The sequence below is a fragment of the Hemiscyllium ocellatum genome, chromosome 19 (genome assembly GCF_020745735.1).
Source record: "Hemiscyllium ocellatum isolate sHemOce1 chromosome 19, sHemOce1.pat.X.cur, whole genome shotgun sequence".
NCBI lineage: Eukaryota > Metazoa > Chordata > Chondrichthyes > Orectolobiformes > Hemiscylliidae > Hemiscyllium > Hemiscyllium ocellatum.
The window spans coordinates 18,073,380-18,361,737 of record NC_083419.1 but is presented as its reverse complement, the minus strand read 5'-3'; the positions used below and the strand labels follow the sequence as shown (position 1 = coordinate 18,361,737).

The following is a 288,358-nucleotide window of genomic DNA, read 5'->3' as shown; positions in this document are numbered from 1 at the left end:
GGCCAGAGGAGCTGAGAGATAAATGGGAGGGGGTTGGGGCTAGAGGGAAGATAGCTGGGAATGTGATAGATAGATGAAGGTGTGGGTGGAAGTGATAGCTCGGAGGGGAGGATGGAGCAGATGGGTGGGAAGGAATGAAGGTGGACAGGTAGGACCAGTCAAGAGGGCATTGTCGAGTTGGAGGCTTAGGATTGGGAGAAGGTTGGTGGAGGGGAAATGAGGAAACTGTTGAAATCCACATTGATCCCGTGTGATTGCAGGGTCCCAAGGCGGAAGATGAGGTGCTTTTCATCCAGGCGTCAGGTGAATAGGGCTTGGCGATAGAGGAGCTCCAGGACCTACATGGCCTTGGTGGAGTGGGAGGGGAGTTGAAGTGTTCAGCCACGGGCAGTGGGGTTTGTTGGTGCAGGTCTCCCAGAGATGTTCTCTGAAACAATCTGCAAGTTGGCATCCTGCCTCCCCGATGTAGAGGGGACCACATCGGCTGCAACGGGATACAGTAGATAACATGCGTGGAAGTATAGGTGAATTTCTGATGGATGTGGAAGGATCCTTTGGGGCCTTGGACGGTGGTGAGTGGGGAGATGTGAGAGCAGGTTTTGCACTTGTTGCTGTGGCAGGGGAAGGTGCCAGGAGTGGGATGTGAGCTGGTGGGGGGTGGTGGGGGGGAGGCGGTGAAAAGGGAGTTGCGGAGGGAATGATTTCTCCAAAACGCAGATGCGGTGGGGTGGGATATATATCCCTAGTAGTGGGGTCCATTTGTAGGTGGCAGAAATGGAGGAGGATGATGTGATATATATGGAGGTTGGTGGGGTGGAAGGTGAGGACCAGAGGGTTCTGTCCTTGTTGTAATTGGAGGGGTGGGGTTTAAGGGTGGAGGTGTGGGAAATGGAGGAGATGCGCTGCAGGGCATCGCCGACCATGTGGGCAGGGCAATTGCAGTCTTTGAATTTGGTATTGGGTAAGGGGTGTAATTCACCAACCCTCCTACAATTTCTCTAGGACCTACCAGATGATCAATGGTAGAGGATAAACCATGGGTGATCCTTAACAGAAGCATCACTTGTCTTGGCTCAGAAGACAGTTCGTTATATCATAGAAATAATTCTTGTCAAGCATCATGACTAAGACCTCATGGGAGCTGTACAGAATATGTCTGCTCCCTTACAGACTATGTGGCATCATGAGAGTGGGAGGATCTTTTCGAGCATCAATATTAACCCTTTCAGAACCTTTCCTTCTGCACCAATCTCTTATTCTTAATCAATGTCACTTTAGTTTAGTCTTCCCCACAAGAGGAAACACCCTCTTGATATCCACCCTATCAAATCCCCACAGAGTCCAATAACATTGCCTCTCACTAATCTCAACTCCAGTGGGTCTAACCCAACTTGTTTCTTCATGAGTTGAATTGTTCTCTCCAGGAATGAGTCAAGTGAACCTTCTCTGAACTGATTCCAAAGAAATTATTTTTTTTTAATTAAGGAGACCAACATCACAACAGTCATCCAGATGTAATCTGAACCAATACCCCGTACAAGGAAACAGTTCTATTTTCAGGGGTTGAGGGATACCAACCACGTGCATGCAGGTGGGATTACTTTAGAATGGCACCTCAGTTGGCACAGACATGGTGAGGTGAAGAGTCTGTTCCTGTGTTGTACAGTTCCACGTTCTGCATTCCCCTCACAATATGGACGGCATGGTGGCTCAGTGGTTACTACTGCTACCTCACAGCACCAGGGTCCCAGGTTTGATCCCAGCCTTGGGTGGAGTTTGCACGTTCGGCATGGGTTTCCCCCGGGTGCTCTGGTTTCCTCCTATACTCCAAAGATGTTCAGGTCAGGTGAATTGGCCATGCTAAATTTAACATAATGTTAGGTGCATTTGTAAGAGGGAAATGGGTCTGGGTGGGTTACTTTTCAGAGAGTCAGTGTGGACTTGTTGGGCCAAAGGGCTTGTTTCCATACTGTAGGGAATCTAATCTAACAGCCTCACCATTCCATTTGTCTACCTAATCATTTGTTGTACCAGAGCACCTAGATTTACCTGTAAATCTTTAAATAGTACACTGTTGTTTCTATTCCTCCTGCCAAGATGGACAACTGCATAATTATCCATATTATACGCCATTTGTCAAATCTTTGACCACTCACTTACCTGTCTACATTCCTTTGCAAACTCTCTCCCTGGCTTTGACAACTTATTTTCCCACCCTATCTTCGTTTCTTGCCATGAAGGTGAATGTTTGATAAAAGACAGCTCATTCAACAGAGCAGCTCACCTTCAGAATTGCCTGAGGAGTGTTGACCTGGGTTCTGGGTTCAAGTCACTGGAGCATGATTTGAGCTGCTACAGTCACATATGACACTGCATGAAAATGTGAAGGAATGAAAGTCAGGGAGTTAAAGTAGACTGCACAAATAAGAAAAAGCTCAAACCTAGGAACATGTGAAAAGCAGTTGTTGACAGAGAGAAATTAAACCAATCATGCCAACAGAATCTGTCATTAACATTAAAACTGATTTCCTAATGAAAGCTCCAAATGTAAAGAAAATGAAGAGATTCATTAAAAATTGATTAAGTTTGTTAAATTTGAGCTGTGTTGTTTTGGTTCCAACTGTGTCTGTACCATGAATTCACTCAATCAACACTTTCCTATTGGTAGGTAGCCATCTTTAGTGTATTTGTTCCTATAAAGAGCAGCAACTGTTTGGTTTTAATTGTCAAGTTTAAAACCAGCCAGCAGGGAGTCCTTCAGATACCATGCAATGTAACAATCAGTTCTGGTTCATTGCATGAAAATTACGTTGTTAGTCAGCATTGTTTTAATTTTGAATGAGATTCAATCACTTTGAGACTAAAATGATGCTAAACCTCAGAGCATTACTACCTAATCAGTAGGTTTCCCCTGGGATAGTTCAGAGCGTGGGACTGAAGTCCAAGACTTAAGCCTGAAAAGGGTGACAGGATTGTTTCTTAAAAGGCTATTGGTGAGCTAACTAGATTCTTTAAATCTATTTTTAAATAAATACCTTTCAGTGACTTTATTAATGGTTTATTAATTTCAGTGCAATTTTGGACTTTTCATAGTGAGATTTCATCCATTGATCACATGTTACTGTGATTCGGGGTGGGGCAGGCTCTGAAGTTTGCTGTGTGAGGATAAACATATCCTTGGCTACCATAACATCAAAGGATGAAGAATATTATATCACACTTTTCTCAAATTTTCTGCCTCCCTGCTGTCAATGATTCTGGGTGGGTGCTAATAGAGGCCTGAATGATGTGAACAATGATGGGAAAGGTGGTAGAATAACGCAGCGAGTTCAGTGAGGCCTATCTCAAGGAGGGAGTGACTCTCTGCATCTTTTAACCATCTCCAGCCATTAAGGTGAGATTCTCATCGGACAGCTTCAAGTTAGCTTTTGAAGAGGATTTTTGCTTGCTAATGACCTTATTAACTGCAGTGCTCACCTCATTAATATGCAACTTCCTATCCTACTCCTCCCCCGCCTACAAGCAAACTCAAGAATTCTCGAGATGGAGGTCCGTGTGGTTACCAGGCGACTGCAGCTCACCGCAGCTCACCCAGAACCCAGGTCAACACTCCTCAGCAAGCAACAACATCTGAGGGCACGGTCTATGGGCACCAGCCGAATACACCCCTCATCCACAGACATTGGCATCAACAACTTCCAATCCCTCAGGACCCTCTCGGTACCTCTTCCATCCACTTGCAGTGTGCTTAGGAAGGACAGACCTGCATTACAGGGCACTCTGGCAGCTAGCATTGAGTGCTGCTGGGAGGACACTTCCTGCACAGGCACATGCACCCAGCTCACCAATTGGACCAGGCTGCATTTCAGGGCTGCTCTCTTTTTGCACTCGCTCACTTAGTGACTGCCTGCAAACTTGCAGCATCCCTGTCATTCCCTGCCTTTCCTCACCTTGCCTGTTAGCACAGTGACACATCAACCAGAGCCTAAAGACTATGCCACCATATTAACGTGCTCGTTTTTGCAGCCATTGCACATTGGCTGCTCATTGTTAGGGATCGGTCCTGGGGACTAGGGACGATACTGTGCTGTACAGCAGACTGAGGCATTTTAAAGTAACACCTACAGCAAGTGGCAGCTGCCTGCAGGGCAAACCCACTGCACAATCATTCAACCAAATTGCCACGTCAGAATATGGGTAGCAGCCAGTCCTCAGTCAAATCACCAGGGAGAGGGAACACTGTCAGTCAGTGGGTCTGGAAATCATCAGTAAATGTCATAGTACACACAGAGTCCAGCTGCTTGGCCATTGTCAGTCGTCTGCTTGGGCAAGACATGGTCAGGCGATATGTCTGACTGCAGTCCAGAGAGTGGATAACACACAGACCTTACGGCCCATCACCAGCAAACAGGGGAATCACATCCCGACAGTCAAGGGGCTGCAAGACAGCAGTCATAGAGTAATAGAGATGTACAGCATGGAAACAGACCCTTCAGTCCAACTCATCCATGCCAACCAGATATCCTAACCTAACCTAACCTAACCTAGTCTCACCTGCCAGCACTTGGCCCATATCCATCTAAACACTTACTATTCATATACCCGTCCAGATGCCTTTTAAATGTTATGACTTGGAGATGCTGGTGTTGGACTGGGGTGTACAATGTTAAAAATCACACAACACCAGGTTATAGTCCAACAGGTTTAATTGGAAGCACTAGCCGTCGGAGCGCTGTTACTGATGAAGGACAACCACCTGATGAAGGAGCAGCACTCCAAAAGCTTGTACTTCCAAATAAACCTGTTGGACTATAATCTGGTATTGTGTGGTTTTTAACTTTGAAATGTTATAATTGTTCCAGCCTCCACCACTTCTCCTGGCAGCTCACTCCACATAAGCACCACCCTCTGTGTGAAAAAGTTGCCCTTAGGTCCCTTTTAATTTTTTCCTCTCTCATCCTGAACCTATGCCCTCTAGTTCTGGACTCCCCAACCCCAGGAAAAAGACCTTGTCTATTTACCCTATCCATGCCTCCCATGATTTTAATAACCTCTATATGGTCACTTCTCAGCCTCCAACACCCAGGGAAAACAGTCCCATCCTATTCAACATCTCCCTATAGCTCAACCCTGGCAAGATCCTTGTAAATCTTTTCTGAACTCTTTCAAGTTTCACAACATCTTTCCGATAGGAGGGAGACCAGATCGGCACACAATATTCCAATAGTGGCCTAGCCAATGTCCTGTACAACCGTAACATGACCTCCCAAGTCCTGTACTCAATGCTCTGAAAGCATACCAAATGCTGCCTTCACTATCCTATCTACCTGCGACTCTATTTTTAAGGAACGATGAACCTGCACTCCAAGGTCTCTTTGTTCAGCGACACTCCCAAGGACCTTACCATTAAGTGTATAAGCCCTGCTCTGATTTTCCTTTCCAAAATGCAGCACCTCACATTTATTAAATTCCATCTGCCACTCTCAGCCCATTGATCAAGATCCTGTTGTAATCTGGGGTAACGTTCTTTGCTATCCACTATACCTCCAATTTTGTTTTCATATGCAAACTTGCTAACTGTACCTCTTATGGTCACATCCAAATCATTTATATAAACAATGAAAAGCAGTGTACCCAGCAGCATCCTTGTGGCACTCCACTGGTCAGAGGCCTTCAGTCTGAAAGGCAACCATCCACCATTACTCTCTGTCTTCTGTCTTTGAGCCAGTTCTGTATCCAAATGACTAATTTTTCCCATATTCCATGAGTTCTAACCTTACTAACCAGTGTCCCAGGGGAAACCTTGTCGGACACCTTACTGAGGTCCATATAGATCACGTCCATTGTTCTGCCCTCATCAATCCTTTATAACTTCTTCAAAAAACTCAATCAAGTTTGTGAGATGTGATTTCCCATGTACAAAGCTATGCTTGGGGCGGCACGGTGACTCAGTGGTTAGCATGGCTGCCTCACAGCACCAGGGTCCCATGTTCTTCCAGCCTCGGGTGACTGTCTGTGTGGAGCGTGGGTTTCCTTTGGGTACTCCGGTTTCCTCCCACATTCCAAAGATGTGCAGGTCAGGTGAATTGGCCGTGCTAAATTGTCCATGGTTTAACAATTCCATAGTTGTTAGGAGCATTCGTCAGAGGGGGTGGGTTACTCTTTGGGAGGGTCAATGTGGACTTGTTAGGCCGAAAGGCGTTTCCACTCTGTAGAGAATCTAAAAAAAATCTAATTGACTATCCCTAATTAGTCCTTGCCTTTCCAAGTTCATGTTCATCCAAGTTCACGATGTTATCATCTATTTACCCACATTCTATATCTTCCATGTTCATCTTCACAGTAAACACTGGTGCAAGATACTCATTTAGTATCTTCCCAATCTCCTACAGTTCCATGTACAGGCTGCCTTGCTGATCTTTGAGGGGCTCTATTCTTTCCCTAGTTACCATTTTGTCTTCAACATCTTGAATTGAGTTGAATTTATTGTCAGGTGTACTGAGGCACAGTGAAAAGTTTTGTCTTGTGAGCAATGCAGGCAAATCACAGAGTTATGTGGCATAGATAGTAAATAAAAGATAAACCGTGGCAAAAACAAAAACACAGATACAGGTGAATGTAAAGAGTTTGTGAGTCCATTCAGTATTTTAACAACAGGAGGGTAGAAACTGTTACGAAACCAGCTGGTCTGTGTGTTCAGGCTTCTATACCTTCTCCCCGATGGTAAGGGTTGTAGAAAAACATTGCCAAGGTGGGATGGATCTTTGAGAATGCTGGCAGCCTTTCCTTGACAGTGGGCCTGGTAGATGGATTCTATAGATGGGAGGTTGGCCTTTGTAATTGTCCAGGCCGAGTTCACCATTGTCTGTAACCATCTCTGATCTTGAATGGTACAGTTGCCATACCAGGGAGTGATGCATCCAGACAGAATGCTCTCAATGGCACATCTATAAAAGTTGGCAAGGGTATTCGTCGTCATGCCAAATTTCCTCAGCTGCCTGAGGAAGAATAGATGTTGTTGGGCCTTTGTAACCAGTGTGTCCACATAAAGAGTCCAAGAAAGCTTGTTGTGGATGACCACTCGCAGGAACTTGACACTCTCCACTTGTTCCACTTCTATACTGTTAATGTGCGGTGGGGGGGGGGTGGGCATGAGTAACATCCCACCAAAAGTCAATGATGAGTTCCTTGGTTTTGCTGGCATCGGGAGCTAGGTTGTTCTCAATGCACCATTTTTCCAGGTCTTCCACCTTCTGGCTGTAGTCTGTTTTGTTGCCATCTGAGATTTGACCGACTATGGTGGTGTCATCAGCAAACTTGTAAATGGCATTTGCCTGGTATTTGGTGACTCACTCATGGGTAAACAGTGAATACAGTATGGGACTGGGGGGCTCCAGTGTTGAGTGTTAGTGAGGTAGAAATATTGTCCCCAATCTTCACTGATTGTGGCCTTTGGGATCAGGAAACTGAGGATCCAGTTGCAGAGAATGGGGTTTAGTCCAAGATCAATAAGTTTGGTAATCAGTCTCGAAGGGATAATAGTTTCGAAGGCTGAACTGTAGTCAATGAGTAGGATTCTTACGTAGCTGTTCTTGGTGTCAAGATGTTCTACGGAAGGGTGAAGGGCAAATGATATGGCATCTGATGTGGATCTGTTGGTCTCATAGGCAAATTGGAGTGGGTCAAGAGTAGTGGGGAGGCTGGAGTTGATTAATGCTGGTAGGCAGCAATAAGGATCATGGTGGGCAGCAGTAAGGACCATGGTAGGCAGCAATAAGGATCATGGTGGGCAGCAGTAAGGACCATGGTGGGCAGCAGTAAGGACCATGGTGGGCAGCAGTAAGGACCATGGTGGGCAGCAATAAGGATCATGGTAGGCAGCAATAAGGATCATGGTGGGCAGCAATAAGGATCATGGTGGGCAGCAGTAAGGATCATGGTAGGCAGCAATAAGGATCATGGTGGGCAGCAATAAGGATCATGGTGGGCAGCAGTAAGGATCATGGTAGGCAGCAATAAGGATCATGGTGGGCAGCAGTAAGGATCATGGTAGGCAGCAATAAGGATCATGGTGGGCAGCAATAAGGACCATGGTGGGCAGCAGTAAGGACCATGGTGGGCAGCAGTAAGGACCATGGTGGGCAGCAATAAGGACCATGGTGGGCAGCAGTAAGGACCATGGTGGGCAGCAGTAAGGATCATGGTAGGCAGCAGTAAGGACCATGTTGGGCAGCAATAAGGATCATGGTGGGCAGCAATAAGGACCATGGTGGGCAGCAATAAGGACCATGGTGGGCAGCAGTAAGGACCATGGTAGGCAGCAGTAAGGACCATGGTGGGCAGCAGTAAGGACCATGGTGGGCAGCAGTAAGGTGCAATGCCCCAGGGCCCACGGGCAAGGAGGAGACAAGTTTGACAACTCCCCACTTCATGGCCCCAACAACACCATTTGTTTCTCTCAGGAACATAGGGTTAAAAGTATTCCCACTGCCAAGATCTGAGCTGTGGAGTCCTCAAATTTGTCCATGTCCATTATAGTGACAAGTCTGTTTTTCATGTACGAATGATCTAAGATGGTTTGCAATCCAAAGCAGCAGCTTCCTGTCATGAGTGAACATAAAATTGTAGCTGACAAACCAGAAAAACATACAAGGACCAAGTTGTGTATTTCCAAAGTCATATTATTGAATCAGAATATTTTATCAAAGGAAAATCACTTCCCATGTCTTGTCAAACAATGTGGAATCAGAAACATTGTAGGAGAATGCTCTATAATGAAACTTAAAGTCACAGCTTGAGAACTCATTTGATAAGTTTACTGTACGGCAGCAGTTGTCAGAGAACATTTCTAATTTTTTTTCTCAGCAAAAGAGCTGTCCTTTTCAAGTTCTTTGATCCATAACTGGCTTTGAATAAAGACTCACCTTTCAACTTTGTCATGTTTATTGACTGAAAGGTTCTAAAGAAAGTAATTACTGCAGACCAAATTTCAGGTCTGTGATGTGAGAATTATATATCTGTCCGATGAAATGTTTGTGAAATCTAGGTCATAGCAAGGTTGGTCCTGATTATCAATCAACTGCCTCAAAACCTGAAATACTTCACGTGGGAAACTGCAGAGACCAATGCTGAAACCAGGACACTGAAAGTCATTTGGAACAGAATGGTTATTCCTCGCGAGTGTACCACATGGTCAACTTTACCAGATGCACTGGTCTTATGGCAGGTGTACAGATCCTTGACATTAAATATGCACAGACCCTTTCTGGGTCTGTAAACCATGTCTGCACATATTTACTTAGATTAGATTAGATTCCCTACAGTATGGAAACAGGCCCTTCAGCCCAACAAGTCCACACACCAACCCTTCAAAGAGTAACCCACCCAGACCCATTTCCCTACCGTATATTTACCCCTGACTAATGCACCTAAGACTATAGGCAACTTAGCATGATCAATCCACCCTAACCTGCACATCTTTGGACTGTGGGGGGAAACCGGAGCACCTGGAGGAGACCCACACAGACACGGGGAGAATGTGCTAACTCCACATTCACGGTGGCACAGTGGTTAGCACTGCTGCCTCATAGCGCCAGAGACCCGGGTTCAATTCCCGCCTCAGGCGACTGACTGTGTGGAGTTTGCATGTGCTCCCCGTGTCTGCGTGGGTTTCCTCCGGGTGCTCCGGTTTCCTCCCATAGTCACAAAGATGTGCGGGTCAGGTGAATTGGCCATGCTAAATTGCCCGTAGTGATAGGTAAGGGGTAAATGTAGGGATATGGGTGGGTTGCGCTTCGGTGGGTCAGTGTGGACTTGTTGGGCCGAAGGGCCTGTTTCCACACTGTAAATAATCTAATCTAATCCATACAGACAGTAGCCCAAGGATGGGATCAAACCCGGGTCCCTGATGCTGTGAGGCAGCAGTGCTAACCACTGAGCCACCGTGCCACCCCTTTAATCGTTTGGTAGTAGAAAACTTGAGTATTACTGAAAAAGAATATGCATGTTGTTGAAATGTTTTGTCTTGCACTCATCAGGAGAAATCAGAATCAACCTGCCTGATTTACATTGAAACAAAGTTTAGCCATCAGCTGTCAGACAAAATCTAGATGGCGCACTCTCCATGACCATCAGAATCCACTTGCTAACCAATTGGCAGTCTCTGCTCCTCCAGTTTTAAAAAAACTTTCCCTTTACATTAATATTTCCAGTGAATTGTTCTGACAAGCTCGAGACTAAAAAATTCGATAAACTGTGTCTTTTTCATCAATGCACACATTTATTCAGCGTGTTCTAGTGTAGCCAAACAAGAGTTCAGTTCGGGAGAAGCAGCCAGCATAACCACACCCTGTGCATGAGAAATAAAAACAGACATATACATTATACAGCCAAGAGATTTGTGTGTTGATAAATATCTTAAACATTCAAAAAGATTCTGAAACTCTAGATTAGGGTTCTCACACTTCCTGGAGAAAGTGAGGGCTGCAGATGCTGGAGATCAGAGCTGACAATGTGTTGCTGCGCTTTTCCAGCAACACATTTTCAGCTTCTCACACTTCCTGCAAAGACTCCATTTCAAGGTTAGAATTATGTCATTATTCCCTTCAGTGAGAGCAATTTGAATGGGGTTGGGGACAGGGGGTGAGAAAGTAGGGGGGTGAGGTGGTGACACTATCTAGGAGGAGGGATGTGGAATACATTAGGAATTCAAGAGATCTCATTGTCCTTTTACCAAGTGTCCAACCTACCATTTGTACTACAGCAGGAGCAAGACTCTAGGCTGTGCTCACAGTTTGATAAAAATGTGAGGTTTGAAAACTGCCTCACAGATGTTTGCATATTCAAGGCTCTGTGAAGTTCTGAAGAAGAGTTATACTGGACTTGTAACATTAACTGTGTTTCTGTCTTCCCAAGTGCTGTATCACCTGCTCATGTTTCCAATTCTTCCTGTCTTTATACCAGCACAAACTAATTGGATTAAATGACCTGTTTCTGTAGCTGTACATGCAAAGCAATGTATTGTATTTCTGCTCAAGTGCACTGGGGAACAAACTGAGAGTGTATTATTATGGAATTGACCTTACACTTGTCCTCCCCTGTCCAATTCTGACTGCGGACTGGTTGGTAACTCTCTATAGCACTTTAAAAACATATTAAAACGTGCTATTACCAGTAAAACAAATCTCACTTTTGGGGATGTTCTGAAAATGTCCATTGACTATGAGCAACAATTGGAAAATATTTCATTCCATTTTTGGAATTGTTACATAGAGACAACCAGCACATCTTTACCTGTTGCTGTCAAATTGTTGCAATGGAAAACAGAGTGAATAGATGCTCAGACCAATTGACATGGTAAGGGGAAGGATCCCCAAATTTGAAGGATGCAAAAGTCCTTCTGAATGTCAAACTGACTCCATTTTTTAAAAATATTAGATTACTTACAGCGTGGAAACAGGCCATTCAGCCCAACAAACCCACACCGACCTGCCACCCACCCAGACCCATTCCCCTACACCTAACACTATGGGCAACTTAGCATGGCCAATTCACCTAACCTTCACATTTTTGGACTGTGGGAGGAAACCGGAGCACCCGGAGGAAACCCACACAGACACGGGGAGGATATGCAAACTCCACACAGACAGTTGCCTCAGGTGGGAATTGAACCTGGGTCTCTGGCGTTGTGAGGTAGCAATGCTAACCACTGTGCCACCGTGCTGCCCACTCCATTCTGTCTCCATGAGTCAAGGGTATCTACAATGAGATTAGTATCGCTCAAATACTGACAGAGTAAGGAAGGGAATAACTGTCCTCCTATCACCTCTATTTATAACCCAATGCTCACAAAAACCTTGCAATACTTTTACTGTATCTTTCTGTATACAGTAAATATATATGAGTCAAAAGGTGTGGTGTTGGAAAAGCACAGCCGGTCAGGCAGCATCCAAGGAACAGGAGAGTCGATGTTTCGAGCATAAACACTTCATCATGACATATTTCTGATGCTCGAAACATCGACTCTCCTGCTCCTTAGAAATTGCCTGACTGGCTACCGCCACACTTTTTGACTCTGATCTCCGGCATCTGCAGTCCTCACTTTCTCCACAGTAAATAGACATGTAAACCACGTTCAACTTGATAAAGCCTGTTCAATGTTGGTGTGGATTCCTTAGATTATAAGTTGGTTCATAACTTCATGGAACACTCACAAACCTAATGCTCACTTAGAAATTACTGAAAATACACAGTAAGTCAGGAAGAGAAAGAGAGAAGCAAAGTTAATATGCGCCAATTTTTAATTGGTAATGAGTTTAAACCGCACTGCAGGGAGGCATTGAAAACTATGGTCCCTGAGGATGTGTCAGTTCCTGGTACCTACAGCACAGTGAGAGGGAAGGTATGGGGAAGCTGCTCATCATTAATTGATGGAACTGCTTAGGGAGCTAATGAATAGAATGGAATGGGACATCCCAACCAGACTTGTGCATGCTACCACAGGGTTGAAATCACTATATTTGCAATGGCATTTTAAATCAAGTCAGTGAATGCAATCAGCACTAGCACACACATCAGTATTACCTGAAATATTAATGGCATTAATTATGTTTGTGGGTTTGTTTAATTAAAACAGTAAAACACATTACAGGTTATGAAGCAGCCATTACAACAAACAACAGGTTTCTGCATCTTCTGCTTTCAAACCCACAGCAGACTAACTGGCAGGCAGAGTCACACCATGGTATCCTGAAGGGTGAACCTTTGTGAACGCTGTATCTTTTTGTTTTCTGTGTTTTTGATTTTTATTCGATTCGATTGTGGGATGTGAGTGGTGGCTGGCCAGCACTTATTGCCAGTCCATCACTAACCTTGAAAAGGTGGTGATGAGCTGTCATTGTGGACTCAGATAGGTAAAGGACTGTTTTAGAAAACAAAGATTGTTGAAGGATTGCTGTGGTAAAGACAGCCGAGTTACAGATGAGCTGAAGATGATTGTGACTGTATGAACAGAGATTTGTCTGGCAGCACATGGCTGATTGGTCTGTGGTGTGGTGACCAGTTGTCAATGACAGTGGTTTTCTGCCCACCAACATGATGTGATTGGCTCCCAGTTAGATATTTGTTGGTTGTGAATGTTCCTTCTTGAACAGAATGAACTGATTTTGCTCTGCTGGAGGAAGCATCTCAACCTTGAAGGGAACCAGTTTGTTTCCCTTCAGCAGCTGTTGTCAGGTGTGATGTTTAGTTAAATAAGTCAGAGACTATATAAGTGTGAACAACCTTGTGCCTCCTGCAAACCTGGAGAAGGAAGACGAAGAAGCAGAATTTTGATCATCTCGGCAAAGGGATTAAAAAGCCATTGCAGTAATGTGACTGGACAGGCAATCCAGAGCCCTCAGACTAACATTCTGGGGAAATGAGATCAAATCCCACCATGGCAAATGGTCAATTTTAAGAAACCCTAGAATTATAAATTAATTTATTATTTATGTGTACACGCTCTAAATTGTTGTAAAAGTAGATTGTCATTCACTAATGTCTTTTCGGGAAGGAAACCTTCCATCATTGGCTGGTCTGTCCATGTGACTCTAGATCCACTGGATGACTCATAAATGCCCTCCAAAGTAGCCAAGTAGCCACTCACTTCAAGGGCAATTAGGGATAGGTTATGGAGATTGACCATGCCTGTGATACTCACATCCTGTGGCCAAATAACATGGAAGGTGCTGCCTGACCCGCTGGGTTTCTTAACCCATTTTACTTTTATTGCTTTGCATTATTCAACTTTGATCTCGCAGATCTGATGCCTTTCTCACTTGAATTCCACTGACCTGAAGACAGGCAGATTTCAACACCTCACCATCACCTCTCACAGGACTTTGGGAAAGACAGACCATTCCAGGAGGAGTTACCATAACTCAGCGAAAGACCCAATTCCTTTGTTAATGGAAACCTGAAAAAGGCATAGAAAGAATACTCTGATCAATAAACAAACCTGGATACTCAAGCAGACTGGGGATTAGGGCATTGTTTCAAGACAGTTTCTGTTAGCAGATGGGTAATGTGATGTCGTGCCATCAATAACAAGTTTGAAGCATGTTGCGTGAAAGAAATGATTGGAGCTGAGCAGCTGGAGTTTCTTTTGAAGCCGAGTTAACACCTGCATGTGTGACGTGACACATATGGTCAAATTCAACGAGACAAGCAGTGAAGAAAGTGATTGCACATATAAACAGCCTCAGAATATCGCACAGCACCACACAGCTGAGGAAGTGTTTTTTTCTCAAGTGTAATCATTGTGGCAAATAAGATCCATAAGCAGTACAGTGATAATAAACAAATTGTCCAGTTTTGGTGATGTTATTTGCAGGATTAATAATCATCCTCAAACAAATGGAAAAACTAGTATCTAAAGTCAGCTATAGAGTCTACTAAGCCAACTTCACCTTTTATTAAGTTCACTATTCTCCTTCAAAATCATCTCTTCTTCACCAAATCACCAGACACTGGAGAGAACTCCCCTGAAATTCTACAAAATAATCCCAAGGAATGCTTTCCATCCATCACCATCAAGGAAACATCATCCATCAACCTCATTCCATAGTACTGACCATCCAACAATGTGGCTCTCCCTCAGTACTGACCATCCAACAGTGTACTGCTCCCCCTGTACTGACCATCTGACAGTGTGACACTCCCTCAGTATTGACCAGAAAACTTAAATATCATCATTGAGTTTGTAAGGAGTTAATACAAAGCTGGAGGATTTTTCTAGCGAGTCTTTCCCCGAAAAACTCTTAAGGAGAAAGTTCAGAAAAATGCAAAGTACTGAGGAGCTGCAAAACACTTTGGATTGTTTCTAGAATTAAATATTTACTTTATAGATAATATAAAATGAGGGCATTTGGTTGTTAGTAAAAGTAGTAAGAAGCAAATTCTGTTCTGGCATTGAAAGTCTAAGCTCCCTACACTAAGAAAATAACGTTTAGTTAAGAACGTTCTTTTGGCATTTGTTACAATAAACATTTCAAAACATGAAATATTGTTGTGTTTCCTTCTTTCAACTAATAATTGGAAGTTCAAATTTATCTTTAAAGGTTATCAGTCTCTACAGAGATCACACCACAATCATGAAGTTGGATGAAGTGATAAAAGTTGAATGTAATCATTGAGTTGATAAAAGGACAGATTTAATACAATAAACATCAAGTTCAGCTCCAATCACTGTCAGGAACACCGTGACCTAATTTCTTCCTTTGCCTGCAGTAAAGATTTAATTGAAAAGAGGAGAAAGGGTGAACCAGTTGTTATATAACTACAAAACATCTGCTGCTCTATCAGTATCATACACATTGATTGGCCACTAGCTAATGCTTCTGTAATGTGACTTTACTTGTCCCTGCTTTAACGCATAAAAGTTAATTCATTATATAAAAAAAACTTTCTATTTTGAAACCTACAAGAAATAAAGACAGATATTGACAACAAAGGGCTTAAAAGAGAAGCCAATAATGAAGGGGACTGAGAGTGCACTGTTGTACAAATTATAATGAGATTCATGTAACTGATTCCATGAAGACAGCAGTCTGGAATGAAAATGTGAAGAGAGAGCACTTAGACACTACATCAGAGCCATGTTCAATTACCTACCATGTAGGAGGGAAACAATCACATAGTGGTAATGTCACTGGATTAGTAATCCAGGAACAAAAACAGAAATTGCTGACAAAACTTAACAGATCATTCATCAGAATAAATCTGTCACCAGATTTGAAACAGTCATTCTGCTTTCTCTCCACAGATGCTGCCAGACCTGTTGAGTTTCTTTCACAATGTCTGTTTTTGTTTCAGATTTCCAGCATCCACCCATCTTTGTTTATTGTAGTAATCCAGAGATCCAGGCTAATGATTTGGGGAAATAGGTTCAAAATCGACCACATTATGATGGTTCATTGGTTAGCACTGCAGACTCTCAGCACCAGGGACCTTGGTTTGATTCCAGCCTTGGGTGATAGTCTGTGTGGAGTTTACTTGTTATGCCTGTTTCCGTTGGGTGCTCCAGTTTCCTCCCACAGTCCAAAGACTGGATTGGCCATACTAAATGTGGGGTTATGAGGATATGGTAAGAGGCTGGATCTGGGTGGGATGCACTTCAGAGGGTTGATGCGGATTCATTTCAGGAACTCTCTGATGTTAGAATTTAAATTCAATTAATAAGTAAGAAATTGAAAGCTAGCCTCAGTGATAGTGACTATAAGATGTTATCGATTGTTGTAAAAAACCTATCTTATTCACTAATACTCTTTAGGGAGGGAGATCTGCCATCTTGACCCAATTTGGCCTGAATGTGACTCCAGACCCACAGCAATACTGTGGACTCTTAACTGCTCTTTGAAACGAGTTACCTGGACACAGTTGAGATTGGTAATAATTGCTGGCGTTAAAGCCACATCCCATGAAATAATTTTAAAAACATATAAATGTAAATAAAGGAGTACTTTGATACATTCAGAGTTGAAACATCTTACACTAAAGCAGTCTCAGGGACAGTGTATGCACAGATAGCCGGATGAGTTTAAAGCACAAGATAAAGCAAAAAAGACTGCAGAACGAGGAAGTTAAGTACTTGAAAGAACTGAATGTAAATAATTTAATGTACTCAGTTGGTTTTAATGCTAATATTCTTCACAGTAGAATTGCCAACTTCTAATGTTGGATTGAATTGATAAAATCATCACAAGTGGTGTTTGGTCAGAGTGCGGTGATCAAGATCTTGTAAATGACGAAGCTGTGCCTAGGTACCTTTGTACCTAAGATGGCACTGCAAGTGGTGACTTGGAAACGTTTCATTGTATTCAGTTGAGTACATGTGACAATAAAACTAATTCAGTTCAATTCAAGTGATCATCGCAGAGATGAGATAATGTCAGACTAAGGTCCCCATTGAATCTTATGGGTCAGTCGGCAGCACGCTTGTTTCTGAATTGTGAGAGTCTGGTTCAAGTCCCACTCTATACCTTGAGTACAAAAATCTATGTGTGCTGTTGGAATGCTGCATTATGGGAAATGCCAGCTATGGAATGGGACATGAATCAGAGGCTCCACCTGCCTGTTCAAGTGGGTGTCCCATAGCACTATTTTGAAGAAAAGAGTTTTCTTTTGGTGTCCTGGCAATCTTTCACCTTTAATCAAATCACACAAAATGGATTAACTAACCATGATCACTTTGCTGCTGTGGAGTTTTCTGTGTACAAATTAGCTTCTGAGTTTCTCAGGTACAGTGATGTGAGGAATGCATTGGGAAGCAAGTCCCACTGTTCCACAGGTAGTACCACTGGATTCATGGTTTTGATTCAATCACCAAAGGGGCTATTGTTGCACTTTTATACTACTTTCCAGAATAAAACGGACTTTCAGAGGTTTTCTTTACTGAATTCAAAATAATCCATTTATTATTTTAAAAAACACTCTGAAGAGCAAGTGTCAAAAATCATTACCATCTAAGCTTTGATCCAGAATTAGGACCATATCCCCATTAAATCACAAAACAAACACATGCAGAGAACAGCAAAGATGCAAAGACTCTGCAGAAATGGTAATTAAAAGAAGTCAAAAGAATAAAATTGGCCAAAGATCTATGAACAACAATAGAGAATTTGATGTATTCTCATGGTCTACTATTCTCTTGTTGATGAAATTGAATTGCCAATAACTGTAGACCATTGGAAAATAGAGTAGTCCCCTTGTACCTGCGGGGGATATGGTACAATAACTACTGCGAAAGTCTGATACCGTGGATAGGTGCAAACCAATTTAAATGGGAAATTCACCTTCCCTGCAGTTCCCTGCTCCCTGGTTCTGGAATGTTCCCTGCCGTATGTTCAAGTCGTGGTAAACCATGTGTAATTGAAACTGCAGAAACCAACTCTGCGGATAAGGTGGTCACCCTGTATTTCAAAAAAAGTATTCAATTCAGATGGAAAGTATGATGGAATTATTCAGGTAGTGGTCACTGTTCATCTTTTCAGGCTTTAGAGGATAATCAAAATATAAAGGTGAGGTAACTTTAGCAGGTTCCCAAATACTTCAACCAAGAGGGAGACAGATGGCTTGGCACCTGTACTTTGACTTTTCCTTGGTCTTCATCCTCTGGATTTGTGAAATTAGAAAATAAAATCCAGATAATGTTGCTAGACAACCATCAGCAAACAGTCCCCAGTTGTCTCTTCAAAGTCAGATTTTCCAGCAATTAAGGCGAGTGAACTGCAACTCTTAGCTCCCTAAAAGCTTTGGTTGATTATTTTCCCAAGGTCATTTGACCTTCAGTAAACATCAAGTAGATTGAAGTCCACATTAAACTGTTGACCTCATTTCCAAGAAATGGCATGGGTTCTCTTCAAACCATTGGTAAAAATAATTTTTAAACCAGAAAGTGCCACAACAGTTCAAAGTCTTCCAGTTCTCCATATAGACCATAGATATTGAGATGTATTACCAATACGATTGCAATTATGATGATGTTTCAAAAGTATTTCATCAGTTGTCAAGTGCTTTGACAGCTCCAGTGGTCATCAAAAGTACTATACAAATACAGGCTTTCCTTTGTTTATCTCTCAGGAAAGATTCGGTCTTTTGCTGCTCTGGTTATTTGGGATTACAGGCTGATTTTACGAATAATCCTGCAACCTTTGGTTTGGCTGTCTGTGATTCTGTCTCTGAGTCAGAAAGCCCTGACGTTTTAGCCATAGAGTCATACAGCATGGAGGTAGACCCTTCAGTCCAACACGTCCATGCCAACCATAATCCCAAAATAAACTAGTCCCACCTGCCTGCGCTGTCTCCACATCCCTTCCAAGTCTTCTTATTCGTGGGTGTATCTAAATGTCTTTAAACATTGTAACATTGAAAATAGAGTAGTCCTCTTGTACCTGCGGGGGATATGGTACAATAACTACTGAGAAAGCCTGATACCGTGGATAGGTGCAAACCAATTTAAATGGGAAATTCACCGTCCCTGCAGTTCTCTGCTCCCTGGTTCTGGAATGTTCCCTGTCGTATGTTCAAGTCGTGGTAAACCATGTGTAATTGAAACTGCAGAAACCAACTCTGCGGATAAGGTGGTCACCCTGTATTTCAAAAAAAAGTATTCAATTCAGATAGAAAGTATGATGGAATTATTCAGGTAGTGGTCACTGTTCATCTTTTCAGGCTTTAGAGGATAATCAAAATATAAAGGTGTTCATTCCACACACAAACCACTCTCTGTATAAAAAAGTTGCCCCGTATATCTTTTATAAATCTTTCTCCACTCACCTTCAAAATATAGTCTTAAAATTCCCCACCTTATCTATACCCCTCATGATTTTATAAACCTCCATCAGGTCACCTCTCAACGTCCTACACTCCGGTGAAAAGAGTCCCAGCCTATCCAGCCTCTCCTTATAACTCAAACCCTCCGTTCCTGGCAATATCCTGGTAAATCTCTTCTGAACCCTCTCCAGCTTAATAATATCCTTTACTCTTATTGCTGGCTGTCCTATTGTGCTGATCTCTGATTCAGAATATTCCGGGCTGGAACTTGGTTGAACATTCTGCCCACTGGGTGTGGTCTGTAGTGTAAGATAATGGTTATGAAAGTGTCCATTTGAGTTGTATTGTTGCTCCTCGTACTCTGAAATCTAATACAGACACCGGACAGCTGCCTCCTTGGAGTTATTTCAGTTTCAAAGTTTCTTACTCTCGAACTGAATGCTAAGTTCTACCATGGTTAGGCCACTTTTGGAATACTGTGTACAATTCTGGTTTCCCTCTTATTGGAAGGATGTTGTGAAGCTCGAAAGGCTTCAGAAAAGATTTACAAGGATGTTGCCAGGATTGGAGGATTTGAGCTATAGGGAGAAGCTGAATAGGCTGGGGCTGTTTTCCCTGGAGTGTCAAAGGCTGAGGGGTAACCTTATAGAGGGTTATAAAATCATGAGGGACGTAGATAGGTAAATAGGCAAAGCATTTTTCCCTGGGATGGGAGAGTCCAGAACTAGAGGGCATTGGTTTAGGGTGAGAGGGGAAAGATTTAAAAGGGGCCTAAGGGACAACAATTTCTTACAGAGGATGATGCGTGTATGGAATGAGCTCCCAGAGGAAGTGGTGGAGGTGGTACAATTACAACATTTAAAGGGCATCTGGATGGGCATAGGAATAGGAAGGGTTTGGAGGGATATGCATCAAGTGCTGGCAAATGGGACTAGATTAGGTTAGGACATCTGGTCGGCATGGACAAGTTGAGCCAAAGGGTCTGTTTCCATGCTGTACATTTCTATGACTCTATGACTCTATACTATGATCACCATTCCCTGGAGAAAGACAAACAAAAAGAAAAATAACAAGGAATAAGAAAAAAGAAACTAAACTTTATAAAATACAGCTATTGGGGGCAGGAGGGGGACTCTTGTGACACAGTGGTAATGTCCCTACTCCTGGACCAGGAAGCCTGGGTTCAAGTCCCACCTGTTCCAGAGTTGTGTAATAACATCCCTGAACAGGTTGATTAGAAAAATAGGTGAAATAAGAAAAGATCTAGTCACTGGGTGGGGCATCATATGGAGCTCCTGCCATCCCATGTGATTATACACCTTACCCCTAAGGTGTCCTGGCCTACTCCCAGGATTGGAGAAGGGTGAGACATTCCAGCCTCTCAATCATTGGGATTTTTCTGGAATTTCTCTTTTTCATTGCCACAGAGATGCAATGAGATGGCTACCAATTTGGCTGTGGAAGCTGAAGAGTCAATTCAAGGCCTCCTAGCTTGAGAGGATTAGCAATGGAAAGCAGGTCAGAGAAAAGTCATTCAACTCTCTGTGACACAGTGGCTCAGTGGTCAGCACTGCTGCCTCACAACACCAGGGTCCTGGACTTGATTCAGCCTCAGGCGACTGGTTGTGTGGAGTTTGCATATTCTTCCCGTGTCTGTGCAGCTTTCCTCCCACAGTCCAAAGATGTGCAGATTAGGTGAATTGATCTTGCTAAATTGTCCATAGTGTTCAGGATCTGTAGGTTAGGTGCATCAGTCAGGGTTAAATGTAGAGTAAGAGAGTAGGAGAATAGGTCTGGGTGGATTACTCTTTGGAGGGTCAAATGGCTTTTTCCACACCGTAGAGATTCTATGAGTCTATGAACTTGGATACACCTCCTCAAGTTTATCAAAAGACAAAGTGGCCAGATGTCACTGTCAGCACGAGGTGGACAGGGGCTAAGGGATGGATCACACTTGGCTATGCTCTAGGCAGAGCTGCCTGAAACTGTGGCAACAGAGTCCACTTCCAGTCAGGTAAACTAGTAACCATGGTGTATGAAAACAGGGATCATTGTCCTGCAAATGCGATCAAGAGGCTCTTCATGAGCTGAATTGCCTTCCCCTCTCACTGCTGTTTTGGAACCCAACTTCACCAAAATGGCAACCAGCAGGAGCAGTGGCAGGAAACCAGCGCACCCTCGGTTATGTTCAGGAATGCACACCCACCCCCTCTGCTTGAGTTCCTCCTCTCCCTGTGATGCTGAATTTCAGCAGCTGCTTTATCACCCTTCCCCTTACCCCTGTCCACCTCTCCAGCAAATACACAAACCTCCTGGGAGTGTCGGGGTGGGGGTGAAGTATTAGGAGTCCAGCGATGACCGTCCCTAAGTAAGACAGGCCGCTGCATGCTGTCTGAACACCCCGGCCCTGTGTCTGATATGGGACATTCCATACTCCAAACAATGGCAATGCCACTGTCCAACACAAACGGGCAGAGAATTCAGATTATAAATATTTATTTATGATAAACGGGCCTTTGTTCCAATTTGTTAAAATTCCTGAATCAACAGCACAACACTAATAATTCAGCAACTGTTGCTGACAGCAGTTTTTCAGTGGCAGGAATCCAAATTGGCAAGTCCCCCAGAGTCTTGAGTGCCAATATCACACTGTGATAAGGGTCATTACTCAAACAGAGATTAAATCCTGCTGAGCCCATCCATGGACTGTTCTTTTAAAAAGAAACAACGTATACTTACAGGATGCCCTTCACTCAATTTAAAGTACTCATAACCAATAATGTGCATTCACTGCTATCATGTAGGAAACAACAGCAGTCAATTGCACACAGCAAGATCCCATGATTGGCAAAGCCAGGTGTCCTTAGAGAGGGAGCACATTGCATTTACCGATACTCTTGATACCTTTAGAGAGAGGCAGGTACAACAGGGCTTTATCGCCCCTTCCAACTCCATTTTGATTTAGACCCCCCCATCTCCCTCTACCTACCTCCCCATGCATTGCCCTAAATGAGTTTGTATGTAAATTAATTCAATGGAGAATTTGGGTCATTTACTGCTGATAGTTACTCTGTCAAAATTATGGTGGGGAAAGCTGTTCGGTTGTGTGTGATAGAATTCCCAGATGTTGATTAAAAATGATGTAGCGATGTTTGGAGGGATTCTCATAGTGTAGTTGAAGTGACCCTGTCTCTGAGAGAGTCCCACCTGCTCTATATTAACATCTCTGAACAGGCCAATTGGAAATTATCTACAGTAATGTTAGCTGAGAGATATATATTGGCCAAGAAAACATATTAGACTCTGCAGCTGTTCCTCTAATAATAATCTGGGAACTATTTACATCCACCCAAGAAGGGAGATAAGTTTTGGTTTAATGATTCATGTAAAAAAAACCCTCAATACTGACCCTCTAACAGTGTAGTTCTCCCTCAGTACTAACCCTCGAACAGTGTCATGTTCCTTCAGTACTAACCCTCTGACAGTGAAAGGTTCTCTCCGTACTGACCCTCTACAGTGCAGTGCTCCCTCGGTGCTAACCCTCCGACAGTACAACGCCCCCTCAGTACTGACCCTTCAACAGTGTGATGCTCCCTCAGTACTGACCCTCTGACAGTGCAGTGCTCCCTCAGTACTAATCCTCCAACAGTGCGGCACTCCCTCAGTACTGACCCTCCGACAAAATGGTGCTCCCTCAGTATTGACCCTCAGACAGTGCTGTGCTCCCTCAGTACTAATCCTCCAACAGTGCAGCACTCCCTCAGTACTGACCCTCCAACAGTGCCCACTCCCTCAGCACTGGCCCTCTGACATTGTGGTGCTCCCTCAGTATTGATTCTCCGACAGTGCAGCACTTTCTCAGCACTGACCTGTGGACAATGCAGTGCTGACCCTCTGACAGTGCCCACTCCCTCAGCACTGGCCCTCTGACATTGTGGTGCTCCCTCAGTATTGATTCTCCGACAGTGCAGCACTTTCTCAGCACTGACCTGTGGACAATGCAGTGCTGACCCTCTGACAGTGTCGTGGGGTGTATTATTGCTCCTTCAGCTTCTGGAATTGGGGCGTTCTTGTGCAGATTGGAGACTGGAGAATGCTGAGTTTGGATAACAAGAACAGGGGAAATAGAGAGCTGCGGCATGTGGAGAATTTCATCAGATTTTGGCAGCATCTTTTACTTCAATTAAAACTAGAATGGAGAGATTTTAGGATTTATTTTTTATCATGCTGCCATTGTCTGATGGAACTGTTGAAACTGTCATTCCTTCCCTAGGTGCACCTTAGTCTACCAAGCAAATTCTGTCCCCTAGTGGCTAGAACATCACTTCACACAACTTCAATAATAGCTTTGCGTTGTATTCTGCAGTTAATATTAAATGTTCAGAAACATGGAGCATAGAACAGTACAGCACAGGAACAGGCTCTTCACCCGTCCATGTCTGTGCTGACCACGATGCTATTCAAAATTAATCCCTAAATAATCTGCCTGCATTTTCTCAAATGTCTCTTGAATATTACCATCACATCTGCTTCTAACAGGCCTGGCTGCGTGTTCCAGGTACCTACTGTTCCTTCTAGATTTGAGTTTCGAAGGAATTTTCCCCAATAGTTATTGGGAAAGAGCAGTAAAGTTCCCGTTTTCCTGGGATACAAACTGAAGAACTTATGCCATTGGGAGGGAAAGATAAAGTTAAAAAAAAAGAGGTTCAGAGATATCCAGAGTCCTTTCGGGAGGTGAATAAAATTCCCTGCATCCAGTGAGGCTGTGTGCGGATGCAGACCTTTCAAAGGATCTTTCAGTTTTTAGTTATTCAAAGAGAGTGGTTTTCTGTCCCTTAGGAGATTTTCTTTCTTGTTAGATTGTATCAATTTGGTTTATTCTGAAATATTCCTTTAAATGTCCACCAATCTATTAGAATCCCCACAGCATGGAAATAGGTCATTTGGCCCAACAGTCCACACCAACCCTTCAAACAGCATGCCACCCAGACCCACCCTATCGTGTATTCCCGCATTTTCCCATGGCTAATCCATATATCCTGCACGTCCTTGGACACAATTTGGCATGTCCAATCCATCTAACCTGCACATCTTTGAACAATGAGAGGAAACCACAGCTCCCAGTGGAAACCGCTACAGACACGGGAAGAACATGCAAACCCCATACAGACAGTTGCCCGAGGCTGCAATCGAACATAGATCCCTGACGCTGTGAGGCAGCAGTGCTAATCACTGAGCATCACGCCAGGCTATTGATCTGTCCATTGTTCTAATTTGCCTACACACTGCAGATTCTTTATTCATTATTCACTGATGGGATGAGGACATCACCAGTATTTATTGCTCATCCCTAATTGCCCAAAGGGCAGTTGAGAGTCAACCATATTGCTGTGGGTCTGGAGTCACACGTAGGCCAGACCAGATAGGGATGGCAGTTTCCTTCCTTGAAAGACATAAATGATCCTTATGGGTTTTTCCAACAACCAACAATGGATTCATGATCATCACTAGACTCTTAATTCCAGATTTTTGTTGAATTCAAATTCCACCATCTGCCGTGGCAGGATTCGAACCTGGATCCCCAGAACATGACCTGGGTCTCTGGATTATCAGTCCAGCGATAACAACACTAGGGCATTGTCTCCCCCAATAACAGATAACAGTAACAGAAATAGTGTTATGTATTATGATAAGAATTTTTTTAAACACTGTGTTCTGAAGAAGAGCAACTGGACCTAAAATGTTACCTCTGCTTTATCTCCATAGATGCTGCCAGACCCACTGAGTTTTTCCAGCAATTTCTGTTTTATTTCTGATTTCCAGCATCCACAGTTTTTTTTGCTTACAATTTGGATTGCTCTGCTTTTAGGCGTTTATGTATGTTTAAGATATTAACTTTGGACGCACTCTTCTCTCCCTCAAACTGAATGTAAAACACAATCATATAATGGACAGAGAGTTCCCTATTTCAGTCTGTACAAAGGGTTTTCCCATTTAATGACAGCCAGTTTGCAAGCTCTGAGGTTGGCCTTTAGATTGTTCCTATATCAAAGTTGGGGAAATCCTGTGGTTTGGGTTTAGCAAGTTATAACACACTGCCTTGGTATCGAGGAATTCTCCATGTGACCCCCATACAACCCACCCAGTGAAGCTTTGCTTATCACAGGGTAACTGTGGATGGATAGCAGATGTGCCAGGAATAAGCATAGTAAAAATCTTAGTTTGGGATATAACTACAAACTAAAAATGTTGGCAATGCTCCACAGTTCTGGCATCAATTCTGATAATGACCCCCCTCACAAACTTCAGGAGCAGTCTGATAGGGGGCTGGGAGTGTAAAATCTGTTGGGATGCTTGAAGTGATGGTACGTGGCATGGTGTCTGTTGCCTACCCACCTCTGCTATCATGTTATCATGCTGATAGGGGTGATGGAGGGGCGCCATACTATACAACAGTATTGTGTCCAGTTATAACCTGGAGATCTCTGCACGGGTTCAGGGTTAGAGTCTTCCCAGTGGCCGCCCTATGACCCCTGGAAGCATCACATGATTAAAACCTGGACACTACAATGGCTTTCTGCCACTCTCACCAGGGGATCCCTGGTTGTTGCTGACAATCCTGACCCCGCTCACTCACCCTCTGGTCCTCCTTTATCACTGCTCCCCATCTGGGAACCCATTACAGTATCTTCAAAAACACTAGTCAAAGCATATTATCTGGCTAATTATTAAGTATGTGAGCCCAATGGTTGCCTCAGTTCCTGCATAAAAAGTGACTACACTTTAAAAGTACCCAGAACAACCTTGATTATCCGAACAAGATGGACGGGGAGTATTTTGTTTGGATAATTGAGTGTTTGGATAACTGATTAATTGGATAACAGATAACGTTTTTATAGGACCTTGAGATCTTCTTTGGATAATCTGAAATTTGGACAACTAATGTTCGGATAACTGAGGTTGTCCTGTTGCTCATTTGCTCTAAAGAATTCTGGGTCATCCAGTGGTTTTGCAAGGGGCTCGCAATTTGTGACACCTTTCTTTTACTCTCTTTTTTTCATTTCTTTTCTCTGTTTAATGCCATTTCTGGGATTCTATCATTGGTGACATTAGCTATAAATTGTCCTATTCACTCTGTTATTTTTGAAAGCCACTTTGCACTAGCAGCAACATGTCATGAAAAAGCTTGGTTATTTTTGAAATAGGACTGTAGCACCTTCACGTGGGGAGGAATTTGTGAGTCATCAGCTTTCCTTTTACAAACAACGATTCTGTTAACAACAGTGTTGGTCATTGAAATAACTCCACAGAGACCAGTATCTCGTCATCAAATCACCCTTTACTTACACATGGAAAGTCCTTGACACTGATCGAGCTTCTTCAGAGCAAATTCCTCCCCCACCTGGCTGACCTCATTACAATCACTACACCCCTCCCCCTCTGAGTCCGAGGACATAGGCCGGATTTCTTTTTGTAGCTCCTCCTACAGCGTGTCAGCACCGGGTCAGGTTCCTCTAAATCTGCCCCTAGGTACGGGCAGTGTGTAACGCACAACAACTCTCTTCTTGCGCCCGGAGCGTCTTGGAAGAAATTCATTCTCTTCTTCAGGCGGCAAGGCGTCGAGGCGGCGACAGCTGCCATGTCCATCTCAGATTCTGAGGTAACTTCAAAGCTTGATGGAGAGGGAGAATCCATGGGTTCCAGAACAGTTGGAAAGGTTGTCGAGGAGTAAGGCACATGGTGCTTCCTCACCGTTTGTGAGTTTGCAGCTTTCATATGGTCCACATGCTTGTTCAGGACCGTCACGCCTCCCTGAACTTTATACATCATGGGATCTGACCTTGCATCGACCATGCCTCTTAGCCACACAGAGCCATTCCCATGGTTCCTACATCAAACATTGTCCCCTGAAGTAAACTGTCTCTCTCACTTAGAGGAGTCTTGCGTCTGGCATCATCATTCTTGCAGCTGTTTTACCCTCCACCCCCAGATCAGATTTAACCTGGTGCAGAGACCTCTCCCCGTTAGTAACTCTGCTGGAGCTATCCCTGCAGTCAAATCAGGGGTTGGTCCTATAATCAAATAGGACAGTTTGGTATCTTTAAGTCTGCCTTCAAAGTTTGGACTGCCCAAGGGCAGCATGGTGTCTCAGTGGTTAGCATTGCTGCCTTACAGCACCAGGGACCTGGGTCTGATTCCAGCCTTGGGCAATTGTCTGTGTGGAGTTTGCACACTCTCCCTGTGTCTGTGTAGGTTCCTTCTGGTTTCCTCTCACAATCCAAGGATGTGCAGGTTAAGTGAATTGGCTGGACCAAATTGCACCATAGAGTTCAGGGATGTGTAGGGTAGATATATTAGTCAGGGATGAATCTAGAGCAGTAGGGGAGGGGAATGAGTCTGGGTGAGTTATTCCTTTGGAGGGTCCGTGTGGACCTTTTGGGCCAAATGGCCTGTTTCCTCACTGTAGGGATTCTATGATTTCTTCCTGCCAGGCCATTGGATGATGGATGTTATGGAGCCTTCCTTACATGTCGAATGCCATTCGACTTTAGAATATACAAGTACTTCTCCTATAACATGCATTTATTAAAGGCGATTTGTCTGTAACGTGATTTGTGAATTGCTGACTTTTTTTTAATAAAGGGAACTCCCGTGCGTTGTTGTGTGATTCCCATCCCTGGCAATAGGTGTCACAGAGGACTGGACTCCATGTCAGCATCACCTGGTCAGTCAGCTTATGTGCTTTCTGGTGAAGAGCTACATGAAAGGGATTGTGAAATGTTTGTGCGAGCGGACGTGAAAAAGCATCGTGGAAATGTCTCTGCAGCCTGAGCACAAGAAGCTGGGAGCAATCTGTTAATTTAAAGACTTAAAGAGTTGAGATGAGTGGAGTTTCACTGGAATTGACTAACAGTAAAAGGACAGTGTTGAGGAGCAGTTTGAAACTTGGCGTGGTTGTTCGTATTAAGAGCCTTTTTCTCTATTTTTGTTTAAAAAATATGTTTCGATGATAAAGAGCATCTGCAGACTCATATGATTCTGTTTCAGTGATTAATCATAATGATAATCAACTGCAAAAAAAATACCAGTACATGGTCAGTCAGCTGCTCAGTGTGGTCAGAGTCAGGAAACTCTGCACATGGTGGGTGAGAGAGAGAAAGGTACTTTTGATGCATGTGTAGAGATGTCCTGAGGGAGTGAGTAGGCTGTGCAGAAGACATTCAGGATTAGTCAGGGTCAGATGTTAGCGAGGATGAGAGTGAGTTGGGAAGATGTTGCAGGAACTGGTGAGTACAGTAGCAGAGATAGAGTGAGTGTGAAGTATCAATGAGAAGATGGTGGCGGAGTGGAGAACGGTCATTGATCTCCTTCCTATATTCGGTGCATTCTTTCAGATGACTGAGCCCATCCCATATTCCCAATTCCTTCGTCTCCGCCGCATCTACTCCCAGGAGGACCAATTCCAACACCGCACAGCCCAGATGGCCTCCTTCTTCAAGGACCGCAGATTCCCCCCAGACGTGATCGACGATGCCCTCCACCGCATCTCCTCCACTTCCCGCTCCTCCGCCCTTGAGCCCCGCTCCTCCAACCGCCACCAAGACAGAACCCCACTGGTTCTCACCTACCACCCCACCAACCTCCGCATACAACGTATCATCCGCCGCCATTTCCGCCACCTCCAAACGGACCCCACCACCAAGGATATATTTCCCTCCCCTCCCCTATCAGCATTCCGCAAGGACCACTCCCTTCGTGACTCCCTCGTCAGATCCACACCCCCCACCAACCCAACCTCCACCCCCGGCACCTTCCCCTGCAACCGCAGGAAATGTAAAACTTGCGCCCACACCTCCACACTCACTTCCCTCCAAGGCCCCAAGGGATCCTTCCATATCCGCCACAAGTTCACCTGTACCTCCACACACATCATCTATTGCATCCGCTGCACCCGATGTGGCCTCCTCTATATTGGTGAGACAGGCCGCTTACTTGCGGAACGCTTCAGAGAACACCTCCGGGCCGCCCGAACCAACCAACCCAATCACCCCGTGGCTCAACACTTTAACTCTCCCTCCCACTCCACCGAGGACATGCAGGTCCTTGGACTCCTCCACCGGCAGAACACAACAACACGACGGCTGGAGGAGGAGCGCCTCATCTTCCGCCTGGGAACCCTCCAACCACAAGGTATGAATTCAGATTTCTCCAGTTTCCTCATTTCCCCTCCCCCCACCTTGTCTCAGTCGGTTCCCTCAACTCAGCACCGCCCTCCTAACCTGCAATCCTCTTCCTGACCTCTCCGCCCCCACCCCACTCCGACCTATCACCCTCACCTTGACCTCCTTCCACCTATCCCACCTCCATCGCCCCTCCCCCTAGTCCCTCCTCCCTACCTTTTATCTTAGCCTGCTTGGCTCTCTCTCTCTTATTCCTGATGAAGGGCTTATGCTCGAAACGTCGAATTCTCTATTCCTGAGATGCTGCCTGGCCTGCTGTGCTTTGACCAGCAACACATTTGCAGCTTGCGTGCGTGATAACCCTAGTCCAGGTTGGCGTGATTCCAGTAGAATGGTATCCTCAGTTGGCCTGAGAGAAAAGGACATCCTGTCTCTGCATCATCCCATCCCATCAGCAGCATCTCCATGTCCCTGCCCACAAAGAGACACACTAATTTTCCATTGTCTGCCACATCCAGGACCAATGTCAGGAACCATGTAGGCAGCCCCAGACTGACAGCTCTTGTCTGGGTGTACAATATCTTTTTAAAGATGGTGCTGCACCACAGATATTGGTTAATTCTGGGATATCTGGAAAGCGGTGAGTTGTTTTGGAAAAGTACGAGGGAAAATCTTCGAGTAAAAAATGAGGTCTGCAGATGCTGGAGATCACAGCTGCAAATGTGTTGCTGGTCAAAGCACAGCAGGTTAGGCAGCATCTCAGGAATAGAGAATTCGACGTTTCGAGCATAAGCCCTTCATCAGGAATAAGAGAGAGAGAGCCAAGCAGGCTGAGATAAAAGGTAGGGAGGAGGGACTAGGGGGAGGGGCGATGGAGGTGGGATAGGTGGAAGGAGGTCAAGGTGAGGGTGATAGGCCGGAGTGGGGTGGGGGCGGAGAGGTCAGGAAGAGGATTGCAGGTTAGGAGGGCGGTGCTGAGTTGAGGGAACCGACTGAGACAAGGTGGGGGGAGGGGAAATGAGGAAGCTGGAGAAATCTGAATTCATACCTTGTGGTTGGAGGGTTCCCAGGCGGAAGATGAGGCGCTCCTCCTCCAGCCGTCGTGTAGTTGTGTTCTGCCGGTGGAGGAGTCCAAGGACCTGCATGTCCTCGGTGGAGTGGGAGGGGGAGTTAAAGTGTTGAGCCACGGGGTGATTGGGTTGGTTGGTTCGGGCGGCCCAGAGGTGTTCTCTGAAGCGTTCCGCAAGTAAGCGGCCTGTCTCACCAATATAGAGGAGGCCACATCGGGTGCAGCGGATGCAATAGATGATGTGTGTGGAGGTACAGGTGAACTTGTGGCGGATATGGAAGGATCCCTTGGGGCCTTGGAGGGAAGTGAGTGTGGAGGTGTGGGTGCAAGTTTTACATTTCCTGCGGTTGCAGGGGAAGGTGCCGGGGGTGGAGGTTGGGTTGGTGGGGGGTGTGGATCTGACAAGGGAGTCACGAAGGGAGTGGTCCTTGCGGAACGCTGATAGGGGAGGGGAGGGAAATATATCCTTGGTGGTGGGGTCCGTTTGGAGGTGGCGGAAATGGCGGCGGATGATACGTTGTATGCGCAGGTTGGTGGGGTGGTAGGTGAGAACCAGTGGGGTTCTGTCTTGGTGGCGGTTGGAGGAGCGGGGCTCAAGGGCGGAGGAGCGGGAAGTGGAGGAGATGCGGTGGAGGGCATCGTCGATCACGTCTGGGGGGAATCTGCGGTCCTTGAAGAAGGAGGCCATCTGGGCTGTGCGGTGTTGGAATTGGTTCTCCTGGGAGCAGATGCGGCGGAGACGAAGGAATTGGGAATATGGGATGGCGTTTTTACAGGGGGCAGGGTGGGAGGAGGTGTAGTCCAGGTAGCTGTGGGAGTCAGTCGGTTTATAATAGATGTCTGTGTTGAGTCGGTCGCCCGAGATAGAAATGGAAAGGTCTAGGAAGGGGAGGGAGGAGTCTGAGACAGTCCAGGTGAATTTCAGGTCGGGATGGAAGGTGTTAGTAAAGTTGATGAACTGTTCAACCTCCTCGTGGGAGCACGAGGCAGCGCCGATACAGTCATCGATGTAGCGGAGGAAAAGGTGGGGGGTGGTGCCAGTGTAGTTGCGGAAGATGGACTGTTCCACATATCCTACGAAGAGGCAGGCATAGCTGGGGCCCATGCGGGTGCCCATGGCAACTCCTTTAGTTTGGAGGAAGTGGGAGGATTGAAAAGAGAAGTTATTCAGGGTGAGGACCAGTTCAGTCAGTCGAAGGAGGGTGTCAGTGGAAGGGTACTGGTTGGTGCGGCGGGAAAGGAAGAAGCGGAGGGCTTTGAGTCCTTCGTGATGGGGGATGGAGGTGTACAGGGACTGGATGTCCATAGTGAAAATAAGGCGTTGGGGACCGGGGAAGCGAAAATCCTGGAGGAGGTGGAGGGCGTGGGTGGTGTCCCGAACGTAGGTGGGGAGTGCTAGAATGTGTGAGAGAAATCAAGCAGGTTTTGTAAAATAAGGTGGTAGACCTCCCCAAGCATCACGATGTGAAACTCTCCGAGAAGTTTGCCAAAACTGACAGCTAAAGAAATTCAGATTCAGCCCTTGATCTATCAAGGCAGATTTCATTCGGGGATCTGATTTGTACAATGTTACCATTGGATGGGATCAGAAGACTGGCTAGAATGTAGTGCAGGCAGTGTGTATAGATGCCAATCGAGAGTAATCAGTTAAAGATTCTGATGAATTGCACTATACAGTACCATACAACAGGTCAGTTACAAAATTTACTTAGACTGTGCTAACATTTGTGTTAGGCTAACTATTATCTTTGTTTTGATTTTTACTGGTATTTTTGGTGGTTTGCCCCAACCCTGTTTTACTCTTATACCCCATTATTCCTCTTGCATGATTTTCTATAACACGGTTTTGATGGGAACGCAACTACGATGTTATTGGAGAACCACCTGTATGGATCCTTTATTGCCTCCTCCTAGAAGACCACTCTGCCAGTAGATATATAGGAGATTCAAATAGACAAAATGCATGATGCAATTTTCAATAAACTACAGATGCCATTTTTCCCTTATGACCAGAAAGACCATGGGAAAGATGACTGATTTCATTCTTTCCAATAGACATCCCTTCCCATGGTGAGTCAAAATTAAAAAGAAACTTTTCACTTGATGTCATAGAATCATACGTCACGGAAACAGACCGTTGGGTCCAACTAGTCCATGCTGGCCAGAAGTCCCAAGCTGACCTGGTCCCATTTGCCAGTATTTGGCCCATATCCCTCTAAACCCTTCCTGTTCATGTATCCAACCAGATACCTTTTAACTGTTGAAATTATACCAGTCTCCATCACCTCCTCTGGCTGCTTGTTCCACTCACGCACCAACCTCTGCATGGAAAGGTTCCTCCTCAAGTCATTTTAAAATCATTGCCCTTTCACCATAAGCAATAATTATTATGTGTGAGTTCCTTCAAGCATGTGGATTAGGATGTGCATCTTTCTAACTTAAGTGGAAGAGCCTGGTTGTGTAAGTGATATGAAGTTAACAGCATTTCTGCAGTTCTTTATAGATTGCATGAATACAACCAACATTGTTACAGAGACAGTTCGAAGAATACCAGCCCAAGTCTAACCCCTGATGAAGGGCTGATGCCCGAAACATCAGCTCTCCTGCTCCTTGGATGCTGCCTGACCTGCGGTGCTTCTCCAGCACCTAACCCTTGCAAGCACCTTCTTTATTCTGACAAAATTCACATGACATTATCACAGTGGGTGGTGCTTGCTGCACTCATTCAAGAGTTAACCCTTTCAGAGCCTCTTATATCGTGAGTAAGAACCTCATAGAGTCATAGAGATGTACAGCATGGAAACAGACCCTTCTGTCCAACCCGCCCATGCCAACCAGATATCCCAACCCAATCTCGTCCCACCTGCCAGCACCTGGCACATATCCGTCCAAACCCTTCCTATTCATATACCCATCCAAATGCCTCTTAAATGTTACAATTATACCAGCCTCCACCACTTCCTCTCTGCTGCAAATGTGTTGCTGGTCAAAGCACAGCAGGTTAGGCAGCATCTCAGGAATAGAGAATTCGACGTTTCGAGCATAAGCCCATACTCCACCACTTCCTCTGGCACCTCATTCCACACACATACCACCCTCTGCGTGAAACAGTTGCCCCTTAGATCTCTTTTATATCTTTCCACTCTCACCCTAAACCTATGCCCTCTAGTTTTGGACTCCCCCACCCCAGGGAAAAGACTTTCTCTATTTACCCTATCCATGTCCCTCATAATTTTGTAAACCTCTATAAGGTCACCCCTCAGCCTCCGACGCTCCAGGGAAAACAGCCCCAGCCTGTTCAGCCTCTCCCTATAGCTCAAATCCTCCAACCCTGGCAACATCCTTGTAAATCTTTTCTGAACCCTTTCAAGTTTCACAACATCTTTCCGATACAAAGGAGACCAGAATTGCATGCAATATTCCAATAGTGGCCTAACCAATGTCCTGTACAGCTGCAACATGACTTCCCAACTTTCCTTCTGGAGACTATCAGATTCAGCATAAACCAGGGATCAAACCTGAAAGCTCTTTGTCCTCATCTATCATTCTATCATTGAGTCAACTGAATGAACCCACTGAGAGATCTCAATCTCATATTTTCTCAAGAAATGGGAGCCAGTCTATAGCGAGGTCATTGAATTATTAATTTTACTCATTACTTGTTAAATTTCACAGATAAAGACATGTGACGAACAATTCAATTCACCTCATCTCTGGAGCTTCAGAATCATAATGTTCACCAGGATCACATTGCTCTGAAGTGAGAGGTCAAGAGAAGTCATTGTGCAAAATACTGAAACACACGCATCATCAATTAAGAGCAAGCAGAACCTGGTTTCTCAGTTTTCGGAACATCCAGTTCAGAAGCAAGAAAAGGTTATTTTACAGCAAATCACAGGATCCCTTCAGTTCAGAAAGGGGCCATTCAAGTCCGCATCGACCCTCTGAAGAGCATCCCACCCAAACCCAACCCATATGGTATTTTATCATTGGCTGACTCACCAATGGATACTATGGAGCAACATTTAGCATGGTCAATCCATCTAACCTGCATATCTTTGTGCAGTGGGAGGAAACCCACGCAGACACAGGACGAATGTGCAAACTTCACACAGACAGTCGCCCACGGTTGGAATCAAACCTGTGTTACTGGCACTGTGAGGCAGCAGTGCTAGCCAATGAGCCACTGTGCAACCACCATTTTGTCCCTCTGGCCTGTTTTATAATTCAGTAAGATCATGGTCGATCTGTTTGCATTGTGAATTCCAGAATTCCATCTCCTCCTGATAACTACTGATTTCATTTCCCCAAAAATCTATCTACCTCTACCTTAAAAATGTTTCATTATCCCACCTCACCACCTTCTGAGGCAGAGAGTTCCAACTTCAGACATCTCTCTGAGAAAAAAGATTATTTTCACCTTTGTCCAAAAGCAGGATCCCTGGTTTTAAAATTGTGCTCCATAATTCCGGACTCACTCAGAAGAGGAAACATTTTTTCCGTGTCCATCTTGCCAAAAGCATTCAGGATCTTATTCACTTCAATCATGTCACCCCCCTCATTCTTGTAAGTCCCAGTGAAAACAAGCCCACTCTCTCCAACCTTTCCTCATAAGACAACCCACTCATTTCAGATGTAAAACTGAAGTGCAATATCTTTACTTTATGTTCAGTTCATCTTGTAATGAATGATAACATTCCATTAGCCATTTTGATTATGTGCTGTATCTGCATTCAAGTGCTTTGTGATTCATCCACTAAAACAACTTGAATGCTTCTGCTTCTCGGAATTCTGCAGTCAGTATCCATTTAGGTAATATCCTATTGTTTAGTCTTTGTGCAAAAGTGAACAATTTCACATGTTCTCACCTGACACTCCATCATATTTTTGCTCACTCACTCAACCTATCTGTATCCATCTACAACTTCCTAATGTCTTCTTCACAACAGACTTTCCTTATCTACCTCTGTGTCATCTGCAAATTTATATATGATGTCTTCAATTCCCTCATCTATGACAATGATATAAATTGTAAAACATTGAGGCCCCAACACGGATCCCTATAGGGCCCTACACATTACCTCCTCCCTAACTGAAAAGGACCTTTTTATGCATATTATCTGTTTTCTGCCAGGTAGCAATCTTCTATTTGTGCTACTACTTACCCCTTAAGCCATGTGATTCGACTTTGCACAATGATCTACAATGTGGCACCTTTCAAATACCTTCTGGAAGTATAGAACATCAATGGGCTCCCCTATATCCACAGTGCATGGTATACCTTCAAAGAATTCCAATGTATTGGTTAAATACAATTTTCTTTTCACAAAATCATGCCAATGTTTCCTAATTACCTTGACTTCTTTGTTTAAGTATACCTTCTTTAACAATCAATGCTAATCAATTGCCATGGTAAATTTCAAGATAAGTGGCCGACAGTGTGTTATTTTTTGCTTCCCTCTCTGCTGAAGTAGGGCGTTTGTAGTTAGTATTCACCATTCTGATGAAACCTTTCCAGAATCCAGCAAAATTAGGAAAATTAAAGCCAACACATCTACTACCTCATTATCCCTAATAAACCCTAGGATGAAGACCCATCAGGACCCAGGGATTTGTCTGACCCTATTTCTCTAGCTGATCGTTTACGACTTGCTGCGGCAGAAAAATAAGAGAAAACTGAAGCAGTAAGAACAGAATACAAAGTGATGACAGGGTAGGGGACCAGAAGAGATTATGTGACTAAAGAGATGATTGTATAAGGATAATGTCATTCTATCATAATTCCTACACCTGATTTTTCAGGCAGAAACTGCTAGTGATGAATATTTCCACTACCTCCTGGCCAACATCCCATCTCCTATTTTTTTTCCCTGTTGTGTATGATCTATTCATTTACGTGTGTAGAGCCTTTAAACTTATTTTTATGCAGACATGTACAAGCCTAATCTTAAAGGAGCTGACTGGTGGACAGCAGCCTCATTAGTTTGATGGCTGCAGCTTAGAAGGGACATTGCTTTTGACACAGCCTTTTGTTTCATTACCTGTCCCACTCCAGTTCTCTTGCACCAACATCCCATTTGTGATTTACATTCCCCGATCTTCCATCTTATCCCTCCCCTTTTGCTTTCTTTTAAAGGTTACATATCCTACCTCAATTACCACCTTTTGTTGTGCATTTAATGCTACTTTATGAATTTGGGTTTCAATCAGACTGACCATGGAGAAGACAAAGTCAAGGTCTGTCTTCAGGTTTACACTTCAAATTAACACTGTTTATTAATCTTTTATATTTATGATGTCATGCATGTTGGTAATCACCTACCAGGCTATGACACAGTTACATTCAGGAATAATTTCTTCAAGTGCTCATGACCATATGTTTTCTGACCTTCTCCCGGAGAGTTACATATTTCAGTGTGTCTCCTTCCAGAGTAATTTAACCACACACACTGTGGTATTTATACCCAGTGATGTTCAACACTGTGACATTGCCATCAGTTTGCTCCTAGATGCTAATCCTTACATAACATATTTCTCCCAACCTTTCCCTGCCTCCAAACTTGCTTAAAGCCCATTACATTTCTAACTTTGTCAGTTACGATGAAATGATCATCAATGTAAAGTGTTAAGTCTGTTTCTCTCTCTCCTGTAATTGATGCCTTGACCTGCTGAGGATTTTCCACAACTCTGGGTCGGTAGGGGGGGCGGCGGTGGGGGTTGCTTTATTTCCAACATCTACAAAAGTGAAGCTTTTATTTAAATATTTACGATATGATTAATCATGGTTGATCAGGACGCAGGAGGTCCCTGCAAGGCTGAAACATGGAGGGTTGGTTTATTTCCCTTCCTTCCTTTGATGTGGAAACCCACGCGGTTGGAAGCTCTGTACTAATTCCAATTTGTGAACTTCCCACATAAATCTTGCAAGCTCTCCCACAAATTTGCATGTGCCCTATTTTACATCAGAGCAAACCTGTTTAAATGCTGTTGGTTGGAAATCCTCACCTTTGATCTGCAATGGAGAATAACTGAAGTAAGCTTTTAATCAAAGCACAGAAGCAGATCAAAGCTGACCACGGAGACTTGAGATTCAGGTGTGCTAGCGGCATTAAGCTGTGTGTGAAATTAACCATTCGGAGCATGAGGGAAAGCTGTCAGAAGTGAATGTGCATTCAGTTGTGTCAAGTGAAAGGCTTGGAACCAATAAAACACATAAGTTGATTAGACTTGGGAGACAGTGGTGTAGTGGTGATGTCACAGAGCTTATAATCCAGCCGCTGATGCTTATGCTTTGGCAGGTTTGAGTTCAAATCCCACCGCAGTGGTAAATAAATATGGAATAGAAAGCTTGTCTCAATGACGATGACCATGATAATCATCATTGATGGGTGCAAGATCTCATCTGGCTTGCTAATGGGAAGGAAATCTGCCAACCCTACCTGGTCTGGCTGACGTTGACTCACAACAATGAGGTTAACTCTTAGCTGCCCTCTGTAAGGAGGAACATGTTGCAGAAACCGCATGGTGACCAAAGATATAGCGTCACCTTAAAATTAGATGGTGGTTGTTCAGAAGTGAAATGAGGAAGCAGTATTTTTTTTCAGCCTGATTATGAAATCCAGAACGTGGGACTGCAGTCTTCCTGAGGGCTGTGGATGCTCCATCATTGAATATATTTAAAGCCGAGAAAGCCAGGCTTTTAGTCTCTCTGAAAACCAAGAGATGTGTGAGGTGGGAAGTGAAGTCGCAAAGCTGAAGATGGAAGGCAAAGCAGGGTCAACAAGTCCAATGGTCTAGTCCTGCTCCTCTTTCTTGACTTCATGTCCACCCAAAGAATCTGGAAATCTCATCCCAAAAATGATGCAGGTTACCTGTAACTTTAGATTTTAGATTAGATTCCACAGTGTGGAAACAGGCCCTTCAGCCCAACCAGTCCACACCAACCCTCAAAAAAGTAACCCACCCAGACCCATTTGACTCTAACCAATGCACCTAACACTAGGGACAATTTAGCATGGCCAATTCACCTGACCTACACGACTGAGTTTTGTTGATTGCTTAGAAAGTTGGGAGATGGGGCCAAAGGTGGATGAATGAAGTTAAAATACAGATTACTTCAATTTGATTGGACGGGAGAACAGGTACAAGAGGACTATATACCCCCCTCCACCTCCCACCATCCCTGTGGATCCTATAACTTTATTAAACAATTCATCGCTCTAGAAACTGGCCAAATATTAAAATGCATCAGAACCTAAAGTCAGTGGCAAATGAAATCAATTAGATTAGATTCCCTACAGTGTGGAAACAGGCCCATCAGCCTTTCGGCCCAACCAGTCCACACCAACCCTCAGAAGAGTAACCCACCACCAGCCATTAAGGTCGAATATGCCTTCCCCCACCTCCTCCCCTCTTCATGATCTGGAGCTGGAAACTATACCAGCAAGAGGGTTTTGGGGGTGGAGGGTGTGTTGGGGCATGGGAAGGTATTGGTGCAGGTACATGCCCCATCCCCAGCCCTGACAAAGAAAAACCCAGGCTCTCGAAGCCATCTGGATACCAACCTTGCTGAACAAAGCTAAAAATTCTGAGAATGATATCTGGGAATAAAATTTGAGTGGGAGTAATACTTGGAACAAATTGTTCATTTGTGCATGTCACTGTTTAATTCACAGAATCATAGAGTGTCATCATGCAGAAGGAGGCTATTTGACCCACTGTGTCTGCACCACTCCTTAAACTCTTTAAACTGTCAATTCCCCCATACTGTTTCACATTATTTCCAGCCAAATAATTATCCAATACCCTCCTGAATGTTTGAACTGAACCTGCCTCCAACACATTTCCAGGCAATGCACTCCGTACCTAAAGTATTCACTGTGTGAAAATGTTTTTCTCACATTCCATTCACTCCATTTGCAAATCACTTTAAATCTGTGCCCTTTGCTTCTTGATCCTTTTAAGAGCAGGGGCTTTTTCTATCCACCTCATGATTTTGAAAACCTCTGTCAGATCTCCTCCTGGCCTTCTTTTCTCCAAGGGGAACAATCCTAACATCTTCAATTTATCCTCAATGTGTTTGCATCCTTCCTATTACGTGGCCCCCAGAACTGTACCCAATCAGTCTTAGTGTGCAATTAGTAGATTTGCATTAAAGAAACATTCAATCGCAACATAGTGGCAGCAATGTTTGTTTGAAGATCAAAGCAAGAGCCTCAGAAAAGATTTGTATGCTATAAAGGTTGTGTGCACATTGAAATCCCAAGAGGCAATCCCCCTCTCAGCACTGGCTGAAAAATCAGATTCGTAAGTTTGTGTTGAGCACAGGACAACAAAATGTAGTCATAGATTCAGATGCAGGAGGTTGTGAGCTTAAATCCAAACAAGCTGTAAATTTGAATTAAATCGATCTTGAGATTTGTGGACTGATAAATAAAATAATATCGACAGCTGTTTTCAGCTTGCCACAAAGATCTAACTCATTCACCAACATTCGTCATTACCCTTCCCTACTTGTTCAACATGTAACTGCAGGCACACACTCTGTGGTTCACTGCTGTTGACTATGTATAGTTAGTTATATAGCAGTGGTGTATACAGTTCATTCAGGGTGACCCAGTTGCCGTGGCAACATACAATTTTCAATGCATATTGTGGCCTGGAGCTATGAACTGTAATAGCAGAGTCTCCAATTTTCTTTCTATCATGCGGATGGCCAGATTCTCTCCCATCTTACTTGCTTCCATTGGCGTTTATTCTAAGAATTTGCTATTTCAACATGTTTGGCAGTCTAATAAGGGCATCAAATCCTTACAAGGTAAGAGGAGGCTATTCAGCCTATCAAATCCATGCTGGCTCACTGCAGAGCAATCCAGTCTATCCCATTCCCTTGCTCTCTATCTGCAATCTTGTCCGCTTATTTTTTCAAGTGCCTATGCAATTTCCTTTTTAAAGCCATTGATAGTCCATTCCCCATGTAGGCAGTGAGTCCCACTTGCTGTGGAGAAAGTTCTTCACATTCCCAAACCTGTATCATTTTCCCACATTTTATACCCTAGTCCTTGGATCATGATTCAGGATTACTGGTGCTGGAAGAGCACAGCAGTTCAGGCAGCATCCGAGAAGCAGTAAAATCGACGTTTCAGACAAAAGTCCTTCATCAGGAATAAAGGCAGAGACCCTGAAGCGTGGAGAGATAAGCTAGAGGAGGGTGGGGGTGGGGAGAAAGTAGCATAGAGTACAATAGGTGAGTGGGGGAGGGGATGAAGGTGATAGGTCAGGGAGGAGGGCGGAGTGGATAGGTGGAAAAGAAAATAGGCAAGTAGAACAAGTCATAGGGACAGTGCTGAGCTGGAAGTTTGGAACTAGGGTGGGGGGGGGGAAGGGGAAATGAGGAAACTGTTAAAGTCCACATTGATGCCCTGGGGTTGAAGTGTTCTGAGGCAGAAAATGAGGCGTTCTTCCTCCAGGCGTCTGGTGGTGAGGGAGCAGCATTGAAGGAGGCCCAGGACATGCATGTCCTCGGCAGAGTGGGAGGGGGAGTTGAAATGTTGGGCCATGGGGCGGTGTGGTTGACTGGTGCGGGTGTCCCGGAGATGTTCCCTCAAACACTCTGCTAGCAGGCGTCCAGTCTCCCCAATGTAGAGGAGACTGCATCGGGAGCAACGGATACAATAAATGATATTAGTGGATGTGCAGGTAAAACTTTGATGGATGATCCCACCTTCTTTGTCTATCACACATCCTGGAATGAGCCTCAAATCCAGAACTTCTGCCTCAGAGACAGGGACATAACCCAATGCATATCTAGAAAGGATAGACCAAATCTAAAAGTTGAAGTTCTAAATTGAAGGAAGGGTAATTTTTGAAGCTATAAGGCAAGAACTTTCAAAAGCTGATTGGGGGCAGATGTTCGCAGGTAAAGGGATGGCTGGAAAATGGGAAGCCTTCAGAAATGAGATAATAATAGTCCAGAGACAGTATATTCCTGTTAAGGTGAAAGGAAAGCCTGCTAGGTGTCAGGAATGCTGAATGAAATTGAGGTTTTGGTTAGGAAAAAGAGGGAAGCATATATCAGGTATAGACAGCAGAGATTGAATGAATCCTTAGAAGAGTATAAAGGCATTAAGATTATACTTAAGAAGGAAATCAGGAGGGCAAAAAGGGGACATGAGGTAGCTTTGGTAAATAGAGTTAAGGATAATCTAAAAGGTTTTTATAAATACATTAAGGACAAAAGGATAACCAGGGAGAGAATAGGACCCCTCAAAGGTCAGCAAGGCAGCCCATGTGTGGAGCTGCAAGAAATGGAGGAGATACTAAACAAATATTTTGCATCAGTGTTTACTGTAAAAAAGGATATGGAAGATATAGAATGTGGGGAAACAGCTGGTGACATCTTGAAAAATGTCCAGATTACAGAGGAGGAGGTGCTGGATGTCTTGAAATGCATAAAAGTGGATATATCCCCAGGGCCTGATCAGGTGTACCCTAGAACTCTGTGAGAATCTAGGAAAGTGATTGTTGTGTCCCTTGCTGAGATATTTGTATCATCGATAGTCAAGGTGAGGTGCCAAAAGACTTGAGGTTGGTTAACATGGTGCCAGTATTTAAGAAAGGTGGTAAGGAAAAAGCAGAGAACATTAGACCATTGAGCCTGACATCAGTGGTGGGCAAGTTGTTGGTGGGAATCCTGAGGGACAGGATGTACATGTATTTGGAACAGGAAGGACTGATTAGGGATAGTCAATATAGCTATGTATGTAGGAAATCATGTCTCAGGAACTTGATTGAGTTTTTTGAAGATGTTGAAAATGTGTTGCTGGTTAAAGCACAGCAGGTTAGGCAGCATCTCAGGAATAGGGAATTCCTGATGAAGGGCTTATGCTCGAAACGTCGAATTCCCTATTCTTGAGATGCTGCCTAACCTGCTGTGCTTTAACCAGCAACACATTTTCAGCTGTGATCTCCAGCATCTGCAGACCTCATTTTTTACTTTTTTGAAGATGTAACAAAGAGGATTGATGAGGGCAGAGCGGTAGATGTGATCTATATGGACTTCAGTAAGGCGTTCAACAAGGTTTCCCATGGGAGGCTGATTAGGAAGGTTAGATGTTATGGAATACAGGATGAACTAGCCATTTGGATACATAACTGGCTCAAATGTAGAAGACAGAGGGTGATCGTGGAGGGTTGCTTTTCAGACTGGAGGCTGTGTCCACTACAGGATTGGTGCTGGGTCCACTACATTTTGTCATTTATATAAATGATTTGGATGTGAACATAGAAGGAATAATTAGTAAGTTTACAAATGACACCAAAATTGGAGGTGTAGTGGACAGCGAACAAGGTTACCTCAGAGTACAATAAGATCTTGATCAGATGGGCCAATAGAATTATTTAGATAAATGTGAAGTGCTGCATTTTGGACAAGCAAATCATAGCAGGACTTATACACTTAATGGTAAGGTCCTAGGGAGTGTTGCTGAACAAAGAGACCTTGGAGTGCAGGTTCATGGTTCCTTGAAAGTGGAGTTGCAGGTAGATAGGATAGTGAAGGCGGCATTTGGTATGCTTTCTTTTCTTGGTCAGAGTATTGAGTACATGAGTTGAGAGGTCATGTTGCGGCTGTACAGGACATTGGTTAGGCCACGTCTGGAATATTGCGTGCAGTTCTGGTCTCCTTCCTACCAGAAAGATGTTGTGAAACTTGAAAGGGTTCAGAAAAGATTTACAAAGATGTTGCCAGGGTTGGATAATTTGCATTATAGGGAGAGGCTGAATAGGCTGGGGCTGTTTTCCTTGGAGTGCGGAGGCTGAGGGGTGACCTTATAGAGATTTATAAAATTATGAGGGGCGTGGATAGGATAAATAAGCAAGGTCTACTGCCTGGGGTGGGGGAGTCCAGAACCAAGGGGCATAGGTTTAGGATGAGAGGGGAAAAATATAAAAGGGACCTAAGGGGTAACTTTTTCATGCAGAGGGTGGTGTTTGCATGGAATGAGCTACCAGATGCAGTGATAGAGGCTGGTACAATTAAAGCATTTAAAAGGCATTTGGATGGGTATATGAATAGGAAGGGTTTGGAGGGATATGGGCCAAGAACTGGCAAATGGGACTAGATTAGGTACGATATCTGGTTGGCATGACATGTTAGGCCAAAGGGTCCGATTCTGTGCTGTACATCTTTATGACTCTATGACTCTATAACTCTTCATTTATTTTATAGAGTCCCCCTACCATAAGAATAAAGTTTTCAGGTAATTAGCCACAGTCCAAAAAGCACCATCAGCTTAGAGAGATCAAATTGGTTGCGTTTAGCTTGAAGGACCACTCCACACAAGATGACGGTGCTGTGTCTTCATGAAGACCTACTCCCCACTAATACATGGAAAAGAAAGATGGGGTGGCACGGTGGCTCAGTGGTTAGCACAAGTGCCTCAGGTTACCAGGTTTGATTCCAGCCTTGGGCGACATTGTGGAATTTGTACATTCTCCCCATGTCTGTGTGGGTTTCCTCCCACATTCCAAAGATGTGCAGGCCAGGTAAATTGGCCATGCTAAACTGTCCATAGTTGTTAGGTGCATTCGTCAGAGGTGGGGTGGGTTACTCTTCAGAGGGTCAGTGTGGAATTGTTGGGCCAAAGGGCCTGTAGGTAATCTAATCTAAAGGAGCAGGAGGAAACTCATCACGATCATGGCTGATTGTTCAACACAATAGCCTAATCCCCATAACCTTTGATCCCATTCACCCCAAGTGCTATATCTAGCTGCCCCTTGAATACACTCAATGTTTTGGCATCAACTATTTGCTGAAGTAATGAATTCCGGCAGGCCCACCACTCTTTGGGTGAAGAAATATCCACTCATCTCCGTCCACCCCAAATCCTCAGACTGTGACCCCTGGTTCTGGATCCTCCCACCACCGGGAACATCCTCCCTACATCTATCCTGTTTAGTCCTGTTAGAATTTTTAAAGTCGCTATAAGATTTCCCCCTCACTCATCTGAACTCCAGCAAAAACAAGCCTAACCTCCTCAATCTCACCTGGTAAACCTTCATTACGCTCCCTCAAGGGCAAAAGGATCCTTCCTCAGAAAAGGAGACTAAAACTGCACACAGTAGTTGATCATGCACTTATTGGCTTTTTCTACACCACACTCTCGACATCTAACCAACTGAGCTCAACAACAGAGTATTTATTTACAATCAATACACTTTTTAACATGCTCCACTAGAGGGAGCAGGAAGACCAGGCATTTTAGGACAAGTTTATGTAAATCATTAAACTGCTTTCCAGTTCACTTAAGATTGTGCATAAATTATGAGCCATTTGCACGAATTATTTGATAGTAGATATTTTGCAACATGTTTTCCCCGAAAAGACACAAAATTGTAGGTTGCTGTTTTTTTAGGATGTTCAGTTAATGCAGGACTAAAACATCACAGATAAATGTGAGATCACACGTCTAGAAATTCTGTCAAATCCAGATCATTTACATTTTCAGAAGTTTCTATAAACATTTATTCAGGACAAAATTAATAGTCACTTAGTAAAATCAGATTTAATTAAATAAATACAGAGTGTATTTATTTAAGGCAAATAGTTTAATCTAACTTGCTGGAGAGTGGTGAAAAGAAAACATTGTCATCTGGACAAACATAAAAATTCCAAATTTCAAACAGCTACAATAATTCGTACCGCAGGAGAAAAGGCTGCTATTTTAGTTTACAAGTTGATGCTGATTAGTCAAGGTTTTGCCATGAATAGAGCATAACCTTCCTCAGCCCCTGGGTAATTTAAAAAATATTCAATGCTTGAACATGTTCCTTTTGCTTGCAGAGAACAGAATCCCTATGTATAAGTATATCTTACTGCCAGCAAATGTAAATGAATCATATTAAGAATCGCACGATTATCTGAAATTGATTGTTATTATAACACCATAAAACATCAGAGCAGAAATTAGGCCATTCAACCCATCGTGTTTGCTCCTCCAATCAATCATGGCGGATAAGTTTCTCATTCCCATTTTCCAGCTTTTTTTCCTGTAACCCTTGATCCCCCTGATACTCAAGACCTTATCTATCTCAGTCTTAAATATATTCAATGACTTGGCCTCCACAGCCTTCTGCGGCAATGAATTCCATAGATTCACCACTCTCTTGCCGAAGTAGTTTCTCCTTATCTCAGTTCTAAAAGGTCTTCCCTTTACTCTAAGGTTGTGCCTTCAGGTCCTTGTCTCGCCTTACAATGGAACCATCCTACCAATACCTACTCTATCCATGCCATTCAGTATTCTGTATGTTTCAATTAGATCCCCCTCATCTTTCTAAACTCCATCAAGTATAAACCCAGAGTCCTCAAACATTCCTCGTATGTTAAGCTTTTCATTCCTGGGATCATCCTATTGAAACTCTTCTGAACATGCTCCAGGGTCAATACGTCCTTCCTGAGATATGGAGCCCAAAACTGTACACCAGACTCCAAATATGGTTTGACCAGAGCCTTATAGAGCTGCAGAAGTACATCCCTACTTTTATATTCAAGTACTCACAAAATAAATGCCATCATTGCATTTGCCTTCCTAATTACTAGCTCAATCTGTAAGTTTACCTGGAGAGAATCCTGGACTAAAACCCCCAAGTCTCTTTGTACTTCAGACTTCTGAATTTTCTCCCCACTTAGAAAATAATCCATTGTCTCTATTCTTCCTACCGCACATTTTCAGACATTATACTCCATCTGCCACTTCTTTGCCCTGTCTCCTAACCTGTTCAAATCCTTCTGCAGCCTCCCACCTCCTCAATGCTACCTGTCCCTCTACCTATCTTTGTATCATCTGCAAACTTTGCCAGAATGCCCTCAGTTCATTCATCTAGATCATTAATGTATAAAGTGAAATGTTGTGGTTCCCAACACTGACCTTTGTGGAACACCATTAGTCACTGGCTCATATCCTGAGAAGGACTCTTATATCCTCACTCCCTGCTTTCTGCCAGACAGCCAAGCTACCATCCACACTAGTACCTTGCCTCTAACACCAGGGGCCCTTATCTTACTCAGTAGCCTCCTGTGCACCACATGGGCTCCACCACAAGCTGCTGCATTGGTTCACTCAAGATAGTTCAACAAGTGCTGCCCAATTGAAGAATCACATTCGATTTTACTTTGGGATTCTGAGTATATCATGTATTCTGATTGCTACAGGCAACCAGAGCAAACATGTTGTTTGAGTTAATCAGCCAAATCTTTGGGATATATAGCCTCCATATCTGGCATCACACAGGCACAGAAACATAAACATAACTTTTCTCAATTGTGTGGGAGGCAAAATGGGTTTGTTTCTACTTGATAGCAGCATCCTGTTTATGGAAAATACCGCTGCAATGGCACTGCAGTATAGTGGAATGAAACACTTTTTTGAGATCCCTTGCCTTTCCAGGTTAATTTAAGGAATAGCAGGTACTTTCTAGGGTCACTGATGAGTTTGCACAACATAGCAAACAAGGATCTGATCAGGATTTGATTGAGGAGGCCTTAGAACAGTGATAGTGTCAATAGACGACAGACTCAGGCTAAAGTTCTGAGGGCATTGGTTCACATACCACCATTACAGGTGGTGAAATTTGAATTCAGTAATAATCCAGCATTCAGGAAAAAAAATGCACCCGATGTCTGGGCCAGGAGGAGGCAGATGGGACTATTTAATTTGGGATTATATTCAGCATGGTTACACCAAAGGGTCTATTTCCATGCTGGAGACTCTATGTCAACTGTCATAAAAATCCATCTGGTTCATAAATGTCTTTTGTCACAAATGGGAGAAAATCTGCCATCCTTAACTGGTCTGAACTGCATGTGACTCTAGCCTTACAGCAATATGGTTGTCTCTTAATTCTGGCTGGGTAATTAAGGATAGCAATAAAAGCTAGTCTAGTCAGTGACACCCACATCCCAAGGACAAATCAAATGGATCGCTACTGTCCAGCAGGATAATGTTGATGCCTCAGTTTCTCCGTCAAATTGCAAGGAACAATGCAACCAATTTGTAATCTTCCTGATTCATAGTGATCACATTTCATAGTAATACAAATTTCAATATTCTCAATTCACAGTAATCCAAATTTTCAATATTCTCAATTCACACCAATCTTCATTCACAATGGCCACAATTCGCAGTAATCCTCATTCATAGTGTTCACAATTCACAGCAATCTTCATTCACAGTGTTCTCAATTCACAGTAATCCTCATTCACAATGGCCACAATTCACAGCAATCCTCATTCACAGTGTTCACAATTCACAGCAATCCTCATTCACAATGTTCACAATTCACAGCAATCCTCATTCACAGTGTTCACAATTCACAGCAATCCTCATTCACAATGTTCACAATTCGCAGCAATCCTCATTCACAGTGTTCACAATTCACAGCAATCCTCATTCACAGTGTTCACAATTCGCAGTAATCCTCATTCACAGTGTTCACAATTCGCAGCAATCCTCATTCACAGTGTTCACAATTCGCAGCAATCCTCATTCACAGTGTTCACAATTCGCAGTAAACCTGATGTATTGCTCATGATTCACAGCAGTCACAGTTCATTGTAAACCTGATTTGCAATGTTCTTGATTTACAAAATTCTGAATTTACTTAGATTACTTACAGTGCAGAAACAGGCCCTTCAGCCCAACAAGTCCACACCGACCTGCCGAAGCGCGACCCACCCAGACCCATTCCCCTACATTTACCTTTGCCCCTAACACTATGGGCAATTTAGCATGGCCAATTCACCTAACCTGCACATTTTGGACCCGGAGGAAACCCACGCAGATACGGGGAGAATGTGCAAACTCCACACAGTAAGTCACCTGAGGCGGGAATTGAACCCGGGTCTTTGGCGCTGTGGGTGCCACGGTGCCGTCCATAATATTTGTGATATTCAAAATTTGTGGTGCATCTAATTAACAACATTCCTGAACCAAAGTACTTTTAGTTTGTAATATGCATGAATCACAGTATTCCTAATTCATTCTTAATTCTCAGTATTTCTGACTTACAAGTCAGGGACAATCCATCATTTAACCACACCTAGATCAACATCTTCTATGGCCTCTCTTTCTTAACAACATCTCTATAGTTTTTCAGCTCTAATCAAATGGCTGAAGTACTGGAATTCTATTTCCTAAATGTCATTTTCTAAGAGTTCTTCTTACTCTTGAAATTTCAAACATCTCTTCAGTTGCCATGTGGTCACTCCACATTTCAAAGACCTCTACTATCTTCCACAGAGTTTCACTTATTATATCACTTCCATGTAATATTATTTCAACCTAGAAAGAGAAAAGTTTGTCAAGCATTTTATCATGAATGAAATGCCATTTTTAACCACCTGCTAAAGGACTTTGATGTCATGTTCAGTGCAGATTTGTGTTATGTTGTGCTTGAGCAGGCAAACCCAGCAGCACACTGCAGGACAGTGGCTGTGAGTTCCATATCCCAAATTGTCCCTGCCCAACATTTCTCAAATACCAGGAAAGCAATTGGTCACATTTGAATAGCATCGTACTTCTACAGCTGCAAAGATGATGTCCAAGAAAGAAAATGTTGCTGACGGGCCCATTAAGTTTCCAAAATGTTGGGCAGGAAGCAAATGCTGCTCAACCACAACAACACTGATGTTGCTTTCCATCCATTGACTCTGTCCATACTTTCAGAAGCCTCACAAAAGTAGCCAACATAATGAAAGACTCCTTCCATTCCTGGTATACTCTCTGCCACTCTTTTCCATCAGGCAGTAGGTCCAAGTTTAAAAACACATGCTGACAGATTCAAGAACAGCTTCTGTTATCAGATTTATGAATGAACCTCTCATATATTGAAGTTGATCTTTCTCCACACCTGCTCTACAGTTGTAACTATATTCTGCAACTGTCCTATTGTCCTGATCTACTTATGTAAAGTATGATTTGTCTGGATAGCTCACAAAACAATACTTTTCACTGTATCTTAACACATATAGCAATAATATATCAAACCAATTCAAATAAAGTGAAGAAATCCACCGCAAGGTTTTTCACAGCATAAGAAAACAGGCTGATAATGGCAAATCAAGTATCCAGCACCTAAGGAATTCTGAAAATCAGAAAAAAGGCAAATTAATATGCAGCAAGTCGGGGAGACTGTGAATTATGAAATCGCTGAATCAGGAATACTATGAGACAAAAATACTGAGAATCAAGAATAAAATGAATTAGGAACACTGGGAATTCACAGTGATTCAAGAATCCTGTGAAACAGGGTCACTGTAAATGTGAATCAGGCATACGGTGAAATAGGAATACTGTGAATTGTGAATGCAGTGAATCAAGAATATTGTAAAACAGGAATACTGTAAATCATGAATGCAATGAATTAGGAAAACTGTGAATTAAAAATACAAATGATTCACAGTATCCCAATTCACAATGTTCCTCATTTGCAAGCCTTTGAATTATGGATGCTACAGACAGTAAGACAAATGAAGGGGTGCTTAAAATTGCAAAAGCAAAAAGCTCTCTTAAAAAGTGGCATCCACAACAGCAAATGTCAGCTTTTTATAAAAAAATATCACTGCTATAAAGCTACAGAGATTTATAAAGCTGCAGAGATCTCTTCCAGACAACAAAATGGAGGGCAGCAGAAACAGGGGTTGACGTAGGCATAGTTGGACCAAGGATATCACAGAGTGATCGCAGAGGAGCTACAGAGGAGGTATGTGAGGATGGGGGGGTGACAGAAGGAGAATGGCACCATGACAGGAGATATAATTGAGTTGCAGCAGTTCCAATCATTGCATTTTGGATTTGGTAATAAATGATTAAGGTTTCCCTGAATGGTCCATTTCTTCCCCTACCACCCCCCACAGCTCCCCACCCTCCTGCACTCTCTGCTGTGTAATTAACCTTCCTTGAACTCACAGTAACAACAACTCTTTGCTTGATAAGATTCAACATTCCTCAGGAAGCATTCAGTCTGACAATTATGGCTTGCCATTGATGTTAGGGTGAACTCTCCCTGCTGGCCTCTAATTGCAGATGGTAAGCCTTAGATAGTCTGTAACAAACTAAATAACCAGTGAGATAGAAACAGCAAGGCAAGTTCAACTGCTTCAATGATCTACTGAAGACTTAATGACATGGAGGCACTGATGATTCATTTCCTGTTACAGTGATATTCACTGAGTCATGTATCATTTAAACATTACCTGTCTGCCCACCCTTTCTTCATTATTATACAGCCCTTGGAAGCATGACAAATGAAACACCAGAGTCCCAAAACAAAGAAAGATGAAGTGAGGATCTGATAGCATTATGGCAAACCAGAACAATTTAAAAATAGAGTTTAAATGTACTATCGATTTCTAGTCCGCTGTGCTTATTGATTTGAACAAAATGATTATTTAGTAAGCTGTTAAACTCTTTAGTAAAGCAATTATTTGGGGTCCAGTGGGTAACATTCCAGGCTGTGGCACCTAAATTCTGCTTAGAGGTTATATCTTCTCATTCCAAAAATCAGAAATTAAATGAGAAATAGTCAAAGTGATGTTAGAAGCTGTGACCTGGGGCCCATCACATGGCCCTGTGGGAAGTACAGCAATAAAAAGAAAATCTTCCATTTTTAACGTGTCTTTCAAGATTTCACAACATCTCAAAGTGCTTTATGAAGCAAATGAAGGATTGTTGAAGTGAAACCACAGTTGTGATTTATGAAATTCAACAGCCTGATTGTGCACAGCTAGATCCCTTAAACAGCAATGTCATAATAGCTTACCCGTCAATTCTTGTGATCTTGTTTGAGGAATAAATTTTGTCCATGACTCTTTTTCAAATAATGCCCTCAAATCTTTTACATCCAAATGAAAGGGCATGAGGGATTTCAGTTCATCACCTGATCTGAAAAGCTCCATTAGTACAGATTGTTCTGCTATAATGTGCGTTTTGTTAATGTGAATTCACTCTAACCCGACTAACGAATTAGGGGACAATGTTTGTAAAGTGCAAACTTTTAAGGCATTTATTGGTTATAATATGACTCCAGTCCCATTAGTTTAAATGCTGCTGTTATTACACAATTCCTTATAACACGGGATTGCATGAGAATGGAACTACCATGTTATACCAGAACCTTAGGTTAGCCTGGATTAAACGTTAAAGACTGAGGATTTTGAAGTCACAACCTATCAGCTCACATCCGAGCATGGTACCTGCTGAGTCATGAAGAATAACTTTAGATACTTTATGCTTGTGTTATCAATGATTCACCTTTATAGCAAAGGCAAGAAATGTCTGTTGGTTAATATTAATGGGCAGACATTTCATGCAATTACATTACATTCCTCTGTTCAATATTATCACTGTGGGGTTTACCAATTTAAAATCCATGGCTTAAAAACCTGTTAAAAACAATACCCAGAGAAATATAATATTGAACACCATCACTTTCAGAAAGGAAAGGTGAGCTACAGTAGGGACAAGTGGGACCTTGTTTTCTCACTTTCGGGTCACACTGACAAACCTGCATCATCAATGATGGGCAGATCAAGCACTGTAGTGCAAAAGATAAAGTATTCACAACAGTCTTCAGCCAGAAGTGCCAAGTGATGATCCAACTTGACATCTCCTGAAGTCCCAGCATCACAGATCTTCAGCCAGTTCAAGTCACTCCACTTAATATGACAAAGTGGCTAAAAGCACTGGATACTGAAAAGTCTATGGGCCCTGATAACATTCCAACAATAGCACTGAAACTTTCTGCTTCAGAATTAGCCATGTCTCCCCCAAGCTGCACCAGTACAGCTACAAACATGACATTACCCAGATACATGGAAAATTGCCCAAGTGTGTCCTGTACACAAAATGCAAGATAAATCCAACCTCATCACACTCCCCTCTATCACCAATGGATGAATGCAAAGTGTCATCAACAATGCTATAAAGCAGCACTAGCACATCAATAACCTGATCACTTACACCCAGTCCGAGTTCTGGCAGGGCCAATCAGCTTCTGAACTAATTCCAGCAAATATCTGGCCAATGGAGTATAATGTGAGAAAGTGTAATGTGCCTGAAAAAGTGAAAAAAGAGTGATTACAGAGCTCTGACATGCAGAAAAATCTGAATGCCCTAGAATATGAATGGCATACAGTTAGCATACGGATACAGAGAGTAATCAAAAAAGTTAATAGAGTGTTATGTTTTTATTGAGAGAGGAATTACATGCAAAACTAGGGAGGTTATTAGAACATAGAACAGTACAGCACAGAACAGGCCCTTCAGCCCACGATGTTGTGCCAACCAATGATCCTCATGTGAGGTTAACCTAATGTATGAACTCTCAAATTTCTGTGACCATACGCATGTCCAGCAGTCTCTTAAATGTCCCCAATGACCTCACTTCCACAGCTGCTGCTGGCAATGCATTCCATGCTCTCACCACTCTCTGCGTAAAGAACCCCGCCTCTGACATCCCCTCTATACTTTCCGCCAAAACAGCTTAAAACTATGACTCCTTGTGTTAACAATTTCTGCCCTGGGAAAAAGTTTCTGGCTATCAACTCTATCTATGCCTCTCATTATCTTGTACACCTCAGTTAGGTCCCCTCTCTTCCTTCTTTTTTCCAATGAAAAAAGTCTGAGCTCAGTCGACCTCTCTTCGTAAGATAAGCCCTCCAGTCCAGACAGCATCCTGGTAAACCTCCTCTGAACCCTCTCCAAAGCATCCACATCTTTCCTATAATAGGGCGACCAGAACTGGACACAGTGTTCCAAGTGTGGTCTAACCAAAGTTTTATAGAGCTGCAACAAGATCTCATGGCTCTTAAACTCAATCCCCCTGTTAATGAAAGCCAAAACACCGTATGCTTTCTTAACAATCCTAACCACCTGAGTGGCAATGTTAAGGGATCTACGTACCTCCACACCAAGATCCCGCTGTTCCTCCACACTGCCAAGAATCCTGTCTTTAATCCTGGACTCAACTTTCAAGTTCGACCATCCAAAATGCATCATTTATCCAAATTGAACTCAATCTGCCACCTCTCAACCCATCTCTGCATCCTGTCAATGTCACACTGCAGCCTACAAACTTCCTCTATATTGTCAATGACACCTCCAACCTTTGTATCATCTGCAAACTTGCTAACCCATCCTTCAATCTCCTCATCCAAGTCATTAATAAAAATTACAAACAGTACAGGCACAAACACAGAGCCCTGTGGAACACCACTCACCACTGACATCCAGGCAGAATATTTTCCCTCCACTACCACTCGCTGTCTTCTGTTGGCCAGCCAATTCTGTATCCAGACAGCTAAATTCCCCCGTATCCCATTCCTCCTGACCTTCTGAATGAGCCTACCATGGGAATCTTATCAAATGCCTTGCTGAAGTCCATATACACCACATCCACCACTTGACCCTCATCAACTTGTCTAGTAACATCCTCAAAGAACTCAATAAGATTTGTGAGGCATGACTTGCACCTCACAAAGCCGTGCTGAATGCCTTTAATCAAGCCATGCTCTTCCAGATGGTCATAAATCCTATCCCTCACAATCCTTTCTAACACCTTGCAGACGACAGACATGAGACTGACTGGTCTGTAATTGCCGGGGACTTCCCTATTTACTTTCTTGAAGAGAGGAATTACATTTGCCTCCCTCCAGTCCTCCGGTACGACTCCGGTGGAGAGCGAGGATGCAAAGATCTTCGCAAGTGGTGAAGCAATCATATTTCTCGCTTCCCAAAGCAGCCGAGGACAAATCTGGTTCAGTTATACCGAGTATTGGTGAGACCGCTTCTGGAGTACTGGGTACAGTACTGATCGCTGTATTTACCAGGTTAATGCATTGGAGGCCGTTTCAAGAAAGTTTCCTTTATTGATGCTTGGAATAGAGTCAAGATTAGAGTAGTGCTGGAAAAGCACAGCAGGCCAGGAGGCATCTGAGGAGCAGGAAAATTGATGTTTCGGGCAAAAGCCCTTCATCAGGAATTTTTCCTGCTCCCTGGATGCTGCCTGACCTGCTGTGTTTTTCCAGCACTACTCTAATCTTGACTCTAATCTCCAGCATCTACAGTACTCACTTTCGCCTGATACTTGGAATAGGCAGTTTGTCTTACGAGGAAAGGATGGACAAGATATGATTGTGCCATCTGGGGTTTAGAAGACTCTGACGTGACTTATTTGAAATAGATAAGATCCTGAAGGGACTTGACTGGGTGGATGTAGAAGAGATGCTTCCTCTTGTGGGAGAACCTAGGATACAGGGTGATAGACTTAAGTAAGGGTCTCTCTTTCGGACCAAAATGAGAAAAAAAACTCTCAGAGAGTCTTTGGAATTCATTTCCTCAAAAAGTGGTGGATCCAAAAAGTTTAAATATTTTTAAGGCAAAGGCAGATAAATTCTTGATTACAGAGGGGAAGAAAGATTATTGAGGGTATGAATGAATGTAGAGTGGAGGCTAAAATGAGATCAAGTTCTGGTATTATTGACTAGCAGAGCAGGCCAGAGGGTCAAGTGGTCTATTCTTCTCCCTTGTTCATATGTTTGTGTGTTTTTGTGCTTATTGTCATAATTTAAAAGATCATAACAAAACACACACTTACAGAACTGAAGAAACTGTTCAGCCCCTCATATCAGTGATAGATCTTTGCTAGAATAATCCCAAACCTAATGACGCTTTCCTATGCTCCCCACATGGCTCAGTATCTTCCTCTGCCTCAAATACTAAACTACTCTCCCCTTCATAGATAAAATGGTCTCAACACTTCTTTGATATATCAATCTGGAAACGAATAAAATGAATTTAAATTGATTTATGACCCCTTATCACTCCCTCACAAACCAGAAAATAGGTTCAACTATTCACCCTATCAAATGTAGTCATATTTTAAATCTTCTTTTATTTCTTATTCTAATCTTCTCTGCGTCTGTGCAGACTACCCCAGCAGCTCAAGCCCCTCATAGCTATGGACCTCAACCCTGGTATCACTCAGTAAACATATACAGTCTACTTTTTATTGCTTTAATGTGCTTTCTATAACAATCTGTACTGTGGAATGTTGACTTTGATGTGTTCATGACCACACTTAGCCAATATGTGCAGTCAATAATTTTCCAACAGTTTATTGAGAAGCAGCAGCTTGGATAAGCTAATTAGGCAAAGAAAGGGAATGTACAATACTAGAGAGATGGAGGATCAATGTTAAAACTGTTCTATAAAATGAAGAAGCATCACGAGCACTCCCATGTCCCAGACGTCTTGCAGCCTTTCATGAAAATCCTTGGTGGCGGCACCTTTCTTCTTTTCTTGGGCTGATGGAAGAAATCTTCTGGTCTTCCCCAAGAAGGTGGTTCTCGTCCCCGTGAGTCCTCTCATAGCCATCCCTCCTATCTATCTCTGCTGATATATATTATTCTGGGAGTTGACCTTGAGCCCTGTATTAACCAACTGTCTAAAACCTCGCAACCAATGACTAGGGGCTGCCACTCATGATGCCAGGATGACCATTGTAGAATATCCTTTATTGTTACGTGTACTCACAGAAGTACAGGGAAAAGGTTTTTGCAACAGTAGCGTCTAACAGTGCCATGTTTGGTACAGGTACCTTTGTTCAACTCTTGGATGTAAAAGAGGAATAAAAGGAAAAGTAGTAGCATTATTTGCAATGTTGAAACAATAAGTTAGAAATAAGATAGTTGTAACATAGGATTAACATTACAGGCCAGTAAAGAATTTCAAATAGTAGTAGCTCTGCACATGGTCTTACAGCCTGCACCAGGCCTCAGTCCAACAACTGTCTTGTTCCATGCCAAGCTTCCAGTCTGCTCGGCACTGGCATTCAGCTGCACCAAGATAGGTTGTGCTGTTCTAGGGCTCATTCCCCTCGCACTGCAATGGGACTCACTTCCCCTCGCACTGGTCCAGGACTTGCCTCTCCTCACGTTGGTCCAGGACTTACATCCCCCACACGTTGATCCAGGACTTGCATCCCCCTCACGTTGATCCAGGACTCGATCTCCCCCCACGCTGCTCTGAGACTCGCTTCCCTTTGCACTGCACCGGGACTCGCTTCGCCTCACGCTGCTCTAGGACTGCTAAAGGGAGAGAGAGAAAAAAAATTAAAGTAACAGAGCAGGTGGAGTAGAGGAGCTCCAAGTGGAGCGGCCTACTCGGCTGCCATCTTGCCGATTATACCATGGTCCCCTTGAAGATTAGTTGGCACTCCTTCGAGGAATAAAACCATGTTTTTGAAAATGTTGGACTCAGTGTGGGTAGTGTGGTGCCCATTAAATGGGTCTTGACCTTATTTTCTTCCTTCTGTTTTCAAATATTAGAGATCTGTTTATATCTGTAGAAGGCTAGTTACTGCTGTAACACTGAGGCTACACAGGAAATGCTAAATGTGAAACATTGAAAGAAATTGAATTTTAAAGAGGGCCCCAATTTCCAACAGAACTGACCAATCTCCAATATCAGTTCATGTTAAACAGTCATTCAATAATTAAAATTTGATTCTTGCTGAAAAGACAGACATTACCAAAGCTTTTGGTCTTGTATTCATCAGGACTATTACAGGAATGCTGAGTTTTAAATGATCCTAACAATTTTTAGAGCAGGAATAAACAACACAAGATTACCTGGGAAGCAATCAGCAGTATAATTGTAATTGTTAGAAATTTGCCAAACTTGCATTTGTCCTGATGAGTACAAGATGAAAAGCAGCTTGCTTTCCAAACAATTAGCTTCCTTTTCTCCTATACTATAATTTATCGTAAGCTTTGAAATTTAGCACTCTTGTAATTGTCCTGGTGAATGCAAGATGCAAAACTTCAGCAAAATATCCACCTTTTCAGCAATTTGTATTGCTTTTTGTTTTGCTTTTATTCTCTAGGCCTTCACATGTATACAAAAATGTCCAAGCTGCTTAGTCACAATTTTACAAAGGACACTTGATACATGAGAGACCACAGACTGCCTTTGGCTGCTGACATTAAGGGTCATGCATTGTTTAATCGATTAATAAACCTTTCTACTCCCATCTGTTTTGAATATCTTTTTGTGAGCTAAGTTCTATTCCAATGTCTCAGTGGGTGCATTTCTGTATTGCTTTCCAATGCTTAAATTGAAGGACACTCTGTTCCTTGCCATTACCTACATAAGAGTGAAACAGAGCAGATAATGAAGCAATGAAGCAGCTAATTCTGAAGCAGACACGCATATAGCTTCAAGGTCATGTCCCTGAATGTACTGCTGCAAATAGATCTTTGGCAAATCATATTAAGTAAAGCACTCGCAGGATATAGGAGGAACATGACAAAGAGCATTGGATTTTGGGTCCATTTAAACAAAATATTAAACATGAGTTCAAGGCAGTTCTGGTTCAAAACAACTGTAAACTGAATCAAGGCTAATGATAAAGGTATGCTGTGTAAAAGGGATGTCAGGCCCCAAATGGATTCTGAAATAAAATAGATTTCCACAGGGGCGCTTGCTCTACATTGCTGTGATGTTACATCAGATCCTGATTCCAGATTCAATCTGCATTTACTGCATAATTGGAGTGCCTTAATGAAGTGAGTAAGGATCCTGTTGTGCCTTTTAGTAGATAGATCAAATTATTTTACCCTTCAGCTTCTTCAGGTAACACATTTTCACCCTTAGTTGTTCAAGATATTTATGAGAACATGCTATAACCACCAAAGTTCAATACAAATTCAAAATATATCCTTGTGCATTTTGTTACTGCTATTACTATTATTAACAATAAACTCTTGAAAGAATAGTGTTTGGTTGGAATTAGAGATATTAGGAATTGGAAGTGCCTCGCACCTGTTTATTATTTTTATTCCTTCATAGGATATGGTAATGTAAGCCATGCCAGTATTATTTATTCACCTCTAATTGCTGAGTTTCAGGATTTTATCCCAATGATACTGAAGGAACAGTGATATATTACCAAGTCAGGATGATGAGTGACATGGAGGAGAACTTGCACATAATGACATTCTCATACTGAAATGAAGATCAAATAGAATAAACCAAATTAGAAATATAGAAAATAGGTGCAGGAGTAGGCCATTCTGCCCTTTACGCCTGTTCTACTATTCAATATGATAATGGCTGATCACCCAACTCAATATCCTGCTCCCATATTCTCCCTAAAAGCTTTGATCATTTTAGTCCTAAGAATGATATTTAACTCCTTGAAAGCAGTCAATGTGTTGGCTTCAACTGCTTTCTGTTGCAGAGAATTCCATTAGGTCACCACTCTCTGGGTGCAGAAATTTCTTCTCATCCCGGATATAAAAGGCCTCCCTCCGGTTCTGGACTCTCCAGTCATTGATAGCATCCTTCCTGTTTTTCCTCTGTCTAGTCTTGTTAGAATTTTACATGTTTCCATGATATGACCCTAATTCTTCAAAACCCCAGTGAATGTAGCCTAACCAATCCAATCTCTCTTTGTACATAAGTCAGTCTGATAACCTTCACTGCATTCCCTCCCCAGCCAGAACACCTTTCCTCAGAGAAGGTGACCAAAACTGCACATAACATCCCAGATGTGGTCTCACCAAGGCCCTGTAGAATTACAACAAGCCATCCTTGTTCCTGTATTCCTGTTGAGAAAGCCAAAATATCAGTTTCATTCTTCACTACTTGCTGTACCTACATACTCACGTTCAGCAACTGGTGAACACGGACACCCAGGTTTAGTTGCATCTTTCCCTTTCCCAATCTATCACCATTCAGATAATAACCTTGCCTTCCTATTCTTGCTACCAAGTTGGATAGCCTCACATTTATCCACACTGTATGACATCATGTGTCATGCATTTGCACACTCACTCAACTTGTCTAAATCACACTGAAGGAACTCTGCATCCTCTGCTGTCCTTGTCCTTCAAGACGAAATAGAAATAGAGGTGTGGGTTTGAAAGGTGCTGTTGAAGGAATCTGACAAATCTCTGCAGTGCATCTTGTAGATGGCATACACTGCTGCTACTGAGCATTGATGGTGGAGGGAGTTAATGCTGAAAGGTTGAATGTAGCCACAATATTCATATGGCTAGTCCAGTTCAGTCTCTGATCTATGGTAACTCAAGGATGTGGACAGTGAGAGTAGTGTTGTAAGATGAATCCTCACCACAATACATTATTATGTAAGATTCGAAAGATTCGCCTTTTAAGGCTGGGATCCTTAAGGTGTAGTAGTTTACACCACCCTAGTGTCTGGTCTGATGTGATAGACAAAGACCATCTCATAGTCTAATGAAAAGGGGCTCTTGTCTTAAATGACATAACATTTACTGTATGACAGGAACTAGGTACAAGTTATATTGGTGGTATGCCACAGCTGGAGTACTGGTTACAGTCACCTCACTTTAGGAAGGAAGTGATTGCACTAGAGGGGGTGCAGAGGAGATTCACTAGGATGTTGCCTGGGATTAAGTAGTTTAGCTATGAAGAGAGGCTGGATAAGCTCAAGTTGTTTTACTTAGAATGGTGAAGGCTGAGAGAGATATCTGATAGAGGTGTATAAGATTATGCAGGGCATGGACAGGATGGATAGAAAGCAGCTGTTCCCCTTAGTTGAAGGGTCAATAACAAGGAAGCATAATTATTAGGTGAAGAGTAGAAGGTTTAGAGGTGATTTGAGGAAAACATTTTTAACCCCAAGGTGTGGTGGGAATCTGAAACACACAGCCTCGGAGCGTAGTTGATTTGCAAGACCTCACAACCTTTAAAATGTACTTAGAAATGTCATGATATTCAAAGCTATGGTCCAAGTGTAGATTTAGAGTAGTTTTTGTTCATGCAGAATTGATGGGCCAAAATGCCTCTTGTGTACTGTATAATTCTATGATCGACATTGTCACCGAACCAAGAAGGAGACCATTATGTTAGGTCATACTCCTTCATGGTCCAAAACTGTTCCCGTGCCCAGTTCCATGCATCACCATTATATTGGTCACTGGATTAATGCACTCTTCAGAATTAACCCTTTTAGACATCCCTACACAATAATAACTGAACCTGCATTTTAATAAAGATTTTAACATACATAATATACTCATTGAAAGTATAGTTCCTTCAATAGGCTAACTTCAAAGAGTAAGTTGTTTGGGTGTAATGAAAGTATATTCCCCAAAGTGGAAAGGTAGGACAAACAATCTAAATTTTCCTGGGTGACAAAGGGGATAGAAACTAACATTAGAAAGAAAACGTATGTTTGTAATTGGCTTGGGCAGAAAAACAATTGCAAACCTAAAGGAATACCAACTATGTTGGGGATAAATGATAAAGAAAACAAGAGAATTAAAGAGGAATTATGAAAGAAGACTAGCAGCTAACACAAAGAGGAATCCCAAGGTTTTCTGTGGGCTTATAAAATGTAAAAAGTTAGTTAAAGAGGAGTAGGGCTGATCAGAGACTGAAAAGAGGACTGACATAAGGAGGAGAGGGCTGAAGTGTTAAATGAATACTTTGTATTTTTCTTTATGAAGGACGAAGATGCTGCCCAGGCTATGGTGACAGAGGAGGAAACATGGTCACTAGAAAGATTCAAAGTTAATAAGGAAGAAGTTTTGGTAGACTACTGCTACTTTAAATTTGGCAAGCCACAAGGACCAGATGGGATATATCCAAGGACTTTGAAGCAAGCGTGTGTAGAAATTGTTGGGATACTGGCCACAAACTTTCAGTCCTCCCTGAACTTGGGGAGATACAAGAAGACTGGATAATTGCAAACGTTATGGCCTTGTTCAAGAAAGATTAATCCCAGCAATTATAGACCAGTCAGTTTAACTTTGGTGAAAGCTTCAAGAAAACAATCAGGATATAACTAGTAGTCCCAAGGAAAAGGGATGTTGACTGTGAAGAGTCAGTGTGGATTCTAAAGGGAAAATCATGTCTCACTTAGTTGTTGGAATTTTTTTGAGGAGGTAACATAATGGCTTAATGAGAGTTACACTGTTAATGTGATATTCATGGATTGCCAGAAAGTGGCAGTTTCTCACTAGAGACTTGTGAAGAATGAGATGGATCATGGTATAAAAGTGACAGGAGCATCCTGATTACAATATTGGCTGAGTGGTAAGAAACAGAAAGCAATGGTCAATGAATATTTTGGGCTGGAGGGAGATTTGTGTGCAGTTCCCCAGGAGTCAGTTTTAGGACCCTTGCTTTTACTGATATATGTTAATGATCTGGATCTTGATGTGCAGACGACAATTTCAAAGTTTACAGATGCCATGAAACTTGAAAGAACTGTAAACTGTGAGGAAGGCAGAGTACAACTCCAAAAAGATGTTCACAAGTTGATGGAGAGAACAGACATGTGCAGATGAAGCTCAATGTGGTGAAAAAATGTCAAAAGACATCACAAAATAGACGTTACAATCCTAAAGAAGCTGCAGGACCAGGTATATCTGTGCACCATTTATTGAAGGTGACAAGACAGGTGGAGAACAGTTAATAAAAGATACAGTGTCCTCGGGTACAGTGACAGTGGCATAGAGTACAAGAGCAATGGATGTGATATTGAACTCATATAATATGTTATTTAGACCTCAATTGGAGCACAGTGTACTGTCCTGGGTGCCACAGTAAAGGAACGATATGGATGTATTGGAGCAAGTACAGAAGGATTTACAAGAATGGTTCCAGGAATAAGAAGCTTCATTTATGACCATGGATTGAAGAAATTAGTACTGTTGTCCTTGGAGAGAAGAAGGCAAAAAAAAGGTTGTAAGAAAAGTCTTTTTCGAACAATGAGTAGCTATAGCATAGAATGCACTTTCTGGAAATATGCTGGAGGTAAATTTAATTGTCGCATTCATGAGGGTATTGGATCATTATTTGAATAGAAATAGTATGGAAGGGGATGGCGAGAAAGCAGGAAATTGGGCATTTCATAATGATGCTTGCTTGAAGAGCAATGAAGACGTGATGAGCCGAACGGCTGCCTTCTACACAAAACAATTCTGTAAGTCTTTGATTTTTAGTGCTCTGCTGAACTACATCAATGTTTGGTTAAAAATAAGACAGAACATATCACCCATATAAAGGTAGAAACACAGTATATGGATCACGCACTGAGAATGAAAGGGCACAAATTTAAAGTCATTGATTAAAAGAAAGATATGAAAAAATGTATTTTTCACAAATCCAATAATTTGGGTTTAGATTAACAGGAGTTTTATTTGAAAAGGAACAACATGCAAGGTTACAGGAAGAAGATTAGAGCATGGCATTATGAGAAATGCCAATTCAGAGTTAGAAATCACACAATATCAGGTTATAATCCAACAGGTTTATTTGGAAGTTCTAGCTTCCAAATAAACCTGTTGGACTATAACCTGGTGTTGTGTGATTTTTAACTTTGTCCACCTCAGTCCAACACCGGCACCTTCACACCATGGCTACCATTCAGAGTGACAGTGCAGATTTGATAGGCTAACTAGCCTTTTCTGCCCTGTAGTACATGCCATTATCTGATAACTTTCCCAGTCTCTCTTGGCTATGCACATGCAAAGCAGTCAGTTTTAGTCACAGTCAAGCATTGTAGGTTGTAATGTCAGTTCGACACGCTTGAATTTTGTAAAATGTTTAAGAGGGTCAAGCTGAAATTTCACACAGCTCTCATCTTCTTTGAAGCCTCATCCATGGTGAGTCAATTTTATTTGGACATTAAGTAAATCGGGTAACATTCATGGTAAGGTAAATGATCATGCTGTGTTGAAAAATAAGCCTCATGGAGCGTTCTGCTACATTTCCATTAGGGGAAGGAAACTTGAGCCATTAAAATTTCACAGTGAGGAGTCATTAGAATGAACTAGATAAAAACAATGACTGCAGATGCTGGAAACCAGATTCTAGATTAGTGGTGCTGGAAGAGCACAGCAGTTCAGGCAGCGTCCAAAGTGCAGCGAAATCGACGTTTCGGGCAAAAGCCCTTCATCAGGAAGGGCTTTTGCCCGAAACATTGATTTCGCTGCACTTTGGATGCTGCCTGAACTGCTGTGCTCTTCCAGCACCACTAATCCAGAGTCATTAGAATGAGACCAGAGTTGTAATGTTGTAAAGACAGTCTTCTTCACACAAAGAGCCATAAGGTTTTGGATTCTCTACTCAAGAGAGCTGTGGATACTAGGTCTTTGGTAATATTCAAGACTGAGATTAATAGATTTTTGTATACTCAGGAAATTAGGGCAGTTGGAGTTATTGCAGAAGGTAAATTGAGCGAAAAGATCAGCCATAATCTTATTGGATCGAACAATAGCTTGAAGAGTCAAATGGTCTCCTTCTGCTTCCATTTCTGTCTTGCTTCGGAAAATTGTGGCATTTACACTGAGGTATAGAAGAGAACATAATGAAATGTTTTGAAGGCCAGTCAAAGTCCTGGCTTATCCTCCCTATTGGCATTGTGGGTCCACCTACAGTAAATGGAGTCAAGAAGATAGTTCACCATCACTTCTCAAGGAGATCGAGGGATGGGCAATAAATGCTGCCACAGCCAGCAATGCTCAAATTCCACATATGAATAAAAAAAATTGCTGAAAACAGAAACATAATGCAGAAACTATTCCCATGCACTTATCAAGACAAACACAAGAATGCCAAATTTCAAACAATCTCAAATTTCACATTTTAACATTTGTCCTGATAAATGCAAGATGAAAGGATTCAAAAACATGAGAAAATGTTCATTCTAATAGTTAGTAAATTGTTGACAGAGAGATATTAGGCTCAATTTCAACCCACACAAAAACTCACTTGCACAGAGTTAACATTGAGAGACGAATCGAGAGTATGGTGCTGGAAAAGCACAGCATGTCAGGCAGCATCCGAGGAGCAGGACAGCTGACATTTCGGGCCTTTCATCAGGAATGTATGTCAAGGTATGTTAAATTTTAGTATTTCATGGAAGGTGCAATCTCCATTATCATGTAGGAGGATGACAACACTTCACCAGTATGTCATTGACTGCAAACATTAGCGATTTCCTGAGGTCTATACAGTAATCAGTAATTTAATTGCAGAAAGGTTTTCAAATGCTGTACCTTGGTTAATAAACCTAATATTGGTTTATAACAGGAGATGGTGATGCAATGGTAATTACACCGTGTCTGTAGTCCTAGAGCCTTAGGCTCATGTTCTGAGGTCATGGTGGGTTCAAATCTCACCATAGCAGCTGATGGAATGTTAATTGGTTGATAAAATCTGGAATTGGGATCTAATCTCAGTGATGGTGACCACATGGCTATCATCTATTGTTGTAGATAGACACTTTTTCAAAAATGTCATTTAGGTAAGGAAATCTGCCATCCTTACCTTGACTGGCTGAAAGATCACAGCAAGCCAGGCAGTATTAGGAGGTGCAGAAATCAATGTTTCTGTAACCCTTCTGCAGGACCCTTCTTCTTCTCCTGAAGAAGGGTTACACCTGAAACACCAAATTCTGCATCTCCTGATGCGGCCTGGCTTGCTGGCCTCTACCAGTTTCCTGTCTGTCTACTTTGAATTCCAGAATCTGCAGTTTTTTTGTCTCTAATCCTTACGTTGTCTGGCCTACACGTGACTCCAGACCCATTGCAACGTAACTGATCCTTAACTGCACTCTGAAATGGCTGAGCTGACCACTAATTTCAATGGGCAATTAGGGATGAGGAACAAATGCTGCCCTTACCAGCCCTGCCCACATCCCATGAAGGAGAGGATAGGGGAAAATCAGATGAAAAAAAAGGAACAAATGGTGAATAGTAACTACAATTAAAAAGTTTCATTTCAGGGTCAAATTAAGTCACTTGAATGTCTGCTAGAACAACTTCATGTGATTGATCCTTCACAGCAATTATTCACAATTTTATTCATTATTGTACCATCCGGTGAAACAGGGAACAATGTTATTGTGACAAAATATCATCAGTGTTGCATCTCACAGTCTTTACTTCTCTGTCTGGAATGTGTTAAACAATGTGCTGAATTTATTCTACTTAATTGCAACTGAGTGTTGTAAATGATAATAGATAAAGCTGAAATCACAAAATTAGTCAAGCTTTGAATTAAATTCATAAGACCATAAGACATAGGAGTGGACGTAAGGCCATTTGGCCCATTGAGCCCACTCCGCAATTCAATCACGGCTGATGGGCATTTCAACTCCACTTACCTGCATTCACCCCATAGCCCTTAATTCCTTGTGACATCAAGAATTTACCAATCTCTGCCTTGAAGATGTTTAGCGTCCCGGCCTCCACAGCACTCTGTGGCAATGAATTCCACAGGCCCACCACTCTCTGGCTGAAGAAATGTCTCCGCATTTCTGTTCTGAATTGACCCCCTCTAATTCTAAGGCTGTGTCCACGGGTCCTAGTCTCCTCGCCTAACAGAAACAATTTCCTAGCGTCCACCCTTTCCAAGCCATGTATTATCTTGTAAGTTTCTATTAGATCTCCCCATAATCTTCTAAACTCCAATCCCAGGATCCTCAGCCATTCCTCGTATGTTCGACCTACCATTCTAGGGATCATCTGTGTGAATCTCCGCTGGACACGCTCCAGTGCCAGTATGTCCTTCCTGAGGTGTGGGGACCAAAACTGGACATAGTACTCCAAATGAGGCCTAACCAGAGCTTTATAAAGTCTCAGTAGCACAACAGTGCTTTTATATTCCAACCCTCTTGAGATAAATGACAACATTGCATTCGCTTTCTTAATCACGGACTCAACCTGCATGTTTACCTTTAGAGAATCCTCGACTAGCACTCCCAGATCCCTTTGTACTTTGGTTTTACGAATTTTCTCACCGTTTAGAAAGTAGTTCATGCTTGTATTCTTTTTTCCAAAGTGCAAGACCTCGCATTTGCTCACATTGAATTCCATCAGCCATTTCCTGGACCACTCTCCCAAACTGTCTAGATCCTTCTACAGCCTCCCTACTTCCTCAGTACTAGCTGCCTGTCCACCTAACTTTGTATCATCGGCAAACTTCACTAGAATGCCCCCAGTCCCTTCATCCAGATCATTAATATATAACGTGAACAGCTGCGGCCCCAACACTGAACCCTGTGGGACACCGCTTGTCGCCAGCTGCTATTCCAAAAAAGAACCTTTTATCCCAACTCTCTGCCTTCTGTCAGACAGCCGATCCTCAATCCATACCAGAGACAGCCAATCCTCAATCCATAAATGACACTGAACCCTTCTACTATGGCTCAAACCCCCTAGGAAAATATATATCCTCACGGTTCTCTCAAACCATCCAAAATTCCATATCTAATCCTTTTAGAACTCATTATATTCCACACTTGAATTTAAAGTAAGGAGAACCATACACGAACACGTTCCCGGGAACGATGTAAGTTCTGACATAAAGGAGGCCTTATTATCCTAGCCAAAAGGACTGGTAAATACACTACTCATATTCTGCTGCCTGTGAGCAGTAATTCAAATGCAAATACCCTGAATCAAACAGTGTTTCATTTTTCAGAGTGCTGAATAGGTCTTGAAAGAAAGATAATGTGATCACTTACTTAAATCACAGTGGTGTGACAACAACTTGCATTTATGTAGCATTTTTATCAGTCACTTGGTACTTCAGAAGTTGAATATTGTTGAAAAAAGAGCGATGTTGTCCAGCTTTTTCATTCTGCATTCACCAGGACAGATACAAATTTTAAGTAATCGCAGCATCCTAGCCTGGAGAACCATTAGTTCCTCATTGCTTTCTTTACGGCAATGAATTAGCAAAGTAGAGTAAATTTGCCGATCTGAGTCCTTTTCTCCATGATATAAATCGTTGAGACAATTTGAAATTTAGTATTTTTGCATTTGTCTTGATGAGTGCAAAACGAACAGTTTCAACAACATGTTTTCTCCATTCAGCAACACTTTAATGCTTTAAGTACATTATCTTTGATAATATTCAAGGCTGAGATCATTAAGATTTTTGTATACTCAATGAATTAGGGGATTGGAGATAGAGCAGATGGTAAATTGATGGAAAAGATAGGTCATAATCTTATTGGATCAAAGAATAGGCTTGAAGAGTCGAATGGCCTCCCGCTTCCATTTATCACTTTCTTTGGGAAAATTGTGACTCCTGCAATGAGAGATATAGAAGAGAATGAATGAAATTGTTTGAAAGTCAGTCAAAATCCTGGTTTAACATCCCTATTGACATTGTCAGTTTACATATCGCAAATAGGCTGCAGTGGTTCAAGAAGATAGTTCACTACCACTTTCCCAAGGGCAACTAGGGATAGGCAATAAATGCTGGTGCAGGCAGCAATGCTCAGATTCCATAACTGAATAAAATAATGAGATTTGCTGCTAGGAGAAACATATCGGGGAAGGTATTCATTCCTCTTGTGTTTATCAAGTCAAATACAAAAATGCCAAGTTTCAAACAATCTCAAATTTCACATTTTTGGATAAAAAGATTCAACAACATGATAAATTGGTGAAATATTGTTTTAATTGTTGCTAAATGGTTGACAGGGAGATATTAGGCTCAATTTTAACCCGAGTTTCTTCATAGGAATCGAATACAGAGATATATAAAGAGTCATTAATGCTAATGGCCAAAGGTTTGGTCAGAGAAGCAGGTTATAAGGACTATCTTAAAGAAGGAAAGAAAGGTAGAGAAGCGGAAAGGTTTAGGAGGGAACTTTAGGGTTATAGCATGTCATAAATGGATAAAACCACATGAAGAGTTTCCAATATATTTTCAAGTCAGGATTGTATGTGGTTTGAAATTGAACTTCCAGGAAGTGGTATTCCCATGTATCTGATGCCCTTGTCCTTCTTGGTGATGGAGGTTGATGTGTTTGGAAAATGTTGCCTAAGAAGCCTGATGAGTTGCTGCAGTGCATCTTGTAGATAGGATATATTGCTGTCAGCATGAATTGGTGGTTCACTCTTAAGTGCCCGCTGAAATGGCCGAGTGAGACATTTGGTTCAAGTCAATTGCGGATGGACTCTTTAGGCAGTATAGCACTCCCTCAAGCAGGGCAGCACTCCCTCAGTAATGATTCACAGGTTTCATTAAAAATGTGCTGCCATTAATATATATATTTTCTATGAATCATAGAATTCCTACAGTGTGGAAACAGGCCATTTTGCCCAACAAGTCCACACTGACCCTCTGAAAAGTAACCCATCCAGATCCATTCCCCTACTCTACATTTACCCCTAAATAATGCACCTAACCTACACATCCCTGAACATTATGGACAATTTAACATAGCCAATTCACCTTGCCTACACATCTTTGGATTGTGGGAGGAAACCCACACAACACAGGGAGAATGTGCAAACTCCACACAGTTACCTGAAACTGGAACCGAACCCAGGATCCCTGGCACAGTGAGGCAGCAGCGCTAACCACTGTACCAGTGCCAAGCAGGCATTCCAGCTTGTGTATTGTGTCTAATTCTGCAATCAATCCTGCAATAAAGATGTCAAGGTGTAATTAAGGACAAAAATAGAAAACGTTGGACAAGCTCAGCAGATAGGTGGCATTTGTGGAGAAAAATCAGAGTTAATGCTTCGGGTCAAGTGACCATTCCTTGAATATTAAATGCTGACCATTTCAGTAATGTCCAAATGCCACAAATTAGTAAAAAGCATGATGGTGATGTGGTACTGATTTATCATAACATCAACATGGATGAGGGCCTTTAGTTACATGGAATGATGACAGTGTTCTGCTCCTGTATTTATTGGAGTTTATAAGAATGAATAGCAACTTCACTGAAACACACATAATTCTAATGGGAACTTCAAACAATGGCACAGGTGGCTCAGCAGTTAGCACTGCTGCCTCACAGTACCATGGACTCAGGTCCAACTCCAGCCCTGGGTGAATGTCTTTTGGAGTTTGTACATTCTCCCTGTGTCTACATGGGTTTCTGTCCAGTGCTCCAGTTTCCTCCCACAATCCAAAGATGTGCAGGTGTAGGTGGATTGACCATGTTAAACTGTCCATTGTTCCCTGGGATGAGTGGGTTAGCCACGGGAAATGTAGAGTTACAGGGTAGTGGGCCAAGTCTGGGTGAGATGCTCTTTGGAGGGTCAGTGCAGACATGATGGGCTGAATGGCCTCTTTCTGAACCGTAGGCTTTATTGGTAGAGTGTAAAGATGGCGTTTCCCCTTGAAGGAGATTCCAGGTGGGACTAGACAGAAGCAAAGAAATTAAGAGCTGGAAGAGGCTACTGAGCCCTTTAAGCCCTTCTCCCCATTCCCTTTGATCTCTGTATCAATGAAAAATCCTGATGATGATGATTTCAGAGAAATTTAAATATCAAGAAAGGTGAAAATCGCAGAACACAAAGTTATAGTCCAAAATGTTTTTTTTTGAAGTACAAGCTTTCAGAGAAGTTAGGCCGGGTGTGCCCTGCTTCTTGCTTTTGCCTTTAACTTTACCTCATGTTGCCTCCCCTGGCATTGCTTCTCATTGCCACAGTCCCTGCCTCAGCTAGGAACCCCCTAGCAGGACCCGCCCTCCCGCCTAGACGGACAGCCGGTTCGACCAATCGTAAGAATGATAGGCTGGCAGTAGGCAGGGCCTGGAGCGGGCCAATCGATGGCGGGGAACGGGGCGGGATATGCCGGACGTCACGTGACAAGTGGTGCTGGCGGCCGAGGGAGTGAGTGGGAAGCGGAGACAGAGTGAGGTGGGGTGGCTGGCCGAGCAACCGACCGACTGGCGTCTACTCCCCTCACTCCCGTTCTACGGGGCGGAGAGAAGGTGATTTCCATCGCGTGGGAGTGCCGCCGCCCCTCCTCCTCCTGAAAGCGGGTCTCTGGCTGTGGCAGGTGGGTGGGCGCGGAGGTCCTTGGAGCCCCTCTCCCTCCCTTCCTCTTGAGGGGTTTGAGGAGGAGGCCGGAGGGTGAGGGAGGACAGTGAGGCGGCCCGCGTGGCGGCGCGAACCGTTGAATCAGGCGCGCGCGCTGCCCACGGGACGTCGGGCACGGGCGGCAGTGAGCCCGTAACTCCGTCCCGCACGCGCCCAGCACCACCACCAGGTTGGAACGCTCCTCACCCCCAGCCCCCTCCCTAACCCAACCCCCTCCCCATGCAAATCCCCCTCCTCAACCCCAACCCCCTCTCCGTGTGACCCCCTCAACCCCCTCCCTGTGTGAACCCCCCCTCACCCCCAACCCCCTCCCTGTGTGAACCCCCCCTCACCCCCAACCCCCTCCCTGTGTGAACCCCCCTCACCCCCAACCCCCTCCCTGTGTGAACCCCCCCTCACCCCCAACCCCCTCCCTGTGTGAACCCCCTCTCTCCTCACCCCCCCAACCCCCTCCTCACCCCAATAACCCTCTCCCCCCTCACCCCCCAACCCCCTCCTCACCCCCCCAACCCTATCCCCCTCCTCCCCCCCAACCTTTTCCCACCCAACTCACTCCTCACCCACCCTACCCATTTCCCTTGCAAAACCCCCCTTCCCCAACCCCTTCCCCGTGCAAACCCCCTCTCCCCCAACTCCTTCCCCGTGCAAACCCCCCTCTTCCCCAACCCCTTCCCCGTGCAAACCCCTCCTCATCCCCCCCACCCCCATGCAAACTCCCTCCTCATCCACCCCCCACCCCCTCCACGTGCGAACACCCTCTCTGCCCCAACCCCCATCCTGTGCAAACCTTTCTCCTCATCCCCCCAACTCCTCCTCCCCCAATCCCCTCCCTGTGCGAACCCCCCTCCCCATCCCCCAACCCTCTCCCTGTGCGAACCCCCTTCCCCCACCCCCCAACACCCACCCTGTGTGAACCCCCCAACACCTCCCCGTGCAATCCCCCCTCCTCACCTCTAACATCCATCCCATGCGAACCGCCCCGAAAACACCCATCTGTATCCCCGCAACCCCCCTTCCCTGTCCTGTCCGATCCGCTCCCAAAGCACCCCCCCATCTGCATCACCCCCTACTGTCTGAACCCTCACCACTACCACCGCCTTGCAGAACACCCCCGCACACCCCCAGTCTGTCTGCTCCCCCCTCGACCCCACTCCATCCGAACCCCCCCACCAACACCCTCTGTTAAAACCACCCTCACCAACCCCCCCACCTCACCATATGTCTGCTACCCCTCAATTGCATCCTATCCGAATACCCCACCCCACCATATCTGAAACCCCCATCCAGACAGTACCACTAACCCCCACCTCATCCGACCCCCACAACCGTGTCCAACCCCATCCCATCCAACCAACCCCACCTTCACCCCAGTCTTGTCTGACCACCTCCAACTCTGCAGCAATCACTCCCTCTTTCTGGACCCCTGCTCTGCCCCCATCTTTTCATCACACACCAGACCCCACACACTTCACCTTGTGCCCTCTTTCTTCTATCCTCTCCTTCCCCATCCCTCCTTTTCTTCCATCCCTATAAACCCTGATATTGCTTACCCTTTTCCCACATCAATCCTGATTCCTTTTCCAATTCCCTTGACTATGTCGTCCTCCTCGTTCAGTCTCCTTTTGTTACTTGCTTCCCCAAATATCTCCCCCACATTCTATGATTAAAATCTGCCTAATCTGAATGTTTTAGAATGTTCACATCTGGCTACATAATTCTTTTCAAAAACAACATTCTCTCCAGATGTTCCTATAGGGTTGTAGAGCTTGTTCCTCATTTTCCCAGTGATAACTGCTGTTTGACAGTGAGGCACCACCCTCCTATGTGTTAAAATGCCTGCTTGACCCTTTACACTAGTGAAAGAGAAGGGTGTGGACAGATCTGAATGTAGGCTGTCCATTCTCCCCACCCACACTAAATGCTGCATCTTGCCAGCATTTTCTTTTAAACTTAAAATTATGGATGAAACAGATATTACTTTGAAACCTTCCAGTTTGGAGTTGACATCTACCATAGCTTAGTGAACATCTGAATGAAGATTGTTGAGGAAATTTGTGATTGACGTGTCATTTCTGATCAGTCTTTTTTTATGTCCTTATTACAAGTCTGACTTTGCAACTTTAAACTAGCTGTAATTTATACTGAGCCAGGATGTACTAACTAATAGAATAAAAACAGAAAATACTGAAAGCACGTAGCGTGCTTTCTGGACCAAATTAATACTTGTGCTTTTTGCTGTTATTCAATTTGCAGGTTTAAAATAAAGGTTAGCTCCTATTTTGTAGTATCGATACTCTTGATGGATCAGAGGAGACCAAGTTAAGAAAATAGTCTACTTTAGTTGGTACTCGATCTATTCAAGCAAATATTGATTATCTGACTGAACTGTTGACCATGATTTCAAACATGTTGTCCTGGAATGATGTCAAAATAGTCTGCAGATTTTGTTAATAGGTACAGAAAAAGCATAATTTTACAATTACAGTCAGGCTGTTGATAGATACCTGGAAATACTTCGTTTGGACAAAGGTTGACTAAGTTTGATAACCCCTCCTTAAAAGGCCATTGATGCTGATTGAATTGGAATCTTCAAAATTGCATGTGATAGAATTTGTTAGATGCAATAATGATATACAGGAATACACAGATAATGATAGGAATTGAACCATAGGTCAGTCGTCTAGTTAAGTTGTGAAACAGTTAGTGTTTCTCTTATGAGAATTGCATGAGGTGTTGCTACTGCAGATTCATTGGCAGCTATTCTATGAATAGGGGCTACTGTATTAAATGTCTTAAAGTGCATCAGGTTAATATTACAGAAAGATTGAAATAGGCTAGAATAAATCCCTGTTTGCCATTTGTGGTCAGTCAGAACTGTTCAGGCTGGGTGCAGAGCTGCTGGCAAGCTAGCCATTGCCAGGGAAGAGTATTTTCGGACACAAGTATTTTAAGAGCCAGTTGCTTCAAATTAATGCTGGTTGAATTACTTCTGTTTATATAACAAATCATAAACATTCAGTGGTGATTTACTTTGTACCTCATTTTCTACTGTGTTTTGGTCCTCTACAAACAATAAGGGGGATAAAACCAAACTTTGTAACTTTTCCAATTCTATGCACTACTTTTCATATGTTTTTTTGGAAACTAGTCATGTATAGTTACTTGCATCATGCACACTAGGTTACTTTTGGTGCACGAGCAAAGTGGTTATTGATTTTGGACAAGCAGCTTGGAGGTTGAGAGCTGAGATTCCACTGTAGTAAATTCTGAAATTCATTCCTGATTATATCATCTGCATGAGTCGTTTGCTTGACATTACAAATACAAATATTGTCTAAAGTTTCCATCACCAATTCGACTTGCTTCCTTGTGACTCTAATGCCCTCCATTCCATTTCTGAGCAAATAAATTGAACCAGCTCTTCCTGCAAACATTTTAAAGAATACTTTAATAGGTATAATGGCATTTTGGTGTTGCCATGCATGTCTAAGCTTTAAAGACATGAGGCAAGTTTCTGAATTCTATAGTTTGAGTTTAGGCTTAATCCTATTGAAGATGTATATCTGTTATGTATTCCTCAAAGTGCTGGCCTTGGGTCGGTTGGTGGTGCTCTTGCTTCTATATCAGAAAGATGGATTGAAATCCCATCTCAAGACTCGAGCATGAGAGTGTAAGGCAACCAGTACAGTACTGAGAAGTGCTTCATTGTCCAGGTGCTGCCTTTCAGTGTCCTGAACAATATTTCTTAGTGTATTACCAATTATTTTTCTGGCCATAATCTTATTTATCAGTTTTGAGAAGATTTGTAGCTCAGGTTGAGATTCCGAATGTAGTTTTGCTCTCTGACCTGGAAGGTTCATTTCCAGACGTTTCGTCACCCTACTACGTAATATCTTCAGTGGGCCTCAGGACGAAGCACTGCTGATAATTCTTGCTTTCTATTTATGTTTGGGTTTCTTTGGGTTAGTGATGTCATTTCCTGTTCATTTTCTCGGGGTGGTAGATGGAGTCTAACTCGATGTGTTTGTTGATAGAGTCCTGGTTGGAATGCCACAGTTCTATTTTGTAAATGACATTAGTTTTGCTTGTTGTCTGTATAGGGTCTTTCAAGTTCATTAACTGCTGTCTTAGTGGGTTTGTGCCCCCCCCCGCCACCACCACCACCACCTTCCAGGCTTCATGGTAGCCCACAAACCCACCAACACACTGGGACAACAGCTGATGAACTTGAAATACAGACAACAAGCAAAGCTTTTGTAATTTACAAAATAGCGTGCAAAAACTGTAACAAACACTACATTGGTCAAAGAGGCAGAAAACTAGCCACCAGGATACGTGAACATCAACTAGCCACAAAACGACATGACCTTCTCTCACGAGTATCCTTGCATACAGATAAGGAAGGGCACCACTTCGACTGGGACAACCCATCCATCCTAGGACAAGCTAAACTGAGAGAAACACGAGAATTCCTAGTGGCGTGGCATTCCAGCTGCAAATGTGTTGCTGGTCAAAGCACAGCAGGTTAGGCAGCATCTCAGGAATAGAGAATTCGACGTTTCGAGCATAAGCCCTTCATCAGGAATCGAAGGGCTTCTGCTCGAAACGTCGAATTCTCTATTCCTGAGATGCTGCCTAACCTGCTGTGCTTTGACCAGCAACACATTTGCAGCTGTGATCTCCAGCATCTGCAGACCTCATTTTTTACTCGGCGTGGCATTCCAACCAGAACTCGATCAACAAACACATCAAGTTAGACTCCATCTACCACCCCCTGAGAAAAAGAACAGGAAATGACATAACCAACCCAAACATATAAATAGAAAGCAGGAATTATCAACAGTGCTTCGCTCGGAGGCCCACTGAAAATGTTACCTAGTAGGGTGACGAAACGTCTGTAAATGAACCTTCCTGCTCAGCGAGCAAACCTACATCCATAATCACATTTGTGGGAACGTGTGCATACTGGTGATTTTACTTCCTGCATTACAGTAATGACTGTTCAAAAGTACTGTGTTGACTGTAAAGCACTGTGGGACATAGAAAATACCATTCAACACTTCTATATATAAGTTTCCTTCTAAATCACTGGTGAAAATCATGCTTCTCTGAAGACAATAGTATTTTAGGACATGGTTTGTATTTTGGTCTTGGATTTGGTTGATAATTTCAGCTTGTGTTTGGGGTAGTTTCAAGCGTGTTCCTATTCCAGACATGGTGTAATGTGGATTTTCCTTTTTGAAAGAAAAGTGAGTTTGCACATATTGTGGAATCCTACAACCATTTCTTAATATTTTTCACCAGTATGCAAGCATTCTTTCAGTTTGTCACAATGCTGAAATCAAGATATCCATCATGTCCAGCAGAAGAGAGAAATTTCTTGCTCTCATTCTTCCAATTAAAAATGTTGCAAGTTCAATGCAACAAATAATACAAATTATGCCTTGCGTTGTACTTGATTCAGGTTTGTGGTCAGTGGATCTTAGAGTTTGAATTTTGAGAGTCATTAAATTAGCTCATTGCAGAATTAAAATCAGTGGAATTAAAGGAGTAGAATTTTGGGATATGGAGGAGAACAAGTTAGCAAAATCAAGCTTCTCATGAATATTATATTTGGAATACTTAGTGATCTTGAACTGAGGTTTAATGTAACTCTTGTGAATTAAAGGGGAAGGTTCTCTCTCTTCCCATTGCTTGCCCCGCCCTCCAAAAAACCCTCACTAATGTACCAGATAGTGAGTTTTGAATAAGTTATACTGTAATAATATCTATTAATTTGGTGAGGAACAGTATTCTTTGCGAATCAGTATTCTCTGGCAGTTACTGAGCTGCTGATTAGTTAGAATGTTGCTGCTAATTTACTTAGCGTTGTTAGAATCATTCCGGTTGTCTGTGTACTTATTTGGAACAAAGAACAGTACAGCACAGGAACAGGTCTTCAAGCCTGTGCCGACACATGACTATTTTCTAAACTTAAAAAAAAACCTATTGCCTCCATGCAGTCTCTCTATTCCCTGCCTATTTATATATCTCTCAGATGTTGTTGTATCTGCTTCTACCACCATCTGACAGCGCATCGCAGGCACTTACCCACCTCTTCCTCCCCACCCACCATATGGGGGGAAAAGAAACTTCTCCCACATCTCCTTTAAACTTACTCCCATTCATCTTAAACTGATGTTCCTTCGAAATTGACATTTCTACCATGGGGAAAAGTCAAGAGTATGATGCTGGAAAGGCACAGCAGGTCATGCAGTATCCGAGGAGCAGGAAGATCGATGCTTCAGGCAAAAGCCCCTCATCAGGAAGGGCTAATGAATGGCTTTTGCCCAAAATGTTGATTTTCCTGCTCCTCAGATGCTGCCTGACCTGTGCTTTTCCAGTACCACAGTCTTGACTCTAATCTTCAGCATCTGCAGTCCTCACTTTTGCCTACCTTGGAGAAAAGTCTGCCGACTATCCATTCTATCCACAGTTCTCATAACTTTGAAAACTTCTATCAGGTCGCCCCTCAGCCTCTGACATTCACATGCAAACAAACCATGGGTTTCCAATCTCTCATAGCTTTGAAGATTTATATTTTTGCTGATAAATGGCATTTCTTATTATTGTAACTTTGTTATCCCTTTAATGTAGTGGAATGACTCAGTGCTTTGCAGGAACTTTATGGAGCAAAACTCATTGACACTGAGCAGCATACAGCATTAGTCCTGAATATCAGAAGGTTGGTCAGAGTATTAGGTTTTAAGCAATGTCACGAAGCTGAAAGAAAAGACAGATTTTTGGAGAACTTTGTGTCTAGGTAGCTGAAAGCAAGGCTGTCAACAGCAGAGGGATTAAATTGGAATTGTTTGCTAGGCTAGAATTTGAGGAATGTAATAATCTGAAGTGGCGTGCAGAAGGAGGTCATGGATGGGGGAAGGTGTAGCCATGAAGCAATTGGAAATAAAGATGACATTTTGAAAATTGTGATTTCTTCACAAAAGAGCCAATGTGGAGCAAGTTGTACAAAAATGATGGGTATCTGGAATCTGCAGGGAATTAGAGCACAAGTGGAAGAATGATCTTGAGATATGTGGATTATTGATTGTGAGAGACCACACAAGTGTGTTGGAATAGTTAAGTCTAGAGGTAACAAAGTGTGCATGGGAATTTCACCAGCAGATAGATTGAGACAAGACTGAAGTTGGGTAGCGAGCACCTTTCATGCTGCAGACATGTGGTTCTGGGTCAAATATGACACCACATTTATGGATTATCTCGTTTTGCATCCAACATTTTCCAGGGGAGAAATGGAAAGGCAACAGTTCCTATGAGTCAAAATATTGGCTTTTGATTTGTGATATTTAATTGGAAAAGTTTTAAGTGCATCCAACGTTGTGAAATATTTTGTAACTCCTGTTCTTAGCACATATTAATTCATGGTCATTTGATTTGTATGCTGGCAGTACAGGAGTCCCCTAAGGCATTTCCCCCTCAAACAAATATGTTTTTGGGAGGGGGTTCGTGGCCTCAACGGAAAACAGCCAGATCAGTGTTACCACAAGTGGCTCTGTTGTTCAGCAGAGAGAATTGAAATAGATGTGAGCATTTGTGATAGAAGACTATAGCCAGGGGCAGCCAGTGGCTCAGTGGTTAGCACTTCTCCCTGACAGCGCCAGAGAACTATCTGCCTGTGTGGAGTTTGCACATTCTCCGTGTCTGTCTGGGTTTCCTCTACGACCTCCCTTTGCCTCCCACAATCCAAAGATGTGCAGGTTGGGTGAATTGGCCCTGTAAAATTGCTCATATAGTTCAGGCATTTGTCGGTTAGGTGCATTAGTCAGGGGTAAAATATAGTATAGGGGAATGGTTCTGGGTAGGTTACTCTTGTGGAGGGTCAGCGTAGATGTGTCGGGCTGGAGGGCCTGTTTCCACACTGTGGGGATTCTATGATTTAGATTTTTCGCCTATACGTATGCCCGCAAGTGAGACTCCTGGATGATATGTTGCTTTCTGGTGCCAGGGTCAAGGATGTCTTGGAGTGGGCACAGCATATTCTGATAGGGGAGGTTGAGTGGCCAGATGTCATGCTCTGTATTATTACTAATTATGTAGGCAGAGAGAGAGATGAGGTGTTACAAAGGGAATTTAGGTAGTTAGGTAGGAAGTCTTTAACTGTAATCTTTGGGTTATTCGCTGTGCCGCATGCTAATGAAGCCAGAAATACGAAGATTTGTTGAATATGTGGCTAAAGAGCAGATGTGGAAGGGAGGGCTTCAGATATCTGGATCATTGGGATCTCTTCCAGGGTAGGAGAGACGTGTACAACAAAGACAGATTGTGCCAAAACTGGAGGAGCACCATCCTTGCAGCTGGTGTAATTTGAGGGGAAGATTGATGGTAAGTCAGGTGAGCAATAGAAAGTACAGATAGGATCAGAATAATGAACACGACAGGACCGATCGTCTGATGTGTATTTATTTTAATGGAAGGAGTATAACGGATAAGACCGATGAACCTCGAGCCTAGGTTAGTACGTGGAACTATGCTGTTAGAGCCATTATGGAAACTTAGCTGAGAGAAGGGCAGGACAGTGTTCCAGGATTTCAGTGTTTCATTCAGGCAAGAGAGAAAGTTGAATAACTGAGAATGTCGCAACTGTACCAAGCGAAGACATCTTGGAGAGGCCAGATGCATTCGCTTCAGCTGTTCTTGTATACCTCTTAGCATGTTGCAGGAGCAAAGGAAACTGAACTAAGCCAATCAGTCCCACAGCCTGCTCCGCCATTCATCGAGGTCATAGTTTATGTTTGACCTCAATGTTGTTTCCTTGTATTATCCCCACATCCCCGAGAAGTTGATGGATCTTTGTCTTGAATATACTCAGTGTCTGAACCTTCTCAAAAATCTGCAGTTGAGAATGGCAAAGGTTCACCACTCTGGATGACGAAATTCGTCCTGGTTTTGGTCTGGCCGAGAGGTAGGGATACTACAATTGCAAGATCCTATTCTATGTCAGGTATATCCTTTCATGCTCCAGTTGTAGCAGAAAAGAAATATGATGGGTAGAAAATGATTGATAAATGATTTTTTTTGAGAAGCTTTTTTCAAAAATGTAACATAACTGGACTAAATGAATCTTACTGTTAAAGTTGGTCTGAGCCCTGGAGACATCCACCAACAATGAAAGCAAATGTTGCTAGATTTTCATACAATAACAAAATGATAACTGAGGTTATACCTATATTAGGAAAGATTCATCAGGCCGGGGCCCCTTCCTGGAGAAAATATTTCCGCTAACTGGTAAGGCTAGCATGGGTCTGTTGAGCCAAAAGACATTTATCTGCATTATAAATGATTTTTAATTCTTTCCTTAAATCAGTTTGAATGCTTGTTCTGAGCCCTCAAAAGACTATTTCCCTTTATAAACATTGGAAGCAATTCATGTTTGAATTGCACAACATATACACACTCCCAATATGCTAAATACAGCAATGATGGGCTTTCACATCCTACTTTTGTGACACTGCATCACATGATGTTGCTATTTCGCTATTCTTTTATAATACGAGTAACTGCAAGGTTTTAAAAATTATTAATGTAATGTCCAATGCATAATTTTCTGAAAATGGTAAATAGTTTGTAGGAAAATTAGATTAGCGTAATTTCCAAACCTTTGAATTTTACTAAATTTATTACATTTAATGAATTTGATCAACTACGATATTCTCCATCCTTCTTTGGTAAAGAACTACTCAGCTAGAGTTAATACGGCAGAACTGCAATATGTAAAAGTTACTCCAAACACTTCAGCAGAGAAAAAATTACTGGTAACTTCATTAAAAGAACATCTCAAACCTTCATTAGTACGTATTATGTGTTTTGCTTCGTGTGATTCCGTATACCAGAAAAATATGTTCAGGATCAAATTTGCCATTTCCTGAAACAAAGTTCAGCAGTAAAGTTGTGTGTGTGACTTAAGTCTAGGTACCTCTGACAAAGGGGATATACCCCAAATGCTGGAAACCTGAAATAAGAACAGATGCTGAAAAACTTGAGAGTTCTGGATGCATTTGTGGAGAGTGAAACTGTTGGTCAGTCCAGGTGACCTCTCATCAGAATGGTTTTTCTCCATCAACCGATGTGCCATAGCTGCTAAGCATTTTTGAACATTTTGTTTTGTTATTGTTTCCTATGACATAGTAATAGGATAAAATAAGTTTGAAAGAAAAGCAGTGTGAAATATAAATGCAAATTTCAGTGAAGTTTGAATGCAGCGTTTCTGAGAGTTCTGTCCTCAGAAATATTGTTACTTGTACATTTCAAATCTTTTTGTTGTGTCTTTGTTTACTTCATGTGCTATATTTTTGGGATTTGGCATTGCTGGCCAACATTAGTGGCCATCTGTACTTGCTCTTGAAAATTGCTAATAAGCTGCCTTATTGTTTTGAAAGCATGAAATAGATGATTTTTTTTATAACTGAGAATATCAGTAACCTGTAATAAAGCATTTTAGCTGCTTCAATAGGTGTTTGATGGGGTAAAGTTTGACATCCTAGGTCTCTAACTGATTGCATCTTGAATGGCTGGCTGGAATTGAGAATTTCTGACATGGGGGCAGAATTCTTCATGACTGTTAGATGAGAAACATGTTTGATTTCAACTGAATAAAAATTAACTTTGAAATAATATCCTGCTACCTTTTTATTGAATTTGATAAATTGTGTTTTTAATTCATTGTCTACTTTTTTGCCAGTAGCAAATGTCTTATTAGTAACTTTGATTTGAATAAAGTGAAAGGTTAAAAAGCTAACCAGTCTTTCATTTAATTTGTAATATACATAGCAGCATATAAATGCATCAGTATACTTGACTGTCACAAAATACTTTTATGAGGCAAGATTATAGTAGAAATACTCTGATCTTAAATATTTCTTGCAGATTTAATTTTTAAGGAGAGCCAGTGCTCCTTTTTGCTTTAGCCTTTCTATGATTCTCACAAATGGAGTCTCCCTCATGAGTTATCAACAGATTTTTCTTTTGGAGACACTGGACTGTATTGTGTGGTCATGAAAAGCTGGATTTTTTTTCTGCCATAATGGCCTCCTCTAGGTCAAACATTTGACATATGCACTATATTTTTTTTTCCATTGTAACACAACACTTTGTCGTACAGCATTTTAAGCTTCTGTTTTCAATTAAACCATGAACTGAAGAATTCATCCTATGAATATTTGTTGATTTCTTATTTGACATGGATCTTTGCAACTGCTGAAAATGTGCTGCTGGAAAAGCGCAGCAGGTCAGGCAGCATCCAAGGAACAGGAGATTCGATGTTTCGGGCTAAGCCCTCATGGATCTTTGCAACCCCAATATATTTAAAAGCGTTACTCTTAAAGTGTCTTTGCTGTGATTTTGATAGCCAAGTACAAATGGTATGGATATTCTTTTTAATAGTGATTGATAATATGTAAAAACACATTTCAATATTTGAAGAGTTCAGACCTGAGTTATTGAAAGGTGGGAAAATAAGTGGGTGATGTTGCCAGTAGTGTTCTTTGGCAGCAAGGAATTGCCAGATACTGGGGTAGGAATTCAGCACCAAACTTTTACTACTAGGGAAAAAAATAGCGGCCTTGATTCTGTGACCTACTGATTTACCATCTACCAGTAGAGCTTAGATTGGGACTTCTGGAACTGTGGCTTAAACATATGTAACATTATACTGTTCAATTGGTTACAGCTTTAGTTTTTTTTTAAAAGCAGCTTTATGTTCTTGCCTCAAGAACCTTTCTGATCTAGCCCTGTCAGATGGTTTCCTTGCTGAGACTGCTTCTATTACAGTCAACTGTTCTGAAGTTTTGGGATTTTTGATAATGTTCGAATGCAGGAAGTTGTTGTCAGAATACTTTTTGTAAGGGTTCTAATCGAAGCCAGTGCAGCTGACATCTGCTTTTCAGGACTAACCTAAATTATTTAGGTTATTTCCTTCTTGACAAGTCAATTAAAAAAAATCTTTTCTGAAGTTATCTGTTGTAAAACTTCAAACCCAAATCTTAAAATAATTCAAGAGATGAATAATAAATTTTGCATTTTCCTTCATTATCTTGTGTGTATTTGGTGAGTTGGGAGCAGTTGAGTTATCTTTGCAATCAAAACAGAAAATGCTGGAAATAAATTGTCTCTACCTAAAGTCCTGAAAATTGGAGCATTAAGTGAATCAAAAGAATCTATCAATATTAAAACCAGAGTTAGGTTCCTTTTGGACCTTTAGTGCCTGGGTGGGGGGGGGGGGAAGAAATGTACAGATTACAATACTGTATCACGTAGTTACAGCACAGTGTTCCTAACTGGCAGAACAAAAAAAATCACTGAAGTTAACAGAAATATTGTATGAATGCTATTGACACAGCACTTGCCTCTGTCTCTCTCTCTCTCTGTCTCTCTCTCTCTCTCTCTCTCTCTCTCTCTCTCACTCCTTCTCCTCCTCCTCCTTCCTCCTCCCTCTCTTTCTTCCTTCCTTCCTCCTCTCTGGTCAGAGTGCTTTCACTTTGTTTGATGGATGGCGAGACTGCTAATATGTTTAGTGTGCACTCTGCCATATGTGGGCAGATGTTGTATTGTTGGCTGTTCCCCCCTCAGGTCAACACAAAACACAGAATGGCTTTACCTCCTCCATCTTTATTCTGGGCCATGGAGGGTCTTCTCTGGGACAGCAGTTTCTTAATGAATTATATAGTCATTTTACAGAGAGGAGCATCCAGATAAGGCAACATACATATTAATTGCGTGATTGTTACAATCAATGAGTAACAGTAGCAGAGACCAAGCCGTTTACTGTTATACAATGAATGTTCCTAACCTTGTTAACTGGATTCATACAATGGATACTTTTCCCCTTGTTAAACTGACCTCATATACTGAGTGCTCTCAATATTATTTCCTGGCTCTACATGACTGTTTTTCCATTTTGTTAGCTCATTGCCCTTGCCTCCAGCACCCCATTGTTAACTGTAAGTTCTTATCTGAGTTGAGCTCAGCTGAACCTCTTTTTTTTTCCCCACATAACTCTGAACTTAACTCTTGCCCTACCTGCTTATACCCCATACACATTCTCATTCCCTTCTTTTATCACTTCATGGTAACCACCAAGCTGGCACTACCAGCTTTCATAAGACTTTGACAGCCAATATTTAAGCAAGTTATTGACACACCACATACAATGATTATAATAACAAAAATTGCTAGTTAGTTACAGTAATTAGAGTTTGAAGAATCCTCCCATGTGGGGAAAAAAATCCATCAATAAAGTTCTTAAATTCATAGACCTGAGTGACCACTCCATCCATTCCAAGTCGAGTGGAAACAAGCCAGTTCTCCAAAATCTCCTTTAGTAAAGTCCAACTTGAAAACAAAATTTAGTCTGTTCCCACATCACTCCTTGGAGAATTCTGAATACTTGAGTAACAGCAGTTAAATGCTTCACAAAACTGATGAGACATCCATCCTTCCAGAGGTGCTTCAGATGGAGGATATCAGCACATTTGAGTGTGCATTGCAGCAGCTGCGACTGCAGGCTAGGTAAACAGTGTTCTTTGCAGCTCCTGCTCTGCTGTTAAATGTAACAAAGCCAACTGGCTGTTGTGATGTTAGCTTGATCAGTGAACCTTCATATTCCTTAAATGATCAAAAGACAAAGGAAAGATCACCTGGTTTAATGACCGTAGGAAGGCCACTGACAAAAAGCGTACTGACCTCGTCTTCGTTGTTGTTAACTGCTTCACTTTTCATGCACATGACTGGGGAGCTGATTGAATCCTTTGGATCAGGTTGTGGAGGGGTGGGCGGTGGTTCGAAAGCATGATTTACCTGTGAATGGAGAAACTGGAGAGAAGATGTTAACTGCTGAAAGTGTCTTTGCATTTCCTTTCTCATTCCTTCCTCACGATGGTGGATATCAATATGAAGATAGTCACATGTAACTACACTAAATTGTGCTGGCTGTTTCAACTTTTGAATTCTTGAAGTCTGTTATTTTGTTCACCATTTATGACATTATCAAGTTTTATACAATCCATAAACTTCTATATTGTACTGCCTAAACAATTCAGTCATTTGTAAACAATCAGTGGTCCTAAAATCAAAATCGAGGGTAACTCATTCAGGTTATTCAAAAATTATTTTCCTTTAACAAATTGATACTTGGCTAATGTCAAACCTATCGCGAAAAATATTTCCAAAATCTAGAATAGCAAGAAAACAACAAAATGTTTCCTGTGCTTTAGCAATTGAAGAGGCAGTTTCAGTTCAGTTTAAATCTCAAATATTTGTGGGAAACAAATGCTGAGTATTTTAAAATATGTTTTTTCCAAACTAAACTTCCCAAATAAAGTAATCAGAATTAAAGTAGCAACTTTGGTAGAGATCAACATTCTTTGAATTTGCAATATGAAGGGGGCCATTTGAAGTCTTGAGTCAACAAAATTTAAGCAGCTCACCCTCCAGTTCTAATATTTTGTTCAGGTTTGAGAGAACATCAAACTCAAAATGCACTCTTTTTGTGAACATTCTGCATTAAAAACATAGCAACAAAGATAATGTAATACAATACTCTCGTCTGGTTAAAGCATGACCACTGACCAACTATTCCTTTTTAAACAGGCATTGCAGAATTTCAAATACACCAGGGGCTCAAGGCACTCAATTTGTTTTAAGGTTACAAGTTTGACAATTTTAAGGAGGACATAATGTACAATTTCAATGTAAAAACAAAACCTTCCCTCTACACAGCCCACAAAGCACGTTGAATTGAGCTTCTGATTCAAACAAGGTAAAAAAGTTACTTAAAAGGATTTTCCAAACTAGTATTTTAACAAACCAAAATTTTTAAGCATCAAACACACTCAGCATGGCACAATCTACATTGAAACTTTCTTTTTTCAACCCAATTATTAGTACAACCTTTCTTTTTCAGCCTTTTTTTTGTTTTGCATCCTCTCATTGGAATTACACTTATAAAAAGAGAGTCCTCGCAATGGACCATGTGGCGCCATAATCCAAGCCCCGCACATTCCCCCAGAACAAAGACTCAAAACCTCAAATTTTGCCACTAGGGGATTTTAACCTCTTTTCTCATTTTACTCCTCATGGAGCCTTAAACCGCACTTAAACACAGAGAACTCAAACCCCACTTAAATGCGGAGGACTTGAACCTCAAATCAACCCAGTCAGTGGACTTGAACCCCAATACTGTGCAGAGGACTTGAACCTGGATCACATTCCACCCCCACCCCTCCCCAATGCACCGCAGAGGACTAGGAACTCTGCCTGCCAGTGCGTTTGCAAAATTGTGTCTATTGAGTGAACTAATTACTGTTCGAGGAATCCGTAGAATAGAGAGCAATTGAACGAGGGGACCGTCTCCGGTAAACAGGAATATTGAGAGACACCAAGGTTTAAAATCTTAGTTTGTGGGCCCGTCCATCTTGTGACAGCGATGTTCTGGGTGGCAGCTGACACCATCCGATCGTAACTATCCACTTGGATCCTGCCGACTAGATCAATATTGTCATCCGTTTGCCCCCTTCAGTCGAAGTAAAACGCTCGGAAACTCAGTATGGCTTTATCTCCTTCATCTTTATTCCGAGCCCTGGCGGGAGAGAGAACAATCACCGTCTTCTCTGGAGTAGCAGCTTCTTAATGAATTATATAGTCATTTTACAGGGAGGAGCAGCCGGATAAGACAACATACATACTAATTGTGTGACTGTTAACAATCAACGAGTATCAATAGCAGAGACCAAGCCCATTACTGTTATGCAATGAACGTTCATAACCTTGTTAACTGGATTCATACAATCGATACTTTTCCCCTTGTTAAACTGATCTCTCATACTGAATGCTTCCAATATTGTTAACTGGCTGTACGTAATGACTGCTTTTCCGCTTGTTAACCCATTACCCTTGTCTCCAGCACCCCACTATTAACTGTAGGTTATTATCTGATCTGAGTCATGCTCTGCTGAACCTCTTGTTGCACAAAACTCAAACTTAACTCTTTCCCTGCCTGCTTATACCCTGTTGGCTGAGTTGCTTGGAGGTTATTGGACTCTCCACTTTAACCACTCCATGTTCCTGACAAAATCTCTCATTAATATATTCCAAGTAGCAAGTCCAGTGCCACCATTTGTTGGGTAATTGTTGCTTATGTTTGAAGTGGAATGGAGTACCAAATCACTAGTGTGAAGTAAGGGACTTTAAAATGTCTATCTTTCTCATCTGTTCTATCATTGGCTTTAAAATGGCTCCTCTGCCTCATTGCTACATACAAGGGGTCTGCTTTTTTTAAAAAATTCATTCATAAGATGAGAGTTGTTGACTAGGCCTGCATTTATTGCCCATATTTGTCCATAGGCAGTTAAAAGTCAACCACATTTCCGTGGGTCTGGAGACACATGTAAACCATTTAAGCATGATAGTTGCCTTCCCTAAAAGGACATTTAGTGAACCAGATGGATTTTTCCAACAGCTGAAAAATGTGTTGCTGGAAAAGCGCAGCAGGTCAGGCAGCATCCAAAGAACAGGAGAATCAACGTTTCAGGCATGAGCCCTTCTTCAGGAATGCCCTTTAGATGCTGCCTGACCTCCTGCGTTCTCCTGCTCTTTGGTTGCTGCCTGACCTCCTGCGTTCTCCTGCTCTTTGGTTGCTGCCTGACCTGCTGTGCTTTTCCAGCAACGCATTTTTCAGCTCTGATCTCCAGCATCTGCAGTCCTCACTTTCTCCTAGAGGATTTTTCCAACAATTGACAATGGATTCATGGCCATCATTAGACTCTTAACTCCAGGTATTTTTATTGATTTCAGATTTCACGATCTGCACAGTTTAAACCCAGGTTTCCAGAACACTTTTTGGGCCTCTGGTTTAGCAGTCCAGCTATAATGCCATGACGTCATCACCTCACATAAAGTATGTTTCATCGAGCTGTGGGTCCTTGACTTTGACACCCTGCTGGCGAGGAGGAGTGGGAGGACAGCTGAAGCCCTTCAGCTAGCTATACTCCTGTCTATCTGATCCTGGAGGTGGTGGTCAGCAAGAAGCAATGCTGTGACCTCTGAGGTGCTGTCAATCAGTAGCTACAATATGGTCATAGAAAAGCACCAGATGGCTTGAAATGAGCACACTTGAGTCAGTCTGAGAGCCATGTCAAAATAATACTAGTTAGGTCATATGAATGATGTTAAAATTAATCTTTTAACAAGATTACCAACCTTGTCAATTTACTAATGTTCAAGTGAAATTGTTAAATGGGCAACTTTAAAGGAGGACTTGCTCTATTAGTTTTAGTACTGCTGATAAAAATATAACTTCAAGGCTTACTTTGTAGCAATTGATCTTTACTGAAGGCTGCTGAGTCACACCTGCACATTAAGTTTTCAAATAGCCTGCAGCCAAGTAAAGATTGCAAAGATAATTTCTGGTGTAATGAGTACTGTAATTGTACAGCATTTTAATTCTGCCTTTCAGAATATCAGATTTGAATTTTTTGGAACTCTCTTAATCATCTGAGGGTCGCTGATTATTTTGTGACTGATACATTTTTAGATTTGAGAGACGGAATTAGCAATTTGTGAAAATATTTGGCTTTAGTTTTGTCTTTGCCAAGACCTGCAACACTTGAAGAACTTGTTCAGATTGCTGAATGCTCTGAAAATCTATATAGCACAGATTGTCAACCGGTTAGTGTCTTCGTCCCGATGCACTCAAAATTTCCATCTATTTGTGATTGTTGGTTGCTTGTTGTTCATAGAGCTTTTCTTTGAAGTAGCTCATCTGTCCTGAGAGGCTAAGACATCTGAAGGTTGGGTGTGATGTTGTGGAGGGATGTGCATAAGAATCAGTTGACCGGCTATGAGGTGTGAAACAACAGGAATAGATCATTTAGCCTTTTGAGCATTTTCCACAATTGTTAATTAGAGGATCTGTTGCCTCATTCCATGATTTCAGGAGTTTACAAAGATACATCAATCTAATGAAAATTAAAAATCAATCTAGATACTACTGTTAAGAATTTCAACCTTTCGCTGTTCTTTGCATGTAGGTGTCTGGTGTAGTTTTACTCCTGAGAGATCTGCAACCAATATTGCACTATAAGCAGACTTGGACTTGAGCACAATCAGTAAAAACGAGTTCATCTAATATGTTCAAAGCGTTATTAAATAATTAAATTAAATAATCCTGTGTAGTGCCATTGCATACCAGGTTCCAGTCACATTAGCAGCCTCTATCATCACTAAATTTATTGTGCCATCTCCAAAGAAATACAGCCCTCATTTGTATAACCCATCCTTGTGTTAATTGTAGTGGTAAATTATACAGAAATCCCTCTAGTTCCTTTATTGTTCCTAGGTCAAAATCCTGAATTCTCTCCCTAGCAGCATTATGGGTCTATCTACATCACGAGGGCTGCAGCAGGTCAAGAAGATATTTTGCCACCATCTACTCAAGGGCAAGTAGGCTAGGCAATAAGTGTTGGCAAGCCAGTGACATTTATGTTCCATGAGTGAATTAAAAATAAATCCTAAGGTGTAGTGTGCAAAATTATGAAATATGAAATCCAGCTAGGGTTTTGTATAACTGCGTCATGGCTTCTAAGATAAAGGCATGGTAGTCTGACAAGATAATTGGGCTGCCTCCTCAATAGAGATGACTGCTGGTTTAACCTGAGGATGATCACACCCCAGGCGAGGGGAGAGCTTGAGAAGGAGAGTTCTTTGTAGTAACCTCGGCCAAAATGAGATTTGAATCTCGTGTGTTGGCATTACTCAATTGCAAACCAGCTGAAAAATGTGTTGCTGGAAAAGTGCAGCAGGTCAGACAGTATCCAAGGAGCGGGAGAATTGACATTTCAGGCATAAGCACTTCTCCAGCTCTGATCTCCAGCATCTGCAGTCCTCATTTTCTCCTAATTGCAAACCAGCTGTCCAGCTAACTGACCCCAAACTTCTACATCCTTTTATTCTAGAGTTTTAATACAGTGACCAGGATTCTGTTCACATTTTTGATTAAAGTGTCATGAGCAACTACAAAATATAATATGTGCACCTGGACTTCATAGAATCATACAGTACAGATCAGGCCTTTCAGCCCATCAAATCTGTACTGCCAAAAATATACTGGTACTTACACAGTTCCACTTTCCTGTACTTGGCCCTTGTTTGACATATCAAGTGATCATCCAAGTCATTTAAGGATTGTGAGGATTCCCCCTCAACTACCCTCCTAGACAGTGCATTGAAGGCCCCCTTACCACCTGGGTGAAATGGTTTTTCCCTTGAATCCCCTCTCAACTTGCTGTCTTCCATTTTAAAAATTGTCCTCTAGTTATTGATCCTTCAGCTGAGGGGAACGGCTGTTTTCTATTCACCCGATCTATGCCCTCTCACAGTCTGTTCTGCTGTAACATACGTTTCTTCAACGCAAATTGGCTTAATGCACTTTAAGAATTTACACCATTATTTGTAGAATGCAAACTTTGCTTACCTGTATTGGCTATAATGTGATTCCAGTCCTATTAGTTTAAATTGCATGGCTATTATGCAATTTTCTTATAACACGAGATTGCACAAAGAGCAGAACTGTCATGTTATATCAGAGCTGACTGTAATCTTGCGCATCTCTATCAGGTCCACCTAGACCTTCTCTGCTCCAAAGAAAACAGCCCATGCTTGTCCAGCCTCTCTTCACAGCTGAAATGCTCCATCCCAGGCAACATTCTGATGAATCTCCTTTGTAACATCTCCAATGTAATCATATCTTTCCTGTAGTGTGGTTAACAGAATTGCACATAGTGCTCCAGCTGTGGCCTAAATAAAGTTCCGTAGAGCTCCAACATGACTTCTCTATTCTTCTAATCTGTGCTATGACTGACAAAGGCAAGTGTCTCGTGCAGCATATTAACCTAATCTGCCACCTTTAGGGATCTGTGGACAAACAGCCAAGATTCCTCTGTTCCTCTGAGCTTGCTAGTCTTTGCATTCATTGAGTACTCTGTTGACTTGCTCCTATTTATAAAGTGCATCACCTTTTACCAGTGTTAAGCTCAATCTGCCCATCTGTCTCTTTTTTTGTTTTCCTGTAACCTAACACTTGCCTCATCAGTGTCAAACACCATGCCAATCTGTGTCATCTGCAAACTAACTTATCATCTCTCCTATATGCTCATTTATAAATTTCAGAAACCATGAGGGATCCAGCATTGATCCTGTGCGGTGGCTTTGCCACCAGGTTCCAGTCACATTAGCAGTCTCTACTGTCACTTTCTATCTCCTTTTACTAAGCCAATTTTGGATTCATCTTGCCCAGTTACAGTGAAACTTTAGGGTTTTATCAGTTTCCCATATGGGACTTTGATGAGGCCTTGCTGAACTCCTTATAAAGTTCATCAACTGCCTTACCCTCGTGTTAGATCTCCCAGTGGGAGAACACTTTGGTGACAGTGATCACAACTGCCTCACATTTAGCATAGCCTTGGAGAGAGAAAGGAGCAGTTACCGAGGGAAGATATTTAATTGGGGAATAGGAAATTATGACGCTATCAATCAGCAGTTGGAAAGTACAGACTGGGAGCAATTGTTCCACAGGGCACAGCAGACATGTGGAGACTATTTAAGGAGCAGTTGTTGCAAGTGATGTGCAAATTTGTTCCTCTGAGACAGGTAAGAAGGGGTAAGATTAAGGAACCTTGGATGACGAGAACAGAGGAGCTTCTCGTCCAAAGGAAGAAGGCAGCTTACATAAGGTGGAGGAAACAAGTATCTAGCACAGCTTTAGAGGATTACAGGCTTGCTAGAAAGGAGCTCAGAAATGGACTGAAGAGAGCCAGGAGGCGGCATGAAAAATGCTTAGCAAGAAGGATTCGGGAGAACCCAAAGGCATTTTACTCATACGTAAGGAATAAGAGAATGATCAGGGAGAAGGTACGGCAATCAGGGATAGCGGAGGGAACTAGTGAGTGAAGTCTAAGCAGATAGGGGAAGACCTAAGTGAGTGTTTTGCTTCGGTTTTCACCAAGGAAAGGGAACTTGAAGTAAATGAAAACTTTGAGGAGCTGGGATACAGTCTTGGTCAGATCGAGATTGATGAAGTTGAAATTTTGGAAAACGTTAAGATTGATGAGTCCCCAGGGAAGCGAGAAAGGAGGTTGCTCCGGGAAGTGAGAAAGAAGGTTGATAAGCCGCTGGCGAGGATGTTTGCCTCCTCACTCTCCACGAGAGTCGTACTGGAGGATTGGAAGGAGGTGAATGTTGTTCCACTTTTCAAGAAGGGTAATAGGGAAATCCCTGGCAATTACAGACCAGTCAGTCTTATGTCTGTGGTCAGCAGAGTTTTGGAAAGAATTCTGAAGGATAGGATTTATGACTATTTGACAAAGCATAGTGTGATTAAAGGCAGTCAGCATGGCTTTGTGACGGGCAGGTCATGCCTCACAAATCTTATTGAGTTCTTTGAGGAGGTGTCAAGGCAGGTCAAGAAAGTTCGAGCAGTGGATGTGGGGAGTATGTGGACTTCAGCAAGGCATTTGATAAAGTTCCTCATGGTAGGCTCATTCATAAAGTGAGGAAGTATGGGATACAGGGAGGTTTGGCTATATGGATTCAGAATTGGCTGACTGACAAAAGGCAGAGAGTGGTTGTAGATGGACAGTATTCTGCCTGGAAATCAGTGTTGAGTGGGGTCCTGCAGGGCTCGGTTCTTGGGCCTCTGCTCTTTGTAGTTTTTATAAATGACTTGGATGAGGAGGTTGAGGGGTGGGTTAGTAAATTTGTCGATGACACAAAGGTTGGAGGTGTTATCGATAGTATTGAGGGCTACTGCAGGCTGCAGCGCGACGTAGACAGGATGCGGAGCTGGGCTGAGAAATGGCAGATGGAGTTCAACCTGGATAAATGCAAAGTGATGCATTTTGGAAGGTCAAACTCGAATACTGAATATAGGCTTAAAGATAGGATTCTTGGCAGTGTGGAGGAACACGGGGATCTGGGTGTGCAAGTACATAGATCCCTCAAAGTTGCCATCCAAGTGGAAAGGGTTGTTAAGAAAGCATGTGGCGTTTTGGCTTTCTTTAACCGAGTTTAAGAGCCGCGAGGTTTTGCTACAGCTCTGGTGAGACCACGCTGGAATATTGTATCCAGTTCTGGTTGTCCTACTATAGGAAAGACACACAGGCTTTAGAGAGGGTGCAAAGAAGGTTTTACTGATTGCTGCCTGGACTGGAGGGCTTGCCTTATGAAGAAAGGTTGAATAAGGAGGAAGCGAGGAGACCTGATCGAGGTATACAAGATAATGAGTGGAATAGATAGAGTCAATAGCCAGAGACTTTTCCCCAGGGAAGGATTGACTGGTATAAGGAGTCATAGTTTGAAGATATTAGGAGGAAGGTGTAAAGGAGTCATCAGAGGTAGGTTCTTTATGCAGAGAGTTGTGAATGCATGGAATGTATTGCCTGCTGTGGTAGTGGAAGCAGAGTCATTGGGAATATTTAAGCGACTGGACATGCACATAGATAGCAGTGAGTCGCAGGGTGTGTCAATTAAGTTATTATATTTTACATTTAGGATTAAACGTCAGCACAACATCATGGGCCAAAGGCCTTTTCTGTGCTGTACTTTTCTATGTTCTATGTTCGTCCGAACACCTAGTCATCTCCTTTCAAAGTTCCACCACTTCACCAAAATACCTCCACTGTTTCTAACCTCTTTTACCACTTTATGAAATAACTTGTTTTGACAGTGATTTGCCTGGGATTTTCCGTTGTTGAAGCTCATTTGCCATTGTTTTGTCCATTCACCCATTTAATCTACTAAGTATGTTTAGTAATTTTATGCGTCTATCTACACTTTGTCTCAGCCACTGTAGTCAAGTTTCCCTATCTTGTTGACATTGTTAATGTGTATAATGAACAGTTGAAACTCCATCATAGATTCTTGCAGTACATGCTAGTCAGATTCTGTTATCTCTGCTATACCCTGTCACAAAACCAATTTCCTAACTGGGTCAGTATTTACTTTTAACTCCATCAGCTTCAGTGTTGCCCAACTGTTTCTTATGAGAAATTTATGCCTTCTAGGAATGTATGTACTCCAAAAACAAATTTTAAGTTAGTCAGGCTGGAAGAAATTTCTTTCAGTGGATCAATTGTCCTTAACAGTGGATTCTAATAGTCTAGCATCAGTTGCCAAGCAATCTGGTCATAATCCCCTAGCTTCCTCTATAGTGAGATGATGTGCAATCTGAAGATTTGAGTCAGGAGAACTTTGGAAAATTATCATTATATAAGCTGCAACCCTCCTTCCTTTAAACCAAGGAATGAAAACGTCTGATCTTGGGTTTCTCACTTTTGCTGTCTTTATTTTTGTTGCTGTTACATTTCTTCTGTTCATATTGGTGTGTCTCTGTCACCGATTCATTGTAAGTTTCCTTGGAATGTCTAGTATGAATTCTTCCTCAACTGTAATTACTGATGAGTTATTCAATGCCCCCATTTTGTTTTGCTTTGTTGAGCATATCAGTGTTATCATTCATGAAAGAATCCACAATGCTCTCCCGCACCCTGATAAATTTGTAAAATAAAATGTTAATTTTATATCTCTTGTGAGTTTCTTGCCATACCCCCATTTTGTAACTCTCACCTTTTGTCAATAATTACTCTCATTTTATTATATTTCTCCAAAGACCCGTTCTATTTTTATACATTTTGTTTTCTGTTTTACCTTGCCTATTATGGTTTTTGGCAAGATGAGCTCTTGCCCATAATGGGTACAAGCTGGTTCTGCATATTTTTAAACACTTTTTACTCTACACTATAGATTTGCATGTCTACAAATTCACTCAATTTGCTGTGGAAAATCTTCTCATCCCATTCTGGTTGTCTTTACCTAGATCAAGAATCTTAGCTGTTTTACACTTTTTCAAACAACGTTGAATTGGAGTATATTATGGGGGTCGACAAGTTTTTAAATATACAAAAGCAATGTAGGTGCTAGAAATCTGAAATAAAAGCAGAAATACTTGACCAATCTGCTATCAGGATAGAAAGACAAAGCTAATGCTCAGGACAGTACAAATTCATCAGAACTGGGAAAAGTAAAACAGTAGCATGTTTAAGAAAGTGAAGTGGGATTGAGAGTGGGGAGTGTACATTAAGTGCCAAGACTGACGAGATGAATAAACTCAAGATGAGCCTGAAGGATGTATGAATGGCAGAATTATGCTGCCTCAAATACAGAGCAACAGAAATTAGTGTTTTGTTTTTGCATGGAAAAGATAGCACTGTACAATTGCTAGGGAGAGGAAGCAAAGCTGTCTTAAAGAAAAGCAAAAACTATGGATGCTGGACATTTGAAATAAAAATAACCCTTGAGAAACTCCGGTTTGGCAGCACCTGTGGGGAGAAAAAGAAACATGACTTCTTCAGAATGATAATGTCATAATAAAGATATATTACTTGTCTGACTAATTTACATTCTTTTTAAAGTAAGGGAGAAGGCAATGCAATTGATGTATATATGGACTTTTCAAAGACAGTTGTTAGTGCTGCACATTAGACCTGTTGGCATAATTAAAGCCCATGAGATTATATAAACAGTGACCAGGGGACAGGAAACAGTAGTTCAGTTGTATTATTGGACTGGTTGAAAATATCCTCTGGTGTCCTGCGACAGTTAGAGTGCAGTTTTGTTTGTATAATATCCTGCACTTTATATAGTGCACATTTTCGAAACTTGCAGATGAGGCAAAATATGGAAATATGATAAACAGTAAGGAGGATGGATACAGGGAAGGGTTTGGAGAAATGGGCAAACACTTGGGAAATGAATTTGAAGAGTAGGATGAAATGAAGCATTTTAATTGAATCGATTGAGCAGACATTTCAAAGACTGCCTTACAGTGAACCACATTGTGTTTTGTCATTGTTATCAAGTATCAAATTCATCCATGTAAACAAATATGTAATCATTTATGAAAATACCTGGAAGATTATTCTTTCCTCCAATCACTCTTTGGATATGGATGCTTTAGGGAACATATTTTACTTTGAAGTTTAATTGAGAATGTATGATTGAGAAAAGTATCACTTTTGGAAGAAACTGTTGAATGAATAAGATCTTTGGAAAATGTGATTTGTTAACCAATAGATGTAAAATATCCCCAAACAGGAGGAGCATGGATTTCTCTGCACAATCTTTCAAATTAATACACTACCACCAAAAAATTGGTCATTTCTCCCATTTGCAGTTTGAGATATTATGTGCAAAATGTTGTTGCATTTACCAATGTAATTCATTCACATAGAATGAGTTGCTCTTGGGTGGTTTATAGTATTGAGTACAGGTGTTTTACATGTATTAACCCAAATTTTCTCTCTCATTACAAATTTTAAAAAAACAGACAAATACTTTTGAAGGCAATAATACTGCAGCTGGTGGTGGTAGTAATTATTTTGCTGCAGAGAATGCATTCACTGGATCTGCATGTTGTAAAGCACAGCTAGTCTGATGTACATATACCTATTGCTTTACTGCTGTTGCCATGTCAAAACCAGATTAGTGTGTCACCTACAAACAGTTTGAAATATCATTGCCAAGTAAGACCATGACAATGCCTAAATGGTCTTCTGAAATTGGCATTGAATTACGTAGTAGTCTAGGCATGTTTCATTTAGAGAACTGAGCTTCTATCTTTTTAATTTGTATGTTTTTGCCTGATCGAAGGGAAATATTGTAGTTACTAAATATACTCTCCACATTGCCCTCACGTTTTCTTTATCACTCACTGCAAGGATTTTATTTGTTAAACATTGGTGAATTGGAGTCATTGGCAGCCTTAGGCAGCACCTATTGGCATCAATCAAACTTTAGATTGGTGTTGACTGGGTAGAACACTGTTTGGCCAGCATACCTATAGTTTCTGTTCTTGTTTTGATTTTTGGCATTTTTCAGAATTGAGTATTTTTGTGTAATTTTGAAGGATTAGGTTGCTTTGAAATCCTGCATTTCCCATCTGCAGTTACAGTCTACAAATTGAGTATGGAGTATAAAGTGGAGATGAAAGTCTGACAGTTTCTAACTGTGCCAAGGGCATGGTCTTTGTTGAAAAGTTGTCTTTGCAGAGCTGTTCTTGAAGTTGTGGTTGAGGAAATATGTTGTTGGTCTGAGCTTGATTTTCAGTCTGAATTGCTGTGCCCCTTATTAAACCAAAGACTGAGTATTTCAGTCTAAGGCTCTGCTTTTTTATGTTGGTAATTGGGTCTTCTAATTTACTTCCCAAACTGTATATTGTCATTGTTAGGCAAAATAATATATCTATTATGATGCTATGGTAACTGAAAGCTGACACGTGCCTCATGTTAGGATGCTGTCTTTTAAAATCAAAACACTACTTTTGTTTTACATACTTAGTTGTATGAGACACATAATTCAATTAGGACAGAGTGCCTTCAGATTACTGAAATATCCAAATTGTAGCTGGCAGTTTTAGTTGTACAGAGATTTTTTTATATCATTACCTTTTTAATTATGATGGTTGATTATTATTTTGCTAAAATGGTGGTCCTGGGTGCCAATTCTGTCATTATATTTATAACATTACATAAAGAAGAGTTTACTTACTGAGTTTGGAAATTTTGTACCTTATGACATGAGTGCTTTGTGTGTCTCTGAATATGTTTTCTCCCCCACTTCAGTTCTGATAATATTTGAACATCTTAGAGACTTCTCTGTTTCTTAATGGGGCTCGGTTATAACTCTCAAAGCAAAATTGAGTCACTTTACATTAGTTGTAGTGGTGAAATTAAATTTTTCAATTTTTAGAGAGAATAAAGAAAATTAAATAGATCAGAATGTTTTCAAATTACTATTTAGAAGGAAGATTTTAAATAACAACTTGACCCTATTGAAAATAACATACTGTGGACAAGTTATTTTAGTCTTTGTTCACTGGTACTGTGTAAATAGTATTTAGTATTTATTTTCCACTTTTACCAGTTCTAACTAGTGAAATGTTCTTTTGTAATAGTGCATGAATATCTGTTGGTCTGGACTGTTCTGATAAAGATGCAGCAATGTAACTGTACCTTTAATTGCCCAGCTATTCTAATCTTTTACTTTATTATGGCGAAACACCAACTGCTTTTTAGCATCATCTGACACCACTCCACTACTTGCAGAGCAAAGTCGAGAGGTGAGTAGCCCACTAATGTTCCTATTAATCTTAGGATCACCATGCATCAGCAATTTTTGTAAGCTGGAGTTCATAAAGGAGTCATTTTTAAAACCCTTGTATGTTTGAGTGCAACCCTACAATTGGGTGTAATGCATATTAATTTTTTAAACAGATGTCTAAATTAAATGGTTAAATTTGACCTTCTCTTGCAAAGTAACCAAAATGAATCTAAATTTAGTCTTTCAGACTTGAGATCTCATTGTAAATAGATGGTTAGAACTTATACATAGAAATTACTCTAATTCCCTGTTGTCAGTCATAAATAAATGACATATAATGTGGATGTTGTCATCGTGCATATTCCACTGGATTTTTAAAGCAATTCTATGAAGGCTGCATTAACATGGAATCCTGAATTTAACTTATGTCAAGGTCATAAATATGGTTGAGCTGTTACTGGGAGAAAATTAATTCATGCAATGGAAACAATCAATTCTAAGCTTTGTCCAGCTTATTGTTATAGAATGTAAGGGAATAAATCACTGTTCTAGAAAGGACTTAATTTTAGTATTTTTGAGAAATAGACTTGAATAAAGTGGGAAAATTAGTGATATAACTGTGTAACTGTGAAAGCTGTAATAATGCTGCTGTTTTGAGGAACTACACATTATCTTTTGGATTTAAAAGAATGCCTGGTGAGCATGAGTGTGAAAGGTTAATGCAAGATTAGAATGGTGCTGGAAAAGCACAGCAAGTCAGGCAGCATCCGAGGAGCAGGAAATCAACGTTTCGGGCAGGAACCCTTCATCAGGTTCCTGCCCAAAACGACAATTTTCCTGCTACTCGGATGCTGCCTGACCTGCTATACCTTTCCAGCACCAAGCTAATCTTGACTCTGATCTCCAGCATCTGCAATCCTCACTTTCGTAAAGGTTAATGCAAGTCTAACAATCTAGTAGAGATTGTTGAACTAAATGAGACTATTAAAATAAACAAATAAACTTTTGGAGTGGTACTTCCTGTATGTTTTTAATTTCATGAAGTTATACATAGGATTTTACAACAGTGGCCACTTGGCTTATTGTGCCTTTGGAAGAGCCATTGAATTAATCTCATACTGTACTTTCTTACAAAACAAAAATAACATTGACATGATCAGCAAGTCTGTCTATAGAAAGAGAAATAATTAATATTTCAGAATTATAGAATGACTCATTTCAAATTTCCAGCATCTGGTGTGGTTTGCCCCATTCTTTCCCATTTACCTGCAAACCTTTTCACTCCAAATATACATTCAATTCCCGTTCAAACCTTAAGTGAATCATCATCCACCACCCTTGCTGGCAACACATTCCAGATCACCATAACTCTGTTTAAAATGGTTTCATAAACACTTTGGGTCGTTTTTTGAATTTTCATCTTAAATCTTAGTCCTTTGGTTACTAATTCTCTTGCCACTAGAAACAGTTGTTTCATCAAATTTTATCTTTATCTTCTCTGCTGGAAGGAGAGTGACCATAACATTTGCAATATTTATGTAACTGAAGTCCCTCATCTCTTGTATCCAAGTAAATCTTCTCTGCATAGTCTTTAAGATCTTGCAGTTTCTCCTAATGTGTAATGCCTGGAATTGGACACAATACTCTATCTGAGGTTTAGTCAACACATTGTCAAAATAACAGGAGTTTAGTCAACTTTTCGTCAAAGTTTAGCGTAGTGAGGTAATGGTTTTAGAACAGTAAAATGTAATCTGAATGTATTGACATTCAAGTATGCTAACAATGTAATCCTAAAGTTTTGGAATGACTCTTAACTGTAAAATGGCCTAAGGTATTAACATTCTCATTTGGTCTCTTGCTTTGGATCCAGAATGGTGAGGGTGCCAGTATGACTAGTGCTCTCAGTGCTTTCTTGTTTTGGGTGAAATACGATTGAGCAATCTTGCCTTCCATTTAGTCATAGAGTCATGGAGATGTACAGCATGGAAACAGACCCTTCGGTCCAACTTGTTAATGAACGAGTTGGACCGAAGGGTCTGTTTCCATGCTGCACATCTCCATGACTCTAGATATCCCAACCCAATCTAGTCCCACCTGCCAGCACCTGGCCCATATCCCTCCAAATCCTTCCCATTCATATACCCATCCAGATGCCTTTCAAATGTTGCAACTGTACCAGCCTCCGCCACTTCCTCTGGCAGCTCATTCCACACACTCACCATCCTCTGAGTGAAAAAGTTGCCCTTTAGGTCCCTTTTATATCCTTCCCCTCTCACCCTAAACCCATGCCCTCTAGTTCTGGACTCCCTGACCCCAGGGAAAAGCTTTAGTCTATTTATCTTTTCCATGTCCCTTATTATTTTGTAAACCTCTATAGGCCACCTCTCAGCCTCCGATGCTCCAGGGAAAACAGCCCTAGCCTATTCAACCTTTCCTTATAGCTCAGATCCTCCAACCCTGGAAAAATCCTTGTAAATCTTTTCTGAACCCGTTCAAGTTTCACAACATCTTTCCGATAGGAAGGAGACTGGAATTGCACGCAATATTCCAACAGTGGCCTAACCAATGTCCTGTACAGCCACAACATGACCTCCCAACTCCTGTACTCAATACTCTGACCAATAAAGGAAAGCATACCAATCGCTGCCTTCACTATCCTATCTACCTGCAACTCCACTTTCAGAGATCTGTGAACCTGCACTCCAAGGTCTCTTTGTTCAGCAACACTCCCTAGGACCTTACCATTAAGTGTATGTCCTGCTAAGGTTTGCTTTCCCAAAATGTAGCACCTCGCATTTATCTGAATTAAACTCCATCTGCCACTTCTTTGTCCATTGGCCAGTCTGGTCCAGATCCTTTTGTAATCTGAGGTAACCCTCTTCGCTGTCCACTACACTTCCAATTTTGGTGTCATCTGCAAACTTACTAACTGTGTACCCCTTATGCTCGCATCCAAATCATTTACGTAAATGACAAAAAGTAGAGGGTCCAGCACCGATCCTTGTGGCACTCTACTAGTCACAGGCCTGCAGTCTGAAAAACCACCCTCCTACACCACGCTCTGTCTTCTATCTTTGAGCCAGTTCTGTATCCAAATGGCTAGTTCTCCCTGTATTCCATGAGATCTAACCTTGCAAATCAGTCTCCCACAGGGAACCTTGTCGAACGCCTTACTGAAGTCCATATAGATCACATCTACTCCTCTGCCCTCATCAATCCTCTTTGTTGCTGCTTCAAAAAACTCAAATTTGTGAGACATGACTTCCCATGCACAAAGCTATGTTGACTATCCTGAATCAGTCCTTGCCTTTCCAAATACATGTACATCCTGTCCCTCAGGATTCCCTCCAACAACTTGCCACCACCGAGGTCAGGCTCACCGGTCTATAGTTCCCTGGCTTAGTATTATCGTTGGACTATTAATTGAGACTCTAGTAGTCTGCGAACCCGGATTCGATTCCTGCCGTGTCAAATAGTAGAATTTGAATTCCATAACTAATCTGGAATTAAAAGTCTAAAAGTCACCATGAACTTATTGTCAATTGTTGTGTTTAAAAAAAGACATCTGATTCATTAGATGAAATTTATATGATCTGACCTACATGAGACTTCCAGCCCATAGAAGGGTGGTTGACTTTTAAACTGCCTTCTGGTCAATTAGGAAAGGGCAATAAAATAGTGGGCTAGCCACCATTTTCCACTTCCCATGATGATTAAACATAAACATGAAAATGCTTGAGGCTGTAGCCAGATTCTGAAATGAGCAAGTCTTCCTTTTCCTGGCACAACTGAGTACAATAACTTCCAATTTTGAGGGAAAATGGGTGATTGGATTCAGGCTGCTCCGTTAGTGTTTGATTCGGAGATGCTGGTGTTGGACAACTACCTGATGAAGAAGCAGTGCTTCAAAAGCTAGTACCTCTAAGTAAATCTGTTGGACTACAACCTGGTGTTGTGATTTTCAGTTGGTGTTTGCACATGTGCTGTGTTGGTATTTCTATGATGCTCTTGATTATTTGAGGAGCTACAACATAGTAATAACTGAAATTCAGCGAAGTATTCTTGCAGCCATCAGTTGAAAAAGTCAGGTGTTTTAAATAGTCAAACTGCATTGTTAATTTAGAAGCCTTGACACACACCTGTGTCATAAATGTGCCATTTCAGTATTGTATTGTGTGTTAAGTTGTGAAGTTTGTGTTGGGATGGATGAATAGACTTTCAAATGAATATAAAAACTAACAAACATTTTAACTTGTTAACCCTCGGGCTGAAACAAACCAGATTCTGAACAGAATTTAATTAAATGTTTTCTGTTCATTAAGATTAAATGTTTGAAGCGTTCTATTAAAAAAATTAGATGCCTTTTAAAAATAATGTTGTCTCTTTACGTCCCAACTGTATCTAATTTACAGAACAGTAATTCCACTAATTAGAGTAGGCGGACAGAGGTTATAAAGAGTAGTAATTTGTTTTAACTGATTTGTAGTGAGAAAAGCTGGATTAGTTCAGTAGTACCATACTTTTGCTTTTGTGGTGCAAAATACAATTGTTTATTAATCAACAATGCTGTTCAGTCAATGGGACACTTAACCTTTCGTTGATGCTGTGTCATGTACGGTAGTTTAAATTGCTTGAGGTTTTACAAGAATGCCAGTTGCTTTTCTCTCTTGTGACTCCGTTCTGGCTTTGGATAGGGTAGGAATGCGATTAGGTTACTCTTGCCTTCAAGGCCATTTAATTATTTCTATTTTAGCTGGAGGGCATTGTGCAAAACAGTTTCTGAATTGTTTATCAACAAGTATAAGGAGCTTTTCTTGCAAACTTGAATGTTTCAGGAAATCTAGCAGCAATAATTTTTCCCTCCAAAATAAAGAAAAGAGAAATCTATTCCAGTAAATTTACCATGATAAGGCAGACGAATGTAAACTAGAAAATCTAGAAGCATGATTGGAACTGGTGGCCATAAAATGGATCTAAATTGTAATTTCTAGTTGAGATTTTTTAAAATGTGGGATTTGGGCATTGCTGGCTGTCCAGCATTTTTATTGGCTGTCCCTAGTTTCTTTTGAGAAGGTGGTTGGTGGTGAGCTGCCACCTTGAGTCTGCAGTTTACATACTGTGTAAGTTGACCCACAATGCTGTTAGGGAATTCCAGGATTTTGACCCAGGGTCCTATAGCAATGCCAGATGGTCCAACCAGTTTCATTTCTTTGTGACTTCGTAGTATTTGATACAATTGAGTGGCTTGTTGGGCCATTTCAGAGCGCAGTTGAGAGTCAACCACATTGCTGTGGGTCTGGAATCACATGTAGCCCAGACCAGGTGTGGATGGTAGATTTCCTTCCCTTAAGGACATTAGTGAACTGAATAGGTTTTTCTGACAATTAACAATGATTTTGTGGTCGTCAGTAGATTCTTAACATTTTTATTGAATTCATATTCTACCAAATGTCTTGGTGGTATTTGAACCTTGCACCCTAGAGTGTTAGCTGAATTTCTGGATTAATAATATAGTCATATTACTACGAGACCATCACCTCCCCATGGTTTACTTCATGTGGAATTTTTAATAATGTGGGAAGGGCTTTGGGTATATTTTTTGAACGATGTGAGTAACATTTTTGTGATATTGGTTCATTACTCTTTTTTGTTCTTCAGCCAGACAGACAAGTGGATAATGTATCTGTTTCACAGAGACAAGATCTGACCTATTCATAAATAAATAGAAATCTGGCTATTCCAGCTCATCACATTTGATTCTGGCATATCTTCAGAAACCTAGATAGGACGTCTGGTTAGTAAGTTTGCAAATGATACCAAAATTGGAGGTGTAGTGGGCAGTGAAGAAGGTTCCCTCAGATTACAATGGGATCTTGATCAGATGGCCCAATTGGTTGAGGAGTGGCAGATTGCGTTTAATTTACGTAAATATGAGGTGCTGCACATTTGAAAGGCAAATCAGGCAGGATTTATACACTTAATGGTTAGGTCCTGGGAGTGTTGCTGAACAAAGAGACTTTGGAGTGCAGGCTCATAGTTCCTTGAAAATAGAGACACAGGTAGATGGGATGGTGAAGGTGGCACTTGGTATTCTCTCCTTTAGTGGTCAGTGCATTGAGTATCTGAGTTGGGCAGTCATGTTGTGGCTGTACAGGATATTGGTTCGGCCACTTTTGGAACTTTTTGTGCAATTCTGGTCTCCCAGCTATAGGAAGGATGTTGTGAAACTTGAAAGGGTTCAGAAAAGATTTAGAAGGATTTTGGCAGGGTTGGAGGGTTTGAGCTATAGTGAGGGGCTGAATAGGCTGGGGTTATTTTCCCTGGAGTGTGGGAGGCTGAAGGGTGACCTGATAGAGGTTTACAAAATCATGAGAGGCGTGAATAGGGTAAATAGACAAGGTCTTTTCTCCAGATAGGAGACCATAACTAGTGCGCATAGGTTGAGGGTGAGAGGGCAAAGATATAAAAGGCACGTAAGGGGCACCTTTTTCATGCAGATGGTAGTGTGTGAATGGCATGAACTGCCAGAAGAACTGATGGAGACTGGTACAATTACAACATTTAAAAGGCATCTGGATGGGTATGTAAATAAGAAGGGTCCAGAGAAATATGGGCCAAATGCTGGCACATGGGACTAGGTTTCTGTAGGATATGTGGTCAGCATGGACGATTTGAACCGAAGGGTCTAATTTATGCTGTACATCTCTCTAACTCTATGACTCTGATCTTTTAGTTGGCCTGCTTTTGCCTGTGCACAATATTTTAGGATCTGTTAAATTTGAGTTGGTTCTGTTGCAAAAACAATTGAATGTTAAGGAATAAATTAATTGTTGATTTCTGTGTATTGAAGGTAGATAAATTGTGAATGTGAGCTTCTTGTCAGTCAGAATTTTGAAAGAGCTTTGGAATGGTGTTTTTTTTTAAGGATTTAATCTCCGTAATCCTTCCAAGTCTTTGATCTCTCTGCCTATAAACTGTGTCGGTGTACCCTCTCTCACTACCCCTGATGAAGAAGTGTTGCTACGGAAGCTTGTGATTTCACATAAACCTGTTGGACTATAACCTGGTGTCATATGAATTTTGACTTTGTCTGACCCAGACAACACCGGCACCTCCCTGATTCCTATCAAAGAGGTCACCAAGCCTCAGGCAAAGGGAGACATTAAGAAGGCAAGTCCTTCGTGGTAACCTCAGCCAGTGTGGGAATTGAACCCTTGTCAACTGAACTAATTTCTGAAAACAATTGCTATGTCTCTTGTTACAGTCTGAAACTCTATCTTTTGCTTTTTAGCTTGACATTGCAAGTAGGGAAAATGACAGCAACCATTATAAAAGATCCATTCACAGAGTACTGAGAAATCTGTGACAGGATTGGACTGTCTGCACGGATTTATAAAAGGGAAATCATATTTGACAAATGCATTGGAATTTTTTAAGGATGTAACTAATATAGTTGACAAGTAAGAAGCTGGTGATGGATGTGGTTTACTTATAGAACATAGAACAGGCCCTTCAGCCCACGATGTTGTGCCGACCATTGATCCTCATGTAAGGTAAATCTAATGTACGGACCCTAAAATTTCTGTGACCATATGCATGTCCAGCAGTCTCTTAAATATCCCCAATGACCTCCCTTCCACAACTGCTGCTGGCAACGCATTCCATGCTCTCACCATTCTGCGTAAAGAACCCGCCTCTGACATCCCTTCTATACTTTCCGCCAAACAGATTAAAGCTATGACCCCTCGTGTTACTTGGACTTTCCAAATGCGTTTAATAAGGTTTCATGTAAAAGACCTGCATATAAAATAATAGTACCTATAAGTGGGAGTAGTGTGATGATATGGATAGAGAACTGGCTGGTAGACAGGGAGCAAAGGATAGGAATAAATGGGTGGATACTGCAGGATTCTGTGCTTGGAGCCAAGTTATTCAAAATATGTATTAATAATTTGGATGAGAAAACTAAATTGAATAACTCCAAGTTTGCAGACTACACAAACCTCGGGTGGGAATGTAAATTGAGAGAAGAATGCAGAGGTGCTTCCTTGTGATTTAGGCAAGTTGAACGAGTTGGCAAATACATGGCAGATTTGGTATAATGTGATGAATGTGAGGTTATCCACTTTGGAAGCAAAAACAGAAAGGCATTATTATTTGCATGGTGATAAATTGGAAAAGGGAGGTTCAGCAAGACTTGGGTGTCCTTGTAAACCAGTTGCTGAAAGTAAGCATTCAGATACAACAGGTGAAGATGACAAATGGTATATTGTCCATTATAATGAATACATTTGAGTACAGGAGCAGGGATAGCTTCCTGCAGTTGTATAGGACCTTGCTGAGATTATACCTGGAGTGTTGTGTGCAGTTTTGGTCTCCTTACCTGAGGAAGGATGTTTTGGTTATGGAGGGAGTCCAACAAAGATTTACCAGTCTAACTCCTGGGGTGACAGGACTGATGTATGAAGAGTGACAGAATCAGTTAGGACTGTATTAACTGGAATTTAAAACAATGAGAGGACATCTAGAAACATATTGGATTCTAACTAAATTAGAATAAATGCAGGAAGGATGTTCCCACTGACTGTGATGTCCAGAACCGGGGGCCACAGTCTAAGAATATGGCATACACCATTTAGATTAGGAGAGTTTTTTTAAACTCACTTGTGGGATATGGGCATTAATGATGGTCAAACAATTATTACCTTCCTGTAGTTGCTCTTGAGAAGGTGCGGTGAGCTGCCACCCTGAACTGCTGCAATTCATGTGCTGTATTTTGATCCACAAAGCTGTTAAGGAGGCAGAATTTTGACCCAGTGATATTGAAAGAACAGTGATATATTTTCAGGAGTTTAAATGGCAGCTGTTTATATTTGAGTTTAGGACAGAATTGAGCTTTTAATCCACCTAGTTGTACACGTTAATGTTCTGCCAGAGCTGTCTCCAACCCCTTTCCATTTAACTCTATCAGCATACTCACCCATTCCATTCCCCTTCTTATCCAGCTTCCCTTTAAGCGCATCTGTACTATTTGCTTCAATAGCCCCTGCTGGTAATGCATTCCAAACTTTTATTGACTAAAGAAGCTTCTCTTGAATTCCCTATTGAACTTTTTAAATCTAATCGTCCTCAGAATCTTTATTTTGGCTGCCTTAGAAAGGAGCCTTGATGGGGTTACTCCATGAATCTTTCTTTTTCTAAGGAAAAGAAGCACAACTTGTTCAGTTTTTCCCTTGATTCAAAGGCAGTTGTTGTATCATCCTTGTAAATTTTCTTTTGCCCTTTTGATGCCTTGTTGGACTTTATAATATGGAATCAGAACTGAGTCACAGCTTCTGGATGTAATCTAACCAAAATTCAAAGTTTGTGAGAAGATTTGTAGCTTGAGTGCTCGTTGTTGTAGTTCTGTTGTGTTCAGAAATAGAGAACACACACCAGATCATCAACACCACACTCACAGGAATCCGATTCACTAGAGAGGAAGAAAAAGACAACCAACTCCCATTCCTAGACGAGATGGTACAGAGAACACCGAATGGAGAATTCACAACAAAGGTATACAGAAAAGCCACACACACAGACCAAGTCCTGAACTATGAAAGCAATCACCCCAACACACACAAAAGAAGTTGCATCAAGACACGATTCAAAAGGGCCGCAACACACTGCAGTACACCAGAACTGCAAAAAGAGGAAGAAGAACACCTATACAATGTATTTGCCAAAAACAGATACCCGTGCAATTTCATCAAGAGATGCCTAAGGGAAAGACAACAGAACAAGGACATGCCGCAACCCAAAGGACTAGCCACACTACCGTACATTAGGAGCATTTCCGAACTGGCAGCCAGACTACTGCGACCACTAGGACTCCTAACAGCACATAAACCAACAGCCACTCTCAGACAACAACTCACCAGAACGAAGGACCCGATACCCAGCATGAGCAAAACCTATGTAGTGTACAAAATCCCATGCAAGGACTGCACAAAACACTACATAGGACAAATAGGAAGACAGCTAACGATCCGCACCCATGAACACCAACTAGCCACGAAACGACATGACCAGTTATCCTTAGTAGCCACACACGCAGATGACAACTAACATGAATTTGACTGGGACAACACTACTATTATAGGACAAGCCAAACAGAGAATAGCCAGGGAATTCCTAGAGGCATGGCACTCATCCACAGATTCAATCAATACGCACATTGACCTGGACCCAATATATCGACCACTGCAATCGACGCTGGAACAGACAACCGGAAGCGGCAGATTCAAACCGCTATAAATGCCGGAGGAAACATCACAGAAGCGCTTCGCAGGAGGCTCCCAAGCACTCAGGATGTCATCTAGGCAAGGGACGAAATGTCTGCAACACATATTTCCAGCTCGGCGAACTAACCAAAATTCACAATTATTACAGTGATGGAGTAGGCTGTTTTGCCCATCTTGACTATACTGGCTCTCAAAAGGTGCTATTCAGTTAGTGCTACCACCACTGCCAGACTCTGCACGTTTATTTTTACTCAGGTCATCCAATTCTCTCATGATTGCTTTGATTTAACCTGCCTCCACCACACACTCTGGCATTGCATTCCATATGGCAATTGCTGTGTAGAAAAAGGTTTTTCATAAAGTCGTTGCTTTTGTCAGTTACTTGAATTCTATGCTATATTAATCTCCATTCTCTCACTAATGGGCATAATTCTACGTAGATTTAACATAATTTCCTCATTTTTAAAAAAAGATTCATTCTTTTGAAATGAAGTCTAATACTTGTTTTCCTTAATTTTTTTAACCTTTATTTCTATTTTGTGATTTATGTCTGTATTCCTGAATCCCTTCCCTTTTCTACCCCGGTTAGATTCTTATTTTAAAAGCACCGTGACTTTCTTAATTCTTTTACAAAAAATGCACTATCTCACTTTTGTCTGCATTGAAATTTGTGTACCAGTTGAGCACTCTTCCTTACAAGCTTCATGACCTTTATTCTGCAATAAGATGTGGTGGCATATGCAAGTTTAAAAGGTGTACATCTAATTCCTGAAACTTAAGTGAGCAGCAGTAAAATAAAGCAAAGAACTGTGAATTCTGAAAATCTGAAATGAAAACAGAAATGGCGTGTGAAACGCCAGGACTGTGGAGAGAAGGTGGAGTTAATGTTTTAGGTCCATTAACACTTCTTCAGAGCTCTGAGTTCTGAAACTGACTCACTGGACCCAAAAGCTTAGCCCTGCTTTCTCTGCACAGATGCTGTTAGACCTCTTGAGTTTCTCCAAAGCTTGTTTTTGTTTGATACATTTCCACCTTCCTTCAGTTCTAAAGAAGATATGTTTGTCAGATCTGACCATCAAATTTATAATAGTATCCTAGATCAGATCACCAAATTATGATCTGGTTAGGAACCAATAACTTTTATTTTTAAAGTAGGCAAAAGGTGTGCTCCAGGGACTTTAAGAAAATTAAGCCACAAGATTCCACAGTTTTGAACAAACAAGACTGAAGCATACAAGTTATGATCTACAATACATGTAACCCTGTTTCCAATACTTTAGATTTAAAATAGTGTCACCGAAACAGATGCTTCAATCCAACCAGTCCATGCCAATTCCAAACTAAACTAGTCCTACCTGCTTGCTCCTGGCCCATATCTCTCCAAACCTTTCCTATTCATGTACTTAATCCAAGTGTCTTTTACATGTTGTAACTGTATCCACATCTGCCACTTCCTCAGGAAGTTCATTTCATAGCTGAAAATGTGTTGCTGGAAAAGCGAAGCAGGTCAGGCAGCATTCAAGGAGCAGGAGAATCGATGTTTCAGGCATGAGCCCTTCTTCAGGAATCCTGAAGAAGGACTCACGCCCGAAACATCGACTCTTCTGCTCCTTGGATGCTGCTTGACCTGCTGCACTTTTCCAGCAACACATTTTCAGCTCTGATCTCCAGCATTTGCAGTCCTCACTTTCTCCTAGAAGTTCATTTCATACACAAACCACTCTGTAAAAATGTTGCACCTCATCTTTTTAAAATCTCTTTCCTCTCAAAGATGTGCCCCCTAGTCATGAAATTCCCCCACGTTAGGAAACAGATGCCTGCCATTAACCCTATCTCTACTATTCATGATTTTATAAACCTGTTACCTCTCAACCTCCTCCACTCCCATGAAAAATGTCTCGGCCTATCCAATCTGCCTACTAACTTCTAGACCTTGTTCTTGAGTTAGTTCTAACAGCACAGTGCCATCCATTTGCTCATGATTCTTTTCTAGTAGTACAGCTAATAGCCTAACATGCCAGTTCTGTCTTTTCAACTCTGACCTCAATTGTTTTTCTGTGATATTCAAACTGTGCTGAGTAATTTACTGAAAATGTGCCAATAAGTCCCAACATTATTTAGGAGAATTGAATGTTGCCATCCACTTGGAGCTCCCTGTACTACTTAGTTGATGTTTCCATTTTCCCAGAATACTAACATTTAAAATAAATAATGCATGCAAGAGGATTAATCACGTTCAACTCAAAGTTAATGCTGTTTCTTTCCCCAGGTACTGCCTGACCTAATATTTCTTTTTTCTTCTGATTGCTTTCTTGTTGAACATTTGGTTGTTTGTGCAATTAAATCACATTAGCGGTATATTTGTTTTAAAATAAGGTACCGACACTGGTATTAGCAGTGGAACCAACTTAACTGAAAATAAAACAATTCATATTCAAGTATTTGCGATTAATATAGTTTACTATTTTCTGGGATTCAGTTTTAGTGGTACAATGTTCCTTAGTGGTTTAGGTTGCATTGTGAATTAGCTTACTGTTACAGAAAGCAGTTGCTACTTGTACAATATAATTCTCAATTAATTGAAGCTTATTAACCAAAGTTTCCAGGCTTGCTGCCGAAGAATGATGCAATACTCAGGAATTAACTTCCTAATTAAATTACTCCTACATGTTGAATATGTGTTTGAGGCAAATTTAAAAAGAATGCTTGGTATATTTCGTGTGTCAAGAAGAGTCCATTCTGCCAAGGTCACTCAGTTCTTAACTTCATTACAGCCTTGGTTCAGGCATAGAAAAAAAAGAACTGAATTCCACAGTTGACGTGTATATGAATGCCCTTGACATCAAATTGCAGTTGATCATCCAAGATATCTAGTCATTGAGAGTTGGTGGAGGGAGTTCTTTTCTGCTTGAAGTCACACCTGCCACAAGGCAAGATGGTTGTGGTTGTTGGAGGCCAGTTGTCTGAGCTCCAGGGCTTTACTAAAAGATTTCCCGGGGTAGTCTCCTAGCCCAATCGCCTTGTGCTGCTTCATTCATGAGTTTCTCACCAAAATAAGACCAGAGATGGGATGTAGGTTGATGATTGCATCATTCACAGCTCATGCTGAAGTTGAGCAACCTGTGAACAATATCCAGGCTTGGGTTGGCAAATGACTAGTAAATTCAGAGCTCAGGCATACGAGCTAGTGGCCATCTCCAAGAACAGAGAATGTGATTTTTGCCTTTGACTTGTAAAGATATTGCTTTGCTAAATCCCCTTCAATAACTGTCTTGGTTACCATTGACCAGAAATTGAACTGGACTAACCATTAAAATATTGTGGCTTCAAAAGCAGTTCAGAGTTAAGAATCTTGCAGTGAGTAACTCAACTTTTTGCTACTTAAAGCCTGTCCATCATTTACAAAGCAAAAGTCAGGAATGTGATGAAATTATCCCCATCTCTGGCGATGTGCAATAAAATGCTTGCCTAGCCAGTGATACCCACATCAAATGAATTAATTAAAAAAAACTCTAACTACAGGTTGATACCATTCTGGGCAAACCTGTTTGATTGGCACCACAACCTCAAGCATTCACTCCCTCTGCCATTGATGCATAGTAGCAGCAGCGTTAATGATGTGCAAGGTACACTGCAGAAATTCAAGGCCCCTCAGACAGCATCTTCCAAATCATGACCACCAGCTGGAGCTCGCTGTGAGATTGGTGTCAAAAGCTGGACCCACTAGCATTGATCTTGCACTACAGGTAGTTCTCCTATAATGCCGTAGTTGCGTTCCAGTGAAACCTCGCTTAATGGAAATAATGGGGCCTTTGGGGAAAAGTGGGGCTTGGGGTAGACTATCAAAAAAATCACCTACGATTACTCAACTATACTCAGAAGTCTAACGGAAAGTATTGCACAGCCTGAATGAAGTTGAAATCATTTATTAACAAAATAATAAATTTGTACATAAGAAAGCTGCCCTCTGTACAGTACCTCTCACAGAAGGCTGCTCCCTTTTGGCAGCTGACATTGTGCACATGCAGAATGGCATGTACAGAACAAATTGCGTGAACCGATCCCTGCAGAAATCGTGCTATTGCCAACGAGGTAAGCCTTCTCCAAAATACTGTTCCCTAATTCTTCAGTGATGTTACAGCCAGATCGCACTGCCGAAACGCGTGTTCTCCCAGATCTACCTGTATATAAAAGCAGCTGGAACTGGGCTTTCATAATTACTTAAACTAGGGCTGAAATGAGACCAAGAGCTGAGTGGCCTTAGCAGAATCGAAACATAGAGAGCAACCACTTATTGCTCGGCAATTGCTGCTTAAATAATTACAGATGAAATAAACTAAGGTTTTAAAATAGTGCTGATTTTTTTAGATATCAAATTACAGTTTGAGATATTCCCAATCATGCTACAGCTTTAGTTGGAAGACTGCCTTACTATCAAGATGATTATTACATTTCTCCACTTCTCTTAAACCACTTTGTAGTCATCTATCAATGTTGTTGAGATCTTTGTTTCTCTGCATATGTGGCTCAATCCTCCATTACCTATCATCCTTGTCTCCTGACATCCCCATGTCTTTTGTGTCTCTTTCTTCAGCTGTGCTGTCACTTGTAATTATCTCCTTAGTTACAGTTTAAACCTGCCCTTTTGACATGTTCATTTCCTGCGTGACCTGTAATTTTTCTTGCTGCTGTACAGATTTCCAAGGTTCATACGCTGTCGTGGTTTCTGTAACCGATTGGCATAAGTGGAACCTCTGTGCAGCTGCGCAGTTTGGACGGGCCATTGTAATCATCACTTTTTCCTTAGTAGCTTATCCAAGACTGAATAGATTGTTGTTGTTTTTTTTCTCTCTCTCTCAAAATTATGGTTGGTTTCTTAGCCATGTGATACTATCCCAATTTATTGCCACTTAGAATTTGCACCTAGCAGTATAGGAGAATGTCGAGGAAAGCTGTTTCTGCAGTCATAGCCCATGTTCATGTTGTAAAAGGGCCTTGCTGTTGTAATTCAATCTTACTGAATCCAGCACCCCATCTTATTTAAACAATCTTGCCTTTCAGTTTTTACTACCTTTTAGTCAAGAATTTTAAGCACCTTTTTTTAAAAAAAACTTGAAAACTTCAAGCACAAGAAACAACTTGGCTTTATTAGAATTAGATTTTTATTGTCATGAGTACTCAAGTACCGCCATATAGAAGAGCAGTAAAGTGTGATTAAAAATAATAAGAGAAACAGAGCCAAAAGAGAAAAATGTCCAGATCTTAGTCATTATTCAAAAGAACAGGGAAAAATTCCAAATTTTAATGTCTTATCTCCCTGGCTGTAGCCCTGGTCTGGAGTTTAAGTCAGCTGCCTCTTGGGACATGATCCACCGATCGCCTTTGCTGCTGGAATGTCTCGCCTCTGTTGCTGCTGCTGCTGTCATTTTAGCCATCTCGAGGTTTGGTGCTGCTAATTTACTAAAACTCAGAAATTGAGAATCCACTTATCGTTCTGCTGTTGACTTCATCCTGTTAAGGGGAATTAAAAATGGACTACAGCGAGCTCATTGTCACTGAGCTATAGGTTTGCATTTTTAGTAATATTGTAATCTTGACTCGCAATGTCTGCCTGAATGTCATTTATGATTTGTAACTCATTCACTTGCATTTTACAGTGAATAATGCAGAAAGATAGTGGTAAAGCTTCAACAGTTGCCACAATCCAGTGCCAATTTGAATAGTTCAAGAATAAAAGGGAAAAAAAGATATAACCTGAAAGAGTCCTGAGCCGGCTCACCAACAACTCCTGCACTGTCTTGCTGCTGCTTGTGCCGGATGTACCAATATGAGACACCACTTTTTAGGCGCAATCTCGCTGATGCTGGGTTCAGTGCCAAACCCACACTCGGCAGGAGTCCCCAGCTCCGCTGCTGCTTCAATGAAGCTAGGAGCCCTGGCTCTGGGCATGCCACACTGCCATCACTAGGAGTCCCTGTTCTAAGCTTATTGCAACTAGGAGTCCCTGTCTCCACTGCCAGACCGAACTGCTGCTGCCATCTTGCCAAGGGTCCTGCTCCAGCTGCCACCCTCCAAGCTGTTGTCTTGCTGGTGCTGTCATCTTAAAGTCTGCTGCTGTTTCCAATCGCTGGAGGACCTTTGCTGCTGCCGGCCTCTCTCTCTCAGTTGATATCCCTGTAGCCACTGCCTCCAGTAACTGTGAGGAGCCCAGTCAGCTGCTGCTTCCAATCACTGGGAAAAGCCACATTCCACACATGGCCTGCTCTAGCTGTCACTCTGATTTCGCTGACTAACCCAATGCAAAAGTCTCCAAAGAAAAACATAAGGAAAAAAAAGAACAAGAGCAGAAGTAAAAAGAAGCATGTGGACTGTGGACAACAAATAACTTACTGATTAGTTAGATTTACTGAAGTGCTGGCACAGCAGCAGTCATCCAGTTGCTCTTTTTCCGTCCTGTAAACCACTTATGATTTGCTTGTCTGTTGATATTTTTTATCTGGCTACCAACACTTGTGAAATTTGAAAGTTGTCCATTGTTGAGCACTGGGATGTGACTCCATCTAGTCATCCTTGACCTTATCCCTGTGCCATTCAAAGGGAACGTTTTTTTGTCAAGGATGCACTTCTATTCTGAGTGTCCAGATATCCTTTTTGATCTACATTCAGTAATTTAAGTTGAGCAATGGGGGGTTAGTGTTTTTCTGCCCTATTTCACTTTTGTGCTAACAGGTCATGACGACTGCAGCAGATGTGGATGAGAATTTTGTTTCACATGTCCTAATCCCTGTGGCTAAAATATCTTTTTGCTTTCTTTATAGTCTTATACTCTTCTCTTATATAAATAAGGGGTTCTAGTTGCAGTATATGGTCACTTCAAATGCAATTCATAGGTTCTGAGGTTAGTTGGATTTGCTCAAGAGGCAATCAGAGTCAAGGCGTGGTACTCGAAGAGCACAGCCGGTCAGGCAACATCCGAGGAGCAGGAGAATCGATGTTTCAGGTATAAGCCCTTCATCAGGAAATCCTTAATCCTTTCTGATGAAGACTTATTCCCTAAAAATCGATTCTCCTGTTCCTTGGATGCTACCTGACCGACTGCGCTTTTCCCGCATCACAATCTTCTCTTTGACTCTGATCTTCAGCATCTGCAGTCCTCATTTTCTCCAAGAGGGAATCATCATCCATTTTGCCTCTTTCTGTTATGTAAACCTCTTATGAGGTTATTGATACTTTTATCCAGTTAGAAGCACTTCATAGTGAAGGCTCGGCATTGTTTCTTACAATCGATTTATTTGTATGTTAAAAGATGTTAACTCATTGATTCCTTACTAAATGGAAGCATGGGAATGGAAAAAATTCAAAAATGTGATTTGAGTAGGGAATAGAGAACACCAATAGAAGTGTAGGAGGATATTCTGTGTAACCAGTGTTGAGAGAGGAGGTATCTTGAAGTGGTGTGATGGGGAAGGACTGGAGCCAGTTGTTGTGGATCTCGCCAGGACAAGTGCCATTTGAATCGAATTATAAATCAAAGTGGTAATATCTGGATTGCTACTGGGGCCACAATGCTAAATGTCTTGGAGATAAACAGATCAGCCATGTGCAAAAGGAACTCCATTTGAAGGGACATCAGCATCAGTATTGTGATAAGGAGCTCTTTTGCACGCTAACCATTTACTTGGCTGGAATTGCGTTAAAGTTAACTTACTGAATGAGCCATAAAGAATATATCAGCCGGTCTAGGCTCATGGTAGGTGTGCACCTTTTAAATAAAGTGGGTAGAGGAAAGAGTTCTATGTGGAATTAATAATCTAAAGATAAGAGGATCAGTGTAAAAGTTAGAACCCAAGAAAGGGTAAATACAATATTATTATTTTGGAATCAAAACATTGCAGGAAGTAACACTGTACCTGTTAGTGTTTTTTAAAAAAATGACTAAATCAATGCATAACATCAAACAGTATGAAGCTGTGACTTTCTTCAATAACTGATCGTCACTCCCACCTATTCTACCATCAAGACATATCTGCTGTGGGTAAATTAGTGAGGAAAGAGAGGAAAGGTGTCCATTGGGTTTTTACTTTGGTTCCCTAGTTTCATGCCATGTAGCTATTCCTACAGGTAAGTTCTTCAGGCTTTTATCAAGAGTGGTGCTACAGAATCACTGTTTATTTACTTGCGAGTTGTGAGGATCATTGTATGCGCCAGCATTTACCGCCCATTCCAAGATGGTAAGCTGTCACCTTAAACTGCAGCAGTTCGCTCATTATGCTATTAGGGAGACAGTTCCAGTATTTTGACCCAGCGATATTGAAGGAGTGACCATAAACATATGTAGAAAAAATAGTTTTTGTTTTTTGAAATTAATGACATTTTTCACTTGGTGTTGTAGAGTCATACAGCACGGAACAGATCCTTTGGTCCAACCCGTCCGTGCTGACCGGATATCTCTATGTAACTTAATCTCATTTGCCAGCATTTGGCCCATATCCCTCTAAACCCTTCCTATTCACGTAACCATCCAGATGCCTTTTAAGTAGCAGCTTGTTCCATAAGTGTGAAAAAGTTATCTCTTGGGTCCTTTTTTAAATCTTTCCCCCCTCACATTAAATCTATGCCCTTTAGCTTTGGACTCCGTAGGAAAAATACCTTGGCAATTTACCCTATCTAAGCACCTCATGATTTTATAAAGCTATCAGGCCACCCTTCAGCCTCTGAAGCTCCAGGGAAAAAAGCCCCAGACTATTCACTCTCTTATTATAGCTCAAACCCTCCAGTCCTGGCAACATCCTTGTAAACCTTTTCTGCACCCCCTCAAGTTTAACAGCATCCTATAGTAGGGTAACCAGAATTGTATGCACTATTCTAATAGTGGCCTCACCAATGTCCTGTACAGCCACAACATGATGCCCCAACTCAATGTTCTGACAAATGAAGGCAAGTTGAAGTTGGAGTAAACTAACCATGTGAAAAAAAAGGACAAAACTGAGCTTTGCTGTTGAGAAAAAAGTTGTTCTTTATTTTCAAATGTTATGGTTAAATTGAAAAAGTAGTTGAAATGTTATAGCCAGCAAAGAAGTTTTGCCTTCGCAACTATTAGTCTCAATAGACAAATTTCCCCAGAATGTTCCATGTTAGGCCACCCTCAGTCCAAGTTGTAACCTTGACATTCTGAAAATTGAGATGTTTGCAGATCCTTGTGTTAGTAACCATACTATTGAAATTTCTCTGAACAAAAAGCTTACACTTGTCATTCTACCTGTAGCTAGGATTATATTTCAGTTTGCGTTACTTGACTCTTTCAGAATCACGGTGAGACAATTGGATAGCTCTCCTGAAGGAAATGGTTTAGACACAATTGGCTGAATGTCAGTTTCTTGTAAGATTGAGACGTTGAATTTTAAGATTGGGGTAATTCTGAAAATTGGGCGTTTAGTGCAGTCCCAGCACTCTGAGGTATCATTTTAATTTCAATTAAAATCACCACCTAAAATGATTGAGAGCCTTGTATCCAGAGGAGCTGTAGTGACTTAGGTTTCCTCACATTCTGGCATCCCTGATTCTCTGGTATTGTTATATATAAAACTATGCTTCCCTAACAGCTTAAAGTACCAGCAGTTGTCAAATAACTCCAATATCTGAACATTTTTTAAAAGTTCCTATTCATACAAAGAGCATTTCTAGGTAAACATACAACCTAATAAGTATATAGCAAGTTGCACTAATCTTAAATTCTATTTGTCTCTCAAAGTTTTCTATTTGCAGTTATATGACTGCAATCATGGAAAGATGGAAACTTATTTCACACAGGGAGGCCATTCAACCCATTGTGTTCAGGCTGACATTTCAAACAGGAGTTGTGCATTGGTCTTCCATTGGGCAATTTGCTTGTAATTAGAGTCGTAGAGATGTCCAACTCGGAAACAGACCCTTTGGTTCAACTTGTCCATGCCAAACAGATATTCTAACCTAATCTAGTCTCATTTTGCCAGCACTTGACCCATATCCCTCTGAACCCTTCGTATTCATATACCCATCCAGATGCTTTCTAAATGTTGTAATTGTACCAGCTTTCTGCAATTCCTCTGGCACCTCATTCCATAAGTGCACATCTCTCTGCTTGAAAAAGTTGCTCCTTAGGTCCCTTTTATATCTTTTCCCCCCTCACCCTAAACCTATGCCCACCCCAGGGAAAAGACCTTGTCTGTTTACCCTATCCATGCCCCTCAAGATGTCACCATATATTTCCCCACATTCTGTATCTTCCATGGCCTGCTCCACAGTAAGCACTGATGCAAAATACTCTTTTAGTACCTTCCCCCTTCTCCAGCAATTCCACACACAGGCTACCTTGCTGATCTTTGAGGGGTCCTGTTCTTTTCCCAGTTATCCTTTTGTCCTTAATGTATTTATAGAATTCCTTTGGATTCTTCTTAACCCTATTTGCCAAAGCTATGTCATGTTCCATTTTTGCCCTTCTAATTTTCCTCTTAAGTATACTCCTACTGCCTTTGTACTTCTCTAAGGATGTTGCTGTCTGGGACATTGGCCTCAAGGTTTGAATCTAAATGTAGAATTGCAGTCAGGCTGTGCTGTGAGACTGTTCATCCAATTTTGGAACAGCACCCATACTCCAAAACTGATTATTGCTGTCTTTGATATTTGGCATTCTTGTATCTGTCTTGATGAGAGAAATGTTTTGTAGTACCAAGAGAAATCACGTGGCTAGTATTGGAAATTTTCATTTTTAAATTGTAAAAATCAAAAATAGCCCAAGTAATACAAGAATTTTACAACTGTATTCTGGACGATTGTACGGTACAACAAGCCAAACAGCGAAATAATGGGCTGTAATTATTGAATGCTGCCTGACCTGCTGCGCTTTTCCAGCAACACATTTTCAGCTCTGATCTCCAGCATCTGCAGACCTCACTTTCTCCTGTAATTATTGAACGGGCTGACTGTAAAGGAATGTATTACAAAATGCTAAAATTGTCCTTTTAGGAGTAAGTGAGGATTGCAGATGCTGCAGTACAGAGTCGGGTGTGTGTGCAGGAAAAGCACAGTAGCTCAGGCAGCATTTGAGGAGCAGGAGAATCGACATTTCGGGCAAGAGCCCTCCTTCCTGATGAAGTAACAAGGAATGTAACAGGCCTAAGTTTGTAAATTTTGGGGAGCAAAGTAAGGTAGAGTATGATAGACTGAAGGAAGCTAATAATATTGGATTGATACCACGAATTCAACATCGCAGGATAGTCACTGAGCATCCCCTAAGTTCAGCATGGTAGAATGGCAATTTGGCCATCACATCTGTGCTGGCTCTATGAAGAAGTGATTTACAACCTTCTACCTGTAGCCCTGCACGCACACCCTTTACTTATAGGTAGTACTTAATTCTAGCTTAAAAATGTATTGCTGGAAAAGCGCAGCAGGTCAGGCAGCGTCAAAGGAGCAGGAGAATCGATGTTTCGGCATTAGCCCTTCTTCAGGAAGAAGGATTTATGCCCGAAACGTCGATTCTCCTGCTCCTTTGCTGCCTGACCTGCTGCGCTTTTCCAGCAACACATTTTTAAGCTCTGATCTCCAGCATCTGCAGTCCTCACTTTCTCCTAGTAATTAATTCTACTGCAGTGCCTCTATTAAAACTGCCTGTCACATTCTAATACAATGCTTTCTAGATCTCAACTACTTGGAAGAGGGAGTTTAATTATAAGGAAAGATAAAGCTGGGAATGTCCTCCTAGTGAGCAGAGGTTAAGGGAGGTTTTAATAGAGGTGACCAAAATTATGAAAAATTTTGTTAGAGTAAGGAGAAATTATTTCCATTAGCAAGAAGGGTAATGAGAGGGAAATGGATTTAAGTTAATTAGCAAAAGAGCCAGCAATGGAAATACAACTAATTTTATGCAGCTTGTTATAGTGATTTAGACTGCACTGACTAAAATACTGCTAGAAGCAGATTCACTGGTAACTTCCAAAAAAGCTAAGAAGCGCGTTCGGCTGTTGACCGAAGGATTGGTGGTTCGATCCTATCCAGGGACACTCGTGCATGTTAATTTTAGGGTGGCACGGTGGCACAGTGGTTAGCACTACTGCCTCACACCGCCAGAGACCTGAGTTCAATTCCCGCCTCGGGCAACTGTCTGTGTGGAGTTTGCACATTCTCTGCGTGGGTTTCCTCCGGGTGCTTCGGTTTCCTCCCACAATCCAAAAATGTGCAGGTTAGGTGAATTGGCCATGCTAAATTGCCCGTAGTGTTAGATGAAGGGGTAAATGAAGAGGAATGGGTGGGTTGCTCTTTGGAGGGGTCAGTGTGGACGTGTTGGGCTGAAGGGCCTGCTTACACGCTGTAAGTAAGTAATCTAATCTAAAAAATAGGAACCATTGCTATTTCAAATAGCTAAAACAGCTTTTAATTATTAAGGAAAGAACCTCGACCAGTACATAGGATCTCCTTTGCTCTTGAAATGGTATATTGGGATCGTTCATGCCCACCTAAACAAGTATATGTGATTCTAACGTGATGTCTGGATGAGTCATCTCCAACATTGCAGCGCACTCAGCACTGCACTGAAATATCAGTCTAGAATGTACTGATGTCAGTCAGTGTGTCCTGGAGTGGGGTCAGAGCTGCAGCCTTCTCACTTAGGCAGATGTGCCATGAATTAATTAAGTTGGCATGTAGTACAGAGGAATGCAGAGGGGTACATTTTGAGAAGAAGAATATAGAATCTAACATTGAATTGGCCTTCCTTGCCAAAAAAAATCAAAAAATCTAAATATAAGCTGCTTAAACAGTGACTTAGTATTCTCTGGGCCATGAAAGGGAATGTTTAACTTCTGCAAGGAACTTGGTGTACTCGATGTTTGACTTTGTCTCTCTGCAGCATCTTAAAAATTTTCTGTACTTGATGCAGCCCTTACATTTACTGTGAAATGTTTTAAAGTTTGGTTTAATTTTTTTTATTTCGAAGTTAAATGACAACATCTTAGTATTTGTGGATATTGCTTGGAAATGCACACCTTTCATGATTTCTCTTAATAAAATAAAGTGAAAAATATAGTAAATGTTTGTGAGGGTAATAATTTGGAACTTTTTTGTATCTTCATAATTTGATCTATAGTAGCCATGATCATCATCCTGTGTCATGCACTCCACCAGCCTTGAAGGTGCTCTTGTTGACCTCCAGTTTTATTAGGCTGTATGACGCCTTATTCAGTCAACTTTGCCCGAATGTCAAGGCGTAACCGCATTCATCTATCTTATGTTTAGCATTCACATATATGTCTGTAATTAATCTGACTGGATCAGAGGCTAGGTGGTTTGCATGTAAACCAAAGTCTAATTTGATGGGTAGATTGTTGTTTAGTTGCCATTTCTTAGTGACTCATGGATTGCTACTGAGTGCAGAGTTTCAGGAGGAAAAAACCTCTGGGTTTTATTTCTAATTTAGCAACAAGGTAGAAGATTGCATTGGGATGAATGTACCACCTGCTTACTACAGTTAGTACATGCCTTTCTGTGCACTTAATGAGATTCATGATTTAACATTTGAAATGGAATCATTGACATGTTTAAAATGTGCCCAGTGGACTTTCACAGATTATAAACTTCTTACATTTGTCATTTTACTGGTCTTTTTAAGACTACGTGTACCATGTTGACTTTTAAATTGCAGAAATATAGATTTAATGTTTTCTCTTTGCTCAGTCTGCCTCTCACTTTGGGACTACAAAGTCACTTTTCAATGTAAAGATATTTTTACATCCCAAACTGTTTCTATCTGCATGTTTGTTCTAGTCACTGGTCCCATAGTTCATTTGATTTCACTGATTTTGATTTCGTTTGCCAATAATTTAGAAATACATTTAATGCATGATACAACATAAAATAAATTTGGGCAGAGTGTTGCAGACTTCAGGGTTTCATGTCAGGTTTGGAAATTCTCTTACCCCACCCCTGCTGTAGCATACATGTTCTTGCGATACGACAGCCAGATCGGCAGAGGGGACAGGGTCGCATTGGTAATAAGAAATGAATTTAAATCGATTGCACAAAGTGATTTAAAGTCAGAAGGCAGCAATATAAATAGGCAAGAGAAAAGGAAATAAATGACCAGATGAAGAGCAGATGGGAGAAAGCTCATCTGGAGCATAAATGCCGACATAGATCTGACATTGATCAATCTATTTAGCTCCTATATTGTGCATTCTGTTTTTTTAAAAATGAGTCATTATTCCCAACAGGGGTCTTTCATGTGTTTCTATGATATTTCACTTAGGGTCAAGCTTGAGAAACTCCATCTAATACACGTTTGCTTTAAAAACACATGTTGTTTGGAGGTTAGACTTGATGTGTTGCATTTGGTCACACCTACACTACATACTCTAGCATGGGGCTTGAAGATTTGATCAATGTTTGTGTTTTCCATGCGTTCTAGAATGGAGCCAGGTTCAGGAAATTGCTGACCAATGGAGTTGAACTCCTGCAAGGAGTTTCACCAGCTTCTAAGGATAACTATAGTTTCCATGGGTAAATGTCCATGGGAACTTTAACATGGTCACATTTATCATTTTAGTGTTGGAAATACATAGGGCAAGGGGAAGTGAATGGAATGTTGGAATCTTGTCTTTGCAGCATGTTTAAATACTGTTTCTGTCTCTCCAAACTTGGACTAAAATATACTGGCTTGGCCTTGTTTAAATCATTGTGCATATAGCTGAGTTGCATATTGCCATCTTTCTTTTCTTGTGGATAATATTTCTAGTTTGTAAGCTGTTGCTAACCCTAACAAAATGAGTTATATTGTAAATAATTTGTGTATGCTTTTCTGTGCAGTTAGATTTTATAATAACAATATATTTGATATTATTTTATGAAAAATATGTACTCTCCTGGTGCAATTGGTACAAGAATCAACAACGCTGAGAAAATCTAACCTTTGTTTCCAGCAGTTAAACCATAATGCTGTTTGATTTAAACTTTACTTTTTGACTGTGTGCCAAACTTGTGGAAGATAGCTGAAGATTAGTTCAGTTGTTAGATGCTTTCCTGTGTAAGACAAAACTTCAGAGGTCAAACAAATGCCAGGAAATATTTGTAACGTCTCCTGAATAGTGGTTTCACAAATATTTGCTGTAATGGTCACTTCATGGGTAGAGGAAGCAAGTTAGCAGAGATGTAAACATTGGAAGTAACTGGTGCAGACTCCAGGAATTGTTCCAAAAGGTGGAAAGGAAAAGGGTCATTTGCATAAGTCTGAGGGTACACTTCAGAATGCTGCTTCGAACCAGTTGAACCCCACCTTCTCCCATTTGCTTCCAGCAGTCCTCCTGAATCAAAAGTTCCAAATTGGTGTGAGCATAAAGATCCATTTGAATGGAAGATTCTCTAGTGCAGATTGTGTGTGTGTGTGTGTATATTTACCCGTATACATGGCCCAGAATTGTTCACTGATATGGCCTCAGTCCTTTTTCTTTCATCTCTTCCCATGTGATTGTTCATTCAGTTTTGGGTATCAATAGGAAAACATTCTTTCCATAAAAGTCTCTTACAATTGCAGTATGTGTCCAATTGTGCCAATTTTGGTTTAAATTCAATTGATTACCCTCGAATCAATAAGACCGTTTCACAAAATAAACACCTCAGAAGTGCTGAACACTGCTTAAACTAGACATCAGTGTGATGGAGATATAAAGATGAGTTTGTAAACCAAAACTGGCTTGCTAATTGTATTTTAATTATTCTAGTTTTGCTTCTCAGTTAATATAAAATCTAACTACACTATCTGTTTGATGTCATTTTGTGAAAAATATGTGTACTCTCCTGATGCAATTGGTATGAGAATCAGGGAAAATCTAACCTTTGTTCCCAGCAGTTAAAAAAATGAATGATACTTTGTTATGGTGAAGGATGCCACAGGCATGTAGACAAAAAGTTATGGGACAGGCATAGTTGCTGATTACTAACTGGTGTTTGCATTTTACTGAAGCAGATAAAGTAGTAGAAAGCTTGGAACCCGTTACCTCTTAAAAATACATATAGCAATACCAATCATTACTAACTTGTGTTGCTCGAGGTGAACAAAATATTGGCAGAGTAGACTGGGCATAATTCTGCCTTTTATGCACCACAAGGCATAGCAGCTGAATTACTCAACTAAACCCCAAATCCTGAAATGCATGCACCTAGTCTGCCAACATGTGTAAACTTGTCTACACACTCTGACAATGCGTGCAGCTGTATGTATATATGCACAAATATGTAAATCTCTATAGCTAAAATGAGAATTGCAGCATAAGAATAGGGTGAATTTGGATTTGATGGATTGAAGAAAACACAAAATAGGAACAAGAATAGGCCCTTCAGCTCTTCGAACCTGTTCTGCATCTTCCAATTTTTTTCTTTTTTAGTCATGTCTCTCTCGCTTATTCTGACGCTTGTGCTAAATATCCATGGTATAACAGTTCTTTTGAGATTTGGATAAATGGCGTTCTCAAACTCGTACTGTATTGGTGGCAATTTCAGGTCAAACATAGTTGAGGGAGTTGTTTTAAATGAATGAAAAATACACTGAGTTCCAGAATGTGATCAATTATTATTGATTTTTATTGCAATAGCATGTAATCTTGGACACTGGAGCTTCACACTTATTTCCTTTTGCCTCAGGTGTGGCATTAACTGATTTACAAGATTAAAAAATGACTGATGCCAGTGAGATGTTGGCTGCTGCCTTGGAGCAAATGGATGGTATCATTGCAGGTAAGATATTACTAAGAATTCAGTTCACTTTACACAGTTAAGGCGTTTACACATTAAAGCACTTTTGATTTAACTTTATGTCCACTTACTTGTTCCTCTGCTTTGAATTCAGTGATCATTGCGTTATCACCAGGTCTACTTCCATGAAATACATTTGAATTCTCTGCATCAAGCTGTATTTAGAGACACTGATGAATGTTTTAAATGAAAATCATCTTGTGAATAAATTAGAACAATGCTTGTTCCAGGTTTAAGACGACTGATGAGATGCCTAGTGAGGTAATAGTGAAATAAATGGATGACACAAAGCTAATTAGTCAAATGAGGCAAACATTTTATCAGTTCCCTAATTGAGAAAAGCAGTCTTCTATTTTTACTATACAACCTGTTCAGAGATGCTATTACACATCCTGGAGAAGCTAAGACTTGAATCTGGGCCTCCTAACTCAGAAATAGGGACCACTGCTCCGCCACAGATGTGATCTTCTGTATGGTCTTGTGCATCAGAAGTAGATCACTTCAGAATTTATCCCCTAATATCAGGGCAAGACTGTTTTCTTGTTGAATACACTACAAGCCAATGCCTACCCCTTAACCAGAGAGTTCAGCACAGGTTGATTGATCATTTGTCTTAACTTCATAGAGTCATAGTGATGTACAGCATGGAAACAGACCCTTCAGTCCAACTCATCCATGCCGACTAGATATCCTAACCTGATCTCGTTCCATTAGTCAGCATTTGGCCCATGTTCCTCTAAACCCTTCCTATTCAATAGACCCATCCAGATGCCTTTTAAATGCCAAAATTGTACCAGCATCCACCACTACCTCTGTCAGCATGAAATTTCTTGGTGTCAACCTGGTGGAGAATTTCACCTGGACCCTCATCACTAGCTCCATAGCCAAGAAAGCCCAGCAGTATCTCTATTTTCTGCGTAAATTAAGGAAAGCCCATCTCCCATCCCCCATCCTCACCACATTATACAAAGGGTTCATTGAGAATACCCTGAGCAGCTGCATCACTGCCTGGTCTGAGAATAGCACCATCTTGAATCTTAAGACCCCACAACAGGTAGTGAGGACAGCTGAGAAGACATCAAGGTCTCTCTTCTCTCCATTACGGACATTTACACCACACGCTGCATCCAAAAGGCTTAATAGCATTATGGATGACCCCACACATTCATCATTCAAATTCTTCTCCCTGCTGCCATCTGGCAGAAGATATCAGAGCATTCGGTCTCTCATGACCACACTGTGCAATAGTTTCATCCCCCAAGCCATTGCACTCCTTAACACTATATGATTACTGTATTCCATTTGCAATTTTCTGACAAATTTTTGAATTGCAGCTAAAACAATGTTTTATAAATGATCATTCATTGTTACATTGTAATTTGTCCACCACTGTGCCTGTTGTCTTGTCAGGAATTACTGTGCTGTCTTGCATATTATGCACTTTTCTATGTACTTTATACTGCCCTGTGTATGACTGTACTCTCGTGTAGACTGTGTGTTCATATGGCACCTTGGTCCTGGAGCAACACTATCTCATTTTTATTGTGCCAGTTGTATATGGTAGAAGCAACAAATAGAGTTACTATACTCCACACACGCACCACTCTCTGTATGAAAGCATTGCCCCTTAGGTCCCTTTTATATTTCTCCCCCTCACCCGAAACCTATACCCTGTGGTTCTGGACTCCCCCACCCCAGGGAAAAAACTTTGTTAATCACATGATTTTATAAACCTCTATAAGGTCACTCCTCACAGTCTCTGATGCTCCTGGGAAAACAGCCCCAGCCTATTCAACCTTGCCATAAAGCTCAAACTCTCCGACCCTGGCAACATCCTTGTAAGTCTTTTCTGAACCCTTTCAAGTTTCACAACATCCTTCAGATAATAGGAAGGAGACAAGAATTGCATGCAATATTCCAAAAGTGGCCTCACCCTTGTCCTATACAGCCACAATATGACCTCCCAACTCCTATACTCAATACTCTGACCAGTAAAGGAAAGCATACCAAATGCTGCCTTCACTATCCTAGCTACCTGTGACTCTACTTCGAAGAAATTATGAACCTGCACTCCAAGGTCTCTGTTCAGCAACATTTGTTAATTATGGGACCGCATTCTTTTGGAATTAGTTGCTGCAATTGCTTACGCAACTCAAACATGTGCTTTGAGACATGAGGATGTGAAAGTTGTTTTCCCTGCCCACTTTTCCTTCTGTCATGTTTTGATTTTCTTCACTTTCAAAGTTTTTCTGCACCACTGAAGTGACTTAACAGTACTGTGCTTGTTGTTACTATTTGGTGGTGAGTTGTAACTTCAGATTCTGATTCAGTAATGGAGCAAGTTTGCTTTTTGAGCAACAAATATGAATAGGAAATGTTTAGTGGGATATGGCCTAAGTGCTGGCAAGTGGGGTTAGATCACATTGAGATGTTTAGTTGGCACGGATAAGTTGGACCAAAAGATCTGTTTCTGTGCTGTATGACTGACTCTATTTAAGCTATTACCTGGCTCCTCCTATCAGATTGGGACAGTAATATTTTTGAGGAAATAAATTGATGCCTGAAATTTTTTCAAAAAATTAACTTCTCAAATAGTATATATCACTGCAAGTCTAATTGTGTTATAGAATCTTTTAATATTTTCCTATTCACTATTGTTTTAAAATTATTTAAATTTAAGGGCCTGGACTTTTTGCTTGAAGGATAATCCAAGTAAACAAACCTCATTTAAAAATAATCTTTCATAAAAAAAATTCTCAGAACAAAGTGCCAGACTATTGTCATCTGTAAAGACAATCAGTGTCAATTCACTTTCAGTAAATATCTAAACTTCTCTGGAATTCTTTGATCCCCATGAAGTGACATTGTTTCTCTACCCCGTAAATCTGAAGCGTTTTGAAACTACCTGTATTTCTGTAATATTCTTGAAGAAACACAAGGTGAAACTAAAAGTAGATCATTCTGCCTTTTGAGCCTGCTCCATCGTTCAAAATTATCATGGCCGAAACTCTACCTTAGTCCTGTTTATTTTCTTCCCATACCCGTTGATTATTTTAATGTCTAAAAATATCTCAATCACTCTCGAATATATTGCGACTTCTGTGGAGGAAAATTTCACTGGTTTGCTACCCTTTGAGTGAAGAAATATATCCTCATCTCTATCTTTATCTTAATAGCCTACCCTGTATTCTGAGATTGTGACCTCGGTTTTAGACTTTCCAACCAGGGAAAACTTCCTTCATCTAGTCTGTCCAGCCCTGTTAGACTTTAATAAATTTGAAGCAAATCCCCTTTCATCCTTCTAAACTTTGGGGAAGGCAGACTACCTGAGACAGACCTGGCATCTCCTATCAACCAAGTGAACCTCTGCGCTCCCTCTAGCGGAATGTCTATGGTAGGTTGAAAACACAATCATCACTACCTCAAATTGTTAATTCTTTCACATCATGCACAAGCATCAGAACAACATGGCATCTGTTAGGTTATTTTCTTGGCTGTTATACTTCTGTTAGGCTTTGATTAGTTACATCTGTCATTTTGCTGCAACACTTTGAATTTTCTGCCTAATAAATTCAGGCTGCATTTCATAATGTAGAATCAAATAATGTGGCATAGTTAAATACTGAGTAATATGCCCAGAGGTTTGGTGATATGAAGAACCTTCCAATTCATCTGTGTATGCTGTGGCGACTCAGTTGTAACAGCATCATTCAGGATAATAAGCATTTGGATTTTGTTTCTTGTTTTTTTTCACCTGCAAGAAAGCATACCAGTGACCTGGTGTTTAGGGTAAACTTCATTTTTATAAACAAGTGCTGCTTCTGTCTTGAAAGTTAATACATATGTGCACACTACCTGCTCATTTTCAGCCCAGATGTTATGTTTGCCTTGTCACCTCATTAGATGTGCATGACTACTTCAATTATTTCTGATTCATTTTTGACCAGGTTCAAAGTCTTTAGACTACTCAAATGGCTTGTTTGACTGTCAGTCACCAAACTCCCCATATATTGGTGGGCTGCGTGTATTACACCTAGTTGAAGATCTTCGTGGACTGCTAGAGCTAATGGAAAGTGAGGAAAAAGATGGATTGCGGTCTCAAATACCAGACTCAACTGCAGAACTCCTGAGTGAATGGTTACAGAGCCATCTGGTAAGCAGTTGATACGGAGCATCTACATTCTCTGGCTCTATTTAATTCTTTCCAGTATTTTAATATGAATGCATCTTGCCCCGCTTTTGTTTTTAATTCAGTCATGGGATCTGGGTGTTGCTGGCAAAACCATTTTGCCCATCCCTGTTAATTAATGTTCACAGTAATTTACCAATTGACAAATGAGGGGGAAAAAGTTCAGCAGCAAGTGATGTTCACTACTAACAAGATACTGCTGTTAGGGGAAAAATGATCAGTTTATCACACAAGTGTATATGTATTTCAGTGTTAGTGTGACACCAGTTATATTGTCCATATGCCCCAAAGACCAATGGATCGTATCAAATAGCATGTCCCTTTGATTATTCGCAGCAAGTTACTGACCATATTCAACTGCACTTACAGAACTCAAGATAATGTCTAACGTTAGATGTGATTCTGCAATTGGATGATATTTACTGGATTCCTGAAGAAGGGCTTATGCCCGAAACGTCGATTCTCCTGCTCCTTGGATACTGCCTGACCTGCTGCGCTTTTCCAGCAACACATTTTTCAGCTCTGATCTCCGGTATCTGCAGTCCTCACTCTCTCCTAGCTGATTTACTGGATAATCCTGAATTTGCATAACATTATGCAGGCAGCTAACTTAGGATTGTCAGTATGGCTCATATTGTGGTGTATTTGTGTGTACTGGAAGTTATATCTATTAATACACAGGGAGGGTGAACATGTGCATGCACTGCACCTAATTTAACTCAACAGCCATTCTTTGATTTATTGTTGGGACATCAGTTTGCCTGGTTTAAGATTCAAACAAAGCCTGATATTCATTAACAGCTGCAAATCCCGATTCACTGCCTCTCCCAATCAGAATCTACTGTCAGCCAGTTGGCACTCCTTATGAAGTGAAATGTTGCCTTCTGCTTTTGAAGGTGTTCTTAGCAAATGTCCTGATGAGTGCATGTTAATAAATGTTGATGCGATGAGTCTTTTTTTAAACTCAGAAGAAAAATTGGTGTCATGCATTGTTGATTGGCAGAACTTTAGTTTTGCCGACTATCTTTATCAGTAGATCTTCAATTAAACACACTAATTTGTTATCTCGCCCCTCTCTAAAATTTCAATAATCTTTTGATATTCTAAACTCTACACCCACAAAGTGAAGGGAAATAAAAGAAAATCCTTTGGAATCCTCAGTAAAGACCTTGCAGAAAGGGTGCCTAAACTTGATATTTACTATTTTTGTTACTTTCTAGGCTTTTCATTCTCATCATTTTTAGGAGTAAACAGTTTCTGTTAAGTAAGATAAATATCAACAATGGGAAGAAACTTTAAAAATAAACAAACTTCACCTCAGATGTCCTGTTTCAAGAGGATTTAAATTATGGGTGCGTACTTGAGTCAGTGCCAAAAATAATGTTATCATTGGGTTTGTTTTTGATACTAATTTTGCCAATAGGAATCAGAAACTGACTGTGTTGTGGTCTGACATGATAACATAACTAGTCCTGAGGTTTTTCCAGAATTTGTGGTGCGGAACATCTTTCCAACAGTTCAGCTTTATATATTCTAATCTTCTGCTAACTTAATTTACTTCCCCTTTATTCCTTCATTCTTTGAAATAGTTTATTTGATCTGTCTAACCAGAGGAAGTGCAAATGGAAAAAAAAACTTGCATTTACATAGTACTTTTCACATCCTTGTAGGACTGTATAAAATGTCAATACTGAGACTGGCTGTATGGCCCATCAATGTGATGTTTACTCTCCATTGTGCCCATCATTTCTTTCTCTCTTGCTGTCAACCATCTGTCTCCCCTTGAGTACTGACAGATTTTAGCGTCAGTCACAACTCTGGTCTCCTGTGATTTTTGCCTTTCAAAAAAAAAGTTATCAATGTTTGTGTTTAATCTTAAATCTTATGCTTCCTCTATTTTACACAATTTAATCACTGTAAGGCATCTCCAAAAAACCTTACTTTTCATAGTAAGGTCAGTTTGCCTATAGCAAGGTTCCACTGCCCAGCAATAAGATCAATAAGCAGTTTAGTACTAAGGTGGTGTTGCTTGAATGAGGGAGGTTTGTTATCCCACACAACCTTTTAAGTTCATAACTTTCACTGAGTAGATGGTTTAACATGATTCCTGTATTCCATGATTCAGCATTCCTGATGAAGGGCTTTTGCCCGAAACATCGATTTTCCTGCTCCTCTGATGCTGCCTGACCTGCTGTGCTTTTCCAGCACCACTGTAATCTAGACTCTGATTTCCAGCATCTGCGGTCCTCACTTTTGCCTAGATGGTTTAACACGTCTATAAGACAACTTCAACAACACAGCAATAATCTTAGATTGTATGTTGACTTCGGAGTTGGAATTGAGATAAAAGCATCCTTACTAATGAACCATGTGTGTAAAACTGTTCTGATTTTATATTGTTTCCAATGAATGAGAGAATCTGATTTAGTCTATCAGACAGTGCCATCCTGTGGTGATTCCATATTGTTAGTCAGTAGTGGCATTTCATTTTTGCATTTAATCATCTGTATACAGGAATTTGGACAAGCCAAATAAATATAATGGTGTTTGAATATAGAGGAGCCTTTTCGTGTATGTACTTAGTCATTGCTGTATGAAGTATTATTAGACTATGAAGCTAGAAAGATTATTGACGAAATTGGCATTTAAAAATAAAAACTGGGTGGAGAGGATATTTGATTTAGAATTATAACGTTTAAAGTATTGTCTTCCAATTTTAAGCTCTCTAATCTTGGGCTATGAAGAAGTATGAATATACCTGGCTTAGTTATAGCAATATTATGGGGAAGCCTAGGTTTGAATCCTACCATGGCAGCAAATCTGAATTAAATTCAACTCATCTGGAATTAAGAATCCTATTAAACCCAAGATCATTGTTGATTATAGTTAACCAAACTAATTCATCTAATGTCCTTTAGTGAAGACCTACATGTGACTTCAGTCTCACAGCAATACAGTTGACCTTAATAGTCTTCTAAAATGGTCTAACAAACCACCCAGCTCTATCAATAAATTAAAAAGTCTCAAAAAACAGAATGAAATTGCATGGTTCATCTGGCATCTACCAAGACATCACAATGACAAACTTGACCCTGTCAATCCTGAAGTCTTCCTGACCAACATCTGGGGGTTAGTGCCAAACTTGGGAGATCTGTCTCACAGACCCGTCAAGCATCGGGGCTGTTTTTTAGATGAAAACCCCAAGTTTTCTCTCTCGCTGCCTGTTTAAATATCCAATTTTCTCTGAACTGCTTTCAGGGTTTGAAAGCTGCCTTGTCTTAGTAGTAAGAGCTGGTCACAGACTCTGTATAGCCTAGCTAGAAACTTGGCACAATTTGAGCATAACACTGACTGGTATTCTACTGATTCAGCTATGCAAGTGATAGTTTACCTTGATGTTTGAAGAAGTATAAAACTACATGCAGTTAGTTATTAGGTCTTTTTTGAGTTTTATAAAATTGCAACTTAAGAGTAGTGATATAAACTATTGAATTGTTAGATCTATTGCTATTTCACCCACTCAGTGCACTGTGTTATACAAGAAGATACAGCACAGGAACAGGCCATTCGGCCCACCAGGCCTGCTCAAATTCTGATCCTTTAGACCTGCTATAATTGCCAATGAATGGTTTCTAGCCCTCAGGCACATAAACAAGCAGCGAACAATCAAGATATGCCTTTAAACATGCCTGCTTCCACTATCTCCACAGGCAGTGCAGTCCAGGCACCCACCACCCTCTGTTTGAAAAGCTTTCCCTGCACTTATTTCCTAAACTCCTCCCCCACCCACCCATACACCTTAAAACTGCCTTGTCGTTGACCTTTCCACCCTGATAAAAGCCTCTTGACTATTCATCCTATCTACATCTCTTACAGTTTTGGTGACTTCTATCAGGTTGCCTCTGTCTCCATCTTTCCAGTGAAAACAATCTAAATTTATCCAACCTCTCATAAAACTACAGCCTTCCAGACCAAACAACATCCTGGCAAACCCCCTCAGCACCCTCTCCAAAGCATCCATGTTTCCCAAAAGTGTGGCAACCAGACGGCACACAGTATTCCAAATGTGACCTAACCAGAGTTTTTTTACAGCTGTAACTTGCCAACTTTGTCAGTTGCAAAGGATGTTTTTCAGTTGACTGTATGGTGCCATCAGCAAGCTTCAATTTTACAATTTGATGAATGCCTTTCAATAGCTGACTGCCTAATTAACTTGTTTGCAATTAGTGGCTAAATTATTGAAAGGGTAGCTGTTGCAAGTAAAAAGGGATGTTTATCGCTATTACCCTAACAGGCATAGGTGAGATCTGCAAATTTGAAAAATTATCCCAGTAATATTGATTGCATTTCATAATCAAAGACCTTAATTTGTCACTGCCCTGTGTTGGCTGTGTTAGTGTCTCAGGCATACTGTAGCACCAAGTTATTTGACCATCATCAGATCAAACATATTAAAACAGCTAATAGAATGTTATCTTACAGATTGGGCTGTGGTGGTGGAGGTGTGTGTGTGTGTGAGATGACTACTGGTGGTTCAACCTGAGGGTCACTATGCCTCAGGCAGGGGGCAATTATTGAGAAGGCAGGATCCTCCGTGATCTCAGCTGGCAAAGGAATTGAACCCAATTCGTTACTGTCACTCTGCAAAGCAAATTGGCTGCCCAGCTTCTCTGGGATTATGGCTACTTTACATTTTTAATACAAGAGGAACTGAATATAAAACTAGGGAGATTATCCTTGAGTTAGAAACATAGTACATTGAAAAAATACAGCGCAGTACAGGCCCTTTGGCCCTCGATGTTGCGCCGATCCAAGCCCACCTAACCTACACTAGCCCACTATCCTCCATATGCCTACCCAATGCCCGTTTAAATGCCCATAAAGAGGGAGAGTCCACCACTGCTACTGGCAGGGCATTCCATGAACTCACGACTCGCTGAGTAAAGAATCTACCCCTAACATCTGTCCTATACCTACCACCCCTTAATTTAAAGCTATGCCCCCTCGTAATAGCTGACTGCATACGTGGAAAAAGGTTCTCATGGTCAACCCTATCTAAACCCCTAATCATCTTGTGCACCTCTATCAAGCCACCCCTAAACCTTCTTTTCTCCAATGAAAACAGCCCCAAGTGCCTCAGCCTTTCCTCATACGATCTTCCTACCATACCAGGCAACATCCTGGTAAACCTCCTCTGCACCCGTTCTAGTGCCTCCACATCCTTCCTACAGTATGGCGACCAAAACTGCACACAATACTCCAGATGCGGCTGCACCAGAGTCTTATACAACTGCAACATGACCTCAGAACTCCGGAACTCAATTCCTCTACCAATAAAAGCCAGTACGCCCTATGCCTTCTTCACAGCACTATTTACCTGGGTGGCAACTTTCAGAGATCTGTGTACATGGACACCACGATCCCTCTGCTCATCCACACTACCAAGTATCCGACCATTAGCCCAGTACCCCATCTTCTTGTTACTCTTACCAAAGTGAATTACTTCACACTTGCTACATTGAACTCCATTTGCCACCTTTCTGCCCAGCTCTACAGCTTATCTATATCCCCCTCTAACCTGCCACATCCTTCCTCATCTATATCCCACTGTAACCTGCCACATCCTTCCTCAAGGAAGTTACTCAAGGTAATGATGATACCATATCTGGAGTACTGTATAAAGTAATAATTGAAACTTAGAAGATTGAGGGATTTTAACAGGGTAGATATTGAATCGATGTTTCCTCTGATGGAAGAATCTAGAATTTTGGGTCACTGTTTTAAATAGGCAGTTCCTGGTTTTTAAACAGATGACTTGGGTAATAAGGCAGGCCAGGTGACTGAGGAGTGGCAGGTGGAGTTTAATTGAGATGCTGCATTTTGGACAAGCAAATCTTAGCATGACTTATACACTTAATGGTTAGGTCTTAGGGATTGTTGCTGAACAAAGGTCTTGGTGTGCAGGTTCATAGTTCCTTGAAAGTAAAGTTGCAGGTAGAGTTGCATAGTGAATAAAGCACTTGGTATGCTTTCCTTTATTGGTCAGAGTATTGAGTATAGCAGTTTGGAGGTCATGTTGCAGCTGTACAGGACGTTGGTTAGACCAGTTTTGGAATATTGCGTGCAGTTCTGGCCTTCCTATTGGAAGGATGTTGTGAAACTTGAAAAGTAACTTGAAGCTAACTATTCAGTTAACTGTTCTGCAGTCATCTCTCTAAATCTATAATAATGCAATGGCCATCTGTTTCAGATTATGTTAATATTAATGGGGATGGGTAGGTTAAAGCAATGTAAAGCATTTGTAGCATATCCAATTCACCTCACAGAACCAATCGATTTAACTATGGTGAATTCCCCTTAGAAAGTCACCCTGATCTGGTTATCTATTTTGTTGCACCATAAAGTATTTTGTAACAAATACTTGAATTTGGAGAGGACACGGTGTCCACAATTGTTTCATGGATTGTTGATGTCGAGCTAAATGAACTAACTAGCATCCAGTTCTGCTAAATAAACTAGTTTAAACTGAGAGGGGGGGGTGTGTATATCCCTTGACCCTGAGACTATGATTATCTAGATAAATGTGTTAGCCACTTGGTCACGGCAAGATCCCCAAGACAGTTACGATTTTGGTGGTTGGGAGAGAAAGATGAGCCTGGCACTGGGTGAGCTTCCTGCTGCTCATGTAATAGTGCCATGAGATCTTTTTTCCAACTAAAACTTATTCAATTTCATCCAAATGAGAAGACTCCGTGCTGTATTCCTCATCCTGGATTATACCCAATCCATAAACTGGTAGCATAATTGTTTGACTTCAAAGTGATGTGACTTTACGCAATTAACATTGTCGTGTGCAAGATCAAAAATCCTGAATATTTGGGAGGTGGAACGGAATTTCAAATTGATAATTTCTTAATGCCACATCATTACTAGTTGCAATTGAACTTGGTGGGTCATCTGAAGTTTGAGTAAAAATAGTTAAATCGATTGGTTCTGTATTTTAAATGAACAATTCAGTTGCATTGTTTATAATCTATGAACTAGAACTAAACTCATTTTAATGTTTAACTGCTCGGGTGATTGCTCAAGTAATGCCTAACTTTAAAATTTGCTTCTGTTTCAGTGACAGCGGATGATAGGAAAGTTCACACTGCGCAACCCTGTGTAAAGAAGCAATTTATGAACCTCCCTATTAAATTGTTAGGGCAAGTAGACTAAATCAATATATCTAATTTTAGCTGGTAAACTACTGAGGTCAGGTGCAAAGTTGTTGACTGCTTATGAATTTTTGGGAACTAGGTCAATTACTTTTTTCCCCCCCCCATTTGTGTTTGTTTATTTCATCAAGTTGTCGTCCTATTTCCCCCTCAGTCAAAGCAAGACACTCAGAGACACAGTATAGTTTTACCTCCATCATTACTCCTGGCCCTGTAGGAAGGGCGAGAGTACACAGGGACATGAATTCATGATCTTCTCTGGAACAGCAGTTTCTCAATGAACTCATATAGTTGTTTTCTAGGGAGGAGCATCCAGATAAGGCAACATATATATATTAATTGAGTGACCGTTACAATCAGTGAACATCAACAGTAAAGATTAAGCCATCTGCTGTTGCACAATGAATAACTGGCTTCATATAATGAATACTTTTCATCTTATTAAACTGACCTCACACACTGATTGCTTGCAATATTGTTAAATGGGTCTACGTAATGACTACTTTTCCACCTTGTTAACCCATTGTTAACTCTAAGTTCTTATCTGATCTGAGTCATGCTCAGTTGAACCTCTTGTTTCACAAAACTCAGAACTTAACTCACTGCCTGCTTAACTCCCCCTCCACATTCTCATGCCCTCCTTTTATCATTTCATGATAACCACCGCGATGGCACTACCAGCTTTCATAAGACTCTGACAGCCAATTTAAGCAAGTTATTGACACACAGCGTACAATGATTACAAAAATATTACTAGTCTGTTACAGTAATTAGTGTGAAGAATCCTGCCATCTGGGAGAAAAATCCACCAGTAAAGTTCTCAAAACCACAGTCTTCAGTGACCACGTCATCCTGTCCATGTCGAGCAGAAACGAGCCAGTTCTCCAAAATCTCCTTTAGTAAAGTCCAACCTGAAAACAAAATTCAATCTGTCCTTGCATCACTTCTCTGAGAAATCTGATTTCTTGGATAAGGGCAGTTAATACTTAACAAAACTGATGAGATTTCCATCCTTCCAGAGAGGCTTCAGATGGAGGATACCAGCACATTTGAGTGTGCATTGCAGCAGCTGCGACTGCAGGCTAGGTGAACGCAGCATTCTTTGCTGCTTCTGCTCCTGCTCTGCTGTTGTGATGCTAGCTTGATCAGTGAGCCTTCATATTCCTTAAACAATCGAAAGACAAGGCAAATTTTAATGTGCATAGGAAGGCCACTGACAAAAAGCGTACCGACCTCCTCTTCACTGTAATTAACTACTTCAGTTTTCATGCTCATGACTGGGGAGCTGATTGAATCGGTTGGATCAAATTGTGGAGGGATGGGTGGTGGTCCAATGGTGTGCTTTACCTGTAAATGGAGAAACTCTAGAGAAGATGTAAGCTGCTGAAAGTGTCTTTGCATTTTGCGTCTCATTCCTTCTTTATGAAGATGGATATCAGTATGAAGACAGTCACACATGTAACTGCACTAAATTGTGCTGGCTATTTCAACCTTCTTTGAATTCTTGAAATCTGTACTCTGTTCACTATTTATGACATTATCGAGTTTTATACAATCCACAAACTTCTAAATTGTATTGCGTAAACAATTCAGTCATTTAGAAACAACAGTGGTCCTAAAATCAAACCCTCTGGTACCTCCATTCAGGTTATTCAAAAATTATTTTCTTTTAACAAATTGATACTTGGCCAATGTGAAAGCTGTCTGGAACAGCAAGAAAACAATGATTCCTGTGGTTTAGGAATTGAAGAGGTAGCTTCAGTTCAGATTTAAATCTTATATATTTGTGGGAAACATGCTGAGCTGGACGATTCATTTTCTATTTTATATGTTTGGATTTCTTTCGGTTGGTGATGTCTTTTGGACAAACAGGCAGAAAACTAGCCACCAGGATACATGAACATCAACGTGCCACAAAATGACATGACCCTCTCTCACTATATCCTTACATGGGGCTGAGGAAGGACACAACTTTGACTGGGACAACACACCTATCCTAGGACAAGCCAATCAGAGACACACATGAGAATTCCTAGAAGCATGGTATTCCAACTGGAACTCTATACACAAACACATTGACTTGGACCTGATTTATCACTTCCTGAAAAAGAACAAGAAATAACATCACCACAGGAAATGACATCACTAACCCAAAGAAACCAAAACCTATAAATAGAAAGCAGGAATCATCAGCAGTGCTTCGTCCGGTGGTTCACTGAAGATGTTGTCTAGTAGGGTGACGATACGTCTGAAAATGAACCTTGCAGCTCAGCGAGCAAACTTGCATCCAGAATTTAAGCAGCTCAGCCTCAAGTTCTGATATTCTCTAAAATCTTAACAAAACATCAAACTCAAAATATACTCTTCGTTTTGTGAACACTGCATTAAAAACACTGCAGTGAAGTTATTGTAATACAATACTCACATCTGGCTAAAGCATGACCACTGACTAAACTTTTTTTTAAACAGGCATTGTAGAATTTCAAACAAATTGGGGGCTCAAGGCACTCAGTCAATTTGTTTTAAGGTTACAAGTTTGATTTTAAAAAGGACATCATGTTGTATAATTTCAATGTAAAAACAAAATCTGCCCCATTACATAGTGCACAAAACACATTGAGATCTTGATTCAAACAAGGCAAAACAGTTACTTAACAGCCTGAACCTCCATTAAACGTAGACAGCCCGAACCTCAACCAAATCCACTCCAAGGGATTCAAATCCCAGTACCGTGCAGAGGACTGAAACCTCAATCACAGAAAGCTCGAATCTCAGCACAGTGCAGAGGACCCAAACCTTGACCATACTCACCCCAGGGCACTCGAACCTCAATCACACCCTACCACCCCGGGAACTCTAATCCCAATACTGCACAAAGGACTTCAACCTCAATCAGAACCTTCCACCCCCAGTGCAGTGGAGAGGACTCTAACTTCTGCCTGCCAGCCCGCTTGTGAAACTGCGTCTCTCGATTGAACTAATTACTGTTCGAAGAATCCGTAGAATTGAGAATGATTGAGTGTTTCTGGCACACAAGAATATTGAGAAGGACCAAGGTTTAAAATTTTACCATGTGGGCCTGTCCGTCTCGACACCATTGTTCTGGGCAGCCGCTGACACCGTCCGATCGTAACTATCTGTTTGAATCCTGCCGACTGCGCCAATATTGTCATCCCATTTCCCCCTCAGTCGAAGCAAAACACTCAGAGATACAATATTGTTTTACCTTTTCATCTTTATTCCGGGAGAGAGATTGATCACCAATGTTCGCAGGGACATGAATCCACGGTCTCCTCTGGAGCAACAGTTTCTCAATGAACTTATATAGTCATTTTACAGGAGGAGCTGCCAGATAAGGCAAGATATATATTAATTAAGTGACCGTTACAATCAGTGAGCATCAATAGTAAAGATTAAGCTATCTGCTGTTACACAATGAATAATTGACTTCACATAATGAATACTTTCCCCCTTGTTAAAGTGACCTCACATACTGAATGCTTGCAATATTGTTAAATGGCTCTACATAATGACTGCTTTTCCACCTTGTTAACCCATTACTCTTGCCACCAGCACCCCATTGTTAACTGTAAGTTCATATTTGGTCTTAGTCAAGTTCAGCTGAATCTCGTTTCACAAAACTCAGAACTTAACTCTTTCCCTGCTGCTTATACCCAATACACATTCTCAAGGTGAATTTTCTAAAATTACGAATATTTTTATATCATTACACATCCATACATGTTTGAACATTCATATTAACACACTATTCGGATTTAAAAGCTTTAAGTGTATATCGTGATATTATTTATTTTGAGGACTATGGTTAAAAACTGGTTTCTACAATAAGCTAATTACTATCCATATTAGTGTTAATAGAAATAAACTTAAGTGAATGCCTGTTAGTGTTTTTTGAGCCATTTTCTATGAGTTGCTGACAAATCCAGCTGTTGTTATCTATTATAAACTTAGCTTAAAGAAGATTAGTTTCCCTTTTGGAAGTGTCCAGACAATCGTTTGAGTGAACTAGAACAGATCCTTGGAGGAAGCAGCAAAGATAATTTCAGAATTTTTTTTGAAGAAAGTCTGGAACAGCTGATGGTTTGCTAGTGTGCCCCAAAACTGATGGTGGCAGCTGTGCTTAGAATGCATAAGGTAATTATGTTGGACTGTTAATAAAGTTCATTGACTAATATCAGTGCTCCATTGTTCAAGAGTTTTCTCCATTAATAAGTGGTGTAACAGTATAAAGGGGGAAATTGATATCTACGGGCACATCAAATGGCTGAGAAAGCTAAGATTGGCAAGAGTTGTTTTTATAAATTGAATAGAGCTGAGGAAAACAAATACTATGTAGTTTTTCCACTGCACCAGTTTAAGCTAACTATATCTTGTTCAACTACTCAGCCTCTTGTGTAAATTATTGTGATTTGCTTAGGACTCCAGTGATATGGTATCTAACTCTAGTCCGGTACTATGTTGCAAATTTGTGAAATTAAAGATGAAGCAAACCTTCCTGTTTCATATGGATTTGATTCATAGCTATCGATGCTGATCATTTACTTAATATGTAATCAGTTGCTTTAATTTTCCAATTGAGCAAATATCCATTTATTGTAAACTAAAAGGATTGTTGCTATCTTTGGTTAAAATTGGACTGCTACTGATATTTTAAATGTATAATGGCTTTCCAAATCACTGTATAGTATCATTTAAGAGCAACAAATGTGGAAAAGTATATAGTTGAAAAAGTGAGACATGTTCCATAAACCATGCACAGCTGCACAGTGACAAAATTTTCAACTTGTTCCATCCGTAGTACATATGAAGCTATAAAACTCTGTTAAGAATAATTCTGTGTGTAGCTGTTAGTATTTCCTCTGTCCAGTTTTTGATGATGTCCATCCATCTAGTCCTTTTCTAAGTTGACTTTTTGTCCCCTTGATGTTTCACCACTTATTGTTGCCAGTGTCAGACTCTTGCCCTAACTCTTCCAAATGTATTACTTAATTTCCACTTTGCTTTCCAACTTAAAGCCTAAGAGATGCTGGAACTCTGATTTTCCTTGTATAAAGTTATTAATGGTACCTTCTGACCATCTAATTCTAAGGAATCTTCACATTTCAAAGGTTGCAATCCTCTAACCATCAGCCTTACTAAGAGACCAGTTGTCTTATCCAGACAGTGCAAAGCTTTGTAATAGGGATTTTTGCAAATTGTCTTTGTTTCTCCCAACAATTTAATGTGACCACTTCTTGAAGTCAGATATACAGGATGTAAAAACAGTTGCTTTTTGTGATCCCTGTTGCCCCACGCAGTTATGTTTTTCTAATGAAACTTGCAAAAGTATTCAACTATTAAATACTGATGACTACTTCATAGCTGTTTCATAAAGTGCAAACAGCTGCATTAATTACTGCAGCAGTTCAATGTTTGTGAGTGCTGCCTAGTTCAGAATCCTGATTTGACAAACTTGGTTGCAGGTTTGACGAGGGTTCCAACAAGAGGTACGTAATATCCTTCTTTCCAGTGCTATGTTGAGTGTGTCACTCAGATGAGCATAAATCATTCTGTCCTGATTCATCTAAGATGATGGATTTTAGTGTAGGATCAGTATAGAACATGGTGTTTGTGTATGTTTGAGAGTGATTCAGTTTCATAAAGAAAGTGGTTGCATTTATGCAGCATTTTTCAGAACCCTCACACATTCACTTCATTCACTAAGTGCAGTCGGTATTTAGAAATGTGACAGCTTATTGCAGTCAGCATTGAGATAATTGGATACATATTTTTAGGATGTTGGTTATGGGGTAAACAAATACAAGGATGGACTCCCCTGCTCTATTGAAGTAGTACAATGGAATCTTTATGCAATCTCAATAAGGAAGGTTCTGTTTATTGTCTTGTTCAAAAGTTGACACTTCTGACAGTGAGCACTGCAATGCACTGTTAATCAAGGTGTTATGATGCAGTCTCTGGAGAAGAACTTGAACTATAATTTCCTGAGACAAGTGGGAATATTACCACTTAGCCACACCTGAGGAATTCAGTGGAAGATGGGTTGAGATTAGGATGGAAGGACAATGTTTGACGTGAATTTAGTTGCTCTTTATTGTGGAACAGATATGAGACTGGATGTTCAGGATGTGGTTAAATAGAATAAAAAATATGCAAGCTATTTCAGATTCAAAGGGTGGCTTTAGAGCAGTAGGGTAAGATGGGATGCAAACAGCGTTAGATATAAAAAAAATGGTGGAAGGAGACTCGTGGATTTTTCTTGTGATTATCCTCTGATTTTCTAGAGCAGGGAGGGTTTTAATTGAAATTACTTTTGGGAATTCTATACTCCCAAAAAAAGTTTGGGGGTGGGGGTGCTGGGGTTTGGAAATACATGAGGAAAGAGGGATTGGATTGAGTGAAATTTAGCGGAAGCCTGTCCAAGTGTTTGTCAAGTGCTCCGGAGAGATTTTTTCAACTTGTTTGTTGAGAGTTTGTTAGTTGCACTTAAATAATGACTGGGAGTAGGTTACTGGATCCATTATTCTTCTCAGGCTGAATCTAGGAGTCGGAGGGCTCACCATCTCTTTAGTCAGAGGCCGAGATTTGAGAGCCAACTAATACAGGGTCCAAGGAAGAGGCTGTTTCGGTTGCCAGGAGTTAAAACTCAAGTGTTGGCTTTTAAGATTTAATTTTTTCCATGCTTAAAATTTAAAAACTATGGGTAAGGGAAGGGTCGATTTGTTTTAAGAAAAGTGGGTGGCATGGTGGGACAGTGGTTCGCACTTCTGCCTCACAGACCCAGAGACCCAGATTCAGTTCCCACCTCGGGCAACTGTCTGTGTGGAGTTTGCATATTCTCCCCGTGTCTGCGTGGGTTTTCTCCGGATACTCTGGTTTCCTCCCAGAATCCAAAAATGTGCAGGTTAGGTGAATTGGCCATGCTAAATTGCCCATAGTGTTAGGTGTAGGGGAGTGGGTCTCGGTGGGTTGCTCTTTGGAGGGTTGGTGTGGACTTGTTGGGCCGAAGAGCCTGTTTGCACACTGTAAGTAATCTAAAAAAGTTGTTTCAAGAACTTTTTCAGGCCTTGTAGAATATAGGCTTCAAGTTCTCCCAGCATAGTGTGTCAGCAGCAGTCTATAAACACTGGATTTGAGTGAAGTGTGGGTCTTTTTAGGCAAGTCCACGTTAGCAAATTTTTAAGGGGCAATTGTGGCAGTCGATGAAGTAGTGTGGTCATAATGTTGGATAAGGGAAGAGCTTGACTGTTGATGGAGATTTGTCTGCAGGACGTGTGTTTGGATCAGTCTCCTATCAGATCATTTGGCTCAGCTGGAGAGACAGTTGGAGTCACTGAGGGGCATTCAAGAAGTTCAGAGTATGATTGTTAGATTTAGAGAGATGGTCACAGCACAGGTTCAGTATGACAGATGAATGACTGTCAGGTGGTAGGCAGGTAGTGCTGGAGTTTCTTGTGGTTATACCCCTCAGATTTATATCATTCTGTGTGGGATAGGTCCTCAGAGGAAAGTAGAAGTGACAGCCAGACATTGGACACCAAGAATTAATCTTTTAGTAAGCGGGGTTTGTCAAGGTTCAAACAAATCACTCTTGTAGGGGATCTTCTTGTCAGGGGCACAGACAAGAGATTCTGCAACTGTGAGCAAGAATTCAGGATGGTATGTTGCCTCCCTGATCTCAAAGCAGTTGCAACGTATTGCCAAAGGGGACAGTGAGAAGCCAGAGTTATTGTACACATTCGTAAGGACAGCGTAGTTAGGGATGGGGTTGAGGCTTTGTAGAGTGAATATAGGAACTTAAGTAGGAGGTTAAAGAGCAGATCCTCAAAGGTGGTAATCACGGGATTACTGCCGGTGCCATGTGCTAGTGACAGTAGGAATAAGAAGATAGAACAGATAAATCGATCTGAGAAAGTGGTGCAGTGGGCAAGGATTCAGATTTTTCAGTCATTGGGATCTCTTCTGGGGCAGAAGAGACCTGTTCAAAAGGGACTAGTTTTATCTGAATTGGAGGTGGGTGGGGCATGATCTTGGCAAGGAGATTTTCTGGTTCTGTTCTTAGCAAGTTTTGAGAAGATTTGCAGCTCAGATTGAGGTTCTGGATGTAGGATTGCTTGCTGAGCTAGAAGGTTCATTTCCAGACGTTTTTTCACTCTACTAGGTAACTTCTTCAGTGGGCCTCTGGGTGACGGCTTCGCCGGAGGTCCACTGAGGATGTTACCTAGTTCAGGTGATGAAACTTCTGGAAATTAACCTTCTCGCTCAGCAAGCAATCCTACATCCAGTTCTTTTCTAGAGACTTTAAACTAGTTGGGAGGGAGGTGGGGGGATCTTAAGTAATAGTGGAAATAGAAAGACAGATGAAGATGGCTCTGAAGTTAGAGAGCAAGTTAATTAAATAAGGCAGACGAGCAAGTCAGTGAATGCGGTAATATAGAATTAAACTGCACTTAGTTCAGTGCAAGGGGCCTTACGGGTAAGGCAGATGAACTTTGCATGTATGGGACTGGGACCTCGAAGCTATTACAAAAACATGGCTGAGGGAGGGACAGACTGGCAGCTCAATGTTCCAGGGTTTAGATGCTAATGGAAGGATAGAAAGGCAGTCAAGAGAGGAGGGGGTGTGACATTTTTGAGTAGGGAAAACTTTACTGCTTACTTAAGATATTTCTGGATCGTCCAGTGAATCTATATGGGTGGAACTCAGGAATAAGAAGGGGCTGATCACCTTGATGGGATTGCACAATAGGCTCCCTCTAGTCAGCAGGAAACTGAGGAGCAAATATGTAGAGAAAAATATGCAAATATGTAAAAATAATCTGATTGTAATGGGGGACTTTAAGTTTCCAAACACAGATTGGGACTACCATAGTGTTAAGGGCTTGGTTGGTGAGGAATTTACTAAATGTGTTCAAAAAAACATTTCTGATCTATGTCAATGTGCCTAGTAGAGATGGAGCAAAATTTTATCACCTCTTGCTAAGGCAGAGGGGTAAAGACTGAATGACTGAAGAGTTAGTGCGGAGCAGTTTGAGACCAGAGGTCATAATCCTATTAGTTTTAAACAGCTATGGAAATAGATAGACGTTGTATAAAAAGGTAAAAGTCCTAATTGGAGTAAGGCAAATTTTGACGGTATGAGACAGAAATTTTCAAAAGTTGATTGGAATAGACTGTTTGCAGGTAAAGAGATGTCTGGTCAGTGCAAAGCTTTCAAAAGATAACAAGTTCAGAGACCATTATGTTTCTATTAGTGAAAGATAAAAGGCTGGTAAGAGTAGGGAACAATGGGTGAATAAAGCTATTGATGTTGTGGTCAAGAATAAGGAGGAGGCATTTGTTAAGTATGGACAACTGGAATCAAGTGAATCTCTTGGAGTATAAGGGAATAAGGGCATTCTTAAGTGGGAAATCAGGGGGACAAAAAGGGAATGAGATAGTCTCGACAGGTAAGTTTAAGGATAATCTGAAGAGATATTACATGTACATTAATAGCTAAAAGGACAACTTAGGAGAGAATAGGGCCCGTTAAAAATCAACAAGGGAACCACAGGAGATGGCAGAGATACAAAATGAATATTTGGCATCACTTTTTGCTGTGGAGAAAGACATGGAGGATAGGGAACACAAGATAAATATTGATATCTTGGAAAAGGAGGTGCTGGAGGCATTAAAAAAGAAACTGGATAAATCTCTGGGAGTTGATTAAATGTACCCCAGGACATTGTGGGAGATTAGGGAAGAAATTGTGGTGCCTCTAACAGATATTTGTTGTGAGGTGTCTGAGGATTGGAGGGTGGCTAATTGAGTTTTAAAGCATGGAAACAGAACCTTCGGTCCAACTCGTCTATGCTGACCAGATATGCTAAATAAATCTAGGCCCATTGGCCCATATCCTCTAAATGCTTCCTATTAATGTACCATCCAGATTCCCTTTAAATGTTGTAATATTACCAGCCTCCATCACTTTCTCCAGCAGCTCATTCCAAACACACACACCACCCTCTACGTGAAAAAGCTGCCCCTTAGGTCCCTTTTAAATATTACTCCTTTCACCTTAAACCAATGCCCTCTAGTTTTGGAGACTCCTACTGTGGGGAAGATATGTTGTGTATTCACCCTATCCATGCCCCTCATGATTTAAAAACCTCTATAAGGTCACCCCTCAAGTCGCCTATGCTTCAGGGAAAATAGCCCCAGCCTATTTTGTTTCTCCCTATGGTTCAAACCCTCCAAACCTGGCAACATCATTGTAAATCTTTTCTGAAACCTTTCAAATTTCACAACATCCTTTCTATAGGAGGAAGACCAGAATTGTATGTAGTATTCCAAAAGTGGCCTAACCAATGTCCTGTACAGCCACAATATGACCTTCCAACTCAGAAACTCAATGCACTGACCAATAAGGGCGAGCAGACCAAATGCCTCCTTCACTACCCTGTGAACCTGGGACTCCACTTTCAAGGAATTGTGAATGTGTACTCAAAGGTCGCTTTGTTCACCAACACTCCCCAAAACCTTCCCGTTAAGCGTACGAGTCCTGCCCTGATTTGCTTTTCCAAAATGCAGCACCTCACTTTTAACTTATCTAGATTAGACTCCATCTGATTAAGGTCCCATTGTACTCTGTGGTAACCTTTGCTATCCACAATATCTCTAGTTTTGGTGTCAGCTGCAAATTTACTAATTATGCCTCCTATGTTTACGTCCAAGTCATTTATATAAATGAAGAAGATTAAGCAGGAATCTGCAAAAAATTGTCAGTGTATTGTAGTGATGGTTGACCCATGTCTTCAGGCAATATCACCATTGGGAAGATATAGATGATGAACAGAAGTGGACTTGCGAAAGGTTTGGGAGGGTGGCTGCAGGGGCGGGAAGCCATTGCTGGAGGTTCACCTCTTACAATTGGATGCCCGGAGGAGCTGTTACGACACTGGGTGAACCCTTCTGCTAATCTTAAACTAGACACACACAAGCTCACATCACCTCCTAAACTGTAAAGCTGTGTGACAAAGAACTACCAAATCCCACTATTTTGAAAAAAAATTAACAATTTCTCCTTTAACTCCAAGAAAAAGAAATTAAACAACTATCTACACTGTAAGCCTTTGTCCGATTGAGTTATCTACCTCCCACTTTACAACAATATATTGATCCGATAAAAACCCCAATTAAGTTTTAGAAAAAAAAATCAGATTTCAAAACTAGCCAGCTGTCGCTTTTCCCTTGGTATGATTAGATTAGATTAGATTAAATTAGATTCCCTACAGTGTGGAAGCAGGCCCTTCGGCTCAACAAGTCCACACTGACCCTCCGAAAAGTAACCCACCCACCCCCCCCCCCGACTAATGCACCTAGCAATGGATGATTTAGCATGACCAATTCACCTGACCCGCACATCTTTGGATTGTGGAAGGAAACCAGAGCACCTAGAGGAAACCCTCGCAGTCACAGAGAAAATGAGACAGTTGCCCAAGGCTGGAATCAAACCTGGGACCCTGGTGCTGTGAGGCAGCAGAGCTAACCACTGAGCCACTAGTATGTTTCTGGTTTTTTTCTTCGGTCTTCTGACAGATTTCATATGAAAAGATACCTTTCAGAGCATCTCTACGGGCAATTTAACTTTGAAAGAGGGTCTGCTGACAGTATGGTGCTTTTTGCTGCTCTACTTAACTGCTCAAATTGCCCATTTTTTTTTAATACCAGAAAACATCGGATCATCTCATAGGTTTGATGTCATCCAAAGCAGTAAAATTCAAATTCGATTGCATTTTGATATCTTGGGGCATAATTTAACCTGGCCAAATTTGAATATGTTGTGTAACGTAGCAACTCAGCTCCAGCCATTTGTTTCACAGCCAAATGTTACATTTTTAAATTTTTCAGCACTATCTCTGCTTGTTAAGTCCTTGCCAGCTTTCACACTCTTAAACGTACAGTACACACCTATGATTTCATAACACTGTCAAAGGAAGGTAGTGCTGCCAAGGTAAGCAAAAGTAGATGTCAGCAAATAGGTGCTTGTGTGGCACTGTGTTCCAAGAGACATTTTGCTCCTTTGTACCATAATTCCAAGTCCTGCTGCCGCAAAAAGGATTTCAGAAAAGTTCTAGGAAGAAAAACTTGCCTGCTAAATGTAGTTTAAGGCCTTTTGTGGTAGACACTTATACAGAGTTTCACAGAATAGGAAAATGGTTAATATAAACATGTACTTGTAAACACTCAGTTTTGTTTAGTTATGCACAATAAGAGCTTAAGACAAATTACAAATCGTAAATTGTATGCATTGTTTTAAATCTGATTGGAATCTATACCCATCTAATCTGGCCCAATCTTGTGTCGGTAAAACTTCAAACCAGAGTACTTTCTTTGTTCTGGTATTTTAATGTTTATCCATGCCATTTTGGTGATTTGTTCAAATTGCTGTTTGTTTTTAAATTTCTTCCAACATTGTGTTTGACTTGTATTTATATTATAGTGAATTTTATAGATTTTTGCACACCAAATGTAATTAGATAGCAATTAAAATGATCAACTTTACCTAATCTCGGATTAAAATATAGTACATCATAATTGTAAATTTTTGTTCCATAATAATTAAAGAAAAGTCACAGCTGTAAGGATGGCAACATTCATTTGTTGAGGATGTGAACAAGATTATGTACACATATTAGCAAAAGGTATACTTTTTCAAAATTTGGTTTATTAACTTGATGTCTATGTATTAGCCATAATCTCCTAAGAAAAGCTACATAACAGATGGCTGTCTCTTTTGAATTATGTGCTTTAAACAAAGCTTCACTTTTTCAGGAAATTGAACAAAATAAATATATATTTGTCTTTAAATGTTTTCTCCTAAGCATCATCATACCAGTTATCGACGATACTTTTCTTATTCTCTTGGTGTAATTATATAATCCTGCTTGGCAATCCAGATATCTCTACTTTAGTAGTTGTATTTCTAATTGTTCTTCTCTTGTATTTGCATACAAACAGAAACCTATCTGTCTCCCTATTGATGCAATAATTGGCAAATGATCGTCAGCTGCTTCCATTTTCTGAATATAGATGAATGTTATGCATTTGTAGCACAGAGGCAATTAGTATCTGCAAAAACCTGAAGTCTGGCATATAGCAAATATCAGATTTGTGGTATATGGGAAACTCCCATATAGCCTCTTCCATACAAAAGGAATTGACTGTGGTATAGCTACGCCAAGTACTTGAAGGGTAGATACAATGATGTCAGTCACATCCTGATACCTGACATGCTTCTGGTGTGATCCTACTGGAAATAAAAGCAAATCCACACTGTTGTGGTTCTGGTCGCTAAGCTGGGAGTTTTTGTTGCAAAGATTTCGTCCCCTTTCTAGGCGACATCCTCAGTGCTTGGGAGCCTCCTGTGAAGCACCTCTGTGATGTTTCCTCCGCATTTATAGTGGCTTGTCTCTGCTGCTTCCGGTTGTCAGTTGCTGTCCGCTGCAGTGGCCGATATATTGGGTCCAGGTCGATGTGTTTGTTAGAATCTGTGGATGAGTGCCGTGCCTCTAGGAATTCCCTGGCTGTTCTCTGTTTGGCTTGCCCTATAATAGTAGTGTTGTCCCAGTCGAATTCATGTTGTTTGTCATCTGCGTGTGTGACTACTAAGGATAACTGGTCGTGTCGGTTCATGGATGCGGGTTGTTAGCTGTCTTCCTGTTTGTCCTATGTAGTATTTTGTGCAGTCCTTGCATGGGATTTTGTACGTTTACGTTGGTTTTGCTCATGCTGGGTATCGGGTCCTTTGTCCTGGTGAGTTGTTGTCTGAGAGTGGCTGTTGGTTTGTGTGCTGTTATGAGTCCTAGTGGTCGCAGCAGTCTGTCGGAAATGCTCTTGATGTATGGTAGTGTGGCTAGTCCTTTGGGTTGCGGCATGTCCTCGTTCCGTTGTCTTTCCCTTAGGCATCTGTTGATGAAATTGCGCGGGTATCCGTTTTTGGTGAATACCTTGTATAGGTATTCTTCTTCCTCTTTTTGCAGTTCTGGTGTACTGCAGAGTGTTGCGGTCCTTTTGAATCGTGTCCTGATGCAACTTTGTTTGTGTGTGTTGGGGTGATTGCTTTCGTAGTTCAGGACTTGGTCTGTGTGTGTAGCTTTCCTGTATACCTTTGTGGTGAATTCTCCGTTTGGTGTTCTCTGTACCATCACGTCCAGGAATGAGAGCTGGTTGTCCTTTTCTTCCTCTCTAGTGAATCGGATACCTGTGAGTGTGGCATTGATGATCCGGTGTGTGTTCTCTATTTCTGTGTTTTTAATGATTACAAAGGTGTCGTCCACATATCTGACCCAGAGTTTGGGTTGAATTTGCGGTAAGACTGTTTGTTCTAACCTTTGCATTACTGCTTCTGCTATGAGTCCAGAGATCGGTGAGCCCATGGGTGGTCCGTTGATTTGTTCGTATATCTGGTTGTTGAATGTGAAGTGTGTTGTGAGGCACAGGTCCAGTAGTTTAAGTATGCCGTCTTTGTTAATAGGTTCAACGTCCTGTTGTCTGTTCTTTATGTCCAGCAGGTTGGCTATTGTTTCTCTGGCTAGGGTTTTGTCGATAGAGGTGAACAGTGCCGTTACATCGAATGAGACCATGGTTTCTACCTTGTCTATGTGTATATTTCTGATGATGTCCAAGAATTCCTGTGTTGACTGTATAGCGTGTCTGGATCCACTGATCAGGTGTTTCAGTTTCTGCTGTAGCTCTTTAGCCAGTTTGTGTGATGGTGTCCCTGGTAGTGATACTATAGGTCTGAGTGGGATGTCTGGTTTGTGTACTTTAGGTAGTCCATAGAATCTTGGGGTGTTGTTGCTTTCCGGTTTCCTTCTTTGTAGGTCAGACCTGGTTATCTGCCTGTTTTTTTTGTAGATTCCTCATTGTGTTGTTTATCCTATTGGTGAGCTGTGGGGTGGAATCAGACTCCCTCTTTTGGTAGGTGTTGGTATCTGCAAGTAGTTTTAGATTAGATTAGATTAGACTTACAGTGTGGAAACAGGCCCTTCGGCCCAACAAGTCCACACCGACCCGCCGAAGCGCAACCCACCCATACCCCTACATTTACCCCTTACCTAACACTACGGGCAATTTAGCTTGGCCTATTCACCTGACCCGCACATCTTTGTGACTGTGGGAGGAAACCGGAGCACCCGGAGGAAACCCACGCAGACACGGGGAGAACGTGCAAACTCCACACAGTCAGTCGCCTGAGTCGGGAATTGAACCCGGGTCTACAGGCGCTGTGAGGCAGCAGTGCTAACCACTGTGCCACCGTGCCGCCCACTAGTTGTTGTGCCTTTTGGATGTACTCTGCTTTGTCTAGTATGACCGTCATTCTGCCTTTGTCTGCTGGTAGTATGATTATGTTCTTATTGTTTCTTAGTGATTTTAGTGTTTCTTTCTCCTTGGTGTTGAGGTTGTGTGTTTTCTTTTCCTTGTTATCAGAGGTACGATACTTTGTCTCACTGTTTGTTGTGTCTCTCCTGTCAATCCATTGTTCCTGAGTGTGCATTCTAGTGCTGCTAGGAAGTCTGCTGTCTTGGCATCCCTGTAGTTGTAGCTGAGTCCCTTGGCCAGTATTGTTCTTTCCTTGTCTGTGAGCTGTCTGTAGGAGAGGTTTTTAACCCAGGAGTGTGTTGTGGTGTCCTCTTCGTTGTGTGTTAGTTTGGCCATTTTTTCTTTTAGTGTCGTTTTTTTGCAGTGTGTGGTCCTATTCTGTACTATGGTGATGGCCTGTTCTATGGTCCCGGTCCATTCCTGATTGGTGGTTTTTGAAATTAACGATTTTTGGCGTGCAATTTCTTGTCTGTATTTGTGAAGTCTGTTGTGAGTGTCTGTAATCATTACCTGGATCATCCTGAATCCGTTCTGTCTGGCTGCGTCCTTGGCTTGTGGATTGTTGACTGGTGGTCTGTATCTGACACATGGTGGAAGGATTCTATTCTTTCAGCATTCATGCAGTTACCGGAGTTGTTCGTATGTGGTGCTTAGGTGGTTGGCACAGGATTCCCATTTCCTGGCTTGTCTTAGCGTCTCTTGCCCGTAGGTGTTCAAAGTTTGTGAGAAGATTTGTAGCTCGGGTGCTTGTTGTTGTGGTTCTGTTCGCCGAGCTGGGAGTTTTTGTTGCAAACGTTTCGTCCCCTTTCTAGGTGACATCCTCAGTGCTTGGGAGCCTCCTGTGGTATGCTACTGTGAGTTTTACTTCATTTAGCATAGGGTGGTATAATTATTGAATCCCATTTGATTTCTGTGCATCTAAATGCTCTCCTTCCTCAAAAAGCTTACAGCAACATTTTGCTCCAACTACTTAGTGATTTCTTCTCCTTAAGACACACATCACTGTCATTTTATGATCTGCAGATACTAGTGTCCTTTCCCTCAAAAATAATTGTAACAGATGACATTTTTCTGGTGTTATACCGTACAACTGTGAAAGCGAGCTTATTTTGTAAACTTGCTCCTCCACAGACAAATGGCCATATCTCTGTAACCGGTGATGCATACCAGGATAGACTGGCACGATTAGAAGGAGATAAAGAATCCTTGGTTTTGCAAGTAAGTAAAGCTGACACTTTTTAAAGTTTTTGTTTGAAGGTTATGATTTCTACAGTATTAGAAATGTGTATGTGTGAATTTATAAATGGATAATAGGTACAGTGCAGCTCAATGCAACTATTCTGTAGTTGGCAATATAAGCAGTATTTGCTAGGTTTTATAGTACAACATACTTCACCTTCAATTGAAAATCAACATTAATGTGTGAAAGCTTAATGTAGCCTTGTGTGTCAACACGACAACAGCAGTTCGTGACTGGCTGTTACTTTCTTGAGGGCAATTAGGGCTGGGATATGTTGTCTTTGTCAACAGCACTGCTTCCCAAGAATGAATATTTTGAAAGTAATTGCACAGCTTTAGAATTTTCATTCACTTCAGTTTGTTCTAGCTTTTTCCTTTCCTGAATTAGTATAGACATCTATGCTGTTTTCAGTCCCTTCATAAACATCTTTTTTTTTGTTTACTCATTTTTGCAATGTGGAGAAATAGTAGTGAAGAAGTTGCTTCTAAGCCAACCAATTGTGATTTGTCACTTCAGAAAGTTAGCTGTTTTCTGTAATCTCTCTCCCTCCCGTCCATCCCAAACAAATTCAAAGTCATTCTCTGTGGAAACCTGCATGCTGATCTCAGTTGAACCATTTAAAGCGTTGACCATGATTCTGTATTTCAATTGCGAGGTAGGCACCTATTGAAATTTAAATTCATAACAGGTACTATGATTGAACAAAGCCAAATATTTAAAAGTTTTTTAAAATCTTTGAATGAGAACTGTTCACAAGAATGTGGTTAGCATGATTAGTTTTAACTATCTCAGATCCTCTTAATACTCAACAGCTAAACTTGGCTTGCAAAGACACGTTGACTAAAGTGTACAATTAAAATACTTAAGGTGTATTTATTGTAATATATCTGTATACTATAAATTTCAGACATGTTGTACACCTTGCATTTATACCTGTCGAGGCATTACAAGTAGATAGATAAATCAGTTACAACATGTGGGCAGTCACACAAGGTTCAACTATCACTTTAATATTCAGAATTCTCATGGATTCTGTGCACAGCGTATTGCACCGTTGTAAAATGCAATTGAATTTGAAACCAGCACCTAGGTCGAACTAATGCAGAAATCTTTCATTCCCGAGCTTTTTAGGCATGATGCAACATGCTTTGATCAGATTACCAGAATAAACATGAAATTGTTTAATCAACGGGCAAGCTAGGATTTGGTATTCTAAGTATGCGTAAAGTTTATTGCTATAATAATAAGCGACTCGCAACTTACAGCACTTTATAAAGGTGGAGATCTCCCTAAATGTTTCTGTACCAGAAGTTATACTTTGTTTCACAGGTGAGTGTTCTAACAGACCAGGTGGAAGCCCAAGGAGAGAAGATTCGAGACCTAGAGAGTTGTCTGGATGAACACCGAGAGAAGTTAAATGGCACAGAAGAGATGTTACAGCAGGTAGGCTTGGAATTGTTGGGAGCAAGAGGTTTTTTGATTTGTAAAGTTCAGTGGGCATTGAGATTTGGAACCTTTTAAATGAAGCAACATCTAAGAGTTAAAGAAGGACTTGTATAGGGAAGTTGCCAAAAAAAGTTGCAAATGGTCATTCTCGATTTTATTACTGCAGTATCTTGTGTTGTATTCTGATGAAAATGCTTAGTAATGTAGTTGAGAGGTTATGTATTTTCTGTGAGAACAGGGTGGTCAATGTTAGTTTGAATAACTCTTTCTTTGACTGCAGGCAAAGAAAATTTTTAGACAATTCACAAAGCAGACTTTTAACATTCCAGTATCTATTATCACAGGTTAATACAATCAGAGTTTGTGGCTGAAAGAAGGCCCCTGTGAAGTTCCAGTTCAGGATGTAGAATGGAATACCTGCCTTTGGATCTGCAATGTTAATTTTATCACCCTATTAATTGTTTAAAAGTGTTGTTCCTTCATTGTCGCTGGGTCAAAATCCTGGAACTCATGTCCTAATAGCACTGTTGGTATACATACACTTCAAGGACAGCAGCAGTTTAAGATGACAACTCAACACTACCTTCTCCAGTTAGAGATGGGCAATAAATATTAGCCCAGCAAATGATGCTAATCACCTGAATGAATAAAACAAAATATTAGGCTGTGTCAGCTGTCTAAATTTGAAGGTGTGCTTGGAGAATTCCATCTAACCAAATGGCAAAGCTGTTTGCTTTTTTTTAAACTATATGTGGGCATAATAAATATTTCAAGGAAAGTTGTAGGACATTTTTAGCAACTGCAGGCTGGTTAGTTTAACATCACTGATGTTTAGGTTTTAAAACTCTAGTGATTATAACAAGGACTAGATAGATCTCATTGACTAAGGGTTAACCTGGGCCAAACAGGAGCGCTAGCTGACCGACATCACCAGGAGGTTCAGAGTCACCTCATTCTATGGACTGGCTCTGAGCTGGCTGGCTGGAGCCCATGCACTATGCACATGTAAATAAAGAGTGACTGGGTGACAGTCTACGTGCTGTTATTTCAAAAACCAATTGGAGAATATCACCATGTGCTTCAGGTTTGAGTTTATTAAAGATAGCCAGCACAGATTTATAAAAGGCAGATTGTGTGTTTGACTGATGACTAATTTTTTAAATATAATAATAGAGAAAGTTGATTAAACATTTGCAATGAATATTGTCTGTTTGGATTTTAAGAATGCATTGAACATTGCAAATATAAGGTTGATTTTTTTTTCCAAAAAATTGATGCTTGAAACATGTTTCTCAACTGCATTCTCCTGCCTTTTCACCATAACCTTTGCTCCCCTTACTAATCTAGAACCTCTGTCGTAAGTACATTCTATTGTTCAAGGAATGAGAGAGTTCAGCTACAAAATTAAATTGGAGGGGCTGAAATTGTTCTCTTTGGAGCAAAGGAGGTTGAGGGAGGCTTGTGCAAGTTAAGCAAAGAAAAGTTGTTGCGATTAGTTGATGGTACGAGGACTATGAAACATAGATTTAAGGTTTTGGACAAGGAGAATGAGTTGTTTTAAAAACTGAGTGATAATGACCTGGAGCTCATCGCCTACAAAGGTCATGGAAGCACAGGAGATTTCAATGGGATATTACATATGTAGCTGATAGAAATGAGGATATAACAGGGGAATGGGACCTAACTCAGTTGCTATATAGAGAGCCCGCATGAGCTCAATTGGCTGGATAGTCACTTCTGTGCAATAATTTGTGAATTACCTGATAATTTGAAGTAATTTTTTAAAAAATGCTTCCTATGCTGTCTTAATGTCTGATTCAAACACCCTAAAAGTTCAAAGGGCTATACAATTTAATGAGTAGCAACTATCGCACTGGCTGAGTTCTGAAGCCATCAAGAATGAGAGTGCTGAACCAAAGTATCCTGGTTTAATAATTATACCTACATAAATGAATCACTACTCTGAATTTTCTCCCCTCCAGTTTCTCTGATTTCATAATGTCGTGAAAGTTCTTTGACAGCTACTCATCAGAATGTGCTGGTGAAGAAGGCATTCGACTCTGAAAATAGATTTGTCTCAGTTGCCATATCATCTTTGTACAGAAATACTGCAGATACTGAACTGCAAGCCAGCTTCTTTTCTGTATAGCAATTGTGATATTTTATGCAAGCGGTGTACACAGTCACTCTTCTTGTTTTAGGAGCTCTTGAGCAGAACATCATTGGAAACTCAGAAATTGGATCTAATGGCTGAGGTGTCAAATCTGAAGATAAAGCTGAGTGCATTGGAAAAGGATAGATTGGAATATGAAGAAAGGTATAAAGATACTGAGGTGAGACAAATAATAATTTCTACCATTTTAATGCTGTAGAATATATCTTTACTTGACTTTCTCAAGTAAATTTACCATTGAATTAAAAGGTTTCTTCCACCTTTAGTAATTTGGGCTGCATAAGTATTTGCCTGTCCATTTTTTGTTTTTTCAGTTTCCCTTCTAAATCTCTTTTAAGCCCGACTACTTACTTCCACGAATTTTTGTTTGGAATTTGGTTAGGTTAATTCATTAGACTGCTGCTTTCCAATGCAGAGTTATGCCAACAGCATGAGTTCAATTCCCACATCAGCTGAGGTTACCATGAAGGACTCTCCTTCTCAACCTTTCTCCTTGCCTAAAATGTGACAACCATCAGATTAAATCAGCACCAGTTGTCTCTCTGTAATGGCGCAGTGACTATGGTGACTTTTCTTTTTGCTTTCATGAATGTCTGTTATGCTTGCCTTTACTCTATTATATGGCCATTCTAAATGTTTTTAAATAATTATTTTAACGCAGAATGTCATAAGCAAAATATATAATGGGGCATGGCAGTTGAGCCCTACTTCAGGAAAGAACAGAAAGTAGCTAGGATTCCCATGTCAGATAGCTAGCTGTGCAGCTGCTGTTTTTGGATATCACATGAGGACATGATTGGGCTTGACTGTAAAGCGTCATTGGATTCAAAAACAAGTACTGTACCAGTTTACAGAGAGTTCTTCTGATTCTGAACTTGAGTTTGTAATGTTCAAACTGCTCTGTTCAATTCCTGCACTTACATGTTTTTGAATCTGCATGAATGAATGAGTAAAAAGATTAAAATGTAAACTGTCAATTCTGTACTACTGTCTATTGATTTCCACAGCAGAATGCAGCCTTCAGAAAATTTTAATCCTACTTGGTTTTGGCTGTGGACAAGTCCTTGATTGGTCACCTTGTTATTGCCCATCACACAATACAATTAACAATAAATGTCACATTAATTTATATGCCCAAGGACTTTTAGCTTCCAAAGCTACAGCATTTTTAGTGAAGTTAGTGGCAATGTTGGTCTTGCTGCAAACTTTACAGTTAAAGTTGTATTTTTGTTTTCAGCTATTCTATCCATAATGTCTTTGATTCACTACTTGTTCTAGTCATCTTTTTTTCCTATTCTCTTATTTCATTTACCTTGTATTCTGCAGTCATTGTTTAACCTAATAACAGAGCTGAGACAGCAGATGGAGAAAGTGGAAGTGGAGCTAGCATTATTCCAGGAAAAGAGGTCACGGTTTGGTGATCAAGAGGTGACTACATGACAGGATGCTTAATAGCATTAGCATCTTGGCCAATGTGTTGCAGTGCATGTTTCAACTTGATTGCTGTGGGAAGGGAATTAAGAAAGAGGGGAAATTAAAGTTACAGTAGAACATCTTCAGTCCATCTATTGCTGCATTCTTCACCCAGTATTGCTAAATTAAGTACACTACTAACCACCAGTATTTGACAAGCTTGTTGAAGAACGTATAATTAAAACAAAAATCATTCTTGCCTACCAAACTCTTCTTATTCATGTGTCATATAATTTGGTGCAACATGAATTCAACCCATCTTTTTAATCCCATGAGGGAGGATCTGTAAAAATTTCTCTCTCAATCCTCAACTGCAAACTGTCCCCCACCCTGCCACATGGAGTGAAGCTGAAATAAGTAAATTATGCACTCCACATTTAACAATGACAGAGCGTTGTGCTAGTCTCAGGAGCTTGGCACACCGAGCAGTAGTATGTTATTGAATTGCAGGGGGCCACCCACAAATTTAAGTGAAACTTTGAAATAGCTGAAGAAGAACCTATGTAATTAGATTTTGTTTGCAAACATACTGTCAAATAAATATGACAGTGAATATGTGAAGAAGTACTTTTCGATTTGTTCATACCTTACAATAGCCTGACTTTGTACAGTAAAAGGTGCTGAAAACATTAGGAGGATGTGAAGACTGCAGATGCTGTAGAAGTCAGTTGAAAAGGGTAGCACTGGAAAAGCACAGCAGGTCAGGCAGCATCCAAAGAGCAGGAAAGTCCATGTTTCAGGCATAAGCCCTTCATCAGAAAACATTAGCTCTAGAACAGCTCAGTTATCTCTTTTTGCTCTGCATTTTGTCTTTGCATGTGCCAACCGTGTCACCAATGCAATAAAATAGTTTTCCATGTTTTTATGCTCCATGTAAGTCTTGGAGCATTATCATAGTCTTTGTGTCTTCAGCCAGTGAAACAAGTGGATAGGCAGATGGTCATTCATTGGAGTCACTAGTGTGATAATCTGTCTTTTCTTCTATTGATGCATTTCATTCACATTCTTGATCCACCCCTCCTGCTGAACATCATCCTAGCAATTTTGTTATTCTTATAGTGCATGGCAGTGTCTTGATATTTACAAAACACTGTGGCTTCTTGGTGTTTATCACAAAAAGTGGCAGCTTTTTGGCAGCATCCATTTTGGTGCAAACTATAACAGTGATGCGTTCCTTCCTTCACTTTCGATCACATTACATCTCCAAATATTAAATTGTGATCTTGTAAAAGACTGTATAACAGACCAGGTTCATCCACAGTAAAAATACCTTTTGGTGTGTTTTCATTTGGGATCTGGCCGAATGTGGTAATAGCTAAACCTTGCCCGTGATTTCATACTCTAGGTGTAGAGTTGTGACACTATCAGTTGATGCAGTCACATGACAAGCATACACAAGTTTGGCTAATTCAGATTTCATTCTGTAACTTATGTTAATTGTGGGCATCCTTCTATACAATTTCCAGTTTCTCCAGCTGAAATGGCTGACTTTGCAGCTCGAGTTTGTGGTATTCAAATTTGACTCATCATAATTTCACTGTAATTTGCTGTGGTGTCTCTTTGATTATTCTTAAACCTCAATCCTGTTCTTCAAGAGTTATCTGACCGTTTTTTCTTTTAACACTGTTAATCAGCAAATATTTTCTTTATTTCAGTCAATTCTTTTGCTTAGTGAAGGAAAGATAAATATGTTGATTTTGTACTGATGTCGATAGTCCAGATTAAATCTGTTTGTAATTAATAATTTTATTCCGGTATTTCTTCTCATATTCTCAATATAAAACCTTTGAGTCTTTCCCTTCTCTCTACTTGCTCCTGCTTTTTAAATAAAAAATCAATTATATATCCAAACTCCTACAATTTCTTTTCATAAAATAAATACCCAAAATCTCAAAATGCCTTCTTGAGGCGTCATGAAGTGCTGTTCACTCGTATTCTAATGCATGTTTAGGCTTGTTCTAAATTTTTGTTAGTGCTTCAGTGCAAAGTTTTAGCTCAGAATTGAATTGTATGTAATGTTTCTCAGAAAATTTAACATTCAGTGTGACAATTTCCTGTTGGATGGTTGAAGAAGTTAGCAAAACTTGTATGTTTAAAACAAAGACATAATTAGTTTCTTTCATTGCACACGAGTCATAGAAGTTCTACATCACAGGAAAATGCCTATTGGCCTGTCAAGTCTGCTAGTCAAAACAAGCGCCTAACAATGGTAATCCCATTTTCCAACACTTGTATAGTTTTGTACGCCTTGGCATTGCAAGTACACCTCTAAATGTTACTTAAGTATTGTGAGGCTTTCTTCCTCTATTGCCCTTGCAGGCAGAGAGTTCTAGATTTCCACCAATACCTCAGTGAAAAAAAAATACATCTCATCCCTTCCAAATCCCCTGCCCCTTGGCCTAATTCCCAACCCCCCCCCCCACCCCCTGCCAAAATCAGTGCATCTAACCAGTCCATCAATATCCTTATGTAATCTAATGCTATTCTCCTTACTATTTACCATCCCAACAATTTTTGTAACTTGCTGATCACTCATTCTACGTTCAAGTCTAAATCATTTATATACGCTGCAATCATAAAATTCCCTAACAGTGATACCTGAGGATTTCACTGGATTTGGACTTCCTGTCATAAAAACAACCCTCTGTTTCCGGGCACTCAACCAATTCTGGATCCAATTTGCCAACTTTCATGATTCTGTGAGCTCTTAACTTTGCTATCAGTCACCCATGTGGGACCTTATCAAAAGTTTTAGAGGTCTTATCGAGAGTTTTGGAAGAAATAAGCCATGGTGGATTATAATCAGGATGCTCATTCTGGAAAATTAAAATATCAGTTTCCAGCTGTGTTGAGATTGAAGCTTAAGCAGTACCGTCCCTTCGCTGCCTCATTTCTGTTTTCTCTCACTCCCTCACCTAACCCACTGAGCTGCTTTAGCTCTTTATCTTTGCCTAATTTCTTTTTTTGTAAATATTGAAAAAACATTTGAGTTTTTGTTACAAAATTAATACAAAATAGCATATCCACTTTACAATACAATAACAGCATCAATATAAAATTTAAAAAACAGCCTACTCATTTACTCTACAAACCACCAAAACACACAATAAAATATAGGAAAGAAGGCTCTAGGTACTTTAAAAAAAACAGTATCGTAATTGCTAACAATAACCAAGAAAAAAAAGTAACTAAATCATTAAATAAATTTGCATTCAAAATAAAGTTATATCAAGGCATAACAAAACTCGTATTTATATGGGATTCTTCCTCCTGGCAGCCCCCGAACCAACCAACACCGTCCTCACGGCTAAACAAAAGCCCTAAACAGTATGGCTGATATATCTGCGTCGGTGTAGTTCAAAAGGGTTGCCATGTTCTATAAAATAATTCTGTTTTTTGGTGCACCAAAAAATGGGAGGAATTCCAGTGGGATATATTCCATAATTATTCTATGCCAAATCGAAAGTCATGGGGGACTTTTGGATACCCAACTTACTAAAATGTTTTTCCTCGCACAAAAGGAAAGGATAGTGAATAGTTTCTTCCCGTCTGCCTCTAGAGAGGGGAAATTTGGAAAACACAGAAGAAGAGACTGGGTCCAACCCAATCTCCGTTCCCAAAATCTTTGCCAAGGAATTCGCTACGCTGTCCCAATATCTACCAATCTTATGGCATGTCCACAAACAATGAGTGAGAGTACCAACTTCTATTTTACATTTAGGGCACATTGGGGATGCTCCTGCTTTGAACTTTGCAAGTCGCTCTGGTGCCACATGAACTCTATGAAGTATCTTCAATTGAATCACCTGAGTTCTATTACAGATAGAGATCTTCCTGGCATTTTCCCAGATCTCTTCCCACATCTCTAAGGAGATTTCCATCCCTAATTCTTGACTCCCAAGTTTTAAAAAATTGTTCCATGTCTTTCGATACCTTATTACCGGGCAAGTGGTAGTGAGTACTGACTGAGGGTGCACCCATTGGCCGAAGCACACTCCTTTCCATATCTGATTTATATAGATTAGTCATTAATTGGTCTTTTTTGTATGAAATCTCGTACTTGAGAATATCAAAAAAGGTCCTTGCTGGGCAACCCGAACTTCTGATGCAACTTTTCGAAGGACATGACCTCCCCATTGAACAGACCTCCCGAACAGAAGATACCTCTGGACTCTCATTTTAAATCCAGCATCAGTCAGGCTTGGCTGAAATCCCAACGTTCCCACTATAGGGGTAGAAGGGGAGATTTTTTGTAAATTACCCTCATCCTGTCACAACATTCTCCAAGCTTTGATTGTAAAATTCCAATTGTATTAAATACAATGATCCATAATAACTCTCATCTTATCCCCTCGTCAATCTGCTATTTATGAAAATTTTGCTTGGGAGGCCTCCATATCCAACCAGATTGATTGTGGGTCACAGGAGACCCAATCAGATACATATGATAACAGAGAACTCAGTTGGTACCTCCTGAAATCTAGAAAATCCAGACCTACCCTTACTTGTGGGAGCTGCAACTTGTCTAATTTAATAAGGGGCTGTGTATGACTCCAAATAAAGGAGCCAAGCCAACCATAGAGCTTACGCAGCCCCTATCCCGGCAACATCAAGGGGAGCATTCTCATAGGGTATAATAGGCGAGGTAGAATATTCATCTTGACCAAAGCTATTCTTCCTAGCCAGGATATCAGGAGATCTTCCTAGCGTTGGAGGTCCTGTCTTGTTTGCTCTAATAAGTGTGTATAATTAGCTTTATGTAGCTGACCAAATACTGGAGTAATAAAATACCAAAATAAAGAGAGCCTCCCAGTGACCACCGAAAGGGGAAGCGGGATTCATCCGGAAAATTGGATATGCTGGTAAGACCTCCCAGCAGCATGGCCTCTGATTTCATAAAATTAATTTTGTGACCTTAGAACATACCAAATAAGTTAACCACTTGAATTAGGCGGGGCATAGATATCAATGGATCATTTAAGAAAAGACGGATGTTGTCCACATAGAGAGTGGTTTTATGCCTACCCTATCCTAACTCCGGGACCATTATATTTGGGTCAGTTCGTACAGCTTCTCCCAACAGCTGAATCACTAGTGTAAATAGTAGTGGTGAGAGAAGGTGGGAAGTTACCCTGACTTTGTGAATAATTATACATATCTATAAGTGGTCTGGCCAATTCGTCTATATATTCTTTATAGAGCTCAGCATGGAATCCGTTTGCTCCAGGTGCTTTACTGCTCTGGCGTTGCCTTACTGCCTCCTGGACTTCCTGGGTTGTCAGCGGGAGCGTTCAAAAGCGGCACCTGCTCCAAGGTTAGGCCTGAGAGGGCCAGATTTTTTAAAAAGACTCCATCTTCCTTGCTCTATCCTCACAGCCCTCTGACTTTTACAATTCAAAATAGAACTTTCTAAAGGCTGCATTAATCTTTCTAGGATAACAAGTCAGAGTACCGGCACCTCTAATAGACGTAATGGATTGGGGAGCCTTTTTCTTTCTGGCAAGGTATGCTAGATACCTGCCCAGCTTATCACCATATTCAAATAATCTCTGCTTTGCAAAACGTATCTCAACATCCTGTATTCCTCTCCATATATTAAGGCTTTAAGTAATATATACCATCCTGACTCCTCTTTTATCTGGCTTAGCATCCCGAAGGGAAGATTCTTCCGGATAAGAATGGCCACGCTCCTACTTTTTGAGCTAAAAACTTAAAAGAACACCTGGTCAAATCCACCCTGTTGCAGCTTCGAATGCTCCTTATCCAGTAGACATGTCTCCTGTAGAAGGGCTACATCAACCCTCTCTTTTTTTTAAAACTTGATAATATCTTTTTCCTTTTAATTGGCGAGTGGCTTCCCTTGACATTCCAGGTGCACCATTTAAATGAATGACTAGCCATGCTCGTTCAAGCAAGTCCGAGACCTCCAGAAGGAAGAACCCCACTCAAAAGACATTGAGTTGAGACCATAAGCAATTCACACATTAAAAAACCTTTAAAACAGCTAAGAACTACTCCTAAAGCAGATAATATAAGACAAAATTAAAAGGAGACTTTCCCCCTTGTCTTAAGGAGGCACTCCTCCCTTCCAGTAATCGCATCATAACACCTCCCAGCTGAAGCCATGCCCTTGGCCCAGACATTACAAAGTAAGATAAACAAATGCCAATATCTTCTTATACAAGAATTAAAGATGGGTGACCAACCCACTCCCTCCTCATTATTACCTAGGCACTCTTAACAAAAAAGCAACATCAAATATATAAAGTTTCAGTCACAGCAAATATTAAGGAACAAAAAACAACTCTGAAACATCTAGGCAGAAGGAGGAAACCAGAGGTTAGATTAGTGTGGTGCTGGAAAAGCACAGCAGGTCAGGCAGCATCCAAGGAGCAGGAAAGTTGACATTTCGGGCAAAAGCCCTTCATCAGGAATGGAGGCACGGAGCTGGGGTGGGGGGGGGGGGGGGGGGGGGGGAGGTGGTGCTGGGGAGAAGGTAGCAAAGAGTACAGTAGGTTATTGGGGGTGGGGATGGAGGTGATAGGTCAGAGAGGAGGGTGGAGCGGATAGGTGGGAAAAGAGATTTTCCTGCTCCTCGGATGCTGCTTGACTTCCTGTGCTTTACCAGCACCACTCTAATCTAAACTCAGAAACATGCTCCAACAATCGGATAAACTGAGCAAGTTATAGATAAGAGTCAAAATAAAGAAGCCTCCCCCCCCCCCCAAACACCGATCCGAAGTTATACACAGATCCTCCATGACTGAAGTGCAGTGTTGCTGGGTATTGCATGGAATATTGAATATTTAAATCCCTCAGACACTTCTTTACCTCATCATACGCCTTCCTCTTGCGAACTACAATTGGAGAGAAGTCCTGGAACAGCGTTATTTTGGAATCCTTTTTACCATGGCTTGGGGATCCTTCCCCACAACTCTGCAGACCTCCAGCAGCAGTGTTTATCCCCTGTAGTGCTGAAGTCGAACTAGAACCAGGCAGGGAAGCTGGTTCGACCCTGGCCTGCGCACAGCAACCCGATGGGCCTGCTCAATCTGCACCCGGCCCAACTCAGACTCTAGCTTCAACAGCTGTAGGAGCCATTGCCCCTAAAAATCCAGAAACTGGCCTTCCTCCTCCCGTTCAGGAAGCCCAGTAACTGAATACTTTTCCGACAACCTCTGACCTGTCCCATGGAGAATTCAGCAGTGGTCTCAGAGGCCGTGGCATGTTGCTCTGCCCCTCCAACACGCTGCCCGAGTTTCTCAATCTCTTGCTTCTACAACATGACTGAGATCAACTCCCACCTGGACAGGGTCTCTTCAATCGACGTGTCGATGTTCTCTCGGAGCTATCACAAACTCAGTGATCCGGCTCGCGTCTGCATGTAAGTCTCCCAGGGCACCGTGGATGCCTCTATTATTTTGGGTGGGGGGGGGGGGGGGGGGGGGGGATGGCCTGGCTGTTGTGAGCTCAGTGATCCTTTACCTTTGGTCATTTTAAAATGTATCAAACTGCTAAAGTTTGATGCAGAATGACCAAAATTGCTGGGAAAGAGGCTATTTTTAGTAGTTTGGAAAGTGAGGGGAGGGTAGGTACCCCATTTTGCCTTGGTCTTGGGCAGAGCTCAACAGATTCAGACCTACTGGTCATCGTCATCTGAAATCTCTTGCCTAATTTCTTTTACTGTCCTATGACCTGTTTGCCTTTCTGCATATTGGTGGCATTGCCCTCTTCTCCTTCGGTGTGGCATCTATTTGCTGATTTCCCTGTGCCGAGCTGTGAAATAGGCATAGGCACAGAATGACAGTAGGCCTAGGAAGACAAATAGCAATAAGAAATCTAGGTAAGCATTGGTAGAAATAGGCAGGAAAGGCCTTGAAAGCACAGCAGGAAGTGGGGATCTGCAGGGAGGACAATGATGGAAGCAGTAGAAAGTGAGCAATTATTGCCTATGGTGGCTTGGCATTAGTGGAAAATGCACAAGAAGGGCCAAATGAGGCTGTAGGCAGAGGAGTGGCTCAGTATAGGGAGCAGACTGAAGTGGAGCATTAAGTAAAATTTCTTTAATTACACAAGAAATGTAGTGTGGGAGCATGCTTCCTCACAAAGTAGAAACATAATTAATGAGACTACCCTTCACATTACCTGGGAAAGAAAGCTTGGACAAACAGTGCCATCTAACATTTGATGCCTGAAAAATGAGTATGATGGTTAGTCAAGAAAGAAGAATCTATAAGTAACCCTTATTGAAGATAAATGCATACCTGAAAAGAACATTTGTGCAGCTAATTCCAAGTGTCCTTTTTTCCTTTCATTCAAGCATTGTGCGTTTATGCTTGGGCACTAAGGTTAGTAAGTTTGAGAAATCTGGCATATTTTGCCTACCTTTTCACTGAGAATCTTTGTGTATTGTGAATGGAAATATTCAATGCAGAAGTAAATGGACTGTGCGACATTCAATTGAACCCAGTTGTAGTGCCTTCATGCACAAAGTGTTTACATATCGAAATGTCCTACTTTGTGGCAATTTTATAATCGCATTCTTTATTTTTTAGACAGGACTAACCCTGGGAAATAATAAGTGTTTGCATAGATTGTGCTGTTCTTACACTTGAAATGCCAGAATCCTCTGAAATTTTGTACATTGCACGGCAGTAGGAGCTCTGCATTTGCACAGCTGATGTAATCTAATTAACCTATCCCAAAGTATTCAGGTACTCTTCCCATGCCTTTATGCTTCAGCTTGCCACTGGATCCATTCTAACTTCCCCAGTTAATGTATCTCAACCCTATCATTTTAGTTCTATTTGTACAAGAGCAGTTTGTGGCAAAGTTTAGGCAGGAAATTCAAAGTTGACTAACAAGTAGTCAATGCTTTATGTAGAATAAGTTTTGCTGAATTTGTGCCTGACGTTTTAAAATCATTTTGTTTTACATAATCGAAAGACAATAATATTCGTACATTGCTAATAGTTCAGTAATTATATTTGTATGCTATATTGGAGATCTTTAAAAGTATTTTGAATTTTTATATTTACAATTTTCCAGCTGCATTACTCTGAATGACTATGGTCAGTTGATTGTATGTGTAAATTGAAACTTTGTTTTTTGTTTTAGGGGTTATTTCAAGAAGTTAATGATCTAAGAGTAAAAGTGGTTGAAATGGAAAGTGAAAAAATGCAGTTTGAAAAGAAACTGAAATCAACCAAGGTGAGAAGATGGATGAAGTTTAATTATATTAAATTTAATTATGTGCAATCGGTGGAAACATTTGAATTGGTTCACCCTGGGTTGGGAAATGTGACTTTTCATTTTAATACACAATCCACCTGCCTCTTTCTCAGGCCTCACCCGCACATAACAGTATTTTCCTTTCCTAGCCATGAACATCTGTTGATAAGACAGCAAAGATAAGATACCGTGCACTACCAGTTCTGGTATAGGTGAGCCCATGATGAGGTGCAAAAAGAAAATCTTGCATGGGTTGTATTTCAAAGATTCTCCACTTCTATGCATTGTAGTTGGTGTACTTTAAAGAATGTTTACTACTTGAGTCTGGAAATCCACAACCCCAATCCTTAAATTTGGATTACAAGTATATTTAATGTTTACTAAGGTATAATGTTTATTAAGGTGTTATATTTACAGAGAGTGGTAGTGGTAATGTCATTGGATTAATAATACAGAACACCAGGTTACTATTTTGGGTCATGCTTCAAATCCGATCATAGCAGATGGTAAAATTTGAATTCAATGAAAATTTGGAATAAATTATTACTAAAAGTACATTTGGTTCACTAATGTTGTATAGTGAAGGAAATCTGGCATCCTTACCTGGTCTGGCCCATGTGATTCCATACCCACTCCAATGTTGTTGACTCCTAACTGCCCTGTGGGGTAATTGAGGATGGGGAATAGATACTGCCCTAGCCACCAATGCCTAAATCCTTTGAAATTAAGCAAATAAAAAAAACCTCAGTGTTATCTGTAACATGATAGAGCTATCAGAAACCAAGCCTGTAAATTGCATGTTTATGCACAGTGATATTTGCAGAAAAAAGGAAATTAATCGAGGCTTATCCTTCCGTCACCTGCACTGGATTATTCCAGTTTTGGAAATGATGGATGGAGTGAGCTTGAATTATCATGTTCTTCCTTTTCTGAAGTCAACACTGGATACTACGAAAGTATAAGCAATTTTTCCATTTTACTAGCATCTTGTACCTTTAAAATGTTTCTTTTTAAACATGGAACATTTGAGAGTAGCATTCACTAAATAATTATATGCTAAACAGAAACATGAAGTTGCTGGAAACATTTACAAGACAATTCACAATTATTACTGCTGAAAATGTGTTCTGGAAAAGCGCAGCAGGTCAGGCAGCATCTAAGGAACAGGAAATTCGACGTTTCGGGCATTAGCCCTTTCCTGTTCCTTAGATGCTGCCTGACCTGCTGCGCTTTTCCAGCAACACATTTTCAGCTCTGATCTGCAGACCTCACTTTTTCCTCGAAAATTCGCAATTATTAATAAGGTTAATTTGGTTGTACTTATTGAATGTGTTATTTATATTGGGTGAACTGTGTGTTTATTTTCCTTAATATATTGGGGCTGTTTTTTTCTGTATGTAATCTAAACCACAAGGCAATGAAACTGAACGACTGTGTTGCATAGTGAGGCTTGTCTTTGTAGGAAATGGGCGAAACTTCACTTTAGGTGCCAATGCTCTACTTTGAACTCAGTCAGTTTTTGGGTCCTGTAGTCATTCTATTTGAGTACAGAATTGCACCATCTGGTGGTGATCATCCTAGATTCCATAGGTTATTAGCTTTTCTTCAGAAATGTCCTTGAAGTAACAAACATGCAGAGGATAATATGGAATAAATGATGCGAGACAATTTAGTTAGTCCACATAGATGTTAGTACAGAAATTAACGATATTCTTAGGGGGTTGATTGTACATTATGGGTTATGGATGTTTTGAGCTTACCAATGTATACTCATTCCAACTGTAGAATCTTTGTGCCTGTGTTCCTGTATGTATCATTGCGTTAGGGCAGGCTTTAAAATTCGGTTTTATGCTGCAATAAATCAGTATCAGTGTGGGTTAAAACCATTTCACACTATTTCCTAATGTCCTCCAATGGCAACGTGCACATCATTGAGTAGCATCAGGAGTCTAAGGTTTCTACTCCATAGCCCTTCTCTGCAATGGGAAGTTTCTTGATCAAAACTTGATGAGATATGGCTGTTTATAAGCTGGAATCTGATATGTAAGCAATCTGCTCTTGATTTAAATGACTTTATCTGCACGTTGATTTGGTGGAAAACATCTTGGCTCTTCAAATAACATCTATTAGTCCAGATGAAATCCAGTTTACAAATGTGGAAGGTCAAATCCTAGTGCAGAAAGATGGCTCGTTATTTCTCATCTAATTCCTTGCATATAGTTGAGTGAGTGCTAATAATACCTCGTTTTATACGCTGGAAAAAAAATGTAATCGTTAACTGAAATTAACTTGATATTTGCTAGAAATTATTTTAGCCATGTTAATAATCCAAGAGTGTTAGTATGTTAACTCTCTAAATAACTTGAAATGGCGGGGAGGTGGCATTCTTGTGCTTGAATCTTTGAATGATAACATGCTTGTGTAACTATTTAAAGAATTACAGTTCTAAAAATAGTGGCAAGATGTTTATGAATAGTACTCCTCTGCTACTCTAGCTTTGCCTCTTTCAGCCTCTAGCTTTCTATTTTTGTATTCCTTCGTCTCTACCAGTCATTAATGGCTAAGCTCTCTAGCCTGAAAATCAAGGTTGGTCAGATGCAGTACGAGAAGCAGCGAATGGAGCAAAAATCTCAAGCATTAAAGGTGTGGTGGGATTTGGCTTACCGGTAAAGCTGTGCTCTAACTTCTGTCTGAACTGTTTCTTTGTGCTAATGTGACCATATACGTGTGTCTGTCAAAAAGATGAATGCAAAAACAAATCATCAATTAAAATAATCTTTGCATGGAATTTTGTTTTCCTCTATCTGTATTTTTGCACAGCTTTGTTTTCTCATAGTATCTCCAGGTTTTCTTTTCCAAAAAATAAGTAATGTGAGCATATAGTGGCAAATACGGAATTTGCAATCTCTGTTCTGACACCAGTCTTTTCCAGCATGCGTTGCTTTTAATTTGTTACAGTTTATATTTGTAAAGTTTAAACAAAAGCTGGTAGTACTCTTTGTTAAGCTTCACCTGTGATTCTGTCAAACAACTTGCATAATATCTGTACATTTTTATATTCTTCATGATCTATGTTCAATCTGCTTGCATGTATTAGTGTTATTTTCAAAATTATAATAATCTTGCAAAAGTATTTTGATTTGTAGTGAGTAACCTATACTGGTGGTAAAATGTATTACTACAGGAATTAGAACCAGAGATATACAGCATGGAAACAGACCCTTCAGTCCAATGTGTCCATGCTGGCCAGATATCCTAAATTAATCTGGTGTCATTTGCCAGCACATGGCCCATATCCATCCTAAACCCTTCCTATTCATATACCCATCCAGATGTCTTTTTGATGTTTTAATTGTACCAGCCTCCTCCACTTCCTTTGGCAACTCTTTCCATACACACACCATCCTTTGCATGAAAAAGTTGCCCCTTAAGTCCCTTTTAAATCTTACCAAGGTCATTTAGTTTTAAAATGTACAACAGATGGATGGCAAGAATTTGTTGACGTAAATATTTATTCCTAGATGAATCATCCTCTATTACAAATTTTTATTTTACATTATGCATAGTTTTTAAATGAACCATTATGTTGCACAATCTTCTAATTAATCAGGTTTGTCTTTTTCTAAAAATCATACTATTATGCTATTAAATTTCAGGCAAGAATTAGCGATCTTTAACACCATCTGTACTTGGGGGTGGGTAAAAAATTTTAACATTGCTTGTGATGCCCATAAATGTCTTTAAAAAGTACAAGCAAGTGTTTAAGAAAACTGAAAGGAAATGTATTTATTTGAGATATTGCTTGGATACCTTTTAGATAATACATTTGTATGGATAAAATATAAGAATGTGAATGGAAAAGCGCAGGGTGGGGTGGTGGGGACCACCTGTGTTTGTGAGCGGCCAGGTGTTGTGCTCTGGACTTAATATTGAGTTTGAAACATTACAGTTGTCTTGATTTAATATTGAGTTCAACACCCTCCGATTGTGAACCCACTCCTATTGTCTCTTTGTCTTTGTTTTTCTTGGATTCTCTGTCAGCATGTCCTCCAGTAGGAAATATTAGAAGCTCCAGTTCTATGATCTGGAGAAGCTGGTCAAGGATACAAGCTGGTCAATGTGCAAACTATATAGCTAAGTTGCACAATAGTTTCTACCAGCATAAGTGAGGGCAGAAACGTTAGAGGGCATGAGTTTGTTGTGAAAAATTGTTGCAAGAGAGATTTGTTGAAAAGTGAACATTTGGCATATTCTTCCAAACAAATAGTGAAATCAAATCCAAGATGTGTCCAAAATACATGAGTGTTCTAATATTAACAGTACAGTAGTGGATTGCATTGGTTTCTTGTCTTGGAGTATTTTTCATTTTGTCTTAAAATAAATAATCTGAATTCTTAGTTACTGGGAAAAGTAGTGAATAATAAACTCTTTTACTCAACTGAGTGCATGGTATCAGTACCACAGATGCTTTTGAGTTTTGAGTTAATCCTGCTTGACATAAGGTGTAAATTGGTCATATGGTGTAAGCTATAATATGTTGGCCAAAATCCACTTCTTAGCAAAAATATGTATTAAGCATTTGAACCTATATTTCTGCAATATTTGTGTAGCATTATCCTGAGATTTTGATGCAAGTGACCTTCTAAATTTTTATTTTGAAGCATTGTGTGGTTAAATGTTAACTCCTAACCAAAGAAATAGTTTATCTAACACTATGATAAAATTCTTGGTTATGTCTAGGGTGGAGAAGAGAGAAACTAAAGAATGACCACCATTAACTTACTCCAATTATATTGCTATCAGCTAATGATGACTGGCATTAAATAAAATACCATCAGAGCCTCTGCTCTGAAATATCCCACTCAGAAGTTGAGAATAATCTTTGAGCAATAGAAATACATTTTCCATCATTAATATTAGTCAAATTCAAGATAAATCTTGCTTGTAGCTTGCGCTATTCATGAACCCATTGTTCCAATGTGAAGAAAAGACCAGAGTACTTGTAAGCCACCTAAAAGATCATAACTATCTATTCCTTTATACATTGCAAATACTGCTTAAGGCATTATACTTTTGCTACAATGTAGGATGAGCTGGTGCAGCTGAAGGAACAGTTGGAACAGAAAGATGCTGAGATCAAGAGGCTATGTTCTGAAATGAGTTTCAAAACTGAAATGGATGAAAGTGACAATGGGGCAGGTAAGAGGCATAATTCTATCGTGTGCAAAAACTTTGCCTTCCTCTAACTTGAATAGAAGATTTTAAAGCTCAGCATGCCACCTTAAATTCATTTGTTTTTGGTGTATGTTTTAATTCAAGCTTGTGATCTGGGTGTCACGGATAACATCCTAATTTTGTTACTTAATATATAGAGATCTTGTGTAGGGCATGCAGTTCTTGTTCAAACTTTCTTCCTGCCATTTTCCTGATTTTTGGACACTTAAAATTTATCACAGGATACTGGACTGATTTTTTTTCCCATTAAATTTTGCCAACCTTTTATCTGTCTCATCTTTATTTAGTCCATTTAAGTTGATTTTTGAGGTGTTTTGCCCAGTATCCCCAAAGATTTGTGGTTGAGAATTGGCCTTTGGTTGCATGTTACCCATGGCAGAAACCTGTGACTTGAATATATATTCTTCTTGAATTGAGACACAACCAATGACAGAATGTTACAAAGACCCATGTCGTGAAATCGTCAAAAATTTGTGCAAGAAAAATAGGCCACTTACCCCATCATCTGCTTGCTGAAAAACTATTGAAACTTGCATAGTTTCTGGATGTAGGTTTGCTAGCTGAGCTGGAAGGTTCATTTCCAGACTTTTCATCACCATACTAGGTAACATTATCAGTGAGGCTCCATATGAAGCACTGGTGGTATGGCCTGCTTTTTATTTATGTTTAGTTGTCCTTGGATTGGTGGTGTCATTGCCTGTTCTTTTTCTCTGGGGGTGGTAAATGGGATCCAAGTCAATGTGTTTGGTGATAGAGTTCCAGTTGGAATGCCATGCTCTAGGAATTCTCGCGTGTGTCTTTGTTTGTCTTGTCCTAGGATGGATGTCATGTCCCAGTGGAAGTGCTGTCCTTCCTCATCTGTATGTAAAGATACTAGTGAGAGAGGGTCATGTCTTTTTGTAGCGAGTTGATATTCGTATATCCTGGTGGCTAGTTTTCTGCCTGTTTGTCCAGTAGGTGTGTGTTACAGTTCTTGCAAGATAATTTTGTAAATGACATAGGTTTTGCTTGTTGTCTGTAAAATGACATCACCAAAGGAAATGATGTCACCAATCCAAGAAAACCTAAACACATAAATAAAAAGTGGGCCATACTACCAGTGCTTTATCCAGAGGCTCACTGATGTTACCTTGTAGGGTGACAAAACATCTAAAAACGAACTTTCCAGCTCAGCGAGCAAATCTACATCCAGAACCTCAACCTGAGCTACAAATCTTCTCAACACTCGCGTAGTTTGTTCTGTTCTTGCCATGCATAGGGCTTCTGCAGTTTGGAAACGTTTTCTTTGGTTTCTGAATCAGTTGCAAGTATTCATTGTACATACTGTGGTTTTAAATTTACCCCTTTTTTTTCATAAACTAATGAATTACTTTTTTTCTTGGATCGGCATTACATGACCTGTGTGAATTTCCTGCACAGAGGAAAGTTATAAAAAGAAGCTGAAGGAAAAAAGTAAGGTCTTGGTATCTTGTTTTGTGAATGTGTACTGATTGCATCCAGGTGCCTGTGGGTGATGCTATGCCACCCAATTGCATCAATTTGCATGCTCGATTAAGAGATTCCCCAAACCTACCTGTCTTCATCTGTAATCCTGAGTTGTAGCATTGGAGTAAGGTGGAAATTGAGTTGTCTGAAAAGAGTGGATTTATGCATCCTGTACAGATTCTGATTTTTGGAATTTAAATTAAACACTCATTTGTTACAGAAATCCTTACTAAGACCATAGTCAGTATTGGCTGGGTTTGGCAGGAAGGAAAATAAAGAATAATTGCACAAGTATTCTGTTTCTGCCTGATATGATGATGCATAAGGAGACAGCTTAAGGTAATGGAGCCCCTAGGGGACAGTGACCATAATATCAAATTTACCCTGCAATTTGAGATGGAGACACTGGAATTAAATGTAAGAATATTATCCTTTGAGAAAAGATAATGACAAAGACATGAGGGAGGAGCTGGCCAGAGTTGACTGAAAGGGAAGCCTAGCAGGGGTGACAGTAAAACAACATTGGCAGGAGTTTCTAGGGTAATTCGGGAGGCACAGCAGACATTCATCCCAAGGAGGAAGAAATATATTAAGGGGAGGATGAAGCAACCATGGTCAGGGACAGCATAACAGCAGTAGAAAAATCATACAATGTAATGAAAATTAGTGGAAAGCATTTAAAAACCAGTAAAGGATCACTCAAAGAAATAAGCACAGAGAAGGTAAAATATGACAGTAAGCTAGCTAGTACTATAAAAGAAGATAGCAAGAGTTATTTTAGATATCTAAAAAGTAAGAGGGAGGCGGGAGTGGCAAATGAGGCTGGAGAAATAGTAATGGGGAGCAAAGAAATGGCAGAAGAATTGAATCGGTACTTTGCATACGTTTTCACATTTGAAGACACGAGCAGCTGACTAGAATTTGTGTTGGGGACAGAGGTGAATGTAATGGCCATCACTCAGGAGAAGGAAAACTGAAAGGTCTAAAGGTGGATAAACCACCCAGGCCACAGACATTGTAACCTGAAGTTCTGAAGGCAGTAGCTGAGGAAATGTCAAGACATTGGTGGTGAGCTTTCAGGAATCACGAGAGTCAGGAAGGATCCCAGAGGACTGAAAAATGGCTAATGTAACTCCTCTGTTTAAGAAGGAATGGAGGCAGAAATAGGAAACATTGGACTGGTTAGACTGGCCTCAGTGGTAAGATTTTGAGTCCAATATTAAGGATGAAATTGCAGAATGCTTAGAGTCAGCACATTTTTGTCGGAGGAGGTTATGCTTGACAAACCTCAGAATTCTTTGAGGAGGTAACAAACAAGTTAGACAAAGCAGAGCCAGTGAAGATCATCTATTATGGATTTCCAGAATGTCTTTGACAAGGTGCCGCACAGGAGGCTGCTAAATAAAATAAGACCCCATGATTAGGGCACACGAACAGGATAGAGGACTGGCTGATTGGCAGAAGGCAAAGAGTAGGCACAAAGAGGTCTTTTTCAGGATTGCAGCTGGTGATTATTGGAGTTATAGAGTCATAGAGTCCTACAATATGGAGACATGCACTTCAGCCCAAACTGGTCCATGCCAAGCAAAGTGTCTGTCCATGCTAACCACATTTCCCTGCACTTGGCCCATATCCTTGCGCCCACACCTCCACACTCACTTCCCTCCAAGGCCCCAAGGGATCCTTCCATATCCGCCACAAGTTCACCTGTACCTCCACACACATCATCTATTGCATCCGCTGCACCCGATGTGGCCTCCTCTATATTGGTGAGACAGGCCGCTTACTTGCGGAACGCTTCAGAGAACACCTCCGGGCCGCCCGAACCAACCAACCCAATCACCCCGTGGCTCAACACTTTAACTCTCCCTCCCACTCCACCGAGGACATGCAGGTCCTTGGACTCCTCCACCGGCAGAACACAACTACACGACGGCTGGAGGAGGAGCGCCTCATCTTCCGCCTGGGAACCCTCCAACCACAAGGTATGAATTCAGATTTCTCCAGTTTCTTCATTTCCCCTCCCCCCACCTTGTCTCAGTCGGTTCCCTCAACTCAGCACCGCCCTCCTAACCTGCAATCCTCTTCCTGACCTCTCCGCCCCCACCCCACTCCGACCTATCACCCTCACCTTGACCTCCTTCCACCTATCCCACCTCCATCGCCCCTCCCCCAAGTCCCTCCTTCCTACCTTTTATCTTCGCCTGCTTGGCTCTCTCTCTTATTCCTGATGAAGGGCTTATGCTCGAAACGTCGAATTCTCTATTCCTGAGATGCTGCCTGGCCTGCTGTGCTTTGACCAGCAACACATTTGCAGCTGTGATCTCCAGCATCTGCAGACCTCATTTTTTACCCATATCCTTCTAAACCTTTCCTATCCATTGTATTTGTCTAAATGCCTTTTAAATATTGTTAATGTACTTTTCAACCATATCTGCTGGCAGCTCATACTGTACACTTACAACTATCTGTGTAAAAAAAAAGTTGCCCCTCAGGTTCCATTGTATTCTTGGTCCCTTCTAACCTTAAACTGATGCCCTCTATTCATCGAATCTCCAATCCCGGGCAAAAACTGAGTGCATTCCCCCTATCAATGCCTCTCATGGTCTTGTACACTTCTATAATGCCCTCCCTCAGGTCCTACACTTCAAAGCAAAGAGTCCTAGCTTGTTCAACCTCTCTTTTATAACTCAGACCCTTGAGACACGGTGACATCCTTGTAAATTTCTTCTGTACACTCTCCAATTTAATCTCATCCTTTCTATAACAATGTGACCAAAACTGAACATAATACTCGAAATGCGGCCTCACCATTGTCCTGTACAACTGCAACATTACTTGCCAACTTCTATATTCACTGCCCTGACTGATGAAGGCCAGTGTGCCAAAAGCTGCATTCACTGCCCTGACTACCTGTGACTCCACTTTCAGCGAACCATGCACCTGAACTCCAATGTCCCTGTGTTCCACTACACTCCTTAATGCCCTACCATTCACCATGAAACTCTGACCTTGATTTGACTTTCCAAAATGCAAGACCTCACAATTATTAAACTCCATTTGCCATTTTTCAGCCCACTTCCCAACTGATCAAGCTCCTATTGTAATTTCTGATAACCTTCCATAATGTCCTCAAAACTGCCTATTTGTGTCATCTGCAAACATGCTAATCATGCCTAGTACATTCTCATCCAAACCATTGACACTGAGGTACACCAGTAGTCACAGGCCTCCAGTCTGACAAGCATCCTTCCACTATTATTCTCTGCTTCCTACTATCAAGTCAATTGTGTATCCAATTTGCCAGCTCCCTCTGGATTCCGTACGATCTAACCTTCCAGAGCAGCCTACCGTGTGGAATCTTATCAAAGGCCTTACTGAAATCCATATAGACTACGTCTGCAGCCCTGCCCTGATATCTCATTGGTCACTTCATCAAAGAACTCTAACAAATTTGTCTGGCGTCATCTTCCATGCACAAAGCCATGCTGACTACTCCTAATCAATCCCTGTCTTTGCAAATGCATTTATATGTTATCCCTCAGAATCTTCTCATGTAACCTACCTACCATGGAAGTTGAGCTTACTGGTCTGTAGGTCCCAGATTTTTCTTTGCAGCCTTTGAATAATGATCCCAAAATTTGCTGTCTTCCAGGACCTCACCATGGTTAACGATGCAGCAAAAATATCAGCCAGGAACCTAGCAATTTCTTCTCTAAACACTTGCAGGATTCTTTAATAAGTCTGGTCAGGACCAGGAGATTTATCCACTTTCATACATTCTTAACTATCCAACACCACCTCTACTGTGATATGAACTGTCCCCAAGAGATCACCTCTAACTTCCCCAAGTTGCCTTGTTTTTCTCCATGGTAAACAGAGGAGTAGTATTCATTGAGGACCTCACCCATCTCTCGCAGTTCCACACGTATGCCCACACTGGTTCCTTGAGGGGTCCTATTTTCTCTCTAGTTATTCTTTTTGCACGTGGATCAATATTGGGACCACAACCATTCATGTTAAACATTAATAATCTTGATGAAGAAACCGAGGGCTTTGCTAAGTTTGCAGATGACTCAAAGATAGGTGGAAGGATGAGTAGTGTTGAAGAAGTGAGGAGGTAGCAGAAGGACTTGGACTAGGAGAGTGGGCAAAAAAAAAGTAGCAGGTGGAATATTATAGTGTAAGGCTTTGCATTTTGGTAGGAAGAATAGAGGCAGAGACTAATTCCTAAATAAGGAAAGGCTTCAGAAATCTGAACTGCAAAAGGAATTTGAGAGTCCGAGTTCAGGATTCTCTTAACTTTAACATGCAGATCCAGTCAGTAGTTAGGAAGGCAAATGCAGTGTTAGCTTGTATTGGGCTCTGGCAAGACTGCACTTGGAATATTTAGAGCAGTTTTGGGCCCTGTATCTTAGGAATGATGTGCTGGCATTGGAGGAGATTGAGGTGGTTTGCAGGCATGATCCTGGGGTGAAGAGCTTGTCATATGAGAAGCAGTTGAGGACCCTGATCTTTTCTTGATAGAACTTGAAGATGAGGGGATATCTCCTGGAAACTTGCAGAATACTGAGAAGCCACATGAGCAAGATGTTTCCCCCAGCAAGAGAGATGATCCCCGTGGAACTGTGATGGGGAAGAATTTCTTCAGCCAGGGGTTGATCAGTCTGTGGAACACATTGCCACAGTGGGCTGTGGAGGCCAATTCATTGAGTGTAATTAGAGTCAGAGATATACAGCATGGAAACAAACTATTTGGTGCAATTCGTCTATGCTGACTGGATATCCTAAATAAATGTAGGCCCATTTGCGAGCATTTGGCCCTAATCTGCACTCTCTCCAAGATATCTTTGATCCTGGCTCCAGGGAGGCAACACACCATTCTGATGTCTTGCTGTCAGTCGCAGAATCATCTCTGCCTCTAACTAGAGTGTCTCTTAGGGCAATCGATTGCTTGGAATCTGGCATCCCCTCGTCACATTAGAGCCAGTCTCAATACGAGAAACCTGGCTGTCAGTGCTACATTCACCTAAGAGTCCATCACTCCATTCATTTTCCAAAACAGCATACTTGTTTGAGATGGGAATAGCCACAGGAGACTCCTGCACTACCTGCCTTGCTCTCCTATTTTTCCTGGAGACCACCCATCTACCTGATCGTATCTTTGTTTTATCTCCCTCCCTGCAATTGCCATCCATCACACCACCTAGCTCGTGTAAATTCCTCATTGCAACTAACTGCTGCTGCAACCAATCCAAGTAATCAGATAGGATTTGCAACCAAACATGCTTCCTGGAGACATAATCAACTTAAGACAGAGGTTCTTGATTTGTAAAGGGATCGGGGTTACAGGGAGAAGATAGGAGAGTGGGTTTGAGAAGCATATCAGCCATGTTTAAACAGTGGAGCAGACTGGATGAGCCTGTTATGTTCCTATATCTTATGGTCAGATGCATCCGAAGGAAGGGAGGTACTCTATGGTTCACTGCTAAATAGCAGCAGTTTCCAAATGTGCCTTTTCCAGTGGTTAGTGAGCAATTCATGGAACTCCATGCTAACGGTTACAGATGAGTCCTGATTTTGGTTTTGCACTGTTTTGTATTTTAAACACTTGCATGGCTGCTCATTGTACTACACTGCACTGCAATTAATAGGTAACCACCGTATGGTACGTTTAGCAAAATTAATAGTGCAATATTTGTTAGTCAATAAAGAAATAGGCAAATTTGTTTATTAACTTTTATCTTGGGGCACTGTCTCTCAATTTTGTTCTTAAAGTCCTTGATGTTTGCATTCCTTGGCTAGGTGACAACGTTAATGATGGGATCAAAACTAATGGCTTTGCTCTTCAAATATACTTTCACTTTGGAATGGCTTAAATGGCCTTTTTTCCCTTCCAAGACTTCCTACAATTTTGCCAAGACCAGTTCTGCTAATTTAAGTTGCTGAATGTGGTGAACCAAAATGTCTGGTTTGTGTGATACCGTTGAATAATAGTTTTAAAAATCAATTTCATTTGTATTGATCTAGACTTCTTTCCTTCAGTATTTCATCTTTTAAGCCTCCACTCTCTTTCTCATTTCTCCGCATTATGCTTGCTCTCGTTTAGAAAAATAAAACTTTAAGTTTTATATTATGTAAGTGGTAGTTATATATGATCAAAATATTTATTAATTTTATCTAATTAATAAATTCCAAGGCTTCCTCTAACAGATGAATGCACTGGTCGCCAGTTGCCTAGCTGCATGTCCTTTCCTTTCTTGAACCAGACTATTGCATCAGCTGTTCCTTATTCCAAAAGTATAATTTGGACATTCCAGCAATACCAAAGCACAATGGTTTATCCATCTCTTGCTTTGTTCATTTTCCTAATTTGTAAAAAAAAAAGTGCAAACCATTTATGTAATTACTGTGCCAAATTCTCATATTCCACCGTGTTCTTTCATATTCTTTCATCCGTGTTCTCTAAGTGTTCATTTGTATTTTTGTTTATAAACAGCCTTACTATATCTATTGATAGTTTATCTATTGTATATGCTCCCCTTTTTTTTGAAGATTTTGTTTAGTTTTAATCTCTTTCTTTAACAATGAAATTTCCTTCAATTGATTTCCTTTACCCAGCTAGGACTAAATATTTTGTGCTGTTCTCGAACTCTGATTTGTGGCAGATTACTTCAATATAAAATTTGTTTGTTAGCTGTACTTAATTATTTTGGGCTAGACCATCTTGTAAAAATTTTGCCTTTTTCCAGTCCAGCACCCTCACTTTTGAACTTTTCAGTAACAGTTTCCACTCCTGTGCTGAACCTAACTATGCTAATTTTCATTGCTTCTTCATGAAAAATAAAATGCCCGTATTGGGAGAACAGCGACTTTGAAAATGTGCTGATAGAAATACATAACTACTGTTACAGGATTATGAAATATTTATAGTCCTGCTTCTAAGCTCAAAGCACAATTGCATCAAAAATATTTGTAAGTATGTATTTTTGTAGTTTTAGTGCATGAACTCTTGAGCTTTCTTGGTTTTCTTTAATATCATGTTTAACTTGAGTTTAAAGGCTGAATACAGCACGGCTTTGTTTTCAATAAAGAAATATGAAAACAGTGCTTGAAAGTTGTTTTTTTTTTGCTTTTTGATGAATGCTACTAATAGTGTTCTCAATGCAATTACCTTGTGTGGCATGGCAGCATGGTATAATAAATATATAAAAATATATACAAGTACCATATTAAATGTCATTCCTGTTGCTTTCAGATCTTGAAGTATATAAAATGAAGAAAGCAGTTGAATCGCTAATGGCAGCAAATGAGGAAAAGGTAGATCCTATGATTTTATTCTGATTTAATTTTTTGAAATAATTGGTCGGATGTGGGTGTCGCTGGTAAGGTCAGGCTTTATTACCCATCCCTATTTAACCCTTCAAAATGTGATTGCTGCTTTGAACTGCTGTAGTCCATGTGGAGATGATATTCCCACAATGCTGTTGGGTAGGAAGACTTCATAACTGTGTGTTGCCTATCCCACCATTATGAAGTTGTACTTTATCTTCTGTATGTATGAAATTTTGGAAGATACTAGCAAACTGTGGTTCTGAATGAGACCTGAAGTTGACTCATTTTGACATTGGTGTCATCGATCTGTTACAAACTCCTAAGTATTTGATGAAATTACATTATCCAAAGAGGTGTAAAGATAAAAGGACTCTTTAAACCAAACCTGATCATTATCATATTTGAATTAATTTATTTTGACTTCACTGAATGTTGTTATAACTGTTGCAGAAATGCAATTATTTATCTAAATCAACTGGCATAGTGTTTTTAATGACAGTGAACCATGAGGTGCCTTTGTCTGCATTCTGTAACTCAGAATTATGGCAGTTTGTACTTGGCTAAAGGAGGAAGTCTCAGAATTCATGATTTCTGAAGTTTGCACATTTCCCTGATGCCTGCTAATATGAAGTTCTGTTGGTGTTAGCGCTAAGCTGAAAATGTTGAAATGTTTTTGCGTATCCTGCTTCTGAGTATATTTCCTTTTTGAAGGATCGAAAGATAGAAGAATTGCGACAGTCCTTGAATAGGTATAAGAAGGTGCAGGATATGGTGATGTCAGTGGCTCATAAGAAAGGTGGGATATTATGTTCTCTTGAATCTGCAACCAGCAAGTTGCATTTAAAATATTTGGTTAAATCAACCTTTCGCTCCAACTGTTTGGATAATGAGGTAACTATATATTTTTTAAATCCTGCAACAATGAAATTGTAAAGTTTTTAAAAAATCATTCAGTAAAGCCTAAGCTTTTTTCCTCCATCCACAATCTGGTGGTATGCGCAAATGTATGGATTCGCAATTATGACTGCTGTGTAATGTGGCTGAGATCAAAAGATATTATATGCCTATGAAGGTCTTTCCTTTTTCACTCTTGGGCCTTACCCCAGTTTACTTCTCATAGGGGTAGTAGCAAAGCATTGACATCTGGACGTTTGCCTCAGTTCTGAACTTGTGGGAATATTAAAATGTGAGAGCTTATTTTTTGGAAGGTTTCAATTCAAAAAGGCACATTGCTCATCTTAATATTTTAAACATGTAGGATGCAAATTGGGGCGACACAATAACTCAGTGGTTAGCGCTGCTGCTTCACAGCGCAAGGGACCCGGGTTCGATTCCAGCCTCTGGTGATTGTCTGTGTGGACTTTGCATGATCTCCCTGTGTCTGCATGGGTTTCCTCCGGCTGCTCCAGTTTTCTGCCCACGGACCAAAGATGTAAAGGTTAGGTGAATTGGCCATGCTAAATTTCCCACGGTGTTCAGGGATGTGTAGGTTAGGGTAAATGTAGAATAATAGGGTAGAGGTGAGATACTCTTCGGAGGGTCAGTGTGGACTGGTTGGGCCAAATGGCCTGTTTCCACACTATAGGGATTCTATTCTATGAATTTATTATGGAACAGAAAAGAGTAGATTTGAGGGCAATATTTTTATTTTTGTTTTCTGGTATTGACTTCATGTACCATGTACATGAATAACCCTACACAGTGTCAGACAGTCTGTAGGCTGGGCGGAGAAGGCTCATGGGATGATCATGTAGGTTTACAGAAAGAAAAAGGCTATTTCGCCCATAAGTCTGCATTTGTCAAAAACTGTTCTAATCCCATATTCCATTATTTGGCGCATAGCCTTATATGCCTTGACATTGCAGGTGCACATCCAAATACTTTCAAAATGTTATGAGGGTTTCTGCATCCTCCATCCTTTAGTGTTTTCCAAATTCCCACCACCCTCTAGGTGAAAAAGATTTTCCTCACTTCTCTAAATTTCCTGTCCCTTGCCTTAAATCAAAGCTCCCACCGTGATTGATCCCTGCACCAAGGAGAAAGAATTCCTCTGCCTATCCTATAAATGGCCCTTCTTCATCTCCTCCCATAACGCAACCCCCACCCCCCAAAACACCTCCAATCATCACAACCCAAACTTTCCAGCCCAAGCGCCATCCTGGTGAATGCCCTCCATACCCCCTCAGTGCAGTCACATCCCCCTGTAATGTGGATTCCAAAACTGCAGACAGTACCCTAGCTGTGGCCTGATCAACATTTTATACTGATCCATCATAACTTCCCTGCTAAGCCTTGGCTAATAAAGGCAAGTACAGGTCGTTCTGCAATAACACATTTTGTTAACGCGAATTCGCTATTACATGATTGACAAATTGGAGATGCTGTTTCTAAAGCACAAACTTTTATAACATGTGTTGGCTGTAATGCAATTACATTGTCAACACTTTAAGCACTGTTCCTAAAGCCTGATTTTTCTATAATGCCGGGTTGCGCGAGAACGTATCCATCGTGATATAGAAGAACTGACTGTATCCCTTATGCTTTAACTACTTTATTTACTTGTCCTGCAACATTAATGGACCATTAGACATGAGCAACAAGGTCTCTCTGATCCTCAGTGCTTCCCAAAGTCCGACCGTTCAACATGTATTCCTAGCCTTTTGTCCTACCCACATGTCCTACTATAAACCTATCAGGATGGAGTTCTATTTGCGACTGATCAGATAACTGGCCACTGTCTATATCCTGCAGTAATCTATGGCTATCTTCCTATTTTCCCTCCCACCAATTTTTGTATCATCCGTGCACTTACTGGTCAACCCTCCTACATTCAAGTCTAAATTACATACATACTGCAGTCAGCAAGGTCCGTGACACTGACTCCTGCGGAATTACACCAGACATGGGCTTCTAGTCACAAAGCCACCCCTTGACTATGATCGTCTGTTTTCTGCCTCTTAGCCAATTCTCGATCCACTTTACCAACTTGCCTTGGATCCCATGGGCTTTTACCTCTGCCATCAATTTCCCATGCAGGATGTAATCAAAAACCTGCTGAAGACCAAGTAGACTGTCTTTTTGCGCTCTTGAATGCGCGACCAATCTTTCACCTGTGTACCCCCAACAGATGTTCTTATGCAGGCTTTGAGAAGAGGGTAGAGGATAATATCCTGAATGTTGGCTGAAGATTGTATCTTGTTTCCTCTTACCCTAACCCTTAAAAAAAACAGAGAAGAAATGCATGATATTGAGCCCATCTATCTTTTCCCAGACACAGGTTTGAACAGGGGGAGGGGGTGGAGTTGAGATGGAGAAGAATTCCAGATTCCCACTACTGTGTGGAGAAAAGTGCTTCCCAATTTCATTCCTGAAGAGCTTAGTTGTTATTTAAATACTTTGCTGTCTTGTTTTGGATTCTCTCATTAGAAAGGAATTTCCTTGTGTCTACCTTTGCATTTACTCATTTATTCACTTTGATTAGAACACTTTTCAAAGTTCTAAAATCAAGAAGGCACAAATCATGTTCATGCATGATTTGCAACCTCTCCTCATAATTTAATTCCATCATTCTATTGAACCTGTGCTGTATTGCTGACAAGGTCTTGTATCATTCTTCTGTAAAATTGAGTATATAACACAGATGAAAATGTGTTGCTGGAAAAGCGCAGCAGGTCAGGCAGCATCCAAGGAGCAGGAGAATCGACGTTTCGGGCACAAGCCCTTCTTCAGGAATGACATTCCTGAAGAAGGGCTCATGCCCGAAACGCCGATTCTCCTGCTCCTTGGATGCTGCCTGACCTGCTGCGCTTTTCCAGCAACACATTTTCAGCTCTGATCTCCAGCATCTGCAGTCCTCACTTTCTCCTATTTAATTCAGATGCAGTCTGACCAAGGCAGTGTGCATTTAGTATGTAATTTCCTTACTTTAGATTCCACAGTCCCTCCTGAAGTACCATTTGTCGTTGGTTCACTTTTGATGATTGCATACAAATTTTTAGTGATTTGCACATGTAAGCTTGTCTTTTCACCACCTAAACAGTCATAGAAATGTATAGCATTAAAACAGACCCTTTGGTCCAACTTGTCCATGCTAAGTAGATAATCTAGTTGCATTTTCCAGCACTTGGCCCATATCCCTCTAACCTCTTCCTATTCATGTACCATCCAGATGCCTTTTAAATGGTGTAAATGTACCACCCTCCTCCACTTCCTTGGGCAGCTCATTCCATATGTACACCACCTTCTGCATGGAAAAAGTTGCTCCTTAGATCCCTTTTAAATCTTTCCACTCTGACCTTAAACCTGTGCCCTCTAGTTTTGGATTCCCCCTTGCTGGGGAAAATACCTTGTCTATTTACCCTATCCACATACCTCATGATTCAATCAATCTATAAGATAACCCAGAAGCCTCTGCTGCTTCAGGGAAAATAGCCCTAGTGTATTCAGCCCCTCCCTATAGCTCAAACCCTCCAACCCTGGCAATATCATTGTAAATTTTGTCTGAACTCTCAAGTTGCGCATATTCTTTTCTTTAGCATGCAGTATTCCAGCAGTGGTCTACCTAATGTCCTTTGCAGCTGCAACATGACCTCCCAACTCATACACTCAATGCACTGATCAGTAAAGGCAAGCGCACCAAATGCTAACTTCACTGTTCTGTGCACCTGCGACTGCACTTTGAAGGAGCTATGAATGTGCACCCAAAGTTTCTTTGTTCAGCAACAGTCACAAGGATCTTACCATTATGTGTATAAATCCTGCCCTCATTTGAGGTACCAAATGCAGCGCTTCAAATTTATCTAAATTAAATTCCACCTGCCATTCCTCGGCCCATCTGATTCAAGGTCCCATTATACTCTGAGAGAACCTTCACTGTCCACTACACTACCAATTTTGGTGTTATCTGCAAACACACTAACCATACCTCCTATATTTACATCCAAATCATGTATACAAATGACAAAAAGCAGTGGATCCAGCACCAATCCTCGTGGCATACTGCTGGTCACAAGTCTCCAGTCCAAAATGCAGCCCTCCACCACCACCCTCTGACTTTCTACCTTTGAGCCAGTTGTGTATCCAAATGGCTAATTGTCTGTATTCAGTGTGATCGAACCTTGTTAACCAGTCTACAATGCAGAACCTTTTCAAACGCCTTACTGAAGTCCATGTCGACCTCGCCCACTGCTATCCCTCCCTTCGGTCCACTTCGTCACTTCAAAAAAGTCATGTGTGATACATGATTGACCATGCGTAAAGCCATGTTGACTATCACTAATCAGCCCTTGTCTTTCCAAATACATGTAAATCCTGTCCCTCAGAATCCCCTCCATCAACTCGTCCACTGCTAATATCTTGCTCACTGGCCTATAGATCCCAGGCTTTTCCTCAGCACTTTCCTTAAACAATGGTACCACATTAGTCAACTTCAGTCTTCTGGCACCTCACCTGTGGCTATTGGCATTAACTCTATGCTCTTGCCTACATTTAACTGAGCCAGGAGTTAGTTTGAAGCTGTGTTACCCGAACATTGATGCATAAATGCACATGGTTCTGCAATCATTAAATTCAAAGTGAAACATTAAGAGTATTTTTCTTCATTGGGATACAGGGAGAACTAGCCATTTGGATACAAAATTGATTCAAAGGTAGAAGACAGAGGGTGGTGGTGGAGGGATGTTTTTCAGACTGGAGGCCTGTGACCAGTGGAGTGCCAAAAGAATCGGTGCTGGGTCCTCTACTTTTTGTCATTTACATAAATGATTTGGATGCGAGCATAAGAGGAACAGTTAGTAAGTTTTCAGATGACACCAAAATTGGAGGTCTAGTAGACAACGAAGAGGGTTACCTCAGATTACAACAGGATCTTGACCAGATGTGCTAATGGGTTGAGAAGTGGCAGATGGAGTTTAATTCAGATAAATGCAAGGTGCTGCATTTTGGGAAAGCAAGTCTTAGCAGGACTTATACACTTAATGGTAAGGTCCTAGGGAGTGTTGCTGAACAAAGACACCTTTGAATGCATGTTCATAGCTCCTTGAAAGTGGAGTCTCAGGTAGATAGGATAATGAAGAAGGTGTTTGGTATGCTTTCCTTTATTGATCAGAGTATTGAGTACAGGAGTTGGGAAGTCATGTTGTGGCTGTTCAGGATATTGGTTAGGTCACTGTTGGAACATTGCGTGCAATTCTGGTCTCCTTATCGGAAAGATGTTGTGAAACTCGAAAGGGTTTAGAAAAGATTTACAAGGATGTTGCCAGGGTTGGAGGATTTGAGCTATAGGGACAGGCTGAACAGGCTGGGGCTGTTTTCCCTGGAGGGTTGGAGGCTAAGGGGTGACCCAAAATTATGAGGGGCGTGGATAGGATAAATAGACAAAGTCTTTTCCCTGGGATTGGGGAGTCCAGAATTAGAGGGCATAGGTTTAGGGTGAGAGGAGAAAGATATAAAAGAGACCTACGGGGCAACTTTTTCAGGCAGAGGGTGGTATGTGTATGGAATGAGCTGCCAGTGGAAATTGTAGAGACTGGTTCAATTGCAACATTTAAGAGGCATTTGGATGAGTATATGAATAGGAAGGGTTTGGAGGGATATGTGTCAGATGCTGGCAGGTGGGACTAGATTGGGTTGGGATATCTGGTCGGCATGGACGGGTTGGACCGCAAGGTTTGTTTCCATGCTGTACATCTCTAAGACTCTAAGTAAAAACTGATTTTTTTTTTTAAATAGTGTAAATGAAGAAATTTGTGTTTCACTTAAAAATATGGGGATTAAAACAGTTCGGAGAATTTTGTAATTTTGACACTGCTGAATAATATGCATCTTTTCCAAATATAAATACGTTTACTTATTACTGCTAACTATACCAACTGTTGTAAATAATAAAAATGTGGAATCCAAACTAAGAATGACGGTGATGTTTTTTCCAATGTGAAAAACTATTATTATATGACACCAAAAATTAAAGAAAAGTTAACATTTCTTTCCAAACTGATTGTTCTGCTATAGTGAAAGAAGGTGACAGTGATGAAAGCCTGAATGGGGGATCTGCGGGAGTTAACATCAGTGAAACCTTGGAAATGGAATTACGTTCTCCAACTACACCAACCCCAGCAGCAGAGGGAATGCCAGCAGCAGTAAGTTAATTGTCATAGTTATGCTCCAGTCTGAAACATTCTTCAGATTCATTTTCCTTTAATGGGCCTTGGTGAAGTAGTGCGGATTTAAAATGAGAATTGCCACCAGAATCTCTCCTAGAGTACGTGTTTGTGGAATGGCAGGACACCGGCAATTGTGAAACAGCAGCTTACAACGAACCTTCCAAGAGTACTTGAACTAATAAATATAACAGAGAAAAACAATATAAGATGTCACTCTGTAATGTGGAATTTGTAAATTTGCTCTGTTTCTATATTTGATGCAATAATAGAACCACATTCTCATCCATGTACCAAGTTTACAGCAAGTGCAGTGTCAGTGACATCTCATTCGGGTGGGTGTTGAGTACACTGTTGTTTTATTACTGTTAGTGATAAAACATTTTGTTAGTGAAGGTAAAATATTGACTCCATGTTGCTTTCAGATGATGGTTAAGTGCTGTAACCAGTGATAAATGAGTGCATAAAGGGGCTTCTGCAGGTTAGGTGAAGAGCAGATGTAATACCTTGTAATTGTAAGCAGGTGAACTTGGAGAGAAGACATGAGAATGCAAAGTGATGATAGATTACAAGCATATATGGTAAAGTGAAATCCATGTCAATTTGAAAGGACTGTTGAGATTTGTTAGTAAAAAGATGGAGGATATTTTGTTCTTAAATGTTCTTGTTCTTGAACATAGTTTTGGAAGAGTATATTGGATAGCACATGTGGTCATCTTCTACTCAGATTTTGCACTTGTGCGTTAATAAATTGGATAGACGTAACTACCAAAATTACCATGTGCTTTTCCAACTCTAGTATAATGGTTGTTGGATTCTTCAGTATTTGGGGAAAAAAGTGTTTTACTTCCAACCAAGTTCCCTTAGGCCAAAGAAATTCAAATGTAAAATTTACTGTATTTGTGTAATAAAGAAATCACGGCATCAAATGTATAGGAGCTAAGTGTGTGTTTCTGGAGTATAGAGTCATAGAGATGTACAGCATGAGAACAGACCCTTCGATCCAACTCGTCCATGCCGACCAGATATCCCAACCTAATCTGGTCCAGTTAGCCAGCACTTGGTCCATATTCCTCTGAACCCTTCTAATTCAGATAACCATCCAAATGCTTTCTAAATGTTGTAATTGTACCAGCCTCCACCCCTTCATCTGGCAGCTCATTCCATTAACGCATCACTGTCTGCATGAAAAGGTTGCTGCTTAGGTCCCTTTTATATCTTTCCCCTCTCACCCTAAACCCATGCCCTCTAGTTCTGGACACCCCGGCTCCAGGGAAAAGACTTTGTCTATTTATCCTGTCTGTGCTCCTCATGATTTTATCAACCTCTATAAGGTCACCCCTCAGCCTTCAATGTTTCAGGGAAAACAGCCCCAGCCTATTAAGCCTCCTCTTCTAGCTCAAATCCTCCAACCCTGGCAACATCCTTGTAAATCTTCTCTGAACCCTCTCAAGTTTCACAATATTCTTCCAGTAGGAAGAAGATCAGAATTTCATGCAATATTCCAAAAGTGGCCTAACCAATGTCCTGTACTGCCGCAACATGACCTCCCAACTCCTGTACCCAACTCTCTGATGAATAAAGGAAAACATACTTCACTATCCTATCTACCTGCAACTCCACTTTCAAGGAGCTATGAACCTGCACTCCAAGGTCTCTTTGATCAGCAACACTCACTAGGACCTTACCATTAAGTGTATAAGTCTTGTTAAGATTTGCTTTCCCAAAATGCAGCAACTCGCATTTATCTAGATTAGATTAGATTCCCTACAGTGTGGAAACAGACCCTTCAGCCCACCAAGTCCACACCGACCCTGGGAAGAGCAACCCACCCAGACCCATTTCCCTCTGACTAATGCACCTCACACTATGGGCAATTTTAGCATGGCAAATTCACCTGCCCTGCATATCTTTTGACTGTGGGAGAAAACAGGAACACCCGAAGGAAACCCACGCAGACACAGGGAGACTGTGTAAACTCCACACAGAGAGTCGCCCGCGGCTGGAATTGAACCTGGGACCCTAGTGCTGTGAGGCAGTAGTACTAACCACTGAGCCACCATGCCACCCCAATTTAAATTAAACTCGTTCTGCCTCACCCAGCCCATTGGCCCATCTGATCATGGTCCCATTGTAATCTAATGTAACCTTCTTCATTGTCCACTACATGGTGGTACAGTGGTTAGCACTGCTGTCTCACAGCGCCAGAGGCCCGGGTTCAATTCCCGCCTCGGGCAATTGTCTGCACATTCTCCCTGTGTCTGCGTGGGTTTCCTCCAGGTGCTCTGGTTTCCTCCCACAGCACAAAATATGTGCAGGTTAAGTGAATTGGCCATTGTAAATTATCCGTACTGTTAGATTAGATTAGACTTACAGTGTGGAAACAGGCCCTTCGGCCCAACAAGTCCACACCGACCCGCCGAAGCGAAACCCACCCATACCCCTACATTACCCCTTACCTAACACTACGGGCAATTTAGCATGGCCAATTCACCTGACCCGCACATCTTTGGACTGTGGGAGGAAACCGGAGCACCCGGAGGAAACCCACGCAGACACGGGGAGAACGTGCAAACTCCACACAGTCAGTCGCCTGAGGCGGGAATTGAACCCGGGTCTACAGGCGCTGTGAGGCAGCAGTGCTAACCACTGTGCCACCGTGCCGCCCACAAGTGAAGGGGTAAATGTAGGGGAATGGGTCTGGGTGGGTTGCTTTTTGGAGGGTCGGTTGGACTTGTTGGGCCAAAGGGCCTGTTTCCGCACTGTAAGTAATCTAAAACCTCCTATTTTGGTGTCATCTGCAAACTTACTTACTATACCTCCTATGTTCATATCCGAATCGTTTATATAAATGACGAAAAGTCATGGACCCAGCACCAATCCTTGTGACACTCCAGTGGTCACAGGCCCTCCATCATTACCCTCAATCTTCTACCTTCAAGTCAGTTCTGTATCCAAATGACTAGTTCTCCCTGTATTCCGTGAAATCTAACCTTGCTAACCTGTTTCCCGTGAGAAACCTTGTTGAAGGCCATACTGAATCCATAAAATCACATCTTCTGCTCTGTCCTCATCGATCCTCTTTGTTACTTCTTCAAAAAACTCAATCAAGTTGTGAGACATGATTTCCCATGCACGAAGCCATGTTGACTATCCCCAGTCAGTGCTTGCCTTTCCAAATACGTGTATATCCTGCTCCTCAATAACTTGCCCACCACCAACATCAGGCTCACTGGTCTATAGTTCCCTGGCTTGTCGTTACCACCTTCCTTAAATAATGGTACCACATTAACCAACCTCCAGTCTTCTGGCACCTCACCTGTGATTATTGATGATGCAAATATCTCAGCAAGAGGACCAGCAATCACTTCCCTAACTTCCCACAGAGTTCGAGGGTGCACCGATCAGGTCCTGGGGATTTATTCTTTATGCATTTCATGACATCCAGCACTTCCTCCTCTGCAATATACACATTTTTCAAGATGTCACCATCTATTTCCCTATATTCTATACCTTCCATGTCCTTCTCCACAGTAAACACTGATGCTAATTCTCTTTCATGTTATAGCATTTCCAGCATGGAAATAGGCCCTTCACCATGTTTTTACTGACCAACAAACACCAAACTACACTAATCCCATTTACTCACAACTTGGTTCATAGCCTACTATGCTCCAGTATTTTAAGTACTCATCCACGTACTACTTAAACATTGCAAGACTACCTGCATCCACCATCCTCTCAAGCAGCATGATACATATATTTACCACTCACTGGGTGAATAAAAATGTTGTCTGATCTCCTTGAAATCACTTGCCTCTCATCTTAAACATATGCCCAATGGTTTTTAGACGCATCTATGGGTAAGAGGTTCTCACAATCAGCTGTGTCTATGTGTCTCATAATTTTGATTATCTCAATTGGGTTCCCCCCTTGGCCTTCTCTGCCCGAAGGAAAACAAACCCAATCTCTTTGGTGCAATTGCAACATTTAAGAGGCATTTGGATGGGTATATGAATAGGAAAGGTTTGGAGGGAGATGGGCCGGGTGCTGGCAGATGGGACTAGATTGGGTTGGGATATCTGGTTGGCATAGACAGGTTGGACCGAAGGATCTGTTTCCATGCTGTACATGTCTATGACTCTTCTCATAACTGAGATGCTTCATTCCAGACAAAATCTGAGTGGATTCCTCCCCACCCTCTCCAGTGCAATAATGTCCTTCCTATAGTATGGGGACCAGAGCTGCACACAGCATTCCTTCTGTGGCCAAACCAATGTTTTAGAAATGTGACTTGTAACAATACTTCCTTGCTCCTATATTCTACACCCCAGTTAATGAAGGCAAGCAGCCCGTATGCCACCTTCACCACACTGCCTATCTTTGACACCATTTGGGATCTATGAACTTATGCGCTGAAGTCCCCTTGTTCTTCAATACTTCCTCATGACCTTCCATTCATTGTGCGCCTCCTTCCCTTAGTAGATCTCCCAAAATGCATCATCTCGCACTTATCAGGATTAAATTCCATCTGTCATTGCTCTGTCCAATTCACCAGCTAATCAATATCAGATTGCAGTTTGAGATAATCCTCTTCACTAACAGCACGAACCAATTTAAATGTCATCTGCAAACTTTGTAATTAAAGTTTCTACATTCATATCTAAGTCATTAATGGAGATAACAAGCAACAAGGGTCTAGACACTGATTCATATGGTATACTGTTGGTCACAAACTTCTTGGTCACAGGCTTCCAATTCCAAAAGGAATCCCATACCATTAACCTTTGCTCCTTCTCTTTGTAAGCCAATTTTGGATCAGGTTTGCCAACTTGCCTTTGATCCTATAGGTTCTAGCCTTTGGACCAGCCTTCTGTGTGGAACCTTGACAAAGGCATTACTGAAGTGCATGTAAATCTCATCAACTGCACTACCCTCATCAATATATTTATTAACCTTTTCAAAACCTGAATTAAATTAGACAGGATCTCCCTCGAACAAATCTCTGACTATCCTTGATCAATCCCAGTCTTTCCAAGTACTGATTAATCCTGTTCTTAACAATGTTTTCTAATAATTTCCCTACCATTGACATGAGGCTAACTGGTCTGTCATTTCCTGGCCTATCCCTGCAGCTGTCCTTGAACGAAAGAATGTCATGGAGCAAAGGGCGGCAGAATAGCTGCATGGTTAGCACTGCTGCCTCATAGCACCTGAAACCCGAGTTCAATTCCAGCCTCTGGCGACTATCTGTGTGAATTTTGCACATTATCCGAGTCTGCCTTGGTTTGCCCTGGTTTCCTCCCCCAGTCCAAAGATGTGCAGGTTAAGTAGATTGGCGGTGATAAGTTGTCCAGGGGGTGGATTAACCATGATGATATGTGGGACTACTGAGATAAGGTGTGGGGCTAGGGCTGGGTGGTTTGCATTTGGGAGGGTTCGTGTGGACTCTGTTAGCAGCATGACCTCTTTCCACTTAATTCTGAAGTCATCTGGCACCTCGACTATTGCCAGTGAAGTATTAAATATATCTGTCAAGGTCCATAGCAGCCTGGGATACATCTTATCAGGCCCACATGATTTATGTACCTGTACGCCTGCTAAAACATCTAATACCACCTTATTACTAATCTAGAGCTAATCCTTATGTTCTAGAACCTCATCATCCCAGTTGAAATCTCCAGCGACGAAGTGTTTATCCTCTGTAATTAGAGATGAGAAGTATTCATTTCACATCCACTTGCTCCATGCGTAGATTGCCCATTTGATCTCTAATAGGTCACCCTCTTTATCTATTAATCGTCTCACTCTTACTATACTTATAAAAAGTGTTGGGGATTTCCTCGATCCAATCTGCCAATGATATTTTGTGGCCCCTCTGTGCCGTACTGATTCCCTTTATAAGCAATTACTGCACACACTATACTTTGGGCCTCCACTGTTTGAATGTGCTGTACCTAGTATTCCTCTGTTTTCTTTATCAAAGTCTCTATCCCTTGACATCCAGGGTTCCATGGACTTGGTACCATATCCCTTCACTCTTAGAGAACCACACTGGAATACTTCTGGTTCTCAAAAGCTTTGGGTAAAGTTTGCTGGAAAGTCTGCAGGTTAAGATCACTCTACTGAATTTCCTGCATTGGTATATTATTTGGGTAAAAAGCTGATTTTAAGGACTACTGCTGAGTTTTTATGTTCAAGTACACACAAAAATTTCATCAGAGGTCACCAGACTTAGAACATTTCTCTCTGTAGATGCTGCCAGACTTGAGTTTCACCAGCAATTTAGTTTTGTTTGGATTTCTAGCAACCAACTTTGTTTGCTTGTTAAAAGAATGCACTGGCTGAAAAGCATAATTTGCTAATTTTGTTTTAGGAGCCAGTTGAAATCCACACTAGCATCCTTCAAGTGCCAATTCCCGTAGTGTCATCTACTCCTAAGACTCATGCTCCACAGGTAGATAAGAAGATGGACCCTGAAGTTGAAGCAACATCTGATATTGGGTAAATCACACTATAGCTTTTTTGCCTAACTTTAGAAGGTTAGATGTAACTGTGAGGCTTTAAAGACTGTAATTGACATCCTGTATGGTATGAAGATGTGATGTATTTAAATATCTAGCAAATAAAATAATCGTCCAGATTTTCGCCCAACTGGGATGGAAGTTTTACCTGAGGACTCTGCGGAATCCCCATTATAGCTGACTGCAAAGGAATTGGCCTAGAAATTAAAGATTCTGCTGGACCGTCTCTCCCACCCACCCCAGCTTAAACCTAAACCACTGTGTCATTTACCTTGCCACTGAGCACCCTACTGCCTTCCTACATGTTACCCTACCCAGCTTGCATCCTGCCACCTACTCCGCTGTCACCCTACCCACCAGGTAACTCACCCCTTGCCCCTGCCCACCTGGCACCTTCCCAATCTGCCCCAGCCCCCTAACATCTTTCTTAACTTGTGTATTTGATTCTGACCGCTACTGTCAAACACTTTTAATTGTCAGAATGCAGCAGCTGACTTCAATGAAAAGGAGGGTATGGGTTGGCTTTTCTCTGGCAATTCTGCAGTATGAAAAAGCTGTCAGAATGAAAAACTACACAGTTCTGAAAGAGCCCTGGTCAGAATCTCCTCCAGAAACGTGGAGCTCCCTCCTCTTCTAAAAAAGAAAAGACTTGGAGCTAATAAAACTTTATTTAGAAACTTGACTAGCTAATATACGATACTTTTTTCTAAGAGTGTACATGTTTGTACAATATAACTTGGTGTAAATTTACATTTTACTACAGTGAAATACAGCCAAGTGACATCTCTTCATTAATTGAAGAAACTGTCATATGTGACAGTCCTATGTAAGTATAATGCAAATACAAGATCATTTCACATCAGTTTGTTAATAATTGTTATAAAGCATGTTATACGTTACATGAAAAATCAGATTGCACCATTGTTTCAAACTGTCTACCTACCTGATGAGAAGCATATGGGGAGGTAATATACTGTTACATTTTTGTTTATTAGCAGGACATCTGAGGTCTTTTGTTTTTAGAAGGTGTGTTTATTTAAGACAAAATGGTATAATGCTATACTCAAAGCACATTCAGGTCTTGCCCTCTAAAATGTAGGAAAATTATAGTATGGAAAGGTCACATCACAGAGAGCTGCCAGTCAGCCGCAGCAAGTCTACATCAACTCGCTGCAAAAACGCTTTTGCTAGTTCCACTTCCTTGCCCTTTCCTGATAATCTTGTGCCTTTTTTCCCTCTTCAGGTACTTATTCTGTTTCCTTTAGACATTCACAATTGAATCTGCCTCCACTGCACTCTGAAGCAGTGCACTCTATATCATAACCACGAGATTCTTTCATTGCTCTCCTCTGGTTCCTGACCCCTCTTCAACTGAATCAATTTTTGCTTGTTCCTCAAAATTCTAAGGAGACCTTTTCTAGCTGCCTCAGATTTTGAAGAATAAACGGGGCAAAAGGGTTAAGATTTGATAGGAATCGTTGGCAAGTGTGAAAGGACAAGATTTATAGTCATTGACATCCTGAAGTCTGAAAGTGTGCTGGAGGCAGGTTTTGTCATGGATTTCAAAAAATTGAGTTGAATTATCCTCTAAATACAAAAACTGCAGCGCTTTGTTGGGGGAAGGAGGGGGTGGTAATGGTGAAGTGAGCAGCAGAGGAGTGGGATGTCACTGCAACAGTTTCTCAAGATAGTGTCCTCAGCCCAGCCATCTTAGCTGCTTCATTAATGACCTTCCATCCAGCATCAGATCAGAAGTGAGGATATTTGTCCATAATTCTACAATTTTCAGCTCCATTCACAACTCCATAGGGTACTGAAGGAATGTGTGTATTCAATAAAAGATCTGAATGACGTCCACGTTTCAGCTAGTCCGTGACTTGCAACATGCCAGTCTGTGACCATCTCCAACAAAAGGAAATCTAGCCATGGCACCTTGATTGATAAGTGACATTACTATCACCGAATCACCACTTCACTATCTTAAATGTTAACATTGACCAGGAACTGAACTGCACCTGCCACATAAATACAGTGACTACAGAAGCATATCAAGATTAGTAGTTCTATGATGAGTAACTCACCACCTGTCTCCCCACAAACAAGGTGCAAGTCAGGAGAGTTGCTTGAATGCATGGAGCTCCAACAGCACCAGAAACCTGTCAGGTCAAAGCAGCCTGCTTGGTTGGCGTCCCATTCACCTCCTTTGTCAACCATTCCCTTCACCACAGTCATACTATGGCAATGAAATGCACCATCTACAAAATGCATTGAAGTAACTCACCAAGGCTCCTTCAGTAGCACCTTCCAAACTCATATGCTCCATCATTTAGGTGCATGGGGACAGTACAACCTGCAAGTTCCCTTCTGATGTGCATTTGATTCTAACTAGGAACTATATTGTCATTCTTTAATCATCACGGCATTGAAATTTTGGAACTGCCTAATGATATTGAGTGTCTCTACATTTCAATGACTGCAGCAGTTCAAGGTGGAAGCTAACCATCACCACCTCCAAAGCAATTAGGAATGGTCAATAAATGCTGACTGAACCAGTGATCATGAAAAAATTTTAAAGTAACCTTCTGCAGCGGGCCAACATGTTGCAATAGTCTGAATAACCTGTGTTGTTACCATTCTATGATTCTCAAGCCTCCTCTAAATTTCTTCTAACAATATCCAAACCCAGCAGTGTGACTATAGTTGATCTGTGTAACCATTCTTTCAAAACTTCCAGCATGCTACCTAATACTTTTTGTATCCTACCTAAGCTGTAGTGCCAAAAATTGAATGTCGTAGTGTAGTAGAGGAAGAATCACTTTTTTTTCAAAGATCTTCATAACTTCCTTGTCTTTGTATTCTATAGATTTATTTTTGACACGAGGATTTAACATGCCTTATCATTCATCATCTCAATCTGAACCTGCCACTTTCAATTATTATCGGACATGTATGCTGATGTCCCTTTTTTATGCATGATTTAGAATTAAAACTTTTAGTTTTTATAATCTTCTCAGTTTGAGAGAATGGGCAAAAGTCTGCCAAATGTAGCATATGAAAATTTGAAGTCATTCACTTTGGCAGGAAGAACGATTAAGCAATTATTAAAGTATTACTTAAACTGAAAGTGGCTGCAAAAATTCGAGTTACAGCAGCATTTATATCATAGAATCCCAACAGCCCATTCGGTCCACCCAGACCCAACCCCATACCCTATAATCCTGCATTTCTCATGGCAAATCCAGCTAGTCTGCACATCCCTGAACAGTATGGGCAATTTAATATGGCCATTCCACCTAACCTGTACGTCTTTTGACTCCGTGTAGATACTGGAGCATCTGGAGTAAACCCACACAACACTGGGAGAATGTGCAAACTCTGGAATCGAACCCGGGTCCCTGCTTCAAGTCCATGAGTCATAAAAATTAATACACCAGTACAATACATAATCAAGAAGGCTAGTGGATGCTATTTTTACTGGTATTTAGAAGAGCGAGTGGTGACTAACATAGCAACATGGAAGATAAGAGCAGGAGTAAGCCATTCGACCCCTAAAATCTGCTCTACCATTCAAAATGACTATTGCTGATCGTTGAGCTCAGTACCCAAATCTATGATGTGGAGGTGCTGGTGTTGGACTGGGGTGGACAAAGTTAAAAATCTTTCAACATCAGGTTATAGAACAGTAGGTTTATTTGGAAGTGCTAGCTTTCAGAGCACTGCTCCTTGGATCATAAGACACAGAATTTATAGCAAAAGATCGCAGTGTCATGCATGCAACTGAATCATAGAATGCCCAGAATGTGGAAACAGGCCTTTTGGCCCAACAAGTCCACACCAACCCTCTGAAGAGTATCCCACCCAAACTCATTCCCGTACCTTCTTAGTCTACATTTACCCTTGACTAATGCACCTACCCTGTACATCCCTGAACATTATGGGCAATTTAAAATGGCCAATTCATCTAACCTGCACATCTTTGGACTGTGGGAGGAAACCAGAGCACCCGGAGGAAACCCATGCAGACACTGGGAGAATGTGCAAATTCCACAGTTGCCTGAGGCTGGAATCAAACTCTCAATTTTCTGGATGAAGGAAGTTCTCCTTGTCTTAAATCTGAAAGGTTTACCTCTTATCCTTAAACTATGACCCCTAGTTCTGGACTTTCCTGCCATCAGGAACATCTTTCTGCATCTAACTTGTCTAGTCCTGTTAAATTTTATAGGTTTCTGAGATTTCCCCAGCCCTCATTCTTCTAAACTCCAATCCTAACTGACTCATTCTTTCTTCTTGCATTCCCAGGAGACAATTTGGTGAACCTTTGGTGCATTCCCACTATAAGAAGTATATCCTTTCTTAAATAGAGACCAAAACTGCACATGCTTTTCCAGGCGTGGCCTCATCACATGCCCTTTTTAATTGCAGCAAGACATCCTTGTTTCTATGCACTCATTATCTTGCCATGAAGACTAACATAGTTTGCTTTCAGCGATGAGTGCACTAGGGCACCCAGGTCTCCCTTAATTCACAGTCATTCAAGTGTATATGCATTTAAAATAATCTGCCTTCCTATCTTTGCCACCAAAGTGAATAACCTCCTATTTCTCCAAATTATATTGTATTTGTCATGCATTTACCCACTCAGCCTATTCAAATCATACTGCAACACAGTTATAGAGATGTACAGCCCGCAAGCAGACCTTTCAGTCCGACTCATCCATGCTGACCAGATATTCTGTTAATCGAGTCCTATTTGCCAGCACTTGTCCCATCCTCTTCTAAACGCTTCCTATTCATGTACCATCCTGACGCCTTTTAAATGTTGTAATTTTACCAGCCCCCACCACTTCCTTAATGCAGCATCATTCTCGCAGCTCACCTTTCCAGCCAACTTAGTGTTCAAATTTTGAGAGATTACATTGAGTTTTCTCATCTAAATCAATAAGATTTATTGTGAATAGCTAGGGTTGTAGTACCAATCTCATCAGAAACCCACTAGTCGCTGCCTACTATTCAAGGGAAAAAAAAATTTTTCCTAATGTTTCTTGTCATCTAACCAATTTTCTATCCATCTCAATGTATTACCCTCAATTCCATGTGCTTTAATTTTACTCATTAATCTTTTATGTACGACTTTGCCAAAAAGCCATCTGAAAGTCCAAATAAACCACATCCACTGGCTCTCCCTGATCAACTCTAATAGTTGCATTCTCTGAGAATTCCATATATTTGTCAAGCATGATTTCCCTTTTGTAAATCCAGGCAAATTGTATCTGATTCTACCACTGTTTTCTAAGTGCTCTGCTATAATGGACCCTGTCTTCCCTACTACTGTCAGACTTGCTGTTTGTAATTCCCTGTTTACTCTTTATTGCCCATTTTAAACAATAGGATTACATTAGCTATCCTCCGATCTGGAGGAATCATTTCAGAGACTAAAGAATCTTGGAAGATGACCACTGATGCATACATTATTTCTCGGAGCACTTCTGTAAGTAGTCTGTGATGCTGATCAGGTTTATCAGCCTTCACTCTCAACAATTACTCCAATGCCATTTCTCTAATAGATTTGGTTCAGTTTCTCCCTCTCTAAACCATTTGTTCCGCACCAGTTATGGTATGTTATTACTATCCTCCTTTGTGAAGACAGAAGCAAAATATGAATTTAGTTTTTCAGCCATTTTTGCTCTCCTTTGTAAATTTTCCCTGTTTGATTGTAAAGAATGTACATTAATTTTCACCAAGTATTTTCTTTTTGCGTACCTTTAGAAACTTTTACAGTCAGGTGTGTTCACAGCAAGCTTACTCGGATTCTCTATTTTCCTCTTAATTAATCCTTTGGTCCTCCTTTCTAACTTCTAAACTTTTCCAATCCTCAGCTCTTTTTTTTTCTTGCTAATTGGCTGCCTTTTTTTTGGCATCTAATTCTATCTCCAACATTCCTCTTAAACCATACTGTCTTTGCACTCTTGTGCCAGACAGGAGTGTGCACTTTTTGTAGTTCATTCATTTGTTCTTTGACAGTCCTTTCAATAACATTTCCCAATCCATAAAAGCCTACTCGTGCCTAACTATTGTAAGTCCCTTAATAAAGATTCGGGACCCTAGTTTCAGAATCAACTGCCTTACTCTCCATCTTGATGAATTCTATCTTTTTATGGTCTTTCAAACTACATTACCAATTATTCCTATCTTATTGTAATACCCAGTGTAAGACGGTCTGTTCTCTAGCTGGCTCCTATGTAGTATTATATCTAATTTGATGTGCCAATCTATATGCATTAAAGTCACCCATAATTACAGATGTTCCTTTACCTCATGCACTTCCTTTTAAATGCCATTGCCAGCATCGTTGCAAATTGGTTGTTCCTATACCACGCCACCAGTGTTTTTTGCCCTTTTTTTCCCTCAATTCTACAAACACAGATTCTACATTGCCCGAGGTAATAACTTTAGTATTATATTTTTATCCCCTTCACTAAGTAATGCAATTCTATCTTTTTTTTTCCCTTTTTGTCTATCCTTCCTAAATACTGAATACTTGATTGAAGTGTATATGACCCTGAGTGATTCTGAGAATTGAAGCTGGAAAAAGTGCCCAAGTTCAGAACTGTGGGGTAGAAGTTTATTTTTAAAAAAAAAACAATTGGGGTCACCTGTTAGAACAGCTGTTTTTGTTGAATGTTATGCAACTTAGAACACTTTGACTGTGAAGGCAGATGCAAGTCAGTGGATATTTTCTTGTTAAGCAGGGGAGTCTAGGGTTATTGAGGTAACTGAGAAGGTGGAATTCTAAACACACAGAAATCAGCCATGATCTTGTATATTGGCAGAGCAGGCTTGAGGTCCAAATGGTCTTCTACTGCTCCTACTTCCTGTTTTTATACACTTTGGTCCTGGTTTAAGAATAGAATAGATCCTAATCAGTTCCAGAATTCAAATGCAGTAAACTATTTTCTCTATCAATTTTCCTCGATAATAAACTCCTGTTTAATGTGGTGACTTAACTATTGAAAATCAAGCTTCTGGTATAGATGCATTAAATTAATCCCGCTCACAATAGTCTCCATTTTATTCAAAATTAATTGACAGACCATATTTTGCTGAAAAGTGCCGATATAATAATAGGTTTAGAATTAGATGCCTGTTCCACTAATTGGCATGAAGTTCTTTCCAGGGGCTCAGCCCTGCAACTGCATTACAAAATCAATGCTTAGCAGGTCTTGCAGTATCTTTGGTCATAAACCTAAAAATGTTAATTTTGTTTTTCTCCATACCTGCTGAGTTTTCCAAGCATTCTCTGTTTGTCTTTGCTTCAATACTTCCACCAGTTGGGAGCTTATAGATTTGGAACTTATTTTGGATTGATGCTATGAAGTGAAACATGTTCTTAACTGTTTTATTACAGATTGTCAGAAGTATATACGTTGGGCAGTCAGGAGAAACTGAGAATGGAAGAGGAGAACAAGGTTTGTTTAGTTTCAGCATTTAGTTTCATGATTCAAACTAGAAAAATATTAATGCTTGTTATGCCAACTGGATTCTCAGCAACCTCCTTTGTTATAGGATTTAAATTTGTTACCTTTTGTCTTTCAACAGAAATTATCTCTGGAACCTGTTCAGAGCCCATTGGAGGTATGATTTCAGTGTTGAAACTTTTTTTGTTTGAAAACTCTTTTTGGGACAAAGGTGCCTATGGTGATTTGGACTGCTGTAAATCTGATAATTTTGTAAATGCTATCAAGTTGTTTGGACAAATTCAGTAAGCCTGTTTTCATTTAGCAAAACCTACCTATACATCTATTGTTAATTACTGTAGTGTTCCAGGTAAAATTAATAATCAGCTATAAGATAGCTACTTATATATTTTATACCCAATTTATGATACCAGGGCATTTCTTTCTGTTCTAATATTGACTTTTTTTCTCTTCTTTTCCCTTTCTGTCTCCAACAATTACATTTTCAGCTGGCAGGGAACATTTTGCTCTTGATTAAGGTTAGCTGTCAACATTTCTGTTAACTGGGTGAAAAATGGTCTGTTTCAGTCCCGGTTAGCTGTAATTTATTTTTAAGCTTGTCCTAAGGCAGGTGGTTTTGTATTGCTGTGGTCAGTGTTATATTAGCCTGTGAATAGGGTTGCTTGTGGCATTTTATAGGCATTCCACAACTGTATTTGGAATCTCTAGTATTTGAATTTGATGCTAATTATTTGAAAAAGCCCAAGATATGCTTGCTAAATATTGCCATTCAAGATTGCACTTCTATGGACAATGGCCATAGTACTTTAATTGAGAACATTGACATGTAGTTGAAAATGTGTATCTTTATTTTTGAGCTGCTTAAAAACTATGAACTATAATTGCAGATGGCATTTTTAAAGTGACATTTTAATAATATTGTAATTTAGTTGAACCATAGCATTAAATTGGACAATACCAGCACTGCTGATTGACTTAACCTAGCTTGCTGTGTACTATTTTCTCATCACCTAGGCAACAAAGAGGGAATTTTTTTTCAGAGGGAAGTTGTTATTTTTCAAATATGCAGGTTCAAATTTAAAACATACATAGGACTCCCTTCGTTTAAAGTACAATGATCTCCATGCCAGAAGCACCTTCTCTGCATCATGTTTCTATTCCTTTTGTTCTTTTTCTTTAAGCTAACCATTTTCACGATTGTTACTACAATTCACACGTGAACATTTCTTTGTTACAAACCAGTCCACTTATGCTAGTAAATAGAGTTGAATTAATTATTGTGGAAGACCTTAAAAATTGCTTCTGATGGGGGCACAGTGGTTTTTGTTGGAGTCGGTGCTCTGCTTCCAAAATCATAATCCATTTTTTTTATTGAAACATTGTCCACTTCTGCCATATGTTAATGTCTCTTTCGCTGAAACTTCAGTTTGATAGTGCTGCCAATATTGGTGTCTAAGTGAACTTCACACTTCATTCTTAATGGACTTTACAGTATGTCCAATACTACAACCATCAGATTATCTTATCTCTTCTTTGTCCCATTATAGTTCCACTGAGCCTAATATAGATCTCCTTCATTTTAGCATTTGTGCATCTATTGGGCAAATTGTTCCAGCAAACTAAAAAGGCTTTAAAACCCATGTCCTAGAAATTACTTTAAATTGGTATTTATCATCTCCAAGGCATGCAGTTCCTTGTAACCTATGTAACCTAGCTTTTTACAATAATCCATTTTGTAGTATTTTGGCATGTTTCAGTAGATGGAAGAGATGATTGTTGGTTTAATTTCATGTTCTGGAGAAACCTGTTTTATTGTATAACGCAAGCTTTTGAGAATCTAATATCATTTACTAAAATCATGTTTAAATTTTCTAACATCCATTCTAACAAAATATTAGTAGTTCTACAGATGCAAAATATCCCCGGAAACTAAAAGTGTACCCTTAAATTCATCTAGAATAAAGCCTGTATGGAGATCAGTAAGTTTGCATCTCTGCCACCAAAGCCACCAAATGGACATCAAAATTCTCTGGATGATGAAAGTGCAGCTTCAAAAAAAGCCAGAGCTTCTTTTGGCCGTGGATTTTTTAAGATCAAAGGTGGCAAGCGAACAGCTAGTGCACCTAACCTGGGTAAGTGAACATGAATAGTTCAACAAATTTAGTATGAACAACTTTAATTGGTGTATTGATGTGAGGCAGAATGGTATTTTATTGTATTGATCTTGCTGTGTCCCTCACCCCACCAATAAAAAGACATTAAATTAAGCACATACTGTGGGAATGGAATTACACACACATCAGGTTGGCAGAAAAGGGCATCATTGAACCCTTCCAGTTTTTAAAATTCTTTCCTTTGCTTCCAGTCATATTCTGGTGCCAGACCATTACTTACATATCTGTTTAAATAACTTGTTACAGTTCTGTTCGCCGAGCTGGAAGTTTTTGTTGCAAACGTTTCGTCCCCTGGCTAGGTGACATCATCAGTGCTCTGGAGCCTCCTGCGAAGCGCTTCTTTGATGTTTCTTCCGGTATTTATAGTGGTCTGTCCTTGCCGCTTCCGGGTGTCAGTTTCAGCTGTCCGCTGTAGTGGTTGGTATATTGGGTCCGGGTCGATGTGTTTGTTGATGGAGTTTGTGGATGAATGCCATGCCTCTAGGAATTCCCTGGCTGTTCTCTGTCTGGCTTGTCCTATGATAGTAGTGTTTTCCCAGTCGAATACATGTTGCTTGTTGTCTGCGTGTGTGGCTACTAGGGATAGCTGGTCGTGTCGTTTCGTGGCTAGTTGATATTCATGTATGCGGATTGTTAGCTGTCTTCCTGTTTGTCCTATATAGTGTTTTGTGCAGTCCTTGCATGGTATTTTGTAAACTACATTAGTTTTGCTCATGTTGGGTATCGGGTCCTTTGTTCTAGTGAGTTGTTGTCTGAGTGTGGCTGTTGGTTTGTGTGCCGTTATGAGTCCTAAGGGTCGCAGTAGTCTGGCTGTCAGTTCTGAAACGCTCCTGATGTATGGTAGTGTGGCTAGTCCTTTTGGTTGTGGCATGTCCTCGTTCCATGGTCTGTCTCTTAGACATCTGTTGATAAAGTTGCGCGGGTATCCGTTTTTGGCGAATACCTTGTATAGGTGTTCCTCTTCCTCTTTTTGCAGTTCTGGTGTACTGCAGTGTGTTGTGGCTCTTTTGAATAGTTTCCTGATGCAGCTTCGTTTGTGTGTGTTGGGGTGGTTACTTTCATAGTTTAGGACTTGGTCTGTGTGTGTTGTTTTCCTGTGTACCCTTGTGGTGAATTCTCCATTCGGTGTTCTCTGTACCCAACATGAGCAAAACTAATGTAGTTTACAAAATACCATGCAAGGACTGCACAAAACACTATATAGGACAAACAGGAAGACAGCTAACAATCCGCATACATGAACATCAACTAGCCATGAAACGACATGACCAGCTATCCCTAGTAGCCACACACGCAGACAACAAGCAACATGAATTCGACTGGGAAAACACTACTATCATAGGACAAGCCAAACAGAGAACAGCCAGGGAATTCCTAGAGGCATGGCATTCATCCACAAACTCCATCAACAAACACATCGACCTGGACCCAATATACCAACCACTACAGCGGACAGCTGAAACTGACACCCGGAAGCGGCAAGGACAGACCACTATAAATACCGGAAGAAACATCAAAGAAGCGCTTCGCAGGAGGCTCCAGAGCACTGATGATGTCACCTAGCCAGGGGACGAAACGTTTGCAACAAAAACTTCCAGCTCGGCGAACAGAACCACAACAACGAGCACCCAAGCTACAAATCTTCGCACAAACCTTGAACTTGTTACAGTTTGAGTGGTGATGCTGAAAAAGAGAAGCATGTTACTGAAGCTTTTCATCTTCCACAAATCAGGATATATGCAAGAATACCAAGTTTCACGATAAGCAGACAATTTGCTCTGCCCAAGAAAGAGTGCTGATTGGCCAGCAAGTGTTCTCTAGTCAAGCAATGCTATTGGGAAACCATGAGAAAAGTGTACATTATAGCTTTTAAGATGAAAAGGCGCATAGCCTTGTCAAGTTGTTTTCTCCTCCAGATGTTAGGTCCCTGCATTTAAATAATAGAGTAAAAAGTGAAGTCTGCAGATGCTGGAGATCAGAGCTGAAAATGGGTTGCTGGTTAAAGCGCAACAGGTCAGGCAGCATCCAAGGAACAGTAAATTCGACGTTTCGGGTATAAGCCCGTTCCTGATGAAGGACTTATGCCCGAAACGTCGAATTTCCTGTTCCTTGGATGCTGCCTGACCTGCTGCGCTTTAACCAGCAACACATTTTCAGCCCTGCATTTAAATGTAGCTTCTAGCCAGCGTAAGGGAGCCATATTGTAAGCCTGACTGATAAATTAGTTTCTGGTATAATTAACACTCTTGGGGAAGTCCACTTTGGGGCAGCCCAAATATTTGATCACATCTGATGTTGGACACTATGCTCTTAGTTTTGCAAGCACAAGGCAAGTAGCGCTAGTTCAGTTTGGCAAACCTGGTCAGCGTGGACAGGTTGGACCAAAGGGTCTGTTTCCATGCTGTATGACTCAATGATTGTATAAGTTGAGTATGATCAGTCTGTTGAGAACAGCCAAAGGGATGTGCTATATGAAAATGATCCACCAGCCACTTATTTGGTATCACAAAAACCCGATTTATCCTTGTCTTAAAATAAATCTCAGACTATCTACTGCTCATTGTTTAGAGTACAGATTGCAATAAGTTAAGACATACAATAGCTGAAATTCTTTTAAACTGATCTCTTTTAGAAGTTCACCAGTTTGAAACTGATTTGATAAATGTGATATATCTTTGTGATATATGTTTGATATATATGCATTTACTTTGCCTTAAATCTACCTAAATAACTCAGTTTGATTTAATGTGGCTGACTAGATGTGTATAATGTTCAGAATATACATGAAAATAGTATTCGAGTGAGCAAGTTGTGTGTTGGAAACTTTATTGTTCTGTTGATAAATCTTCAGTGTTATGTAGAATAAAACATGTGATGCAGTTGGCATAAATCTATAAATTTCGTGACACAGTGCCAGACAATTACTATCTTCTTCAATAAGTGAGAATCTAACCATTTCTCCTTGATGATTAATGGCATCACCATCATTATATCCCTTAATGTCAATGTCTTGGGAGATGCCATTGATCTGATATTGAAATGGACTAGCCATACAAATATCATGAATACAAGACTAGAGGCTATGAATTCTGTGTTAATTTATTTCACTCCTGACTCCTCGCTGTCTGTTCATAATCTTCAAGTTGCAAGTTAGGAGTGTGATGCAATATTCTTCACTTGCCTGGATGAATACGGTGCCAGCAACTCTGACTAGCCAAAACCAACCGATCTCCTTGATTAGCATTCCATTCACCACTTTCAACATCTATTTCCTTCACTGATTCACAGTAGCAGTATGTACTACATACAAGTTGCACTGCAGCAACTTACCCAGGTTCCTCGAAGAGCACCTTCTAAATCTGAGATTTCTACCAATCAGGCAAGGGCAGCAGATGCATGGGAACCATCTGCAAATAATCCTCCAAGTCACCCACCATTCTGATTTGAAAGTATACCATTGCTCCTTTATCATTACCAAGTTAAAATCTGGAAAATCACTTTCTTAATGTCAATTAGGTATGGTCAATAACTGCTGACTTAGCCAGGTATGCCCACATACAATGATTTTTTTTAAAAATGACAAAACCTCTCAACACTCCAAGCCGGTTTTTCTTGCACTATTTTAAATAATAATGCTCTAAAGAAAGAAATATGGAAACTTTTTAACTGCTCAAATTATACATTGATACCTTCCATTTTATTTGTTCCACTTCAGTGAAGTGGAGGTGCTGGTGTTGGACTGGGGTGGACAAAGTCAGAAGTTACATGATACCAGGTTATAGTCCAACAGGTTTATTTGAAATCGCAAGGTTTCTGAGCACTGTTCCTCTGTCGGGTGGAGTGACCTGATGAAGGAGCCGCTCTCTGAAACTTTGTGATTTTATACGAGCCTGTTGGACTGTAACCTGGTGTTGTGATTTCTGACTATAATGAAGGTCAACTTTCTACTTGTATTTATACACGTGTAATATGGTTATAACTAACTGAAAATGTTGTTACTGATTGGTATTTAGTTGATTGTGTTCTTAATCGACTTAGCAATTTACTTAATACAGCCTAAATATGAGGCATCTCCTTCCAGTTCAACCAGTACATTCACCTGTCAACAAAATTGTCATCATTGTTTAAATTAAACATCAATACTTGACTACTTTTGTGATTTTGTTAATGTTGTGAACATTTCCTGACCTTTCTGATTGGAGTGCTTTGTATCTGTAAATTGATCTGTACTTTACCTTGTTATTCCGCATATTCTGTGCTGCCGTGCTCTTCACCATCATGCACATTTTCTGGATGACTGAAGATCGCAGTCGAAGTGCAAGTGCACCGATGCTAGGTATAGTATAGCTGCATGTTTGACTGCACCAATGCCTTGCTATGGACATTCCTTGCAGCTGTTTACAACTGTACATGCTCAGCAGAGCTAGTGGAGATGTGAAGGTTAAGCTTAAACTAAACAAATCCTATAGCAATGTGTCAATGCAATATGAATCTTTAAACTGCAAAATCTGCCTTTAGCTTTGAGTGGAATGCCTTTAGGTGACCTGAACAGAAATTGCTGATTTATATAACCAGCATTAAGGGTAGCTCTACAATTCTTTTCGAAATGCTTTATTCATTTTCACACTTACCTGGTCATGGCCTGCTGATTTTGGGGTGCTTACCTTGGGAGTTTTGCTTTCTTAGTTTGTCAAAAGTGAACTGCATTGCATGTGTGACTGCTAGTAACCAGAGAAGCGAGAATAATAGCTTGCATTTACAAAACAACTTTAATAAAGAATAAAATAAAGTCTAGATGCCTTTAGTTTTCTCATTTGATATCGGCATCAGTCTGAAGTGAAAAGGCTTGGATATCAAATCACCAGAAGCATTATTCAGTGTGATGAACAATCTTGTTTGTCTAGTCCTATGTGAAAGTTTGATTTAAAATATGCAGCTTTAACTGTTCCTATATGCTGCCGTTCATTGGGGGATTGTAAACATATACAGTCACTGCTTTGATATTCCCTGTTTTTCTGCTATTTCATAGGAATATGGAAACATAAATTGCTCATATAGCTATGCCTAAAGAACATGTAGGCAAGTTAAAAAGTGGCTAGTTTTTAATTTACTTGTGGGACATTGGTGTCACTGACTAGAACAGATTTTACCACCTGTCCCTTATTGCCTTTGAAGAATAGAATAGAATCCCTACTGTGTGTTGAAACAGGCCATTTGGCCCAAAAAGTCCACACCAATCCTTCGAAGAGTAACCCACCCAGACCAATTCCCCTACAGTGACAAATGCACCTAACTCCATGTCCTGAACACTTTGGGCAATTTAGCACTGCTAATTCAGCTAACCAGCACATCTTTGGACATGTTGGAAGAAACTGGAGCTCCCAAAGGAAACCCATGCAGACAAGGGGAGAATGTCTGTCTGTGTGGAGTTTGCACATTCACCTGAGGCTGGAATCTAACCTGGGTCCCTGTTGCTGTGAGGCAACAGTGCTAACCGTGCTGCCCCACTGACTGACTATTCTACTGGTTGACTAACTATTTTACTGGTCTCCCGCAGGTCTTCAGGCTGCACCTCTCCATTCATGCACTTAACTGTTATGCTTTTACAGAATCTCTATTTACAGAGTAGGAATTGGCAGGCATGAGAGAAACCTTTTCATTGACCAGGCCCATATCTAGTATAAAAGAATTTGGCTATGGTTATGACGGAAGAAAATGCCACAGTAGTGTCCTGCAATTACTTCAGGACGACCCTCTCGTTCATACAAATGGAGATTATATGAAGTGACGACGTTGGCCGATGGTTTCAATGTCCTGATTGCCACTCAGTTTCTCAAACCTTACCTTCCGTAAGGTTGAACTCCTCCAAATTCCTTCCTTTGTTTTAACTCATTCCATTTAACAAATTCACTCAGCATCTGTATTCACTAACTTGTGTTGGCTCCAGTGCAGCTCTACTTTCAGCTGCCTCATTGAGAGAGAGGGAATTCTAGAACTCAGTCTCTGCCCTTCTACCCCTCTGCTAAGACACTGCTTCAGACTCACCGCTTTGAACAAGTTTTAGGTCACTTATCCTAATATTATCTGACATGGTTTTATCTCATATTATTTACTAATCACTCCTGTGGAACGCCTTAGTATTTTTACTGTATTAAAGGCAAGTTGACATATATAGCTATTACCTGGTGACTTGGAAACTTTGTAAAAGCATAAATGATTCTTCAAAATCTATATGGCTCTCTTAGATAGAATTAAAGGCACACAGGTTGATATCTTGGACGCACATTGGAGTAAAATTGGGTAATTTTGTAACGTTAAAATGTAGTATGACTGTTCTGATCTTCATTTTTTCCTTAAATCTTCATGGGTGAAATCAATCCTATTAAAATCAGGTGGGTAGCCTGGTTTTTCTACCTGGGAACTGTTGAACTTTCCCAGGTAGAAAATTTGGATACAATTTAGATTCAAAAACTGCAGCCAGATCAGTGGCACTACAGTTACTCTGTTGTACATCAGGGAGAGTCAAAATGTAAGCAAGCAGTAGTAAGCTCTGTAGTCAGGGACACAGATAGGCATTTCTGTGGCTGCAAGTGAGATACCTCCAGGATGGTGTGTTGCCTCCCTGGTGCTAAGGTCAGGGATGTGTCTAAGCAGGCACAAGATATTCTGAAAGGGGAGAGTGACTAACCGGCAGCAGTGGTCTATATTGGTACAAATAACAGGCAGAAAGCAAGATGAGGTCCTGCAAAAGGAATTTAGGGAGGTTGGTGAGAAGTTAAAAGGCATACCCTCTAGGATTGTAATTTTGAAATTCCACTCTGTGCTACATGCTAATGAGACGTGAAGCTGAGTGTGTGGCAAAAGAGCTGGAAGAAGAGGGCAACAGACATCTTGATCATTGGGGTCTCTTCCAGGGTAGGAGAGACCTGACAAAGAGAACAGTTGCACCTAAACTGAAGAGACACCAATGCCTTTTTTCAGGAGGTTTGCTCGTACCAGTCAGGAGGGTTTAAACTAATGCGGCAGGAGGGGATGGGAACCAGAACAGGAAGTCAGTATGTTCAGTGACTGAGGAGACGGTAGAGATTAAATTTATTAAGTCTAATAGGAAGAACAGTCAGGCCCGTATTAATGAACACAGCGGGGACTAGTGGTCTGAAGTGTATTTATTTCAGTACAACGAGTACAATATGTAAGGCAAATTAACCTAGAGCCTGGATTAGTATATGAAGTTATGATATTGTAGGCAATACAGAAACTTGGTTAAGAGAAGGGCAGGACTGGCTGTTTAACATTCCAGGATTTAAATGTTTCAGGCATGGTAGAGGAGGATGTAGAAGAGGTGGAAAAGTTGCATTATTGGCTAAGGTGAATGTCACAGCTGCACTAAGAGTACATCTTGAAGGGCTCATCCAGCAAGGCAAAATGGGTAGAAGTTGGAAATACGAAAGGCACAATCATGATGTTGGAGTTATAATAAAAGATCTCCCAATAGCCAGCAGAAAGTTGAGGAACAGACATGTCAGCAGATCATGGAAAAATGTAAAAAAAATGACTTGTCTTCAGTAATTGTAACTGCCCCAATATTGACTAGGATTCCCTTAATTCCAGCAGCTTAGTTAGGGTATATTTTGCTAGGAGCATCTGGGAAGTTACTTGAAACATTGTCAATATTTCAACTAGACAATGGGCAAGCTAGACCTTGGTTTGGGGAATGAGCCTGGCCAGGTGATCGAAGTTTCAGGAGGGGAGCATTTTGGAACAGTGATCATAATTACCAAGTTTTAAAACACTTCTGGCTGAGGATGTGACTGGTCCTTTGGTGAAAGTGCAAAATTGGGTGTTGCAATAGTATTAGGCAGGAACTAGAGAAAGAAATTGGGGGTAAACCGCGTCCTACATGTGGGAGTCTTTGAAAGGCCTGTTCTTCAGAGCTCAAGACCAGCATGTTCTTGTGAGGATGAAAGTTAAGGAAGGCAAGATTTGGGAAACTTGGTTGACGAGATGTTGGAAGTTTAATGAGAAAGGAAAAGGAAGTATACGTAAGGCTGTATACGTAAGGCTAAGGGTCCAAAATTGGATAAGGTCTTTGAGGATTATAGAAGAAGCTGAAAATGACCTAAGAAATTAGGAAAGCTGCAAGGGGCCATGACAGGTTTTTTGGCAAATAGGATTAAAGAGAATCCCAATGTATTTTACCCAGGTATTAGGAGCAAGAGGATAGCTAGGGAAAAACTAGGCCCACTCGAGGAAAAAGGGAATTCATGTGTGTAGCCAGAGGAGTGGGTGATGTCCTCAATGAGTACTTTCCATTGGTATTCACCAAGGAGAAGGACATGGATGATAAGATTTGGGAGGGGTATGTTGATATTGAGAAAGAGGTGGTGATATCTTGAAAAGCATAAAGATAGATAAATTCCCAGGGCCTGATGGGATCTATCCCACGATACTGAGGGAGGCAAGGGAGGAGATTGGGGCGTTGGCAGAGAGTTTGTATCCTTTTAAACCACAGGTGAGGTCCCAGAATACTGAGAATAGCCAATGCTGCTCCTTTGTTTGAAGAGGGCAACAGGGATAACCTAGGAAATATAGGCTGAGAAGCCTTACACAGTGGTAGAGAAGCTATTGGAAAAGTTTCTTGCAGATAGAATTTACTTGCATCTGGAAGAGAATGGACGTATTAGGGATAATCACAATACTTTGGGAGAAGATTTGTAGCTCGGGTGCTTGTTGTGGTTCTGTTCGCTGAGCTGGGAATTTGTGTTGCAGACGTTTCGTCCCCTGTCTAGATGACATCCTCAGTGCTTGGGAGCCTCCTGTGAAGCGCTTCTGTGATGTTTTCTCCGGCATTTATAGTGATTTGTATCTGCCGCTTCCAGTTGTCAGTTCTAGCTGTCTGCTGCAGTGGCCGGTATATTGGGTCCAGGTCGATGTGCTTACTGATTGAATATGTGGATGAGTGCCATGCCTCTAGGAATTCCCTGACTGTTCTCTGTTTGGCTTCTATTCCTGAGATGCTGCCTGACCTGCTGTGCTTTAACCAGCAACACATTTGCAGCTCTGTTTGGCTTGTCCTATAATAGTAGTGTTGTCCCAGTCGAACTCATGTTGCTTGTCATCTGAGTGTGTGGCTACTAAGGATGGCTGGTCATGTCGTTTCGTGGCTAGTTGGTGTTCATGGATGCGGATCGTTAGCTGTCTTCCTGTTTGTCTTATGTAGTGTTTTGTGCAGTCCTTGCATGAGATTTTGTACACTATATTGGTTTTGTTCATGCTGGTATCGGGTCCTTCGTCCTGGTGAGTTGTTTTCTGAGAGTGGCTGTTGGTTTGTGTGTTGTTATGAGTCCTAGTGGTCGCAGTCGTCTGGTTGTCAGTTTGGAAATGTTTTTGATGGATGGTAATGTGGCTAGTCCTTTGGATACAGACCACCAGTCAACAATCCACAAGCCAGGGACACTGCCAGACAGAACGGATTCAGGATCATCCAGGTAATGATTACAGATGCACACAACAGACCACACAAATACAAACAAGAAATTGCGCGCCAAAAATCGTTAATTTCAAAAACCACCAATCAGGAATGGTCCCGGACAGGCCATCACCATAGTACAGAACAGGACCACACACCACAAAAAACTGCACTAAAAGAAAAAATGGCCAAACTAACACACAACGAAGAGGACACCACAACACACACCTGGGTTAAAAACCTCTCCCACAGACAGCTCACAGACACGGAAAGAAAAATACTGGCCAAAGGACTCAACTACAACCACAGAGACGCCAAGACAGCAGACTTCCTAGCAGCACTAGAATGCACACTCAGAAACAATGGACTGACAGAAGAGACACAACAAACAGTGAGACAAAGTATCGTATCCCTGATAACAAGGAAAAGACAAACACATAACCTCAACACCAAGGAGAGGGAAGCACTAAAAGCACTAAGAAACGATAAGAACATAATCATGCTACCAGCAGACAAAGGCAGAATGACGGTCATCTTGGACAAAGCAGAGTACATCCAAAAAGCGCAACAACAACTTGCAGATACCAACACTTACCAAAAGAGGGAGTTTGACCCCACCCCACAGCTCACCAATAGGATAAACAACACACTGAGGAACCTACAAAAAAAAACGGACTGATAACCAGGTCTGACCTACAGAGAATGAAACCTGAAAGCAACAACACCCCCAGATTCTATGGACTACCTAAAGTGCACAAACCAGACATCCCACTCAGACCCATAGTATCACTACCAGGGACACCATCACACAAACTGGCTAAATAACTACAGCAGAAACTGAAACACCTGATCAGCGGATCCAGACACTCTATACAATCAACACAGGAATTCTTGGACATCATCAGAAATATACACATAGACAAGGAAGAAACCATGGTCTCATTTGATGTAACGGCACTTTTCACCTCTATTGACAAAGCCCTAGCCAGAGAAACAATAGCCAACCTGCTGGACATACAGAACAGACAACAAGATGGGGAACCTATCAAAACAGACTGCATACTCAAACTACTGGACCTGTGCCTCACAACACACTTCACATTCAACAGCCAAATATATGAACAAATCAATGGCACACCATGGGCTCACCCATCTCTGGACTATAGCAGAAGCGATAATGCAAAGGTTAGAACAGTCTTACTGCAAATTCAACCCAAACTCTGGGTCAGATATGTAGATGATACCTTTGTAATCATTAAAAACACAGAGGTAGAGAACACACACTGGATCATCAATACCATACTCACAGGAATCCGATTCACTAGAGAGGAAGAAAAGGACAGCCAACTCCCATTCCTAGACATGATGGTACAGAGAACACCGAACGGAGAATTCACCTCAAACGTATACAGGAAAGCCACACACACAGACCAAGCCCTAAACTACGAAAACAACCATCCGTACACACACAAAAGAAGTTGCATCAAGACACTGTTCAAAAGGGCCACAACACACTGCAGTACACCAGAACTGCAAAAAGAGAACACCTGTACAATGTATTCACCAAAAACAGATACCCCCGCAATTTCATCAACAGATGCCTAAGGGAAAGACAATGGAATGAGGACATACCGCAACCCAAAGGACTAGCCACACTACCATACATCAAGAGCATTTCCGAACTGACAGCCAGACGACTGCGACCACTAGGACTCCTAACAGCACACAAACCAACAGCCACTCTCCCGACAGCAGGACGAAGGACCCGATACCCAGCATGAGCAAAACCAATGTAGTGTACAAAATTCCACGCAAGGACTACACAAAACACTACATAGGACAAACAGGAAGACAGCTAACGATCCGCATCCATGAACACCAACTAGCCACGAAACGACATGACCAGCTATCCTTAGTAGCCACACACTCAGATGACAAGCAACATGAGTTCGACTGGGACAACACTACTATTATAGGACAAGCCAAACAGAGAACAGCCAGGGAATTCCTAGAGGCATGGCACTCATCCACAGATTCAATCAATAAGCACATCGACCTGGACCCAATATACCGGTCACTGCAGCGGACAGCTGGAACTGACAACCGGAAGTGGCAGATACAAATCACTATAAATGCCAGTGAAAACATCACAGAAGCGTTTCACAGGAGGCTGTCAAGCACTGAGGATGTCATCTAGACAGGGGACGAAACGTCCAACACAAATTCCCAGTTTGGCGTACAGAACCACAATAATCACCATACTTTATGCAGGGGAGGTCTTGTTTCTCAAACTTGAGGTTTTGAGCAAATAACGTGATTGATGGTCAGGCAGTGGATGTAGTCTACATGGACTAAAGCATTTGACAAAGTCCTTCATAGTAAGCTGGTATAGAAGATTAAGCCACATGGAATCCAGTGATTAAGTAAATTGGATACTAAATTGGCTTGGTCATGGGTGACAAAGGGTAATTCTGGTGTGTTTTTATTTTGACAGGAAGTCTGATCAGTGCAGGGTCCCCTATTGTCTGCAATTTATAAAAATGATTTGAATGAAAAATCGAATGGTCTGATTAGTAAGTTTGCAAACAACATGAAAATTGGAGTTTTGGGTAATGAGGATAGCTGTCAAAGAATACAGCAGAATATAGATAGCTTATGCAGAACAATCTCTGTTATCCGGACATCAATTATCCGAATTTCAGATTATCCGAACAAGATCTCAAGGTCCCTTAAAACATCATCAGTTATCCAAACATTCGGTTTTCCGAACAACATACTCCCCACCCATCTCGTTTGGATAATTTAAGTTGTTCTGTATCCTCAAGTAATAGTCTATCTCATGTAAAAGTTAACCCTAGTTTTTCACAGATAACAGATCAATGTTTATGAGTCAGTGTGCCAGCTGTCATGTCCTGCTCCAGTTTTCCAGTCTGCCGGATGTTCCGCTCTGCTCCAGATCTTCCAGTCCGCTGGCTGTCTTGTTCTGTTCCAGGTTTTCAGAATTACTGTAATTTGTTCATTTATTCATTTGGAAATCAGTTGGGCTTCTGATAATGATATGGTATGAATTTTGACGGGCATGAATTTGTGCCCCTCAAAATTAGTATCCACTTAATAGTTGACTCCATAAATGTAACCTTAAAAAGGAGTCAAAAAATTTGACTATTACTGGATGTTTACGATCAGTTGGAAAGTTGGGCGAAGAAATAGCAGATGGAGTTTATGTCAGACAAGTGTGAGTTAATGCATTTTGGAAAGTCAAATGCAAGAGGAGAGTAAACCATATAGGAGTTGGGATGTCATGTTGCAGATGTACAAGATGTTAGTGAGGCTGCTTTTGGAGTACTGTATACAGTTCTGGCCACCTTGCTATAGGAAGCATATTACTAAATTAGAAAGAGAAGAGACAAAGTTTACCAGGACTTTGCTGTGACAGGAGAGGCTGGATAGGCTGGAACTTTTTTCCCTAAAGCATAGGAGGTTGCGGGTACTCTTAGATATTTATAAAATCGTGAGGGGCATTGATAGGAGAATAACCAATGTCCTTTTCCTAGGGTGGGGGGATGTTCAAATTTAGGGTGCATATTTGTAAGGTAAGAGGAGAAAGATTTAAAAGGGACCTGAGGAATAACCTTGTCCATAGAAGGTGGTTCATATGTGGAATGAACTGCCGGAGAAAGCGGTGGATGGAGAGTGGAGTACAGTTACACATTCCAAAGACATTTGGGCAGGTACATGAATAGGAAGGTTTTAGAAGGATATGGACTAAATGCAGGCAAAAGGGACTACTTTAGTTTAGGAAACCTGGTCAGCATGGTCAAGGGTCTGCTTCCATGCCATATAACTCTATGGCAGGACCGTTAGAAGCAGAATTTTCGTGAGAGCATTGGAGGCTGAGAAGCAACCTGTTAGAAGTATAGCAAACTTTGTTTTAGCCAGCACCTTGTGAACCGGCACCTGATAAACTTCACACTGGAAGTTTACTACACAGGTCTGAGGGAAAATGTTTAAATGAGGTAGAGTCATAGAGTTTACAGCATGGAAACAGACCCTTCGGTTCAACTGTCCATGCCGACCAGATGTCTCAACCCAATTTGTCCCACCTGCCAGCGCCCGGCCCATATCCCTCCAAACCCTTCCTATTCATTTACCCATCCAAATGCCTCTTAAATGTTGCAGCTTCCACCACATCCTCTGGCAGCTCATTCCATACACATACCACCCTCTGCGTGAAAAAGTTGCCCCTTAGGTCTCTTTCCCCTCTCACTTTAAACCTATGTCCTCTAGTTCTGGATTCCCTGACCCCAGGGAAAAGACTTTGTCTATTTATCCTATCCATGCCCCTCATAATTTTGTAAACCTCTAAGGTCACCCCTCAGCCTCCAATGCTCCAGGGAAAACAGCCCCAGCATGTTCAGCCTCTCCCTTTAGCTCAGATCTTCCAACCCTGGCAACATCCTTGTAAATCTTTTCTGAACCCTTTCAAGTTTCACAACATCTTTCCGATAGGAAGGAGACCAGAATTGCACACAATATTCCAACAGTGGCCTAACCAATGTCCTGTACAGCCAAACGCATACCAAACGCCGCCTTCATTATCCTATCTACCCGCGACTCCACTTTCAAGGAGCTAGGAACCTGCACTCCAAGGTCTCTTTATTCAGCAACACTCCCTAGGACCTTACCATTAAGTGTATAAGTCCTGCTAAGATTTGCTTTCCCAAAATGCAGCACCTCGCATCTATCTGAATTAAAACTCCAGTGTGAGGTCCTTGGAATGCTCTGCCAGGGAAGGCAGTAGAGACAATGGCAATGTTTAACAAGCATGAACAAGGAGGGAATAGAGAGAATGGACCTTGTGCAGGCAGAGGAGATTAATTTAGAATGACATTATGGTCAGTACAGATGTGGTAGACGGAAGGGCTATTTCTATGTTTGATATACAATGATTCATCAAACACTTGGTCAACTGCTGCTTCGTTGTCAAGGAGCACGATTGCCTCCAGAGAGAGGGAAGATCATGAACAGTGACAGTCATGCCTTGAAATTGCTTGGCCACCACATTTTCCTTGTCAACCTGAACTTTCTGCTATACGATTTCTTACCAATGGACAGCACTATACTCACCATGTTACTGAGTAAAGTAGGAGTAATGGCCATTAGTTAACTAGTTTAAAGACTAAACCATCTGTTAAAGGAGCAAGGGCATCCTTTGTTGTGTGAATTATTTTTCCAATATATAATTTTCATGGCTATTAAAATGTCAAATGAAAAAGCATTTTAAGGTATAGTTGTTAGTCATGTGTTGGTTTGGCTCTGCTGAGTGTGATAAATATCAAAAATGGGAACAGCTGATCTCAGTCCATAATGGTAAGGCATTTGCAGATACAACTTCTGATAATCTAGGCAGATCAATCAGAAGTTGATGATTTAAGTGAATTGAAGCATTTTTATTTTCAAGTAAAATAATCCAAAAGAGAATTTTTCACCCATTTATCTGTTGAAATATACCATAATGCAAAATGTATATAAATGTTTTGGGGCATGAAATGTTTTGGGATTTTAGCGTATTTTATGAGCCTTCCCAGTATCTCTGCCTTAATTGTTGTTACTAGCAAATTCTTGGTATTTGCAAGATTGACCCTTTTAAGATGCTTCATTGCTTGGGCTGGATTCCAAGCACTATCTGTTTCTCAGTTTGTGTCCAGTATCAGAAGGTGGCAGCTCCAGTTTCAAAACCAGGCACCTTATGGTAAGTTTTATTTATTAATGTTAGACACACACTGTGGATTTGAGGATAAAGTCATGCCCAAGGTTTAACTCGAGAGTTCCTGTTACATTTAAGATTCTATAGATTTTGGCCTTGTTTCCCCAAGGATTTTTTTTTTTTAAATCCTTAAACCAAAGTCCATTTCACTGAATTGGATTAGGACATAAGCTAACTTTAATTAAATTTTCTTTTGAAAATGTAGCTGAGACGGAGAGAGAATTGGAGCGTGTGGATAGTGCTGGTGTCCCACTGCGTGCAGCAGAGGCTGACGGTTGTCAGCTATTTCCAAATTCCCCAGAATTGAAAAAGAAATCAAAAGGAATTAAAAGATTGTTTGGAAAGTAAGTTATTTTTTTTCATGCTAAACTTTTGACATGTAAAACTTTTGGGTTAATTTATAGTTTTGTGTAGGAAGGAAGAAGAAAAATTTATTGTAATTTTTAACGGGCCTTCCTTAAGCTAAGATTTCTGAATTGCATCGAGTTCATTTTTAGCTCTCGAGCGATTAGCACTGCAAATTATCTGCTTCAAATTTATCAGAAGTAACTTGGAATAGTCTTTAAATTTGCTCTTGTAAATTCAATCCCAAAAGCTGAATGATGTGTAATTTATTTCAAAGTTGCTGGTGTTTTTTGACAGCTGGTATGTTCTTGTGAGCTGATTTAAAATTGAATGTTGTTCAACCTTCGGGCCTTTGTGTGTAAAAAAAAATGTCTATTACATTATTATAAACCTACTGAGCAGTGAGATGTACCGAATGAATACTGAACAAAATAATTAATATGAATTTTGACATTAAAGGTCACAGTTTTGCAGCACCGAGGTTGATAGTTTGGAGGAAAATGTTACAAAGACGAGGGCACAGAGAAAGTTCTCTTCATACAGCACCTTTAAAATGGCTGGGGGCAAGAGGAGCTGCCTCAAGTCTTTCACAGAGCTGTAATCGAAGAGATAATGGGAGCAGTTGCAAAATATTTATTCTAGGGTTTTCCAGACAGCTTAAAAGGAAAAGTGAGTTGCAGCAACAGACAGTTTAAAAGTAGAATTTCAGTTAATTTGGTCCAAGAGGCTGAAAGACCACAGCCATCACTGTGTGTGGTGGAATGGGAAAGCAGGGAGAGAATGAACATTTATAAAATACTTAATGACACAAAACGTGTTGTTGAGTCCAACAAGTATATACTGATGTTTATATACTGGATGAACCTTTTCCCACCCCTTAATTTAACCCTAATATCTCTAAAATTATTGATTATGGAGAGACAGGAGACCATTAGAATGCTAAAGAATTTAAGTTTCTATTACAATGTTGAGTTTCAATCTATTGAGGGGAGCAGACAACCAATGTTATATACATGTGGAACTCACCAGTCTCTATCATATAAATGATTATCTGGCCAGATGGCATGTTGAGATTGTGAATGTTATGGTTCACACTGAGACAAAGACTGGGCAGAAAGAATTCCATAGTTAAATTGCTTCAGTCAGGAGAAGGGCTTTGTGACAGGGCTGATGGTGATGAATTTGGCCTTCTCAGTGTATATGTAAAGAATGTGTAGCTCATTGTCTCAGGATATCAGAAGAGCAGACTTACATAAAAGTGATCAAGCAAGTTAGACGTGAAAGCTGACTCATTTCTGTAGATGATTTCACAAAGGATGGTATTCAGGTGATTGATAGCTGGGATCCAAGGAATGATTGCTGGAGATATTGGTGGGAGCTAGATGTTAAGCTAGTGTTGGAATGATCTGTTAAAAGTGGAACCGCCTGAGGGTAGTGCCATTGAGCTGGATGAAGGGGGCAAGACAAAAGCAAAATGCTATGCAAAATTCTAAAAATCAGAAACAAAAACAAAAAGTGCTGAAAACGCTTGTCTGGTAACATCTGTGAACAGAAGCAGAATTTCAGACCTGGAGCCTTGCATCAGAATGAAGAAAAGTTACAAATGTAACAGATTTTGAATTTTCCTTTTTTTTTTAAAGATTTTAAGCATCAGTATTTAGCTTTTACCTTCCTTCCTTTGCCCATATTAATGGGGCTGCCCCTACATGGTTTCACTATTATTAATGCAGGCAAGTAGTTGGGGGAGGAGGATGTAACTCCTCATTTGAAAGTCTGCAGGATGCTTTTCATTCAGACACCATACATTTACTAAGACAGGGACCAGAACCTGATCAGAGATATTCAAATTGAGCGAGTCAAGAGGTGGTGGGTTTGAGCCTCATTCCAATACTTGAGCACAGAAGTTGAGGCTGGGCCTGTAGTATTGAGGGAGTCTGTCAAACAAACCATCTTTTCTATTAAACTGAAAGCTGTCTACTCTGGATGTAAAAGATCCCATGACACAATGTTTAAAAGAGAATTCTCCCCAGTGCCTTGACCAGTTTCTTTCATCCCAAATCCTGAAGTCATGAATGCAAGTTATTTTCAAAATGTTCTGAAGGCTTTTAGGAGCTAACAAGAAAGGTTTGGAAATAAGGTGAAAGTTTTAGGAATTTTAAATCAACTTTTTCAGAACTATCCTAATTGCCATTGAACTGAGTGGTTTGCATAGGACATTTGAGGGCAGTTAAGAGTCAACCACATCACTCCTGATGGAATCATGGCCAGACCAGGCAAAAATGGTAGGCTTCCTTCCCTGAAGAACATGAGTGAATCAATAATAAGTTGGAAGTTTTGTGTTACTGAAATCTGCTTTCAATTCTAGATTTAATTAATTAAATTTAAATTCTGCTGGCTGGTATGGTAGGATTTGAAACCAAGTTGCCAGACCATTAGCCTTGGTCCCTGGCTTACTGGTCAAATGTCATTACCACAACATCACCATTTCCCCAGTTTGCTGAAATGGTGAGCATGAGTGGTTTTGAAAAAGGTTAGTACCTGAGAAGTGGAAACTATACAGTGATAAAAGTTTATTGTATGTTGTTTGGGAATGTAAATGTTAAATTGAGGTAAAGTGGATTTCAGTTCCAGTTCTGTGGACATGCCTGACTTTGAGAGGTCAGAAGGTCACTTTGGAATGGGGAGGTAGGCTTGATTGGTTCGATTTGGGTAGCGGAGTTGAGGGAAAGTTCAAACAGGGAGTGTGGCTTTAGGAAGGGGCACAAGGGGTAATTCAGTTTGTCAGTCATGATGTAGTTAATGACACCAAGATTGTAGTTGATAAGGCCTTGTTCCTTATTGAGTGAATACTGAAGGAAGAAGTGTCTACTTCAACGCCAGGAGCATCGGATAAAGGTGGGTGAACTTGCAGCATGGGTTGGTACCTGGGACTTCGATGTTGTAGCCATTTCAGACATCTGGACAGGAATGGTTATTGCAGGTTCCAGGATTTAGATGTTTCAGTAAGAGCAGAGATGATGGTAAAAGAGGGGGAAGTGTGACATTGTTAGTCAAGGACAGTTTTACGGTGGCAGAAAGGACATTTGAGGACTCTTCGGCTGAGGTTAGAAACAGGAAAGGAGAGGTCACCCTGTTGGGAGTTTTCTATAGGCCTCTGAATAGTTTGAGATGTAGAGGAAAGCATAACAAAGATAATTCTGGATAGGAGCGAGAGTAACAGAGTAGTTGTTATGGGGGCTTTAACTTTGCAACTATTGACTGGAAATACTATAGTTCAAGTACTTTAGATGTGTCAGTTTTTGTTCAATGTGAACAGGTTGCTTTCCTGACACAGTATGTAGACAAGCCAACAAGGGGCAAGGACGTATTGGATTTGGTTCTGGATGATGAATCAGGGCAGGTATTAGATTTGGAGATGGTGAGCACGTTGGTGATAGTGACCACAATTCGGTTATGTTTACTTTAACAGTGGAAAGGGATAGGTGTATACCACAGGGCAAGAGTTATAGCTGAGAGTAAGGCAATTATGATGCATTTAAGCAAGCTTTAGGATACATAGGATGGGGAAGGAAACTGAAGGGGATGGGCACAATAGAAATGTGGAGCTTATTCAAGGAACAGCTACTGTGTCCTTGATAAGTATATACCAATCAGGCAGGGAGGAAGTGGTTGAGCGAGGAAGCCATGGTTTACTAAGGAAGTTGAATCCCTGTCAAGAGAAAGAAAAAGGCTTGTGTTAGGATGAGATGTGAAGGCTTAGTTAGGGCGCACGAGAGTTACAGGTTAGCCAGGAAAGACCAAAAGAGCTAAGAAAATCCAGGAGGGGACATGAGTCGTTGGCAGATCCGAACAAGGAAAGCCTTAAAGCTTTCTACACGGTACATCAGGAATAAAAGAATGACCAGAGAAAGATTAGGGCCAATCAGGGATAGTAGTGGGAAGTTGTGCATGGAATCTGAAAAGATGTGGGAAGGGCTAAATGAAGTTTTTTGTCAGTATTCACATGGGAAAAAGACAATGTTGTCAAGGATATTACTGAGATACCTGACCGGACGTCATTGAGGTTACAAGGAGGTGTTAGCGATTCTGGGAAGTGTGAAAATAAGTACCCTAGGCTGGATGGAATTTAACCTATGATTCTCTGGGAAGCAAGGGAGGGGATTGCCGAGCCTTTGATTTGATCTTTATGTTGTCATTGTCAACAGGGATAGTACCAGAAGACTGAGATAGCAAATGTTGTCTCCTTGTTCAAGAAGAGTAGAGACAACTCTGGAAATTATAGATCAGTGAGCCTTGATTCGGTTGTGGATAAAGGTTATAAAAAACAGGATTTATTATCATCTAGAGAGGAATAAGTTGATGGGTTTTGTGAAGTGTAGATCGTGCCTCACAAACTTTATTGATTAAAGTTTGATTGAAGATTTGTAGCTCGGGTATCCGTTGTTGTGGTTGTGTGGATGTTGGCTATGAAAGTAACCACCCCAACACACACAAACGAAGCTGCATCAGGACACTATTCAAAAGGGCCACAACACACTGCAGTACACCAGAACTGCGAAAAAAGGAAGAGGAACATCTATACAAGGTATTCGCCGAAAACGGATACCCACGCAACTTTATCACCAGATGCCTAAGAGATAGACCAAGGAACGAGGACATGCCACAAGCCAAAGGACTAGCCACTCTACCATACGTCAGGAGCGTCTCAGAACTGACAGCCAGACTACTGCGACCCTTAGGACTCATAACAGCACACAAGCCAACATCCACACTCAGACAACAAATCACTAGAACAAAGGACCCAATACCCAGCATGAGCCAAACTAACGTAGTTTACAAAATACCATGCAAGGACTGCACAAAACACTATATAGGACAAACAGGAAGACAGCTAACAATCCGCATCCACGAACATCAGCTAGCCACAAAACGACACGACCAGTTATCACTAGTAGCCATACACTCAGACAACCAGCAACATGAATTTGACTGGGAAAACACCACTATCATAGGACAAGCCGGACAGAGAACAGCCAGAGAATTCCTGGAAGCATGGCATTCATCCCCAAACTCCATCAACAGACACATTCACCTGGACCCCATATACAAACCACTACAGCTGAAACTGACACCCGGAAGCGGCAAGAACATCCATCAACAGACACATCGACTGGACCATATACAAATCACTGCAGCTGAAACTGACACCCGGAAGCGGCAAGAACAAACCAATATAAATACCGGAAGAAACATCAAAGCAGCGCTTCACACGAGGCTCCAACAGCACTGATGATGTTCCCTAGCCAGGGAACGAAACGTTTGCAGCAAAAACTTCCAGCTCGGCGCACACAACCACAACAAACTTTATTGATTTCTTTGAGAAAGTGACCAAACAGGTAGATGAGGATAAGGCAGTTGATGTGGTGTGTATGAATTATAGTAAGGTGTTTGATAAGGTTCCCCATGGTAGGCCAATGCGCAAAATATAGTTGCGTGCGATTGAGGGTGGTTTAGCGGTTTAGATCAGAAAGCGGCTAGCTGAAAGAAGACAGAGGGTGGTAGTTGATGGGAAATGTTCATCCAGGAGTTCAGTTACTGGTAGTGTACCACAAGGATCTGTTTCTGGGCCACCGCTGTTGGTCATTTTTATAAATGGTCTAGAGGAGGGCATAGAAGGATGGGTTAGTAAATTTACGGATGACAGTAAGGTCAGTGGAGTTATGGAAAGCGATGAAGGATGTTGCAGGATACAGAGGGACATAGATAAGCTGCAGATCTGGGCTGAGAGGTGGCAAATAGAGTTTAATGCGGATTCTTGGTACTGTATATGAGCAGAGAGATCTCTGTGTCCATGTATATAGATCCCTGAAAGTTGCCACCCAGGTTGATTGGATTGTTCTGAAGGTAGACAGGTGTGCTAACTTTTATTGGTAGAGGGATTGTGTTTCTGAGCCATGAGGTCATACTGCAGCTGTACAAAACTCTAGTACAGCCACATTTGGAGTATTGCATACAGTCTGGTCACCACTTTATAGGAAAGATATTGAAGCTTTGGAAAGGGTGCAGAGGAGATTTACCAGGATGTAGCCTGGTATGGAGGGAAGGTCTTATGGGGAAAGGCTGAGGGACTTGAGGCTGTTTTCATTAGAGAGAAGAAGATTGAGAGGTCTCTTATTTGAGATATATTATCAGAGGATTAGATAGGGTGGACAGTGAGAGCCTTTTTTCTTGGATGGTGATGGTGAGCATGAGGGGAACATAGCTTTAAGTTGAGGGGTCATAGAGATAGGATAGATGTCAGAGGAAGTTTCGCTACTCAGAGTATGGAACGCACTGCCTGCAACTGTAGTAGACTCGCCAACTTTCAGGGCATTTAAACAGTCATTGGGTAAACATATGGATGAAAATGGAATAGTGGGTGGCACGGTGGCACAGCGGTTAACACTGCTGCCTCACAGCACCAGAGACCTGGATTCAATTCTCGCATCAGGCGACTGACAATGTGGAGTTTGCACATTCTCCCCATGTCTGGGTGGGTTTTCTCCAGGTGCTCCAGTTTCCTCCCACAGTCCAAAAATGTGCAGGTTAGGTGAATTAGCCGTGCTAAATTGCCCGTAGTGTTAAGTGAAGGAGCAAATGTAGGGGAATGGGTCTAGGTGGGTTGCGCTTCGGCGGGTCGGTGTGGATTTGTTGGGCCGAAGGGCATGCTTCCACACTAAGTAATCTAATTTAATCTAATCTAGATCGGCTTCAGATTGGCTCCACAGGTCGGCGCAACATTGAGGGCTGAAGGGCCTGTTCTGTGCTGTAATGTTCTATGTTCTAAGAAAATAATGATTTGGGGGCAAAGTGAAAGGTGACAATGGTAGACTGGACTTTGGGTAACCTGGATTGAACACTTTTGGGTTTTTGTTTACAGGCTTAAAAGAAGTCAGTCAACCACCTTTACTCCTGATGATATGACTGATTCAGATTTCAAGAGAGGTGGAACCAGAAGTACATCAGGTCCCAAACTTGGCTGGTCCCGGGATCTGCAGAATACTAAAACGTATGATACATTAGTATTTACATTTCAAAATGTAATCAGTGTGTTGGTTTGTGTGTTAACCTGTAGTCTGACTGACATCTACAATTCAAGGATATGGCAGACCTATGCAATTTTGTATTGAGATAATGTAACATAAGACTGAAACCTAACATAGCTAGCAAATTTATTAATTTAATCTACTTAAAAATACAATCTAATGAGCAAATCTACTAACTTCAATGACTTAGTGCATATGAAAACTCACTGCCTACTGTCGCACTTGGAATTGTTTCTCACTTTCCGTGACCCTGGTGTCTCAAACTCCAGTTCGATGGTGATAGTCCAATGTGTACATCAAAATCCCCGATAGTAATACTATTGTGAGTCTAATATTACATGCTGTATCACCATTTCTTAGTACTTTCAGTATTTTCCCAGGCATTCTGTAGTGTGAAAGCAGGTTGGAAAAGCAGATACAGGTATCTGTGTTTTCTACACAGCAGTCTGTTCCCCATTCCAGGCAAGGTCACCATAGTTACCTTCCAGCCAAAACAGGTGGTTTTTGCACCAGATCCACTTGTCATGTAGTATTCCACTGTCTTTAATTTCCCATTGTCATGTTTGGTTAACCATGAATGATCTAGTTTGATTTTTTTTAAGCTGAACATGACAAACCTCGAGAACTAGGAGGCGACTATGTGATCCATTGAGCCTATTCGGCCATTCAGTCAGAGCTTAGTTACCTTGGTCTTAACACCACTCTTTTTCCTATTGCTCTACATCCTTTAGAAGAACAAAGAAACTATTAACCTTGACCTTGAATATATTCAACTGAGCAATCATACCCCTCTAGGATATAACGCATACCAACTATGTAGAGTGTAAGGAAAAGAAATTCGAGATTCCTAAGCAATTATTTTACTTAGTATTAATACAAACTGCAAGCATAACAAGAATGACAAGCAAAGATGAAGTAATTTATTTGGCAGGGGCAGAAAAGAGAAAAAAGTAGACATGGTGGCAAAGTTCATGGAGGAGGAATACATGCTACACAAAGAATGTTTTAATCAGTCAGTATGCTTGGAATGTAAAGGGTAGATAATGGCCGAGTTACTGGTTACATCTTCTGTAAACATTCCGAAGTATAAAATGAGAAAACCATGAGCTGGGGTTGGATGGGAGCAATTAGAGAGCTTACTGTAATTGTGCAGTGTCTTGTGTTCTAAATAAAATTCATCACTAATTCATGATGAATGTAATTTTTCTGCAGTGATCTGGATGCTCCATTTGCAAAGTGGACCAGAGAGCAAGTGTGTAACTGGCTGGATGAGCAAGGATTAGGCATGTACGTAAGTGGTTCCAAATCCTGGATCACTTCAGGCCAGACTTTGCTGCATGCATCTCAACAGGACCTGGAAAGGGTGAGTCAAATTACAACAGCTTCTATTCAATGGTACCTTTTAAAGTAGTAAAGTATTTTAAGGCATTTCACAGCAGTGTAATGTGACTCCAAACCAATTCTAGAGCCAGTAAATGACATTAGGACATGTGATTCAAAGAATGATTAAAGGAGGAGAGAGAAGTTTCAGGATGGAGTTCCAGAGATTAGGTGTCAAGACATCTGGAGGTATGGGCATCAGTTCAGCTAAAAGGAACGAGGCAGACGTCACCTGGGTGGTGAATTTCTAAACAGCAAGGTGTTTGTGCTTTTGATTTTCCATTAATACAACATATATTTACAACTGATACAGCACATTATCAATAGGCTAACTGATTTGCCCTGCACTCCAGCCAGGGAAGCACTCAAATAGATTTACAACTTTACCAACCAGGATGGACAAATGCAAGCAGACAGGGTAATTTCTTGTCTGAGATGAGATTTTACCATTCTTTGAATGCTCCATGTCTGAGAGTGTGATTAATGTGATTGGCAGAACTGCTTGTATTTCTACTGAGTTGATTAAAGTCTAGCAACAGGTAATTTTTGGTAGTACAGAACTCTGGTATTACTGAAGAAGGATATACTTTGTCAATTTTTTTTGATTTTCACTCATCAGAAAATTCGCAAGAATACTTAAGAGGAAACTAACATTTTATACAATGGGATGCAAGTGTTTGGTTGACAAGTAAATTCTGATGGAAGTTTATCCATGTAGAATACATTTGTAAGGTGACTGACAGTTAATTGTGAGGCTTCCTTTAAATTTTAAACCATGCAGGTTGACTCTCATTCATCAAGGTCCTGACAAGTTGATCTCCACATATTTTGTGGAGTTGAAACCGACACCATGCAAGCACATATTCTTTTTGTCAGCAAAGATCAGGGCTACTTTTATTAATACTTGCAGCATTCCATATAGGAAAGTGTGCCACACAATTTTACTGACATTCTTGAGTTGGTCGTCAGTGAATTTTTTCGATACTCAGGATTATCAAGCAAATGTCATTTAATTACATAATTGCATCTGATGCTGGACACTGCAAGTTTTGCAAGTGCTGCCTGATTGGGTACAGTCTGTACCTAGTGAACTGCTGAACAGATATGCTTTGGGATGTGCAGCTTGCATACTAGGCATCATACTGACATTTGAGTTTCACATGTCACAATACTTGTGTGATGAGTAAAACATCTTTTCAGGCTAGACTCCCAGTATCTTGTTAGTGGTGAACACCACTCATCTTCCTACAATATAATAGCAACATGAAATAGTTTGCCTTTTAATCAATCTTGGATTACCTCGAAAGATTATGTCTAAATGACAGCCTTATGACCATTACTTAAATTCTCATGCATATCACACAAACTACCTGATTACAGTAGCCATTATCCTCTGTGAAGTCTTTGATACATCCCATTTCAGCAGGAGCTTGCAATTGCTGGAAAATCCCGAGTATCATTTAGATGTGAACATGGGAGGTATGCATTGTACGTTTGGGGATGACACCAAGTTAGAGGTGTAGTGGACAGCAATGAAGGTTACCTCAGTAGACCAGGACCTTGATCAGATGGGCAAATGGGCCAAGGAATGGAAGAAGGAGATGAATGTAGATAAATGTGTGGTGCAGAGTTTTGGAAACTCAAATCAGAGTTGGACTTGTACACTTAATGGTAAGGTTCTGGGGACTGTTGCTGAACAGAGACATTGCAATGCAGGTTCCTCGTTCCTTGAAAGGGAAGTCACAGGTAGACAGAATAGTGAAAAAGACATTTGAAATACTTTCCTTTATTGGTTAATGTATTGAATATAGCAGATCATGTTGTGGCTGTACAGGATGTTGGTTAAGCTACTTTTAGAATATTGTGTTCGATTCTTGCCTTTCTGCGCTAGGAAGGATGTTGTTAAACTTGAAAGGGCTGGAGGATTTGAGCTACGGAGAGAGGCTGAATAGAGTGGGGCTATTTTCCCTGGAGCGTCTGAGGCTGAGGGGTGACCTTATCGAGGTTTATAAAGTCATGAGGGGCATGGATTGGGTGCACACCAAGGTCTTTTCCTGAGGGTGGAGGAATCCAAAACTGGAAGGCAGAGGTTTAAGGTGAGAGAGGAAAGATTTTAAAAGGGACCCAAAGGGCAACCTTTTCTCACACGTATGGAATGAGCTGCTAGAGGAAGTGGGGGAAGCTGGTACAATTACAACATGTAAAAGGTATCTGGATGGGTATATAAATAGGAAGGGTTTGGAGGGATATGGGCCAATTGCTGGCAAATGGAACTTAGTCAGATTGGGATGTCTGGTTGGTCCGGGCGAGTTAGACCGAAGTGTGTGTTTCTGTGCTATATGACAGGCAAATTAAATTATGTCTCCTTGTCCATTTAGTCACTTTTCACACTTTAAAATGATTTTGACAACATTAACTTGGTATCCTTAACATCATATAGTATTTTCAAAAGATAGAATACGTTGTTGTCAGAAATTTCCACACCCATGTTCCAATTCAGTGTCTACTGCAATGAATGTTTAATAATTGAATTTTAAAAGTTTTCTTGAAGAAACCAATCATTATTTAATCAAACTGTTTGTTTGTGTAGGAGCTTGGGATCAAGCATCCTCTGCACAGAAAGAAGTTGCAACTAGCTCTGCAGGCATTTGGCTCTGAAGAAGAAGATAATAAGGGAAAGCTGGATTACAATTGGGTGACAAGTGAGTAGAGTAATGTATCACAAAGTTCAATAAAGACTTGGAGATCAATAGTTGCAGTTATTTAAGAAACCAAGTCCATCTCTTAGGTGTAATGATTGCAGTTGGGATATGTTCTGCTGGTTCTGGACCTCTGGTTGTGTGGCTACAAATAGGCATAACATCAATGGAAAAGGAATGTGTACTGACTGAAATCAGTTTGAAAACCGAGAGAATTACCAGAATATCCTGGAGGGAGAGGCCAAGTGAAAATGTTGAATGGAATAAAATGTTTTGTGTGGGGTGGGTAGAGAGGGAATTTACAATCCGAGCTGGTGATAATACTGAACAAGTAAGATCCCAGACTGAAACCAGGCATGATAGACATAAATTGTATTTTTGAAATTTGCAGTGAATGTAAATTTAATGGACAGAAGAGGAAGAGAAAGCGAACTATATATTTTATATGAGACAGTTAAAAAGATCTTTTTAGAAGCATCAAAATAAATTCAATCATTAATTCCCAGCAATTTACAGGGGGTTAAATATTTAATTTCTCACTCAACTGACAAAGTCTCAAGAGTTTCATTTCAGTGATTGCACATTCACAAGATGCACAAGCAGCTTAACTCATTATTTATTTTCACTGAAACTCCAAAGGCAAAGCATACTACATAGCAATATTGTTGCTGTATTTGTAATTCAGAGACCCAGGAAATGCTTTGCAGACCAGATCTGGAATTTGAAATTTTACAAAAAGTCTGAAATTAAAACAAATGATAACCGCAAAACTGCTGTCTGGTGTCAGAAAAATCCAAGTGATTTACTAATGGCCTTTAGGGAAAGAAATCTACTAGCCTAGCCTGGCCTGGCCAATATATGACTCCAGATCCACCGCAATGAAATATGGCTGGGAAATGCCCTTTGAAATGGCTAAGTAAGTCACTAAGTTCTATGAAACTCTTCAAAAATCTTAAAAGTAATGAAACTGAGCAAACCATTTGACAGCGGTCTAGGCACCAAAAGCACTGAGCAAACTCCTCCCTAAAGTGCCAGAACTGGGAGAGCCTTCTTGCAGACTAGTCAAGCAACAGCCTGACGCAGTCTTAATCTCACAACTTACAGACAGTATTCCATACAGCAGCATGATCGCTGATTATGTTCTGTCCCACTGGCACCACTGAACAATCTAAGGTGGTGGTACAGTGGTAAACAGGAGGGAGTTGCTGTGCAAGTCCTCAACATTGACTCTGTTTCTCCTGAATTAATGGCATCAGAGCCAGCCCACCTGCCTGCCAACAGAACAGTAATGCAATCATATGGAGGCAAAGTTCCATCCTGACATGAAGAACTACTTGCATGCCAAACAGCATAAGCCTCGAGCTGTAAGACTGATTCTCTAATTTAGTGGAGCAGATCTAATCTCTAGTACAGCTACTTCTGTTTGTTAATGATGGTGGACAATTGAACAACTCTGCAGTGGAGGAGCATTCACAAATATAATTCCCCTCCCCAGTTTTGGGGAATCCCAGCACAATTGTGCAAAAGATTAAGGTTGAAGAATTTGAAAAAAATCTTCAGCTCAAAGTACTAAGTGGATGACTGTCTCTGTCTCCTTCTAAAGTCCCCATGCTACTACAGTACCACACCTCAGCTAATTCAGTTCCCTATACCTGGTATTAAAACTGACTGAAGGTAGAAGATATTGCAAAACTGTGATCCCTAACAAAATTGCAGCAATCGTACTGAAGATGTGCTCCAGAACTTGCCATGCCTGTGCTTAAGCTGTTCCAATACAGACTCAGCACGCAAGCTGAAAACAAGTAACATTTACACCACACAAGTGCCAAGGAATAACCAGCTCCAATAAAAGACTATCTAATACTGCCCCTTGACATTGAATGGTGTCACTGAATCCCCCACTCTCTGTCAACATCGTATAGGTCACCATTGACCAAAAACTCAACTGGACTTACCACAAAAACGCAATGGCTACAAGAACAAGTCAGAGGCTAGGAATACTGCAGTGAGTAGCTCACCTCTGACTCCCCAAGTCTGTCCACTATCTACTAGGCACACGTCAGGAGTGTAATGGAATACTCCCCACTTGCCTGGATGGGTGCAGCTCCAACAACAATCAAAAAGCTTGACAACTTCCAGGACAAAGCAGCTTACTTGATTGGTACCATATCCACAAACACCCACTCCCTCCACCATAGTACAACTGCTGTATTGAGTGTTAATCTACAAGATACACTGCAGAAATTCACCAAAGATCCTCAGACAGCACCTTCCAAACCCATGATATTTACATCTGGAAGAACAAGGGCAGCCAATATATGGCAATACTGCCACTTGCTTTCTTGACTTGGAAATATGTTGTCTTTCCTTCAGTGACACTGGTACAAAATCTTGGAATTACATCCTTGAACATGTTGCATGTTTACCTACACAAAATGGACAGTAGCAGATCAAGAAGCAGCTTACTAGCCTCCCAACTCCTTCTGAAAGCCAATTGAGATGGACAATGAATGCAGTTGCATTCAGGAATGTATTCAGGAATGCACACAGGGTTGTACGTTTTGCCAAAGAAGAAAATACTATGTTGTGCTACTTCAATCCGCAGAAAGCCCCATACTTCTCTTTATCCAGTCACTTCAGTATGAAGTAATACATGCTGTTTTGATCATACAAATGTTTTTCAATGCAGTTTGCATACTATCAAAGCAGTAAATAGAACTTATCTCCCTTAGGGTGGCTGGATGACATTGGATTACCCCAGTACAAGACTCAGTTTGATGAAGGAAGAGTTGATGGTCGAATGCTCCACTATGTGACTGTGGTAAGTAAATTCTTGTTTCGTTTGAGTGTTTGTGGTAATTTTTAAAAGTTAGTTAATAGTTTAACAGTAAAGGTTAGATTTGTATTTTAAACTGCATGCCTCTTTTCTCCCATTGTTTGTTTAACATTCAATGTAATTAACCTACTACATTCCTTCAAATCAAGTCAGAGGTGAAAACATCTTCTGGAAAAGGCACGTGACAGGACCCTAGGAATGGCAAATAATATTTAGAAGCTGAGCTTACAACTAAGTTTGAGAGAGTCCTTGATATTGCTGGATGCCTCTGTTTGCAACAGACCAGCGATGGGCTTACACTTTCCTTGATTAATGTTTCTCATTAAAATAAATGTTTGAGATATCAGCCATTTTAGAGCACCATTTGACAGTTTGGATGTTCTCCAGTTGGCCCAGATGTTAAATCATTTCCAGCAAATGTGGTCCAGTTGTACTCGAATAGATCACACATAGTGAAAGTAGCTTGTGCACAAAAGGGAAAGAGAAATTATAAGTCAAGACTCAATTAGAAAGTTCTGTCCTAAACAGTTTCACTTAACCTTTCATGCTTAAGAAACAAAGGTGCAAGAGTGTTTCAGATAAACCATATTTAATGTAAATTTGGTGTTTCAAGCAGAATTGTTCTAAATGGCATTTTCTAAAGTAGTGAATTTTAGGCAATTTTAACCGTTTATCATTTTGAAACCATCCTTTTTAAAAATTATGTTCCAAACTAGTTTGAAATTTGCTGGTCTTAAAAGGATGATTTGAGTGTTTCACTGCAGTATTAAATATCTGTTGAACTAACAAGCTAAACACTTAATCCTGTTTTTGTTTAAAAATTGTACTTGTATAAATTAGCAAGCATCTGCCATTTTTCCTGTGACACAATTATGTCCTTGCTTTTATTATTAGCATTCAATTTGGTCCTCATTCATTTCAGTAGTTTGTCACAGGGATGAAGTACAGTTTCTCAATTTAGTTTCTGATTCCTACTCCTGTAGGATGACCTGTTGTCGCTAAAGGTTGGAAGTGTTCTCCATCACCTCAGCATCAAGAGGGCAATTCAGGTTCTCCGAATAAATAATTTTGAAGCTAATTGTCTTCGTAGAAGACCATCTGATGAGGTATGTGTAACGATTGCTGTGAGACGATTTGAGCTTGACTGAACTGCAAGACTTTGGTTTGGATCCTACATACATTGAGGGTGGTGTGTGAAGGCTTGGCATGCCAGACTGAGAGAATTGTGAAGAAGTCTCTGTGGACTGCTGCCTCATTACTGCTGGCAAAGGGAAATTGGTAAAATTGCTTGGGCGTAGTTCCTCAGGAAAGTAAAGGGATAAATTGAGAAATATATTCTCTGAAATAATTTGTTCTTTCTGTGTAGTTGGTGTCATGCTTCATTCTGCCCTTTAATAGGTGCCACTGTACTCCAGTCTTGTGGTGTGGGTATTGCTCCATCGTTGAGTGAAGGTGAGCAGTCAGGACTTGACTGCAACAAACATTATTGTGTTCTCTTAAATGAAATTGATCCTCCTTGTGTCATATTTTCCAGTGATTATATTAAGCTAATTTGCTACCATGAACATCTGCAAACCAGAGGGAGGTGATGAGTTTTGGATGTAGGTTTGCTCGCTGAGCTGGAAGGTTCATTTCCAGACGTTTCATTACCCTACTAGGTAACTGCTTCGCTTGAGGCCCACTGAAGATATGCTGAAAATTCCTGCTTTCTATTTATATGTTTGGGTTTCTTTGGGTTGGTGATGCCATTTCCGGTGGTGGTGGTGTTTCCCGTGGTGAAGTCACTTCCTGTTCCTTTTCTCAGGGGGTGATAGATGGGGTCTATCAAAAAACACATAGAGTTAGACCCCATCTACCACCCCCTGAGGAAAAGAACAGGAAATGACATTACCACAGGAAATGACATCACCAACCCAAAGAAACCCAAACATATCAATAGAAAGCAGGAACTTTCAGCATTACTTCACCTGAGGTCCACTGAAGATGTTACCTAGCAGGGTAACAAAATGTCTGGAAATGAACCTTCCCGCTCAGTGAGCAAAGCTACATCCAAAACTTCAACCTGAACTACAAATCTTCTCAAAACTCACTAGGAGGTAATGAGTGCCTATATCTATGGAACCTGCATTTCCCTGATGTCTTTCATGACCTGGGTGTCCCTAAGTATGTGCTCACTGTTAATACAGATGGAAGGTGTAGAACTTAAGTCTGTGTGAGGGGAAAGACCATTTGAACCAGCTGTCACTACTTACTTTCTAGAATAACATCACCCCCGCTGAAGTCTCCCGGTGGACGAATCACCGAGTGATGGAATGGCTACGCTCGGCAGATTTGGCAGAATATGCACCCAATTTGCGTGGTAGTGGTGTGCACGGTGGATTAATGGTAAGAGGAAACAGAACATAAGAACAAGAAGCAAGAGAAGGCTGTCTAGCCCTTTGAGCTCACTCTGCCATTCAATTAGATAATGGCTGCCATTCAATAAGATCAAGCTCCACTTACTCACCATAACCCTTAATTCCTTTACTGTTCAAAAAATTATCTATCTTAGCTTTAAAAACATTCAATGAGGAAGCCTCTACTACTTCATAGGGGAGGATATTCCGTACATTCACAACACTTGGGGTGAAGAGGTTCCTCCTCAATTCAGTCCTAAATCTACTCCCCCTTATTTTGAGGCTATGTCCTCTTGTCCTAGTTTCACCTGTCAGTGGAAACCTCCTCCCTGCTTCTATCTTACCTATTCATTTTGTAATTTTATATATTACCATTCGATCCCTCCTCATTCATCTAAATTTCAGTGAAAATAATCCCAATCTACTCAGACTTTCCTCATGAGCCAACCCCCTCAACTCCACTGAAGTGAATCTCTGCTGCACCCCCTCCAGTGCCAGTACATCCTTTCTCAAGTAAGGAGACCAAAACTGCACGCAGTACTCCAGATGTGACCTCGCCAGCACCCTATACAGCTGTATTACAATCTCCCAGCTTTTAAATTCAATCCCTTGAGCAATAAAGTACAAAATTTCATTTGTCGTCTTAATTACTTATTGAACCTGCAAAGCGACTTGCTGCAATTCACACACAAGAACACCCAGGTCCCTCTACATAGCAGCATGCTACAATTTTTAACAGTTCAAATAATTTTTAACTGTTAATCTACCAAAATGGATCACTTGATATTTGTCAACATTGTACTCCATCTGCCAGACCTTTGCCGACTCACTTAAACTATCTCTATCCCTCTGCAAACTTTTTGAGTCCTCTGCACGCTTTGCTGTACTACTCATCTTAGTGTCTTCTGCAAACTTTGGCACACTACATGTGGTCCCCAACTCTAAATCATCTATGTTAATTGTGAATAATTGCAGTCCCAACATTGATCCTTAAAGCACATCACTAGTCACTGATTGCTTTTCTGGTTGGCAATCATTTATCTCCACTCTTTGCTTCCTGTTAGTTAACCAATCCTCCATCCATGCTGATACTTTGCCCGTAACACCGTGCACCTTTATCTTATACAGCAGCCTTTTGTGTGGCATCTTGTCAAATTCCTTTTTGAAATATAGAGGTGAAAATGTGTTGCTGGAAAAGCGCAGCAGGTCAGGCAGCATCCAAGGAACAGGAAATTCGACGTTTCGGGCATAAGCCCTTCATCAGGAACCTTCATAGAGGCACCAGATCTATTGAGTTCCTGTTGTCCACCTTGCTTGTAATGTCGTCATAGAATTCCAGTAAATTAATTGAACATGATCTGCCTTTCATGAACCCATGTTGCGTCTGTCCAATGAAGCAGTTTCTATCTAGACGTCTTGCTGTTTTTTCCTTGATTGATAGATTCAAGGATTTTCCCTGCTATAGAAGACAACTGGCCTATAATTCCCCATCTTTTGTGTACCTCCTTTTTTTAAGCAATGGCGTCACACTTGCTGTTTTCCAATCTGTTGGAACTGCCCCTGGATCCAGCGAAGTTTGAAAAATTATCACAAGTATATTTGCTATTTCTCCTGCCATCTCTTTAGTAGCCTGGAATGCATTCCATCAGGTGCAGGAATCTTGTCTGCCTTTAAGCTCCACTAGCTTCCCAGCACTATGTGTTTCATGATATTGATAATTTCCTAGCTCCTCACCTATTTTTGTCTCCTTGTCAATTACTGGCATGTTATTCCTGTCCTCCACTGTAAGACTGACACAAAGTACCTGTTCAATGCTTCAGCTATTTTTTCATTTACCATTATTAAAAGTCTTCCTTCTCATCTTCTAAATGACCAGTGTTTACCTTAGCCACTTTCTCATTTTCTGTATTTGTAGAAACTGTTGCCATCTATCTTTGTTCTGAGCTAGTTTACTCTCATAAGTAACTTTTCTTTATTGCTTTTTTGTGGCTTTCTGATGACCTTTAAAGTTTTCCCAACCTTCTGGTTTGCCACTGGTCTTTGGCACTTTTGAATTCCTTATCTTTCAATTTGATAGCCTTCCTTATTTCCATAGACATCTGTGGCTGAAAAGAAGGCAGACATTTATAGCAGGTTATGTTCCCTTCACCAGCATCACCACAGTGGCTAGGAATAAAAGCACCAGCTACTTTAGGAAGAGCAGATTGAATAGAAACAACAAAGTTTCCTTTTAAAAGGAAAATCTAGTGGATGTTGAAAATCTTTTTAAAAAAAAACTGCTGGCAATACTTGGGTCTGGTAGTATCTACGGAGAGAGAAGTAAAAAGTGAGGTCTGCAGATGCTGGAGATCAGAGCTGAGAATGTGTTGCTGGTTAAAGCACAGCAGGTTAGGCAGCATCCAAGGAACAGGAAATTCGACGTTTCGGGCCAGAGCACTTCATCAGGAATCGATGAAGGGCTCTGGCCCGAAACGTCGAATTTCCTGTTCCTTGGATGCTGCCTAACCTGCTGTGCTTTAACCAGCAACACATTCTCAGCTCTACGGAGAGAGAAACAGAGCAAACATTTCAAGTCAGTGGCCTTTCATCAGAACTGAAAAACGTTGGAGACTAGCAATTTTTTAAACAAGTCCAAAGACTTAGGGAAGAGGTTTTGGACTGGGAACCGAGATGTTTTTTCCTGTATCCAAATCTCAGATTTTTCTCTGGTGTGTACTTTATCAATGTTCTATTTTTATTTCCCTCTTGTTAAAACCTGCTAGCCTTTTGGTAGTTACTCCAATGCTGTATTGGTCAATAGCTAGCTGCTGGTGCATCTAGTCTGTGAGAAGGCAGTAGCTATTTGTTTCATTGGGAGTAGTAGTTTCTCCAGTTGAAATTAAATATGACAGTATTTCAACCTTGCGCTGTGCACTCTCATTTCTGGAACTTGACTGGAATCCTATACATCTAACTTTGGATTTGTGTAACCTTGGGCAGTCAGCTTTGAGGACAGAGATGCACAAGGTTGTGAAATTGGAAATAAGCAGTCCTGACCAAGAATACATGTTAAATGTGATTAATCTATTCTATCTATAGGTTCTAGAACCTCGTTTTAATGTGGAAACACTAGCGATGCTGCTAAACATCCCTCCCAACAAGACACTACTTAGACGACACTTAGCTACTCACTTTAATTTGCTGGTTGGTCCTGATGCTCAGCAGCAGAAACGAGAGGCTGTGGAATCCCCAGACTATTCTCTCCTAACAGCCACTGCCAAAGTAAAGGTTGGTATAAAAAGCAGTACATGCAAACTGGACTAATGTTTCTCCGTATTCTGTGTTGTATTTATGTGATTGTATCTTGTGCACGTTATACAAATGAACAATTTGAAGCACCATCTAGGTATATTCAACAAGCACGTTGAAGGCTGAGTGTTTTTGTTGTAGGTACAGAAGCCTTCTGTCACTTAAGAAAGCTCTAATAACTTTCTGTTTTTAGGGCATGGTACTGTACAGTACAGGAACAGGCCCTTTGGCCCACAGTGTTGTGTTGAACATGATGCCACATTAGACTTCTCCCTTCTGCCTGCTCTTGATCCATGTCCCTCCATCCCTTGCATATTCATATGCTTATCTGAAAGTCTCTTAAATGCCCCTTCATATCTGCCTCCACCATTATGCCTGGCAACATGTTCCACACTCCTATCACTCTCTGCAAAAACAAAACTTGCCCCTCACATCTCCTTTGAATTTCCCCACCTTAACTGCATGCCCCCTAGTTTTGGACACTTCAACTTTGGAGGGGTATGGGGAAAAGAAAGATTAAGTGTCAACCTAATCTGTGCATCTCAGTTTTATAGACTTCTATCAAGTCTCCCTCAGCCACTACTGCTCTAGAGAAAGCAACCCAAGTTTTTCTAGCCCCTCCTTACAGCTCATGTTCTCTACTCCAGCCAGAATCCTGGTAAACCTCTTCTGCACGCTTTCCAAAGCTTGCTGTAAATGTACTTACCACAATACTGTGTGGCCTAAGCAAAGTCTTATAAAGCTGCAAGATAGTATCCTGACTTTTGGACTCAATTTCCCAACAGATAAAAGCAAGCATGCCATATGCCACCTTTACAATCCTACCTACTAGTGTGGATTCTATATAGAGGGTATAAATTAGTTTGTGGCTATCACTGATTGGATGTTGATAATTGTACATTTCTCCTACAGCCAAGAAAGCTGGCATTCAGTAATTTTGGAAGCTTGAAGAAACGGAAACAGGATGAAGAAGAATATGTATGTCCAATGGAATTGGGACTTCCTGCAGGAACTGGTTTCAGACAAGGAAATAAACAGACACGGGGAATAGACATACGAGTATATAATGATGAAGACTTGGACAGGATAGAGCAGGTAAAGGTGACCGTGTACAGACTAATGCTTAATGTTGTTAATTAAGATTTTTAGTAGAAACCATTTTAGACTTTGCTAAGAACATAAATTCATTGAAACTGTCGACATGTACATCAGCAGGAAAGCTGCTACTTCTCGGTTGCTGCTAGGCTTAGCCTTAAAGGAATCAGGAATCTTTTTGCTTTGTATAGTAGCTCAAGTATTTTCAGCTGTTTGAGGTCCAGTGTTAAAAGCGCCTTCATATTTTTCTCAAACATTTTGGCACTTGAATGCTGAAACGGGCCCAAGCAGTCTACAGACATAACCCTTTTCATATCCATTATCTAAGATGAGTTACAAAAGCATCTTGAGAATGACTCGGGTGGAGGTGCCAATGGGACTGGAGGAGCTACTGTTGGATTGAATTATAAATTGACTGTATGGTCATGATGTTTTATTGACGAATGTTCTTGAGAGGATAATGTGTGCTACTTACTTGTAGATGGATGATTCTGAAGGAACAGTGAGGCAAATTGGAGCGTTCTCTGAGGGAATCAATAACCTAACAGTAAGTGTGGTACTGAAAAGCAATAAACTTAAAATAAGAAATGTGCCTGTGATAGAAACTAGAGATATTGTATCATTATTTTCTCAAGTGTTTTTTTTAACTTTATTTCTGCCTATTTATCTTGTGCCTCAGTATCTTTTTTCCTTCTCTTTGTAGCATATGCTAAAGGAGGATGAGATGTTTAAAGATTTAAGTGCAGGCTCTCCATGCACCAGCATGACTGATGAGGATTCAAACGTGTAATTGTGCATCAGAACTCGACACCTTGAATATGGACCCAGCTTTTTATGGAAGCTCTTAGACCAACACTACTAAATTTTAAATTTCTGTGCTACGAATACATTATGCAAATACATAACCGCATACATTGAATTATTTCTCCTGTTTGGAAAGATCTTTTACCTACACATTTTGCAGAAAAAATGCGATCGTTATGTTAGAACCGTTGGACTACAGTCCTTTTCATGAAAAGTAAATTCCGTACGTTTTGAATTTAAAATTCATGTTTTATCAGACTGTTGATGCCAATAATTTATTTTTGTAGGTTGATTGTACAGTGGTTCAGTACAGTATTAAAAGCCAATTCTTGAATGTTTTTTTCATCAAGACATTGGAGAATTTTTAATGAGAGACGTGAAGAGCTTAAAGTGCTAGTGTCCTCTGGTGGCCTGATTACTGAACTGTCTCCTGTAGTCTGGTCTGACCTCCAAACCCAATAAATTGGGTTCAGCAGCCAAAAAAAACTCTAGTTATGAGAGTAAAGCAATATTTCCAGAATGCCTTAAATAACCAAAAATACTGCCATTTTGTTAATGTCACTTATTTTACATTGACTTTGCCTTGTCCTGCCACAATACAAATTTTGTACCTTTTTGTAATGTCTTTCTAAATGGCAGGTAAAAGGGGATGTTTTATAACAAGCAACTTGTACTGAGATTACTGACAAGCGCAGTGATTTATGTTGATGTAGGGATTGCATACCAGCTGGTTACTGGCCTAGAATCCACACAGAATTTATCAAAATGTTTCTCAAAATGTGAGGTTTGAAGTACTGTAATTACTGTTTTGTAATCTGAACTGCAATTATAATCTAGGAAGTCTTAACAGAAGTTGACTGTTGGGTTGTAACCATGTTCTTTTAAGTATCTGGATATTTTAAATGGTACATGCCACATTGTAAGAACTATTCCCATTTCTTAACCAGAAGGTAACTGGAGATCATGTTATTGATCAGTGTGAACACTTTAACTGGCTTAAGCAATTTGATTTTGCTTCATCATATGTCCATCAGTATCTCTCAATTCACTTGGATGGCTAAATTGTGTGGAAATTACATCATAATCTGAGTCTAGCTCAGTATCAGTTTAAAATCGATTGTCGACACCCATCCTGTCAGTGGACTGAGATTCTTGCTAACCTCTTGCCGTGCATCAGTGCTCTAGATTAGTTGCATTTCTAATGCAGAAATGTTAATCAATGTAACATGGAATCCTGAACAAATACTTTTCACAGAATTATGGACATTGAACGTGAGCCCTTTCTATGCAGCAATTTGTAATTGTTCTGTATTGCATAATGCATCATTGTAATACTTAATTTTGTTTCACAAATATATATTTTAGCCAAAATTTATGTTCATACGACTTTAAAATTTAAATAATCATCTTATTTAAACATCAGGAAGAAAACTAATCTTTAAAAGCTACAGCTTCCTGTTTGCTCAAGTCTCTGAACACTATAATGTGTATTTTTTTACACTTCAAATATGAAAAACAAATTACATGAGTGCCATTGAGGGGAAAAAAACCCATAATTTTGAGGGTAATGTACTGGCAGCCAGGGAATCTCTAAAGCAAGGACATTTTCAAAACATCTGAGTCACTTGTTTGAATCTGGAAACTGTAGCCCTGCATCAAACCTGGTGTTCAATGTGCTTTATATTACTTTATTTATTTCACTGTTAATGATGCCATTTTTCTGCCATATACTTTAATGTTGAGGGTTTCTTGTGCAATGTTTGTGGCATATTTATATATGTATTTAGTATGTTAATTTCCATTGATAACATTAACTTGAGAACAGTGGCTTTTTTGCAAGATATTGTTGGGCTCCAAAGTGTTCTAAAAAAAACTCAAGATTCTTGCACCAGCCTCCAAAACATGAAAACTCATTTTAGTGGCTGGGTGAATTTCCTTTCTGTTCCTGCCTTAAAATAGAGTTGACTTTTGATCATTGCATTCTGTGAAGGTGCATTATGGACAAATTTTGAAACAGGTACAGTGTGTGCCTCAGTAACTTCCCATAATATCCTTGGAAGCATTTTTGGTCTCCAGTTTGGTTTACTGGTCAAGCTTCTTTGAACGCAATGTCAAAATCATCATTTATTCAGAATTAATGTTTCAAATAAAAATAAAATATTGCATAATGCATTTTTGTTTGAATTGCATTTTTTTCCCCTAGATGGTACCTTCAGTGAGGTGCTTAACTGTGGAAGGATAGTAGTGTTGTACTAGTTTGAGAATGATTCCACCTCGTTCCTGTGGAACAGCAGAACGATTCTAGGGATGGAAATCTCAGATATTACTTCCACAGCATGGGTCATGGTTTTGTAAGAACTTTGCTCAGGGCTATTGAATTTTCTTCACCTTGTAGATGCCTCCTGTGGCTGGCTGATACAGGTAGGACTGCAGAGAAACAGGCCTATATGCCCCCACTGTGTACTTTGTATCCAGGAATGTGGATTTAAAATGCTGTCACTTGCTGAGTCAACATTTAAATTAGTGGAGGAGTTCTCATCGCCTTTTACAGAAAAAATGTAATGGCACTGGAGAAGGGATTTGAGGATATTGCCAGGATTGGAAAAATTGGCTACGTGGTGATTGCTCTCCTTGGAATACTGGGGAGAGTCAACTGTGTACTGAGTTAGGAGGGGCTTATTTACCTTAGTCAACCACGGGCAGCATGAATTTAAGAGAATTTATGAACTTGTTTTCTATTCAAAGGGTGGTTGGGATCTGAAACTTACTGACAGTACTATGTCATCTGCAGGACTACTGAGCACATGCTGGAAAGTGGGATTAGGTTGAGTGAAGTGTTTTGACCTGAGTAAACATGATGCCTTTGTGCAGTAAATATTGATACTAAAACAGCACACCATTTGTAAGTACATTTAATGAACAATTATAAAATAAAACACTTCATGCTATTATACAACATAAACCCCCTGTACAAAATAGAAATCTCTCTAAACGTTTAACATCGATTCAATCCTAAACCACATTTTCACAGATTTGTAATTGAGAGGTTTTGTTTCTAACACCAACTATGGAGAATGTTTTCCATCTCATTTCTGTAGAAACAATGGATATCTCTAAGGTTAGGATCCAAGCAATCTTGTAACACATTCTGTTTTTGAGATTTACTCTATGACTCTTCGTTAAAAGCAGGTGTAGTACGAGGATTGATGTGGATTCTTCTTCACCTAGATTGTCGTTTCTGAAATCCTGTCAGGAGTCCTGTGCCGATAGAAGTACTTAACAGTCTAATTAGATGAGGAAATCACGAACAGAACCATGAGCCTGCTGCTTCCCCTGGCCATTTGTATGTAACAGGTAAAGTGGTGACACCCTGCTGGAATGACATTGTCGGAATTATCCAATTCCAACAGTTTGTCAAAAGCATAGGAGAATTGGAAAAATCAATTTATTTCTTCTTCTTTTGAGCTATTTTCTGAGTGATTTCCTCCACAGCTGGGGCTCCCAGCTTCTTTTTCTTGGCAGTTTTTACTTTTTCTTTAAGAGCTTGAATGTTAATTTTTGTTTCTGCAGCTAAAAGAAAATGAGTGTATACTTGTTAGCAAAAGCAGACAAATCTTTTTTGTCTGTTTTTTTATATGGCTCAACACCAATATCCCACATGGGTTTTCCAGGAAAATATTACCCATAATGTATTTAATCATCATACTACCAAGGCCCAAAAGTTGAGTCCTGGGACTTAGGTGAGAGGAAAACCATTGAACTACTGTTTTATTCATGGCATGTCACTATAATTAACCACAACTTCTGGTCCTCTGTACAATCATTTATCATTTGGGTTTTACAACTGATTTAACTAATCCAAAGGAAAAACACAATATTGTCAAAGACAGCATGACTTCAGTTACTGGACTTTTAGGTCCAATAGAATTACAAAAATGGAGTACTAATTGAGAACATGTCGTAGGGATGACTAAAACCTGGCCTCCCCCTTGTAAGACTGGAGTATTTAACCATCAGAGTGGAAAGGGCTATATTCATTTGCCCTTCCTCATTTACAAAATAGTCTATAATCTAGAGGAATGATGTGCAATGAATTTTATATTAAATGGAAACTACAGAACTTGGTTAACATCTGTAAGCACATAAACAAAATGAAAACCAGTTACCTTTTTTTACTTTAACTGCAGGCTTTTCTTTAGGAGGAATAAAAGCTTTATTTCTTTCTTCCTTTCGCCTAGCTGCTGCCTCTGCTTCTTTTACCTAGGTTAAATATTTACAAAACAATATAAGTTTATGAAGAAACAGCCCGTGTAAAAGCTTTGCAGCACAGAAGGCTTGTGTACATTTGCACAAGCAATAGAAGCTTAATCACGTCTAGAAAGTGTAGCAGCAAATCTGAATAATGTAACAAAAAACTTTGTGATGTTGACTAACTGCTAATTATTGGTCAGGACATGGAGGGTGGCCACCATGCTTTTCTCCCATGTCGTTGGGTGTTTCAACTCCATCCAAAAGACAGCATTTCTCATGCAGCACTCCCTCAGTACTGATGGTTGGAGTAGGACTTGAACTCACACCCTCAGGCTCTGGTAAGTGTTTATTTCCCCCATCAGTAACAATTAAAGTGCTCAACATTCATACCTTTATTTCATGTAATTTCTTCTTCTTCTTGTCTTTCTCTTTGAGGAAGTATTCACCTGTGGCCAGTTCCTGATCAATCTGGACAATAAATTCAGCAAACAATTAAGAACAATCCCTAGAGCACAGCTGTACCAGACAGGGAAACATAATTATTCCTTTTAATACAAACCCTCAAAAATATAGGATTAACTTCAAATGAATATAGTAAAACATTTCCGAAACAATGCAATCAGAAATTTGAGTCTAAGGACTGAAAGCATTCTAAACTACGTTCCCTTGTCCTTCAACCACATTCTGCTTAAAGTTAACAATTCCAACATCCATTACAAACACTGGGCATTTGGGACGGTCAGATTTTGTGTAAATGGCCAAATAAGTGTTTTTGCTGGACACAGTTCAGGAGAGTAAATCTTGGCAAAAAAAAAGTTGTCCTGTCTTAATCCTCTCACATTTAATCTTACATCCATTCCCTTTACCTTTGAGATTATTCAGTGATCAGGAGGATCAAAGTATTTTATCGCTTATCCAGCTGTTGGACTTCCAATGGGTGGGTTGTACAAAGGGCTACAGTCTCTCAGGACCTCATTAAAAGTATAATTTTGTGCAGAACTGGCAGGCATTTGAACTCTCAGCCAAAGCTAATGCTGAAGGGGAAAGCATGATTTCCCTTTCATAAAAATATGCTGATTCTATACAATCCTGCTGGTTTCAAAGTGCTGTACAATAAAATCATTTACAATGGATTCTAGCATTTTCCCCATTACCAACGTCTGGCTAAACAGTCCTTGGTTTTTCCATCTTTTCTTTAAATAATGGAGTTGCCATTAACTACCCTTCATTATTATAAGAACTGCTCCAAAGTCTATCAAATCTTGAAAGATGACCACCAATGCAGCTGTCACTTCCCAGGGCACTTAAGTATTCTGGGATGTCGATTATCAGGCCACGGGTATTTATCAGCCTTTAGTGCCAACTTCTGATTTCTTGCAGTTGCTGCCATTACTAGACCTTGTGTCCTCCTTTGTGAAGACAGCAGGACAGTGTGCCCATCTTAGTCAGGTTTAGGGGACAAAGGGACAATTACTTGCCTTCACATACCTGTATAAGCTTTTAAAACAGTTTGTATGTTTCCTGCAGGCTTACTTCCATATTCACCTTATTCAATTCTTTAGTCCTCCTTTGCTGAAATCTTAAACTGCTCTCATTATCAATTCTACTTTTTTTAGTTAACTCTTTTGTCCTCTTCCTTGGATTTAATACTGTTCCTACTTCCCCTTGTTAACCATGATCCAATCGCCAATCCTGGTTTAATATTTGCCATTGCATATCCTCCAATTTAGCATAGCTAGCTCACATCTCAAACCGCTATCAATTTTCTTTTTTTTGATTCAGGATGTTAGTCCCAATGAAACATAGTGCTTCCCAGTGCAGAGATCATTTATGGTGCACTTGTTGGTGAGAGGTGATTTTGAGAAAGAATTTAGGAAACATTTGGATATCGGAGAGATGAGAATGTACCCACTTATTGTGTACTAGTGAATGATTCAGCCCAGTGTGCCTATAAGGAGTAAAGAAAATTAAAACGGGCAATTAGCACCTACCTTGCTTTCTGGTTGTGGTGGTGGGAAAGGTGTATACTCCTTCTTCACCCTCCTCTTCTGCGGCTGTTTCCGTTTGCTCAGGTTCTTGTGCTTGAACTTGGGCAGAAACCGCTCCCAGTTCTGTGTTCTAAGCTCAGCATCTCTTGCTAATTCACGTTTAATCATCAATGTCTTTTTGAAAAGAACAGAGCTTTCTTGTGCAGTTGAAACATGCAAGTGTGATTGTTAAAGACGCGAACAGTCAACCCGAAGGAAACAAATCTACAGAGAAAAGATCTCTCTGGTTTTCTTATTTTATAAAGCAAGATACAGAAGTCTAAATTTAAATGCCAGAAATACTCAGTAGGTTAAGCAGTATCTGTGTGCAGACAAACAGAGCTATCATTTCTGATCAAAGACCTTTCCTCGGAACTAATTTCTGGTTCCAATGCTGTGATTTCCAGTTAAAACCAGACCTTCTGTAATCTCAGTTTAGGATCTATTACAAAATCCATTACAAAGAACTCTCATTGCAATACTAAATGAAAAGGGCTATGGCAAACTGAGGGAGAATAGACAACATATGATGTCAGATCAAATGAAGTTCAATGTAAACTAAGTTGAAGTATTATCCTCTGGGGAGAAGAGGAAAGTGAACATGAACAAAGTGAGTGAAAACGAGTGGGTTCACAGGTCACCAAAAACAAAGGTATTCATTAAAATCAAAAGAGTTCCTAGGTTAGGAAACGATATCAAATCATATTACTGGGGCAATGCTGGACAAAACAGGTAAAGGCAAAGCACAAACACAATGTCTATGGCATGGAAAAATGCTGAGGAAAACCGAAAGACTAGGCCAGTACTGACTGACAGAATCAAAATTCCATAAGTATCAGAGGAGAAACAAGATTATTTCCAGGAGCAGGGAATCATGCTGGCAGCATAAAAGGTAGTCAAAAATGCTCTAAGGAGATTTAATGCCATTTTCCTACACTGTCCCTGTGATGTTTCATTAAGCAAAAATCCATGATCTCAGTTTTAGGCAGGGAATTTCCTGGAATTTCCCCACATCTCAGTCCTAAAAGGTTTGCCCACTTATGTTCCCTAGTTCTAGACACTCCCGACTCAATTCCAAAGCCAGGGAAAACATCTCATATCCAGTCTGTCGACCCATCTAAGAATTTCATGTTTGAAATTCTTCAAAACATCCAACAATTCCCTCTTCACTGCCCAGCTGATCAGAGTTTCTATGCAATTAGCTGCTAACACGTTGACTTTTGGTTCTGGAAGGGAGATTTGAACAGCAGAAAAACTTAACAGGAATTTATATCTCCTTTCATCTAAACTTCAGACAATATAAGGTAAAAACAATGACAGCAGATGCTGGAAACCAGATTCTGGATCAGTGGTGCTGGAAGAGCACAGCAATTCAGGCAGCATCCAAGGAGCAGCGAAATCAACATTTCGGGCAAAAGCCCTTCATCAGGAATAAAGGAAGAAAGCCTGAAGTGTGGAGAGATCAGCTAGAGGAGGGTGGGGGTGGGGAGAGAGTAGCATAGAGTACAATAGGTGAGTGGGGGAGGGAATGAGGGTGGAGTGGATAGGTGGAAAAGGAGATAGGCAGGTAGGACAAGTCATGGGGACAGTGCTGAGCTGGAAGTTTGGAACTAGGGCCTGAACTGTTGTACTCTTCCAGCACCACTCATCCAGAATTCAGACAACATAAGCCCAGTCTATTTAATTTTTCCTCACAGGGTAGCCCCTGCAAGTCAGGAATTAAGTTTGGTGAACCTTTGTTTCATTCTCTCCTTGGTAAGTAAATCTTATTGTAAGGAGACCAAAACTGTACACAATACTCCAGGTACTGTCTCACCAAGTTACTATAATATAACTGCAATAAGACTTGGATTCCTTTACTCAAATTGTCTTGTGATAAAGGCCAACATACCATTTACCTCCTTTAATGCGTGCTGTATCTGCCTGATAACTTGGTGACCCACCAACACAGACATCCAGACCACTCACCATTAAACAAATGTATCTTTCCACCAAAATGAATAACCTCACACTTCTCCACATTGTATTCCATCTGCCTTTTTTTTGTTTTAACATTTTAGCCTCTCCAAGTGTTCTTGAAGCATCACAACTCTCACTTCCACCTAGTTTTGTGACACCTGAAGGCTTGTAAATATTGCATTCAATCAGCACATTCAAATCATCAACATTGACAGCAAATAGATGGGACCCAAGTCCCAATCTTCAACATGCCCCACTAGTCACAGGCAACCAGAGAATGATCTACTTGTTTCTACACTCTCCAGTTTCTGTCTGTTAACCAATTCTCAAAAGATACCAGTATATTATCCCTCCCCCCATCTCATTTCAGCATCCCTGTGATGCAGGGAGAGAACTGAACACACAGGATTTCTCATTACAGATATCAAGGTGCTGATAGGGCTATGCAAGATAATGACAAGAGATAAAGCAGACAAAAAACTGTTCCCGATACTGATGGTGTGGGGCAAAGGGACACAGGCAAAAGTTTTTGGTAAGAGGTACAGTGTACATAGCAGAAGCAGGCCATGGTGCCTGCTCTGTTATTTAGTCAGATCATTGGAGGGGGTGAGTGGCCATGACTTGAACATCTAAGCCTCTGAGGGTGGTAGAAGAGGACATGAATCATTTTAAAATGAAATTGCATGTGTATTTCACTGAAACCTGTGGGTTACAGGAATAAAGAGGAATTGGACCGATTTGATCGCTGGCAGAGAGCTAGACTAGATTCAATGTAACAATCATGAAATTTCACTTCATTAATACCTTGATATTGTAGATTGGGTGTACGTTCTTCATGGTATCGGTGACTACTTTTCTCACCTGGAAAGATGAAAATATTAATGCATTAATGTTTAACCGTTAGTGGTAAAAGGCTGAATTATTTTTAGCTGTTCTCACACTGCCAAGGCTGCATTTATTGTTCACCTCCACGTGTCCTGAAGATGATGGGGCTTTTTTGTTTACTGACCAATGTAGTAATGGAGCTTCAGAGTGATTGCTTAAACCTGAGTGCTTTGCCAGGCCAATTCACAAAGTATTAGGAGTGTAGCCTTCAGCAATTAAGCAATAATGCTTAATCAAGCATTAATTTCTTTTTGACTGAACATTGCCATTTGGAAACTATTTTCCTAATTCACAAACAAGCCAGATAGAGTTACACTGAAGAATAAAAACTCAATATAAAAAAGGTACAGAGAGCGGTTTATTGAACAGCTAACGCAAAGTTATAAACAGCACTGAGAGGAAAAGTAGAGCACACCATCAATCCAATTTACTCACCTCTTTCAGTCCAGAGTGTGGCCCTAAAGCAGACACAGTATTCCCTTGCACCATGATATAGCAGTTGGTCAACAGCTCCAAAGCCTATGAGTAGGGGACACAACAGAATGAATCCATTAGTAACAGACATTTGGCGAACACAGCACCCCCATCACTAATTAATCTGCTCCTGGTAACTCAGATGATGTTATTTTGTGAGGGTATCATGTAAAGCTATGTCTTCTGTTTCCCAGAGGCTGCTATTTGAAGCTTCAATGCTACAAAGTCTAATTGCTTTGACTTCCTGAAATAAATAAGGGTAGCCCCAACACCAGGCTGTTAGATAAAAATGTTTTAGCTGACAGACTCTTAGTAGCATGGAACTTGAATTTTGGTAAAAATATTACAGAAGCTTTTTATTTTACACTCATCAGCATCAGGGTGGTTCATATGTGGAATGAACTGTCAGGGAAGTGATAGATGCAGGTCGTTACAACATTTAAAAGACATTTGGACAAGTACATGGATAATATAGGCTTACAGCAATATGGGTCAAATGCAGGCACATGGGACTAGTTTGGATTGGGAAACTTGGTCGATATGAATGAGTTGGACTGAAGGGTCTGTTAAGATTAGAGTCTAGATTAGAGTGGTACTGGAAAAGCACAGCATGTCAGGCAGCATCCGAGGAGCAGGAAAATCGACGTTTCGGGCAAAAGCCCTTCATTAAGAATGAGGCTAGGAGCCTCCGAGGTGGAGAGATAAATGGGAGGGAGTTGGGGCTGGAGAGAAGGTAGCTAAGAGTGCAATAGGTGGATTGAGGTGAAAGGCCGGAGAGGAAGGTGGGAAGGAAGTTAGGCAGGTAGGACAGGTCATGAGGATGGTGCTGAGCTGGAAGGTTGGAACTGGGGTAAGGTGGGGGGGGAGGGGAAATGAGGAAACTGGTGAAGCCCACGCTGATGCCTTGGAGTTGAAGATGGGGCATTCTTCCTCCAAGCATTGGGTGGTGAACGAGGCCCAGGAGCTGCATATCTCGGCAGAGTGTGAGGGGGAGTTGAAATGTTTCGCCATAAGGCGTGGGGTTGTTGGTGTGGATGTCCTGGAGATGTTTCCTAAAGTGCTCTGCGAGAAGGCGTCCAGTCTCCCCAATGTAGAGGAGACCACATTGGGAGCAACTGATACAATAAATGATATTGGTAGATGTGCAGGTGAAACTCTGATGGATGAGGAAGGCTCCTTTGGGACCTTGGATAGAGGTGAGGGAGGAGGTGTGGCACAGGTTTTGCAATTCCTGTGGTGGGGGGTGGGGAGGTGCCAGGATGGGAGGGTAGGTTGTGGATGTATGTTGGACCTGATCAGGTAGTCATGGAGGGAACAGTCTTTGCGGAAAGCAGAAAGGGGTGGGGAGGGAAATATATCCCTGGTGGTGGGGTCCATTTGGAGGCGGCTGAAATGTCAGATGATGCGGTTTATGTGAAGGTTGATAGGGTGGAAGGTGAGGACCAGGGGTTCTGTCTGTGTTACGGTTAGAGAGGTTGGGTTTGAAGGCAGAGGTGCAGGACGTGGATGAGATGCATTGGAGGGCATCTTCAACCATGTGGGAAAGGAAATTGTAGTCTTTAAAGGAGGTGGCCGTCTGGTGTGTTCTGTGGTGGAATTGGTCCTCCTGGGAGCAGATACGGCGGAGGCGAAGGAATTGGGAACACAGGATGGCATTTTTGCAGGAGGTAGGGTGAGACAATGAGTCAACCAGGGTAGTCAGCTTGTAGATCTTGGGAAGGAGGTAGAATCAGGCAGTGTGGGGTTCCCTGACTACGAGGTTGGAAGCTGTGGGTGGGAGAGGTGAAGAGGTTGTATATGGTCTGGGAGATGATGTTTGGTGATGGGGTCATGGCCATTGGAGGAGATGTCTTCGAATTGGCATCTGGCTTCACTGTGTAGGGAATGATTCCTGAAGAAGGGCTTATGCCCGAAATGTCGATTCTCCTGCTCCTCGGATGCTGCCTGGCCTGCTGTGTTTTTCCAGTACCACATGTCAAGAATGACTGGCCAAGTTGCTATGGAAAAAGAATGGCATACTATGTCAAACACCGAGTGCACCAAAAGGTACATTAACAACTGACTCAAGATAACGTAAAGCTGATAATGTGGTTCAGTCTATCTTCTCCAGAATTCGGACTGTGAGGAAATCACACGTTTCTTTTGAATTCTGAGAGAGACTGGGCAGCCTAAGGAGTGCAAGGTGAAATGTTTCTGCAACACGTCTCACTTTCAAAGAAATTATCCACTCAGGTGACTCAGTGACATCAGGGAGTTTCGCAGAATAGAGAAAAGCAGAAGTGTTTCACCATGAAATTTAATCCGCAGCAATTTGTTGATTTCTAAGCTTCTTTAAGAATTTAGAATCATCTCCAATTATTTGAATTTCCAGGGGGCCCATAACACAAGCCAAGTTGAACAGCCAAACGTCATGAATGTTCTTCATGGCCCAAACCAGCAGTATGCAGGACCAAGAAAGAGCCATTAACATGTTCCAAAGGCTTACTCCCACACTCATTAACACAAAAAGCAATTAAAAGTCTTTCCAAAAGAGAAAGTGAAGCACAGTTGGGCATAACAATCCTCCAGAGCTACATAACCAGTTGTTTTAATCACTTTTTTTTTAAATATGATCAACTCTCACGTGGTTCCTTGCTCAAATGAAAACCATTTCCACGGCATAACTCTTCAAAAAAATCAGTATTTATAAAATAAATTTGCAAGAGGATTTCTGCAAACATACTACAAAGTTACCTCTCGAAGGAGCAGGAGGAATATGCCTGCTTATCACTGTCCTACCCTTCACTATCATGATGAAATGGTTCATCTTCTATGTCCACCTCTCTTACCCCGATCCCACCCTGCACCACTAATTAACTTTGTTATTTAAATGCACAGTATGGCAGCTTCAACAGAAGCTAAGGTGGGGGAAGAAATATAAACCCAATATTCAAAAGAACAAACACTTTGGCCACCAACATTCCTTTACACAAACTGGATATAAACATAACTGTCCCAAGCCACTGCTGCATGTTCAAGCTACTCTGCTGCCTGAATTGAACCTCAGGACATTTACTTTTCAATTGAAACCATCAGCAAGCATGTGATTATGGAGCTGCTCTCTCTTCACAGCTGAAGTGTCAGGCATGGAGTTCTCCTTACTCACAGATACTTGGTGTAGTCATCTGTAAAGGGAGGTTCAGATGATCTTTACTATCCAAACACTCGTTTTAAAAGAATTATTTGGTACCATAGGAATTGAGTGCTGCTAAGAAAAGACACAATGCATTGACTCTCCACAATATCAGGACATTTGCAAGAATGTAAAAGAGACCAACATTTTATACCTACCAAATGAGCTTTCTCCACCCTCCCTCCCCCCAAAATAGAATGTTGTCCCCAATTACATTAGTTTTAAATGATTACACTGACAATCTCTTCTCACATTTGCAATCAGATTATTCAGATGCATGTTAAATAAATTGTGGTCAAGGAACTTACTAAGTTCATTTAAAATGTAATAACCATCTTGCAGTTTGGAGATCATTCCTGTATCCGAGCTGTGCAAGAATTACCAGAAGAAAGATTCACTGTTCAACGGCAGGGGACTTTATTTTCTAAAGATTCAAGTAGCAGCAGTCTGGTTACCTTCAGCGTTGATCCTTTTGGCCCAATAAGTCTTAACCTTCTTTTCACAAATCGTTCCCGGTTCCTAACCAACGATCCGATTTTGATGATGTCACATGCCACATCATCCTGAAAAATACGGACAGCCTAGAACAGGAAACAAGAAGTTACAATTCAACACCCCAAATATCCAGGTCAGAACATCTGTCTCCATCGACTTGAAGCAGGACACACAAGGTTTGTTTTACAAGTCTGTGTGCAAGTTGCAAGATCTGCCCAGGTATTCAGATTCTTTCTCTCAGAAACTTCCAGCAACCAAAATAAATGACTGAAAGTAATGAGGAGAGGCATTCAAATGTTTGGTGTGTACTTCTCTCTGGGAACGCTCATTTTAAATATCATTTTTACCTTGTGTATTCTGCCTTCAAAGTAAAGTGATATTGTCATCACTGATTCAGCTAAAGGTACTCTTCAGTAGTTGTGCTACTCACTTGCTCAAAAGGAACACTTCTCGCCAAAAGCTTGATAAAATCCCTGGCTTTAATGATGATATAAGGATCGAATGTCTTCTTTGTGGTGGAAACAGTCATACTGCCTTCAATCAAATCTAATGTAGCTGTAATATACTAAATAAATGAGAGATGATAACCACTATGTGTTCAAGCAAATATAAATATTTTGCATATCAGAATAAACATTTTACTTTGGATTAAGCTTAACCAAAATCATTAACTCTGTTTCTCTTTCCACACATATCTGACCTAACGAATGTCAAGAATTTTCTGGTTTATTTTGAATATTCAGCACCTGCAGGGTTTTAACTAAATAATGGATACTAAAAATCTCAAACTTGATTAACAATGTTACAGGGCTTAAAGACAAAATTAAAACAGAGTTAAATCCAAACAAATTGCATCAACTGAGACCAGTCCCACCACCCTCGTGTGTACTGCCTTGTAACATCTTCATACTTTAAAAAAAATAATTTATTTTTAAAAACAAAACACTAAGTTTAACTAGTTTGAACATTCCAAGGTGAACTGCCCGGCACCTTGTCCTGCCCGGTTAAATCTGAAGATTGCTCAAATGCAAGAAAATCCTGTGGCCTTGACTCGGAGACACTGAGTGCAATGATAGGATGTAAGGTCAGATGCACTCAGTTGCACAAAACAAGAACTTGAATGTTGCTAAAAATAAAAGAGACATGTCAAAGCTCGGTAGCCATATCAATCAGGACAAACACAAGAATAACAAAATTTCAAAAGGATCACGACAATATGCACCGGAGGAGAAAAGGGGGATGATTAGTTGGCATTGGCACTCTGATTAATGTTGTCAAGGAGAAAGAGAATGGCAATACCTTAGCCATTCACACAATTTACCAACCAGTCATTCTCCTTTTCTCCTGTAGTATAAACTGTGATTGTTTATAATTTGTTATTCACGTTTGCCCCGATGAGAACAATAACGTGTCTCTCTAATCAGCAATATCCAAAAGTATTCTCCCCCTATACATCAGCATCTATATTTTCAGTCTTGCATTTTGAAAATACATTCTTCAGATCTGGACATTGCTCGCTGGGTCATCTCCAGTTGCCCTTGTGAAGATGGTGGTGAAACCACCTCCTTCAACCCCCTTCAAGCAATAAATGAGCCAATTAGGAGGGAGTTCCAGGATTCAGACACTACCATAATGAAGAAAAACAATGCAGTTCCAAGTCAGGATGGTGTAATACTCACAGGATGTGGTATTCCATTGTAAGAGATCATAAGTTTGGGGGTTTAATGTCAGTCATACACCTTACAAAAGACTACATCACCTGGGATGAAGAGTTGAACAGTTTACCAATAACTGCCTTTTGTTCCATCTCCAGCTATTACAAAATCACTATCTAGATAATGATACATTTCCTGAAATACCTTTACAACCTCCAGAGGCCCTACAAACCTTTCAGATCTCCACATTTCTACAATTCAGGGCTCTTGCAAATTCCCAATCGTTAGCACGCCACCACCACCTGCCTGCATTCTCAAGGCCTGGAATTCCTTCCGTGAACCTTTACATCTCGTAAAGACTCCGCCTTAAAAATTCAGCCTTTGAGCAAGATTTTGGTTGCTCGACTTAATATCTCAGTCTGCGACACAGCGTCAATTTTGTTTGAGACATTGTGCACTAAAAGTGCTACTTATACATGAGCTGTCATAATGAGAACAATGGGAGCGACAGTTATACAGGTGTAAGAGGTAAGGAGAGTATTGAGAGGGGCTTACATGTTCTTTCAGAGCGTTTTGTACCAAAGGCCAACATTCTTTCAGATAGGCCTCCCTGTATTTGGGGAAGAGAGTAGCAAAACTGCTCTCCTCCAACAGGCCATAAGCATTGTCCTTTCGGGTGAATGGTTCCTCCTTCCATCCTTCTGGTACTGTCAGCAGCTCCGTTTCATCCACTGTGGAATAAAACTCACTGGTTAGCAACTACAAATTACACAACATTCACCCTTCACACAGAGTCAGTACAGAAACATGTTGCTCAACAGCTTTGTAAATTAGAAACCCTTTTGAATGCAGCAAGATTTTAAATATGAAAAATCTGAGCAATGATCAAATCTCCTCGGTGTTGTAGTAGGGAGCAGTACATTTACTTATTCCTTTTTTTTAAGTTTATTCATTTGCAGAAATTTATTGCTCATGTGAGGTGCTACATTTTGGGAAAGTAAATCTTAGCAGGACTTATACATTTAAAGGTAAAATCCTAGGGAGTGTTGCTGAACAGAGTGTCCTTGGAGTGCAGTCATAACTCCTTGAAAGTAGAGTTGCAGGTAGATAGGATAGTGAAGGCGGCGTTTGGTATGCTTTCCTTTATTGGTCAGAGCATGGAGTACAAGAGTTGGGAGGTCATACTGCAGCTGTACAGGATGTTGGTTGGGCCACTGTTGGAATATTGCGTGCAATTCTGGTCTCCTTCCTATCGGAAAGATGTTGTGAAACCTGAAAGGGTTCAGAAAAGATTTACAAGGCTGTTGTCAGGGTTGGAGGATCTGAGCTATGGGGAGAGGTTGAGCAGACTGGGGCTGTTTTCCCTGGAGCATCGGAGGCTGAGGGGTGACCTCATACAGGTTTACAAAATCATGATGAAGAAGGGCTCCAGCCCAAAACGTTGATTTTCCTGCTCCTCGGATGCTGCCTGACCTGCTGTGTTTTTCCAGCAACACTGTCTCAACTCTGATCTCCAGCATCTGCAGACCTCACTGTCTCCCTTTTAAAACCAAATATTGATTAAATTCAAACTCCCCAGCTGTCATGAGGGAATCCAAACCCGGGTCACCAGAAAATCCCGCAGGTTTCTGGATTATAACACCACCTTCCCTTCAGACAGATGCTTGGCAGATCTTTACCGAAGAACATTCTTCAGAACAGAAATTTTACAGAACGTCACCAACCCAACTTCTCTATATACTCGGCAATATTTATTACAATAATTTAAGTTCAAGACAAAGAAATAGAAGGATTGACTATTGCAGTACGATGTTCTCACTGCCCTTTCAGCTGTAGGACTTGGCTCCCAGTCAGGCTCAGAGAGAGGGAGCACATGTGCACCTAGAGGGAGAGGGAGAGGGGGGGGGGGAGGGAGAGAGAGAGAGAGAGAGAGCATAAGAGACAAAGAAAGGGAGCAAGAGTGAGAGAACACATTTTGGGAGAATGCACATTTCAAGTCCTATGTACACATCGGCTGTCATAATTGTAACAACTGCAGCAACATTTATACAAGTGAAGGAATTAACAAGACTATTGGAAGAGGTTGAGATGTTCTTTCAGACCATTTTCTCTCTTACACTCTCTGTTGAAGAGACAGTCGAGGTGCCATTATGCCACTGGGTGTCTGGTACAGACCACTGACTAGTGCAATGGAGGGGACATGCTGCAAATTACAGTCTTTAGAGAATCACATTAATTGCAACAGAAGTGCACAAACTACAGAGGAACCCTGATTATCCAAACGAGATGGGTGGGCAGCATTTCCTCCAGATAATTGATTATTCGGTTAACTGATTAAATACCTTTCCTCAGGGGCTCAGAGCTTTCTGAAGTTTCCTTTCTCCTTGGTCTGTCAGCCTTGCTCCCCCTCTCCGTCTCAGGGTTTGTTTCTGAGCAGACACACACACATACACTTGTGTGTAAGGGACCTGCAGCATCACTGAAGCCTCCCTCTCCCCCCAATCAGTTCAATGGGATTGACACAGCGAGCACTTGCTAAATCCGCTCCTCGTTCAGGAGACCAGGCTGCAGCGTACCGCATGCAAGACCTCGCTCCCTCCTTCCAATCCCATCTCCCCAACCTCTGGGGCAGCTGGACTGGACACCAACAGTAAGACTTCTGCTGCCTTTGGTGGTGGTGGTGGTGGTGGTTGGGGATGGGGGTGGGGGTCTCCAAATTGTACATACACACACCTTTTTACCGCAACTTTTTCTCAGGTTCCACCTTTGCCCTGGACATGACAATGTTGGAGAGATTATCTGGGGAAGGGGGATTTAGGGTATACCCCTGTGTAGAACTCCATAGAAAGTGGGGAGGGAGAGAGAAGGCGGGCGGTCAGTCATTTGGAGACGATACCTGGGCTCCCAGCGATGTTCAGGAACATTCTTGGCAGCATTTCAGTAAGCCGCGTTTGGCTTTAATCATTGTAAACAAAAGGCGAGATTGGTGTTAGAAACACCTCTTTGATGTAATGTTTCTATCGGGATCTCGAGATCTCCTTCGGATAATCCGATATTTGGATAACCCCCCGTGGTTCCTCTGTCCTGAGTCATTGTACTGAGGCACTGCTTCCAATGCCATTTCAAGGCTTATAAAATGACAGTCTCAGTCAGTGGGCTGTGAAGGTGGGCAAGAAGGGAGGAGAGGAAGATAGTGAGAACGTGTGTCAGTGGTGTAAGTCATTGCTGCCTCAGAACTCGGGGTCCCAAACCCCACTTTGAGAAGCCCTGTGATAGGGGATATTATTGACCTAATATAGATCAGGATAGTAATATTGCAAAAGGCAGAGAGGAAGGAGAGTTACAGAGTGTGTCAGGAGAACACCATGGGCTGAAGAGTGGTACAGTATGATTCCTCATCGGTATTCTTCAGGAAACGTCTGGGGCAAATGTCAGTCAGGGAATCCTCAGAGAACCATGATCACAGCATTAAAAAGGTAGGCCTGAGCAACTGAAAATAACAATCTCAGATTGGAGGGGAGACAGTTTCAGTGGATTGAGAACAGATATGATCCAGACAAACTGGAATTAAAGATCTGCACACAAGGTACATTGTGATTGGGGCCAACCAGTAGTCTGACAAAGTGAGAGTTCCCCAAATTACGAAAGATTGACAAATTAGTAAAATTAAATATATTAGCAATCTGATAGCTGTCACATAAGGGAAAATCAGCATGAACTTAAAAAGTTTAGATGGAAAGTGAAAAAAGAAGTGCAGGGAAGTGATTGAATAAGTAAAGACTAGCAACTAACAAAAAAAAAGTCCAAACGTTTGCTATGAGTGTAGAAGCTGTAAAAGGGCGAAAAGATTAAAAGGCTAATTAAGGATTAAAGCACACAAAGGCTGAGATACTGAGAGAATTTTTGATTAGTCTTTACCAAGGAAGATGTTGCTCCTAAAGTCACAGTGAAGCAGGAGCCTGGATGGATGAAGAGATGCTGTAAGGGTGGCTGCACTGATAACTGATAGGTCACATGGATGTTGATGAAAGGAGTGGAGGAAACGGAGGTGATACTGGCCAGAATCTCAATCTCCTTCAATATTGGACTGGTCTCAGAGGACTGGAGAATTGCAACTATTACACCGTTGTTCAAAAAGGGTGTGGGGATAGATCCAGTGACGACAGACCAGTCAGTTTAATGCGGGTGATGGGAAAAAATTAACAGTCACTGGACAAACAGTTACAGAGTGGCTACGGCACAGGAGGCAGCCATTCAGCCAATCAGGCCTTCACCAGCTCTGTTACCTAGTGCCAATCTCCTGCTCTGTCCCCATATCCCTGCACACCATTTCCATCCAAATAATCATCCAATGCCTCAACTGAACCTGCCTCCAGCACATTTCCAGGTATTCCATACCCGAACTGCTCGTTGAACAAGTTCTTTCTCACATTACCCTTGGTTTATTTGCACATCACTTTAAATCTACACCCTCTCAATATTTTTCTTTCACAAGTGGGGAATGCTGCTCCCACCTACTCCCCACTCACGATTTTGAAAACTTCTATTAACTCCCCTCAGCACAGAAACAGACCCTTTAGTCCGACCAGTCCACGCCAAACATAATCCCAAACAAAACTAGTCCCACCTTCCTGCTCCTGGCCCAGATCCCTCCAAACCTTTCCTATTCATGTATCCATCCAAATGTCTTTTCAACATTGTAATTGTCCCCATCTTTACCATTTCCTCAGGAAAGTAGCGAGTTGTGAACACAAAGAAAGTGAGGAGCACAGATACTGGAGATCAGAGTCTGGTCAGCCAGCATCCGAGGAGCAGGAGAGTTAACATTTCAAGCATAAGCTCTTTATTAGGAATGAAGAGTTGTGAACACAGCCCAGTCCATCCCGCAAAGCAGCCTTCCTTCCAATGATTCTGTCTACACTTCCTTTTGTTTCCCAAGGACATCAGTCCCAACATCTTTAATCTATCCTGATGTTGATCAATAAAGCCGAGATTTGTAAAACACTTTGTGAATGAGGTAACAGAGGGTTGCATGGTCTGCCTAAGGATATTGGATAAAATATCACATAACGAGCTTGCAGGCCCAGAATAACAGGGACAACGGAAACACAGATACCAAATTGTCCAACAGGAAACACATATTGGTATGATGTTATTTTCCAAACAGTAGGAAGGTTTATAGTGGGATCTCCAACCACTCAGTACAAAGGCCACTACCTTGTCATGACCTAGATGAGTGGGCTACACTTGGATGTACAGGTCACAGATTGAAAGCTTGAAAGTATTGTGAACTATGAAAATATTACAGACATCATGCAGCCAGAGAGTAGGTGAACACGTGATAAATGTCATTTATTGCAGCAGAGTGTGAAATGTTACATTTTCAGGGAAAAAAAATGAGGATATGCATTATTAAATAAAGAGCACAAATACTAAAGATGCTGCAGGACTAGAGAGACCGAAGGTATACCATCACAAAACATTCAAGATGAAACGCTAAGATGGATAAAGAGACAAACTACATTTTGGAATACGTAGAGGGGTGGAGTATTAAAGCAAGATAGTCATGATCGGTTTCTTCATAGGAGACCATTATGGGAAGTCTCATCACTAGCATGACCCTTGGTAAACCAGTATAAAACACTGGTTCCCCCTCAACCGGAGTAATGTGTCCAGTCCTCAGCATCACACTCTGAAGTCAATGTTATTGCTGTTTAGAAAAGGAGGAGGAAAATTGAGTGGGCAGAAAGAGGAGGGGGGAACGATGCTGATGTAATGGTAATGTCACTGGGCTAGTCATCCAGAGACCTAGGCCAATGCAGTGGCAAAGTGGGCCCAAATCCCATGGTGAAATTTAAAGTCAACCAGTAATATTTCGAATTAAAAGTTGGTCTCAGTGATAGTGACCACAATGTATGTACATGTATTTGTAAAGACAAGGACTGATTAGGGATAGTCAACATGGCTTTGTGCGTGGGAAACAGTCTCACAAACTTCATTGAGTTTTTTAAAGAAGTAACAAAAATGATTGATGAGGGCAGGGCAGTAGATGTGATCTATGTGGACTCCATTAAGGCATTCGACAAGGTTCCCCATGGGAGACTGGTTAGCATGGTTAGATCTCATGGGATACAGGGAAAACTAGCCATTTAGATACAGGACTGGCTCAAAGGTAGAAGACAGAGGGTGGTGGTGGAGGGTTGTTTTTCAGACTGGAGGCCTGTGACCAGTGGAGTGCCATAAGGATCGGTGCTGGGTCCTCTACTATTCATCATTTATATAAATAATTTGGATGCAATCATAAGAGGTACAGTTAGTAAGTTTGCAGATGACACCAAATTTGGAGATGTAGTGGACAGCGAAGAGGGTTACCTCCGATTACAACAGGATCTTGATTAGCTGGGCCAATGGGCTGAGAAGTGGCAGTTTAATTTAGAAAAATGAGGTGCTGCATTTTGGGAAAGCAAATCTTAGCAGGACTTATACACTTAGTGGTAAGGTCCTAGGGAGTGTTCCTGAACAAAGAGACTTTGGAGTGCAGGTTCATTCACTATCCTTGAAAGTGGAGTCGCAGGTAGATAGGATAGTGAAGAAGGTGTTTGGTATGCTTTCCTTTGTTGGTTAGAGTTTTGAGCACGGGAATTGGGAGGTCATGTTGTGGATGTACAGGACTGGTTAGGCCACTTTTGGAACATTGCATGCAATTCTGGTTTCCGTCCTATCGGAAGGGTGTTGTGAAACTTGTAAGGTTCAGAAAAGATTTACAAAGATGTCAGGGTTAGAGGATTTGAATCAACTGGGGCTGTTTTCCTTGGAGCATCGGGGCTAAGGGGTGACCTTGTAGAGGTTTACAAAATCATGAGGGGCATGGATAGTATAAATAGACAAAGTCTCTTCGCTGGGGTGGGGAAGTCCAGAACTAGAGGGCATAGGTTTAGGGTGAGAAGGGAAAAATATAGGGGAGACCTAAGGGGCAACTTTTTCATGCAGAGGGTGGTACATGTATGGAATGAGCTGCCAGAGGAAGTGGTGGAGGCTGGTAAAATTGCAACATTTAAAAGGCATCCGAATGGGTATATGAATAGGAAGGGTTTGGAGGGATATGGGTCAGGTGCTAGCAGATAGGACTAGATTAGGTTGGGATATCTGGTCAGCATGGATGAGTTGGAACGAATGGTCTGTTTCCGTGCTGTACATCTCTATGATTCTAAATCTAATCAATTGTTGTAAAAACCCACCGGGTTCAATAATGTCCTTTGGAGAAGGAAATCTGTTGTCCTTACCCAATCTGGCCTACGTGTGACTTAGAGTAATGTGGCTGATTCTTAACTGGCCTCTCAGAGATCACATCTCTTCAGAGTGCTCTTCCTGAAAAGGCAGTAGAAGCAGATTCCTAGACTATTTTAAAGGTAGCGGCAGAGAGTTTGGTGTTCAGCAAGGATTTGAAAGGTCATCAGGCGTAGCTGTGAGAGTAAATTTGAGGTTTCAGTCGGAGCAGTTGTGATCTTAAATATTAGAACTGGCTTGAGGGGCTGAATGGCTTATTCCTGGTTGTGATTCATGTGCCATCGGAAACAATTCAAAGGATGTGCAACAAATGTCCGATTTACCAGCGATACCCACAGCCCAAGAAGAATAAAGATTGGAGAAGCTGAGGCAAATCTCTTAGAGAAAAGAAAGTTGATAAGAAATTTCACCAAGGTGTTCAAATTCAAGAGGAGTCCAGGTAAGGTAAATAGGAGAAACTATCCGTTTTGGTGAAAGAATTGAGAACCAGAGGGTGCTGATTTAAGATGAATGTGAAAAGTATCAATGCTGGCACAATAGGATAAAGAATGTTAGGATCTGGACACCCAGGGTGGCGGTGGAGACAAATGAAGGTAAATTTTAAGGGGAAAACACAGTTCAGCTGTACTTTAAGTCACGGAGCGATGGGGATGTTTATTCAAATGAGTGACTCTGTTGGGGAACATTTCAGGAATCAACTTCTGAATGAGTATAAAGTAAACTGCAACAAACACGTCAGAAAATCTTGTTCAGCTGGTTCAATGTCCCTCGAGTAAAAAGTGAGGTCTGCAGATGCTGGAGATCAGAGCTGAAAATGTGTTGCTGGTTAAAGCACAGCAGGTCAGGCAGCATCCAAGGAACAGGAAATTCGACATTTCGGGCCAGAGCCCTTCATCAGAATTCCTGCGCTTTAACCAGCAACACATTTTCAGCTCTCAATGTCCCTCGCTCTGGATGAAGGGACTCAGGTGACTCAATTTTAACCACAATAGATCCTCAGAAAGCGAGCAAGCTAGTGTTTCGAGACCGGATGGGGGGAGGCGGGGGGGGGAGGCGGGGGGGGGGGGGGGGGGGGGGGGTGGGGGGGGGGGGGGGGGGGGGGGGGGGGGGGGGGGGGGGGGGGGGGGGGGGGGGAGGGAGGAGGGAGGAGGAGGGAGGGGAGGGGAGGGGAGGGGGAGAGGGAGGCGGGGGGGAGGGGGAGAGGGAGGCGGGGGGGAGGGGGAGGGGAGGCGGGGGGGGGGGGGGAGGGGAGGGGGGGGCGGGGGAGGGGAGGCGGGGGGGGGAGGGGGAGGGGGAGGGGGAGGGGAGAAGGGGAGGGGAGGGGGGGGGGAAGGGGGAGGGGGAGGGGGAAGGGGGAAGGGGGAGGAGGGGCAGGGTGTCGAGATGGTTGAGCGGTTTGGCCGTTAAACACACCATTGTTCTGCCATTCCGATCATTTAATCTGAACTATTAACATTCCCCCCTCCCCCATTATTATTATTATTTATTATTATTATTATATTAACGCTGACCCTCCACACCACCTGCCTGACCCGCTCCGATCTCCAGCAATTTGTTTTTGTTACAGATTTGCAGAATCTGCATTTCTTTACAATTGTTTCGATTCACAAATTCCCCTTCACTCGCCTCCTTTACCTTTATCTTCATTTTTACCGCGTCTCCCTTTCCCTGGAGCCACCTCCATGCCGGTCCGACACTCAATACCTTCCCCCACCACGGACACACTTCCGCCGGTCCGACACTCAATACCTTCCCCCACCACGGATACACTTCCGCCGGTCCGACACTCAATACCTTCCCCCACCACGGACACACTTCCGCCGGTCCGACACTCAATACCTTCCCCCACCACGGATACACTTCCGCCGGTCCGACACTCAATACCTTCCCCCACCACGGACACACTTCCGCCGGTCCGACACTCAATACCTTCCCCCACCACGGATACACTTCCGCCGGTCCGACACTCAATACCTTCCCCCACCACGGACACACTTCCGCCGGTCCGACACTCAATACCTTCCCCCACCACGGATACACTTCCGCCGGTCCGACACTCAATACCTTCCCCCACCACGGATACACTTCCGCCGGTCCGACACTCAATACCTTCCCCCACCACGGACACACTTCCGCCGGTCCGACACTCAATACCTTCCCCCACCACGGACACACTTCCGCCGGTCCGACACTCAATACCTTCCCCCACCACGGACACACTTCCGCCGGTCCGACACTCAATACCTTCCCCCACCACGGACACACTTCCGCCGGTCCGACACTCAATACCTTCCCCCACCACGGACACACTTCCGCCGGTCCGACACTCAATACCTTCCCCCACCACGGACACACTTCCGCCGGTCCGACACTCAATACCTTCCCCCACCACGGACACACTTCCGCCGGTCCGACACTCAATACCTTCCCCCACCACGGACACACTTCCGCCGGTCCGACACTCATTACCTTCCCCCACCACGGACACACTTCCGCCGGTCCGACACTCAATACCTTCCCCCACCACGGACACACTTCCGCCGGTCCGACACTCAATACCTTCCCCCACCACGGATACACTTCCGCCGGTCCGACACTCAATACCTTCCCCCACCACGGACACACTTCCGCCGGTCCGACACTCAGTACGTTCCCCCACCACGGACCCACTTCCGCCGGTCCGACACTCAATACCTTCCCCCACCACGGACCCACTTCCGCCGGTCCGACACTCAGTACCTTCCCCCAGCACGAGCACAGTTCTGTCAGTGTGGGGCTGAACTCTGTCAGGGTTACTCCAGTTTGATGTGGCCATTCTCTGAGCTACATTCTGTTGTGATGTTTATTAAAATAACTTTAGTGTGGCCTCGGAATCAGGAAAGTTGATTAGTTTAAGAGCCTCCCTGAAGAGAAACTGAAGGAAATGGCCTTCACAGATTTTATATAAAATCCAAAATAAATTTGTATTTGACAGGCGAATGTTAACACTTTAGGAGACCCACTCTGTAGAGGCTGGCAGGGCCAATACCTCTAATAAAAATAATCTGGCAGATGGAGTGTCGTGTGAAAATAAGAATCTGTTCACTTTGGAAGGAAGAATAGACAAACTACATTTCAACCAAAAACCTTCGACCTTAGGGGAGTTGAAAGATTGGATAAAAGTGTTCAAAATAATGAGCTGGATTCTTTGGTCAGATCGGCTCAGACAGGTTTGAAGCAGGACCTCACACCTAAACTTTTGGGGTGGCATGGTGGCTCAGTGGTTAACACCAGAGTCCCAGGTTCGATTCCAGCCTTCCCTGGGTGTCTGTCTGTCTGTCTGTGTGGAGTTTGCACATTCTCCCTGTGTCTGTGTGGGTTTCCTCCCACAATCCAAAGTGTAAGTCAAGTGAATTGACCATAGTGATAGGTGCGTTAGTCAGGGGGGAAATGAGTCTGGGTGGGTTACTCTTTGGAGGGTTAGTGTGGACTTGTTAGGCCGAAGGGCCTGTTTCCACACTGTAGGGAATCTAATTGACTAACCTGAGATATCACTTCTTGTACATTAATAAAAACTTTAATGATCTAGGAACAAAGTATTGAAAGGAATCTGGATTTTATATTTTAATCAGCAGTCTATATCCTCATTGATTAAGAGTTTCAACAAGGGCAATTAGTTTTAAAATTGTTAACTTAATGCTTATGAATACTTTGTCCTATACCTCCCATGCCATGTCTGAGGAAGGATTTGAACTCCAAAAGCTTGCAATTTCAAATAAACCTGTGGACTATAACCTGGCGTAATTTAGTTGACCACAAGAATAGGGGTATCTAGACAAGGTAGATAGAGACTTGAAATTGATCCAAAGGTCAAGGACCAGAGAATACAGAGACAAGGTGATCCGCAAACAAAACAAAAAATGAGTGAAACCACTTTATGTGCAGCAAAGAGTTAGGATCTGGATACACTGCCTGAGGGTATAGTGAGGCATATTCAATCATTTTTTTTCAGTTCTCTAATTAATATTCTAACTTGACAGTATTTTGTAGATGGTTATTATTTTACCTATCCAAGTAGTTGCAGCAGTTTCTCGGAATCAGAATTCTGCAACTGTTCTATTGGACATTGGTGGAATTGACGGCACGATTTTATTCAGGTCTGCTGGCATTGTTTGCATCACAGATGCTGCTTGGCTGATATTTTTGGAGGTGCCTCCGACCTGCTGAAGGACCAGCACTCTGAAAACTGGTGCTTCCAAATAAACCTGTTGGACTATAACCTGGTGTTGTGTATTTTTTTAAACTCTGGCGGATATTTAGCTATTTTGCTTTTGTACTGAGATGATTTATAATGGCCCTTGAATCCTAAAGGGTTCAAATCACGTTAAGTCAGATAGATCTTTATAAAACAAGGCAAATGCCACATACGTGCATCAACCCAATATATTTACAGTTAACAGATTTCAGCCAGCATGTCCCCAATTCTAAAAGAAGTGGAAATCACTGGCAAGGCTAGTATTTGTTGCCCATCTCTAAATGCCCTTGAATAGTTTATTGTGTTCTTTGCAGTCAAAGCTCCCCATAAACCAGAAGAAAAAGACCACTTCAGAATGCAGTGAAGAATTAACTACATTGCTGCAAGCCTGGAATTTTACCTAAAGGACATTAGCAAGCCACATGGGTATTTTCAATAATTGATGATAGTTTCATTATTTATTTGTATTTTGGTTCAGGTATTAGGAGGAGCAACTATGAAAAGAGATCAGCCTCACACCAAGGATTCACACTAATAATTGCTACTGACCAGATTTTCTAAAATTATTCATGTGATGAACAGTTTTCACCAATATCCGTGCAGCAAGTGACCAACATCTACATCAATCACATGACAAATGAGTAACTGAGGAAGGGGAAGGATCCCAGCAGAAATCCAATTTAGCAAAAGTCTGATTGGAATAAAAACACACCATCAGTTTCAACTAGTATCAATAGTCACAATCATTTTCTTTTTATTTTGTATTTGTTTATAAAATACTGAAATGAGAAAAAGCTGTTTTAAACCAATGTTTGAAAGGGTAGCTGTACATTTTGAAAGCATGTAATCTGATACCCATTGCAGGCACCATGTCAAGTCTGTTTCCATGCTGTACATCTTTATGACTCTATAATTGCTGAACAAACAGGAATTGAAGTGGGAGATGCACAAGATTTGAGGTTGAGGGGTGCACTGATGCAACGTTTGTTGGCAACAAAAAGTGGATTGGTCGATGCACTATTGACCAGTTATCGATGACAAAGACATTTTTGATGGCCAACAGGTAACTGATCAATTTGGAACTGGGAATAAGTTTCATAAAGGAAGGAATGCTCAGTTTATTTTAATCCCCAGCTCAGAGGAATAGTCAACTGTATTCTTTGCAGTCAATGCTCCCCGTAAACCTGAAGAAAACGACCTTCATTTAAGCTGTTTGTAGCTGTGACATTTAATTGAAAAGTAGTTTAACTAAGAGACTTTGAGTGAACCAATCACCTTTGTATCTCTTACAAACCAATGGAAGCATCCAGAGAAAGATGACTGAAGCAATGTGCTGACCAGCATAAGAGGCGTAAGGATTATCCCAACAAAAGCAAAAACAGAAAATGCTGAAAAAACACAGGTGGTCAGGCGACATCTGTGGTGAGAAAGCAGAGTTAACATTTTGGGTCCAAAGATCCTTCTTCAGAGTGTTCTGAAGAAAGCTCACTGAACCCTAAACATTAACTCAGAATAAAGAATAAAGGAGCATAATCTTAAAATTGGAGTTAGGCTCTTCAGAGGCAAACTCACACAAAGGAGAGTGAAAATTTACAGATTCAGAGTTGATCAGAAAAGAAGGCAGAAGCTATTGACCGATTTGAAATGAAAGATAGGAAAGATCAGGGTGGAGGGTAAAGTTTGTTTGGTGTGAGGTTTGGACAAAGGTAGATGAGCTGAAGTTTAAAGGGTAGATCACGGGAGGTCAGCAGGGGTGTTGTAATAGTCATCTAGAGGTAACTGAGCTATGGATGTGGATTTCAACATCTTATGAACTGAAGCAGGATGGTGTCAAGGGACATTATGGAAATAATCCATTGGATGGTCAAAAGGGACAACAAAATTTTGAAGCATCCAAAACGCTTACAAGGAGTCAATTGTCCTGAAGCATTGGTGGAAGATCTTTAGACCTGAGTTCAGATTCAGATGGGAAACAGTCATGATATTTGAAATTTTATCAGGTTTTCAAGCCATTTCATCGAGAGAAATATTTTAGCAAGTTATGCTTTCTTTTTTTCTCTCTCGGAGCGGGCACTGCCTCCTTCTGCGAGTTTCTTCAGCAGCATCTCTGACCTGTGAAAATTCCTGAAGGGCTCATGCCCGAAACGTCGATTCTCCTGCTCCTCGGATGCTGCCTGACCTGCTGCGCTTTTCCAGCAACACATTTTTCAGCTCTGATCTCCAGCATCTGCAGTCCTCACTTTCTCCCTGTGAAAACACACAGCAGATGCTGTTGCTAGGCAATGAACAACAGACCCAAGGCTTCTCAAAGTCTGCTGGATTCTGGAATTAAGTCATAAATCCATCTCATCTCTTTCTAAAGGTTTTGCTACTCTGCTTCACCACAGTCATTTGATTTTTCTTGATACGGCATTATACCCTTTGATCTTTTGAATTTTCATTTCCAAGAAATCACACACTAAAGTCTCTTCAACCTAGAAATGTTCAAATAGATCCATGTTCCAATGTAACATACACATGGAGATATTCCTTTCCTGACAAACTGAGATGAGGAATTTCTTCACTCAGTCGCTGTTTAATCTTGGGTTAGAGTGTGTTGCTGGAAAAGCACAGAAGGTCAGACAGCATCCGAGGAGCAGGAGCACCGATGTTTCGGGCAAAAATCTACACTGTGCTTTTCCAGTATCACTCTAATCTGCAGTACCCATTTTCGCCTCGCTGTTTAATCTTTTGACAATCTCCAGGACTGTGGAGGGCCAACCGTTGAGAATATTGACAATAGACTTCTACAAATTAAAAGAGTCAAAGGATAGTGTAATAGTATTAATGTAGAGGAATAACCATTGAATAACAGAACCTCCTGCACCTACTCCCCATGAAAGCAGACTGTCCGATTCCTCTTCCACTAAAGGTTACGTCCCTTTAAGTATCCGAAACCTGCAAATAAATCTAAGCTGGAACAGAGTGTTTTTATCGAGGCATTTACTAGTGTGTGCCTGGGTTCACCTGGACCGTATTGTGACCCTCTCCTTAGCAGGAGCTTTGTCAATTAAGAGGAGCTCAGGGTTAAAGTGGGGGCGGGCAGAGTTCCTTCTAATGCCGACACTGCAGCTGCTTATTCAGCGTCCAATCTTCCCAATTAGTTTACAAAGATCAGGCTGGGTCAAATGCCGCTGAGGGAGTAATGATTTCTCTCTGAGCCCGCTTTGGTGGGAGGAGAGCTGAGCGGAATGTTGCCCCGGAGTAGTCTGGCTCTGGTTTTACTTGTCTCTGGGCTGATACTGACAGGAGCCCAACCATCTGCAGGTACGAATTCAAGTCTCCAATACTACAAACCGCTCGATCAAATCATATTTCAACCCCAACTTAATTCCCAATTTGTGCAACATTGGAGTTTTTATAAAAATAAGTTTTTAAAAAAATATCTAACCTTTAAATCAGTACCAACCGGATACTGTGTCAATCCCACACAACATTTGAACAGGCAATATTTAATTATCTGTGCAGCTCCATTAAAATAATTATTCTGATCATTGGACCTGAAACGCTAACTTTGTTTTCTCTCCACAGATGCTGCCAGGTCTGCTGAGTTTCTCCAATTATTTCTGTTTTTGTTAGTGAAATAATTGTGCTTTTTTGATTTGGTTTACAGTGTGTAGGGTTACATATCCTATCTTTTATATTTAATCAGTGATCCCTAATTCCCCAGCTCCAGAACATGTCCTCTACCCTGTCAGGAGCTCCTTTGTTTCGCTCACGTCACCTTGTCTTGTTCTAAGCTCCAGATACAAACCTTGTCTAACCAGCCATTCCTAGTAAGATCACATTTCGGGTATCAGTTTGGTAAACTTTGGCTGAACTATTAAAGACACACTTATGTTCTTGCTTAAATAAGGGGAGCAGCTCTGCACTTCCACAAACTGCCATTCCTGTGCTTGTCAATATTAAACCCATGTGGCCTATTGAGTTTGCTATGCCTTTCGATCACAGCTGGCATGTTTCTCAATCCCATTCTCCTGCCAGCTCCCTGTTGCCTTTGATCCCTTTTGTTAATCAAGAACAATCTACCTCTGCCTTGGCCTCCACTACCTTCTGCAGCAATGAGTTCCACATATTCACTACCCTCTGGCTGAAGAAATTCCCCCTCATCCCACTCCTAAAGGATTGCCATTTGACTCTCCAGCTGTGCCCTCTGGCCGTAGTCTCTCTTCCTCGTGAAAACATCTTCTCCACACACGCTCTATCTAAGCCCCTCTAAACTCCATTGAGTATAGACTCCGAGTCTTCAACCACTCTTTAGCCAAACTGTCATCCCAGGCTCGTTTTTGTAAACCTCCTCTGAACCCCCAGCACTTCTTTCCTGAGACAATGGACCTAAAACTGATCACAATTTTCCAAGTGTGGTCTTGCCAGAGCCTTATACAGCCTCAGCAATACATCTCTGCTCTTATACTCTAGCCCTTTTTGAAATTAAAACTAAAGTTGCTCCTTCCTTCCAAACTACCAACTAAGCCTGCATTTTGATCTGAATGAAGACTCTTGAGTCTTTGTCCTTCAGATTTCCTAAGCCTTACCTTTTTAGAAAATGGTCCAAGCCTTTATTCTTTCCACTAAAGTGCATAACCTCACACTTTCCCACATTGTACTCTATCTGCCACTCCTTTGCCCACTCTCCTATCCTTTCCAAATCTTTCTGCAGTCTCCCCGCTTCATCTACCTGTCCCTCCATCTATCTTTGTATCAACTGCAAACTTAGCAACATTGTCCTCAGTTCTGTCATCTATATTAATGTATAGTGTGAAATGATGTCCAGCACACTCTTCTCCCAGTTTAAATATCCCCCCAAAATTGTAAGTTTAAGCATTTGTCTTCTGTGTGCCAGTTTGTTGTTTTAAGCAGCCTGTCAAGTTTCCTTTTTGTAATGTGTGCTTGACTTGCGTTCAAGTAAGTGCCAAGATTAGAGTGGTGCTGGAAAAGCACAGCAGGTCAGGCAGCATCCAAGGAGCAGGAAAATTGATGTTACAGGCAAAAGCCCTTCATCAGGAATGAGGACATTTCTGGAAGTGCTTCTATCCTTTTTGGTGCAAAGTTTAAATAAGAAAACACATCTCCTTTTTGAGGTGCCTTTATCAAATGCATCCCATTCAGATCTGGAGATGGTAGCAATTACTAACTCAGTTTGTCTTTCAAACATATTAACTGGCATGTCTTGATGTTTGTAAGAAGCTGCTGAGGAAATATCCTTTTTATAGAAGTTTTTTGTCTTTTAAAGGGGCAGAACCAGAAACCTGTGGAGCTATCTCTCTTTGCTGGGAAGTGACATCCAGTCTCCCATCCGAGAGGTACAGTAAATCTAACTGAACATAATCTACACCTGCAGAGTAACACTTTTTTGTTTTTTAAAAAAAAACAATCATTCTTGGGATATGGGTATCATTGGCTGCACCATAACTTATTTCCCGTCCCTAGTTGTCCCTGAGAAGGTGATGGTGAGCTGCTTTGTTGAATCACTGAACTCCATATGCTGTAGGTAGACTCTCAATGCTGTTAGGGAGAGAATTCAGGAACCTTGACCCAGTGATAGTGAAGGAACGCTGACCTATTTTCAAGTCCAGATGGTGAGTGGCTTGGAGTGGAAGTTGCAAATGATAGTTTTCTTTTGCCCTTCTAAATGGAAGTGGCTGTGGGTTTAGAAGGTGCTGCCTGAGGGCTTTTGGTGAATTTCCGCAGTGCGGTTTGTAGTTAGTAGCAGTAGTGTGTACTGAGTGTCAGTGGTGGCGAGAGTGGATACTTATGGATGTGGTGCCAATCAAGTGGGCTGCTTTGTCCTGGATGGTGTCAAGCTTCTTGACTGTTTTTGGAGCAGCACTCATTGAGGCAAGTGGGGAGTATTCCGTCACACTCCTGACTTATGCTTTATGATTAATGGGCAGACTTAAGTGAATGTAGCAAGTAAGAGTCCTACAGCATGGTTCTGCCCTTCACTCATCTGTTGAAATATGGCTACCTCCAAAAATAGAGCAGACTATGAAAGTTGGGCACTGTATTAATGATTAGGTTCTCAAGCCAACAGTAATTATTCAGGATTATGCCAATTTATTTCAAAAATCTTTTTTTTTAACTAAAAGAATGAATCTAATTTTAGACCTAATGTATTTGACCTAATTTCCTTGACATCTGACTTGAACAAGACATTCCAACTTCAAGATTCCTTTTGTGCTCTTTTCACATAATGTTCAGTTCCTATGTAATGTTTGACTTGAATGTTTCAGCAGCAGTAACAACATGCCTTTATACATTGTACCCTTTAACACCAAGGGTTTCATAGTGTCTTAGTGTTTGACTGTTGAGACACATAGACAAACAGATCACCAAAAGGCCAGTCAAGGTGGGTTTAGGAAGAGTCTTGAAGGAGGCTTAAAACTTTCTTGAGACAATCTCAGTCCTTTTGAGCCAAGGCAGTCAGAAGCCATGTTTGGTAATGGGGGGGGGGGGGGAGGGGGAAGAGTCATTAGTAAAGATAAATAATACTCAAGAGGCTAGAATTAGAGGAGTACTGATATCCCAGAAGCTGTGAAGTTAGAAGAGATGGGAGATAGGCGGGATTGACAAATAGGAGTAATGGTGATTGTAAGTTAGTGAGCAGATGGGGTGATGAATGAGTCATCGAGTTGAGATACTAACTTTTTTTTATGGATCCTTTCATGAAAGCAATGGGACTAGCATTGCATTGCCTTCCAGAGGCAATTAAATACAAGCCAAGCTTTGAGAGATGTTTGGATCATTAAAATGGTAGAAAGATATAGTAAATCCAGTCCAGAGAAACTAGTTCCTCTGGTGTTATAAAGAATAAGCAGATGACATCATAAAATTTGGTTTCATTTACAATGGAAATTAAAAAATAGTTTTTCATAACCATTCTATGATTGCAGCACAGAAGGAGGCCATTTAGCCTTTGTCTGTGCTGGCCCTCTTGAAGAGCAATTCAACTATTACTGTATCTCCTCTTTTTCTCACAGCCCTGTGATTTCATTACAGATAATGATCAAATTCTTTTGAATACAATGATTAAACTTACTGCTAACATATTCCTCACACTAACCATAGAATTTTATAGTACAGAAGGAGGCCATTTGACCATCACGGCAGTACCTGATCCAGAAAGAGCTACCTGGGCAGTCCTACCCTCTTGCCCTCTCTTTCCCCCCCCCCCAACACCTTCTGGATCTTAAATCTCTCTTGTTGACAATCTTGGAAATTGTGACCCTAGTTACTGGCACATGAGTGGAAACAATATCCTTCTTTACCCCGTCAAAATTATTCATAACCTTTTTAAGGTTACCTCTTAATCTTCTCTGCTCCAAGGAGAATAAGTTTCAATACAAGGAAAAATGAGAGAAAAAAAACTCTCATTCCTTGTATCATTTTAATAAATCTCCTTTGCACTGTCTCCAGGGCTTTTAAAAAAGGAAGAATGCTAAATGACATGCTCAGAACTGAAAGTAATACTCCAAATGTGGTCTGATCAATGATTTTATAAAGGTGTAGCATGGTGACCTTCTTTTTCTACTCTATTCCTCTATTTATAAACCCAAAGTTCTATAAGCTGCCTTACTAACTATTGCAACTTGCCCAGCTACCTTCACAGAATGATGCACGTGAATCCTGAGGCCCCTCTGCTCCTGAACTCTTGTACTACTGAGCCTGGGTTTTTTGTACATGCTTCTTCTATTTCATTTCTCTGCACTGAAATTCATCTGCCAGGTGTCTGCCTATTTGATCAAACAGGCAATGTCCTGCTGAAGTTACTCAGCATCATCCCCTCAATTCACTGTTCTCCAAGCTTCATATCATCTGCAAACTTAGAGATTTTGCTCTTGACACCCATCTCCAAATCGTTTATGTAAATCAGGAAAGAGCAAGGGTCTCATCATCTTTATAAATGATCTAGAGGAAGGACTTGAAAGCTGGGTAAGCAAGTTTGCGGATGACACGAAAGTCGGTGGAGTTGTGGATAGTGAGGAAGGAAGTGGTAGGTTACAGCGGGATATAGATAAGTTGCAGAGCTGGGCGGAAATGTGGCAAATGGAATTCAATGTAGCTAAGTGCGAAGTCGTTCACTTTGGTAGGAATAACAAGATGATGGATTACTGGGCTAATGGTAGGCTACTTGGTAGTGTGGATGAGCAGAGGGATCTTGGTGTCTATGTACACAGATCTCTGAAAGTTGCCACCCAGGTAAATAGTGCTGTGAGGAAGGCATATGGTGTACTGGGCTTTATTGGCAGAGGAATTGAGTTCCGGAGTCCTGAGGTCATGTTGCAGTTGTATAAGACTCTGGTGAGGCCTCATCTGGAGTATTGTGTGCAGTTTTGGTCGCCATACTATAGGAAGGATGTGGAAGCTTTAGAACGAGTGCAGAGGAGGTTTACCAGGATGTTGCCTGGAATGGTAGGAAGATCGTATGAGGAAAGGCTGAGGCACTTGGGGCTGTTCTCATTGGAGAAGAGAAGGTTTAGGGGAGATCTGATAGAAGTGTATAAGATGATTAGGGGTTTAGATAGGGTAGATACTAAGAACCTTTTACCGCTAATGGAGTCAGGTGTTACTAGGGGACATAGCTTTAAATTAAGGGGTGGTAGGTATAGGACAGATGTTAGGGGTAGATTCTTCACACAGCGGGTTGTGAGTTCATGGAATGCCCTGCCCGTATCAGTGGTGAACTCTCCTTCTTTATGTTCATTTAAGCGGGCATTGGATAGGCATTTGGAAGTTATTGGGCTAGTATAGGTTAGGTAGGACTCGGTTGGCGCAACATCGAGGGCCGAAGGGCCTGTACTGCGCTGTATCCTTCTATGTTCTATGTTCTATGTTCTAAAACCAATCCCTGGGAACACCACTTTCAACTCGTCTCGAATCTGAGAAATTCCCATCAGTGCCTAGCCTCTTCCCTGTCTTTTAGTCACCTTCCACTCTATGCTGCCAAGGGCACATCAATCTCAAACATTTCTAATTGGCTCATCAACCTGCCATGTGAGTGTCAAATGCTTTCTGACAGTCCAAAGATACAGCATTCACAGCCCTACCCCCATCTCCTCTGTGTCACCATGTCAAAGAACTCAATTACATTTGTCAGCCAAAGCCATGTTGACTGACCAGTGTTGATTTATTTTTCACTGTGTATATTTACCTTTCTCCTGTGTCATAGCTTCAAATTTTGCATTATTCATGTCAACTTGTTAACAAAGTTTCCTGGGTTATCTTGCTCCTTTCCTAAACAGTGGTGTCACACTTGCAATTCTACAGTCCCACGGGACTAATCCTGTGTTGAGAGATGCCTGGAAACATTCTCTCTGCAATCTAGGATGCATCCTCTTCAGGCCTGGCTACTCCTACCTGGAGTGCTGCCAGTCTTGATTAGTAGTTCTTTATCTGTCACTATACTGCTCAGTTGCTCAATGCCCATATTTTCAACTGGGCCATTGTCACCATCTTCTGATTTGGTAAAGATGGATGAAAAATATTCATTTAGTACCTCTGCCATATCCTTTGCTTCATTGAGCAACTTACCCTGCTGTTTCTTTATGTGCCCCACACTATCCTGCATTAATATGTTTGAAGGACGTTGCCATCCATTCCTCATGCTTCCTCTTAGCCTTCCTTATTCCAGCCTTAACATCCCTCCTGCATTTGAGATACTCTTCCTGATTCCTGTTACTATAATTATGCCATTGATTTTTCTTTAGAAACAGTTTTCCACCTGTCATCATTACTCCATTTGCCAGTTACCTTTAGATCTGTGTCATCTGGTTCATGATCTTTCTGCTGGTGGGAACAGTGGCTGGATTTCTCAATTTTGTAATTATCTCTAGGATCCTCTAAGATGTTGGAGCTTTGGACACTGAGAGCAATGAGATTTTCATATGTAATTGGTATCAAAAGCAAGTGAAGGGAGTTGAGTGACAGGTTAGCTCTAATCTCATTGAAACGCTGTGGAGAGGCGTGTACAGGGTGGAATGGCCTCCTGCCTTTTCTAGATCAGGCTTTATGTATGCTGTCCTAGTCTGCTGTCTGACCTTGTGGGAGGTCCAGTGTTTAACTGCAGAAAGCCTTTTTTCTAAAAGGAGAAGCATTCACTTAATTTTCATCTTGTTCAATAAGTCTTATTCACGTGATCCCTTCACCTTTTGAGGCAGCTGGGTTTTTAGTTTCCGGAGGGGACAACTTCCAAGGAAGAGATTGTTAAAAGCTTTGTGATTGTCCATCCCCAAGGCGGTGATATTAATGATGTCAGCAATAGGCCTGTCAAAACACCTTCTTTGAATTTCCAGAAATTCAATAATGGTATTTGATGAGATGTTCTTGTCATTAAACTGTTTTTTTTATTTTTGCTTTGTGATTCCAGAAGGCAACTTTATTTAAACAATAACTGTGTCCTTGAGCCTGACCGAAAATCTGGCTCCTGGTTTCTGGAGCCGAGAATGCAGCACACTCTACGATACTCTCTATCGAACAAGTCATCTACCTGGAGAATCTATACCATGTGTATGTACATCTAGATAAGACTGCTTTCTTCAAATTTGTGTTTTTTCTACCCTTTTTTAATAGCTGTGCTTTGCTGATGAACCATAACATATTAGATTAGATTCCCTATAGTATGGAAACAGGCCCTTCAGCCCAACAATTCCAGACCGACCCTCCAAAGAGTAACCTACCCAGACCCATTCGCCTGCCATATATTTTACCCCTGACTAATGCACCTAACACTATGGGCAAGTTAGCATGGCCAATTCACCTGAGCTGCACATCTTTGGAGTGCGGGAGGAAACCGGAGCACCCGGAGGAAACCCACACAGAGACTGGGAGAATGTGCAAACTCTACACAGTCGCCTGAGGTGGGACTCGAACAAGGGTCCCTGGCAGTGTGTGGCAGCAGCGCTAACCACTGAGCCACCGTGCTGCCCCACTAGCTCTAACCTGTCTGTACCTTGGGATGATCTGGGTGTGAATATATAACAGGAGTGGCTCCCTCCTCCCTCTGTGCTTGCTTCATCATGAATAGGATCGAGGCTGCTCTAGTTTTTAAGCTCCTCTACTTTTCTGCTAACACTGATATCCTTTTCACTTCTCTGATTAACAGGAATCTACCTACCCTGCCTTTAAAAGTATTCAAAGAGTCTTCCATCCCAGGAAGACAGTTCCAAAGACTCATGACCTGTTGCTAAAGCCTTTCATCTTGCACTCATCAGCAAATTTCAAAGGGAGCAACAATTTATATGACATGTGATGGAGGATGATGGTGAAAAGCTTTGATAGCATGTCTTTTCAGCAAATTCAAGTTCTATACTATAAAGTGTTTATTAAAGACATGTTTTTCTGAAGCCAGTCTATATTTCCTGGGATGAACCGATGGAAAGGAATTTTCTTTCCTGAAATACAGTGGATAATTTTAAGAGAATGAGATTGCTCAGAATTTCCAGGACAAACATGCTAGGCAGCCTCATCAGTCTGTTCTGGTCCATTTTATCTCTTTCTTTATCCGTCACTTTCCACATGATTTAAGTGTAAAAAATGATTCAACAGGTCAAAGCAGCAGTGTCTTTAGGTTTATAGATGTTGCAAATAAACTTTGCTATTTTTCTTGTAATAATGTTCAGGTCCTCCACACCTCCTGGTGGATTCCCTAAACGGAAGTGGTGCACAAATGTTTCCCATCCCGTTTGCTGACTTGGTAAGTGGCCAGCTGCTGTGAATGTGTTGAATGTTGGACCGTATGAGCGGAGCTCCCTATCTCTAATCATCTGCAAGCATTTTGGCCTTTCTCTTTCTAGAAAATCAAAGACTCTGACCAAAGATTCCAGTTCCAAAGGAGCATCAACCTGGGCTGTCAGGGAGAAGTGTTTCACATCTCTGAGGCAGATGGTGTAGTTCTGGTATTAGGTAGATGAGTACTTTCTTGTTAACCATTCTTTTTTAAATGCTGAAAGGAGACTTGTTGAAGCTTTGAATCTTGCACTCGTCAGGACAAACCCAAGTCCCAACTCCAAATAGTCTCCAGTTATTCTTTAGAAAGAAAAGTGTACTACTTTTGGTGTGGCGTTGCCATGAAGAAATCAATGGGGCATGGTACACTCCCTAAGCTCCTGGGTAATTAAAAAAAAAGGCACAAGACTTGAACATCATTCCTTTTATTGACGGAGAATGGATCCCTGGGTATGAATATATGTTGTTTCTCAACTGTTTGCAATTTGGTGCACTCATGCTTGTCCTGTGGAGTGCAAAATGAGAAGTTGTTTTTTGTCAAAAGTTTGTCTTCAGTAATAAACATGTCGTGTACCACTAAGAGACTCATTAAAAGAAGAAAGCTGGAAATCTGAAATAAAACAGCAAATACTAGATCAGGATTGAGTCAGGAGACCTAATTTAATATAGATCAGAGATATGTTCATAGTTGAGAGATAATTAATATGTCAGCTTATTGACCATCCATCAATCAAACTTCTTGGTTGAATATTTATAATTAATTCTAAATGTGGTATTCTAACAGCTATCAGATTATTTGTGGGTGTTTTCAGGGAGAAAATTAAACTTTTTTTTAACCACTTTTTGTTGCACTAACCATTGAAACTGATTCCATCTTAAGTTCATGCTGCTGAATTCCCCATGAGGATCACTACAGTTAGCACTGCTCTGAGTCTCTCTTGGGGTTTCAGAGACTGTTTCCTTGAGGGTTCACCTTGCACCCTTCTGTTGTTCGACGCGAGTGGCAACAATGTGTATCGAGAGACTGTCCGAGATCAGACCAATGAAAAAATCCAAGGCCTAACACCATGTGAATGTTACACGTTATGTTTGACTATTGCAGGGCAGCATGATATCTGCGCTGCAAGCATTACAGGTAATTTAGTTCTTGATGAACCTTGCTTTTCTTAAACTCTTTTTTTTTCCCAACTGTTTACTCAAAGTCTGATGTCAACAATTTTGCTACGTTGCTGTTACGCTGTAGTTTCAGGCACTCGCAGCTGGGTAGTGCTGTGGAGCACATTTCAGAAAAATCTCTGCCAACTTAGTCACTATTTTCTCCACATCTGTTAAAACTAACCATGGGGAAACCATATTCTAGATCACTGGTAAATTGGTAACCAGACTTAAATTGGATGAGTAATATTTTATAGCAGCAGTTACTTCCAATACTAAGTGTATAAATTGAGGACTGAATAAATGAGTGATTAAACCTTTCTTGATTAAAAATTTTGAAAAGATTGATAGCTGGTAATATTTGGTATTTTTATTGTGGGTTTATTTAGATTAAAATATGAAGTGCCTAAGTTCTGTAGTATTTTGAAATGAATTTCATGTATAAGGCTAAGCTTTAAATGTCTGTTTTTGTGCATCAAGTGTTTCCTGCTATATAGTTCATACAGCTTGTAGAATTCCAAATGATTTTGTCTGCAATGATTCAACACTCCCAAATTAGCAGGTTACATCCAGTAGGTTATGCCACACATGCTTTCTGGATCTCTGTGTATTCAAATCACAGTTGGGATGTCTTCTCCAGCTGGACAGAGCCATCTCTAGAGTAAACTGGCCTGGATAAGCTGACATGTTCCTGGGCAATGGTACATACATTTTGCTAAGCATTAAGGAATGGTCAATCAGTGTTAATTATCTTCCAAATCTTTTTTTCCTTTTATCACTTGAGTGAAATTGAGTATTATTGAGCTCACCTCAGACTTTGTAAGCAGGCTTGCTAATGAACTTACTTTCCAATATTGATCCATTAAAGATCTATATTTCTTTTGTAGACCCTATACCACCTAGTAACTTAACCATAATCAGTTCGAGTGCTCATAGCCTTACTGTTTACTGGGACAAACCAGCTTTTGGAAGCTTTGACTGGTTCCAACTTGACGTCCACTTGCTTGGACGGAGGGGCGAAGTCGCGAATCCATTACTTCAGTCTTACAGTTTGATACAAAGTGGAACAACATTTCTTATTGATGGACTGCCAGCTTGCCTAAAGGTGAATGTTTCTCTCGCATCGGTGTGTGAAGTGGTTAAGATGAAGAAAAGCCCAGAGATCTTTGTGGTGGCAAATCCAGGTAACTCGATCAGTAGCGTTCCTTAAAAATGAGAATCCAATCGTTTGAAAACAAACACGTTTGTTCACAAGATTTAGATGTCACGGACTGGGCCAACATTCGAAGGTGACCTGGCTTTGTGAATCACTGCAGTCCATGTAGTGTAGGTTCATAGCTTCTTGAAAGTAGAGTTGCAGGTAAATAGGATAGTGAAGAAGGCGTTTGGTATGCTTTCCTTTATTGGTCAGAGCATTGTGTCTTGGAGTTGGGAGGTCATGCTGCGGCCTTACAGAACACTGGTTAGGCCATTTTGGAATATTGTGTGCATTTCTGGTCTCCCTCCTGTAGGAAGAGGGTTATGAAACTTGAAAGAGTTCAAAAAAGATTTATAAGGATGTTGCCAGGGTTGGAGGGCCTGAGCTATAGAGAGAGGCTGAATAGGCTGGGGCTATTTTCCTTGGAGCGCTGGCGGCTGAGGGGTGACCATATCGGAGTTTATAAAACCATGATAGGCATAGATAGGGTAAATAGACAAAGTCTTTGCCCCTGGGATAGGGGAGTCCAGAACTAGAGGGCATAGGTTTAGGGTGAGAGGGGAAAGATTTAAGTAACCTAAAGGGCAACTTTTTCACACAGAAGATGGTGCGTGTATGGAATGAGCTGCCAGAGGAAGTGATGGAGGCTGAGACAATTACAGCATTTTAAAAGGCATCTGGATGGGTATATAAATAGGAAGGGTTTGGAGGGAGATGGGCCAAATGCTGGCAAATGGGACTGGATTCTGGTCGACGTGGACAAGTTGGGCTGAAGGGTCTTTCCGTACTGTACATCTTTGTGACTATGTAATGTAGAAACACCTACAGTGCTGTTTGGACAGGGGTATTCTGGGGATATGACCCAGCAACAGTGAAGTATAATGATTTAATAAGTAAAGTCCCCTGTGGGGTTAGGATGTATAATAATAGTGGCAACTAAGTATCACTTGCCTATTCCCATTTTTATTTAGAACTTGCCTTTATTTTGAGTAGTTTGGCTGTTTTAGTTTGGTTTCTGATGAATGTGCATGACTGAAGTTCTTTGGGCTAGTGAAAGCTTTGGGCACACTTTCAAATACGAGCATAGTATCTGGAGAAATTAAAAATACAAGTCTGGGATTGAAAGTTGTGTGGTGACCATAGAACTAAGCATTTTTTTTAAGATTTAAAAAAAATCTCATTCATTGTCTTTTCTTTTAAAGAGAAGGAAATGTACTGCACTTGCCCTCTAGCCCACAGGTGACCCACAGGATTATGTTTATTGCCCTCTGAAATGGTCTAAGCATGGCACTCAGACAAGGGCAATTGGGTGGTTAAGAAATGTGGGACTTGCCACTTAGAAATAAATATAAGAATAAGTTCCCAGCTGGGAGGGGCTAGTATGCAGAAGGGATAATAGTCTGCACTTGTGCTGTTTGGGCTTTTTGTGAAATAAACCTGGAAGACAAGCAAGTTCCTGACCAGATCAGCATCCCACATTTATTGCCCTAGTTACCTGACCAATATTTGTCCCTCAAACTGGGATTATCTGGCTATTATCACATGGTCTTTGCATCCTGCTGTGTAGTTTTCCTACCACTGTTTATTACATTAGGCAATAAGGAACTTTCAAAGTTTAATTACTATGTAAAAATTTTCTTTAGGAAATGAGACTTGAAGGCATCATATGTTTGCAAATTTCTTTATACGAGTATATGAGCCTTAATCTGTCAAACTCCTGAACCACTGCTTTTACGTTTTAATGTTCCCATCTCTTCAACCACTCAATGTTTTTCACTGTACACAGCTCCCGTGAAGTTTGTAAAAGTTACCCAGACAGCTGGTTCCACTGATGGTTATGTCGTGTCCTGGTCCGTGACAGGCGATCCAACAGAAATATTTTTCTACGTTTACAAAAATGGAGCTCTGCAATGTGCCCAGCAACAGATGGAATACATTTCAACTGGGCTCCAACCTTGTACCCAAGAGATACTAACAGTAGAGGCTGTGTGTAGGACTGGTGCAGTGGCAGACTCGAGAACAATCACTGTGGCAACAGGTTGGTACTTTATGTAAAGGATTATATTTTCTTGCCCTAGTGCCACAAGGATGGGTGCTGGGCCCTCTACTTTTTGTCATTTACAAAAATGATTTGGATGTGAGCATAAGAGGCATAGTTAGTAAGTTTGCAGATGACCCCAAAATTGGAGGTGTGTTGGACAGTGAAGAGGGTTACCTCAGATTACAACAGGATCTGGACCAGATGGGCCAATGGGCTGAGAAGTGGCAGATGGAGTTTAATTCAGATAAATGCGAGGTGCTGCATTTTGGGAAGCAAATCTTAGCAGGACTTATACACTTAATGATAAGGTCCTAGGGAGTGTTGCTGAACAAAGAGACCTTGGACTGCAGGTTCATAGCTCCTTGAAAGTGGAGTCGTAGGTAGATAGGATAGTGAAGAAGGCGTTTGATATGCTTTCCTTTATTGGTCAGACTATTGAGTACGGGAGTTGGGAGGTCAAGTTGTGGGATGCTGGTTAGGCCATTGTTGGAATATTGTGTGCAATTCTGGTCTCCTTCCTATCGGAAAGATGTTGTGAAACCTGAAAGGGTTCAGAAAAGATTTACAAGAATGTTGCCGTGGTTGGAGGATTTGAGCTACAGGGAGAGGCTGAACAGGCTGGGACTGTTTTCCCTAGAGCGTTGGAGGGTGAGGGGTGACCTTATAGAGGTTTACAAAATTATGGGGCATGGATAGGATAAATAGACAAAGCCTTTTCCCTGGGGTCTGGGAGTCCAGAACTAGAGGGCATAGGTTTAGGATGAGAGGGGAAAGATATAATAGAGACCTAAGGGGCAATGTTTTCACGCAGAAGGTGGTACATGTATGGAATGAGCTGCCAGAGAAAGTGCTGGAGGCTGGTACAATTGCAACATTTAAGAAACATTTGGATTGGTATATGAACAAGGAAGGGTTTGGAGGGATATGGGCCGGGTGCTGGCAGGTGGGACTAGATTGGGTTGGGATATCTGGTCGGCATGGACATGTTGGACCGAAGGGTCTGTTTCCATGCTGTACATCTCTGACTCTGTTATGTCCCAGTTAAATTTCCTGCAGAAATCATTGCTTGATAAAATAAATACACTTTTTTTTTATTCCCACACTCTTACACCAGAGGTTTAAAATATCACTCACTTGCTTGACACACTCTGTCATGCAGGATTAGATGCAGTGGAAGATGGAGCAATGGCATTACAATGCATGTTGTTACATTTCATGGCAGGCCTATAATTTGTTAGACGACTTGATGGTCTTGTAAAGTAAAGGATCCTCCGTAAGCCATGAGGTATTTGATTTGATTGTGAACTTCATTTTGGAACAATTCAAGTCTACTCCTGCTTTCAAGATATTATTACCTCTAGCTATTTATATAGGACCCTCGATTATCCGAACGAAATAGTGCCCGGCCATCTTGTTCGGATAATTCACTATTCAGTTAACTGACTTTCCTCTGGGGCTCGGAGTTTTCTGTGAAGTCTGCTCCCAGTTTGGGAGACTGTCCCCTGCCCGCCCCTAACCATGTCCACTCTTCCCCCTGCCCCCCCCCTCCCAAAATCCCCCCCGGGGCAGCCGGACTGTACACCAACAATAAGACTGCTGCTGCCTTTGTGGGGTAAGTCTCCAAATAGCGCGTGCTCACGCACACAACTTTTTTTTTGACTGGTTCCACTCTGTCCTGTACAGGACAATGTTGGAGAGATTATCTGGGAAAGGGGGGGGTGGGGTGGTTAGGGTTCACCCTTGTGTAGAACTCCAGGGAAAGTGTGGAGAGAGGGCGGGAAGTCAGTCATTCCGAGACTGTGTCTGGACTGTCGAGGCCTATTCTTAGCAGCATTTCAGTGAGCCAAGTTTGTTTTTAATCTTCGTACCTGTAAACAAAAGATGCAATCAGGGTTAAAACAGCTCTTTGACATAATGTTTCCCTCAGGACATTGAGATTCCCTTCGGATAATCTGATACTCGGATAATTGAAGTTTCTCTGTAGTTAATTTTCAACTGGTTTGATGATTTTTCTGGTGGAACTCTAGCTCAGCAGATACTGTTCAGCAGTTACATGATCATATAGATGACAAAGTGACGTATGTTCAAAGTCCCAATCCTGAAGACAGGTTGTCATGAGATTACTCAACAACTTTTTACCCAACCACGTTTGGAGGAGGGAAGCCATAATGTAGGGAGTCCTCACATTAAGTTAGGTTACATCTTCTGAAAACCACTGCTTTAAGTCCCATATTCCCATTAGAATCAAAATGAATGTCAGAATTGGGTACTTATTTTTCTTGAATTTTCTTTTGCCTGTAAGTCAAAAAACTTTGAGTTGAAATACATTACCTTACATATAAGCATTGTGCATTCAAAGTTAAATATTTTGCAAAATAAAATGCCTGACTATATACTGCTGACTGTGCAGCGTTTTAATAAATGTGCAACATTTTAAAATATGATTTGGAGATGCCGGTGTTGGGCTGGGGTGTACAAAGGTTAAAAAATCACAACCACCAAATGAAGGAGCAGTGCTCCAAATGCTTCCAATTAAACCTGTTGGACTATAACCTGGTGTTGTGATTTTTTTAACATGAAATACTTCAGCTGTATTTTTAGATTGACCGGGCCCTGTCTGGTAGTAAACGTTGGTGGGTATTGGGAGCTAGAATTCCCGAGCCACCAGATGGAGCCCTTGAGTGAGAGTGTGGAAACAGTCAACGTGATGAAATCCATTCAAGGAAGCTGCCTGATCCTATTGGCTGGCATCTCTGGATGGCACCAGTCCTTCCAGCTGAGGGCTATAATCCCCACTTTGCTCGTTTAGGCTGCCACCACCATTCAAGCGTACAACTTAAGAGTAAGAATAGCCTGCTGTTTGATTCTGCTCACCTCTTGAATACAAAATGTATAACAACGGATATGATTGTGACCTCAATTGCACATCCCTGTCTCACCCTGAACCTTTGACTCCTTTGTTAATTAATCCTTCTTTGTTTTTAAATATTTAATGACTCTGCCTCCATCACAATCCATGGGATAATCTAGAAGGGAATGTCATAGTATTAGGTTAAGGAGTGGCAGGGGAGGATAATTACTTCTCTTGAAGGGTTGTGCCTCTGTGGAATTTGCTACCCTAGAGTGTGGTGGATGCCAGGATGTTGTCTATCTCCTCCAATTTACTCAGACTTTAAATTAGCAACAAAAACAGATGTCAAGAAAAATCAGCTAATGTTTTGGGCCCAGTGACCTTTCCTTCGAAGTTTTAGTTTTGTCTGAAAGGCCTTGGAGAACAGGCAGGAAAGTGGAGTTGAGGCCAAGATGAGATTAGCCAGGACCACATTAAATGGTGGAACGGGCTCAAGAAGCTGAATTGCCTGTTCCTACTGCTCTTCAGCGAAGATATCCAAAACTCATGATCCTTTTGAGGTGGGGGAGGGGGGGAGGGAATGTATTCCTCCTTATCTCTGTCTTTGGGAGAACCCTTTCCTTAATTCTATCCTATCCAACGAGGGGGAGCAAAACCTTCAGTATCCACACTGTAAAGTACTGTCAGACTCTCGATGCGTACTCCTCATTCATCGGCCCAATGAATACTGGCCCAACATTTCTTCCTCAAGATAAACCCCAAATTGTGGCTATCAAGCAAGTTAAATCTTGTAAGTGACTTCCAGTATATTTCTATAACTTGAACTCTGATTTAAAGGAAGATTGTAGTGTTCCAGATGTGGTCTCATCAATATTCCACAGCACTGCATCAAAACATCCTTTTTTATATTCCATTTCCCCTGATGTACACACAACAATATTTAATTTGAGTTCCAAATTACTTGCTGTAGCTGCATACTAACTGTGTTACCAGGACACCCAGACCCCTGCCACTCTGAACCTTTTAAATACCTCCATCTCTCTTCTTTTTAACTGTGTTGGTTTTCTATTCCTGTCAAAGTGAATGCGTTCATATTTTCCCACGTAGTCCATGTGCCAGATTTTTGCCAACTTGCTAAGCTATCTATATTCCTTTTCTGGACTCTTGTGCACTTCATAACTTGCTTTTCATTCCAATCTCACTTATTCTGTAGACCCATTGGTCTGTGGAATAATGTTACTTCTGCCAAGTAGAGAGAATTTGTAATCAGTGGTTTTAGTT

At 41.2% G+C, this 288,358-nt stretch overlaps 2 protein-coding genes across 9 annotated transcripts; one reads left to right on the top strand and one right to left on the bottom strand.

Annotated features, from left to right (window-relative positions):
- The first annotated feature begins 70,235 nt into the window (after positions 1-70,235).
- ppfibp1b (PPFIA binding protein 1b) lies at positions 70,236-243,802 on the top strand. Of its 7 annotated transcripts, none has more exons than XM_060839720.1 (30): positions 70,236-70,359; positions 124,621-124,713; positions 128,679-128,884; positions 152,650-152,736; positions 154,088-154,201; positions 156,406-156,537; positions 157,704-157,805; positions 166,968-167,060; positions 172,169-172,280; positions 173,736-173,768; positions 181,060-181,121; positions 181,848-181,932; positions 188,145-188,272; positions 194,670-194,797; positions 195,581-195,643; positions 202,223-202,283; positions 202,414-202,449; positions 204,250-204,424; positions 208,770-208,802; positions 219,908-220,046; positions 226,967-227,095; positions 228,345-228,495; positions 231,103-231,214; positions 233,944-234,032; positions 235,031-235,153; positions 236,307-236,432; positions 239,522-239,710; positions 240,644-240,826; positions 241,308-241,373; positions 241,530-243,802. In XM_060839720.1, the coding sequence occupies exons 2-30, from the start codon at positions 124,653-124,655 to the stop codon at positions 241,614-241,616; spliced, it is 3,105 nt and encodes a 1,034-aa protein (XP_060695703.1). In that variant the 5' UTR covers positions 70,236-70,359; positions 124,621-124,652; the 3' UTR covers positions 241,617-243,802. The 7 variants fall into 7 exon arrangements, with proteins under 7 accessions (XP_060695703.1, XP_060695702.1, XP_060695706.1 ...); XM_060839719.1 differs by having other exon boundaries at positions 70,236-70,427; XM_060839723.1 differs by lacking the exon at positions 157,704-157,805 and having other exon boundaries at positions 70,236-70,427.
- Positions 243,803-244,571: 769 nt separating this feature from the next.
- krr1 (KRR1 small subunit processome component homolog) lies at positions 244,572-265,598 on the bottom strand. Of its 2 annotated transcripts, none has more exons than XM_060839271.1 (10): positions 265,540-265,598; positions 257,104-257,279; positions 255,324-255,458; positions 254,854-254,979; positions 251,188-251,271; positions 250,672-250,728; positions 247,873-248,043; positions 246,272-246,349; positions 245,797-245,890; positions 244,572-245,200 (listed from the first exon to the last, which is right to left on the bottom strand). In XM_060839271.1, exons 3-10 carry the CDS (start codon positions 255,420-255,422, stop codon positions 245,076-245,078), a joined length of 834 nt encoding a protein of 277 aa, XP_060695254.1. In that variant the 5' UTR covers positions 255,423-255,458; positions 257,104-257,279; positions 265,540-265,598; the 3' UTR covers positions 244,572-245,075. The 2 variants fall into 2 exon arrangements, with proteins under 2 accessions (XP_060695254.1, XP_060695252.1); XM_060839269.1 differs by having other exon boundaries at positions 265,471-265,582.
- Between the last annotated feature and the right edge of the window lie 22,760 nt (positions 265,599-288,358).

Coding starts and splice junctions, on each gene's coding strand:
- ppfibp1b (XM_060839720.1), top strand. CDS start 124,653: ATGACTGATGCCAGTGAGATGTTGGCTGCTGCCTTGGAGCAAATGGAT. Junction 181,122..181,847: donor TGGCAGCAAATGAGGAAAAG/GTAGATCCTATG, acceptor TCCTTTTTGAAG/GATCGAAAGATAGAAGAATT. Junction 227,096..228,344: donor GATCTGCAGAATACTAAAAC/GTATGATACATT, acceptor ATTTTTCTGCAG/TGATCTGGATGCTCCATTTG.
- krr1 (XM_060839269.1), bottom strand. CDS start 265,519: ATGGAGGTGGCTCCAGGGAAAGGGAGACGCGGTAAAAATGAAGATAAA. Junction 251,272..254,853: donor CAAAAGGATCAACGCTGAAG/GTAACCAGACTG, acceptor CCCTACTCATAG/GCTTTGGAGCTGTTGACCAA. Junction 245,891..246,271: donor AGAAATTACATGAAATAAAG/GTATGAATGTTG, acceptor TATTTAACCTAG/GTAAAAGAAGCAGAGGCAGC.